The 245,557-nt window shown below is 52.9% G+C and overlaps 7 protein-coding genes and 1 non-coding gene across 13 annotated transcripts; 5 read left to right on the top strand and 3 right to left on the bottom strand.

Moving 5' to 3' along the window:
- The first annotated feature begins 2,853 nt into the window (after positions 1 to 2,853).
- Positions 2,854 to 18,997, top strand: Ttll12 (tubulin tyrosine ligase like 12). 2 transcript variants are annotated; one of them, XM_042697962.1, is made up of 14 exons: positions 2,854 to 3,044; positions 6,862 to 7,037; positions 10,145 to 10,343; positions 10,975 to 11,134; positions 11,220 to 11,353; positions 13,529 to 13,605; positions 14,725 to 14,841; positions 14,919 to 15,113; positions 15,261 to 15,372; positions 15,847 to 15,998; positions 16,275 to 16,356; positions 17,566 to 17,634; positions 18,114 to 18,252; positions 18,331 to 18,997. In XM_042697962.1, the coding sequence occupies exons 1-14, from the start codon at positions 2,883 to 2,885 to the stop codon at positions 18,480 to 18,482; spliced, it is 1,926 nt and encodes a 641-aa protein (XP_042553896.1). In that variant the 5' UTR covers positions 2,854 to 2,882; the 3' UTR covers positions 18,483 to 18,997. The 2 variants fall into 2 exon arrangements, with proteins under 2 accessions (XP_042553896.1, XP_042553897.1); XM_042697963.1 differs by lacking the exon at positions 2,854 to 3,044 and adding an exon at positions 5,097 to 5,188.
- Positions 18,998 to 19,530: 533 nt separating this feature from the next.
- On the bottom strand, positions 19,531 to 26,000 carry Tspo (translocator protein). 3 transcript variants are annotated; one of them, XM_042697961.1, is made up of 6 exons: positions 25,923 to 26,000; positions 24,608 to 24,731; positions 23,339 to 23,547; positions 21,912 to 22,122; positions 21,078 to 21,216; positions 19,531 to 19,928 (listed from the first exon to the last, which is right to left on the bottom strand). In XM_042697961.1, the coding sequence occupies exons 4-6, from the start codon at positions 22,091 to 22,093 to the stop codon at positions 19,743 to 19,745; spliced, it is 507 nt and encodes a 168-aa protein (XP_042553895.1). In that variant the 5' UTR covers positions 22,094 to 22,122; positions 23,339 to 23,547; positions 24,608 to 24,731; positions 25,923 to 26,000; the 3' UTR covers positions 19,531 to 19,742. The 3 variants fall into 3 exon arrangements, with proteins under 3 accessions (XP_042553895.1, XP_042553893.1, XP_042553894.1); XM_042697959.1 differs by lacking the exon at positions 23,339 to 23,547; XM_042697960.1 differs by lacking the exons at positions 23,339 to 23,547; positions 24,608 to 24,731 and having other exon boundaries at positions 25,923 to 25,989.
- A 3,178-nt stretch (positions 26,001 to 29,178) lies between these two features.
- Positions 29,179 to 34,628, top strand: Mcat (malonyl-CoA-acyl carrier protein transacylase). Its single transcript, XM_042697950.1, has 4 exons — positions 29,179 to 29,592; positions 30,497 to 30,584; positions 32,454 to 32,671; positions 33,793 to 34,628. Exons 1-4 carry the CDS (start codon positions 29,179 to 29,181, stop codon positions 34,234 to 34,236), a joined length of 1,164 nt encoding a protein of 387 aa, XP_042553884.1. The 3' UTR covers positions 34,237 to 34,628.
- Positions 34,629 to 36,742: 2,114 nt separating this feature from the next.
- Bik (BCL2 interacting killer) lies at positions 36,743 to 45,045 on the bottom strand. The gene is made up of 5 exons (XM_042697988.1): positions 45,011 to 45,045; positions 38,981 to 39,137; positions 37,928 to 38,026; positions 37,449 to 37,566; positions 36,743 to 37,182 (listed from the first exon to the last, which is right to left on the bottom strand). Exons 2-5 carry the CDS (start codon positions 39,130 to 39,132, stop codon positions 37,090 to 37,092), a joined length of 462 nt encoding a protein of 153 aa, XP_042553922.1. The 5' UTR covers positions 39,133 to 39,137; positions 45,011 to 45,045; the 3' UTR covers positions 36,743 to 37,089.
- Positions 45,046 to 56,443: 11,398 nt separating this feature from the next.
- Positions 56,444 to 76,162, top strand: Ttll1 (tubulin tyrosine ligase like 1). The gene is made up of 11 exons (XM_042697948.1): positions 56,444 to 56,519; positions 58,271 to 58,385; positions 60,383 to 60,499; positions 63,674 to 63,882; positions 64,869 to 65,049; positions 65,205 to 65,339; positions 65,964 to 66,072; positions 67,087 to 67,230; positions 70,786 to 70,872; positions 74,755 to 74,918; positions 75,850 to 76,162. The coding sequence occupies exons 3-11, from the start codon at positions 60,387 to 60,389 to the stop codon at positions 75,977 to 75,979; spliced, it is 1,272 nt and encodes a 423-aa protein (XP_042553882.1). The 5' UTR covers positions 56,444 to 56,519; positions 58,271 to 58,385; positions 60,383 to 60,386; the 3' UTR covers positions 75,980 to 76,162.
- A 20,857-nt stretch (positions 76,163 to 97,019) lies between these two features.
- Pacsin2 (protein kinase C and casein kinase substrate in neurons 2) lies at positions 97,020 to 191,112 on the top strand. 3 transcript variants are annotated; one of them, XM_042697929.1, is made up of 11 exons: positions 97,020 to 97,156; positions 162,489 to 162,626; positions 171,331 to 171,487; positions 173,939 to 174,174; positions 175,591 to 175,746; positions 177,729 to 177,904; positions 180,230 to 180,350; positions 183,793 to 183,914; positions 185,464 to 185,583; positions 186,134 to 186,330; positions 189,556 to 191,112. In XM_042697929.1, exons 2-11 carry the CDS (start codon positions 162,567 to 162,569, stop codon positions 189,666 to 189,668), a joined length of 1,458 nt encoding a protein of 485 aa, XP_042553863.1. In that variant the 5' UTR covers positions 97,020 to 97,156; positions 162,489 to 162,566; the 3' UTR covers positions 189,669 to 191,112. The 3 variants fall into 3 exon arrangements, with proteins under 3 accessions (XP_042553863.1, XP_042553862.1, XP_042553864.1); XM_042697928.1 differs by having other exon boundaries at positions 185,461 to 185,583; XM_042697930.1 differs by lacking the exon at positions 185,464 to 185,583.
- LOC122123672 lies at positions 110,246 to 110,375 on the bottom strand. The gene has a single exon (XR_006150427.1). It is a non-coding gene; the product is annotated as a small nucleolar RNA SNORA51 (small nucleolar RNA).
- A 7,413-nt stretch (positions 191,113 to 198,525) lies between the features above and the next one.
- On the top strand, positions 198,526 to 240,563 carry Arfgap3 (ADP ribosylation factor GTPase activating protein 3). The gene is made up of 16 exons (XM_042698008.1): positions 198,526 to 198,697; positions 205,291 to 205,409; positions 209,334 to 209,406; positions 210,567 to 210,698; positions 211,944 to 212,027; positions 221,716 to 221,803; positions 224,676 to 224,735; positions 225,168 to 225,214; positions 225,779 to 225,918; positions 229,446 to 229,574; positions 230,962 to 231,081; positions 233,932 to 234,042; positions 234,406 to 234,526; positions 234,738 to 234,831; positions 238,034 to 238,155; positions 239,654 to 240,563. The coding sequence occupies exons 1-16, from the start codon at positions 198,629 to 198,631 to the stop codon at positions 239,669 to 239,671; spliced, it is 1,527 nt and encodes a 508-aa protein (XP_042553942.1). The 5' UTR covers positions 198,526 to 198,628; the 3' UTR covers positions 239,672 to 240,563.
- The last annotated feature ends 4,994 nt before the right edge of the window (positions 240,564 to 245,557 follow it).

Here is a 245,557-nt window from a genome sequence, read left to right as displayed (position 1 = left end):
GCTGAGATCTGAAGATCAAAGTTCAATACCAGCAGAGCAGAAAAAGTGGAGAGACTTTTACCTCAAATTAACCATTAAAAAGCCAGAAGTGGGGTGTGGCTTGATCAATTGGCATGCCAGCCTTGAGCAAAAAATCCAAGTGAGATCTTAAGACCAAGTTCCAGCTCAGTACCACCACCACACACAAAAAAGGGAAAACCCAAATGTCTATCACCTGATATGTGGGCAAAATAGTAATACCATGCAATGGAATATTGTTTGGCCATAGAAATGAAGTACAGATACATACTTCTAGATGAATCTTGAGAACATTATCCCAAGTAAAAGAAGGCAGTTACAAAGTCACCTATTGTATGATTTCATTCATTTGAAATGCTCAGAATAGGAAAATCTATTAAAGGAGAAAGTTCTGGTTAGTGGTTGCCAACACCTGAGAAGTAATTGCAAATGAGTAGCTTCCTCCGTTGAAGAGGGAAATGTTCTGAAATTAGATTGCAGTGGATTCTTGCATAACTTGATGAATACATGAAAAGCCACTAAGGTGACCTTAGGTGAATGTCATTGTAAGAATCCATCCCAGCCACCCGGGGGGGGGGGGGGGGGGGGACCACGTGGAGACAGTCACGCACGGGAGAAGAAGATTTATAAGAATGTTTAGCCAGGGGGCTGGAAAGGTGGCTCAGTGGTAGAGCGCTTGCCTTGCATGCCCGAGGCCCTGGGTTCGATTCCCCAGCATCACTATAAGCAAAAAGAAAAAAAGCTGGAAGTGGTGATGTGGCTCAAGTGGTAGAGCGCTAGCCTTGAGCTGAAGAGCTGAGGGACAGCGCCCAGGCCCAGAGTTCAGGACCAGACACCCCCCCCAAAAAAAAATTTAGCTGGGCGCCAGTGGCTCACACCTGTAATCCTAGCTACTCAGGAGGCTGAGATCTGAGGATCGCGGTTCAAAGCCAGCCCAGGCAGGAAAGTCAGTGAAACTCTTATCTCCAATAAACCACCAGAAAACTGCAAGTGGCACTGTAGCTCAAAAGTGGTAGCATGCTCACCTTGAACTGAAGAATGCAGGGACAGCGCTCAGGCCCAGAGTTCAAGCCCCAGGACCAACTAAATAAATAAATAAACAAACAAAAAGCCAGACAGATAGACACAGTGGCTTATGCCTCTAACCACAACCATTTAGGAGCTAGAGATTTGAAGGGTCCGAGTTCAAAACCAGGCTAGGCAAAGTGTGGCAAAACTCCTATCTCAACCAACAAGCCAGATATGGTTATACACTGTCTGTGGTCCCAGCTACCCAGGAGGCATGGGTAAGAAGATCATGGTTCAAGGTGGCCCTGGATAAAAACCACAGGGTCCTCCCTGAAAAAACAGAAAGAAGCTGAGGGGTGTGGTTTAAATGGTAGCGTGCCTGTCTAGCAAGTGCAAACTCAAACCCCAATACCTCCCGCACCTGCCAAAAAAAAAAGAAGCCTCAAAACACCATTTTAGGTGTGTGCACCAGAACTCCAGGCCTGGGCTTTTTTGTTTTTTGTCGGTTGTGGGGCCTGAACTCTTGGCCTGGGCGCTGTCCCTCAGCTCTTCAGCTCAAGGACAGCGCTCTACCACTTGAGCCACAGTGCCACTTTCAGTTTTTTCTGCTTAAGTGGTACTGAGGAATGGAACCCAGAACCTCATGTATGAGAGGCAAGCACTCTACCACTGAGCCACCTTCCCACCCTGTCCCTGAGCTTTTTGCTCAGGGCTAGTGCTCTACCTCTTGAGCTACAGCTCCACTGATATCTTTTCTCATTAATTGGAGATAATAGTCTCATGGACTTTCCTGCTAGAGCTGGCTTCGAACTGCGATCTTCAGATCTCAGCCCGCTGAATAGCTAGTTTTGTTTTGTCGGTCGTGGGGCTTGAACTCTGGGCCTAGGTGCTGTTCCTCAGCTCTTCAGCTCAAGGGAGCACTCTACCACCGCTTCCAATTTTCTGGTGGTTTATTGGAGATAAGAGTTTGGGGGGGGGGGGGGGGGGGCTGGGAAGGTGGCCCAGTGGTAGAGTGCTTGCCTTGCATGCTCGAGGCCCTGGGTTCGATTCCTCAGCACCATGTAAGCAAAAAGAAAAAAGCTGGAAGTGGCGCTGTGGCTCAGGGGGTAGCGCTAGCCTTGAGCTGAAGAGCTGAGGGACAGCGCCCAGGCCCAGAGTTCAGGCCCCATGACCGGACCCAAAAACAAAAACAAAAAAGGAGTTTCACGGACTTTCCTGATCTGAGGATCACTTTGAACCGTGATCCTCAGATCTCAGCCCGCTGAATAGCTAGGTTTACAGGCATAAGCCACCAGCACCTGGCTGGCACAGCTAGTGTTAATTTAATTGCATAAGTTTGCTGACCTTCCAAATATGGGGAAATGGGGATGGGCCACGAGTCTGCAGCACACAACCACTTAAGCAACCCAGAGAACCCGAGAACCACCCCTACCTGCGGGAAGGCGTGGCCAGGGCCGGCCGCAGCTCCGCCCATCAGAACAGCCTCTTCCGGCTCTGAGCACGAGGGACGCAGAACCCGCCCTCCCGGCATCCCCTGCGGCAGCCGCAGAATGAATGAAAAATGACACGCTTCCCTGCACCGCGCGTGCGCAAGCGCCGGCAACCTGCGCCGACTGCCGCACGTGCACTGGGCCCCGGACTCCGCGCACGCTCGCTGCGCACGCGCACGTGGCTTTCAGAAGTTCGGCCCGGCGTGGGTCGGGCGGTAGGCGGTGCTGCGCAGAGCGGAGGATGGGGCGGGGCGGGGCGGGGCGGGGCGGGGCGGGGCGGCGCGGCGCGCCGGAGGACGGCGGGGGCCAGGCGGGCCTGCCGAAGGCGCGTGTCCCACCCTTGGTGCTGCTGCGGACCACGGGGCCATGGAGGCCGAGCTGAGCTCTGAGCGCAACGGCCAGGCTCGGGCGCCCGAGGACAGCGCGCGGGCCCTGGCCGAGTTCGCGGCGCTGCACGGCCCGGCGCTGCGGGCCTCGGGCGTCCCGGAGCGGTACTGGGGCCGCCTCCTGCACAAGTTGGAGCACGAGGTACGGCCGGGGCCGGGCCCCCGAGGGGCGGGCCCGGGGCGGAGAGGGGTCCCGGGGAGGGGGGGGAGCGCGGGGCGGAGAGAGGGCGCGGGGCGGAGAGGGGGCCCGGGGGGGGAGCGCGGGGCGGAGAGAGGGCCGGGGGGGGGAGCGCGGGGCGGAGAGGGGGCCGGGGGGGGAGCGCGGGGCGGAGAGGGGACCTGGGGGGCGGGGAGCGCGGGGCGGAGAGAGGGCGCGGGGCGGAGAGAGGGCCGGGGGGGGAGCGCGGGGCGGAGAGGGGGCCGGGGGGGGGAGCGCGGGGCGGAGAGAGGGCCGGGGGGGGGGGGAGCGCGGGGCGGAGAGGGGGCCCCGGGCGGAGAGGGGGCCCGGGGGGGGGAGCGCGGGGCGGAGAGGGGGCCCGGGGGGGGGGAGCGCGGGGCGGAGAGAGGGCCGGGGGGGGGAGCGCGGGGCGGAGAGAGGGCCGGGGGGGGGGGAGCGCGGGGCGGAGAGGGGTGGGGGGGGAGCGCGGGGCCGAGAGGGGGTCGGGGGGGGGGGAGCGCGGGGCGGAGAGGGGTGGGGGGGGAGCGCGGGGCCGAGAGGGGGTGGGGGGGGAGCGCGGGGCGGAGAGGAGGGCGGGGGGGGGGGGCGGGAAAGCGATGGAAACTCCGCCTTTTGGCTGGGGGCGGCCTGGAGTTGGGGAGCCCGAGTTCTCAGCCTGTGCCCCAATCTGGGGTCCTGGGCCGGGCTGGCCGGCGCTGAGGCCCCAGCTGTGTGCCGCCCCGGGGCGGACCCGTCACCCCGCCGGGGCATGCGAACCGCGGCTGGGGCTCGTCTGAGGCTGTCTGCCTGCTGCCGAGAGCTGGAGCCTGTGAGTTTGGGGAGCTGCGTGCGCTCCAGCGCCTGGTGGTTCTTCATGCCTGGGAGACAAAACTTTTAAGGAGGCTTGGATGCCTTTAGGTGCGCCTGGTTTTTGTGGGAACAGTTCCATCCTGCTGCCTGCTGGCTCTAACCTGGGGTTCCCCAGGGTCCCTCTTTCCTGCAGAGGGGTGGTGAGTGAGCCCTGGGATTAGCGGATTTGCCCAGGCGCTCAGGCCAGTGCGGCTTCAGGGCGAGCCAGCCAGGGCCCTGTCCTAAGCTGGAGTCAATTCCTCTTGACTACTCATGTCCCACTTTGAGATAGTTAGGGGTGCAGGTGACCAGAAGGAGCCTCAGAGCCCAGAGGAATGTGTCTCACAGAGATCTAGAAGCCCAGAGTCTGGCTGACTGACTAGAAGCCCAGAGTCTGGCTGACTGAGAGCCCAGGGATTGAACCAGGTATCTTCCTACCAGAACACACTGTTGTAACCCCATCAGCAAGAAGGCAGAGCACCACAGTTGATAAACTGAATTCTAGGCGTCTTTATTGGCAAGGCGGGTGACTGCATGGGGGCATAGGCTTCCCAAATCATGCAGCCCCCAGAGAGCTCAAAGCTAGTCTTTTAAAGATAAAAGCCACATTATCCCAAGCAACATGTGAAGGTTTTAATTTTTTTTCCTCTTCATAGCATACAAAAGCAAGAATGAGCATTGTTAGCAGGTCTAGACTTATTTCCTGGAATGCTGGGCACATGGAACCTTTTGGGGTTTTTCGCAGCACCCTCTAAGCAAATGACAGCTCTGGGGTTAGGAGCCTTTATCCTTGGGGGATAAATGGCATTTCTTCTGTCGGGCTTCTTGCTTAAGGACATAACCTACTTCAATACAAGCGGCTAGCTCAGTGCTAGCGCATGTGCAAGGCCCTGTTCTGTCCCAGCACTGCCAAACAGCAGCAAAACACATATCCAAGGGTATTCAGTGAGAGTCACGGTTCAAAATTTGAATTTTGCTCTTTTCCTGGGCCAGCTGTTTGCTGTGGAGGAACATGCTGGCAGAAGCAGGTATCCTGAGATCCCTGTTCTCTGGGATCAGTGACCACAGGGGACTGGGTGGCAAGGTGCCAAGTACATAACCTTGTCACAAGTTCAGGTGCCTCAGTTTGGTTTAACAGGCTCCGTGTGAGCTGGGCCTCCCCACAGCGGTGTCTTCTGTGTCTTTGCCCATCACCTGCCCTTCCCTGAAGGCTCACCCTGGTCCCAAGCCTGTGCTGTGGTGGAAGAAGACCCCAGGGAAGATACAAAGAGGATCCCTGTGTGAGTGAAAATGGGCCATGTGAGATCCCCTAGGTCCTGCCCTGCATCCCACAGGGGTAATAGACCCATCTAAGCCCTGTCTCGGTGTGGGAAGCAGAGTGATGAGACCTTACCACCAGGGAGCTAGGGGTGTCAAGAAAGATAAGCTCCAGCTTGTAGAGGTGGTCACTAGAATTTCCAGTCCTGCCCTGGCCAGTCCCGCCACTGTGTCCTGGCCAGGGGCGGCCTGTGTCTTTCCATAGCTCTCACATGCAGAGCTGAGTCATTCTGAGTCATGAAGAACCTGCACGGGGGCCAGGCCAGGGAGGAGACCAGCAGGACCCGCACCTGCACGACCACAGGTGATCAGGCCCTCATCTGTGCCGGGCCAGTGCCTTGGTGCCTTGGCTTGGACCTAGGCTTCAGAAGGAGAGGAGTGACTTAGACACTACCACCAGCTCCTCTGCCAGAACCTTCCATAAAGCTTCTTCCCTTGGCAGTTTCCCTAGGGGCTCCTCTGGTCCCACCTTTGGTGTTTGGCACCCTATTACACAGCACAGGAGAAGCCAAGGTTTGAGGAAGCCTCGGGCGTGAGTTCCATCCCCCAGCTTCCTTCCTAATCTTCAGGGCAAGGCTGCTTGGGCCTCCTCGGGATGGCTTCGAGAGTTGAGGACTTAGCTTCAGGCTCTGTGCTTTTCTCCTCCTAGGAACCCCACTCCTATCTCCAGTGCCCCACATAGCCCTCCCAGTGCAGCAGAGTAGTTTCCGTGGGCTCTGAGGGCCTGGCCCTTGAGGGGCTACCAGCCCAGGCACGATCCCCTGTGATCCGTCTCCCCTCCGCATAGCGGCACACTGGACACTCCCTGCCTGCCAAAGCTGCCTGTGCCTGCAGAGGTGGCTCCTTCCAGCAGGCACAGAGTGCTGGGAAGAGAAGGTGCAAGGCAAGAGCTAGCTAGGTTTGGTTGCCTCCCTGCAGTGGATTGGGAACCTTATGGCACGTTTTCGCTAACTCACACGAGGATGAGGACACGAGTTCTCTCCCAGCCTTTAATCCTCCCAGCAACCCTGGAGGAAGGCCACTGCACGCACCGGGAAACAAGCAACAAGTGGCCAAGAACCTTGTTCAAGGGCACATAGGTTGAAGCAGCAGTTACAAGATCTGAACCACAGAGGCAGTCTGAAAATCCGAACCCCCCCGCCCTCCCCCCATGTCTTTGCTGGCTCCCACAGAGAACACGTAAGTGGCTGGAACAGCAGAACTGCTGACAAGAGGCCAGCGTGTCTGCTTTTCTAGCTGCTTGAGGTTCAGAAGTGGCCTTGGAAACCCAAGCCCATGCTTCCTGTCTTGAGGACTTGCCGCAGGCCCCTCAGGCCCCGAGCTGCCTGCGTGTGCTGACCAATGATGTAGAAGACCCCATAGATTGCCTGGCTGCCCTGGTCTTACGTTATTTCTGATGAGAAGGAAGTCCAGTTGTGTTTTCCCTATAGAACAAGCACTGTGGCCATATCCAAACTCGGTGTCCTGTGCGGCTGTGGCGTAGATCAGGTCCCTGTGATGTCCCTGGGAGTCTGTCGGATTTTGTGGGGAGATTGTCAATGACATGCCCAGCTTCCTTCTTGCTTTTCAAAGGGGTCTGATGGCCTTCCGGCCTGTGCATGGCCCTCATCCCCTGCTGCCTGTGCTCTGACCCCAGGTTTTTGACGCCGGGGAGATGTTTGGGATAATGCAAGTGCAGGAGGTGGAAGAGGATGCTGTGGAGGATGAGGCTGCCGGGGAGGCCCGGAGGAAGCAGCCCAACCCAGGCGGGGAGCTATGCTACAAGGTCATCGTGACCAGCGAGAGCGGGCTGCAGGCCTCAGACCCAAACAGGTAGGAGCCATGGCTGGATGTGCATGCTGTCAGAGCCCGCTTCTGTGTAGAGGTCACCAAGACACTGGCTGTTGGACAGCCCTCATGAGCCGAGCTCCATGCTTGTAACCCCCCCAAGACGGCCGATGTCCAGCCTTGCCTCCCGGTTTCTGAGTGTGTCCACATCTGCAGTCCAGAAGTACCTCTGTGATCCTGGACCCTGATGGTGCCTCCCACTATAGGTGTGTTTCAGGTCCCACAGTTTTGCCAAAGAGATCAGGACTCTCCCCTGCCCCCGCCCCCGGGGAAGATTCCCTGTGACTACTTTCGTTGGTGAGGGGTCTAGGTGCTGCACCCCAAGGCCCTGCAGCCTTGCTGAACCAGACACGGGGTTGGCCTGGTCTTCTTGAGAGCCACTCAGTCCTTTGAGCAGGTCACAGATGAGACCCGAGACCCAGGGCTGCCTTCTGCCCAGGGCCACTGTCCTCAGCAGTGCCAGGCTGCCCGCTCTTCTGCCAAGTGAAGAAACTTGCCGTCCTCTGAGGGTCCCCAGAATCCAGGCTGTCCTGCTTTGTCTGTGTCCTTCTCCACCTGTAGGTGGTGGGCATCCAGCCCACCCTGTAGCTCTGCGCAGCACCCCATCTGCCACTCCCTGTGCTTCATTCCACTCACTAATTAGTCTTTCCCGGCTGCTAGGCCCTAGCAGGCTCCTCCATCTCCTTTGCCCCACCTGCATCTGCCGGGTCCCTCAAGCCACCCGGCACACACTGCTAAAGGCCCACTCTGCAGTTTGTTTTAGGGCATGCAAACAAATTAAAAAATAGAAGTATACTCTCTCAGCTACTCTAGAGGTTAAGCTAGGGAGGGAGGAGGAGAGCTCAGGACCCTTCTGAGAAAAGTTAGCAAGGTCCTGTTAAAACAACAAAATCAAACAACTAGCTACTCAGAAGGCTGAGATCTGAGGATCAGGGTTCAAAGCCAGCCCTGGCAGGAAAGCCCATTAGACTCTGATCTCCAATTAACCACCAGAAAACTGGCAGTGGAGCTGTGGTTCACAGTGGTAGAGCACTTGCTTTGAAGCTAAAGTGCTCCGGGACAGCACCCAAGCTCTTAGTTAACAGCTCCACAACCAACAACAAAAAAGGATTGGGGATATGGCTCAAATGGTAGAATGCTTGCCTAGCATGTAGCCCTGGGTTCTATCAAACGAGAAAAAAAAGACTGGCACCAATGACTTACCCGTATAATCCTAGCTACCCAGGAAGCTGAGATCTGAGGATTGCAATTTGAAGTCCACTCAGGTAGAAAAACCATGAGATTTTTTTCCTCACGGGCACTAGTTCAGGACCCACTTTAGGGACCAATAAAGGAAAAGCTAGGCACCAGTGGCGCATGCCTGTAATCCTAGCTTCTTGGGAGGCTGAGATCAGAGGATTGAAGTTCCATGCCAGCCCGGGCAGAAAAGTCCTTTACATCCCGTCTCAAGGCAAGAGGCTGGATGTGGTGACACACTTACCTCAACTTCTACGGAAACAAAAAGCAGGAGAGCCGTCCAAGTGTGCACTATGGTAGGAAGCAAGGCCCCATCTCAGAAATACCCAGCACAATAAAATTTGAAGGAATGGCTCAGCAGCAGAGCATCTGCCTAGCAAGCTCTGGGCCTTATTTCAAATCCCAATACTGCCCCCCAAAACAAATGCTCATATGAGCACAATAAGATTCCTGCCTTTGCCCTGAGCCCAGAGTTTCTGCTGTTGCTTTCATTCTGCAGGGGGAATACAGTCAGAGCAGCTGAGGGGCTGCCTCGCTCATAGAGCACCTTCTTGTTGGGAGCCAGCGAAGCTCTGGGCCATGGCCTACTCAGGCCCTATCCTGGAATGTAGAAGGCCACACCTGGCCTTAGACCTGCTGCTAGAGTGCCTGCCCCACCCCAGCGTTGTGGGAGCTGCACAGGCCATGGACAGTCACGGGCAGGGCAGAAAGCCCGCTGTGGGGTGAGTGCCGTGTGTCTCTCCTCTGCACACCCCCCTGCTGCTGCTCCTGTGTGTGGAGTCGTGGTTCCGCTTTTTGTTTTTCTTTATGGAATTGAACCCTGGGTCTCATGCATGCCAGACAAGTGTCTTAACCACCTGAGCCAAGGCCCCAGACTTTGTTCGCTTGTGTGGTTTTTGTTGTTTTTGTTTTTGGCTCAGGTGTGAGGCTTGAGCTCTGGGCCTGGGCACTGTCCTGAGCTCTGCAGCTCAAGGCGAGTGCTCTACCACTTGAGCCACAGGGCCACTTCCGTTTTTCTGGTGGTTAACTGGAGATAAGAGTCTCACAGGGGCTGGGAAGGTGGCTCAATGGTAGAGCTCTTGCCTTGCATGCCTGAGGCTCTGGGTTTGATTCCTCAGCACCACATAAGCAAAAAGGAAAAAGCCAGAAGTTGTGCTGTGGCTCAAGTGGTAGAGCGCTAGCCTTGAGCTGAAGAGCTGAGGGACAGCGCCCAGGCCCAGAGTTCAGGCCCCACGACCAGACAAAAAAAAAGTCTCACAGACTTTCCTGCCTGGGCTGGCTTTGAATCATAATCCTCAGAGTTCAGCCTCCTGAGTAGCTAGGATTACAGTTGTGAGCCACCAGCACCCTGCTTGTATTTCAGTTTTGATACAAATTCTTGTTCAAACTGCTCCAACTAGCCTTAAACTCAAGGTCCTCTTACCTCCTCCAGAGTTGCTGGGATTATGGGTGTGTGGCACCATGCCTGGCCAGCCTTTGCTCTTGACGGTGCTGGTGCTGCTACAGGAAGCAGGCGGGACTGCTCGGGTCTGCCCCGCAGCAGCTGGGAGCCAGTGGCTGACACGTAGGCTTGGTGTCTGCAGTGCCACCACACTCAGTGTGCTCAGCTACCTGGTGTTCAGTGCATGTGGAAAGGAAGTCCACTCAGGAGAAGGAAGTCTTGTTCAGGGCCACACACTGAGGAGACAACCAGGATTGTGGCTGAGGCCTAGAGACTCCAAAACCATCACCGTGGTGCTAAAGAAACAGCTTCAAAAGAGTTGGGTGCTAGGTTCAGTCACAGCCCTGAGCCTCCTCCCCTTTCCTGCCCGCCGAGCCTGCCTGGCGCTCATGCCACACGTGGCCTGTGCTTTCAGCATCTTCCTCATTGACCACGCCTGGACGTGTCGCGTGGAGCACGCGCGCCACCAGCTGCAGCAGGTGCCCGGGCTGCTGCACCGCATGGCCAACCTGATGGGCATCGAGTTCCACGGCGAGCTGCCAAGTGCTGAGGCTGTGGCCCTGGTGCTGGAGGAGATGTGGAAGTTCAACCAGACCTACCAGCTGGCCCATGGGGTGAGCTCACCCCCAGGCCCGGGGCAGGGAAGACGGCCACGGTGTGCAGGCTGGGCTTCCCCCGTGCCCCGTGGAGGCTCTGCACAGTCCCTGGGGTCAACCAAGGTTGTGGGCCCGGTGCCCACCCAGCCCTTGGCCTCACTCTTCATAGCTTTATCAGAGTGATGGCCTGGGCCCGGATGACTTGGCCCTTCATTATTCCTTTCTAATCCCGTCCCTCTGTCTCCCTCCTACACACACACACACACACCAGACACACACACACACCAGACACACACACACACCAGACACACACGCACACACACCAGAAGAGGCTCAAGCTCTCATTACTCATCCATGTGGCTTTGAGAGACCCCTTCTTTCCTTTACCCCACCCCCACCCTGACTCAAGGCCCCCTGGCCCCAGAGAGCAGGGAACGCAGACACCCCCGTGTTTGTTGCAGAGCACTGCCCCCCCCCATGCCTCCACCCCCCCACCAAGTTCTCACAGTGCCCCATGGCCGCCCCTGTCCAGGAGGCCTGGGACTCCCAGGCCCAGAGCAATTTGGCAGAGGTGCATGTGGGTGGAGGGGTGCCCAGAAGGGCAGGGCGGGGGGGCACGTGGCTGACACTGACCCCGCTGTGCCCGCAGACGGCGGAGGAGCGCGTGCCTGTGTGGTACATCATGGACGAGTTTGGCGCGCGGATCCAGCACGCGGATGAGCCCAGCTTCGCCACCGCACCCTTCTTCTACGCACCCCAGCAAGTGGCTTACACCCTGCTGTGGCCCCTGCGGGACCTGGACACCGGTGGTAAGTGAGGTGCATGCCCGTTCCGGAGGATGGGCCTGGGAGCGGCCGCGGCCCCCCGCTGATGGGCACGCGTGTCTCCACGCAGAGGAGGTGACCCGGGACTTTGCCTACGGAGAGGCAGACCCTCTGATCCGGAAATGCAGGCTGCTGCCCTGGGCCCCCGTTGACATGCTGGACCTCAGCTCCTCCACGCCCGAGCCGCCTGCCGAGTATTACCAGGTGTGCCCTCTGCCTCTGACCCCAGGCCTGTGTGCCTGGTGGTTTCTGGAACGTTCTCCATCCAGTCACCAAATGTTTCTGAATGCCAACTGATGCCAGACCCTGAGCTGGTTACTGTGGGAGGGAGGGAAGCATTTGGTGAGAGACAAGGGCTCGGCGTGGGCAGGAGGTCCCCATTGCGCAGCCTGCACCTGTCCCCACCTCAGTCCCGGGCGCCTGGTGCTGGAATCAGGGCCCCAGGGGCTCAGCTGAGCTGGACTGGGCCGGGCCCAGGGCCTGGGGGCAGTAGGGGTGGGGAAGGGGAAACAGGCTGGGCAGTTGGATCTTGCTCATCACCAGCTCACCTCACTGTGCCCCCACGGTGGGTGTCTGTGGGTGCTCACGCTTTTACATCAAGTGGGGAACCCTGCACGGCCCCTGTGTGCTTCACGTCGTCTTGGATGGCCTCTGGTGCCTCATGCAGTGGTGCGAACTAATGCAGTGGTGCGAGCCATTGTCAGTACGGTGCTGCTTGGGGAGCAGTGACCAGGACAAAATGCCTGCCACGTCCCGCAGCGTGAAATTACTTCTCAAGTGTATTAGACACACTGTCAGTTAGATCAAGGATAGAGAACCCATGGGCGCAGAGGTCTGAGTGTTCAAACACAGGGAGCTCCAGGGCACAGCGGGCCCTAGCACTCTAGGCTACTTCTGAGCCATGGGCCCAGCGGAGCAGCTCAGAAGTGCAGGCTGGCGGGGAGACCTCATGCAAGGAATGGGGCTCGGTGAGGCTTTGGCCAGGGGAGGGGAGCTGGGGTCCAGAGCCAAGGGGACGTGAGAGCTTCAGAGCCCATCGCGTGTGAGGCTGCGGCGTGCCCGAGGGTTTTGGGAAGGCCTCGCGGGGGCAGCGCTGTGCTGCGGCCCCGCGGTCCCTCGAGTGCTGCTGGCTGACGGCCTGCGGCCTGCCATGGTGGACACCTCCAAAGCAGCGGCTCTGAGGGAACCACTGTGCCACACAGACCCACAGGCGGACCTGTGCGTGGGGCTGGAGAGGGACAGGCACGCTGGCCTGGAGGCCGGCTGTTAATGGGACAAAAAGGGACGTTAGTGTGCGCCTTGGAAAGTTCTGAGGGAAGAGGAGCAGGCCACCTGCCCTCACCTGGAACGTCCTTTTTCCAGGCGACCGCTCAGGTCAGGCTGTGACCCACGTGGCTTCTGTGGAGCTGGGGTTTGGTGGCACTCAGTGCGCTGCCCCGGCTGTGCACTATGGCTGGGGCTGAGGCCCCGGTGAGGCGGTGCTGACTGTTGGTGTTGGCTGGAGGCCTCTGCTTTTCCACATGGGGCCTCTTCGTGGGCTGCCCCGTGTCCCCGTGTCCCCGTGGCATGGTAACTGACCTGGCCAGAGAGAAAGTGAGAAGCCGCTCAACACCTGGTGGCCCGCCTCCGGAGTGCCTCGTCTCCACTGCTGCTGCCCAGGAGACGCAACCGCTAGTGCGGCCACCTTCGACGAGGTGGACTGAGCTGTGCCTTCGGAAGAGACGCAGCTCGTGGACCTGCCCCTGCGCCAGTATGAGGGCTTGAACTCAGGCTTGCAGACGGTCCCTTTGCTTTTTTGTCCAAGGCTCTACCATTTGAGCCACAACTCTACTAACAGCTTTTTGGTTGTTAATTGTAGATTTTCACACACTGCTGCCCAGGCTGGCCCTCCGCTGGCCGAAGCCTCGAGCCCCACTCCCCACCCCAGCCCGACTTCTGAGCCCACAGCCCAGTGAGGCTACCCATGGCTCAGAAGCAGCTTGAAGTGCTCAGGGCCCACTGTGAGCTGGGAAGTGGAACTCCCTGTGTTTGAACACTCAGACATCTGCACCCATGGGTTCTACAGATCTTCAGATCTCAGCCTCCCGAGTAGCTAGGATGACAGGCGTGAGACTCTGGCGCTCAGCTATGTAAACATGTGTCAAGCCCTCCAGCACTCCTCGGATCAACAGCCCCTGCAGAAGACGCCAGGCTCCTTCCCACCTGACTCAGGCAGTGCTGAGATCAAGAGCGACCTTGCCTGTCTCTTCTTCTTGATGTAGAATTGGGCGGTTCTACACCCGAGAGACTTTGACCCCAAGACCCCCCAGGTGGTGGCCTAGCTCAGTCCTATCAGGGAGGCCCTGAGGTCCATTTTCAGCTCTGCTCTCTTCCTTCCAGGCCATCTTGGAGGAAAACAAGGAAAAACTGCCACTTCCCATCAGCCCTGCAGTGTACCCCCATGACCACATCTTCAAGTAAGTGTCTGTCCCTCGGTCACCGTCCTCCAGGAGGGGACGAGGCAGATCGCCGTGCTTCTCTTCAGCTGTCCCAGGCCGTCTGCCTGTATTGATCATTTTGTATGGCCTTCCAATCGTCATAAATTCCTCCATGGCCCCTGATCTGCAGAGTTGAAAGCCAGCCAGGGCTGCATAGTGAGATCCCTCGCCAAAAAAAAAGACCTGAAGCCAGGCGCCGGCGGCTCACGCCTGTAACCCTAGCTACTCAGGAGGCTGAGATCTGAGGATCACAGTTCAAAATTAGACTGGACAGGAAAGTCCGTGAGACTTTTTCTCTAATGAACCACCAGAAAACCAGAAGTGGCTCTGTAGCTCAAGTAGTAGAGCGCTTGCCTTGAGCTGAAGAGCTGAGGGACAGTGGCCAGGCCCAGAGTTCAAGACCCACGACCGACCAAAAATAAAGCTCTGTAGACTGCAGGAGAGGTGTGCCTGAGTCCCTGGGGCGGGAGCTGTCAGGCTCTGTCACCAGTGAGGAGCCGTGCCCCCTTGTGCTGAGCTGAGCCAGACACCAGATTCTGCCTTTGTGGAAGCCCCTCCTAGAGACCCCTAAACCTGGTTCCGCTGCAGGTGGGTGGGGTGCTCTTCTCCACCCCCACGCAGGCCCCAGCAGACCACAGGAAGCCCACTCAGCGCCCTGCTCACCCCGGGCTTCAGTCCCTCTCTAGGGACTGGATCTTCACCCAGTGCCAGCCGCCTAGTCCGCCACAGCCCCTCGGGCCACCTTCACCCATTGTCCCACAGGCCTCTGGGCCCCCTTCACCTCTGCCCTGGGCTTGTCCTGACCTGACTGGCCTGCAGATCCCCTCCCTCCCCCCCCCATGGGAGAGCTCATCAGGGCTCCCATCCCATACCCACGCTCTTGTGGCATCCGCTGTCAGAGCAGTGGTAGCAGCCCACCCTCTACCCCCATGGAGCACTGTCTCCTAATGCCTACACTGCCCTGTTCCATCCCGTCCACAGACGCAGGACCTAAGCTCCCGTCCTGAAGTGAGAATCTGGGCACAGAGGGCACAAGGTGCCCAGCCCCTGCTGACCCGGAGCCCCGGGCAGGAGCTAACCCCACCCCACCCCCCGCAGGGTGCACACGGACGTGCAGCAGGTGCTCAGCCACCTCAACCACCCGCGCTTCACCTTCACCCCAAGCGAGGCCGACGCCGACATCCTCTTCAACTTCTCTCACTTCAAGGACTACAGGTGGGGTGGCCTCCCAGCCCCCCGGGCCTCCGCCAGGCCCCCGCTGCGCTCTGAGCCAGCTACTGCTCCACCCACAGGAGGCTCAGCCAGGAGCGGCCACGCGTGCTGCTGAACCAGTTCCCTTGCGAGAACCTGCTGACGGTGAAGGACTGCCTGGCATCTGTGGCTCGCCGGGCAGGCGGCCCTGAGGGGCCCCCCTGGCTGCCCCGCACCTTCAACCTGCACACCGAGCTACCCCAGTTCGTCAGCTATTTCCAGCAGCGGGAGAGGCGGTAAGGCCCCCAGGCAGGCGGGACCCCGGACAGCCTCGCCCTGCCAACTTCCTACTCCGCTGGCTTCCTGGGAGACACTAGCTCGCCTCACAGTGGGCCTGGGGCCTGCGCCCCTGGTGCAGCATTGCCAGCCCCCTACTCCCCTAGGGGTGAGGACAACCACTGGATCTGCAAGCCCTGGAACCTGGCCCGCAGCCTGGACACGCACATCACCAAGAGCCTCCACAGCATCATCCGGCACCGCGAGAGCACCCCAAAGGTGGGGCCCGGCCCAGGCCTGGGTGGTGGGCGGGGTCCGTGGTCACTGGGCTTTCGGGAGTGAGCGCTGGGGCCGGACCTGGCCTCGGACCACGCACTGACCGTGGAGGAGGCCCCGCCCACCTCAGGCAAGCAGCGCTGACCGCCAGAGTGACTGCGGCAGGAGGGTGGGGGGCCGGAGGGACACCAGGTGCAGGGGCGGGACGTGCGGAGGGCACATTGGGGCTCAGAGGACACAGGTCTGCCCAGGCCGTGTCTGGGGTGGGGGCCGTGAGGGTGCTCATTGAGGGGTGAAAGGAGTTACAGGTGAGGCTAGTGCATGCATTTTTTCCATTAGATGTGATTCCTAGATGGGGTTGAAGTAAGGAAAGGGCAGTGGTGGCTGGCCCAGGCGGGACTGGGCAAAGGGGTCCTGGGCTCAGGGAGGAGCCCTGTCTTGGGTGCGGGAACTGAAGCGAGCCCATGCCACCTCCAGGTTGTGTCCAAGTACATCGAGAGCCCCGTCCTGTTCCTCCGAGAGGACGTGGGCAGCGTCAAGTTCGACATCCGCTACATTGTGCTGCTGCGCTCCGTGACGCCACTCCGGGTGTTTGTGTATGACGTCTTCTGGCTGCGGTTCTCCAACCGGTAGGTAATCTGCGGGCCCGGGGTGCTGGCTGACCAGGCGTGGCGAGGGGCTGGGCCGAGGGTCTCCTCCTCCATCTGCCAGCTTGTGACCCTTTGTTCCCGGGTGGTGGTGAGGCTAGCGTGGGCACGTGACAGGCGTGACGGCTGGTCGTGGCTGCAGATTTCACAGCTCCTTCTCCTGACCCCAGCTCACACCAGGGAACCAGTGCCAGCGTGGCCAAGGGGTGTTGTGTCCCTGGTTCCCAGCAGCGGCTCAGCTGTCCGCTTGTTCTCTAGGCCCTTTGCACTCAGCGACCTGGACGACTATGAGAAGCACTTCACTGTCATGAACTATGACCCGGAAGTGGTACTGAAGCAGGTAGGGCCTGGGATGCGGGTCCTTGGTGTGGCTGTTAGAAACATCTTGAAAGCAGCAGTATTGTGCCAGGCACAGGTCCTTGGTGTGTGGGGGTCCTGAGGCAGGTCATGGCGTGGGGTCAGCAGTGGACACCTGGGAAAGGTGGCTGTTCAGGTGTCAGGGCTGAGGCACAAACGTGAGATGCCTGGCCGCCAGCTGGGCAGCAGGTGCCCGCACCAAGGCCAGCTCTGAGTGCTGGAAGGAGGATGGAGAAGCAGACCTCCAGATGTGTGTCCCAAGCCCTCTCTGTCCTGCTGCCTGTCCACCAAACCCCATCTCGCCTGTCCCGCCTCACACTGTCCACAGCCAGATGTATGGAGATGGCACGGGCACACCTTAGCGGACCCCTCCACAGCCCAGCCCTGGTTTTCCATGACTGGTGTTTGTGCCAATGCTATGTGATTGGATGTGTTCTGAGACCTCACAGGGTGGTTCCAGATCTTTGTGGCTGTTGAGTAGTGACGCATGGTCCTCATGTTGACCCCGTACCTGCACTACCTACTGGGGGGTGGCTGCCATGTGCCCACTCCCCACAGGCAGAGCATGGCCAGGTGGCCCTGTGGCCTCTTGCCCTTGACCACTCTAATCTGAGTATTATTAGAAGCCATCGCTAAGGGCTCCAAGCCCTCCTGCGCCCCTTGTGGGAAGCTGCGTCCAGCGGGCATGCCGGGTGCTGGCTGCTCTCCAGCCTCCTGGCCCGTCCTCAGGCAGAGCTCGGAGTCTGCAGCCGGTGCGGCTCCGCCCGGACCAGTTCTGAGCCATGCCTGCTGGCAGGGCGCTGCCCACCCGCCTCCTGTGCCCTGGCACTCAGGCGGTGTACTGCAGCCCCGCAGGCGGGACGGGGAGCAGGGACTTTTTGCAGGGGGGAAACAGCCTCAAAGTTAAATCTGCCTGCCGGGCACCGGTGGCGCTGGCCTGTCATCCTAGCTACCCAGGAGACTGAGACGTGGAATGTGGAGGTTCAAAGCCAGCCAAGGGCAAAAGTCCAAAAAGTTATGTCCAATTACCGGGCGGAACGCAGAGCCGGAGGTACCGGTGCCCGCCGCTCATCTCTCACGGGAGGATCCCGGCCTCCCACGTGGTGTGCCTTGCAGGGCTGGGATTGACCCCGCCTGGGCCGTGCGGGCTGCGGCCAGCCCGAGCGTTGCGACAGGCCTTGATGTGTTGCAGGTGCACTATGACGAGTTCATCCCTCAGTTTGAGAAGCAGTATCCGGCGTTTCCCTGGAGCAGTGTCCAGGTGGGCCTGCGCCCTGAGGCGGGGACAGAACTGGGCCTGCAGGCTGCCCTTCCCCTCCCGGCTCAGTGGAGGGGTGCTAGTGCCTTCTGTTGGTCCTCTGCCTCCCACTGAGTCTATAGCGATGGCTCTGCTGCCCCTAGGCCTGTGTGCGGGGTTGTGGGCTCCCACAGCAGAAAGGAGTGACCTGAGAGTATTTGGGACACCGTAGGGCAGTCAGAGGGTGACAGATGTGACAGGCTCCGTGGAAGGTGGGCCTCTACCACCTGCAGGAGCTCTGGGCAGAGGTTAGGATATAGCAGTGGCCCGGTGGAGAGGCCCTGGGCTGCATTCCCAGCACCTCCAGTGAAGGCAGCCCTGGCTGGTCTAGAGACCCCAGAAGAGGAAGAACGGTTCAGGCCACAGGGCTGCCGCGTACAGCTAGGAGGGGCTGGGGCTTCTCCCAGCGTCCATGCTGAGCAGGCCGCCTCGCCTGTCCCCAGGCTGAGATCTTCCAGGCCTTCGCCAAGCTTTTCCAAGCCGTGTGCGCCAAGCCGCCCCCCCTGGGCCTGTGCGACTACCCTTCGTCCCGGGCCATCTACGCCATTGACCTCATGCTCAAGTGGGACAGCCATCCCAGTGGTAAGCAGCCCCCAGCCCGTGCCGTGCTCCCCCTCCCCCACCTGGGGCCCCCTTCCCACGGCCATGCTCTGCCCCCAGGGAAGCGCGTGATGCAGCCGCAGATCCTGGAGGTAAACTTCAACCCTGACTGCGAACGGGCCTGCCGCTACCACCCCACCTTCTTCAACGACGTCTTCAGCGCCTTGTTTCTTGACCAGCCTGCCGGCTGCCATGTCACCCCCCTCCTCTAGTCCCCCCGCCCTCTGGGCAGAGCCGTGGCGAGCAGGGGTGTCGGCAGGGCTGGGCGCTGCAGCCCGCTCTACTCTACCTGCAGCCGCCGCCGCCGCCTCCACCTCCACCGGGAGCTTTATTTTTCTAGTAGTAATGTTGCTGTTACCGTTGAGGTACTGTGCCCAGGCGTCCACTGGGGCTTACGCCTGACATCTCAGGACGGTTCCCAGAGGTGCCACGGGAGCCTCTTCCCTGAGTGGCTCCCCACAGGCGCCCAGACCAGGACTTGGGTGCGGCTCCCATCTTCGGGAGGCCAGCCACAGTTCTGCGTGCTGCGTGCTGCGTGACGCCGCGTCTGCCGTCCCCCAGCCCTGACGGGCATGTGCTCTGGGGCGGGCAGGCGGGCAGGGGCACCAGCATCGGCACCGGGAAGACAGGGCCCAGGAGAACTTTACGTTAAAGCAGAAGCTGTCTTCCACCAGTGTCTGTCAAACTGCAGGAGTTTCCATGGATGTAAAGTTCTAGTTTTTTCCAAGGTTTGTTCTGCCTGTTTCTGTGTGGCCAGTGCGCCCAGGCCCCGCTCACTAACGCTCCGGCTCTGGCTCGGGGACCCCCAAGCCAGTCAGCCTGAGGGAGTTCCCGGGGAGGCTGTCCGTCCCACCCCACCAGGCCCTCGGCAGCAGGGGTGAGTGCTGGGCGATGATCGTGGCTGGAGGACCCCAGCGTGGTGCCGGCCCAGCACACAGCGCAGCGTGGGGATCACCCAGGCTCACACTAGGAGTCTGCATGATGGGAGCCCTGGCCCGGCTGCCAGCTTGGAAGGCTCACACAAGTACGGTCACTTCCACACCCACAGGCCCAGAGTGGAGGCTGCCCTGGCCTTGGCTATGTCCTTGGAGAGAGGCCACTGGCGGCCCCCCACCCTCAGCTTGTGAGGAACCAGCCCTCTCCTGCTCCTGGGGCTTTTGTGGCTCTGGAGTGCGCGGTGCTGGGAAGACCCCAGGCTCTTCTGGGTGAGGTGCCACGCCGCTCCCCCTCCCCAGTCCCTGCCCCACACAGCCCACCGCACAGCTGCCTGCAAACTTTATTGGGTAGAAAATGACGGCCTGCCTCACGCAGCTCAGAGGCACGGGACCCTGCACCTGCATGGGACTGGGCCCACCCGCCCCGCTGCTGCTGGCGGCCCTGGGCTCAGGTCCACATCCAGATGGACGACAAGCAGGCAGGGCAGGCGTGGCTTTGGCAGCGGTGCTCAGTGCTTGGCAGGCCGGCCAGCATCCTCACTCCGGGCGCCACCTCCCGGGCCGGCCTCGGTTGTCTCGCCATAGGGTGTAGTTGAGCGCAGTGGCAAAGGCCAGCCAGGCCAGGTAGGGGTACAGCAGCCTGGCGGCCTGCGGACTCACCTGGTGCCAGGCCACGGTCGTGGCTGTCGCCGCCCCGCCAATGAGCAGGAGGTCCGCCAAAGCCTGCAGAAACAGCCTCAGTCACCGCTGTCCACGGCTGGGCTCGGGCCTCCCCAGCCTCCAGGGACCTGCCACGCCCGCCCTGCCTCTGAATAAGCTGGGCTGGGGCTCAGCTGGAGGCCTCAGGCTGTGCGAGGGGGCTCTGCTGTCCCCAAGGCTGGCCAGTGGTGGGGACCCCTGTCTGGCTCAGCAGGGACCCTTCTGAGGGGTTGGGGTGCAGCTCAGTGGACTTTTTTCTTTTGGAGGTGGTGGTGGTGACCCTGGGGCTTGAACTCAGGGCAGAGCACTGCCCCTGACTCTTGCTCAAGGCTAGCGCTCTACCTCTTTAATCCTCAGCACCCTTTAATCCTCAGCACCGCTTCTGGTTTTCCGGTGGTTAACTGGAGATAAGAGACTCATGGAATTTGCTGCCCAAATTGGCTTTGAACCATGATCCTCAGATCTCAGCCTCCTGAGTGGCTAGGATGACAGGTGTGAGCCACTGGTGCCTAGCTTAGTTTTTTTTTTTTTTTTTTTTTTTTTTGGTCCAGTCGTGGGGCCTGAACTCTGGGCCTGGGTGCTGTCCCTCAGCTCTTCAGCTCAAGGCTAGCGCTCCAACACTTGAGCCACACTGCCACTTCTGGCTTTCTTTTTTTCCTTTTTGCTTATGTGGTGCTGGGGAATCGAACCCAGGGCCTCATGCATGCAAAACAAGCACTCTACCATGGAGCCACCTTCCCAGCCCCTAGCTTAGATTCTTTTAAGCCAAGAAACGTATATGACAGTCCTAGGGCTTAAACTTAGGACCTTGAGCTTTTGTTTAAGGCTAGCATTCTGCCACGTGGCCATAACTCCACTTCCAGCTTTTTCTGAGTAGCTTATTGGAGCTGAGTCTCATGGGCTTTCTCAGCCTCGTGGGACTGCAGGTGTGAGCCACCAGCGTCTGACAAGACACTTTTTTTCCTCTTTTTCTTGTTTGAGGCTGGGCCTTGCTGCACTGCCCAGGCTGCCCTGGAGCTTGGGCTCAAGCCAAACTCCCGAGTGTGTACACTGCAGGTGCGGCCAGCGTGCCGGGTGGAGGGGCTGGAGGCATTCCGCTGTGAGCTCCCTGCCACTGCCCGCTGCCCACATCCCCAGGCCACCCGCAGGGAGTCAGGCCAAGGCCGCACTTACCCAGCCCATCTCTCGGGCACCAAAGAAGATAGGCGGCCACGTCCAGTTCAGGGCCAGCTGCCCAGCGTAGAGACCCAGGGGAACCACAGCCTCCTCTGTGAAGCCGCCCAGTTCTTTCCAGACCATGTAGGAGCCATATCTAAAACAGAGGCCACTGGTCAGAAGGACACCATCAGAGAAAGGGCCAGAGCCTCACTCATCTCTGAGATGGCAATGATGCCGTCACTGCCTCCTGTGTGATGTCCAGGAAATCACTTGACCTCCCTGGGCCTTCGTCTTATAGGATTGCTGTGGGGGCTTACACACACAAAACAGCACCTGCTGCTATTTTCAGCAGTGTCATAAAGGGCAGATTCATGGAGAAGGCTTTGAACCTAGCCAGGGGCCCTGCCAGCCACAGGCATCTGGCCCAAATCTGGCATGATGGGAGGAAGCAGGGATAGAGATGTGAGCCACAGCAGGTCTGTAGAGAACATTCTAGGAGGAGGAGGGGACTAGTTGACCTCTGACCACACTCTGAGGCAGTCCCCACAGACACCACCAGGGGACGCCCTTCCAGTCACTGGGCACTTTCCGGGCAGGTCCCTTGTCAAACACAGGTTTTGGAACATGCCATCCTGGGCCCTGGCAATGCAGTCCTTGAAGCTGCACCTCTGCCACCGCAGTAGTTTCTCTTGGCACCAGTCCTAGAGGCCCACAGGCCAAACACACCCGGGGCGGGTGGAGGCAGCCTCCCCAAACCCAGAGGAAGGAGGCCCGCAGCCTCGCTGGGAACCGGGGCCGCCTCTGCGGGGGGCCACCCTCCAGGAAGGGGCTAAGCCCGCACCCACCTACCCCATGGCTGAGTAGAGCGTGCCCCAGATGGGGGCGAGCGCCCAGCGCGGCGGGTGCCACGCGGGCTTCTGGAGGCCGGCGTACCAGCGGAGACCCTCTCCTCGCACGAAGTAGGAGCCCACAAAGCCCCCTAGACTGGGCACCAGGGTGAAGCCCACCGGGGGCACCCAAGGTGGCGCCATGGGTGCTGCAGCTGCTGCTCCAGGAAGTCCTGAAAGAACAGAGGGTGGGGTGAGGGCCTTCCCCAGCCCCGCGAGTTCTCCCACCTCAGACCCCCCACGTCCCTCACCCGATGCAGGTTCAAGATCCCCTCCACCTGGGCTGGGAAGGTGGCTCAGTGGTAGAGCGCTTGCCTTGCATGCTCAAGGCCCTGGGTTCGATTCTTCAGCACCACATAAGAAAAAAGCCGGAAGTGGCACTGTGGCTCAAGTGGTAGAGGGCTAGCCTTGAGCTGAAGAGCTCAGGGACAGCGCCCAGGCCCAGAGTTCAGGCCCCACGACCAGACCCAAAAAAAAAAATCCCCTCCACCCGGCAGGCTTCTGCCCTGCCAGCCCTGCCAGGCCTGTGCCTGTGTTCTAGCACCTTCTTCCTTCTTTCCTTCCTTTAGTGGCTTAACGGCAGACAAAGCTTGTTCCCCACCACCCACTGGGGCCTCAGGGAAGTCCCCTCAGCTTTCTCAGTTTCTCCTCGGTAGAGAGGGATGTGGCTGGGCACCGTGGCCCACACCTGACATTCAAGGGTCATGGTTTGAAGCCAGGCTGGGAAGGAAAGTTCATGAGACTGTGTGGGTACCGGTGCGCGTGCGCATGCACACGCACACGTGCCAGTCCTGGGGCTTGACCTCAAGGCCTGGGCCCTCTGCTCTGGCCCTGGTTTTTTTTTTGTTTTTTTTTTTGCTCAAGGCTAGTGCTCTGCCAGTTGAACAATAGCGCTACTATCAACTTATAGGTTGTACCACAGCACCACTTCCGGTTTTCTGGTGCTTAGTTGAAGAGTCTCAGAGACTTCCCTGCCTGAGCTGGCTTCAAACTGCAATCCTCAGATTTCAGCCTCCTAAGTAGCTGACAGGCGTGCACTACCAGCACCGGGTTGATGAGACTCTTATCTCCAACTAACCACAAAAAAGCCAGAAGTGGAGCTGTGAGTCCAGTGGTAGAGGACTAGCCTTAAGCAAGAAAGGTAAACAAGATCACAAAGCCCTGAGTTCAAGCTCATAAAAATAAATCTAGTTCCAAATAAATGCTAGACACCAAGTCTCGCAGTTCGGACAGGAAAGTGCACAGGCCTGCCAGGCACACACCTCTAAAATCCCAGCCTTCACAGGGCCTGAGTTCCAGGCCAGCCTTGATGAGGAAGACCCCAGCCCGCACAAGGCTTAATCCAGGCGAGCCTTGAAGGGAACGAAGATCCCAGGCCCTGTCACTCACCACTCCTGCTGAGCTCAGCGACTCCTGCCAGGGTTTGGTTTGGTTTGGTTTAAGAGGGTCTTGCTATGTAGCCCAGGCTGGCCTTGAACTTGTGATTTTCCTCTTGACCAACCATACACCTGACCATCTAAAGGTACACAGAGCTGGATGCCATGTAGAATGGGATCGGGGCTCACACCTGAATTCCTGGCTGCACAGGAGGCTGAAATCTGAGGATCACAGTTTAAACCAGCTCAGACAGAAAAGTCCAGTAATTGTTAATTTCCAATGAACCACCAGAAACCCGGAAATGGTACTGTGCCTCAAGGAGCTATATAGCACGAGCCTTGAGCAAAAGACTGAGCTCAAGCATTCAAGCCCCACAACCGACAAAGGTGTAGGATACCTCATATATTACCAAGTTCCACAACAGTTTCATCACTCAGAAAACCTGGGCTGGGAAGGTGGCTCAGTGGTAGAGTGCTTGCCCTGGGTTTGATTCCTCAGCACCACAGAAACAGAAAAAGCCAGAAGTGGTGCTGTGGCTCAAGTGGTAGAGTGCTAGCCTTTAGCTGAAGAGTTGAGGGACAGCGCCCAGGCCCAGAGTTCAGGCCCCACGGCCAACCAAAAAAGAAAAAAGAAATCCTGTGCCCGTGTGCAATCACACCCCGCCAGTGCCACCCAGCCCCTGGCAACCACAGCCTGCCTTCTGCCCCTGTGGACACTGCTTGGCAGGGTCCCTGCAGGGGCCTGGCAAATGCTTCCTTTCCTGAGCATCCGGTTTTAGAGGTTTGTGTGGCAATACGGTCCCTGGGCCCCAGCATGGGGAAGGGGAGGCGCACAAGGTCCCCAGGTACCTCCTAAGCTGGTGTCCCTGCCAGCCTGCAACCAGCCCCCCCCCCCCCCCCCCCCCCCCCCCCCCCCCGCTGGCCACAGCCATGGAGGGGTGGGGCCAGCCCAAGGCCAACACAGGGAACGGGAACAGACGCAGGCCGCACCCACAAGACTGTGCTGTGTTTATCATCTCACAGGCCCCAGTCATCAGCGGGCACTCCCAAAAAACGGGAGGTCTCCTTGCCAGCTGGGCTCAGAGCCTCCTGGGGCCTCTGGACCCTGCTGACTCCTGGATCACCCCAAGGGGGAAGAGGGAGGAGTCAGGCAGGGGTGGGGCCCGCACTGAGTCACCCTGGGTGAAGCTGTGCAGAGCCACAGACCAGCTCTGGGGGAGAGGGGCACCCAAGGGGGCCCGGGATGGGGCTAGGGGCCCAGCAGAGGACCAAAACCACTCACCGAGCCGCTACAGTATTTGTCTCTTGCTGAAGGTGGATAAGAGTCCAGCCTTAGCTCTGCTTCCAACTTGCTGGGGTCCAGGTGGGGGAGTGGGCAGTGCTGGGGCTATTTATCCCATTTCCTCCTAGAGACAGTGACCAGGAAGTAGAGCAGACTTGCTCCCATCCGTCCTCCTCCCTCCACTGAACCCAGCCTCCTCCAGGCCTTATCTGTCCCTCCACGTTTAAGTGATTCATGCCTGGTCCTCTTCATTGTAAGAAAACAAGCAGTGAGCCAGCAAGAAGTCTAGAAGGATCCTTGGCCAACAGGTGACCAGGAGTTCTGAGTGTGGCTGGAGGGAGAGGGTCACTTCTTAAAGTGCATTCAAGCACTGCTTGCAAAAGTGAAGAGCGCCAGGGCGGATGACCTGTGGTCCTAGCCACTTGGGAGGCTGGGAATGGAGGACTGCAACTCAAGGCCAGCCCCAGGGAAGAAAACTCGATAGCGGTGTCCTCTCACCCCACAGCGGGGTGCAGAAGATGCGGGTCCTCCCTCCTGGGGGAGGAGGGCGGTGCCAGGCGCCAGGCCGGCGGGCGGGAGAACTCCAAGGGGCACCCGGGCCTGGACCGCAGGGGCAGCGGAGACCCGGGTCTGGGCGGGAATTAAAGTCCCGTGTCTAAAAATAGCCGGTGAGGAACAGGGCTGGAGGTGGGGCTCAGAGGCCGTGAGTTCAAATCCCAGCTCCCTGAGGGGAGCAGGGGCAACGGGCTCGCTGCCGGCCCGACCCCCGCCCCGCGGGGCGGCCCAGGGTCCCCGGGAGGAGGACGACCGGGCGCGGTGCAGTCGGGGCCGGGGCCACCTGCGGACACCGCGGGACCCCGGCCTGGAGGAAGCAGGCTCCGGGATCGGACCACGGGGCGCGCGAACCCTGGACCCCGAGGTCCCTTGGCAGAGCCTCAGTTTCCCCGCCTCCCCGTTCCCAGCGAGTCTCCAGCAGCGGGGAGCGGAGGGGCCGCTCGCCTCCCCGGGCTGCGCAGCGGCCGCGGGGCCGGGCGAAGCCCCGCCTCCTGCCGTCCCGCCCCCGGGGACCCGAGCCGCACCGAGCCGCCCCGGCCCGACGTGGCCCCGGTCCCGATCGATCGATCGAACGCTCCGGGTCCGCGCAGGAGCCCCGCCCGCAGGCGCCCAGGCCCCGGCCCACGTGCTGCCCGGCGTGAGCCCGTGACGCGGGCCTCAGCTGCCCCTCTGGCCCCGCGCGCAAGGGCGGGCGCGGTCGGGACCGCACCGGTGGGCGCCCTGCCCGCGCCCCCGGCCCCCACCGCAGCGCCCCACTCACCGCGGCCCAGGCTCGACTCGATCCCGGAAGGTCACCGCGCGGAGAGGTGGTGGCTGGCCTCGCCCCGCCCCGCCCTGCAAGCCCCGCCCATAGCCCTGCCCGACCACGCCCCTCTGGGGCCGCTCCTCCGGACGCGCCCGGCCCCTGTAAGCCACGCCTCCTGGGGACCCGCCCGTCCGGCCACGCCCCCTGAGCGCCTGGCGCCGCACGGGCGGGAGCTGGAGCCGTGACTCACGGCTGGAATGAAGCGGTCGAGAGCTTGTAGTCCGGAGTTCAAACGCCAGCCTCGGCGTGCGTGCACGCGCGCGCGCACACACGCACACACACCAGTTCACTTAGCTACTTGGCATTGGACTTCCGGGTCCACTAGCGCCAATCTCCTCGTACTGGTCCGTGCGTCTGTAGTCGCAGATTGGGAGACACGCCCTTCTCGTAGGGAAGAGGCTCAGGCCGCCGGCCACCTCCACCCCGGGCAGCCCGGCCAGCCCGGCCGCGCCTCACGAGCTGTCTGGGCGCTGGGCACCTTCCTTTGCAGAGCGTAGTTTGGCCTTATGGCTCTGGGGGCTCCTGTGTGCCACCCCCACCTCACGATGCTCTCGCCCCGGTCTCCATGTTCCTCCGCGCTGCTGTGTGCACCCCCTTAGGTTTGGCTCCTCCGCTCTGCTGTGTGCGCCCCCTTAGGTTTTGAAGGCTCCCCCGCCCCACAAAAAAGTCTGGAAATGTCACCCCCACGTGTGCTAGGGAGAGACGGGCCCAGGTGCGGCCTTGAGAGCGCAGCTCGGTCAGGAGGGCTCTCAGAGACCGAGGAAGCCACTCCCGCCGTGTACAGCAAGGCTTTGTCTGTCCAGCGAGTCTATTATAAACGTCAGCTCCATTCCGCCTCTCAAATGTGGCCGACTTGCAGAATCCCCACCAACAGCTCCCTAGCTTGGACTTCCCAATCTCTAAAACCGTGCAGTTGAGGCTGGGAAGGTGGCTCAGTGGTAGAGTGCTTGCCTTGCATACATGAGGCCCTGGGTTCGATTCCTCAGCACCACGTAAGCAAAAAAAAAAAAAAGCCAGAAGTGGACTGTGACTCAAGTGGTAGAGCGCTAGCCTTGAGCTGAAGAGCTGAGAGGCAGCGCCCAGACCCCCAAAAAAAAGTCCCTTTAAAGGGCTGGGAAAGTGGCTCAATGGTAGAGCGCTTGCCTTGCATGCATGAGGCCCTGGGTTCGATTCCTCAGCACCACATAAGCAAAAAGAATAAAAGCTGGAAGTGGCGCTGTGGCTCAAGTGGTAGAGAGCTAGCCTTGAGCTGATGAGCTGAGGGACAGCGCCCAGGCCCAGAGTTCAAGCCCCATGACTGGACCAAAAACAAAAAAAAGAAAAAAGAAATAGCTTCCCAAGCCAAGCACCGATGGTTCACACCTGTAATCCTAGCTACTCAGGAGGCTGAGATTTGAGAACCATGGTTCAAAGCCAAGCCCAAGCAGAATAAATCTTCATGAGGCTTTTATCTCCAATAATTACTGAAAAAAGCTAGAAGTGGTGCTGTGGTTCAAGTGGTAGAGTGCTAGTCTTGAGCACAAAGAGGCTTAGGGGACAGTACCCAGGCTCTGAATTCAAGCCCCAGACCAGGAGAAAGAGAGGGGAAGAGAGCGAAAGGAAGGGGGGGGGCAGACCCATGAAGGTGAGCTGTGGTCCAGTGATTGCGGCCCACTCAGGTTGCTGAGTGGATGAACTCATCCTGTTGCAGTGGCCTTGGCTGCAGCCTGTTTCCTTCATCTGGAAAGAATGTAAGAGCTGGCCTCCAAGCCAGGTGCTGGTAGCTTACACCTTTAATCTTAGCTACTCAGGAAACTGAGATCTGAGAATAACAGCTTGAAGCCAGCCCAGGCAGGGAAGTCTGTGAGATTCTATCTCCAATTTACCAGCAAGAATGAAAAAGCCACAAGGCCTTACGCTCTGGAAAGGCCTGGTCTTTCTATCTGATTACTGCAATGATTTCCTTCCCTCTATTTTCTCACTTCTCTTTCTGGAACTCCTGTTACTCAGGGTGCTGGACTTCCTGGACAGGTCATCCACTTCCTAGGCTGGTCTTCCTTCTTCGAGTGTGTGTGTGTGTGTGTGTGTGTGTGTGTGTGTGTGTGTATTACTTTTTGCTTTTCCAGGTGCCATTTGCTATGGACTGAAGTGTGAATTCCCTCAAAATCCCTATGGCAAAGCCTAACCTCAGTGTGATGATTTTGAGATGCTTATGGCTGGGACATGGTCACAAAGGCAGAGCTCTCAACAATGGGGTGGATACTTATAAAAAGGAGAGGCCAGGTGCTGGTGGCTCATGCCTGTAATCTGAGCTACTCAGGAGGCTGAGATCTGAGGATCCCAGTTCAAAGCCAGCTCAGGCAGGAAAGTCAGTGAGACTCATCTCCAAGTAACTACCAGAAAAACCAGAAGTGGCACTGTGGCTCCAAGTTCTAGCCTGTGTGAGAAAGCTCAGGGACAGTGCCCAGAACCTAAGTTCAAGCTCCATGACAGAGGGGTGGGGAACAGAGGGAGGGAGGGAGGGAGGGATGGGGAGAGAGAGAGAGAGAGAGAGCCCTCCTGTCCACCATGTAAAGATACAAAGAGGCTCTCATCAGACTTTGGATGGGCAGAAATCAATGTCTGTTTCTTATATCCCTAGTCTATACTTATGACAACTAGAATAAACTGAGGTAAGATGATAGGGTAAATTATACCTAAATCTTATGTAGCTGAATCTAGTGCATGTAACATGCATGGGTTTTCAGACCTGACCCTCCTGAGTAGCACGTGCCTAACTGGTACAAAACATAGCAGAGAGATGCGATCTTATAGCTTAGTATCATTGTCAGGCTTACAAACAAGAAAGAATGAAGAAGCCTCCAAGTTCTCTTCACATTCTAGGTATAAAGAGCAAATATTAGATCACCTTGCATTATTTAGTCTATAAATATGTATTGCGGGATCGTTGAAAATTTATCCCGCTCGCTCTGGAGGCTGGAAATCCTCAGATCGGGGGTCTCGTTGTGTCTGGGGGAATGGGTCAAGCGCACGTGTCAGGCCAGGCCAGGCCCTGAGCAGGGAGCCCGCTGACCGCACCAAGCTGGGGCGGAACCAGGGACGGGCGGAACCTTCCTTCCCAACCCCGTGTGTTCCCGGAGCCCGGCGGGAGACGCGCGAAGGGCCGTGCCGCACCGCGCAGCCGCAGTCGGGTCTCGGTAGCCACAGCAACGAGCGTGTGCCGTGTCTCGCCATGGGCGCGCGCGTTGCGCGGGGAGCGTGGGCCCTCAGCCGGGCCGCGGGCGGCTGCCGGGCGGCCTCGAGCTTCCAGGCGCCTCCGCCGGGCGCCGTGGACGTGGCGGAGCTGCTGCGGGAGGCGGCGGGGGGCGAGGCCCGGGCGAAGGCGGCGCGGCGGCCGCCGGACCGGTGCTCCGTGCTGCTCTTCCCCGGGCAGGGCAGCCAGGCGGTGGGCATGGGCCGCGGCCTGCTCGGGTACCCGCGCGTCCGCGAGCTCTACGCGGCCGCCAGCCGCGTGCTGGGCTACGACCTGCTGGAGCTGAGCCTGCACGGCCCGCAGGAGGACCTGGACCGCACCGTGCACTGCCAGCCCGCCGTCTTCGTGGCCTCGCTGGCTGCCGTCGAGAAGCTCCATCACCTGAAGCCCCAGGTGAGGCCCGCGGCCACGGGGCCGGCCGGGCAGCGTGGGCTCCCCCCTGCCAGGCGCCAGGGCGCCCTCCTCAGAGATCCGTACATGGGTTGAAAGCCGGTACCACACCTGTGGTCCCAGTACCCAGGATGCAGGGACCAGAGGATCACGGTCCGAGCCAGCCCAGGCGGGAAAGGCCGTGAGACTCTCGTCTCCCGTTAGCTGCTAAAAAAAAAAAAGCCTGAAGTGGTGCTGTGGTTCAAGTGGTAGAGCGCTAGCCTTGAGCAAAAAGCAGCACCCAGGCCCTTGAGCTCAAGTCCCAGGACTGGAGCACGGACACATACACACACATACACACAGTATTTTGGGGGAGAAACTAGATTTCTTAGACTACACACACACACACACACACACAGTATTTTGGGGGAGAAACTAGATTTCTTAGACTACACACACACAGTATTTTGGGGGAGAAACTAGATTTCTTAGACTAGTTCCCTAATATGTGTACCAGTACTAGGGCTTGAATTCAGGACTTGGGCACTGACCTTGAGCTTTTCCGCTCAAGACTGGCCGGCACTCTCCCTTGAGCCATAGCTCCACTTCCGGCTTTTTGCTTTTAATTGGAGATAAGAGTCTGTCTGGTGGACTTTCCTGGTCTCATGTCCAATGCAAGAAGAATTGTGACTGTAATGTTTAACAAAGCACTCAGTACAGAGCTGGGTCCAGGGTAAGCACTGACCAGGGATATTTCTCAGGGTCAGACTCTGGTTGTCAGTGCTTCCTCTGTGTCTCTCCTAGCTGGGGCGCCAGCCAGTGGGACTTGGTTCACAGCGATGCTGAACACCTTACCAGCTTCCAGACCAGCCCAAGCACATGAGCTTCCCCAGATAATGTGGCATCATGTGTGCATCTGTCACCGCAGGTCATTGAGAACTGCGTTGCGGCTGCTGGATTCAGTGTGGGGGAATTTGCAGCCCTTGTGTTTGCTGGAGCCATGGAATTTTCTGAAGGTAGGGTGTGTTTGTTTTTAGAGGTGTGGTGTTGCTGGACTCATTGGGAACAGGGACCCTTCTCAACAATGAAAATGGACCCCCTGGGGTGTCAGGCAATGACATTGGATCTCAGGGACAAGATTGTACCATGATACCTTTGAAGACTGAAAGATTCAATAGGAATCTCTTTGGGAACGTAGTGAAATCTGCTTGCTTAACTGTCTCCACCACCCTGTGCATTCTGCCATTCAGCCCCCTCTTGACCGTCACACTTGGTAAGGGCTTAATTGGTGCTCACTAAATTAAAAATAGTAATCAACATTGGATCAGCACTCCAAAGACATTGAGTATGCATATATATTTTTTGGGGGAGTGGGAAGTCAGTTGTGGGACTTGAACTCAGGGCCTAGATGCTGTCCTTGAGCTTTTGTGCTCAAGGCTAGTGCTCTACAGCCACAGCCCCACTTCTCGTTTTATGGTGGATAATTGGCGATAAAAGTCTCACAGACTTTCCTGCCCATGCAGTCTTGAAACCACAATCCTCCTCAGATCTCAGCCTTCTGAATGGCTAGGATTATATGTGTGAACCACCAGCACCTGCCTCAGCAAGCAAATGTTCTGATCTGAGGATTGGGGTTAAAATTATCAGCCCAGACAGACAAATCTGTGAAACTCTTTATCTCCAATTAACCAGCAAAAAGCTGGGCTGGAGGTGCAGCTCCAGTGGTAGAGCACCAGTTGAGCACAAGCAAGCAAAGTGAGAGTGTGAGACCTAAGTTCAAGTCCCAGTATTGGTACACTAAAAATGCCTAATTATATTTTTTATGAATTACACTCCCATTTTAAAAAATGCATTATAGCTCTCTGAAGGAAATGAAAAGGGGAAAGTCTGTTTTCCTCTTCTAGTAATCTATTACCTATACAGTTTAATGTGTATGCAGTTTACATGTATTTAGTGTTGCACTGACTTCTCTGGCTTGGTATCTGTCAAGGTCATCGCTTTAGCTTTAGCTGACACGAAATTTCCCCTCACTCCCTCCACTTTCCTGGAGTCGCCTGTTTTCAGCTCTGACTCTTGTCCTACATGTTCCCTAGTGGCCAGGATGAAAAAGTCCTGCGCAAATGGGCGCAGTGCTGAGTGGATGGGGCGTGGCACAGGGAAAGGGTACCGTACTTGCCCGGGGACCCTCCCTGCCACCCATCAAGCCCTAGCCAGGTGGCTCCCCCACAGCGGCAGGTCACAGTCCCGCCCAGGACTTGAGGTTGTCAATCACAGCCAATCCAGTCACCTTTGGGTGCCCGGTGCTCAGTTGCATGGGAGCGGTCGCCCTTGCTTCGCTGGCTAGGCTGTACTGAAATCACCTGTGTGACAGCTTGTACACAGCCGTCCCGTTTTTCCTCTTCAGTGTGATTTAAGTAGTAATCGTTTTCTGTTTCCACGACAATCCAGGCGGATAGGATGCTTGACAGAAAATCTAACCCAGGAGGTTGCTACTTCCTGGGAAGGCATGGCTGGGGTCTGGTCCCGTCTGCCCCTCGTGCTTCTCGCAGCAGCACTGTTGAGACTGGGATCTTTGTCTTGGGACAGGGGTCTTGTGATGGTAGATGTTCTTTGCAGCAGCTTCTCTGCTCTATCGCTCACATGCTAGGAGAATCTTCCTCCAGGTGTGACGGGCAGAGAGCACCACCAGACGCTTTCCTGGAGCAGTCCCACCCATGGCACCAGATGGTCTCTGGCAGGATAGGGGGTGCCAGGTCAGCCCCCGATTCCTGGGAGTGACAGCCCCGTGTGGCTGATGTGGGAGGCAGAACCGCGGCGCCGATCATGTTTGCAGCCAGAATGGAGCTTCTACCTCCCGACTTTCCCATGTGCTTCTGTCTGGCCAGGTCTGTATGCTGTGAAGGTCCGAGCCGAGGCCATGCAGGAAGCTTCGGAAGCCGTCCCCAGTGGGATGCTGTCAGTCCTTGGCCAGCCTCAGTCCAAGTTCGCCTTTGCCTGTTTGGAAGCCCGGGAGCACTGCAAGTCTTTGGGCATAGAGGACCCTGTGTGTGAGGTCTCCAACTTCCTCTTTCCTGACTGCAGGGTGATCTCTGGACACCTAGAGGTGCGTGGCACACAGGGCCTCCTAGGCCAGTCCACTGGTGGGAGGGGGATGCCCTGCCTGGCATGCTTCAAGAGGAGTGCCTGCCTAGCAAGCACACGCCAGTACTGCCCCACACAGCAAGGGAAGAAAGAAAGGAGGATAATACTTCCTGGATTGACCATCTCTGCAAACACTGTTTGCAGTGTTAGCAGGTGGCCTGTTGGGTCCCTGGTGGCCCTCAGGTGAGAGGACTCTTCTCTGTGAAGCCGGAGGAGGGCGCCAGCACCCAGGCTGCCAGCTCAAGAACTCCGTGGAGTGGGACTGGGTTTTTCTTCTGACTTATCTTAAAGGTGATGGAGTGACAAGCAGGCTTGGTCCAGCACTTGGGAGGCTAAGCCAAAGTAACTGTGGGTTCAAGGCCAGTTTGGGCTACATAGTAAGTCTTTTAAAAAATATTTTAAGCCAGCTTGATAACTACAGAGAACAGGATTCTCATTGGGGCCACACCCGCTTGAGGTGACTGTCAGAGGTTGTCACGGACCTCACCTGGCATCACAACCCAGCCGCTCTGTGGACTGGCTGAAGTTGTAGCCCATTCTGAGATGAGGAAGTAGTTCAGAGGTGTGAATGGCTGAGGGCCAGGACAGACCATGTATGCACATGCGTAGTGACCAAGGCTGGGACAGGCCACGTGTCCACAGGTGTCCATGTGAACAGCGTTCTCATGTCTACTGTGGTCACATCAGTGGGGGCATGTGAAAGGCCAGCTCCCCGGAGGACTGCAGGGATGCTGCAGTTCAGTGGGAACCAGAACCTGAATTAAAGGCCAGGCTGTGGCTCGGGTGGAGCGCTTGCCTGGCAAGCACAAGGCCCCAGGTTCAAACTCTAGGCCCACTAAAAAGATGTGAACTGAGGTTATCACTCAAGGACTCACAGGATCAGGATGTGCAGGCATGCATCTGTGTGTGTGCGTGCATGTGTGTAGAGATGCATCATGTGGAGCACAGCAGCAGCGCGTGGCTAGCAGCAGCACACTGCCCTGTGCAGCCTCAGGTCTGCTGTCTGGATGCCAAGGACTTGCTGTTCACCCGTGTCATTCTTCCCTTGATGGTGCCCGCCTTAAGCCACCTTCCTTCCCCCAGGCTCTTCAGTTTCTCCGGAAGAACTCCTCTAAGTATCACTTCCGGCGCACCAAGATGCTGCCAGTGAGTGGTGCCTTCCACACGCGCCTCATGGAGCCCGCCGTGGAGCCCCTGGCCCGAGTTCTGAAGACCATCGACATGAAGAAGCCTCTGGTGGCTGTGTACTCCAATGTCAGCGGGAACCGGTACACGCACCCCACGCACATCCGGAAGCTGCTGGGCAAGCAGGTGGTGTCCCCGGTGAAGTGGGAACAGACCATGCACGCCGTTTACCAGAGGAAGAAGGGCGCCGCGTTCCCCAGCACGTTCGAGGTGGGCCCCGGGACGCAGCTGGGGAGCATCCTGAGGAGCTGCAACATGCAGGCCTGGAGGTCATACAGCCACGTGGATGTGATGGAGGGCAGCCAGGACCCGGAGCCCGGCACCTCCGAGGCTCTGCACTGACCCATCTGCAGGCTGGCTGAAGATGAGACAGGCTGTGGGAGACGCAGGGTGCAGCCACAGAACAGTGCCAGGGATGATGTCTCAGGTGACCTGGCCCAGCCCCCCTGGAAAACGTCCAGGTGCTGCTGGGGATGTGCTTCACCCTGCCTGCCCACCTGCCTTGGGCTGCACCACTCCTGGCAGTGGATCTGAAGGGCTGGCCCCGCGCAGCTGCCTGTGTGCCCTGGGCATGCTGCACCAGAGGGACACCACTGCCCCTCCGCCTGCAGGCTGCCCAGGTCCAGGGCTCCTGTGTCCTGCATCTAAAGGTGTTAGGAGACGGGCATCAGTGGCTCATGCCTGAATCCTAACAATCAGAAGGCTGAAATCTGAGGATCATGGTTCAAAGCCAACCTGGGAACGTTCAAGAAACTCTTACCTCCAGTTAACCACCAAGAAGCCAGAAGTGGGGCTGTGGCTCAAAGAGGTAGAGTGCTAACCTTGAGCAAAAGAGCTCAGGGACTGTGCCCAGGCCCTGAGTTCCAGCCCCACAACCCACAAAAATAAAAAGTACAAACAGATAAAAGGTGTTAGGTCTCAGTGGCTTCGCAGCCATTCTGCCTCCCTTACTCAGCAGCTGGGGGCGGAGTCTCCTGATCCTTACACTCCCACGAAGCACCTCTTCTACCTCTTCAGGCCTGCTGTGAACCCCAGAGGATATGTGCATGCCTGGGCAAAGGTGACACCGCATACCTGGCCCCAGGCCAGTGCCAGGCTCCCCTTGGAGAAGCGTCTCCAAGTCATCCACAGGGCACCGTCCTGCTCTGCGGGCACCTGCAGCTGGGCAGGGCACAGGCCTCCCTCGGAGCTCCAGTGTGCTCAGCCTTCCTCCGCACAGATTAAATAGGAGTCAGTGGAAGCTGTGGGCCATTTCCTGGGAAACCTTGGGGAGGGATCTGTGTGTGGCTTCCAGTGTTACCGTGAGACAGGCACTGGCAAGTTCTTTGCCGTCGTGGTCAGCCTCAGGCAGAACCATACATTCTGGTGTGGGGCTGTCCAGCTCATGGGCAGCTGTTCAGCTCCCGGCTGCGTGCTAAATCACTGGGACCCCAGAGGTGGCGCTGCTGAGTCACTCCAGACTCCAGCACTGGTGTGTCCTGGTGCACAGTAGTTCAGGCCAGGGGAGGCTGCTCAGCCTGAGGAAAATCCCAAACCAAGCCAGCCTGGCACAGCAGGAGAGCTCCTGACACCTGTGGGTGGACAAGACTTTGCCCTCCCCCTTATCCCTCTCCCCCGCTCCCACCCACTTGGGGGTAGGTGTCCTGTAGGGAAAGGCCTTGGGTTGCGATGTAATCCCACCCGCCCCATGATGGAAGCGGGCCTGCTCCTGCAGCCCTGGCCATGTCCCAGGAGTGTGGAAGGAAGCTGTGGGCTTCAGCAGCCCCAGCACCCCGAGAAGGATGCATGAGCTCTCTCCTGAGCTCGCAAGCAGGAAGGACAGCTGCAGCTGTGCTCCAGGTGGACTAAGAATGCTCCCCTTGGGAGTAGGAACTGAAAGCGTGGGCTAGAGGTGTGGGTCAAGTGGTAGAACGCCAGCCCAACAAGTGAGAGGCCCAGAGCTCAAACCTGGGTCAAGAAAAAAAGTGCGGCCAGCTTGGCATTGGTGGCGCTCACCTGTAATTTTAGTTACTCAGGAAGCTGAGATCAGAGGATGACGGCTTGAAGCCAGCCACAGCAGGAAAGACAGACCTTTTTTTTGGGGGGGGGGGGGGGGTCCAGTCGTGGGTCCTGAACTCTGGGCCTGGGCGCTGTCCCTCAGCTCTTCAGCTCAAGGCTAGCGCTCTACCACTTGAGCCACAGCGCCACTTCTGGCTTTTTTCTTTTTGCTTATGTGGTGCTGAGGAATCAAACCCAGGGCCTCAGGCATGCAAGGCAAGCGCTGTACCACTGAGCCACCTTCCCAACCCCGTGTCTGAGACTCATATCCAGTAAGCTACCAAAAAGCTGGAAGTGGAGCTGTGGCACTAGCTTTGAGCAACAAAGTTTAGAGATGCACCTAAGCCCCAAGTTCAAGTCCCAGGACAGGCACAAGAAAAGAAAAAAAGGGCCCAAACGGAGGATGTGGGGGCCCTGTGGGATGGAGGAGAGGTGTGGTGTGGTGGTGTCCAGCCCAGTTCAGTTTTGGTTTTTCTGGTTAGAATGGAATTGCGACCTGGGAAGAGCCTCTAAGGGCAGGAGGTGCCGGGCCCCTGGAAGACAGAGCCCGGCCCAGCGCCCCTTCCCCCTCCCCTTGAGAAGAGCCCCCCAGCTCCTGCCCAGAGTGGATGTGGGGCGGTGGGCAGACTTCCCTGGCGGGATTTGAGGTACCAGGAAGGGCAGGAGGAGGGGACAGAAGCGCAAAGCCCCGGACATGGCTTGTAGCCCTCCAGTGCAGGACAGTGCGGCTGGGGGCTGGCTCCACCAGTCTCCTAGGTAAGGCGCGGCGCCCCAGCCCACATCCTCCCGCAGACCCAGAGCACCGACACAGCTGGAAACTGACATTTTATTGAGACCTCTCCCTTAGAAATCTAGTCCAGTAGATTTTCTGCTGGGCGTGGGGGTGTGGCCTGCACTCCCCCCAGCCCCACAGCACCTCCGGTGGCTGCGGTCAGGAGAGCGGGGGCCCAGCCAGTGACACCCCAGAGGTAAAATGAATTTGTCTTAAAAAACATGAAAAAAACCACCATAGGAAACCTCAGCAGTGACCCAGCACTATCGAGATTAAATATTTAAAAAGTGATCATCAGAAAACGTCATGGAGGAGGAGCCGGCCACCTCCTGGGCAGCGTGGCAAGAGTGGCCAAGGGGCGGGGACCAGCCCCGCCCCGCCCCGCCTCACTGGAGCAGCAGCTGCAGGGCCCCGCGGAGCAGCAGCACGGCCAGCAGCACTGCGGGCAGCAGCTGCCTGCGGACCTGGCCAGGGGACACCTGCGGACCAAGGGCAGGGGTGGAGGCTCAGCCGGGCCAGGTGAGCTCGGAGAACCAGGGCGTTCTGGAGGAGGGCAGGGGAGGCGCCCCACGTCAGGGCATGGGGCGGGCAGGGTCGTGCACCGGACGCTCCAACAGAGGAGATGCAGAAGGGCCAATGGACCCGCAGCTGTGTGCGCACGCTGTCCACCCAGTGCTGCCAGGACTGGACAGACACGAACGGACACAGGCCATGCAGATGAGGGGAGGGAGGGGCAGGGACTTACCTCGAGGTGGGGGACGGGGGGTCTCCAGGCCCTGATGTGCTCCCTCAGGTGGGCGACCCCACGGATGAGGCGTCGGAGCACTCCCCGGACACCCATCTGGCTGTAGGTCAGAGCCAGGCTACAAGGCGTGGAGATGCGGCCGTTACCTGGGGAGCAGGTGCCCCCCTGTCCTCCCAGGGTCTCCCCACGGGAGAGCTGGCTTCAGAAGTGCATTCTGGTTTCTGTCCCTCGCCTGCCTACTGGCCCAGTCTACCCTCAGCCAGCCCCTCTCACACCCCAGTTCCTGTCCCCATGCCTGTCCCTGGGGAGTCAGCTGGGGACAGCCTCTGGGCTGGAGGGCTGGCGCTCCCCTGATTTTGGGGAGACACCGTCCATCAGCGTGTGGGGAACAGGGAGGCCTCCGGCCTACAGCCAAGGCCAGGGCCGAGAGTGGCGGGGCCCCTCCCCGGTGGAGAAGGCGGCAGGGCAGGGGTGGTCACCTGTGTATGGCCATCCCCGGCAGCTGGGCCAGGCGAGGACTTCGGAGGCGCTGGTCCATTTCGTCTCCGATGCACACCAGCCACAGGGCCACCTGGTTACTGTGGGGAGGGCACGGGGAGTGGGCCACAGCACCGGCGCTGCGGTGGCAGTTCTGCAGGCTGGGCACGGCCCACAGAGGCGAAGGGCACTGAGGTGGAGGGGCCAGCCGCACATCGCCTCTTCCCGCTGTCCACTGGGGACTCAGCAGAGGCCAGTTCCCTGCAGGGCAGGCTGCAGAGGCACCAAGCCGACCGCAGCCCCAGAGGCTCCTCCATGTCCAGCATCCCTGCAGAGTCTGAGGCCTGCCTAGTGGACTCGGTGGGAGCAGGGACCCCCCCCCATTGCTGAGGCTGGGCCTCACTTTACGGTCCTTCAGAGAGGGAACTCTGAACTCTGTCCCCTGGTCCTCCATTCTGAGAAAGGGCCCTGCCTGGCTTGACCGTGCCCCTGGGGGCCTGGGGTTTGTTCCCACTGCAGCCCACGGACTGCACACCAGCTCAGATCCACCACAGAGGGCCTTCGACCTCACCCTCTGGACTCCAGCCCAGCCTGCCCCGGGTTGCTCTTCTGCTAGGGCGGGGGGGGGGGGGGGGCGGGAGGCTGCCAAGCAGACAGGTGGGGGTCAGGCCTGGGGACTCAGGAAGGCGCTGCTCCACAGGCAGGAGAGGAGCCAGGGACAGAGGACACAGCACCAATCCCTGCATCCAGGACCTCAGAGACTACGGACCCCACAGCAGAAAGGCAATATCCTGACCCCTGCTGGGGGCCAGCCATGGATGGAAGAAGTAGCCATAGCTGGTCTGGCTCTTCACTTCCAGCTGGGAATGGGACGGGGAGCCTGAACTGCTTGGGTCCTTCATGAGCAAGGGGGCAACCGCGCCCCCTGCTGGGGGAGGCCTGGAGGTGGTGCCAGGGTCAGGAAGGCCCAAGGCCACATGCTTGAGCATGGCAGTGCCACCTGCAGGTGGTCCCTACCTCACCGGGAGGCCTGGTGAGGGGCCTTTGGGCCCTACCTGCCCTCCAGACAGTCCATGGGGTCCCAGACCTCTTCCCCCACAGGCTCGGTGATCGGGAAAAGCCCGGCTGCCGGCCGAGGTCCGGGCATCTGCTGGTACAGGAGGGTCTTGATGAAGAGGTCCCTGGTGACAGACCCGGCCTCCGACATCTCCTCTGGGGGAGAGAGGCAGAGTGTAACAGGACCACAGGACTAGGAAACGGGGGTGGGGGCTCCAAACACAAAACCCCAAAACAGGTACTAGGAGCTGAAGGGAAGCAGCCTCAGGAATGAAGCCTTCCCCTGGACTCCATCTCCTGCCTCTGCTCCAGCTGTGGCCAGAGATCCCAGCTGCTCTTTCCAAACAGCAACAAGAACTCACCAGACACCGGTGTGCACACCTGTCATCCCAGCTACTCAGGAGACTGACATCTGAGGCCTGTGATTCAAAGCCCACCCAGGCAGTAAAGTCTGTGAGACTTATTGCCAGAGGTGGGACAGTGGCTCAAGTGCCAGACTTGAGCACAAAGCGCTCAGGGACAGCCAAGCGTCCATGGCTGGCACACGTCTCTAATCCTAGCTACTCAGGAAGCTGAGGAGCACAGTTCAAAGCCAGCCCAGGCAAAGCTTATAAGACTCTTATTTCCAATTAACCAGGAAAAAACTGGCTCAAGTGGTAGACCACCGTGTGTGTGTGTGTGTGTGTGTGTGTGTGTGTGTGTGTGTGTGATGGCTGGGAATGCAAAGACCAGGCAAGGTCTCTTGGGGGAGGGGGGGAGCACAGCCAGGACCCCTCGTGTCTCAGGGCTGACTCCCCAGGCAACTGTGAGCAAGGTGCTCTGCTCACTGTAGTGGTGGTGGTAACATCAGGGGCAGGGCAGAGGGGAGGGGGAAAGGGGGGAGGGGGAGGGGATGGGATATGTGGTGTGCTCTAGGCTTGGGGACAAAAACCATTTTGAGATGGCATTGTTCTTTCCAGAATTAGAGCAGAGGAATAAGTGCAAAATTTCAACAAAGAAGTGCCTGCTTCATTTCCCCAAGAGAAGGGGGAGGAGCTTCCCATCTGCTCCCCACCCACACCCAGCAGACACCCCCCCACCCCAGGACCTTTGTAAACACAGCCCTGGGGGCCACAAAGGGCCCAGGCCATGCAGGCAAGGGCAGCTGCACCTGTCAGACTACACCCAGGCTGGAGGGCAGAGGGGGCAGCGGGAGTGTGAGCAGGAGCTGAGCGGGGCGGGGCCCAGCACACCTGCAGGCAAAGCTTTACTAGCTACAAGGTCAGAGAAACTCTGGCAGGGACCATTTGTTCCAGGTGCAAGACTCGACACGCTGGTCCCAGGGGAGGCCCTGACCCTGAACCAGGAGGAAAATAGAAGTGCATCATGCCAAGGTGCCAGACCAGGGGTGCAAGGGCAAAGCGGGCGGGGCTCCATACCACCGGGAGGCCAGGTGCACCTGTCTCTCCACCCAGGTGCAGCCCCTCTGCGCCTGCTCGGGTGAGCAACCAGTGGGCAGACACTGCGGTCTGGGAGACTTGAATGGTCCCTGCGCAGTCTCATTCTGCTCCAAAAATGGCCACTGTGGCCGAGGCTTGCCCTAGTCCTGCCTCCACCAGGCCTGCGCTTCAGGAGAGACCCCATTCTGTGTGTGTGGCTCCCCACTAGTCCTAATTGGAGATAAGAGTCTCAGGGAAGCCGGGCACCGGGGCTCACACCTGTAATCCTAGTTACTCAGGAGGCTAAGATCTGAGGATCACGGTTCAGAGCACCCAGGGCAGGAAAGTCCATGAAACTCTTATCTACAATAAACCACCAGAAAACCGGAAGTGGCGCTGTGGCTCAAGTGGTAGAGCGCTAGCCTTGAGCTGAAGAGCTGAGGGACATGGCACATGGAGACCACACCCACACTACATGACATCAGGGTGGGCGTGGAACAGAGGGGCAGGGCCCTCCTCCCGTGCCCAGGCCTCCTCCTTGCTGACACCTCCCGGGGCTGCTGGGATAACAGAGTTCAAGCCCCACAACCGACAAAAAAAAAAAAAAAAGCCTCAGGGACTTTCTTGCCTGGGCTGGCTTTGAAACCCAACCCTCAGATCTCAGCCTCTTTAGTAGCTAGGATTACAGGCATGAGCCACTGGCGCCTGGCTCCTTATTCATTTTTATTTGCATCTACCAGGCCCAGTCCTCTCCCAGAAGGGCATTTGCCCTCATTACACAGACTTCAGAGAGCTATGCCACCAAGCAGCCACCAAAACACAACAACAAACCAGCCACCAAAACACAACAACAAACCAAACTGACTGGGCAATGTAGCTTTACGGGCAAAAAGAAAATCAGGAAGACAGCCTTAACCAAAGAAGCGGCCTGCCATGCAAATCACATGGCAGAGACTTCAATAGCTAGGGGCTGGACTTCCAAAGCAGGAAAGGGGATGCAGGGGGAGGGGGAGGGCGGTGGGCATTTGAGATGGAGCTCCTCTCCTAGTGGGAAGAACAAGCCAGCAAAAGTCCCGGTGCTGGGCCTTACTTGGGGTAAAGGTGGTGCATTTGGCCCCAGTTAGCAGAGGAAATGTTTGGTGCCAGGCCCAACCTCTCAGTCACAGGAGGCCTCTCTGCTGTGTGCTCCCCACCATGCCAGCAACCCCCACTCAAACGTGGGGTACAAAGGGGCCTCCTGAGAAGTGGAGTCTCTGCTTCCCATTGCACTGCCCTGACTGTGAGCTCCTAGGTTTGGCTTGGGTGGGGGGGTCTCCCCATGGCACATGGAGACCACACCCACACTACATGACATCAGGGTGGGCGTGGAACAGAGGGGCAGGGCCCTCCTCCCGTGCCCAGGCCTCCTCCTTGCTGACACCTCCCGGGGCTGCTGGGATAACAGAGCTCAAGAAATACCTGCCCATCCCCAGCCCCCAGTCCTCAGTGGTTCCTGCCTGTAATCCTAGCTGCTGGTAATCCTAGCTGCTCGGGGAGGCTGAGAGCTGAGGACTGAGGCTCAAAAACAACGGGGGTGGGAAAGTCCTGGAGGCTTATCTCCAATTAACCAACAAAAAGCCACAAGTAGAGGTATGATTCAAAACAGCACCAGCCTTGAGCAGGGGGAGGGAGGGAGGAGCTAAAGGACAATAATACCAAGGCCCTGAGTTCCAGCCCCAGGACCAGCGCGCGCGCGCGCACACGCACGCGCGCGCGCGCACACACACACACACACACACACACACACAAAATAACTAACAGACACCCTCCCCTCCCTCCCTCGTGCCCAGCTGGGCCTGACTCCTTAGCCGAGTATCAGATTGGGGTTTCTCCCACCTCCAGAAAAACAGGTTTGCTGGGCAGGTTAGTCAATGCCCGAGGGTGTTTTGTATTGTCACATCCTAATATTGACATTAGGCAAATCAGCTGCCCTCTGCCCAGCCCCAGACTGGCCTCAGCCGGACAGCGGAAGGGGGGAGGAGGCGGAAGGAGGTGCCGTCCGAGTCCAGTCCAGACCACGGCTGGCTTCCTGGTGGCCGCCAGCCATGGAGCCCGGGCCCTCAAAACTTCCTCCAAACTGCTCGGATTGTTCCTGGCAGGGAGGAAAAAACACACAGACTCTGGCGGGATCCCCAAGTCTGCTATAGGCCAGGCAAGAAACCATGGATGGGGGAGGGGAGAGCTTCTCATCTCTGGTGTGTTTGTAGCTCAGTGAATACAACTCATTTTCCTATAGCTCGCCCTGAGCATCTAGGCGTAGGGTAATCAGCACGTGGCTACCCTTCCCCCACCTTTCTCTTTCTTTCTTTTTTTTTTTGGTGCTAATCCTGGGTCTTGAACTCAGAACCTAGGCTCTGTTCCTGAGCCTTTTTGCTCAAGGCTAGTGCTCTAAATCACAGCCCCACTTCCAGCTTTTTGGTGCTTAAAAGAAGAAAAACATGTCTCTTGGACTTTCCTGCCCTAGCCGGCTTCCAGCCATGATGCTCGGATCTCAGCCTCCTCAGTGGCTAGGACGACAGCATGAGCCCTGGGCCAGGTTTCTACCCGCTTTCTTCAGGTGTCCAGGGACCAAAGGCCTGCTAACTGGTGTTCCTTTTCTCAGACAGCTGGCAGATTAGCGTCAGGACACAGTGTGTAACACCAGCAGTGCTCTGAAGTCTCTAAAACTAGGGCTGAGGGCAGAGGATCGGTCACAAGGAAAGATGTGCTACCTTGAGATGGGGGGTCACAAGGAGGGATACCTTGAGGGGGGAGTGGTCAGGGAGGACCCTCAGGAGGAGGTGGCCACTCTGCAAACACCTGTTATTCCACATTATGCCTCACAGTAACCCTAATGTTTGGAAAACCGACCCTACCCAGACTGCCTTACCAAAAGTAGCCCAGCTATGGCTGAGGCTGTAGCTCAATGGAAGGGCTGTGCCCACCAGGCCCAAAGCCCTGGCAGCCTCTGGCATGTTGCCTGTGTTAAGTCAAAAGCAAGCAAAACCAAGCCAGCGGCAGAGGCACACACCCATCACTGAGGAGGCGGAGGTGGGGATTGAGAGGTCAAGGCTAGCCGAGGCTATTTAGTAAGACCTTGTCAAAAGACCCTAATAGTAGCGGCTCAAGCCTATAATCTTAGCTACTACTCAGGAGGCTGAGATTTGAGGATTTCGGTTCAATACCAGCCTGGGCAAAGTCCATGGGACTCATATCCAATTAAGCACCAAAAACCGTAAGTGGAACTGTGGCTCAAGTGGTAGAGTGCTAGCCTTGGGTAACACACACACACAGACCTAACACTGGGGGACTGGGTCAGAGTACCAGCTGAGACTGCTCAAGGCCATGAATTCAAACCCCAGTACCACCAAGAAAAAAACTACCATTGGCAAAGCTCTGGAGAAGCTACAGCGAGCGAGTCAGAACCAGCTTTGGAACACTGAGGTTCAGAAGATGAAGGTGGATGCCCTTGGCTGCCTGTGTTTACACAAAGGGCACAGAGCCTGATCTGATGGTGGCAGTTACAGTTATCAGATTGGGGGCTCCAAGACTGACACGAAGACTCCAGTTCAGACCAGACTGATGAGACACAGCGACACAGACAGACAGACATCCTATTTCTTGCCACAGGAGCAGCAACGATAGCCTTGCTGCTCTCTCCAGCACTCTAAGCCCACAGACACCTCTTTTCTAAGTAGCTTTGGCCCATGGGGTATTGTGTCATTAACGACTGAAAATGAACCAAGACCCAGCACTCAGGATGCTAGAGCAAGAGGACTGCTGTGTTTAAGGCTGGCCTGAACTCCACAGCCAGAGAAGAAAACAGAGAGACCAGATGGAAACCCCAAATCCTGGGGGTGGGGGGGCAGCACCGAGGCCCAGGACCAGGAGCCCGGGTGTCACCCCTCACAATGCGCCCTGTGATCCAGGCCTCGAAACAATCCGATCCGTTTTCTAAGTACTCTCTAAGGGGTACTTAGAAAACAGCACCCACTGACACCAGGAACTGCCCTCGCGTGCACCTACTCTAAAGGCACGCCCAAATTAAGTGGAAATCAGGGAAAGCCACAGGGCTACCCGGGCAAGCCGTGTGCTCCTGGCCGGCCGGGCGCCTCTTGCTGACCAGCCAGCAGGTGCAGTGGCAGCCTGGAGGGGCCTGGGCCTCAGTTTCTCCATCTGGCAGGCGCAGGCCGGCCTGGTTTCAGGGGCAAGTCCAGCCCTCGCGGGCAGCCGCGGGCAGCGGAAACAAAGTTACCAGCGTGGCCTCACGGCGGGGCCGCTCAGGAGCCCTGGGGTACCCGGCGGGCGCGGGAGCGCGGGGAGCCCCGGGGTACCGGGCGGGAACGGGGGGAGCACAGGGTCCCCGCGGTCTCCGTCCGGACGCCTCCGCCCCGCAGGTGCCCGTCCCGTCCCGCGGGGACAGGTGTCCGGCGCCATCTTCCCTCCGGCCGTGGGTCCGGATTAGAGCCCGGGCGCGGCGCGCCGGGAACCCGGGGCCGGCCAGGAGAGTGGGGCCGGGGGGACTGGGACACGGATCCCCAACTTTTCCCAACCCCCAGACGCTCGGCCAGGACCGCGCCGGGCGCCTCTTACCTGCAGGCAGCGCGGGGCGGGCGGAGTGGGGCGGCGCCGGGCGGAGGCGGAGGGCGCGGGGCGCGGCGGGCCGGGGCGGAGGGCGCGGGGCGGAGGGCGCGGGGGGCCGGGGCGAAGGCGGAGGCGGAGGGCGCGGGGCGCGGCGGGCCGGGGCGGAGGGCGCGGGGCGCGGCGGGCCGGGGCGGAGGGCGCGGGGCGGAGGGCGCGGGGCGAAGGCGGAGGCGGAGGGCGCGGGGCGGAGGCGGAGGGCGCGGGGCGCGGCGGGCCGGGGCGGAGGGCGCGGGGCGGGATGTTCCGGGGGCCCGGACCTGATAGGCGCGCCGAGCGTCCCGCCCGGCCCCGGCCCGCCTCCCGGCCCGCCCAGCTCCGGCTCCCGCCCGGGCCTCGCGCTGCGGGGCGCCGCGGGGGCCTCCGGCACCGACCCGGGCTTGGCTCTTCTCGCTGCACATCCAAGGCCGTCCTGGTTTTACCCCCGCCGGGAAACCGCGGTTCCGAGCGGACCGAATGACTGAGCGCGCGGGCGCCCGCCCTCCAGGCCGGCAGGTGAGGAAGTCAGACGTCGCTAAACCCACGTGTGGAAAGTCCTAGAAGGAGCGGGTGCCCCGCCGCGGGAGCCCGGGCCGCGAGGAGGGAGGGGGAGACGGAGGCGGGGAGGGGGTCGGAGGCCCCGCAAGCCCAGACCTCCCGGGCCTGGCGCCCCAGCGGAGGGCCCACACCCAGCTCCCTCTGCTCTTCCTGCCGGGTGCCCTCCTCCGGGAAACGGGGCCGCCGCTGCCCTGTGCGGCTGGAGATGCCGGACTTCTTCCTACCAGAACGGAATCCCGGGTTCCCGCGGGCTCCTGCAAGCCCGGCCTGTGGCCAACAGCCACGGGGGGCTCACGGTCAGCCGTGGGGCCCCGCGAGCCCATCTGGCAGGTGATGAGGGCTCAGGGACGCCGAGCCAGGAACCCTGTCTCCAAGGCCAGGAAGGCCAGATGCCTGCGGAGCCAGGCCTTTTAGTGGGCATTCAACAAGCGTTCACCGATCAGATGCAGGAAGGGGGCCAGTTTGGGAATAGAAGGGACGGAAGAGGAGGGGTGGGTGAAAATATTTACCTTGAAAGAACCCCACATGATCAAATAGAAAAGGATCAAAGCGGAGGCCTGGAGTGGTGAGACATGCCTGTAGTCCCAGCTATCTGGGAGGTGGAAACAGAAGAATCACTATAGCCAGCGGGCCTGGGCAACTCAGGAAGGAAGGAGGAAGGAAAGGAGGGGAATGAACGAATAAAGGCTGGTCTTCAGCCCTGGGTTAGATGGCATAGTACACAGTAATAGTAGTGGTGGTCACAGGGTGTCCCCCAAACTGAGAGTTCAGCACTTTCCCTCCCATGACCCCCCAGAAACCTTACAAGGAATGCCCAGTGCTCAGTCACCGCAGCCTTCACAAGAGGTCCACAAGCAGCCAAGAGAGCACTCTACAGTTGAGGAACCAAAGGCTCGGAAAGGGAGGCTCCTCACCAGAGGCCACCCCGCCGGTCCTGCACTGTTCTCTCCATCCACGCTCCCTTCACCCACCCCTCCCACCCCTGTGCCCTGTTCTCAAGCCTGGACTCCATTTCTTGACCACTGTTGGGATCTGCTGACTATCCTAGCTGGGTCCTGCCTGGTGTGACCATGGCCCTTGTGTGACCGCAGTCCCTGTGCACATCTCCTTTCTTCCTGGGGTCAGCTCCAGTGCTCTCCAGGTTTTCAAAGTCCAGCCTAGCCCTCCCTGCTGGGATCAGGACCATTTCTGTTTCAATGGGAGAATTTTTTTTTTTTTTTTAATGTGCTAGTACTGGAGCTTAAACTCAAGGCCTGAGCAATCTCCCTTAGCTTTTTGGCTCAAGGCTAGTGCTCTACTACATGAGCCACAGCTTTTTGGTGGTTAATTGGTGGTAAGAGTCTCATGAACTTTCCTGCCCAGGCTGGCTTTGAACTGCCATCCTCAGATCTCTGGGTACTCAGCAGTTAGGATTACAGGTGTGAGCCACTGAGACCTGGCTTCAGCTACCCTTTGTGACAGGCTCAGCCTTCAGCCTCTGGCCTCCTTCATTCCATTCAACCCCTCCGGAAGCTCTCTAATATCTCTGAGAGACCTAGACTCTCATCGGGGTCTGGACTACAGGAGCCTCGTGGCCCTGGCCTGTCTCTTCCAGGCAGCCAGGTCTGGCCTCTGAGCACTGTGCCCAGCAGTTTATGTGAATCTTAAAGCCAGGAAAACCTTTTTCAGTACCAGTACTGGGACTTGAACTCAGATCCTCACACGCTAGCTCGTTCTTTCTTGCTCTTAGCTGAAGTTCTACCACTTGAGCCATACCTTCTGTTCCAGGGAAACCTCATTTAGGACTGTAGAGGTAAGAAAACGATCATATTTTCTTAGGGGAATGGGACTGTGGCTTAGTGGGAGAGTACTTACCTAGCATGCATGAAGTCCTGGGTTTGATTCCTCAGCACCACATAAGCAGAAAAAGCTGGAAGTGATGCAATCGTTCAAGTGGTAGAGCCCTAGCCTTGAGCAAAAGAAGCCCAGGGACAGTGCTCAGGCCCTCAGTTCAAGCCCCAGGACTGGAAAAACAAAAACAAAAACTGGGTTTGGGCTGGGCACTGGTGGCTGACCTAGAATCATGCTGCTTAGGAGGCTGCGATCTAAGAATCAAGAGTCAGCCTAAGCAAATCCATGAGATTCTTATCTCCAGTTAACCATCAAAACGCCAGAAGTGGAGTTATGACTCAAGTGGTAGAGTGCTAACTGTGAACAAGCCCAGCAAGAGCGAGAGTCCAGGAGGGAATTGTCTGGAGGTGAGATGAATTGTGGTCCACGGGCACACACACTTGTGCAAGCACGCACTGACCTGAAAACATGGTTTGTGCACTTTGGGGGATATAAATTAAAACTCAATGTTAACACATAAAACCAAATAAAACAATGGAGGAGTCTCGAAAAAGCCAAGACAGGATGTCAAGCAAGGTGCAGATTTATAGCTCCCAGCGGGGCCTTGTCAGCTCCTGGTGATTGAGGAGCGGTCCCTGGTGGCAACTATATCGTAATTGAAAACAGGCCTAACGCATCGCAGAGCAGAGGCCAGCAGCAGTACCACGGCAGTTCAATAGAGACATGCATCTGGCCAGATCTAAAGGGTTGGAGGCCCTAATCCAGCTCAGCTGTCGAGAGAATGGAGAACAGGAGTCCCAGGTCGATGCTATCAGCGCTGCTGCATCCCAGAGGCCTTGGGCAGCTGGCAGGCTCCCGGACCAGCGGTGGCCACTGCGTCCCCTGCCAGGAGCACGCTCGAGGGCCCCAGGTCATCGGTCCAATCAGGTCTGGCAGGAGGCCCCAGGCCCATGGAGTGGGGGGTAGGAAGGAGCCCCAGTCCAGGGGACTGTCCTTCAGTGCCCATAAATAACAGCCCTTTCACAGTGCAGCTTATCAGTCTGAGAACAAATTCTCCCAGAACAATAACAGAGGCTCAGGTGGCTCAAAGCTAGCTCTCTTGTTGGTTCTCCAGGAAGGCAGCCAGGGCCCTGCATGCTCCTCAGCCGGCCAGGCAGGCTTGGGACGGGCCCCTTGGCCAGCCTCCCTGCTCACTCAGCTCCACGGCGGCCAGGCCAGTGTCCAGATCTGCTTTCCTGCACTCACCACAATGGATCCTTCACAAAGAGTGAATGACCTTTCCACACACCCCCACTTCAACCTTATTATGATTGAGGCTCTGCTGTTCCCATGTGTCAGGGGAGGAAACTGTGGCCAGGTGGGGAAGTGGCTCCTTAGGAGATCCCATGGGCATGAGAGACAAGGGTCTATGCCCTCAGACCTATGAGCTTCCTGGCCTCGGATTTCAAAACTCCCCTTCTCCTGCCTCCTTCAACAACAAAACAGAAGAGGGAAACTGCAGAATTTTTTCATTGATGGGGAATGATTCTTTTCAAAGTTCTGCAGGAATGTCTTATTTTTTCCCCCAAGGAAGTTTATATGCTCCTGCAATTCTTGAAGGGCAAATAAAATCAGCAATGATTCAGCTCGAATTCCTCTACATGCTGAGCTTTGGAGAAGCAGGAATGCAAGGCTGGGAAAATTGCATGTGGTGCCCACCTTGGGACCCCCAGGCCTATATGGGCACCAGGGGACTGTTCATCATATCTAAAAGGGGCTTCCTCTTTGTCCCTGCTCTTTCCCTTAAGAGGGTTACTTAGCCAGGTACTGGTGGCTCACCCCTGTAATCCCAGTTACTCAGTAAGCTGAGATCAGAGGATCATGGCTCCAAGCCAGCCTCGGCAAGGACGTCCATGAGACTCTCATCACCAATTAACCACCAAAAAGTCGGAAGTGAAGCTGTGGCTCAAGTGGTAGAGTGACAGTTTTGACAAATACCAACACCCTGCAAATGGCTAATTTTATCTCTTTTTCTGCTCCCTGGTGAAGGACATACCCTTTCATAGACAGCTAGCTGATCTCAGAGGAAAGGCAGCGTTAGTGCACAGCCCGATTTGAACTTAGGTGTGTCTACCTCCCAACTTCTCAGGAAGCTGAGATTTTTTTTTTTGTTTTTTTTTGGGTCCAGTTGTGGGGCCTGAACTCAGGGCCTGGGCACTGTCCCTTAGCTCTTCAGCTCAAGGCTAGCGCTCTACCACTTGAGCCACAGCGCCACTTCCGGCTTTTATTCTTTCTGCTTATGTGGTGCTGAGGAATCGAACCCAGGGCCTCAGGCATGCAAGTCAAGCGCTCTACCACTGAGCCACCTTCCCAGCCCAGGAAGTTGAGATGTAAGGTTTATGGTTGAAGCCATCCCAGGCAGACAAAGCCAGGAGACTCTTATCTCCAGTAAACTAACAAAAGGCCCAAAGTGGAGGTATGGTTTAACTAACAGAGCACCACTTATAATTGGAAAAAGCTGAGCAAGAGTGAGGCCGAGTTCTGACCCAGTACCAGCACACACACACACAAAAGTCTTTATGAATTTGGTCTTGTTGGGTTTGAATGGGAGCTTGAAGGAAGTAAATGCAGACTTAGCCCACTGGGACCCAGTGTTGCCAGAACCACCAACCAGGCCAGCAAACTGCTTAGGGGACCAGGGCTGGATTCAGCCAGGAGTGGCTGGAGACCAGGGCCTCTGTGAGCCCTAGTTTCCTTCTGTGCTGGCAAGGGGTGGTGTGTGGGCCTCAGAGAGGTCACGGGGGTCCTCTGTGAATGGCTTTGGGGGCAGAGCCCTGCTGGCCCACTGGCAGAGGCTGAAGTGTGTCTGCAGGAGGAAAGAGGGCTGGTGGGAGGCTGAAGGGAGGCCAGGGCCCCAGTAGGTAAGGTCCAGCACTTCGAGAGGTGTGTTCCAGTAATATCTGCTTGGCAGCACCCAAAGCCATTGAGACCAACACCCTGGGTCCCGGAGGACCTGCACCTGCTCTGCACCTGCCGGCTTCCTGTGACTTGCTGCAGGCAAAGTCAAAGCAAGAGGTTGCTCTAGGTGTTTTGTTTTTTATTTTGTCGGTCGTGGGACTTGAACTCTGGGCCTGGGCGCTGTCCCTCAGCTCTTCAGCTCAAGGTAAGCACTCTACTGTTTGAGCCATAGCACCACTTTTCTAGTGGTTTATTGGAGATAGGAGTCTCACGGATTTTCCTGCCTGGGCTGGCTTTGAACTGAGATCCTCAGATCTCAGCCTCCTGAGTAACTAGGATTACAGGCGTGAGCAAATTCTGCCCTTGTATTTTTTTTTTTTTAAATCGGTTGTGGGGCCTGAACTCTGGGCCTGGGCACTGTCCCTTAGCTCTTCAGCTCAAGGCTAGCGCTCTACCACTTGAGCCACAGTGCCACTTCTGGCTTTTTCTGCTTATGTGGTGCTACGGAATCGAACCCAGGGCCTTGTGCATGCAAGGCAAGCGCTCTACCACTGAGCCACCTTCCCAGCCCCTTGCTCCAGGTGTTTGATGGGTGTCTGATGGGCAGATAGGATGTGGGTAGAGACTGAGGCCCCAGGGGTCCTGGGAGGAGCCTTGTGTCTCCCACAGCTGGCTCCTCTTATCTGTGCTATCAGTGCGGGAGGCAGGGATGGGAAGGGAAGCAGATTTTCCAGGAATGCAAGATTTGTCTGGTAGAGAAAGTTGGAATTCTCATCCCTTTCCTTCCATCCCTTCAGTCCAGCCCACTGATACTGAACTTGAACCCAGGTCCTGCTGCAGGTAAATGTGCACACAGCAGACAGATGGTCCTAATTCAAGGCATTCTGGCTTTGGTAAGGAATGGTAGTGCAAGCTGCCCGCAGGGCTCTGCCCCTCCCATCAACAAAGAGCTGTTAGTAACTCTGTTTGCTTTGTGTGCGTGTGTATGTTCATGTGTGTCAGTACTGGGGCTTGAACTAAGGGCCTGGGTGCTGCCCTTGAGATTATTATTTTTTTCCCCTCAAGGCTAGCCCTCTACCACGTAAGTCATAGCTCCATTTCCATTTTGGTGGTTAACTGGAGATAAGAGTCTCATAGACTTTCCTGGCCAGGCTGGTTTTGAACTTCGATGCTCAGATCTCAGCCTCCTGGTGGCTGGGATTACAGACATGACCACCGGCATCTGGCTGGTGCTCTTTTTCTGCTCTCACAGGTGAGGATTCCATATGGAGGCTCTGGGGGAGCAGGACGGTGGGGCGGGGTGGGGCTTCACCTGACCCAGCCCAGAAAGGACAGTGAGGAAGGAAACAGGTACAAAAGAATGAATGAGGGCTGGGAAGGTGGCTCAGTGGTAGAGCGCTTCCCTTGCATGCATGAGGCCCTGGTTCGATTCCTCAGCACCACATAAGCAAACAGAAAAAAGCCGGAAGTGGCTCTGTGGCTCAAGTGGTAGAGGGCTAGCCTTGAGCTGAAGAGCTGAGGGACAGCGCCCAGGCCCAGAGTTCAGGACCCACGACCGGACCCCCCCCCCCAAAAAAAAAAAGAATGAATGAGGCAGCCAGTGGCAGGCAAAAGGGCCCAGAAATTGGTGGTTTCCTGTGGCTTCAGTTTGATACTCTATGCAACACCCGTGCATGCTTTCTGCATTTACTGCCCGCTGGTGCTGCTCCCTCGTGGAACGGGAGCTCAGTGTTTTCAAGGGCCTCTGGACAGAGCGCAGTCCCGAGGGACCAGCTCCCACATCCATCACCGCAGCTTGGGCTTCATCTGGGGGTCAAAGTTCATGGGACTCTGTGATGAGCCAGCAAGGCCAGCCCTGGTGCCCCTCCTCTGTCTGAGATGAAGACCATTGAAGTTAGAGCCTCAGAGGAACTTCCCAAGACCTTATAGCAGCAGAGCGGACAGTTTGGACTTCAGATTAATACTGGTCCCACTAGATGGTGCTAAAAGCAAATGGTGAGGGACTGAGCCCTGGGTGGGGGCGACTTAGGAAGCAAGGGATACAAAGTATAGAACTTAACCCAGAAAGCCACTGCCAGTTCCTCCAGAGGGACAGGGAGGCAGGGATGTGAATGATTGGCTTCCCAGGTTCAAATCTAGGGTTAACCACTTACAAGATACAGATTGTTCTGTCTCTGTCTCTTTGTGCTGGGATGGCAGGCATAGACCACCATGCTCAACAGTTAGGTTTTGTTTTTGCAGTGCTGAGCGGGAAGCAAGCCTCAGGATCTTACCTGTGGTAGGCAAGATCCACACTTGAGCCACATCCCCAGCCTGTTATATCATTTTACAAAGTCAGAGAAGGAAGGAGAAAAATAGAACTTAAGAGAGATCACCAGCTTGTTTGTAACCTAAATACTATGTCTGGGCTTGATTTGTGTGTGTGTGTGTGCTGGTTCTGGAGTTTGAACTCAGAACCTGGGAACTGTCCTTGAGCTTTTGGGTGCGAAGCTACCACTCTACCACTTAAGCCACAATTCCACTTCCAGCTTTTTGTTTGTTAATTGGAGATAAAAGTTTCACAGGCTTTTCTGCCTGGGCTGTTGTAGAATCTCAATCCTGAGATCTTAGCTGCTGGAGTGCTGGTGTTACAGGTGTGAGCTACCGGTGCTGGCTTTGTTCACTTCTTTTGTTGCGTTATCTTTTTTGTAGTTGTTGGTTTTTCTTAGTACTTCTGGTTCATTCTCATGGCTTTGGGTCATGAAATTTGTGTCCTTGAGATTTTGTGCTCAAGACTAGTGCTCTACCTCTTTGAGCCACAGCACCACTTCTGGTTTTCAGATGGTTAATTGGAGATGAGTCTCACTGACTTTCCTGCCCAGGCTGGCTTTGAACTGTGATCCTCAGATCTCAGCCTCCTGAGTAGCTAGGATTACAGGCATGAGTCATCGGCGCCTGGCTTTGCTCTTTTTTTTTTTTTTTGGTCTGGTGGTGAGGCCTGAACTCTGGGCCTGGGTGCTGTCCCTCAGCTCTTCAGCTCAAGGCTAGCGCTCTACCACTTGAGCCACAGCGCCACTTCTGGCTTTTTTTCTTTTTGCTAATGTGGTGCTGAGGAATTGAACCCAGGGCCTCATGCATGCAAGGCAAGCGCTCTACCATTGAGCCACCTTCCCAGCCCCTGCTCATTCTTTAAGATTTATCAATTTCAAAAAGTTACCAGTGTATTGTAGAGCATTTATGCAGATAGTATGCAAAAAAAAAAAAAAAAGTCCTGGAGAAGAGACATTTTCTCTGGCATCAATGGGAATCATTTTATAGCACCTATAAACTTCTTCATCAACAAATGCAATTTCAGATTTACTGGCTTCAGAGACTGCTAATTATTCATGGGGGACATGACTAGCAGCAAAGTTCAGAGCAGTCATAATTCAACCTAGCAACTATTAATATGTAATTATTTTTTGTGCCAGTCCTGGGGCTTGAACTCAGTAATCCCTTAGCTTATTTGCTCAAATCTAATACTCTACCTTTGAGCCATAACTCTACCGCCAGTTTTTAGGTGGTGAATTGGAGAAAAGAATCTCACAGCTATGCCTGGCTCTTACTATGCAATTCTTTTTTTCTTTTCTACTTTTTTTCCCCTTTTCTTTCTTTTCTTTTCTGCCAGTCCTGGGGCTTGAACTCTGGGCCTGGGTGCTTTCCTTGAGCTTCTTTTTGCTCAAGGTGAGTACTCTACCACTTGAGCCACAGTGTCACTTCCTGCTTTTTGGGGGTTGTTTATTGGAGATTAGAGTCTCATAGAGTTTCCTGCCCAGGCTGGCTTCAAACTAGGATCCTCAGATCTCAGCCTACCAAGTAGTTAGGATTACAGGTGTGAGCCAGTTGGCACCTGGCTACCACGCAATTCTTTTAAGGTGTTATGTCATTGTATCAACAAGTTCCATGTTGCTTTTGAAAATTATGACTAAAGGTCTGGGAAGGTGGCTCAATGGTAGAGCGCTTGCCTTGCATGCTTGAGGCCCTGGGTTCGATTCCTTAGCACCACATAAGCAAATAGAAAAAAGCCGGAAGTGGCGCTGTGGCTCAAGTGGTAGAGCGCTAGCCTTGAGCTGAAGAGCTGAGGGACAGCGCCCAGGCCCAGAGTTCAGGCCCCACGACCGGACCCCCCCAAAAAAATTATGACTAAAATAGTCTGTTTGGCTCATAAAAAATCAGGTGCACGTGGTTCACACCTATAATCCTAGCTAATCAGGAGGCTGAGATGGAGGATCAAAGTTCAAAGCCAGCCTGGGCACACAAATCTATGAGATACTTACTTTCAATTAACCAGCAAGCTAGAATATGTGTGGCTCAAATGATAGAGCTTCAGCTTGGAGCAAAAAAGGCAAGCAAGAGCAGGAGTGCAAAGCCCTTAGTTCAAGCCTTAGTACCGACACTACAAGAAAACTGCTTTACAAACTTCAGTGAAATTAATAGTAAGCTGGACATTTAAAAATTTTTTGTTGGGGGGCTGGGAAGGTGGCTCAGTGGTAGAGTACTTGCCTTGCACGCATGAGGCCCTGGGTTCGATTCCACAGCACCACATAAGCAAAAAGAAAAAAGCCGGAAGTGGTGCTGTGGCTCAAGTGGTAGAGCGCTAGCCTTGAGCTGAAGAGCTGAGGGACAGCGCCCAGGCCCAGAATTCAGGCCCTATGACCGGACCCAAAAAAAAAAAATTTTTTTTTTGTTTATCTTGCTGTTCTGGAACTTGGGTTTCCTTTTTTTTTTTTTTAACTGCTTAATTTGAATCCTATTATTTTCTTCCTGATATGTGCAAACTTTTTCTTTTTTTTTGGTTGGTCGTGGGGCTTGAACTCTGGGTCTGGGCGCTGTCCTTCAGCTCTCCAGCTCAAGGCTGGCCCTCTACACTTGAGCCACAGCGCCACTTTCAGTTTTCTGGTGGTGGTTTATTGGAGATAAGAATCTCACAGACTTTCCTGCCCAGGCTGGCTTTGAACCATGATCCTCAGATCTCAGCCTAGCTAGAATTACAGGTGTGAGCCACAGGTGCCCAGCATGTGCAAACTTTTAACATACTGTGTGCCTTTTTTTTGTTGTTTTGAACTGGGATCACACTTAGCTGCTCAGCCTGGGCTCAAGTAATCATCTTGCCTAGCCTCGAAAATGCTAGAACTTCAGACATTAGAACGCTGTTCCGTACTGTCAAACGCTGCTAACGTTGCCGATGAATTGGTTGAAAGCACCCACCTTTTCTTTTTTTTTTCTTTTTCTTTTTTTTTTGTCGGTTGTGGGTCTTGAACTCTGGGCCTGGGCGCTGTCCCTCAGCTCTTCAGCTCAAGGCTAGCGCTCTACCACTTGAGCCACAGCGCTGCTTCCAGCTTTTTCTGCTTATATGGTGCTGAGGAGTCGAACCCAGGGCCTCATGCATGCAAGGCAAGTGCTCTACCACTGAGCCACCTTCCCAGCCCACGCACCCATTTCTTGGGCTGGTATTCAGGGCCTCGAGCTCTTGCTTACTTTCTCACTCAGGGCTGGTGTTCGGCCATTCGAGCCACAGCTCCCCTTCCGGCCTTTTCCTGGTTAACTGGAGATGAGGCTCACGGCCCGGGGCTGGCGCCTGTCATCCCAGCTGCTCTAGAGGCTGAGATCTGGGGATGGCGGTTCGAAGCCAGCCCGGGCAGCAAAGTCCGTGAGACTCTTCTCTCCGTCTAACCAGCAAAACGCCAGAAGCGGAGGTGTGGCTCAAGTGGCAGAGCACCAGCCTTGAGCGACAAGCGCGGGGAGCGCCCGGGCCCCGGCACTCCCCCCCGCCGGCCGCGCGCTGGGCGGGAGGCGCGCGGGGAGCGGGGGCGCTCACGCCGGGCCGCCGCATCCGCGCAGGCGCGCCCCGCAGCCCCGCCTCCCAGCGGGAGACGCCGCGCCCCGACCCCTCCCAACCTCACCTCGGGGCGCCGAACCAGCGAGCGCGGAAGGCCTTTCCCAGATCGAGAGCCCGCTACCTGACCCCGGAAGGAATCGCGGCGCCACCCGGCGCGTCCTCGGTTGCCGTGGCGCCGCCCCGGAAGTGGAGCTCGCTCAGGCTGGAGCGCTGTCCCTCTGCGAGCTACCTTCCGCGAGCGCGACCCAGGGAGGGCCGGAGGCTGGGCCGGAGTCGTGTGGCTGGCGGGGCGGCCCGCAGGTGAGGCAACGCCGCCGCCATCGGCGGGGGGCGTGCGCCCGTGACGGCGAGCGCGCACGCGCGGGCCTCCGCCCCGCTCCGCCGGCCTCGCTGTCCCCGCGCCCGCTTCCTCCTCCGCCCTCCCGGTCTCGCCCTCCGGTTACAGTAATTGGTCTTTCTCTTATTACTGCTCATCCCGGGCTCTCGGATTTCTCCCGCTCGTTTGCCAGCTGTGCCGTCGCTTCGGGCATCTTTTGCGGGCGTCCCGCACCTGTTGGGAGAGCCCGGGGCGCGAGTCCGGAGCCGCCCCGCCCTGCGCGCTCTTCCCGGGGGCGGGGGGGGGGGGGGCGAGGCGGGAGGCCTCCCGCGGCTGGGGGTGTGCGGTGGGGATTGGAGGAATGGCTGGTGGAAGTGTCCCGTCCTTGGGAGCTGTTCTCCAAGCAGCTTCTTTGTGCAGACGAAGAGACCGGCCAAGAGTCAGTGGGTCGTGACTGTCACCCAGTGGGACGGGGAGAGGCACGGTGACAAGGCGGCCGGGAGCTCGCGCACCCTGTGCACCTCTGTGAAGCCATCATTTCCTGCATGCGTGCATGCACATGCACGCTCGCCAGTACTAGGGCTTGAAGCCAGGGCCTGGGTGCCATCCTTTAGCTGTTTTGCTCCAGGCTAGCCAGGGCTCTACCACTTGAACTGCAGCTCCACTTCTGGTTTTATGGTGGTTCATTGGAGATGAGCGTCTCATGGACTTTCCTGTCCTCCAGGCTGGCTTTGAACCACGATCCTCAGATCTCAGCGTCCTGAGTAGCTTAGTATGACAGGCATGAGCCACCCGCTGTGGGTTGATGCTCAGTTTTGAAAATGGCTGAACCAGTGACTTGCAATTCCAATGTGTGACCCAGAAGAAAATGATACGTCAGATTCATTGCACAGGACCCTGAACCCCACCCATTTTTCTGGTTTTGGGGAGAAGATAATAAAGCAGTCTGACATCATCCAATATTTATGTGTACTTTTCTACAGAAAAGAGCTTTGTATATTAGGATTGGGGAAGAGCCAACCTGGTTTTCCACAGTGGGAAATTTGGACTCTTGGTTCATGTACCTGTTCTAAATGCAGCTTCTTCTTTTTTGTTTTTGGTAGGTCATGGGGCTTGAACTCTGGGTCTGGGCACTGTCTCTCAGCTCTTCAGCTCAAGGCGAGTGCTCTGCCACTTGAGCCACAGCGCCACTTCTGGTTTTCAGGTGGTTCATTGGAGATAAGAGTCTCATGGACTTCCCTGCCTGGGCTGGCTTTGAACCATGATCCTCAGATCTCAGCCTCCTGAGTAGTTGGGATGACAGACATGAGCCACCACACCCCGGCTAGGTTTCTCTTATAGAGCCACTAATACCATCATCCTGACCCCTGTTCCTTAACCTCCTCCCCAAAGTCCCTCCACACACTGCTATGGAGTTGGGGATTACGTTGGTGAAACATGAACCTCTGGGGGGCACATGGAGCCTGGAGGGCTCTGTAAGGTAAGGGAGCCTCCTGGCTTTGGTGTCCTGTGGACCTTGATAACACATGCGGTGAGCGGGCCTGAAGTGGGAACAGGAGTGGGGGCTGGCGCTCGTGAGTGGAGACACACTCTCTATCCCTTCTCAGATATCCTTCAGCATCCTACATGGCAGGCAGGTCCAGTTCTGCCCCTTTCATAAAATTGTTTATCTCTTGCTTCTGTGTCACCGGTGGCATTTTGTGGCCCCTTCATCGGTGTTTCGTCTTCATTTCAGGGAGAAGCCAGAGGTGAGCGTCGGTGGAACAGAAAGAGCCTGTGCTTTCCGGTGGCTCCAGAGGGACCTATGGTCGCTGCAGCCTGGCGTGACAGGTGACAGGCCTCAGTGACAGGTAAGCGCAAGGTGACTGGGAAGAGGACCTGGGGTAGGCCTAAGGAGCTGGCCTTTTTCGCGGCTCCTTTTCCTGCGTTGTAATATGAGGATGGGAATGTGGCCGCATCGGCCATGCCGGGCTGGGGGAGCAGTCCCTGGCAGCCGGGATTGTTCCTCTCCCCTCTGCTCACACTGACACCATGCGCCGGGTGGGGCATGTGGGCACTTGGCCTCTGCGTGGGACATGAGTCTGCAGAACGTGGGGGGTCGGCTCTTGGGGTGCATTTGCTGTGGTCTCCAGGTGGTGACTGCTGATGTTTTTGTGAACTGAGTGGCATTTCTGATCACAAAAGCAGGGTGACTCTGGTTAGACTCCGTGTTACCCCATAAACTGGTCGCCTGGGTGTGCTCAGGTCGCAGGGCCCCTGGTCTGCTGCTTTTGTTGTTGTTGGTCGTGGGGCTTGAACTCTGGGCCTGGGCGCTGTCCCTCAGCTCCTCAGCTCAAGGCTAGCACTCTACCACTGAGCCACCTTCCCAGCCCCTGGTCAGCTTCCTACAGGGGCTCCTTCCCTCTGACCTTGCACTTCCCTGGGAGGGGCAGGACTGTAGAGTCTCTCCTGAGTGTTTTCTTCCAGCCAGGCCTCGTCCTCAGGGCCTCCCTGCTTGCCGACCCAGCCCTCATCCAAGCCCAACTGTACAGATGAGAACTCCTAAGTTGCTTACTCAAAGTCACACAGAGAGTGAGGGGTGCAGCCAGGCCTCAGGCCCCGGCCACGCTGCACCCCACCCCACACCTTCCTCCAGGGTGGCATCAGCCTCTCTGGCTGGGAAACGGAGATAGCTGTGTGAGGCCAGGCAGGCTGGCTCCTGTTGCATCCCTGTTGTTCCCCGGAGTGGAGCGCCTCCCTTAGAGAGACCCTCAAGCTCCTGGAGTCCCTGGTAAACAAGCCCATCCTCTTCAGATGAGATCAGACAGGGGAGAATAAAGAACACAGCCATCCCTGTGGAAGCCAGGCAGAGCCTGGCACTGGAAAATCAGGCTTTTTCAAGGGAAAAAAGGTTCAAAGAGGAAAAAAGGTCGCGACACAGATGCAAAGAGGTTGGCCACCTATCTGAGAGACACACGGTCGAACTGACAGTCTGTAGCTGTCTTCTGTCGATTTGTCTGAACTGAGCAGCTACCACCAGCCAAGCACAGAGCTGGACCCAGGCGGACATCAGCAAAGATGGAAGCCAGCTCCCTGGTCTCCATCGCAACAGGACTGTGGATGCCCACGGTCCAAGTGCCTGGTGTGGAGGGTCACAGGTCCACAGCCTCTGCCTCATCTGTGCTGGCACATGAGCAGTTCAGCCTGGCAAAGCAAGGAAAGGATGCACAGCATGTGCCAAGGTCCCGAGGTGGCAGAGAGCACGGGCAGTAAGAGCCGAGGGGGCACGGGAGAAGAAATGACAGATGTATCTGGAGAAGCAGCATGGGGGGACCACAGTGCTTGTTCTGTGAGAGGAATAAGTTAGATCCACGTGGAAGATCACCCTGTAGTCACCGATCATGGTTGGCATGAGCAAGAGGTAAGGCGATGAGAGGAGGGCACGCGGGCAGACGGGGCTGGAGCTCAAGGCTCTGGTCCCCAGCCTGTCCCCTGCCCACTCGGAGCTGGGTCTGTCCTGCTTCTAGCCTCATCACCCCACATTCTCCTGGGATGTTTGTGGGCATCTCTTGACCAGAGTCCTCAGCCCTGCACAGCTGACGTTCGGAGCAGGAGGATTTGTGGCAGGGTGCACATGCGCAGTGGAGCATGATGGGCAGTGTCCTGGCCTCATACCCTGGAAGCCAGGAGCACCGCTCCCCACTAGGACACCCCTAGACACTGCCAGGGCCCCGGGTGTAGTAGCACTAGGTGGAAGCCGCTGCCGGCATGGCGTGCACAGGGGCTGGGCCCGTGCTGGCCTTGTGTGTCGGGACTGAAGGGAAGTGGGCTGTAGAGCTGTCGGCATGCAGAGCCTCATCTCTCGCAGGACCATGGCAGGCCGAGTGAAGTGGGTCACTGACATCGAGAAGTCCGTGCTGATCAACAACTTTGAGAAGAGAGGATGGATCCAAGTGACCGAAAACGAGGACTGGAACTTCTACTGGTAAGCTGCCTGTGTTTCTGAGCCCCAGGAGTACAGCCCCGTGAAGGGCCAGGCTCTCAGAGAGGGTGGCTTTGTGCCTCGTCCAGGTGTGGTCATCCCTTCTTCATCCTGGCTGCTTCCTGTTCGTGCCAAGTCCAAAGTGTTACAGCCCAACAAGTGGGTTGGGGCCCAACACACCCACCCCCGGGGCAGCATCTGGAAGGATGCGGAAGGACGCTGAAGGATGCTGGGAGGAGTTTGTGCTCCTCTTGCTTTTCTCCCATAAACCAGCCACAAGCACCAACAGAAACTTGCATCTGGTAGGAAAAGAAATCAGTACTAGCCAGGCACCAGTGGCTCATGCCTGTAATCCTAGCTCCTCAGGAGGCTGAGATCTGAGGATCGCAGTTTGCAGCCAGCCTGGCATGAAAGAGACTTTTTTTTTTAGTCTTGGAACTTGAACTCAGGACCTGGGCACAGCCCCTGAGTTCTTTTGCACGAGGCTGGCGCTGTACCACTTTGAGCCACAGTGCCTCTTCTGGTTTTTGAGTGGTTAATTAGAGATAAGAGTCTCACTGGGACTTTTCTGTCAGGGTTGGCTTTAAGCCACTATCCTCAACCTTCTCAGTAGCTAGGATTACAGGCATAAGCAATGCTCCCTGTTGATTCTTTTCATGATGCTAAGAACCTTCTGACAGTGAGGATGTTGCCTGACTTCTCATCTGGCTGGAACTTTGTTTGAATGTGGCTACTAGAAACTTTACAGTTGCACAGGTGGCTCTTTGGTAGCTCATGTTTTATTTCTGTTGAGCAGTGCTGCCCTGTGCGGAACTTACTTATCACCGGTGACTCCAAAAACAGACCCCAGGCCGTGTGGCTGAAGCTTTACCCCAAATCTCCCTGAACTCAAAAATCCTCCTTGAGGCTGACAGCAGCTGGGGAGGACTTGGGGAGGGAAAAGAAAGAGGAGAGGGAGGGGCTGGGAAGGTAGCTCAGTGGTAGACTGCTTGCCTTGCGTGTATGGGGCCCTGGGTTCAATTCCTCAGCACCACATAAGCAGAAAAAGCCGGAAGTGGCGCTGTGGTTCAAGTGGTAGAGCGCTTGCCTTGAGCTGAATTGCTGAGGGACAGCACCCAGGCCCAGAGTTGAGCTGAAGAGCTGAGGGACAGCGCCCAGGCCCAGAGTTCAGGCCCCATAACCGACAAAAAAAAAAAAAAAAGAGGAGAGGGAGAACGCATGCATGAAGAGGGGCGAGCCTTCACCATGCAGGCTGCAAAAAGATTTGCCAGATAATTAGGGAAACTTGAACACTGAGTGAAAGTGACAGCTCCCAAGGAGCACTTGTAGCTTTGTGGTGGTTAATGGGAAATGGAGTCTTGTAAGAATGACTGCTCCCTCACCTGTGATACCAGTGAGACAGGCGATGGCTGAATGTGAGGGGATCTTGCATAGACGCTTTGGGTGCGCTGGCGCGGTCTGGGGTGTGCTGGGGAGCACAGGGTGAGGTCGCCGCTCCTATAGAAACTGCGTCTGTGGATTCTGTGAGTCCTGAGATTTTTCTCACTTTCCCACACTACCAAGTGGGGAGAGTTTCTGACTCTCACTGGCCTGAAATCAGGACAAGCCTGGTGTTCCTCGGGCAGCTCTGTCGCTTGGCTCAGTGCTGGGACAGAGCTGAGGGCGACCTGGCCCACTGAGTGAGAGGCCTTTTTGTGATTCTGTGGTACTGAGGCTTGACCTCAGGGCCTTGCACTCTTGCTTGTTTTTTGTTGTTGTTGGTGGTGGTGGTGGTCATGGGGGCTAAACTCTGGTCCTAGGCGATGTCCCTCAGCTCTTCAGCTCAAGGCTACCACCCTACCACTTAAGCCACAGCACTACTTCTGGCTTTTTTCTGCATATGTGGTGCTGAGGAATCGAGCCCAGGGCCTCATGCATGCAAGGCAAGCACTGTACTGCTTCCCAGCCCTTGCTTGGCTTTTTTGTACAAGGCTGGTGCTCTCCTAGTTGAACCACAGTTCCACTTCTAGCTTTTTGGTGGTTAATTGGAGATAGAGTCTTAAGGACTTTCCTGCCAGAGCTGGCTTTGAACTGTGATCCTCAGATCTCAGCCTCCTGAATAGGTAGGATTACAGGTGTGAGCCATAGCTGCCCAGCTCCAAGCTTCTTTGTTTTGCAAATCAGCAGCCCCTTTTCTGTTGTTGGCCCTCCCTTCATATGTTTTTCCTGTTCCTATGGGGGCATTGGGGACTGAGGTGGGTCGGGACAGTGGATCCATTTCCAGTCTGGGTGGTAGCCCAGTGGTAGAGCAAGTACGTACCTGGCATGTGCAATCCTCAACACTGCAAAAAATAATAAAATAAGGGACCTGGTGTGGTGGCTCACCCCTGTAATCCCAGCTACTTGTGAGGTGACTGTTAGGAGGATGGTAGTTTGAGATCAGCCATCAAAACTGCATGTCAACCAACAAGCCAGGCATGATAGTCCTAGCTACAGGGAGACATAACGAGGAGGATCACAGTCCCAGGCTGGCCTTTGGGCAAAAAGTGAGAAATAACCAAAGAAAAAGAGCCCAAGCCAGCACCGGGGGCTTACGCCTGTCATGCCGGCTACTCAGGAGGCTGAGAGCCACGGATTGCAGTACAAAGCTGGCAGGAAAGCCTGTGAGACTTATCTCCAATGAACCACATAAAGAGCTGCAAGTGGAGCTGCGGCTCAAGTGGTAGAGTACTGGCATTGAGCACAGAAGCTCAGGGACAGGCCTGAACTCATGTCCCAGGACCAGTGCAAAAACAAAATAGAGGGGCTGGGAAGGTGGCTTAGTGGTAGAGCGCTTGCCTTGCATGCATGAGGCCCTGGGTTTGATTCCTCAGCACCACATAAGCAAAAAGAAAAAAGCCAGAAGTAGTGCTGTGGCTCAAGTGGTAGAGCGCTAGCCTTGAGTTGAAGAGCTGAGGGACAGCGTCCAGGCCCAGAGTTTAGGCCCCACGACCGGACAAAAAAAAGAAAAAAAGAAAAGAAAAGAAAAAAAACAAAATAGAAAAACTGGGTCCTGCCCGTATAGTGAGGTCCCAGCAACCCCCATGGGCCCACAGCCCAGGGCTGGGGCAGGTAATGGTGTGGGCGCGTGGAAGGGGGGGTTCTGAGGAGACCACGAAGATAGGGACTTGTGCCTCATCCCCTGTGCTTCACTGTCAGGATGAGCGTGCAGACCATCCGGAACGTGTTTAGCGTGGAAACGGGGTACCGGCTATCGGACGATCAGATCGTCAACCACTTTCCCAACCACTATGAGCTGACCCGCAAGGACCTGATGGTGAAGAACATCAAGAGATACCGCAAGGAGCTGGAAAAGGAGGGCAGCCCCCTGGCCGAGAAGGATGAGAATGGCAAATACCTCTACCTGGGTTTGTGCCTTCCCTGGGGCCTTAGGCGGAAGGTGCCCAGATGGCGCCTGTGTGCCAGGCGGTTGGGCTGGGTGGGGCGTGTGGCACCTGTGTATCATCAGGTGCATCCAGCAGGGTGGGCAGGGCCGCCAGATCGGTGTGGCAGCTGAGTGTGTATGGCACCTGAGTGTGAGCATCTTGGAGTTGCGTGGAGATGAGCAGGGGGTGCTCGGTGCCCAGGACCCTGAGCCACTCCAGGAAGCACCCTGTCCCTGGCATCTCCCAGCTCTGGTCTCCATTCAGCATCTGTCCGGTGGGAGCCATGCCGGCCTGGCTCCCGGGTCCCCATGGGGACTGACCTATGCATGGGGAGAGTTCAGAGACCAGGGCTCAGTGGAGTAAAGTAGGATCTACAGCAGACTTATTACCATAGCTGCTGGGCCGGGTGAGAAGTGATGATAAGCAAAATCACTCTCCTCCTCTTCCTCCTCTTCCTCCTCCTCCTCCTCCTCCTCCTTGTGTGCTGGTGCTGCATCTGAACTCACACTTTTTTTTTTGGTCATTCATGGGGCCTGAACTCTGGGCCTGCACTCACAGATCTTCAGCTCAAGGCTAACACTCTACTACATGAGCCCCAGCACCACTTCTGGCTTTTTCTGCTTAAGTGGTACTGAGGAATCGAACCCAGGGCCTCATGTGTGCAAGGCAAGCATTCTACCACTGAGCCACCTTCCCAGCCAGGGCCTCACACTCTTGCTTGGCTTTTCACTCAATGCTAGCACTCTACTACTTGAGCCAGCACAGCTCCCCTTTCAGCTTTTTTTCTGGTTGATTAGAGATAAGAGTCTCTCATATTTTCATCCCCAGGCTGGTCTTGAACTCCAATCCTCAATCTCAGCTTCCCGAGTAGCTAGGATGACAGGCGTGAGCCACCAGCACTGGGCATTTTCTCTTCTTGGCCATCACTGAGTGATTCCTTACCAGCATGGGGCGTGTCTGCCTTTCAGACTTTGTGCCCGTCACCTTTATGCTGCCGGCCGACTACAACCTGTTTGTGGAGGAGTTCAGGAAGAGCCCATCCAGCACCTGGATCATGAAACCTTGTGGCAAAGCCCAGGGCAAAGGCATCTTTCTCATTAACAAGCTGTCGCAGATCAAGAAGTGGTCCCGGGACAGCAAGACATCCTCGTGAGTCCACAGACCCCATCCTGCCCACCTGGCTCCTGTGCCATCTGGACAGTGAGCTCAACACACACAGCTCTAATTCCTGTCAAGGCTTCTTACCCAGCAGGCCTTCGCTGTATGCTTTGCGATCTCACGGCTGCTTTCCCTAATGTGTACAGGTTTGTGTCTCAGTCCACAAAGGAAGCCTATGTGATCTCACTCTACATCAACAACCCGCTGCTCATCGGTGGCCGGAAGTTTGACCTGCGCTTGTATGTCCTGGTGTCCACGTACCGCCCACTGCGCTGCTACATGTAAGCGCCCATGGCCGCGCCTCTCTTCTCATCCTCATTTTCTGGAGGCTTAATGACTTAGCGAAGCAGGGCATGCACAGGGCCTGCACGGGGTGGGTGTTGGGGAAAGGAGAGCAGTTAGCCTGGACGGACATGTCAATCTATTTTTTTTTTCCTTTTCTTTCTTTTTATTTTGTCAGTAGTGAGGCTTGAACTCTGGGCCTGGGCACTGTCCCTGAGCTCTTTTGCTCAAGGCTAGTGCTCTACCACTTTGAGCCACAGTGCCACTTCCGATTTTCTGGTGGTTTATTGGAGATAAGAGTCTCAGGGACTTTCCTGCCCTGTCTGGCTTTGGACCATGATCCTCAGATCTCAGCCTCCCCAGCAGGTAGGATTACAGACATGAGCCACCGGCGCCCAGCTAAATATCAATCTTGTGAGAATGTCAGGCATGGTGGTGCACACCCATAGGCCCAGCACGTGGGAGGTAGAGACAGGAAGATTGTGAGTTTGAGGTCCATCTGGGCCATATAGTGAGACCTAGTGTTGAATATACAAAAGTAAAAGCTTCTAAAGATACGTGTTTAAAGAACGAAGGGGAAGATTTCCTTGTGTATCATTTGAATCCCTGTGAATTTCCCCTAGGTATAAGCTTGGGTTCTGCCGGTTTTGCACAGTGAAGTACACCCCGAGCACCAGCGAGCTGGACAACATGTTCGTCCACCTCACCAATGTAGCCATCCAGAAGCACGGGGTGAGTGGCTTCGCCCGAGTGCGTAGAAGCGTCCAGCTGGCTTGCCTTCCTGTTTTACAAGAGGATGGGTAGATAGGGACCACATTCAAGCCAGGCACAGAAGGGGCTGGAGCACAGGGCAGCAGGTGTTGCCAGGTACCTGCTTGGGGTATAGGGGGAGGAGTAGGGTGGGGACTCCCGGAGAAGGAAGGTTCCAGCCCCACCTTTCTAGCATTGTCACTTGGGCAAGGCATAGTGCTTGAGCCTGGCTCTGTATTAGTGAACAGAGAGAATCACATTGCAGATACCCCTTGACCTCCAGTGGGGTCATGGCCCCCTAAACCCATCTCAAGTCAAGCTGGGCACTGGTGGCTCACGCCTGTAATCCTAGCTATTCAGGAGGCTGAGATCTGAGGATCCCAGTTCAGTTCCATCCTGGGCAGGAAAGTATGAGACTCTTATCTCCAATTAGGTAGCAAAGAGCTGGAAATAGAGTTGTGGTTCAAGTGGTAGAGTACCATCCTTGAGCAAGGACATCCTCCTCAAAGACAACACACAGGTCCTGTATTCAAGCCCCAGTGGCAATACACACACACACACACACACACACACACAAGATATAGTGTAGTGTAAGTCAAAAATGTGTTCAACATACACACACACACAGAAGAAATAATCTAAGTCAAAAACATGCCCAAGCTGGATGCCGATGGCTCACACCTGTAATCCTAGCTACTCAGGAGGCTGAGATCTGAGGATCATGGTTCAAAGCCGGCCCAGGCAGGAAAGTCCCTGAGACTCGTATCTCCAATGAACCACCAGAAAACCGGCAGTGGCACTGTGGCTCAAAGTGGTAAAGGCCAAGAGCCTCCGTGCTGTGACTGGCTGGGCGGAACACAGCCTGTGGAACTCCAGTAGTAAGCAACAGGCCTCCCCAGGACAGGGGTCCCAGGCCTCTGCCAGCACCCAGAGAAGTGGGAGTGGGGGGGGACAGAGCGGGTGGCTGATGCCTGGGCGGGGGCCTCTCTTCTCCAGGAGGATTACAACCACATCCATGGGGGCAAGTGGACAGTGAGCAACCTGCGCCTGTACCTGGAGAGCACGCGCGGCAGGGAGGTGACGAGCAAGCTGTTCGATGAGATCCACTGGATCATCGTGCAGTCCCTCAAGGCCGTGGCGGTGAGTGCTGTGCCCTGTGCCCTGTGCGGCCGTGGGGGGCTGTGCGCGGCTGGCCGCTGGCTTTCTGGGACTGTTTAGGAGCTGGGGATGCGCCCGTTCTCTAGTGACAATCTCCATTTTCACGTTCTCCCTGCCGGCATCCGCCAGGGGATCAAGGGTTTTAGGAAGGGGTTGAAGACAGGTCCAGCCGGGCACCTCGCAGTAAGCTGTGGTGTTACCAAACCCCTGAGACACTGGTGACGTGATAATGGGGAGCAGTAGAGCAAAGGCGTCCATGTGGAGAGGCCTGGAGTAAATCGCAGCAGAGCTGGACACCCCCTCCCCCCGCACCCTGTGACTGCTACTCAGCGCAGATACAGGAAGCTTTAATGGAACAAGAAACCTAGATTAGGACGCCAACATATCCCACAACTAACTTCACGAGGACCTGGGAAGGTAAGGTGGCCCAGAGGTTGCCTGCTGTCCATGGCTTTCTCTGCATCGCTGCTGTGGCAGGCTGGAAAGCTCAGGGAGCTGGCGTGACCAAAGGCAGAAAGGGAGAGACATCACCATCCCCCACCCAGGTCCTGGCCCATGCTTTCCGAAAATAGGTTAATTTACTGATCAGAAAGAACTAGATAGCCGGGCCCAGTGGTTCATACCTGTAATCCTAGCTACTCAGGAGGCTGAGATCTGAGGATTATGGTTCAAAGCCAGCTCGGGCAGGAAAGTCTGTGAGACGCTTACATCTAATTAATCACCAGAAAACTGGAAGTGGCCCTGTAGCTCAAAGTGGTAGAGCACTAGCCTTGAGCTGAAGAGCTCAGGGACAGCGCCCAGGCCCAGAGTTTAAGCCCCAAGACTGACAAAAGAAAAAAGAAAGAACTGGATGCTGCTAATTTAACAGCACATGTAGAGGTGTAATCTTTATTGTTATTATTTTTATTTTTTTGTGCCAGTGCTACATCTTGAACTGAGCACCAGGGTCCTGTCTGTGAACTTTTTGGCTCAAGGCTAGCACTCTACCACTTGAGACACAATGCCACTTCTGGCTTTTTGGGGTACTTAATTGGAGGTAAGAGTCTCACAGACTTTGTTGCCCAGGCTGGCTTCCAACCTTGATCCTCACATCTCAGCCTCCTTAGTAGCTAGGATTACAGGTGTGAGGCACCGGCTCTCACTCAGTTCTTGAGTATTTTGCATATGCTTAGTTGCCTGGTTTTGACCAAGTGTGTTGCCTTCAGAGAAGCTAGGGTGGAGGCAGACGCGGAACAGGTGTGTAGAGGGGCCTGTGTGGGGAGTGGAGTGGGCTCTGGACCACCTGGGAGGCCCTGGATCCAGAACATGGGACAGAGAAACTGGGGGCCACGGCTCAGGGGAGGGGCAGAATGCTTAGCCGGAGAGCCAGCTGCGCCACGTGAGGCAGTTTAGCAACTTGCTGCTCTGCCCAGCTTTTCTGGGACAGAACCTGAGCACTAGCAGGTGTAGACTCCAGGCTTTCGGTGGAAATGCAATCCCTCTGAGTTCCAGGAGGAAACTGTCCAACTCAGGAGGGAAGCGCAGCCCAGCCTGGGTCCCCCTGAGAACTACCACTTGAGGTAACGTGGTCTAGCGCCCATTGAGGGGTAAAGAGCCTTACTGTCTGAGTAGAGCTCACTGATTCGGGGTGCAGGAGTCCCTGGGAGGTAAAACTACTGAGGGTTCAGATCCAGGGAGGCTGGGGAGGCTGGAGGGCAGCGGGTGAGGGGGGGGCAGGAATCTGCACTGCCAGCAGGTGATAGAAAAATATTTAAAGTATATTTGGGTGAAATGAAATTGTAAATTACAGAGGAAATTCAGTAACTCTAAACAAACTAAGTTTTATCAAGAGTTTATTTTAGTATAGCAAGATGAAACAGGGAGAATTTAGAGGGGAGGAGAAGTAGAGAAACACTTCTGCTTCTTGTGCAGAAAATGGGAGTTAAAATGGTGGTTTCCGTCTGCAGTCATTCTACATCCTGAGCTGGGTGAAGACACATAGTTATGCATCCAGCAACTCCTAACCTAACAGCGTTTTGGGGTGAGTAAGACAGGTGCAGACCACCCAAAACACAAATAACCTTGAAGCTTTTTTTTTTTTTTTTTTGGGGTGCCAGTCCTGGGGCTAGAACTCAGGGCCTGGGCGCTGTCTGTGAGCTCTCTTTGATCAAGGCTAGCATTCTGCCACTTGAGCCACAGCTCCACTTTTGGCTTTTTGGTAGTTAAAAGAGTGTAGTGGAGGTGCTGGGAAGGTGGCTCAGTGGTAGAGCACTTGCCTTGCATGCACGAGACCCTGGATTCGATTCCTCAGCACCACATAAGCAAAAAGAAAAAAGCCGGAAGTGGTGCTGTGGCTCGATGGTAGAGTGCTAGCCTTGAGCTGAAGAGTTGAGCGACAGGGCCCAGGCCCAGAGTTCAGGCCCCACAACCGGGCCCCCCCGCCCCCCCGCAAAAAAAAAAAAAAAAAGAGTGTAGTGGATTTTCCTGCCCAGGCTGGCTTTGAACTGTGACCCTCAGATCTCAGCTTGCTGAGTAGCTAGGATTCCAGGTGTGAGCCACCACGTGCCCAGCTGAGGCCTTTATTTTTCCACATGCGCCTTTCCTTTCTGTCTCTCACCCATTCAGGAAGAGTTTGCAGCTTCTTACCTTTTCAAAAGAGAACACCGATTTAGACCTCCCTTACATGCCTGCCGTTGTCACATGTCGAAGTAGGTGTGGTGTCACTTGTTTAACTGTGGTTCGCGCTTATTTCTAGTTCTGATGTCAGAGTCTAGCCCTTCTGATACTTGCTAAATATCATTTAATTTCCCTGCCTCCTCATCTATCCACCCTGCTTCATATCCCCCGGTGACTTTGGTCCCTTGCTGGTGGAGGGTCCATGATCCATTTCTGTAGCAGCGTCATGCTCAGCCGACCCATGCTCTACATGGGAAAGGGAGACCACAGGTCGCTTTCCTACCTGACTCAGGTGACAGGGTTTGGTTGACAGGAAATTCAGTTGGCAAGTTGCTTCAGTCGGGACCAGAAGACATTTAAGAAATCTGGAATTTCCAGGGCTTGGGCAGATACTAGTGAATCTTCAAGCTTTGAGAGGCTTTTCATTGTTTTTCAGTTTGCTGTCGGTGTTTACAGTCAGGCCCCAGGATGCTTTATAAAGGGGCTTTGCTATTACCCTGAAATGTTTTGGCAAGGACTTATTCAGTATGACAGGAAAAAGTATGGAAAAAAGTGAGGAAAAGAGGGAAACATTTCCTGTTTGCCAAGCAGGAAGCGGGAGCTAAAGATTCCATAAGCAGATGAATTTTTCATCACTGGAAACAGGTTTGTAAAGTGTCACTGGGGTCCCAGAGGGGTGGTCAGCAGTCTGGAGGACAGTGTGTGTGTGTGCGCGCGCACTGCCTCTGCGCTTGGAGCTGCATCGTGCCCCCTGAGGTCCTTGTCACATTGTTAGGGACAAGCAGGTTTTGGCTGCTTCAGGCTTGGTGGGTGGGGCCTGCTGGTCTCCAGGGAGCTGACCTTTGACACTGCCATGTAACCCACTGGTCACTCTCTCTTCAGCCGGTGATGAACAACGACAAGCACTGCTTCGAATGCTACGGCTACGACATCATCATTGACGACAAGCTGAAGCCCTGGCTGATCGAGGTGACTGCACTCTGCCCCGCACACCACCCGCCGCTCCCCTTGCCTCCACCACAGCCCAGCGCGCAGCCTGGCGCAGGCCCAACAGGAGGCAGGCACAGATGCTCAGGCGTGGCCATGTGTGCGTGGTGGAGATCCATGTGCTCCCGATCCCTCATCTCCTGCGGGCCCAGCCACCAGGAGGGCCTGCGGTCCAGCTCCGGATGAGTTCGGTGGCTCAGGTGCCCTGGCTTGCAGGGCTTCCAGTCCTTGTGGGGACTTGGTTCCCATCTGTAACAAAGCTCACAGCCTCTGATGTCCTGGGCGGTGGCAGCAGCATGCTTATTCTTCAGCCCGTGGGAAGACATAGCTCGGCCTGCATCAGGGACTAGTCAGGGCATCGTGGTGACTGTGCCAGAAGGGGCAAGGTGTACACCTACTGTGTGCCTGGGCCTTTGCTGGCAGCCACGCTGGCAGGCATTGCACACCCGTCTGTGGTTCACACTTCAGTCCACCTGGCCAAGTGCTCTGCAGGTGAGCCAAAGCCACGCAGAGGAAACGCAGGCCCCAAGCGCTCAGGGTTGGCATGACTGTGAGAATGAAGAAACCCACTTCTGCAGGCTCGTCACCCTGTCATTGCTCTGAACGCGTGTCTTCTCACCAAGCTCATGTGGATCTGGACAGCTCAGGGCCTGCTGTCCCTTTCCAAGCCAGGAAGCCGTGCAGGATGCTGGGAGAGCCAGCTGTCAGTCAGCAGGCTGTGTCCTGGCAGTGTCTCCATGCTGGCAGTCAGCAGGCTGTGTCCTGGTGGTGGTGGTGTCTCCATGCTGTCAGTCAGCAGGCTGGGCCCTGGCGGTGTCTCCATGCTGTCAGTCAGCAGGCTGTGTCTTGGCGGTGTCTCCATGCTGTCAGTCAGCAGGCTGGGTCCTGGTGGTGGCGGTGTCTCCATGCTGTCAGTCAGCAGGCTGTGTCCTGGCGGTGGTGGTGTCTCCATGCTGTCAGTCAGCAGGCTGGGTCCTGGTGGTGGCAGTGTCTCCATGCTGTCAGTCAGCAGGCTGTGTCCTGGCGGTGTCTCCATGCTGTCAGTCAGCAGGCTGTGTCCTGGTGGTGGCGGTGTCTCCATGCTGTCAGTCAGCAGGCTGTGTCCTGGCGGTGTCTCCATGCTGTCAGTCAGCAGGCTGTGTCCTGGTGGTGGTGGTGTCTCCATGCTGTCAGTCAGCAGGCTGTGTCCTGGTGGTGGTGGTGTCTCCATGCTGTCAGTCAGCAGGCTGTGTCCAGGCAGTGTCTCCATGCTGTCAGTCAGCAGGCTGTGTCCTGGTGGTGTCTCCATGCTGTCAGTCAGCAGGCTGTGTCCTGGCGGTGTCTCCATGCTGTCAGTCAGCAGGCTGTGTCCTGGCGGTGTCTCCATGCTGTCAGTCAGCAGGCTGTGTCCTGGTCCTGGCGGTGTCTCCATGCTGTCAGTCAGCAGGCTGTGTCCTGGTGGTGTCTCCATGCTGTCAGTCAGCAGGCTGTGTCCTGGTGGTGTCTCCATGCTGTCAGCAGGCTGTGTCCTGGCGGTGTCTCCATGCTGTCAGTCAGCAGGCTGTGTCCTGGCTGTGTCTCCATGCTGTCAGTCAGCAGGCTGTGTCCTGGCGGTGTCTCCATGCTGTCAGTCAGCAGGTGCGGCGAACCCCTTCTCGGCCAGCGAGGAAGAACGACCACCACACCAGGAGTCTTCTCAGATCACACTTTATTGGAGAGCCTTTTAGTTGAAGGGAGAGCTTGAGCGCAAGAGAGCGAGCAAGGAAATGCAGCCGCTTATATAGGGTTTGGAACACGGGTCGCTTCAGGATTGGCTGTCCGCCTTCTACCGTCACCAGGTGCCACGGGATTGGCTCAGGATTCATAATGATGGCGCGTGCGCACAGCTGGGGACTCGCAGCCCCGCCAAGCACTTGCCTAATATGGAGTTGTTTACTTCTAGGCTGAAAGGAAGCGGGCGCCATCTTGTAATGGCGTTTGTCCCGGCTCCCTGCAAGCAGGCTGTGTCCTGGTGGTGTCTCCATGCTGTCAGTCAGCAGGCTGTGTCCTGGTGGTGGTGGTGTCTCCATGCTGTCAGTCAGCAGGCTGTGTCCTGGCTGTGTCTCCATGCTGTCAGTCAGCAGGCTGTGTCCTGGTGGTGGTGGTGTCTCCATGCTGTCAGTCAGCAGGCTGTGTCCTGGTGGTGGTGGTGTCTCCATGCTGTCAGTCAGCAGGCTGGGCCCTGGCAGTGTCTCCATGCTGTCAGTCAGCAGGCTGGGTCCTGGTGGTGGTGGTGGTGTCTCCATGCTGTCAGTCAGCAGGCTGTGTCCTGGTGGTGGTGGTGGTGTCTCCATGCTGTCAGTCAGCAGGCTGTGTCCTGGTGGTGGTGGTGTCTCCATGCTGTCAGTCAGCAGGCTGTGTCCTGGTGGTGGTGGTGTCTCCATGCTGTCAGTCAGCAGGCTGTGTCCTGGCTGTGTCTCCATGCTGTCAGTCAGCAGGCTGTGTCCTGGTGGTGGTGGTGTCTCCATGCTGTCAGTCAGCAGGCTGTGTCCTGGTGGTGGTGGTGTCTCTATGCTGTCAGTCAGCAGGCTGGGCCCTGGCAGTGTCTCCATGCTGTCAGTCAGCAGGCTGGGTCCTGGCGGTGTCTCCAGGCACTTGTTACACTGTCAAGCTGGCTGGGCACAGAGTAGATAAAAAATATTTGTGTTTTCTCTTCTTGCATCTTAAGTAGAATGATTTGAATTGTTCTTAAGCTTTCTTTGGTGACCTAGGATCCTAGCAGTGAGGGCCTGGGTACTATTCCTAAGCTTTTGTGCTCAAGGCTAGTTCTCTTATCCCTTGAGCCACAGCTCCAATTCCAGCTTTATCTTTATTTTTATTTTTTGTGGTTAATTGGAGATAAAAATTTCTCAGACTTTCCTACCTGGGCTGGCTTTGAACCATCATCCTCAGATCTCAGCCTCCTGAGTAATGAGGATTACAGGTGTGCGCCACCAGTGCCCCGTCCATTATTTCTTTTTTGGGGGGAGAGAGGGGTCCGGTCGTGGGCCTGAACTCTGGGCCTGGGTGCTGTCCCTCAGCTCTTCAGCTCAAGGCTAGCGCTCTACCACTTGAGCCACAGCGCCACTTCCAGTTTTTTTCTTTTTGCTTATGTGGTGCTGAGGAATCAAGCCCAGGGCCTCAGGCATGCAAGGCAAGCGCTCTACCACTGAGTCACCTTCCCAGCCCCCAGACCATTATTTCTAATGTGGTCATAACTCTCCATGTTCACATAGTCCCAGTAAGAATTTTGGCACTGTGGAATACGAGAGTGGTGTTAAGGGATCCTCTGCTCGCACACACAGAGGCATCTAACTGGGAGAAACCTGAGCAGTTCATAGATCTGCTGTCTCTGATCTCTCATGGCCTGCAGCAGCTGACCAAGAGCATTAGAGCTGTGTCTGTGTTTGGCCACATGTGGCCGGCATTGCTCAGACATTCAGAGGCCTTCCGGCCCCACCTCTCCGTGTGTTGGCTGCCTTGGTTGGATTGGAGCCTGCTGCACTGGGGAGGTTTGAATCTTCTCACAAGACATAGCCCTTTACCTTTCCAGCAAGCCTCCCGCTGCCGCGTGATCAGGGTCACCAGAGTCCTTAGGACAGAGCTGACACGCACAACACAAATTATGTTTGTGATGAACGCTGACTCATAATGCGTGAGACCCTAGTCCTGATCAGGTCTTTAAAAATTGACATTTCAACTAAGAACTAATAAAAGTAACCCAAAGTGCTTCCCATGCAAGGTGCTTGCGTCAACAATGGCAGCTTCTTGCCCGTGACGCTCCTGGCAGCCCACGTTCCCCCCCCAGAGCGCATATCCGCCTCGCAGAGTCAGCCAGGGTGAAAAGTGTGTTTTTTTCTCTCGCAGGTTAATGCATCCCCGTCTCTCACCTCCAGCACCGCCAATGATCGAATCCTCAAGTACAACCTGATTAATGACACTCTCAACATCGCAGTCCCCAACGGTGAGATCCCAGACTGCAAGTGGAACAAGTCCCCCCCGAAGGAGGTGCTTGGCAATTATGAGATTCTGTAAGTCTGCAGGGGTCCCGTGCTTCAGGCTGAGGCACGAGGGTTCTCTTGGTGTGTGGACTCGCTTAGGCAGTGTTTCACTCCGTGATGAGTCTACACACAATGCCCTGGTAGCAGGAAAGTGTTCTGGAGCTCAACCAGACCTGCTCTGCTTAGTAACTGTTTAAGAAGCACTGGTCACATCCCCATGCCTAAAGGCTGCTGGGACAGCATGGGGTGGGAGCCAGGCACTGCTGGCTCACGCCTGTAATCCTAGCCACTCAGGAGGCTGAGATCTGAGGATCATGGTTCGAAGCCAGCCCAGATAGGAAAGTTTGCAAGACTCCTCTCTCCAGTTAATCACCAAAAACCCGGAAACAGGCTTTGGTTTGAGCAAATAAGCCAAGGGACACCACCCAAGCCCTAAGCTCAAGCAGACTGCCCTCCATAGGCCTCAGCCGTAAAGCTCTGAATTAAGACTGAAAGCCTGGTGTTAACCCTGTGTCCTCCGCATCTCAGCTCTGTCAGGGTTGCGGGGAGATCACTGTGGGCAAAGAATGCTCCTTCGCCAAGCCTACCCCAAGTGACCTCTCACTGTCCTCAGGACCTGGGGGGAAGGGGGAGATGTCCTGCAGTGGGAGATATGACAGACAGACAGGGCTCTGTGGCTCCAGTCCAGCGAAGCCCAGGCTGTGTCTGCGTCCACTGCCTTGTGGATCCCCAGCTCGGACCCCGGCCTCAGTCTGCAGGATCAGTCACATGACTCATGTGCAGGGCACTGGCACACATCTCCCCAGGGGCTGGGGGATGTGGTTAGTTTGCTACTCACTGCTGCCTTGTCTGTGTTTTCTTCGGGGTCACTGCCAGGCACTGTGCCATCCACAGAGCCGTTTGCTTAAGTGGCTGGGCCAGGCTGCTTCCTGGTGCCGTGCTTGAGACTGTCTGTGTGCAGGTACGACGAGGAGTTGGCCCAGGGTGATGGGACCGCTGACCGAGAGCTCAGAAGCCGCCAGGGCCAGCCCCAGGGGCCCAAAGGGAGCCGTTTGAGAGACTCAAGGACCATCCTCAACACGTGGAAGTGATCACCAGCCCAGCCCTTCCAGAACTGCTCATTCAGCCGGGCCGGCCCTGCTGGAGGCCTATTTTGAAGCTTCCTTTTTCTAGAATGCTTCTCCTTTCCTGAGCCCTGTAAATAATTATTTAATAAAGGCACTTCCGTGGAGGGCCAAGGAGTTCGCTCCTCTGGGAGGTGTGTGGCACCCTGACACAGCCACGCTGGAGCCGGTGACGTCACAGCCCCAGGCCGGCACAGTTCTTAAATTTGGCACTAAACTTAACAGGTCCCAAAACGTGATCTGCTTTCCTGACAGAGACTGACCCTGCAGGGTAAAGCAACAAATTTAATCTGGTGGAAGCGCTCTGCACCTGATTCTGGAGAAATCGGGCATTTGTCTGCAGAAGTCTCCTGTGCAGTGCTCCCGGGAAGCCTGTCCTGTCACAAGGGTTTGGGACGAGGCTCGCACAGGTGAGCACAGACAGGTGCTGCCCGTGGCATCTGCAGCACCAGCGTCTGGCTTTGTCACCGTGGTTGGCAGCTGTCAGTGGGGACTGGACTTCTGTGTGTGTGTGTGTGTGTGTGTGTGTGTGTGTGTGTAGTTTTCTTGGATCTCCAGGGTGCACAGAGAAATCTGGAAGCATGTGAGTTAGCAGGCAGACTGACAGGGCATCATCAGGACTGTCCTGGAGGGTGGTGGGAGTGGAACTCCTAGCAAGAGCCCTGCCTCATCGTCACCTGACGCCTGCTGACCCAGGCTTCAGTCACACCTGGAAATGATCTCCAAGCCCCCTTCCTCCCCTGTTAGGTTGGTAACAGGATCTAGTTCTCACCATCTTGTGCTGCTCAGGCTGGCTTCGAACCTTGATCCTCAGATCTCAGCCTCCTGAGTATCTAGGATTACACATGTAAGCTACCCATGCTGGGCTGCATATATTCATACATATATATATATATGTATATATATTATACATACATATGTGTAGTTTTATTTATTTTTGTCGGTTAAACTCAAGGCTTTGGCACTGTCCCTGAGCTCTTTTGCTCAAGGCTAGCATTCTACCACTTTGAGCCATAGCTCTACTTCCAGTTTTTTGGTGGTTACTTGGAGATAAGAGTCTCACAGGATGTTCGGGTGCTGGTGGCTCATGCCACCTAGCTACTCAGGAGGCTGAGATCTGAGGATCACGGTTCAAAGCCAGCCCGGGCAGGAAAATCTGTGAGACTTTTTTTTTTTTTTTTGTGAGACTTTTATCTCCTAATAACCACCAGAAAGCCAGAAGTGGCACTGTGGCTCAAGTGATAGAGTGCTATCCTTGAGCTGAAGAGCTTAGGAAAGTACCCAGCCCCAGATTCAAGCCCCACAACTGACCAAAAAACAAAAACAAAAAGTGTCTCACAGGAACTTTTCTGCCCAAGCTGGCTTTGAACTGTGATCCTCACACCTCAGCATCCAGAGTAGCTAGGTGTGAGCCCAGCTTCATGCATTCACTTTTTTGTTGTTGTTGTTATTGTTGTGGGGCCTGAACTCTGGGCCTGGGTACTGTCCTTGAGCTCTTCAGCTCAAGGCTACCACTCCAACACTTAAGCCACAGCACCACTTTGGCTTTTTATGCCTATGTGGTGCTGAGGAATCAAACCCAGGACCTCATGCATGCAAGGCAAGCACTCTACCACTGAGCCACCTTCCCAGCTTCATGCATTCACTTTTAATGACATTTCACTGCCAGTTTAAGGGAAAGGCCTCTTTCAATGCAAGTGGTACGATATAAAGTGAGAGATGAAATCCAACAAATAGTGTTTGGCCAGAATCTGGAGACGGCCAGTCCTGACATCCTGCTGTGATCTGGATGCCCATCGCAGGCCAGGCTCCGTAATTGGCTTCTGCGCTGTTGGATGGCAGGTCTGAAACTGAACCACTGCGTCACACTCAAGCTTGAGGCCCAGCTCTGCACTGCTTAGCTGCATCCTACCCTGTCCATGGGCTCTTGGGGTTTTGTTCTCTGGGGAATAAAAAGAGAAGCCATCTCCTGGCCTTCTTCACTCACAATGGGCTTGTCTTAACTTTTCCCCAAAGTCAGCACAAGCTACATTTGTTGGTGGTGGTGGTGGTGGGGCTTGAACTCAAGACCTGGGTGCTGTCCCTGAGTCTCTTTATGCTCCAGTCTAGTGCTCTACCACTTGAGCCACAGCACCACTTCCGGCTTTTTCAGTGTATGTGGTGCTGAGGAATTGAATCCAGGGCCTCATGCATGCTAGGCAAGCACTCTACCACTGAGCCACCTTCCCAGCCACAGCCCCATTCTCTCAGCCTCCATAAAGTTGAGTCCATTGACCTTTGCCCCTGCCTCCTCCACCTGTCCTGGGGTCACGGCTCTGCGCACCCTCGTTGGATGGGATGGGCCGAGGCCCTGGCTGTGCTGGCCACTCCGAGGATGCGGGGGGGGGGGGGGGGGTAGGCTGCTTGCTAGGCGGGTCAGGCTCTGCGTGCTCTATGTCACATGGTGGCTGTCACATTACGATGTCGTGTTTGGGGGCAGATGTTTCCTCCTTGCTCCATCGGAGCACACGCAGGGAGGAAGCCAGGATCGCCAGGAGCCAGGGCCCAGCGCTGCTACGTCCTGGCCCAGGACCCAGCGGCCACCTCTTTGGGATGGTTCTCCTCCTAGTATGTGGGCTGTGGTCTGAGACCTGCCCCGGCTGGTCATTTGCACTACTTGGGTTAGGTTTGGTTTTTCCCAGCATGAACTCATGCATTTGAGTCCCCAGGGTCGGTGAGGTGCTCACATGTAGCCCCAGCCCTGTGGTGACCCCACACTCTGGTCCACGGGGACCATGGAGGGCTTGGGGAGCTGCTGTGGGGACGTGGCCCGCCAGCCTATGGGCGTGGCCTAGGCAGACACCGAGCTCCAGGGCATTTTGAGGCCTGTGGGCGCCCACAGCAGCATCTGTGGATTTTGCTTCCTGATTCTTACTCAGGAAGCCCTTTGCATGGCTTTAGTCATTTGCATGGTAAATCATTTTCTGACCTTTTGGTTTTTGTTTTTTTTCCAGCCTTAACTATAATGTAGTGTCCATGTTGAATGTTCTCCAGGAATAATGTTTTTATGGAATAAAGTATTCCCAGTTCTTTGGCTAGGCACTGGTGGCTCATGCCTGCAATCCTAGCTTCTCAGGAGGCTGAGATCTAAGGATCAAGGCTCCAATCTAGCCTGGTCAGGAAAGTCTATGAGACTCTTAATCTCCGGTTAATCAGATAAAACCTGGACATTGAGCTGTGGCTCCAGTGTGTCAGCCCTAATGGCGTACACATACCACACACAAACAGTGGTGGTGGTAGATCTTTATAGCACATTCTGGAACAGAGGCAGGGTATGGAAGCTGCAGGCCAGGTGGGGCCTCCGGGGGCCTTGGAGGGTGGTCAGGTAGCTTGCACAGCCGTGGCTGCAGCTTCTTGCGTTCTGGAATCCTGTCTTGCAGGAGACTACCTAAGTCCCATTGAGCCACGGGCCTGGATCTTTGGGCTCACTGGTACCACAGCCTGCCGCACAGGGACACAGGAAGCTGGCCCCGGTGCTGGCCACATAGCAGCAGATGCTTTGTTGGAGCACTTGGCACCCTGATCAGCACAGCCATGATTTCCCCCATGCCAGCCAGGACTTCCATCCATACCTCTTGGGTCAGTTTCTGGTGGGTGTTACCTTCAGGTTTTGTGGGCTGACTAGTGTCTAAAATAAAAGACCAGCCTTCATGTCCGTCCAGAGCTTCAGTGTGCCCTTGGAAAGAAGGCCTTTGTGTGTGCAACTAAGGATCTCAATTTCAAATCACCTTGCCTTTGAGGGGATCCTGAACCTAATCCTGGGTTTACAAGAAGAGGAGACAGAAATCTGGGTGCTAGTGGCTCACGTCTGTACTCCTCCCTACTCATCAGGAGGCTGAGACATGGCAGGATCACAGTTTGAAGGCATCTCAGACAGACAAATCTGTGCGACCACTCCATCTCTAACCACAAAAAGCTAGTCAGGAGGCATGGATCAAGTGGTGGCGTGCCAGCTGTTGGCAAGTGAACTGAGGAGGCAAGCCAAGCAAACACGGGGTTCTGAGTTCAAACCCTGCAACCAGCAAATAAAAAGGAGACACTGATGTCAGCAAAGGTCACATGGATGAAGATGACGACAGAGCCAGCAGGATGCGGCCCCAAGCCAAGCGGTGCTGGGAGTGAAGCAGGGCCCTGTGCTCACACAGGTTTGGACTTCGGGGCTCCTGAACTGTGAAAGATTAAATTTCTGTTTTTTCTTAACTACTGTATTTCTGCCTTTTTTTTTTTTTTTTATCAGTGTGAGGCTTGAACTCTTGAGCCTGGCCCTGTCCCTGAGCTCTTCAGCTCAAGGTGCGCTGGAGTTGTGGGCTGAGATGGCTCTACCACTTGAGCCACAGCACCACTTCCCGTTTTCTGGTGGTTCATTGGAGGTAAGAGTCTCCCAGACTTTCCTGCCTGGGCTGGCTTTGAACCATAATCCTTAGATCTCAGCCTCCTGAGTAGCTAGGATGACAGGCGTGAGCCACCAATGCCTGGCTTCTGGCCATTTTTTTTTTCTAGCAGCCATAGGAACCTTACAGTGGGGAAGGAAGGAAGGTCTGTGGGCAGGTGCTGCATGGCGGCAGCTGACACCGCGTTGCTCTGTGGTCCCTCGCTCGACCCTGGCCAGCTCAGGCTCTGAAGTGCAGCTGGATTCAGCTGTGTCCTCCCGTGGGCTGCTCCTTGGCAGGCTTCTGCCTCCTCCCCAGCTGACTGGGCCTGGCTTGAGTGGCCTCCCGTCGCCTGAGTCTGGCTTCAGGGCTGTTCTCAAGGCCACTTTCTCTCTTGCCTCTTTGCATTTTTTTGTGGGGGATTTGAACTCAGGTCCTCGTACTTGTTAAGCAGATGTTCTACCTGAGCCATGTCCCCAACCCTGCCTTGCCTCTTCATGCTATTTGAGAACCAGGTTTGCTTTTTGTCCCTTGAACGTCAGCTCCTCGATCACCCCTGTCCTTCTCAGCGCCAGGGCCTGAACCTCAGGACCCTGTGCCTGGGGCCCTGCACTCTTGCTTGGCTTCTCTCAGTGTGTCACACTTCCGCTCTAGCTTTCTTGCTGGAATGGGCCATCTTTGAGCCATGATCCTCAGATCTCAGCCTCCTGAATAGCTTGGACTACAGGCGTGAGCTGCTGGTGCCTGGAGCTGCCTTCCTGAAGAGCGCATGACCACAGGTTAGGCAGCTTTCTCAGGCGGGGACCTTGGAAGTGGAGCTTGGGGGCTGTGAGTGAAGTCCAGGAGGAGAGGGAGCAAGGCAGGACGTGGTCCGGGCTCATGTGTACCCGGTGTCCCTCCTCTGCAGGATTCTGCAGGCCAGAGACAGGGCCCTGTCAGCAGGGCCAGCTCAGCCCACACCTCCAGCCCATTTCCATCCTGGCTGGGTGGTCCATCAGGCTGCTGGGCCCTGGTTTGCCCCCAGCCAGGCCTCGGAGCAGGGCCTCATCGGGGCCACCTGATTCTGCTCCATTTCAGCCCCTGGACCTTTGGCCCTGTGGTCTTAGACCATGTGAGGAGGTGGGGGTGGAGGGAGAGAGCTCAGGGGATCCCCGGGGGGGCTCTACGGACACCAAGGGATGGGGGAGGGGCTCCTGCTAATGACTTTGTCCCCCAGATAAAGAGTGACAGAAACCCTCAGTGACATTTGGCAAAGCTGGTTTGGGGCACCCACAGGAAGGCTGTGTGACGTCATCTGAACAGCGACAGCTGTGTGGGAGTCCAAACCACAGGACGTCCGACACAATATTCCATCAGACTGTCCTTCCTCAACCACACTGCCCCAGGACAGACACCAGGCCAGAAGGCTCCCCCCAAACCTCCATCGCGAGCCCCCAACAGGAAGTCCCTCCCCACGCCTCTCCCTGGCTCATCCACTGTGGCCCCAGAAGGCGTGGGGAGAAAACATGGGCCTTCAGTGACGTCCCACAGGGTGGCTGTAGCATTGAGTGGTGCTTCGAGTGGTGACTGCCCCAGGTCCTGTCTGATCCTGGTCCTGGGGACACCGTTTCCTCCAGCCTGGCCCCAGGCAGGCGGGCTCACCAGGCCTCAGGAGCAGCTGGAGAAGGCAGCCAGCTGGTGTGCACGTGTGGCACTGCCCTCCGGGCTGGCAGGAACTTGCCAACCTTTTCAAATTACATTGCTCGAAGGCCTGAGAACACACTAAAATTTAAGGGGGGAAAAAATCCTGACCACCGCAGAGCGCTGGTGGCTCACGCCTGTCATCCTAGCTACTCAGGAGGCTGAGATCTGAGGATCGAGGTTCAAAGCCAGCCCGGGCAGGAAAGTCTGGGAGACTCTTATCTCCAATGAACCACCTGAAGCTGGAAGTGGCACTGTGGCTCAAGTGGCAGAGCACTGGCCTTGAGCTGAAGAACTCAGGGAGAGTGTGCAGGCCCAGAGTTCAAGCCCCACGACCGACCAAAACAACAACAAAATCATGATCACCAAATTGGAGAATCGTGGTGTTCCCCAGGGAGCTACATAGGCTCTGACAGGTCAGTCTTTCACTGGGCTCGAGAGACAGGCCCAGAGAAGGCAGTGACACCTCAGGGTTGCACAGCCAGCAGAGGGCAGGGGCTACATTGGTTACTGGTGTATATGGCTGGTCATGTGGTTCTTTTTTCTTTTGTTCCAAAACTGGGGCTTGAACTTAGGGCCTTCTGCTCTTACTTTTTTTTTTTCTCAAGGTGAGCCCTCTACCACTTGAGCCACATCTCTACTTCCAGTTTTTTGTTGGTTAGAGATAAGAATCTTAGGGACTTTTCTGCCCAGGCTGGGTTTAAACCAGGATCCTTCCATCTCAGCATCCTGATTAGCTAGAATTACTGGTGTGAGCTACTAGTGCCTCTCCCCCTCCCCCCTCTCTCTTCTTTTGGCAGTAATGGGGTTAGCACTCTGCCACCTGAACCATGCTTTACTTATTTTTCAGATAGGCTCTCTCTTTTTCCCCAGGGGATGGCCTCAGCCCTATTCTCCAACCAGGTGCCCGGTCTCCTGCATAGCTGGGATTATTAGTTGTACACCACCATGCCCAGCCCTCCAGGATTCCTTCTAAGGCTGCCTAGCTAGGACTGGAAACACCTGGTCCCAGTACAGTGCAATAACATCCAGGGGTGAAGGTGCAGCTGTAAAAGTGGACACACCTGTCATATGCAAAGGAAGGCTTGGGAAGCAGAAGATGTGTGAGGGAGATAGGCCGGGAGCCTGGACTCAACAGCAGCATCCACGTCAGCAGACTGGAACCTGGCTGAGCCCTGCTGCTTGCTGGCTGTGTGACTGCAGGCAAATTCCTGAGCCTCTCTGAGCTTTGCTTCCTCATGTGGAGATTGTAACCACCATGGCCTCACTCAGCAAGGGGAAAAGGAAGATGGTGGTTATAAGGATCCAGATCAGTGACCATTATTGCTGGAACTTAGTGTTAGCACCTTCCTGTTAGCCTCCCCTTGAGGCGTTCGTCAATGTGTGTAGACTAAACCTCAGGCATGGAAAGGCCTCATAGACCCAGGGCCCCGGGCACTGCAGGACCAGCGGTTCTGATCTGGGATGGTGAGTCACACCCAGTGGCTTCCTGAACACAATGGATCCTTCCAGCTCACGGTCTGCATTGAGCAAAGAAGCAGAAACTGCACGAGGGGCTGGGGAATGATTGGGGTAATTTTAGAAACAGTGCAGGCCAGGCTCTGGCTGCTCATACCTGTCATCCTAGCTACCCAGGAGGCTCAGATCTGAGGATCGGAGTTCAAAGCCAGCCTGGATAGAAAAATCCATGAGACTCTTATCTCTAATGAATCAGAAAAATACCAGAAGTGGAGCTGTGGCTCAAGTCGCAGAGCAGCAGCATTGAGTGGGAAAAGCCAAAGGACAGCTTGGGGCCCTGAGTGAGTTCAAGCCGTAGTGCCAGGACACAGAAAGAAAAACCAAGAAAGCAAGCAAGAAAGAAAAGGGGGGAGGGAGGGAGGGAGGAGCAAAGGAGAGAGGAGGGGAGGAGGTAGGGAGTGGGAAAAAGAAAGATGTTTAAGGACCAGATTATGAAGGATTCGGGATGCTTGTCTGAAGAATGTGGATGGATTTTGTAGATACTAGGGAGCCATTGATTTTTTTGTTTTGTTTTTGTTTTGTCAGTCATGGAGCTTGAACTCTGGGCCTGGGCTCAAGGCGAGCGCTCTACCACTTGAGCCACAGCCCCAATTCCGGCTTTTTCTGTGTATGTGGTGCTGAGGAATTGAACCCAGGGCCTCATGCATGCGAGGCAAGCGCTCTACCACGGAGCCACCTTCCCAGCCCCTCACTGAATGTTTCTGAGGAGCCAGTGACAAGATTAATGTCCTTAAAGAAGTGACAGGGCCAGAAGATGAGGGCTGTGAGCAAGCCTGGGGGAAGGGCGGTGGCTGGGTCTGGGTCACTGGGGATGTGGAGAAGGTGGGCGCGGGGCTGGCACCTGGCCAGCGCTGGGTCCGGGCTGAGAGCAAGCCAGCCCCGTCTCCACTTCCCGGGTCCACGTGAAGAGGAGAGGTGAAATGGGAACCACCCCGGGAGGCCAAGGTGATTTTGTGGATGGCGGGTGAGCAGTGCCCGGCTCCGAGAGGGACCCACGGGGCCGTGGCAGGGAAGGCTGGGCTGGGCGCAGGCTGCTCCTTCCCTTGGGGACGGGTCCTGTGTCGGGGCGTCATGGGCGCGCCTGTGCCAGAGCTGCTCTGGATCTCAGGGGCTAGAAACGCGTGACTCAGGCCGTGGCTGACAACGGAGGATGTTGTCCAGGCCAGGGAGAGGGACCAGGAGAGGACATTGGACAGGGGAGGGGGGAAATGGGGAGGAGGGTGGGGAGGAAGATGGGGACAGGCACTGGGAGGACACCTTGGTGTCCCGACAGGGGATTGGTTCATGGAGAGGTGCTGAGGACAGTCCCCAGAGGTCACGTGACTTCCGGAGGGCCTGAAGGCAGATGGAGTCCAGGGCTCTCTGTGCGGAGATGGAGGGACTCTGGGAGGGCCTGACGTGGAAGGGAGGCTCACAGGAGGCTGTGTGCTGGAGGGTGGAGGCGGGGAGGGAGAGTTGTGGCAAGGCTGGGCTGGAGCAGCCTGGGAGCTGGGAGCTGGGAGCTGGGAGCTGGGAGCTGAGGTGGTAGAGCCGCCTTCCGGCTGGGCTCTGGTGGTCACGCCTGACATCCCAGCTATTCAGGAGGCTGAGATGTGAGGATCGCGGTTCAAAGCCAGACTGAGCAGGAAAGCCCATGAGAACTATCTCCAATGAACCACCAGAAAACGGGAAGTGGCGTTGTGGCTCAAGTGGTAGAGTGCTCACCTTGAGCTGAAGAGCTGAGGGACAGCGCCCAGGCCCAGAGTTCAGGCCCCACGACCAACAAAAATAAATTAAATAAAATTAAAAATAGAGGCACCTTTGTGCTTCACGGCTGGGTTGCGTGGATGTGGCCGGAGCGCGGTCAAGGCATGCCTTCTGATGCCAGCGTCCAAAGTAAGGGTGAATCTCAGGCAGGGGCGGCACTGCGCTCCACAGCCAGAGCCCCCCACAGACACTCAGTAAAGCATTTCTGGACAGTGTCGGGGTGGTGGTGGGTGTCGACAGTTTGTGGCCAGGACAGCAGTGAGTGAGCACTGGGCAGAACACAGGAAGTTCAGTGTGAGCAAGAGTATGTTTGGGGGGCTGGGAAGTTGGCTCAGTGGTAGAGCGCTTGCCTTGCATGCCTGAGGCCCTGGGTTCGATTCCTCAGCACCACATAAGCAAAAAGAAAAAAGCCGAAAGAGGCGCTGTGGCTCAAGTGGTAGAGTGCTAGCCTTGAGCTGAAGAGCTGAGGGACAGCGCCCAGGCCCAGAGTTCAGGCCCCACGACTGGACCCAAAAACCAAAAAAAAAAAAAAGAGTATGTTTGGGATGATGGGGGGGGTGGGTGGGGGGGGAGGGGTTGTTAACTAGGAGTGATCACACCCACGCTCCCAGCACCATGGGGATTTCTGGTTGCTTTTGTTGTCTTTTTTTTTTTTTTTTTGGCAGTAGGGGGTTTGAACTCAGAGCCTTGAAGATGCTACAAAGGGACTTCACTACTCAAGCCACTCCTCCAGCCTTTTTCTTTTTTTGGCCAGTCCTGGGGCTTGAACTCACAGCCTAGCACTGTGCTTGAGCCTCTCAGTGCTCAAGGCTAGCGCTCTACTACTTGAGCCACAGCACCACAGCACCACTTCTGGCTTTTTCTGTGTATGTGGTACTGAGGAATCGAACCCAGGGCTTCATGCATGCTAGGCAAGCACTCTACCACCAAGCCACCTTCCCAGCCCTACTCCAAACTTTTTTGCACTCATTAAAAAAAAAAAGAATCTTGCTTCTTGCTTGGACCATTCGAGATCATGATCCTCCTCTTCATGCTCTCGACTAGCTGGATGACAGGCACCTAGCTTTTTATTTTGTCATGGGGATTGAACTCAGGTCTTGGGCACCATTCCTGAGCTCATCTGCTCAAGGTGAGTGCTCTACCACTTGGGCCAAAGCACCACTTCCAGTTTTCTGGTGTTTTTTTGGAGATGAGTCTCACAGACTTTCTTGCCCGGGCTAGCTTTGAACCGTGATACTCAGATCTCAGCCTCCTGAGTAGCTAGGATTACAGTAGGCGTGAGCCACTGATACCTGGCCATACCCAGCTTCTTATTGGATGAGATGAGTCTTCTGAACTTTTTTTTTTTTTTTTGGTTGTGGGGCTTGAACTCTGGGCCTGGGCGCTGTCCCTCAGCTCTTCAGCTCAAGGCGAGCACTCTACCACTTGAGCTACAGCACCACTTCTGGTTTTCTGGTGGTTTATTGGAGATAGGAGTCTCACGGTCTCTCCTGCCCGGGCTGGATTTGAACCGAGATCCTCAGATCTCAGCCTCCTGAGTAGCTAGGATTACAGGTGTGAGCCACCAGTGCCCGGCTGAGTCTTCTGAACTTTTTACAGAAGCTAGTCTTGAAATGCCATTCTCCCAAACTCTACCTCCCAAGTATCAAGGATCACAGGCCAGAGCCACCTCCTGACTTCACACACTGATTTCCTGAGCATCCTTATCCCTTTCTCTCCCTCCCTCCCCCGCCTCGCTCTGACCCACAAAAAAATCAAGAATTTCTCTAATTCCCCACTGCCTCTTCAAGTGCTCCGCATGGTGTGCAGCACACAGTAGCTGCTCAGAAAATCTCTGACTTCAAGGCTCTGGGGCTCTGGAGCCCCTGGGGAAATCCCTGCCCACCTGCTGGCTGTGCAATTCTGTGTCACTCCTTGCCCACTCTGAGTCTGTTTCCTTGGAGGAGGTGACGCATGGCCCTCCCTGGCATGACCCCTCCCTGCCACGTCGTGGGTGGCAGCAGCAGCTGAGCCTGCACACCTGCCCCTCCCCCACTCTGCTGCGATTCTTAGCGGGAATGGGGAGACACACCCATTGTTGGCAAGGGCTACCCCCCCCCTTCCCGTTGTCCTCTGGGCAGGCAGTTCCCAGACCCTGCCCACCCAGCGCCCCTGGCCAGGGAAGAAGAGCTCCCTGGCTGGTGGAGCCGGAACGTGGGTGAGCGCCCAGGGAGGGTGAGCTTGGGGCTGGGAGAGCCCTGGGCGGGGTGTGGGCTGAGTCACTGCCATAAAGCTGGGGGTGGGTCCCGGTGACACCGGACACCCACATCCGGCCTGGATGGGGCTGTCTCCTGCCGCAACAGAAGGGCTTTGAGAAATCCAGGAAACCCAAAGGCAAATGGAAGTTCTGTGTCCCGCTGTGCCGGGCGCAGAGCTCCCTGGCCATCTTCGCAGCCCTCAGCCGGGGCGGTGCCCGCGTGGCCTGGAGCGGCTCTTCTAGCCCCAGCTATCGGTGAACTGCAGCCATCCGGACCCCCTGCCTTCGGGTCATAGCCACGACCCATGCTCCTTCCTGGGTACTCTCCTCCCCCTCTGCGGGAGTCCTTGCTGAGACCTGATTAAAACCTCCATCCTCAGATCTCAGTCTCCTGAGAGCCAGGATTACAGCCACTGGGCCTGCCTAGTTGTGTTCTTCTTCATAGAACAAGCCAACTGAGGAGACAGTGCCCTGTGACCCCAGCTCTGTAGCCTTCTGGAAAAGGCAGGACTACAGAGATGGTAAACAGAGCCAGGCTGTCAGAGGGTTGGAGTGGGAAAGGCTGCGTGTGCAGAGCACAGGGTTTAGGGATGAAACTATTCTCCAGGATGTATAACTGAGCACACAAACCCCTCCGGCCCCAAACCCATAGATTGCACAGCACAATCAACGAGCCTTAATGTAAATTGTGAACTTCAATTAATAGTACCGTATGTGCCAGGAGCGGTTGCACACACCTGCAATCCCAGCTACGTGGGAGGATTGCAGTCCAGCAAAGTTAGCACAAGACCATATCTGAAAAACAAACCTAAAAATGAAAGAATAACAAGCCGGGCTCCAGTGGCTCATGCCTGTAATCCTAGCTACTTGGGAGGCTGGGATGTGAGGATCTCAGTTTGAAGCCAGCCTGGGCAGAAAAGTCTTATCTCCAACAAACTACTCAGGCTGGGCAGGTGGCTCAATGGTAGAGTGCTTGCCTAGCATGTATGAAACCCTGGGTTAGATTCCTCAGTACCACATAAACAGAAAAAGCTGGAAGTGGCGCTGTGGCTCAAGTGGTAGAGTGCTAGCCTTGAGTAAAAAAAGCTCAGGGACAGTGCCCAGGCCCTGAGTTCAAAAATAAATAAATAAAGGTATCACCACTCTTTTTTATAGTTTTGGCAGTACTGAGGTTTAACTCAGGGCCTTCTGTACTAAATCACTCTACCACTTGAACCACATACCCCAGCCCTTTTTTGCTATATTTTTCATATAGGATCTCATTTTTTTCTGTACCACAATCCTCCTGCGTATCGCCTCCCACATGCCTGGGATTATAGTTATGAATTTCCACGTGGGTCTTATTAATTGAGATGGAGTCTCACTAAGAGCTGGCCTTGAACCTCCTGGGGCTTGAATCCAGGGCCTGGGCACTGTCTCTGAGCTTCTTTTGCTCAAGGCTAGCACTCTACCACTTGAGCCACAGCACCATGGCCAGCTTTTTCTGCGTATGTGGTACTGAGGGATTAAACCCAGGGCTTCATACATGCTAGGCAAGCACTCTACCACCAAGTCACGCTCCCCGTGCTGGTCTTTATAGGGGGACAGAGGGTATGGGGGTAAAGAGTGGCTTTGGTGCCCTCTGGGAGGTGTAAGGTCTTTGCGTCTCTGAGCCTCAGTTTCCCCAAGTGCAGGGGGGGTCATGGTGGGGACACACAAGGGGTTCTATGTGGAGCCCCCCATGGAAGGGACGTGCTGGGCAGTGGACTGCCGTGCCGGCTCACCCAGGGTCTGCCCAGTGGACAAGGCCTGGGAGCTGGGGCCAGGCAGGGCTGGCTCTGGGCGGCCACTCTCTGTGTCCTGAGTCGGAGTGCCCTGACCTGTAATTAGCCACGCCTCTCTCCCGTGCCCACGTGCTCCTCCCACGTGCCTTAATGACCACAGGGCTGCAATCTGAAACCCAGAGCCGGGGCTGGAACCAGTTGCACAGAGCACAAAGGGAGTTGTCACAACAGGAAGGGTGTGCCCAGAGCCTTCCCCCGGGACAGCTGAGGAGGTGTGGCTGGCCCTCCGCACCCTGGGGCTGCCACCAGCCTCCCCAGCCTTCCAGAAGGCCACTGGGAAGGATCCTTAGCTCTCAGCCTCCTGAGTAGCTAGGGTTACAGGTGTGAGCCCGGCACTGGCTGAGGCCCTGAGCTGGCTCTGCTCAGGTCCTCACCCAGCCAGGAACCTTCTGTTCATCCTCCAGGTCTGGCTTTGCCGATCTGCAGGGGGAGATGTTTCACTCGGCCCCCTCCTGCCACTGCCCTTCCTCCCCCCCCCCCCCCCCGCTCCCGCCCACCCACCCATGTTAGTGCTGCAGTGTGAAACCTCCCTACTGCTGTCCACCTTCTGACCACACTGTCCATCAGCGGTCACCCGAAGCGCCCTTGCCCAGGGGAGGGCGGCTGCTGTAGGTCCCACGATTCAAAACCATCAGAAGCTCAGGAGGCTGAGATCTGAGGCAGACAAATCCATGAGACTCTTATGTCCAGCACACCACCATAAAGCCCAAAGCGGAGCTGCGGCTCAGGGAGTAGAACACCAGTCAGTGTTGAGCGAAAAGAACAAGCAAGAGCAAGAGCTCTCGTAATGGCACGCACCTATGTGCATGTGTGTGCACACACACAGCACACACTCATGCAACATAAAACCACCGGTAGCCCACACCGGCCGGACTCGGAAGAAAGAAGGAGTAGGTGCTGAGGGAAGGTGCTGGCAGAAGCATTGGACCTGGGGGGTGGGCTCCCCACCGTGGCCCCCAGGGGCTGCTCGGGGTGGGTGTGAGTTTCTACAGGTCTCAGACTTGGGTGGAGATGAGGCTGGGACAGGAATGGAGCCTGGGAGGATCCACGGGCTGTGGGAGCACAAATGTGAGCTACTGGAGAGGGTGTGTGTGTGGGGGAAAGGCCTAGAGGAGGGGGTGGGTGCTAACAACCCTGTGGGGAGGGTTCCCCTCCTGCTAGGGAGGGCATGTGGGAAAGGGACCAGCAGGGTGGAGCAGGGCTGTGCCCCTGATAGGGGCCCAAAGGTGGCTTTGAGGAGCAAGTGCATGCTGGTGTGAGATCTTCAACAGCTTCCCTGGAAAGTGTGTGTGTGTGTGTGTGTGTGTGTGTGTGTGTGTGTGTGTGTGTGTGTGTGTTCCACTGTAGATAAGAGCCTCTTGGACTTTTCTGGTCTGGTTGGCTTTGCATTGAGATCCTCACATCTCAGCCTCCTGACTTGCTGGGATGAGGTGTGAGCCACCTGCACTGGGCTGGGCTGTTTATAATAGTTTTGCTCATTTGTCCCTAATCTGTGCTCACCACAGAAGATTTGAGATACACTGAAAAGAAGTTGAAAGGGAAACACATACCCTGGGCTTTCTCCGGTTGGTGTGGTTGTTTGTACTTAGAGCTGCTGTAACAAAAGATTCCAACCTGACTGGCTGAAGACAATAGAAATCTGCCAGGCACTGGTAGTTCACACAGCAGCACCTGAGGATGAGTAAGGATAAATATGTTTTCAGATCTTTATATTCATGGATGAAACCCAATGAAATTGTTTAAAGAAGGAGGAAGGGAGGACTTAGGGAGAGAGATGGAGGGGGGAATGTTTGGTTGAGGTATGTATTTCTGGGAATGTCACAATGAAAACCCCATTGTAAAACTAATTAAAAAAAAAAATCCGTAGCCAGGCACCAGTGGCTCATGCCTGTAATCCTAGCTACTCAGGAGACTGAGATCTGAGGATTGTGGTTCGAAGCCAGCCTGGGCAGGAAAGTTTGTGACACTCTTATCTCCAATAAACCACTCAAAAACCTGGAAGTGGTGCTGTGGCTCAAGTGGTAGAGCGCTAGCCTTGAGCTGAAGAGCTGAGGGACGGCACCCAGGCCCAGAGTTCAAGCCCCATGACTGACAAAAAAAAAATCCTTAAGAAAACAAAACAAAAACAAAAAACAAGTACAGAGTTGGTGGCTTACACCTGTAATCCTAGCTATTCAGGAGGCTGAGATCTGAGGGCCATGGTTCAAAACCAGCCCAGGCAGGAAAGTCTGTGAGAGTCTTATCTCTAAAACAAAACAAAAGAACCAGAAGTGGAACTGTGGTTTAAGTGGTAGAGTGCTAGCTGTGAGCAAAAAGAAGCCTAGGGACAGCATCCAAGCTTTGATTTCAAACCCCAGGACTAGTGCGCGCGCGCACACACACACACACACACACACACACACACACACACACACACACACATCAAGGTCCACAGGGATATTAGAGGAGCTAGTCAGAAGGAGAAATCTTGAAAGCCAAAAGAGATTCCATTCTAAACCCCAAGTAAGCCGGGCGCTGGTGGCTCAAGCCTGCAATCCTAGCTACTCAGGAGGCTGAAATCTGAGGATCTCGGTTCAAATCCAGCCCGGGCAGGAGAGACCTTGAGACTCCTATCTCCAATAAACCACCAGAAAACAGGAAGTGGCGCTGTAGCTCAAGTGGTAGAGCGCTCGCCTTGAGCTGAAGAGCTGAGGGACAGCGCCCAGGCCCAGAGTTCAAGGCCCACCACCAACAAAAAAAAAACAAAAAAACAAAAAAGCCCCAAGTATGGTTTATGTTTCAGGCTCTGAATCAGGTGGATGAGAGTCCCCTGTAATTACAATATTACAATATAGGAGCATGAGGGGAGGGAGGGGGGAATTCCTGAAGGAAGTGTGTGTGTGTGTGTGTGTGTGTGTGTGTGTGTGTATGTGTGTGATTTCACTATATAGCACAGGCTGGTTTCAAACAGCAAATCCTCTTGGCCTCTGCTTCCTCAGTGCTGGGATTACAGGCATGTGCTACCTCCCAGGCTCCTGAGGGAATTCATACTTCTATTATGTCTCAGGGGGCTGGGCTTTATTAGGTCTTCATTCAAAAGTTTCAAAAGCTACTTTGAAGAGGTTCATGGTTGGTCCACTGTGGCAACAATGGCAACAATGTATGCTAAACTTTCCTAGTAAGCTTTCTACTTAGTATCCACCAGGACTGGCGCCTTCCAACAGCCTGAGGCTTAAGAATGGATGTGGGGGCATGCGGGGCCCTGTGTCAGGGCATCCTGGTCACCCCCACGGTGGAAGTGGGGGTGGGGGAAGGCCTGCCCCGACAAGGGGCCATAGCCCGCTGCCCTTGGAGGGAGGCACAGCAGCACGCGAGTGCTCGCGGAGCATTGTGCTTACTGGTACAATTTATGTGGGCAGACATGCGTGGGCAGGCCGAGAACTCAACAAAGCCGGGGTGATTGCCCTAATCAATGACACACTTGGAAGGAATTCAGTCTGTACACAAAGCTGGCGGGGGAGGGCTTCATTCTTAGGTAGGTCCAGAGTATATTCCTCTGGCTGCAACACTGGTGTTGCCAAGATATTAACAGTTACTACAAAACACATGTGCCTGGCTCTGTTCCTTTCTCCTTCCCCCCTTCCTTCCTTCCTTCCCCCCTTCCTTCTCCCCTTCCTTTCTTCCTTCCTTCCTTCCTTTTTTCCTCCTTTCCTCCATCTCTCCTCTCTCCCTACCTCCTTCCCCCCTCTCTCTCTTTCTCTCTCCCTCCCTCTCATTTATTTATTCTCATTATACCAGGGATGGAACTCTAGCATGGGCCTTGCTCATGCTAGACCACTGCTTTATCACTGAGCCATATTTTTATCCCAGTCTCCAGTTCCAAGTATCAGAAAAAGTTAAAGCACTTTTACAAAAGGCATGAGGTCTGGGAACACGTGCGGCAGACGGAGATCTGGCCAGGTACCATGCTCAGAGCACTGCAGGTTTGTTTTGCAGTACTGGGGAAAAGGCCCAGGGTGGGTATGGCAGAGGTAGTGGGGGCTGCAGACTGGGGTGGATATGGTAGAAGGAGGAGGAAATAACTCGTGGACAACATTGATAGCCGCAGAAGGAACTCTGGAAAAATATCTGGTTAAGCTACTGGGATCAAGGTGCTGAGATCCAGAGTAAACTACTAGGCACCAGAAAATGAAAGGAATGTTGTGTTTATCTTAAGGAGATAAGAAGAGCAGAGATGGGAGGGAGTCCACAGCACCTGGAAGGGCGGGCCCTGGTGGCTCACACCTGTAGTCCTAGCTACACAGAAGCATGAAGTCTGAGGATCATGGTTTGAAGTCAGCCTGGGCATGAGACTTTTTTTTTTTTTTTTGGTCAGTCGTGGGGCTTGATCTTGGGGCCTGAGTGCTGTCTCTGAGCATTTCAGCTCAACGCTAGTGCTCTACCCACTTGAGCCACAGCACCATTTCCTTTTTTCTGGTGGTTAATTGGAGATAAGTCTCATGGACTTTCTTGCCTGGGCTAGCTTTGATCAGCGATCTTCAGATCTCAGCTTCCTGAGTAGATAGGATTACAAATGTGAGTCACTGGCACCCGGCTCCAGAAGACTCTTCTCTCTCTTTTTTTTTTTTTTGAGTCAGGTCGTGGGGCCTGAACTCTGGGCCTGGGCGCTGTCCCTCAGCTCTTCAGCTCAAGGCTAGGGCTCTACCACTTGAGCCACAGCGCCGCTCCCGGCTTTTTTCTTATGTGGTGTTGAGGAATTGAACCCAGGGCCTCAGGCATGCAAGGCAAGCACTCTACCACTGAGCCACCTTCCCAGCCCCTCTTCTCTCTAATTAACTACCAAAAATACTGGAAGTGGAGCTGTGGCTCAAGTGGTAGAGCGCCAGCCTTGAGTTAAAAAGCTAAGGGACAGTGCCCAGGCCCAGAGTTCAAGTCCCAGGACTAGCAAAAAAAAAATTTTTTTTTTGGGCCAGTATTGAGGTATACAGGTGGCTCACACCTGTAATCCTAGCTGAGATCTGAGAATCACAATTCAAAGCCAGCCCGGGCAGAAAAGTCTGTGAGACTCTTATCTCCAATTAACCACTAGAAAGCTGGAAGTGGTGTTGTGCCTCAAGCGGTAGTGCAGGGACAGAGTTCAAGCCCCACAACCAAAAAAAAAAAAAAGCTAAGGGACAGTGCTCAGACCCTGAGTTCAAGCGTTAGTACCAGCACAAACAGACAAGCAAACAGCAGCAACAACAAAAATAAACAAGCTAAGCAGTGGTTGATTACTGCATGGATCTCAAGACCAGTATCTTCCCTGGAGCCAGGAAACCATGCTAGGGTCCCAGATGCAACTTCTGGTGGGCAGTGTCAGGCGCACAGGGGCTTGGTGTGGGTCTAGCAGGAGTGGCATGAGTGTAGTGGGAAATGGAGTGATGGTGGGGCAGTGGGCAGAGAAAAGACCTGGGGGGAGACCGTGGATTTCTGGGAACAGGGACCTGCAGCCCAAGTCCAGTGGAAGCATGGCTTCCACATGTGGTTCAGAGAAGTCCCTGGGGGCCGGGGCTGGAGAGTGGGCAGACCCTTTCTGGCCATGGCTTTCCTGATATCACATATTTGTTTTTCTCTTTTTTCAGTTCCCTTTTTGCTTCTCCTCTTGATGCTGGGGGTCCAAGTCAAGGCTTTGATATATGTTCCACATTTTTCTCAAAAAAATTTTTTTTGGGGGCTGGGAATGTGGCTCAGTGGTACAGTGCTTGCCTAACATGCATGCAGCCCTGGGGTTGATTCCTCAGTACCACATACACAGAAAAAGCTGGAAGTGGCACTGTGGCTCAAGTGGTAGAGTGCTAGCCTTTAGCAAAAGAAGCTCAGGCCCAGAGTTCAAGTCCCAGGACTAGCAAAAAAAAAATTTTTTTTTTTTGGCCAGTATTGAGGTTTAAACTCAGGTCTTTGCACTTCCCTGGCTTGCTCGCTCGGCTGGCACACTACCATTTCAGCCATACTTCCAGCATTTTTCTGGTTCTTTTGGAGATGAAATCTTACAGATCTTTTTTTTTTTTTTTTTTTCCAGCACAGGCCTTATACTGTTATACTCCAGAACACAGCCACCCGAGTAGCTAGGATTACATATGTGAGCCATTAGCTCTATTTCTCTCTCTCTCTCTTTGGCTGATCTTGAGCCTTGAACTCAGGGCCTGGGCACTATCTCTGAGCTTATTTTGCTCAAGGCTAGCACTCTACCACTTGAGCTACAGCGCCACTTCCGGCTTTTTCTGTTCACGTGGTACTGAGGAATGGAACCCAGGGCTTCATGCATGTTAGGCAAGCCCTTTACCACTGAGCCACCTTCCCAGCCCTATTTCTCAATTTTTTTTGTCAGTCATGGGGCTTGAACTCTGGACCTGGGTGCTGTCCCTGAGCTCTTCAGCTCAAGGTGAGCGTTCTACCACTTGAACCACAGCACCACTTCTGATTTTCTGTGGTTTATGGGAGATGAGTGTCATGGACTTTCCTTCTCTGGGCTGAGTTTGAACAGTGATCTCAGCCTCTTGAGTAGCTAGTAGTACTACAGGTGTGAGCCACCGGTGCGAGGCTGTTATTGTTTTTTATTTTTATTTATTTTTTGGTGCCTGTTCTGGGGCTTGAACTCAGGGTCTGGGTGCTGTCCCTGAGCTTTCTTTGCTCAAGGCTAGTGCTCTATCACTTGAGCCACAGCCCCATTTCCAGCTTTTTTGGTGTTTAGTTGGAGATAAGAGTCTCACGATCTTTCCTGCCCGGGCTGGCTTTGAACCGCGATCCTCAGATCTCTGTCTCCTGAGTAGCTAGGATGCCAGGCATGAGCCGCCGGCGCCCGGCTTCCTGAGCGTCTTCTGGTATTGCTGAGTGGTTCTCACTGTCATGCAGTGGCGATGCGAGTCTGGACGTCCGGGTGACCTGGCTCTGCCGTTCTCTCCTCACCCCGCATGCTCCCCGGTAGGTTTCCCGCTGTCGGTGCTCCGGGCCGTCCCTCTCCGTCCTCCTCACCGGGGCTGTGGGCAGCAATGCTCGGAAAAGCCTTAGAATATTGCTCGCGGATATCAGCCACTTCTGCTCACTGGGCGAATGCCCCATCAATCAAGGTCACCCGGAGACCCCGACAGGGCGGGTGCGTGGCTCGGCGCCCCGCTCTCCAACCGCACCCTCGGATGGACACCCCGTCCCCGCCGCAATCGGAGCCCTCGGGAGGAGAAAACTTGGAAAGTCTACCTCGTCTGCGCTCCTGCGCAGGCACCGCGCCGCCGGGCCGCACCTTCCACTGCGGGCTGTCGGCAAAGGCTGCAAAACTCTGGCGCCCCGCAGCGCCAGCCGGGCAGACCGGAGCTCCCGCGGGGAGTTAGGAGAGGGTGACCCCCGCCGGCCTCCCGGGCATTAAATGGGCACTCCCCCTTTGATTGACAGGGGAAGCTGCTAATGCGCGCTCCGGGTCGTCCCTTTGCGCGCGCTAGGGGGCGTGTCGCCACCGAGCTCCCCTAGCCCAATCCGGAGTGCGGAAGGGACCGGAGGGCGGGGCTTGCTGCCAGGCAGCCAATGGGACGAGCACAGCGGGTGCGGCGGGGGCGGTGCGGTCGCGGCTGGCGGCAGAAGCGGCAGCGGCGAGTCTGGGTAGGGTTGGGCAGCGCGGCCGGAGCGAGACCGGGAGTCGGGGTCAGAGTTGGACCCGGGACTAGAGACGCCGTCTCGGCCGGAGCGGGGGCCACGGCGGGTCGGAAGCCGAGCGACTGCTGAGGTGAGGGGCAGGTCGCGACGGTTGGGGCGCCCGGGAAGGACGCGGGGGCGCGGGTCGGCAGCCGGGCCCGCGCCCTGTCAGGCCGCCGCGTCCTGGGCCGAGCCCGGCGGGCCGCGCCGCTGGAAACTTGGGGGTCCCCGCGGAGGGGGGAGCGGCGCCGCGGGGGGACGTCGGGGCGAGCGGGGTGCGCTCGGGGAAGGGGTGGGAGGGGGCTCCGAGGCGGGGGGCGCGCTGAGGAGACGCGAACCCGAGCGGGGCCGTGGCGGGGATCGAGGGCGGCTCCTGGGGGGCCGTGGGCAGAGGTGGAGGCGGCGCGGTGCGTCCGGAGGATGGCGGGGAGCCGGGGCGCGGTTTCAGGGGGATCGGGGATTCGAGGGGCACCAGGGCAGGCGAGGGTGCCGGGCGGGCAGCGGGGTCTGGGGGAAGCGCGGGTGACGGCCAGGGCCTGTGCCGAGAGTGGCCGGGGTGGGGGTGGCGGGGGCCGGCCGTGCAGCCGGGGTTCGTGCGGATGCACTTATTTGGGGCGCTTGATGGCCGTCCTCCATTTCCTTCCTTCTCGCCCTCCCTGGCCTCCGTGTGTGTGTGTGTGTTGGGGGGAGCCGAACCCTCCCTCCCTTGTGAGCAGAATCTAGGGTCGTGGGACGGGGAAGGCAGGAAAGGTCGGAGTGTTCGTCCTTTTGACTTGCAGACTTTTCCAGACTGCTTGAATCCCGTGTGCGCTCCCTCTCGCTCCCCTGGGGCTGGCCAGCCACGCTCATCAGGTCATCAGGTCATCAGACAGCGCTGATTCTCTGTGATTCACTGGGTTGGGGAGCCCCCCTCCTTCCCCCGAACAAGGTGGGTTTTCTTTTTGCAAGAAGTTGGTCAAGGGAGCAGACCTGGCTGTCTGCCGGGGTCCCTCACAGCGGCAGACTTGGAGGGGGACACGCCCCAGGGGTGCCAGAGGGAAGATGGTCTGACATGTGTGTGGAGGAGGTGTGTGTGTGTGGGGGGGGGGGGGTGCACACCATTCCTGGCTCTTGTCTTCTTTTCCTTACCCGGGCCAGACCTGGGATTTTGTGGTTAAGAGAAGTAGGCTGCCCAGAGTCTCCAGGGCTACTTATTAGGCTGTTTACCAAACACTCCCCCAGCTGTCCTGATGAAAATCTAGAGACAGACAGGCTCAAAGAATTTAAACCTGAGTTGTGGATGTGAGCTCACCGCCTTCCTTCCCTTCAGTCTGTCTTCTCCTTCTACTTAATCCAGTGTATTGGAAGTTCTGTTTTAACTCTCCTGGGATTGCCAGCTTGGAGCTCAGGGCCAGGGACCAGGCAGGTGGGCCAGTGCTGAATGCCAGCCCTCCTGTTGGGTACTCCTAAATTCTTACTCTGCTTGATTCACAAGCCTGTCTGTAACCTCTCTGTAGAAGCCTTGAATGGGTGCCAATTCAGCTTGGATTTTTTTTTTTTGGTTGAACTCAGGGCCTGGGCGCTTTCCTTGAGCCTCTTTGTGCTCAAGACTAATGCGTTACCACTTGGGCCAAAGCACCACTTCTGGTTTTTGAGTGGTTAATTGGAGATAAGAGTCTCATGGACACTTTTCTGCCCCAGCTGGCTTCGAACCATGATCCTCATATCTCAGCCTCCCTAGTAGCTAGGATTATAGGTATGAGCCACTGGTGCCCCGTTTAGCTTGGATTTCTTTTGATTCACCTGGAAAGCTTTGGCGTATGTGTATTTAAACTTAATTCTGTAGTTCAGCAGTCTCCTTGGTGAGGTTATGCTACTTGAGATATGAGGCCACTACATCAAAAACTTTTCTGTGGTTTGTTTTCTTTGACAATAGTCTCAAAGCTTTAAAGAAACTGGCCATTAGGCTGATGGTATTTATTCCTTGGGAAAGTAACATAACACAGAGTAGATGAGTGATTAGGTCAGCACTCTTATTCAGTTTTCTTTTGGAGAAGGATAACAACTCATTTGAATGTAAATGGTATTTAAGTTCATGCTGTTTTGGAAACTGGAACCTCGTTACTTTTAGTCTCAAATGTTAAGAGGTCAAAATATTTAGATAATCTAAACTGTAAAAACTAGCGTCTAGATTTTCAATGTAGCCTGCTACAGGAAGGTAAGATTGGCATTCCCCTGGCTCAGTGCCCAGTTCTCAAGTCTGATGGTAGGTGCTTCTGGGGTGGGACCAGAGGGGCTTCTGTCCTTAGCTGTTTCATGTCTTTTCTCTCACATGGAAGTCTGTGCTGACTGGGTTAAGGCATGTGGTTAAAGCTTCCTGCTTCTGAGATGGTCATGAGGTCATCATTCCAGGGTGTTATAGAATATTTAAAGAAAACACTTGTAATATTAACGATGGTAATGGTACCTGGAGAGTAGCATTTACCAAGTGCTCTCTTACCATTCTCACCTGAACCTCGCAGCTGACTCCGGCCTGCCTTATCTACCATCCAATTGTATTTGGCTTCCTGGAGGCCACCCTTTGGATTATGCAGGTAATGACTACTTTCACGTGAGCTGGCCAGATCAGTTTTTTTCCAGTCATTTGGAGCTGCAGCTGCATACCTGAAGGCAACAGAGGCATGGGCTGTTATGCCATTCACATTCCAAGGTTGCAGCTCTATCTCCATCTTCACATACCTGAAAACCTTTTCCTGCCTGCAACATGGCTTCTGATGGATGTCAGTGGTGGTCCTTGGGATGGCTATGTATCTAGGAATCCCTGTAGATGTTAATATTCAGCTTATTTGCTCTATCTGCTCATAGTAGACCATCATAAAAGAGTATTTCCTCTGCAGAGCATGTTTTATGCATGTCTATAATCCTAGCACTTCACTGGTAAAGGCCTGTAATTCCAGCACTTGGGAGGCTAAGCCAAGAGGATGGAGAGTTTTTCAAGTCTTCTGTATACTGTGACATTTTTGGCATCAGTGTATTTTCGAAGATAAATGATGAGGGACAGTGGTCATCAGAGAACATGTTTTGGTATTTTGATGAAAACTATACCTAAAACTAAAAATGATCTCACCTTGTATTAATTTTTTTAAATGTACATATGTATGTATTTTGAGAGGGTCTCATTTTGTAGTCCAGGCTGGCCTTGAATTCCAGATCTGCCTGCTGTGCCTTTGCGTGTTAGGATTACAGGTGTTGACTCTGCCCAGCCCCCAACTTCTCTTCAGAGTTATACATTGACTTTTATTTTTTCTAGTGATTATGTGTTCATCTTTTGGGTTGATAAAACAGTAGCCTCATTTTCTTGTTTCCTGGTATAAAACCCTTCTAAAATTTCTATTATTTCCTTATTGATTGTGATGGACCTGTGCCTTGAACTCAGTGCCTAGGCACTGTCCTTGAGCTTCTTTTGCTCAAGTCTATTATTCTACCACTTGAGCCACAACTCTATTTCTGGATTTTTTTTCTCTCTCTTTTTTTTATTTTTTAATTTTTTTGTCGGTTGTGGGCCTTGAACTCTGGGCTTGGGCACTGTCCCTTAGCTCTTCAGCTCAAGGCTAGCACTGTACCACTTGAGCCACAGTGCCACTTTTCACTTTTTCTGTTTATGTGGTGCTGAGGAACCGAACCCAGGGTCTCATGCATTCGAGGGAAGCACTCTACCACTGAGCCACCTTCCCAATGCTGTTTTTTGTTTTTTGTCAGTCATGGGACTTGAACTCTGGGCCTGAACGCTGTCCTTCAGCTCTTTAGCTTAAAGCTAGTGCTCTACCACTTGAGCCACAGCGCCACTTCTGGTTTTCTGAGTGGTTTATTGGAGATAGAAGTCTCATGGACTTTTCTGCCCTGTCTGGCTTTGAACCACAATCCTCAGATCTCAGCCTCCTGAGTAGCTAGGATTACTGTCGTGAGCAACTGGTACCCGGCTTATTTCTGGAGTTTTTGATATGTTAGTGGAGATAAGATTCTTACACTTGAGCTGGGAATGTGGCTTAGTGGTAGAGTGCTTGCCTAGAATGCATGAAGCCCTCCCTGGGTTCAATTCCTCAGTACCACATACACAGAAAAGGCTGGAAGTGGCACTGTGGCTCAAGTGATAGAGTGCTAGCCTTGAGAAAAAAGAAGCTCAAGGACAGTGCCCAAGCCCTGAGTTCATGCCCAGGACTGGCAAAATAATAATAATAATAATAATAAAAGATTCTTACACTTTCCCCCCTGTGCTGGCCTTGAGCCATGATTATTAGATCTCAGCCTTCTGAGTAGTTAGGATTACAGCCACTGGTGGCTGGCCTTTTACAATTTTAATTAATTAGGCAAGTGACTCTAGGGTCTCACTCATGCTAGGCAAGTGCCCTGCCACTGAGTTATACCTCCAGCTCTGGGTGCCAGTGGCTCACACCTGTAATCCTATCTACTCAGGAGGCTGAGATCTGAGGATCACAGTTCAAAGCCAGCCCTGGCTGGAAAGTCAGTGAGACTTATCTCCAACTAATCACAGAAAAGGCAGAAAGTAGCACTGTGGCTCAAGTAGTAGAGCACAAGTCTTGAGCAAAAGGAACTCAGGGACAGTGCTCAGGCCCAGAGTTCAAGCCCCAGGACTGCCCCACCAAAAAAAATCAGCTTAAAAAAATCAGTTAAAAAATCATGCTTCATGGTTCTAGGCACTGAACTAGATAGAAATGAAGATATAGTAGTGGACACAGTGCTCATTCAACAATGAATGACTTCAGCAAGAAGCCTTCTGTCTGGCAGCTCACACCTATAACCCCAGCTACTTGGGAATTGAGAACAGTAGGTTTGAGATTCCAGGCAAGCCCAAGCAGAAGAGCTAACAAGACTCCTTCTCAACTGAGTACAGTGCTGTGGGCCTGTCGTCACCGGTGTGAGGGAAGCTGAGGTTGGGAGAATCCAGGGCAGGAAAGTCCAGGAGACATCTGCATGGAAGGAAGTTGGAAACCAAGCATACGAGCCTATGATCTCAGCAATGACAGAAAGCCTAGAGTAGGTAGATTCAAGCCTAGTCATCTGGGTGAGAATTGAGACCCTATCTCAGAATAACCAGTAAAATCAGGATTGGAGGTATGGCTCAAGTAGTAGAACCTAGCAAGTGTAAGCACTGACTTCAAGCCCTAGTACTGCCAGAAAGGACAAACGTGGAAAGGAACGTTGCTACTAGAAACCATGTGAATGCTGGCTTATGTAATACTGTGTAACTGTGTGAAGTTTGTGATTTTTTTTTTTTCCTCTTCAATATTTGGGATGGTGGAGAAGATGGATGGAAACCAAGGAACCATGAGCCTCTGGTCTGGCTTTTCCTTGACTAAATCTGAGGCTAGGACAGTCAACACAGATCCTAGGGCCTCCGCTTTCATATTTATAAATATAAACTCATTTAAAAACATTGGCTCAGAGGTTCTTAAACTTTTGAGGCCCTGATGATATCTGTTACCCCCTTACCCAGAAAGCCACATGGACAACTTCAGGGATGTAGGCCCAGGTTAAGAACTGGATCATTCAGGCCGGAGCTGCCTCTCCATACTGTGGTGTGATGGTGAGTGAGCATAGCATTCCTAAGCTGCCTCTCCCCTCAGCCATAATCCTATTTTCCCTGTCCTCTTTGCGCTAATAATAACGATGACTTGACACACATTCCAAAGGGTTTTCACCTCTCTTTTTCACTCAAAACGTTTCTGAATGGTTAAGGATTGTGACAGATACTTCTTTTTGTGATGAAGGAAGGAGTGCCAGGGTTTGGTCATTGCTTTGATTAGAACCTGCAGTCAGAGGCCCGTCCTGTGACCAGGGCTGCTGCTCCTGGATGCCAGCAAGGGGTTTTTCCATTAGGGTTTGCTTCCTTGGTGGTTGTCACTATGAGTTATGTTTGGCAGTATAAATATCCCAGAATATGTCCTTGCAGGGGAAACTATTTGTTCATCTGATGAAGGACTGTTTTTCTGTTAGAGTTTGGTTCACTAAACACCTTTTTGTCTGCCCTTGAAAAGGTTATTTTGTTGTTGCTGTTGGTTTATTTTCAATTGAAGCAAATTTGTTGGTTGGGTATGTTGAGCAGGCTTATTTAATGTTTATTAATTAAGGAGTACATGCAAAGAATTAGTTCTCAGTTGCTTAGTATTGGATAAAACTGTGTGAAATAACTGTTAGTTAAAACTCTAAGTGTTTGATTTGTCCCGTCCAAACATCCTGTCACTCCTGAGGTGCGCCTGCACAGAGCCTCTGCTGGAGAGCTGGGCGGAGATTGTGCTGGTGGCCATGCATGTCCAGCAGGAGCTTCTCTGGCCTTCTGGCCAGAGTCCTAACATTTTGTGGAGAAATCTGAGTTGGATAAAGAGCTCAAGTAGGTGGAGGAACACAAAAGTTCAAAGTGTGCAGATGTTAGGTGGTTTGTTTATTTCTGGTGAAAGTAATCATCCTAATGAGGTATTTTGGCTACTAGGCCTGGGAGTTGACAGCACTGCATGCAGAAGGTGTCACTCACCTGTGGCCTGTGTAGTGTCTGTCAGGAGATGACCACCGCTGTTCAGTGTTGTGTGGAAAACGGGTCTGTCTGTGTTAGGTGCCTTCTTCAATACCTGAGAGGATGGGTAGACACTCTGAACAAAAAGTCAGGTGCCCAGTGTCAGCCTCCCAGGTGAAGGATAAATCCCCTTCCAAGACAAGTGGTGGAGGCTAGCAGCAAGCAGTGAGTTCTGAACACAGCATGGGAAAATCGCCTGAAGTAGATGTCTGGGGAGGATGTGAGGCCATCAGAGGGCGAAGCTCCGGGTGGAGTGAGTACAGGCTGCTGCCAACGTGCGGGGCCGTGCTGTCATGCCCGTGTGGATGTGGGCCTGCCATGTGCCCAAGTCACTGCTCTGCGAGTGTTTGCTCTGCTCAGGAAACTCGCATCCATCTGTGGGCCCTTCCCTTCCGTTGGCTTCCTTTCTGTGCTTGAGATATGGATAGTGGCAGGGCTGTCAACAGAGAGCTGGAAGACTCGCATAGAACTACTGGAGTTTCATGTTCTTGAGGCAGCATCTCCCTAGATAGCCCTGGCTAACCTTTAACTCATCATCCTACCTCTGTTCGCTAAGTGTTTAGGTTACAAGAGTGCACCACGAGGTCTGGCTCTCAGCTTCATCGTCACCCTCTGGATAGAGAGTGGAGGATATAATATATGTATATATAGAACATACTATATCATTATATTATATAAATATATAATATATATTTTTTGTCAGGGGGCTTGAACTCAGGTCTGAGCATTGTCCTTGACCTCTTTTACTCAAGGCCACAGCTCCACTTCCAGTTTTCCAGCAGCTAATTGGAGATGAGAGTCTCACGGACTTTTCAGCCTGGGCTGGCTTTGAGCTGCCATCCTCAGATCTCAGCCTCTTGAGTAGGAAGGATTATAGGTATGAGCCACCAGCGTCCGGTTATAGTCTATATTATTGTGCTATTATATACTGCTGGAACAGAAGGGACATTTTGGCTGAAAGGAAATGGGCAAGATGGGTTAAAGCGGGCTATCCTGGCCATTCTGTAGGCTCCTGGTACCCAGCTTTGCTCCTTCTGGTGAGATGCTTCCTGAAGCCTGAATTCCCTCCCTGGGCCCAGAGCTGCTGGGTGGGTTGAATATGGGTTGTGCCAGTGGCCAATTAATGTCCAGTAGTCATGCTCAAGTGTCTGGAATCTGGGGATTAAGGACTCGTTCTTCCATAGGGATAATTCAGGTGTTAGAGTCAGGTCTAGACACAATTGTGTTTCACTGTGATAGTACCAAATAGGAACGGGTCCAGCTGTCGGGGGTCTGGGTGTCCTGAGGCTGCGCAGAGGGATGACCTTCAGGGAAATGGCCTTTGCTGCAGCCATTGGTGCTGATGCACTGTCCCAGCGAGGGCTGCAGTCATCAAGAGTGTGAGTGCAAGTGGTGTGCATGAGAGGGAGGTAAGGCTGGGTGTGTAAGTTGGGTTGTGACCTGCTATAGGCTTGGGGTTAGGACCTTCTCCTGGAGGGTGGGATTCAGTGGGCAGAGGTTTCAGGGTCTAAACAGAGCAGGGTGGGCTTTGCAGAAGCAAGAGGTCAATTGGGACATCAGCACGGGCACTGGAAGGGAATTCCGGTGGCTCCTTTTCACAGAGGCCACCCCTGCCCCCTGCTGCTGGAGGACTAGGAAGCAGAGCAATTCCAGGGTGGCGTGGGGTTTTTTTTTTGACTCATTTGCCTGCGTTTATGATTTCATTGGGTCATAGAGCGGCTGCCTGGGTTGGGCTTCTCTTTCAGTGTGGTTTATGCTCACAGGTTAAGATGGAACTTTCACTGTTCAGAAAGAAAAAAAGTAGCCGGGCGCCGGTGGCTTACACCTGTAATCCTAGCTACTCAGGAGGCTGAGATCTGAGGATCACGGTTCAAAGCCAGCCTGAGCAGGAAAGTCTGTGAAACTCTTATCTCCAATAAACCACCAGAAAACTGGAAGTGGCGCTGTAGCTCAAGTGGTAGAGCACTAGCCTTGAGGAAAAAAAAGAGCTGAGGGACAGCGCTGAGGCCCAGCGTTCAAGCCCCACAATCGACCAAAAAAGAAAAAAAAAGAAAAAAGTAATATTGCAGTAAAGAACCAGAGGCTGGAGACTCGTTTTTTGGAGTCACAGGATCCTGGGTTCCAGTCTCCTACCAGCTGACTTTGTGCCCTTCCTTAGTCAAATATAGCAACATTTCTGAGACAGTATCTGACTTTGGGTTACTATAACAAAGTACCCTAGGCAGATGGCTTGTAAACTCCTCATTATAGCAGCCTGGCTGCATTGCATATTGCCAGCTTCTGGTTGTTTCTTTTCTTTCTTTCTTCTTTTTTTTTTGGGGGGGGGGTCCGGTCGTGGGGCCTGAACTCTGGGCCTGGGCGCTGTCCCTCAGCTCTTCAGCTCAAGGCTAGCGCTCTACCACTTGAGCCACAGCGCCACTTCCGGCTTTTTTTTTCCTGCTTATGTGGTGCTGAGGAATCGAACCCAGGGCCTTATGCATGCAAGGCAAGCGCTGTACCACTGAGCCACCTTCCCAGCCCTGTAATGATTCTTAAGGCTGTGAGATTATGGAAGATTTCTCATTTCCCCACTGTACCATTGCCCTTTTACTTTTAGAATTACTATTTAAGTCATAACTTGACTTTATAGTTAAAATAAACATAAAAGCTGCTGGCTGTATAAGGCATTTGCGGTTTACTTTGAGCTTTCTTTTTCTTTTTCTTTTTTTTTTTTTTTTATTTTTTTATTGTAAAGCTACTATACAGAGGGTTACAGTTACATGAGTGAGGTTATGAGTACACTTCCTCTTGAACATTGTTACCCCCTCCATTGTTTTCCCCCTACCATCCCCTCCCTTCTTTTTCTTTTTTTTTTTCCGCCAGTCCTGGGGCTTGAACTCAGGGTCTGGGCACTATTCTCAAGTCTCTTTTTGCTCAGGGCTAGTGCTCTAACACTTGAGCCACAGCTCCACTTCCAGCTTTTTCTGAGCAGTTCATTGGAGATGAGAGTTTCACGGACTTTCCTGCCCTGAAACCATGACCCTCAGACCTCAAGCCTCCTGAGTAGGTAGGATTACAGGCGTGAGGATTACAGTGTTTCCGGCTGCTTTGAGCTTTCTTACAGCTCTCATTTTGTTTGCAGAATGATCTTGTTGGTTGTTCCTCTTTCTTCTTCATGGTTCAGAGGAGAGAAAGAGGTAGAACGGAGGGGGTCAGTGTCTTCCCAAGCCCCCAAATGAGCCCCAGCTACAGCTCCTGGGAGGTAGTCACAGGGCCTATGTGGATCTGCAGGGTGGTCTTTGGTGCATAGAACCAACTGTGGCTAGTTTTGAAGTTTCTCATTGAATCAAATGGAAATTTTGTTATTATAAAGAGAGGCCCTAACTGTAGTTTATGATCATTTTCATTACTTTAAGGTGTGTTTGGGTTCTATAATATCAAATCAAGTTGTCACCAACTGGGTATGCCAAGAGTGTGCATTGTGGTCTTCGAAGGAACCACGAAGCAGGCTCTCCTCCTGCACAGGCCACTATTAGTGGGTTTTGTAGCTGACTGATTTGCTGGTGCTGGCCTGCTTGGGTGCTGTTTAGCTTGGACATGATGATGCTTTAATTAAGCAGTGCTGACCTCTACTCCAGTAAATGTACCAGCAGATAAGGCTGGGCATGTGCCACAGACATGGACGAGAGCTCCAGGCTCTGGCATTCTCTGAGAGACCCTTAGGAGGTCTTCCATTCCATTCACCAGATAGGGATAGCTGCTCCAGTTTACCCACAGTGAAGGGCTCAGAGATGAAGTGACCTCCGAGGGTCGTGAGAGAAGTCCACACCCAGATCCCTTTATCCAGCGCCTGGAATAAGGAGATTGTGAGTCACTCACCCTCAAATGTGAAAACAATATTTACAAGTTAATCTTCCCACCCCACCTCTGAGAAACAGACATGGGGCAAATTATGTAGTCTTTTCTTTGGCTTAATGCAGGATCTCTGCTTGCAACTTACCTGGCTAAAATAATCTAACATGTTGCAGTAAGATATGAAAATGGGAGATAAGGACAGAGTAGGACTTGCCCCACTCTTGTGGTGTGGTCAGGGTGACTCTGCTTGTCCACTGCTCCCTCCAGGGTGGGGTCAGAGGGTGGAGCCATGGCCCAGGATTCCAGAGGCCTCACTTACACAGCTGCAGTCTAAAAGGTATCTAATAGAAGAAGCTGGTGGCTGAGGAAGAAGAAATTGAATATCCTTTAGAGAGGGACAACACCATAAAAGTGTAGGTTTTCACCTTTGGTTGACATTGTGATAGCAATCATTTAGATCATTTGTGCCAGCTATTAGACCAGGCGATTTTTGTTTGTTTGTTTGTTGTTCTGTGTCTTGTGTTGTTCTGTGTGTTCTGTGTGTTTAATGTTCTTTTTCTTTCCTTTTTTTTTTTTTTGGTCGTGGTGGTTGAACTCTGGGCCTGGGCAATGTCCTTCAGCTCTCCAGTTCAAGGCTAGAGCCCTACCACTTGAGCCACAGCACCACTTCTGGCTTTTTTTCTGCTTATGTGGTGCTGAGGAATCGAACCCAGGGCATACGAGACAAGCACTCTACCACTGAGACAACCTTCCAGCCCACTGTGTGTTGTTTTTTGAGATAGATCTTGCTATGTAGCTGGACTGGCTTCAAACTCTCCATCCCCAGCCTCCCAAATGCTGGAATACAGGTGCACACCACCATGCCTGACGTGCAGGTTTGTTTTTGTGCTTGTGAAAATTGCCAATTAAGTGTGCCAATTAAAAACTTAATTTAATTTTTTTTTGGTTCGGTACTGGGGCTTGAACTCTGGGCCTGGGTGCTGTCCCTTAGCCCTTCAGCTGAAGGCTAGTGCTCTACCAATTGAGCCACAACGCCACTTCCGGTTTTCTGGTGGTTAATTGGAGGCCAGAGTCTCACAGACTTTTCCTTCTGGGGCTGGCTTTGAACTTCGATCCTCAGATCTCAGCCTCCAGAGTAGCTAGGATTACAGGCGTGAGCCACTGACACCCAGCTAAAAATTTAATTTTTATTTATTTTCTTCTTCTTCGTCTCCATCTCCGTCTCCGTCTCCTTCTCCTTCTCCTTCTTCTTCTTCTTCTTCTTCTTCTTCTTCTTCTTCTTCTTCTTCTTCTTCTTCTTATTTGCTTTCTATTCTTTTAAAAACTGGAAGGGACAGCCAGGTGCTAGTGGCTCATGCTTGTAATTCTACTTACTCAGGAGGTCGAGATCTGAGGTTTGTGATTCGATAAATGCCTGGCAGGCAGGAAAGTGTGAGACTCTTTTTTTTTGGGGGGTGTGTGGGGGGGTCTGGTCGTGGGGCCTGAACTCTGGGCCTGGGCCCTGTCCCTCAGCTCTTCAGCTCAAGGCTAGCACTCTACCACTTGAGCCACAGCGCCACTTTCTGCTTTTTTTTCTTTTTGCTTATGTGGTGCTGAGGAATCGAACCCAGGGCCTTAGGCATGCAAGGCAAGCACTCTACCACTGAGCCACCTTCCCAGCCCAAGTGTGAGACTCTTATCTCCAATTATTCCCAGAAAAATCAGGAAGTAGAGCTGTGGTTCCAGTGGTACAGTGCTAGTCTTGAGCGAAAGAAGCTCAGGGACAGTGCTCAGGCTGAGTTAAGGCACCAGGACTGTAAAAAACAGTTTGTTTGTTTTTTTAAGGAACAACATAGGAAATGATCTTTTCTGAATATAGAACTCTATTTTACCTTTCTCACATGCAAAGGGATTTTTAATGGGTCTTAGTGGCCCCCATTGACCTCCATGCTCAGAAGGAAACAGTTAAGAGGCCTGTCTATCCTCTCTTCCATTCATCTGTTTTTGGTTAGTTGGTCATGGGGCTTGTTCCTGAGCTTTTCTGCTCAAGGCCAACACTTTGCCACTTTGAGCCACAGCTCCACTTCCTGTTTTCTGGTGGTTAATTGGAGATAGCCTCATGGACTTTCTGCCCCAGCTGGCTCCAAACTGTGATTCTCAGATCTCAGCCTCTCCAAGTAGCTAGAATTACAGGTGTGGGTCACCAGTGCCTGACTTTCACCTCTTTCATTTAGTTGCGCTTTGAGGTCATCAATTGAATACTAGGAAGCTGTCCACAGGGAGAGCCTGTGCTTGGTCCAAGGATGTAGAAGAGAACACATTTAAAGGCCGGGTGCCAGTGGCTTACGTCTGTAATCCTAGCTACTCAGAAGGCTGAGATCTGAGGATCGGGGTTCAAAGCCAGCCCAGGCAGGAAAGTCTGTGAGACTTATCTCCAATAAACACCAGAAAACCAGAAGTGGTGCTGTGGCTTAAAGAAAAAAAAATTCACACGGACCTCAAGTGTCTGTCTTCTTTTCAGGAATTGACATCATTACATTGTACATTTCAGATTCTCTTAACTAATTTTTGGTCTTGGGGCCTGAACTCTGGGCCTGGGCGCTGTCCCTCAGCTCTTCAGCTCAAGGCTAGCATTCTACCACTTGAGCCACAGTATCATTTCCGGCTTTTTCTATTTATGTGGTGCTGACGAATTGAACCCAGGGCCTCATGCATGCAAAGCAAGCACTTCACCACTGAGCCACCTTCCCAACCTCTCTTAATTAATTAGTCAAATATATTCCTTCCCCGACCCCTTCTTCTTGTCCCCTATTCATGTTTCTGGCCAGGCACAGGCCCTGGGCGGAGGTTGCTGGGGTTAGGTTTACTCTATCTCCTTGTTCTTTGCAGTAAGTCTCAGAACACTGCTTGCCATAAGCACCAGAGGCCTCATTTTCACCATCATCTTTCAAAATACATTTTAGCATTTGTACTTTCTTCTCAGTACATGAGATTGATGGTCGTTTTAGGTTGTTTCCACTTTTAAAAAAAATTTTGTTGGTCCTGGGGCTTGAACTCTGGGCCTGGGCACTGTCCCTCAGCTCTTCAGCTCAAGGCTAGCGCTCTACCACTTGAGCCACAGTGCCACTTCTGGCTTTTTTCTTTTTGCTTATGTGGTGCTGGGGAATCGAACCCAGGGCTTCATGCCTGCAAGGCAAGTGCTCTACCACTGAGCCACCTTCCCAGCCCCCTTTAGAGTATTTTTTGAAAGCCTGCAATTCTAGTTTTCTGGTATTTTGGGTTGGAAAAAAGGAGCTGCTTTCTCTTTAAGTTACTTGAGCCTTTAGCATTTCTGAGTATTGTGAGATAATACTTTTGTGAGGGTTTCTTAAATGAGTCACATTTCCTTCCCAAGTTTCTGGATCTAGATATCATTTTTCTTGCACTGGCTGCTTTATTTTCCTGAGCAAGATATGTTTTAAAAAAAATGTCTTACTAGGGACTGGGGTGAAGCTGTGTGGTAGACCTTGTGCTTAACATGCATAGGGTCTTGAGTTTAATGCAGAGCACAAAATAAAAGAAAGAGGAAGTCCTTATTGCTTAACTAATAATCACCTGAGCCAATGTTCTGCATTTTTGAGGATGTAGATGTTTGTGGTTGCATTCCTTTCCTCGGGGTACTCTGACCCGTTGTAGTTCACCGGTTTGTTGTACTGTTATTTTCCACATTTACAGCGTGAGGTTGTCCAAAGGTGTGCATGTCAGGTGGTTGCCACTTCAGGAATCCGGATGGCGTGGAGTCACTTGAACCTTCGGATTTTGCCTTTGTGCACTCAGCTCTCAGTATCCAGAGGTACCCGCCTCTCTTTGTCAGGGGCAATCATCTTGGAGGTGAAGGCTTGGCTCAGTTGGTAGATTGTCAGCCAAGGAGTGAAAATGCCAGGGGACCTAAAAAAGAAAAAAAGAAAAGGGACAATCATCTCCAAACATCTGACTGGGAGGTGCAGTGTTGCTGCTCACTGGGTTTGTTTGTTGACTTGTTTTGATTTATCTGTTCTCCAGTTTGCCATGGCTTTCCTTGTGGTGGACTTTTCCATTTTTCACTGCCCCTTAGGTACTCGCTCTTAGACTGAGCAGACACTTGCTTTCCCTGTGGCTCATTTTCTTTCTTTCTTTTCTTTTTATTTTTTTGTCCACCATGGGGCCTGAACTCTGGGCCTGGGCGCTGTCCCTCAGCTCTTCAGCTCAAGGCTAGTGCTCTACCACTTGAGCGTCAGCCCCACTTCCAGCCTTTTCTGCTTATGTGGTGCTGAGGAATCGAACCCAGGGCCTCATGCATGCAAGGCAAGCACTCTACCACTGAGCCGCCTTCCCAGCCCCCCTGTGGCTCATTTTCCAAGGTCTGCAGAGAACATGGTGCTTAGCCAGGGACACAGGTTCTGGGTTAGGTGTCATGGCCTGGCCAGCCCACCTCTGCTCTTACCCTTAAGGTTCCTTCTCCTGGATTCCTGCATGCCTCCCAAGCCCACCCCCTCGCCCAGGGGCTGTTTCCCCTTTAGTTAGCTGGCCTCACCACTTGTAAAACCTCCTTTCTTAGTTCCTCTTATCACAGCAAAGAAAAGCTGACATTCACAAGAAAGCCAAACCTAAGGACTTTACTCTGCATGGAGGTAGCTGAGGAACAGTCACACACCAGAAGCAGGAAAAGCATTTTGTCCCTGGAGCAGTTCTTAGAGGCCAGCATTCCAGTGCTCGCTTTCCTAACCCTTGGCTCTACAAGGCCAGGAGAGCTTCCTCCTCTCCCTCTCCACCCCTGTTTATTCTGCCAATAAGACCACATTTTAGAGTGATACTTAGATTGGTGCTTGGCATTCTGTGTTTCTTTTATCACAAGTATGGAAACCGGACTTTGCCCTGGTTTCTACAGATGCCTAAACATGTCAAAGTTGCTGTTGCCTTGGCAACTGGCCGAGCTTTTCTTGTGTGTAGCAGTGGCTGGATAGGAGCCCAAATCATCCTTAGGGTTTCTCAACCAAATGGGCTGGTCAGGACCAAGCCCCAGAGGCATTGCTTTTTAGCTTCCCAAGCTTCCTGTTTTATTTTCCTGAGAAATGCAGTTCCAGCTCCCCTGCTTGGCTGGGTGGCATGTCCAAGGGTGGGACTGATCCCCAAGGAGCATCCTGCAGCAGCTTTTTTTTTTTCGTCCAGTCATGGGTCTGAACTCTGGGCCTGGGCGCTGTCCCTCAGCTCTTCAGCTCAAGGCTAGCGCTCTACCACTTGAGCCACAGTGCCTTCTGCTTATGTGGTGCTGAGGAATCGAACCCAGGGCCTCATGCATGCAAGACAAGTGCTCTACCACTGAGCCACCTTCCCAGCCCCTGCAGCAGCTTTAACCCAAGCTTCGTTCTGGCTGGTGCAGTGGCTCCTCGTGCTGTTGCTTAGGTTTCCTCTGCCTCTCAGGTCAGGGCTGCTCTCTGGGCTTTGCCCCAGGGTTCGCAGAAACGGCCTTGGGTGGAGGTGCTCGTCCTGACCATATCCCAAGTCATGGGAAAAAAATTAATGTCTCCTTTTTGAAGACTGAATCAAATAGTTATTATAATAAATTCCAGACTTATCCTTTGTTATTTTATCTTACTGCTGCTCTTGCTTCCTTTCGGGTTTCCTTTATTTCCTTCTTGTTCTTGTAAGTATGAATCTGAAGTTGTTTGATGGGAGAGAATGGTGAGAACCGTCTCCTCACCTCCCTTTAAAGCTCAGCCAGGCCATTTTCCTTGAAGGTTTGTGTGCGTGTGTGAGCGTGTGCCTGTGCGCGCACATGTGCACACACATATGCTTATTTCCAGAATTGCTATTTTGAACCTGTCTGCTACTTCTGCTGGGAACTTGTGGATTCACTACATTTAGAAATACTTTAAAATAGCATGTGCTCTTCCTCATAAGTGAAAGGGGTCTACTCATGTCTCTGTTCTGGAAGCTTCCTGTTGGCCATGTGATTGTTGGGACTGTGGAGAGCGCTGGCCTGAGGCAGATGGCCATGTCTGCCAGGAACCGCCAAGGCTACGAACCAGACTCGCCTCCAATTCCTGTCATCCAAAGGATGCACTTCTGGAGCGTGGGACAGGGCCAGTACTGAGTGTACAGCTATGCACTACAGGTGTTTGCAGTGCATCAGTGTTGGATGAGGAGCTTGGTAGCCAGATTGTCTGGGCTTCATCCTCCTCACCCCCACCCCCCAGAAAAGAAAAAGAGCTGGGCACTGATGCCTGTAATCCTAGCTACTCAGGAGGCTGAGATCTGAGGATTGCGGTTCAAAGCCAGCCCGGGCAGGAAAGTCTGAGAAACTCTTATCGCCAAAAAAAAAAAAAACACCAGAAAACCAGAAGTAGTGCTGTGGCTCAAGTGGTAGAGTGCTTGCCTTGAGCTGAAGAGCGAGGGACAGCGCCCAAGCCCAGAGTTCAAGCCCCATGACTGACCAAAAAAAAAAAAAAATACATGAACACCCCCACCCCAGCCTGGTGTGGAGCCTTGATGGACTAGAAGGGCCAGGCCTTACCCCCGTTCTTGGGACTTGGCTTGTTGCTAGCCATCTAGTCCTCTCCAGCTTTCACCAAGAAAAACTAGTGTGGATTTCACTGAAATGCTTTTTAAGGGCATCTGGGTCTTAAGCGTGTAATCCTAGTTTATCAGGCGGCTGAGATATGGAAGATGCCACTTTAAGATTGGCCCAGATAGAACAGTCCATGAGACTCCATCTCTAAACTAATCAACAAAAAGCAGGGCTGGAGTCATGGTTCAACAGATAGAGCACAAGCTGAAAAAGCAAACTGAGCAAGTGGATACCCTGAGTCCAATCCTCGTACCCCCAAAACAACAAGCAAAAACAAAAGATAGAAAAAAAATGCATGTTTTATTGAGGCCTCTTCTGTGTGAGGCATCCTACTTTGACCTGTCTGGTTACTCTCAGTCTCAGGACTTCATTGTTTTCAGGTGAGAAAGTTGGGCTCAGAAAGATGAAGTGCCAGGACTCAGCTATAAAATAGGGGATGTGTTGTGATTGATGTGCAGTGTCTGAACTCAGAATCCTGGCTGGATGATCAGATATGAACTAGATCCATCTGTCCTGCACTGTCTCTGTTCTCTGCAGCCTGATACTACTGGGGCTTGACCTCCAGGCCTGGACACAATCTCTTAGCTTTTTTTTTTTTCCCCTCAAGCAGGAGCTCTACCACTTGAGCCAAAACTCCATGTCTGGCTTTTTAAGTTGTGTTAAGTGGAGATAAGAGTCTTATGGACTAACTTTGAACTAGGTGATCCTGAGATCTCAGCCAGAAATTTCTGTTACTGTGACTATCACATCAGGGAGGGAAACATGAACAGGATGTACATTAAGGCCTCTATACCAGGCACCTGTGGACAGCAGCCTTTACCTGGTGCCGGGCTACTGTCCCCTAGTTGTATTGTCCTGGACACAGTCCCAGATACTCTCCTGGGAATGGCATTTGCAATGCAGTTTTAGGTTTTGACTGAGGAGATAAATGCACACTGGCTCTTCCACACAGACAGTCATTGCTTGCCACTTTGAAGGCATTGCCCACTGGGCAGAAGAACTTCCTGGAAAGTCACTTTAAAAAGCCTCTGACCCTTTGTGGAGGCTGGAATGAAACGGATTCTCCATCTTAACTCAGCCTTGATGTAACAGTCATTCTGACTAGCAGTTTGCAAGCTGCCAGCCTCCTGGCATCGGTGAGTTCGTTAAGTATTTTCAGGTAACAGTTGTGAAACGCTGCTCCCGAGAAGGCTGGCTGCGCCTCCTGTCAGACACCGCTGCTCCTTTGCTGCGCTGATTTTGGACCGGCCAGGTGAGGTCTCTGCACTGTCAGCCTGTGTCACAGAGGGAGATCTGGGCTGCACCCAGCTCAGTGCTGTTGCCATGTCTAGCCATTCTTCCTGAAGTGGGGTGTGGAGAGTCCTGAGGCTGAGATAGGAACCATGACCCCTTTTCATATTTGACCTGGAGGGAGTTGCTGGAAGCAGTGTCCTGAAAAAGAACTGGGGGCCAGACTAAATGGAGTTGCCAGTGTGAGGGGTGAGGCACAGGGAGGGAAGGTGTGGTCTGAAGTCCAGAAAGATGGAGACTGGGGGGCGCATTGGAATGGGGGTTTCTGTGCACAGAGGGTCTGAGGCCAGGAGGCAGCAGCTGCTGTGACTACAGGCGTGATGAACATAGACATTCGGGGACCTTTGGGGAACCCCCAAGTCTGACCTTTTGTATGCCAAGCTTGTTTTGTGCTGGGCACATGGGACCCATAGCCTGAGCATCTCCCAGTGTGATTCTCCCTGTGGGGTAAGGAAGCCGAGAGCTATGGAGTGGTACCTACCTGAAATCTGAGCTGCCTTCTCTCCTTTTTTTTTTTTTTGTTTGTTGGTCATGGGACTTGAACTCTGGGCCTGGGCGCTGTCCCTCAGCTCTTCAGCTCAAGGCTAGCGCTCTACCACTTGAGTCAGTGCCACTTCCGGCTTTTTCTGCTTATGTGGTGCTGAGGAACCGAACCCAGGGCCTCATGTATGCAAGGCAAGCGCTCTACCACTGAGCCACCTTCCCAGCCCTGGGCTGCCTTCTCTTTCTCTAGACCACACAGGTAGGCAGAGATCCTGGGATTGCCTGTGTGAGCAGCCCCGCAAGGCCCAGGCGAGCCTCCTCCCTGTGTGTGCCCTGGTGAGAGTAGACTGTGTCACATTGTTGCATGGGCTGAAGACAGGCCAAGGTGGCTGTGTCAGAGGGTGTGTGTGTGCGCGTGCCCCTATGGGTGTTCCCAGATGTGCACATGAGATCAACACCATTCCAGATTTGTGTGTGTCCTCTTTTTTTTTTTTTGTCCAGTCGTGGAGCTTGAACTCAGGGCCTGGGTACTACCCTGCAAGGTTAAGCGCGCTCTACCAGTTTAGCCATAGTGCCATTTCTGTTTTTTTCTGAGTAGTTTATTGGAGATGAGAGTCTCACAGACTTTCTTCCTGTGCTGGCTTTGAACCATGATCCTTAGCCTCTTAACTAGCTAGGATTACAGGCATGAGCCACCAGCGCCCAGCCCGGTTTCTTGGAATAATAAAGTCCATGTTTATTTTGGCGTGTGCTTGCTGGTATTCCTCTTTGCTTGACAGATGGGGTTTGGGGCTTTGCTTGGAGCCCAGTGCCTGGGAAGGCGGTCTAAGAACAGGTCTGTATCTAGCCTCCTGGCTGTTCTTTTTTTTTTTTTTTGTCCAGTTGTAGGGCCTGAACTCTGGGCCTGGGCGCTGTCCCTCAGCTCTTCAGCTCAAGGCTAGCGCTCTACCACTTGAGCCATAGTGCCACTCCTGGCTTTTTTCTTTTTGCTTATGTGGTGCTGAGGAATTGAACCCAGGGCCTCAGGCATGCAAGGTATGCGCTCTACCACTGAGCCACCTTCCCAGCCCATCCTCGCTGGTCTTATCACTACAGCAGCACCACTTGAGGGGCATCACTGCCCACTGCCCATTCTTCTTCCATAGTTTCCTCTAGGGCTTGCCTGATGGTGCCTTTGGATTTTTTGTAGGGCTTCTGGCAGAACATCAGAAGAATTCCAGTCTCCATTGTGGTCGCCTTTGGAAGCATCCCAGTGCAGATGCTATAGAGCATTTCCCAGCTTAAACCCAAACACCTGGGGCGTGCCAGTGCACCTCTTGGGCAGCAGAGCTGCTCTCTGGGGAAACGGTGTCTAGGTCCCACAGCACAGGTGGCTGTCCCTGGTACTGTCCTGCGAGAGGGACTGCCAGGTTAGAGACTTACCCAGGAAAGCGTTGCCTTGGGCCGCGTAAGCGTTCAGCTGTCCTCTTGCTGGAAGAACACAGAAAGCAGCTGGGAACCAGGCTGTCACCCACGTGAGAAAATGACAGTGTATCCTTCACCTGTTTCTGGGGAAGGGCTCCTTTCTGCAGAAAATGCAACTGATGTGTCTTTTGGTTTTAAAATGCCTTTTCTTTTCGTGTTTTCAGATGTTGTGGCCAAACTTTTTTTTTTCCTCCCCAAAGTACAGGGATCAAACTAATGACCTCACACATACAAGGCAAGCAGTCTGCCGTGGGAACCTACCCCCCCCCCCCCCCGCACCACCCCCCAAACTGCCCAACTGCAGCCCTCCTGCCCAACTGCAGCCCTCCTTTCCTGTCAGCAGTCCCCACATTCTCACCCGCACTTGTTTGAGTGGCCTTTTTACGCCTGTCCTCCTGGTGGGTTTCCAGTGACATTTCGGGGTGGGTTTAATTTGCACTCTCTTACTTGCTCTCTGTGTATATCTTCATTGGTGGAACATCTAATCATTTGCTAATTAAATTATTTTTTTAGTTTTGAGATTACTTTTTGTAATTTGAATATGTTTTTATCAAACATTTGATTTGCATAAATTTTCTTCCTTTCTGCTTGTCTTTTCATTCTCTTAAGGATATTATACAAAGCAGTGTGTGTGTAAGTGTGTATGTGCGGGGTGGGGGCATCCTGGGGCTTGAACTTGGGCCTAGATGCTATACCTGAGCTTTTCAATCTTGTGGCTGGAACTCTACCACTTGAGCCATAGTTCTACTTCCAGCTTTTTGGTGGTTAATTGGAGATAAGGTTCTCACAGACTTTCCTGCCCTGGCTGGCTTCTGATCGCAGTCTTCAGATCTCAGCCTCCTGAGAAAGGAAGGGTTGAGCCACTGGCGCCTGGCTAAGAGCAGATTAAAAAAAAAATTAACCAGCTTATTTGTTTAGTTTACTTTTAAGTAGTTATAGAAAGGGGTTTCAATTCAACATGTTAAATTATAGGTACAATGTCATTCCTGATGTTTTTAAAACGTGATGAAGCCAGGTTTTTGGCTTATTTACTTATTTATTTTTATTTATTTATTTTTGGTTGGTCATGGGGCCTGAACTCTGGGTCTGGGTGCTGTTCCTCAGCTCTTCAGCTCAAGGCTAGCGCTCTACCACTTGAGCTACAGCGTCACTTCCAGTTTTCTGGTGGTTAATTGGAGGTAAGAGTCTCCTGGACTTTCCTGAAAGCCCAGGCTGGCTTCATACCATGATCCTCAGATCTCAGCCTCCTGAATAGCTAGGATGACAGGCGTGAGCCAATGGCACCCGGCTGCTTATTTATTTTTGTGTTTGTGGATATCCAGTTAATTCAGAACCATCCTCGCATTTGTTGAAAAGCCCTGATTTTGGAGAAAATTTTCTAATTGTTGATATCCAAAGATCTGAGTTGTGGTTCTGGGCAAGCTGGCCTCTTGCCTTTCATGGCTTGTTCTCTGGTGCTTGCTTCATGCAGCCTGGCTTCTCTTCACGTGATGTCCTCAGCCCCTGGTGACAGGGCCCGTGTCACTGACTGGTGACTGGTGGTGAGCCAGGGCTTGGGAGTGCCTGCTTCCACACCGCAGCCTGTCTCCACTCCAGGCCCGGGCATGGTGGACTTCCTGCTTGGTCGCTCTGGGCAGTGTCTCATTCCCACAGGTGACTGTGGAGGCCTGCCAGGACACAGAGGTGAAGGGACAATCAGCCTTCTGTGCCTGGTGGGTGGGGTGGCAGCCGGGCTGGCGACGTGGCTGCGCCTGTGGAGTGTGGGTGGGTCCTTCGTTCGCCCTCCCCAACGTCTGGCAGCCTTGTCAACCGTCTTTAGGCCGAGGGAGCCTGCTTGCCCTGTGCTCTGGCCCTCCCTGACCGGTTGGAGGACTGTGTGGGTGGCCCTACATTCATTCTTCTTTTGGCCCCGGCCACAGAGTGTCGCTGAGTGTCCTTGAGTTTGCGTCAGAAGCAGCTTCCCAGAAGGTAGGAAAGTGTGTCTGCTTTTGCGGGCAGCGGTCCCGATCCGATCCATACCCGGTGGAGTTGCTGCCAGCTAGCAGCTGTGCGGCGCCTGCTCTGACACTGAGTGTGTGGCCCCCAGTCCTTGCAACAGTGCCATGAGGAGGTGACAGTCTGCCTCGCAGAGGAGCACGGAGGCGCACAGCAGGTGAGCGCACCCAAGCAAGCTTTGCACTGTGCTTTCCCTGACTGACGGCTGAAGTATTGCTTGGGTGTCATGCTTTTATTAACTCTTACACCAGATGGGAAGAGTAGTGCACTAGGAGGCTGTCTTCTGCATCTTCATTTCCTTGTCGGCAATGGAGAGGGTTGGGATGTTTGAATTAAGATCCTTCTCTAGCACCGTGTTGCCATCACAGTAAGATCCCAAATCTGTAGTGTGGCCCTCACTTGCCCTTCACCCTCATTTCCCACCACACTTCTGACCTGCCAGCCTTTCTCCCTCCTCACGGGCTTTCACAAGTCCCACTGCCTCTCAGCCCTGCGGCCTGTGAAACGCTTCGTGCCTGCTCGGGTTCTCACTAAGGTATGACTGACTGCCTGTGGGTCTTTTCTCCAGAGGCAGGAGACAGGGAGGCAGAGGGCAAGGCAGGCGCTGTCCACCCTTTATTGGAGCTCAGCATTAACCCTGGGCAGTGTCTCATTCCCACAGGTGACTGTGGAGCTCTGCCTGGACATTTGTGCGATGAGCAAATACACGCATGGCGACTGTCAAGATTCCACTCCCTGGCAATGACTTGTTTCCATCTTGAACTGACTTAGTTTTTTGTTTTTCTCTTTTCTTTGAAGAAGGGCCTGATAAAGATCTAGAATTTCTTGGACCTCCTCCCCTGGCACCCCTTCCACCCCCCCCTCCCCCCGCCACTCCCCTCAGCTTAGGGCTTTACCTCTAGGCCTGGACACTGTCCCTGAGCTGCTTTTCACTCAAGGCTAGCACTCTACCACTTGAGCCAGAGTTCTACTTCTGGCTTTTTCTGAGATGAATTAAAGAGAAGAGTCTTATGGACTTTCTGGCTTCAAACCACAAATCCTGAGATCTCAGCCTCCTGAGAAGCTAGAATTACAGGTGTGAGCCACTGGTGCCCAGCTTAGAATTTCTTTGAATTTTCAAGTTTCTATGGTGTGTGTGTGTGTGTGTACGTACACGTGTGTGTGCCTATACATGTGTGTGTTGGTACATGCCAACCTGGGTCTTGAACTTGGGGCCTGGGTGTGCTGTCCCTGAGCTGTTTTTCTCAAGGCTAGTGCTCTACCACTTGAGCCACAGCTCCACTTCTAGCATTTGTAGTAAATTGGAGATAAGAGACTCATAGACTTTTCCTGCTGGGCTAGCTTCAAACCACGACCCTTAGATCTCTCATTCTCCTGAGTAACTAGAATTACAGGCATGAGCCACTGGTGCCCAGCTAGTTTCTACATCTTTTTCCCCCTAAATGTGTCTGCCATTATAATTTTTATGGCAAGCTCGAGGACTATTTGAGTTTATGAAATGTTTCCTTTAAATGTTCCTGGAATGTGGGGGCTGGGGCCACGGTGGATTAGGATGATCCAAGTTGATGTCTTTGACAGGGAAGGAAGTGTGGTGCAGAGAGCTACCTAGCAGTGTGTGTGAGGGTCACTGAGCCTGCATACCTGCAGCTGTGTAGTTGAATTCCCGAGCTGCTGCAGCCTGAGCAACCAGGCTGGCCGCGGACCCTCAGGCACCCTCTCTGATGGGCTCCTGAGATCCCATCCTTTGAACCACATTTTTTAGATCATGGAAAGGTATCTCTCCTTTCAAATAGTAAGGCAAGGTCGGTCATCTCCCTTATCTGGGAGACAGAAGGTTAAGTTATGTCATGATGAAAACAAGTTCTGGTTGTTTTTGGTTGTGGCTCTCTCCTGCTGCTGGTCTGGCCTGTATCTTTAGACTGAGTGCCCCCCAGAGGGGCCCCCATCCTTGTAGCTGTCTGTGTGGGGTCTTGGCAGTGGTGACCTAGAATGAATGAAAAGCTCTCAGGGACTCTTTCTCCTAAGTCTCCTTAATTTTTTAAAAATTGTTATTATAAAGGTGATATATAGAGAATTTCCTTTCTCTTTGGGGGGGCAGTACTGGGATTTGAACTCAAGGCCTTGTACTTTCTAAGCAGTGTTCAAGCACTTGAACCAAGTCCCCAGCCTTTCTTTTTTCTTTTTTTTTTTTTGGGTCCGGTCGTGGGGCCTGAACTCTGGGCCTGGGCGCTGTCCCTCAGCTCTTCAGCTCAAGGCTAGCGCTCTACCACTTGAACCACAGCACCACTTCCGGCTTTTTTCTTTTTGCTTATGTGGTGCTGAGGAATCGAACCCAGGGCCTCATGCATGCAAGGCAAGCGCTCTACCTCTGAGCCACCTTCCCAGCCCTCACCAGCCTTTCTTGTGTTGTTTTAATTTTTCTGTGTGTTGGGTATGTTTTGAGATAGTCTCTCTATGTCTGCTGGCCTAGATCCAAATTGCTAGGATGACAGGCGAGTGCTGCTATACTCAGTCATTGGTTGAGAAAGAGTCTCACAATTTTTTTTTTTTTTTTTTGGCTAGCCTCACTCAAACCAGGATCCTCATCTCAGCCTCTTAAGAGGCCAGGATTATAGGCTTGAGATATTGTGCCCAGCTGAAGGGTTTTGTTCTTTGAAAATAGGTATTTAGAAATGTGATTCCTGGAGGACTAAACAGGAGCGTACTACCATGTTCTGAACACGGTGGCCTGGCTGTGTGAGGGTCGTGGTGGTTCTTTAAGTGTCCTGTGTGAGCCCCCATGGTGGATGGCCAGTGAGGTCCCTCAGGGGAAGAGGCAGCTATGTCTAGGGGCTGGAGATGGAGTTCTCCCTGTGTAAACTCAATGGTCCACATAACAACATTGGTCAGTATTTGAGCTGCAACATGACAGTTCATCCAGTTCTCACTTGAGGTCTGGAAGGTCAACATCACTATCACACCTGTAAAGAAAGTGGAGGCTCAGGGCCATAGTTAAAGTATTTGTTCACAGTTACATAGGGAGTAGGTGCCAGTCAGGATTGTGAACCATTAATGTTGGTGTGTTGTGTGCAGATCAGAGGCTCGCTCCAGTCAGGAAAAATATCTTGTCTTGCTGACTTAGTATCAGGGAAGGAGTGGCTTTTGCAGTCTGGTAGGTCTGGGGGTGGGGTGGTCACTAGTGGAGGGAGGGGCGGTTTCATGGAGGAAGTGGACACAGGAGGCCTGGCTCTCTGGGACTTTATGTGCAGGCAGAGTAGGGAAGGACCAGACCAGGACCCCAGTCCCAAGATGGATAGGAAAGGTAGAGAGACAGATGTTGATTCCCTATCTTCTGCTCCTCAGGAACTTGGCATAGGTGGCTCTCTCATTCTAGAATGTTCTTTGGTTGATCCCTTTTTTCTTTCAAGTCGTAGCTGCAAGCCGCTCCTCAGGGGCTACTAACTTCTGCTGTTGCGCTCTGCTGGATGCCTGCAGCCATCCTGCTGGCAGACGGACCCAGTGTTTCCTCATTCCTTGTTCATCTGTCACGCATGCAAGCTGGGGTCTGTTTCTTTCTTTCTTTTTTTTGTTGGTCGTGGGGCTTGAACTCTGGACCTGGGCGCTGTCCCTCAGCTCAAGGCTAGTGCTCTACCACTTGAGCCACAGCGCCACTTCTGGTTTTCTGGTGCTTCATTGGAGATCAGAGTCTTATGGCCTTTCCTGTCCTTGCTGGCTTTGAACTATGATTTTCAGATCTCAGCCTCCTGAGTAGCTACGATGACAGGCGTGAGCCACTGGTGCCTGGCTTTTTTTTTTTTTTTTTTAAGGGGTCTGTTTCTGCGTCCTCTGAGGTCAGGGTGGCGTATGGTCCAAATGGTCAGTCAAGATGGGAGGTCCAGTGGTGGGAGCAGTGCAGGAAGAGCACCGTACCCAGAGAGGACAGCCATGATCATTTTTAATGCTGCCCTCGACTCCTATTTGTGGCTTTTGGAGCCAGGTGGTCACTGCTCTTTCCCAACCAGCTGGGCTGTCTGCCAGAGCCACTGGCCACTTCTGCAGTTGAACGCTGTGGCTTACACCAGCAGTATCACTGAGCTGAGCCTGGCTTGCTTTTCCTTTTGTGTTGGGCAAGTACTCTTTTGCTAGCCAACGTTTTCCTCTTTCAGAATCTCTAACGTAGCTCCTGGGCTTCCTTTCATGTTTCCTCTTGTCTGGTGCTTACCCTTTCTATATTAATTCCAAGAAAAGGGAAATCAGCTTGGGTTTGTTTGAAACTATAGGGGGGGGTGGTTCTTGACCTTGAAATTAGTCTTCTGACTCAGGACATATGGGCTTGGGGATCAGTGCTTGGTCAAAATGACCTTGATACGTCCTTTGCACTGGTGGAGTTGGGTGAAGCGCTAGAGTAGACATCAGTTCTGCGATCTGGAGGCAGGGCACAGTGGCGTGGAATGGCGTCAGGTGGAGGCAAGAATGTGGAGTCTGGCATGAGAACTCGGGTTTGCTCAGTGGTTGCTGGTGGGGTTGGGCTGGGACTTCCTGGACCTTTTCAAACCTTTCCCCTCCCTCTAGAATGTGATGTAGTGCAGAAGCAGAAGAGGCTGAAACCAGCTGATGCTCTGTGTGCATCTGTGCTGGAGGGAGGTGGTCCTTTGTGGGAGGTTGCCGAGGTCTGGGCGACAGTGGACGGGCCAGGAAGAAGGAAGCAAGTGGGACTGGGGGCTTGGAGCACAGCAAAGCCCGGGGGGATGCCAAGCTCCTGTTCTGGTGCAGGGGATGGTGGCGCAGAGTCTATCAGGAAAGGCCTAGGAGCCTGCCAGCCTCCAGGGCTGAGACCCCGTTCTATGAGGTGTGTAGCCCAAAGAGGACACGCTTCAGGTACACTTCCTGATTTTTCTTTTTTCTTTTTTTTTTTGGGTCTGGTTGTGGGGCCTGAACTCTGGGCCTGGGCGCTCTCCCTCAGCTCTTCAGCTCAAGGCTAGCGCTCTACCACTTGAGCTACGGTGCCACTTCCGGCTTTTTTCTTTTTGCTTATGTGGTGCTGAGGAATGGAACCCAGGGCCTCAGGCATGCAAGACAAGTGCTCTACCACTGAGCCACCTTCCCAGCCCCCTTTTTCTTTTTTCGTGGTACTGAAGATTGAGCTCCAGCCTTGTGTTTGCTGGGCAGGTAGATGTTCTACCCCTTGAGTCAGGCCTCCCAAGGTAGACATTTTACGTTATTTACTTTTTGCCAGCACTGGGGCTTGGACTCAGAACCTGGGCACTGTCCCTGAGCCTTTGCTCTCAGGCTAGTGTTCTACCACAGTGGACCCACAGCTCTACCTCCAGCTTTTTGTAGTTAATTGGAGATAAAAGTTTCCCAGACATTCCTGCCCATGCTGAGTTTAAATCACAATCCTTAGAACTCAGCCTCCTGAGTAGCTAGGATTCCAAGTGTGAGCCACTGGCGCCCAGCTCAGCATTTTATTTTTAACTGATAAAATTGATGTGCTCTCTCTGGGCATGGTTGTACATGCCTGTAATACTAGCACTTGGAGCAGAGGTGGGGATATTACATGTTGGAGGCTAGCCTGGGCTACATAGTGAGATCTTGTCTTAAAAGCCAAACCCAAACAATAAGAAAACACACACATAGAAAGAGAAAAGGGGGGGAGGGAGGGAGGGAGAGAGAGACAGAGGCAGAATAAAAAGAGAAGGAATTCCCTTAAAATAAAAAAGGGGAAAATGATGTACTTTATTATTATGTATCAATCTTTCATAGTCTCTTTTCTCCCTCCCTCCCTCCCTCCCTCCCTCCCTCCCTCCCTCCCCTCCCTCTCTTTTCACCGGTCATGAGGCCTGATCTCTGGGCATGGGCACTGTCCCTCAGCTTTTCAGCTCAAGGCTAGCGCTCTACCACTTAAGGCACAGTGCCACTTCCGGCTTTTTCTGCTTACATGGTCCTGAGGAATCAAACCCAGGGCCCACTGGCAGCCCTGTGCCACTGAGCTCCCACTGTCTTCTGGACAAGGGAACTGTTTTGAATCCCCCTCTGGTGGTATAGGTCTCTCTGTGGTTCACTTTGTGATTCTCCTGCAGCACTTTCTGCCCAAGCTTCATGCTCTGTCCATGTTTGTATGCATATATACATTTGTATACTTTTACATTTCTAAACTTAAATAATATAGTAATATATTAAAACATTAATTCTTGATCAAATAGAGTTCATTCCAGAAGTACAAGGATAGCCTATCATGAGGAATTGTGTCAGACAATGAGAAGATCTGGCACGGGCCTGAGACTCCATCTGTCTCTATCCTGCTAACATTCATTCTCTTTGTCTTTAGTCAAATAATTTAGTCACTTGAGCCATAGTCTCCTCATGTATAAAGCTGGTAGGGGCCGGGTGCTGTGGGCTTACACCTGTAATCCTAGCTCCTCAGGAGGCTGAGATCTGAGAATCTGAGATCGCAGTTCAAAGCCAGCCTGGACAGGAAAGTCCATGAGACTCTTACTCCAATCAAACCACTCAGAAAACTGGAAATGGTGTTGTGGCTCAAGTGGTAGAGCACTTGCCTTGAGCTGAAGAGCAGAGGGACAGCACGCAGGCCCAGAGTTCAAGCCCCATCACAACCACCACCACCACCAAAGCTGGTAGGACAATGGTACCACTGTCTAGGGTTGGAGTATATGTTCCTGGCCATGGAGCTTGAACTCAGGGTCTGGGCTCTGTCCCTGAGCTCTTTGGCTCAAGGCTAGTGCTCACCACTTTGAGTCATAGTGTCAACTTCTGAATTTTGAGTGGTTCATTGGAGATGAGTCTCATGAGGACTTTCTGCCTGGGCTGGCTTTAACCACGATCCTCAGATCTCAGTCTCCTGAGTAGCTAGGACTACAGGTGTGAGCCACCAGCACTCTGCTCATAGGATGAACCTGTGTCTTCTTTTCCCCTCTCCCCCTTTCCTCTTCTCTGTTTGAGGTATTAATTTACATACAATTGAGGGCATCCACTTAGGGATACTGCCACATAGACAGGCCTGTGCAGCTTGTTTCAACCAAGATGCAGCATTTCCATGGCCCCCAAGTTCCTTGTGCCATATGCAGTTGATTACCTGTGTCACCAGGGACTCAAACTCAGTACCTCCTACTTCAGTTCATTGGCAAGTGCTCTACCAACTGAGCCACGCCTCCAACCTCACATCCATCTCTCTATAGAGTAGTTTTGGCAGGTTTTGCATTTTATATATGTAGCCTTAGTGTGTGCTTTTTTTGTATCTGGTTCCTTTGACTCAGTAAATTAAAAAAACTTCATCTATGCTTCATCTATTCATAGATGATTCGTTTTTATTGAGCTTCATTGATGGCACTGTGACTGCCATACACAGTTGGGCTTTGATTTCTGTATGGAGATCTGAGATGGAGAAGGTACTGCAGCATTTGAGGAGAGGACATAAAGAACCTGGATTAGAGAGGACCTTCTTTCCTCAAAGACTCCATTCTTGCAAATGTTTGGATAGCTTGCCTTCTCAGAACAACTTTATACTGGTTCCCGTTCTTTTCCTGCAGCAACCGCTGCTGTGTGCCCTGCCTTCCCTTCCTCTGTCCCACCTCATCTTGAGATTCAGCCCTGGGGGAGAGGACCCAGCACGGGCCTGCACACCCCAGCATTTTATTTTTATTTATTTATTTATTTTTTGTTGGTCATGGGGCTTGAACTCTGGGCCTGGGCGCTGTTCCTCAGCTCTTCAGCTCAAGGCGAGAGCTCTACCACTTGAGCCATAGTGTCACTTCCAGGTTTTTCTGCTTATGTGATGCTGAGGAATCGAACCCAGGGCCTCATGCATGCAAGGCAAGCACTCGACCACTGAGCCATCTTCCCAGCGCCACCCGGCACTAACAGCTCAATGCTCTGTGACCACAGCCACTTTGTGAATACCTTTGTAACAGACCAACTGCTTGGGGATAGGAGGATGGAGGTGTGTCTGTTCAAGAGTAAAGGGTTAGCCCAGTGCCTTTGGCTCACACTTGTAATTAGTTGCTGAGGAGGCTGAGGTCTGAGGGTTGCAGTTTGATGCCAATTGGGACTGGAAAGTCTGTGAGACTCTTATCGCCAATTAATCACAGAAAAAGTCAGAAGTGGAGCTGTGGGTCAAATGGTAGATCTCTAGCCTCGAGCCAAAGAAGCTGAGGGATAATAGTGCCCAAGCTCTGAGTTCAAGCCCTAAGACCAGCACACATACACAAAAAAAAGTGGAAAAGATTTTGCCAGGTACCTGTGACTCAGGCCTGTTAACCCACGCTACTCAGCAGCCTGAGGTCTGAGATTGTGAGGATGTGAGGATCCAAGCCAGTCTGGGCAGAAAAGTCTGTGAGACTCTTCAGTTAACAGCAAAATGCCAGAGCTGAAGCTGTAGCTCAAGTGGTAGACTGCCAACCTCAGGCTCTGAATTTAAACCCTAGTACCAGCATACACACACGTGCACATGTACACGCACACATGCATGCACACACACCTCCTCATCTGAGTTGATGAAAATGTACTAAAATGGATGGTGGTGATAGTTGTATACATTTGTGGTTGTACTAAATACCATCGAATTGTACTTTTAATGGGGGTGTTTTGTGGTGCATGAAGTATATCTCGATAAAATTGTCTTTTAGACGAAGTTGGGGTGGAGTTAGGAGCAAGGATAGAGCAGTAGAGGAACTGTGGGAGTCACGTGGTTTTTTGTTCTTTTTCCATATAGCACAAGCTATGGCAAACTTCTAAGATTTCCTCACAAACCTTCAGTGAAAGGCATGAGCAAGGCAGGAAGAGGATAGGCTTTGAAAGTGCCGGTGGACGTGAGCGAATCATACTTTGCCTTTATGAGCTGGATGACCTTGAGCGGGTTGCTGAACCTTTCTGTGGTTGTCCTTCCTGTAAAACCCAGCTAGTGGCACTGATCTTACGGAGCCTTTAAAAACATCTTGGTGAGACTCATCTATTTTCTGAATGCACTTGTCATAACAAAAGACATCGGATCCTGGTCCTACCTCTCAGAGTCAGTTGCAGTTAATGGTTCTGTTGGCTCAAGTTGCCACCAGAAGAATTTGGAAGAATTCCTGTGTGGTGTCTTGTGTGCCCTTCAGCCGCTGGAGGAGGGCGAGGAAGACAGCGCCAGTAGTCTGTAGCTTTTTTTTTTTTTTTTAAATAACTTACTCCACATGGTTTGAGTGAGTAGGTGGCAAGCTCTTAGAGGGCCAGCCCCGTCTCCAACCCGACCCTGCCCTCACGCATACCATTGCTGCCCTCTTTGCTTTGTTTCTCCATGCATGGATACACCATTTTTCTTTATTTACAGTTCTGCCCAGCCCATGCCCTGTGTGCCAGTCCAAAGCAGGGCTGTTGGCTCTTCTAGCTGTGAGGTGCTAAGTCCCCAAGCACTGTGCCTGGCACTGAGGTTTGTTGAATGAGTGCCCAGGAGTTTCGAGTCTTTGGCGACAGGAACCAGATCTGTGTCTGTCCCTGAGGTATTGCGTGCCAGAGGGAAGCAGGTAGGTTTCTAGAATGGTGTTCTGTCCCTGTGCTGCCCGGAGTCAGGGAAGCACTCCCTGCCCAGAGCTGCCGCGGCCACTGTTTTTCTGTGATGTTGGTAATGGGCACCAGGGTCTCGTGCTCGGGGTCGGTGCTCCACCCCTGAGCCACAGCCTGAGCAAATCTCGGCCTGTGCCAGAGGCCACTTCTCTCGCCTGCAGTCCACTGGTACAGTGTGGCTGGCACTGTGAACCAGGGAGAGAGGTGTCCCCCTCCCCACGAGAAGTTCACTCTCATTATTTCAGAGTCCTGTGACTGCCTGCAGCCTTTTTTTTTTTTTTTTTTTTTATGTCAGAGATTGGACTTGAACTTGCTATCTGATGCTTGCTTTTGCTCATTGATGGCACTCTACCATCAGAGCCACACTTTCAACCTAGGCATTTTTATTTTTATTAAGCAACAAGTCTAAGACCCAGTTTGGATCCTCCAGGGAAGCCAAGAGAAGGTGTGTGTGTGGGGGGGGGGGTATGGCTAGAGCTCTGAAGGTAGACAGGGTTCAAGTCCTGCCTCTTCATGAACTGAGACACTGGGCAAGTTACTCTACCTCCATTGCCTTGCTGGGAAACTGGAGCTGACAGTACCTGTCTCTACAGGACTGTTTTCATGATTAACCAGAAATAAAGTAAGTACTAGATAAATGTTTATCTGGAAGCCAGTGTTCATTGGATTAAAAAAACACAGGAGCGATGTCACCTAGTAGTAGAGTGCTTGCATGGGTTAGAACTCCAGCACCACCAAGAAAAATAGAGTGGGATGGAGAGGGAGAAAGAATGTGCTTTGCTGTCTTCGTCACCCTCCTGTAACCAGGAGCCCTACGCAGGGCTCTGGATCAGAAGCATTTTCAGGCAGCCACAAGTGGCTCATGCCTATAATCTGAGGATTGCAGTTTGAAGCAAATAAATCTGTGAGACTCATCTCCAGAATAACCAGCAAAAAGGCAGAAGTGGAGTTGTGGCTCAAATGATAGTGTCAGCTTTGAGCAAAAAAGCCAAGTGAGAGTGTGAGGCCCAGAGTAGCTTGGATTACAGGCGTGTGCCACCAGCGCCCGGCTTGCAGATTAGTCTTAATATCTGCTCTTTCTCATGACATTTGTAATTATTTATGTTGAGTATGATTTTTAAAAACCTTTCCGATGACAAGTAATGTACATGTCTAAAAGTGCCCAGATTGTAAGTGTTCATATCAGTGAATTTCCATGTGCATCGCACATGCACAATCCATTGAACAATCAGAAAATACTTAGAAGCACTGTAGGACTCATGCACTGTGAATTTAAAAAAATAATAATGTGATGTGTAGAGGGGTTACAGTTACATAATACCATGTATTTTTTTTTTTTTTGGGTCCGGTTGTGGGCCTGAACTCTGGGCCTGGGTGCTGTCCCTCAGCTCTTCAGCTCAAGGCTAGCGCTCTACCACTTGAGCCACAGTGCCACTTCCGGCTTTTTTTCTTTTTGCTAATGTGGTGCTGGGGAATCGAACCCAGGGCCTCATGCATGCAAGGCAAGCACTCTACCACTGAGCCACCTTCCCAGCCCCAACACCATGTATTCTTGTGCTAGAATTAGGAAAGAGGATTTCTTCTTCCTCACCTAAACTTATTCTTGTTGTTTTCCCTTTACTCTCAGTTCACTTCAGCTCAGTGGTTCCTCTTAAGTAATCATATTTGTATATCTGCATGCCTTACTTCTTTGGGGAGTGTTGTGCTGCTGAGAAAGACAGACAGACACAAACGATCTCCAGAGGCTCTGGTGTCTGCAGCACTCTTTCCTATGTCAGGCAATCAGGCATCCCATTCTTCTTATACTAATAAATTACTTTGAAGTTACCTTGCCTTGGTTTATGCAGCACAGAAAGAAGTTGAGTTTGGTATGCAGGGACAATGTCAGATTAGCCCCCTGTGAGCAATTCCCAGTCACACCGGGGCCCAGCTCCTGGCTGGGAAGATACCAAGCATGTCTTTTTTTCTCTCCTGAGTGGAAGGATGCACATACAAGAAGGGCATCTGACACTGCCATGTGCTATGTACTCTGAATTTTGTCAGACTTTTTTCTCCCTGATTTTCTGTGGAAAACTGGTTTCTGGGGCCAGCTCCTGAAAAAAAGAGCTCCTCTGTGATGGCCTCCTGTGGGCAGGAGCCGGCCGAGCCGGCCGAGCCATCCAAACCTGGTGCCTGTCCAGTGAATGCAGCAGTGTAAGGGGATGACCTTATCGCAGCAGCCAACAGGAAATGATGAAATGTGCTGGGAGAATTCGGCCGGGAGATGGAGGTCAGACTTACAGCAGGGCTGGAAAGAGGCAGGTACAGAAGCAGATCCGCAGAACCACAGTTAGGCAGCTAAAGCAGCGTTTGACACAATCGTGAGTGTGCTCTTTATGGTAGCCCTTCTTGAAAGTAGAGTTTCATAGGTTTTTGTTTTTGCTTTTCCTGAGTGATTGATTTGACAGCAGTGTCACCTTGTCAGCAAGTTCAGCTAGCTTTAGAACCCCTTGATGGAAGTGTTGCCAGTTTGATATAACTGGTGTGAGATGTTTTGTCCAGCAGTGTTGGGAAATAGCAGCAGAGTGTTGATATTTTTCTTGGTGAATAGATTTTTCCCTAAACAAATGAAAGCTTATGATTTTATAACTCGTAACTCTGGTTTTAGAACATATGTGCATAGAATAACTTTGGAACTTGGCTCTGCTAAGTCTTAGACCAGCCTGAGGACCTCTAGCTGAATTTTCTTCTCACTGGATAGCTAATGAGTTACTTGAGTTAACTGTTACTAGAGGCTGTTTTCTACCCCCCACCCCACCCCCAAGACATTGTGTTTATTAATGCTGTCATTTCCTTTCTTAAAAGCCAGATCTGATCTATAGACATAAATGAAATTTGGAGAAAAAATGAACCAATGAGCCTTTCTAGTTGACTGTAATTGCTGTTTCTTGATGCCTCCTCCTGCCCCCCAAATAGCCCATTGGCTCCTGGCCTCCTCACCAGACCCCCTCCTTGTCTATCTTCCTCCTGAGTCAGCTCGGTTTTACTTCTCTTCCCAGACCTTGAGCCCTTGTCCCCTTGTCAGATGGCTGCCACCAGAAAGCTTGTTTACATTGAAATGTAAAAATTTGTTTTAATTACTGAACAGTCCTATATACATTTGAAATTATTTCTTAAATTCATATTCTAGAATTGAAAAATTATGATTCCTTCCTTCCTTTAGTTTTGCAGTACTGTAATTCTAATTAGAAGACTTAAAAAATAAGTCCAAAGGGGATGAGGGTAGGGGGAAAAAGTCTGATGCTTAATACTTACTACCATTACTAAGTGAATGATGGTTACTAGATTACCTATTGCCATGAACATTAACCAGGCAGTGTCTCCTTGTTTGCCAGAAAATGCCTTGGCCCTGCAGTTTGTGTCACACAGCAGCAGGCTTTCTTGTGAAGGCAGTACCTACTGTGATTTGTGTATGTCTAACACTTAAGGCCACACAGGGAACATTTCTGGAAACCTGCGAAGTACAGTGCAAGTCTTGAAACCACCTCAGACACACTAGTTTTGTCTTTGTTCTGGTAGCTCTGAATGGCTCTTTCTCAAACCCCATTCTTCCTGACCAAAAACATCTTACTGAATCCTGGATGGACTTTAAATGCTACTTCTATGAAAACAACAGAGGATTCATAAATTCAATCCAGAGCTTGTCTTGCAGGTGTAAGATTTATGCCAGTAAGTGAAAGTAAACCTCCCTTTCTTTGTTTTTCCTTTTTTATTACGCAGTAGCAAGCCCTTTGACTTTTGCTCTTGTGCGAGTTGGCATAGTTTAAAAGATTGGAACATGAAATTTAGAGTTGAGTTGCAGTCACTCTTGGAATGGATATGTCCAGGCCCTTTCATTTTAACACAGGAATTGAGACAGAAGTGAAGTGACTTGTCCAAGGTCACGTGACTTGTTAGCTGAGTGAGTCCAGAACATAGGTCTCTTTTTTCTAGGTCATTGCTCTTTCCACGATAGAATCTGCTTCTCTGCATTATTACCTCAAGGTTAATAGTACTCGGCTAAGTAGCTTTTACTTCTGATGAGTTCATTTTAATTTGTTTTGTTTTCAGTTTCTCTGAGAATGGTGGCATAGATGTATAATAAGTAACATATAATGTATAATAAAGCATTCCTGCCTCTGAGAGAAGCCGTTTACTTTTCTTTTCTTTTTTTTTTTGGTCAGTCCTGGGGCTTGAACTCAGGGCCTGGGCACTGTCCCTGACCTTCTTTGTGCTTAAGGCTAGCACTCTACCACTTGAGCCACCACACACTTTCAGTTTTCCGGTGGTTAATTGCAGATAAGAGTCTCACAGTCTTTCCTGTCCCTGCTGATTTTGAACCAAGAGCCTCAGATTGCAGCCTCCTGAGTAGCTAGGATTACAGGCATGAGCCACCAAGGCCTAGCTGAAAGAGGATTCTTAAGAATATGAAAGGAAGAGGCTGGGAATGTAGCTTAGTGGTAGAGTGCTTGCCTAACATGCACGAAGTCCTGGGTTCAGTTCCTCAGTACCACATCTACAGAAAAAACTGAAATGGTGCTGTGGCTCAAGTGGTAGAGTGCTAGCCTTGAGCACAAAGAAGCTGAGGGACAGCGCCCAGGCCCTGAGCTCAAGCCCAGGACTGGCAAAAAGAAAAAAAAAAAAGATGACAAGAAGTAGGAAGTAGTTTTGGCTCCTGTTTCTCAGTCCCTGCCAGGGAGTACTAGCAAGTTTTAAGACTTGAAGTAACTGAACAGGCTTTGCAATCTGAGAATCTTCAACATAATATAATGTAAATTAAGAAGGAAACTATTTAATTCATAAAATTTAACCACAGTTTTCTACATAGATCTTTGAAAGTACTTTGTTAGGCAGGTATGTAATCTTGGTGATCTTAGTATGAATGAAGCCCTGAGTTTGACCCTTAGCACCAAGAAACCCCTTTTCTGTTAAAATTGAATTCAGCTGTACACCTGTGGCTCACACCTATAATCTTAGCTATCAGGAGGCTGAGATCCGAGAATTGCTGTTCAAAGCCAGACTGGGCAAGAAAGTCTGTGAGACTCTCCAATTAACCACCAACCCCTTCCCCTCAACTGCCCCCACAAAAAAACAACAACCACAAAGCCCCCAAAATTGGAAGTGGAGCTATGGCTCAAGTGGTAGAGTGCTAGACTTGAGCACTAAAGCTTAGGGACAGCATTCAGGCCCTGAGTTCAAGCCCCAGGATTAGTATTTAAAAAAAAAAAAAAAAAAAAGGTCAGACACTAGTGGCTCCTGCCTGTAATTCTAGCTGCTCAGGAGGCTAGGATCTGAGGATCGTGGTTCAAAGCCAACCCGGGCAGGAAAAGTCCATGAGACTCTTTGTTTTTTTTTTTTTTTTGTGGGTCGTGGGGCTTGAACTCTGGGCGCTATCCCTCAGCTCTTCAGCTCAAGGCAAGCGCTCTACCACTTGAGCCACAGCGCCACTTCCAAGTCCATGAGACTTTTATCTCCAGTAAACCCGCCAGAAAACTGGAAAGTGGTACTGTGGCTCAAGTGGTAGAGTACTCGCCTTGAGCTGAAAAGCTGGGGGACAGCACCAGGCCCAGAGTTCAAGCACATTACAGCCGCCATGTGTGCCATGCATGTGAAGACTGGGCTCTTTCATTCCCAACACGAGTGTTGTGTGCCTGTTGCATCATGCTGGGGATTTTTAGTGAGCAAGACAAAATCCTGGTTCTTTTACTTTTCTATTTTATTATTACTATTATAAAGGTGATATATAAAGGGGTTAGAGTTACCTATCTTAGGTACTGAGTACATTTCTTTCTGAACAAAGTCATCTCCTCTCTCATTTTCTCCTGGTTTTCCCTTCCTGATCCCCCTGAAAATCCTGGTTCTTAAGGACCTTGTGTTCTTGTGTGCAGAGATGGTATAGCAAGATATAATTTGGCAGGGGAGACTGAGTGCCTTTAAGGAAGCAGCAGGGTTGTGGCTGGAGTGGCACAGGCAAATAGGAAGGGCAGGGAGGCTTGCTTAGGAAGAGAGCGCATGAGTGAGCATTTCATGTGGTAAGAGACTGACACAGGGAGGCTGAGTTTTAGGGATCAGTGGGTGGGATGCAGGTGTGAGAGGGAGAGGAAGCGGGACAATGCTTCAGCTGTATAGATGAGCAAGGTGCTGATTCCACTTGGCGAGATGGTGCGTGTGGCCAGGAGGAAGGGAGATGATGCTTCAGCGACTGGTTGTCAGTGACTGGCTAGTAAGGCACGTATGGAATCCATTACTGGAAAGCTTGGGCGTCGAGAAGGTGCCTGTGTGCTGCCTCTTTGGAGTTCTCAAATGCCACTGGCCAGTATGTTCTTACAGCAGAGACATAAAAAATACAGTTGTGCAAACGAACAAAAAAAAAATCCAAAGTTACTCAGGAGCGTCAAGCTAGATGATAGTTCAAGACTGGCGAAGGTAGAAAGATCCTCTCTCAAAAACAAAACCAGGTTGGGCACCCATGGCTCATGCCTGCAATCCTGGCTCATGCCTATAATCCTAGCTTCTCCAGAGGCTGAGATCTGAGGATTGCAGTTCAGAGCCAGCCCAGGGAGGAAAGTCTATGAGACTGTAATCTCCAATAAACTATTAAAAAAAAAATCTGGAATGGAGCTGTGACTCAAGTGGTAGAGTGCTATCCTCCAGCAAAATAAGCTTAGGGACAGTTCCTAGGCCCTCACTTCAAGCCTCAGGACCAGCACAAAAAAACCCAAAAACCACCCACAAGAGAGCTGGGGGTGTGGCCCAAGTGGTACAGCACTTGCCAGAGGTCCTGGGTTAAATCCTCAGTACAGGGAAAAACAAACAAAAAAACCCAACTCACAAATTCGACCATCCCTTCATTCCAGATTTGCTAAGATGTTGCCTCCTCAGACCAGCTTTCCCTGAGCACCTGTTCACGTAGACCCAGTTACTGTCAGTCCCCATCTGGCTTCATGCACAGTTCTGTCTAGCCCTTAACACTGTGTGCCACTTACTGGCTTAGCTTCAAGTCACCTGACACCCACTGGATTGCTGGCAGGGATTCGGTCACTCTGGAGCACCCTGGACCCAAATGCCTCACGTGTGCCTGGCATACAGGATGCTTTCATTATGTCACTGAAAGAAAGAATTCACTTTTTGATATAGAGCAATTTGTTTTCCACTCACAAACACATATTTTGAAATAAGCTCAACATGTCAGCCTTTTAGACGTAAGAATGTTACTTACGGTGTTGAACGCTAAATAAAGCATCTTTGCTGTTGGTTGGGTGTTGATCTGTTTTTAGTTGCCAGCAGTGGTGGCTAAGCTTTGGGTGCAGTTTTCAGCCTGCCTCGGTCCAGGCCTACCTCATCCTGCAGTTCCTAGGCTGCCCCAGCATCGCCCCTCATCCGGCCAGCCTCATCCTGCATGTGCCCCGTCTCATCTACGGCTCTCCTCCGCATGGGACTCAACCCCTCTTATCCCCAGAGCGTAGCAAGCTTTCTGTCTCTTAGACGGTACGTGTTTTAGAATGTGTAAGCAATTGGGGTATATATCTCATATATGTATGTGTATATATGTGTGCATATTATATATGGTAACGTTTTTGCTTACTATTTTGGTTTTTAGAATCTTTTTTTTTTTTTAATGAAAATACTCAAACATTGGGGATAGAGACCATTTCTCGATCCAGCTGAACTAGCAAATGTTTTATTAAGGATCTGTGTGGGGGGGGGGGGGGAGGGAGAAAGAGAAAGGAGGAGGAGGGAGAGGGGTATTGTAATTGGAGCCAACCATCATACCTTCTTCAGTGCTTCTCAGATGGTACTTGGTGGGGCAAGTGCGATAATTAGGCATTTTGTCATCATAGAAATGTGATTGTTCTGGGCTGGGAAGGTGGCTCAGTGGTAGAGCGCTTGCCTTGCATGCCTGAGGCCCTGGGTTCGATTCCTCAGCACCACATAAGCAGGAAAAAAAAGCCGGAAGTGGCGCTGTGGCTCAAGTGGTAGAGGGCTAGCCTTGAGCTGAAGAGATGAGGGACAGCGCCCAGGCCCAGAGTTCAGGCCCCACGACTGGACCCAAAAAAAAGAAAGAAATGTTATTGTTCTCCCTCACAAAATGGTCACTAGAAATGCCTATTAGTCAAGTAGCTCATGGAAAAAAAAAACCCACAAAAGACTTGAAGGTTTTTGTTTTGAGTTTTCAGCAGCACAGACCAGGAATGGTTGCTGTTGACTTAAAATAACAACTGAGGAGGTGGGGAGGATGGGAAGGGATGGGAAGGGGAAACAAAGGAGGAGGCTACAACGCTTGATAAGAAATGTACTCATTATCTTGCCCATGTAATTGTCCTCTGTACAGTATTTTCACAATAAAAAAAAATAACAACTGAGACTTAAAGTAAGGAAACAGTTTCTTTTGTCCAAATTGGAATGAATAAAGGAGGTCGCCTGTCCATTGTCCAGTGACCTGGGGTAACATCACATAGACGGGCTCCAGCGGAACTGCAGAATCTTCTCCAGATGTCCAAGCCTTGTTAGCTTTAGGGCTGTGGAGGCTGCAGGTCGGCTGGGCTGAGTGGCAGTGCAGACACTTAGTTCTGCACGGTAGTGTTAGGCCAGTAACCAAAATGACAGTAAAGGGCCTAAGCCAGTCCAGACAATCCTGGCTTTGGACCTTCACTTTCTGTCCCCTGGCAGTCACGAATTAAGATCAAGCTGTCTGCAAGCTCTCTAGCTGCAACTCTTCAGAGTCCATTGGTTCACCATGGGCATGTCCTGCTTGCTGAAGGGACACCCTTTGTCCCGATGGGAGGCATGGCTGGAGAGGACAAGGGAGTCAGGAATGTAGGAAATTGGCATTAGTGTGCAGGCATCTTCCTTAATGAGCCATTAGACTCCTCATAATACCCCATGGAGCTGGTCTGCTGGATTCTTCCCTCTTTCATAGATTGCGCCTGTCACAGCTATTGCAGGTACAGTCCCTGCTCTTTAAAGAAAAAAAATTTGCTATTTTATGCCTTGGTTTAGCTCATTTGCTCCTGACTTACTGATTGACAAGTGGATTCTTTTTTTTTTTGCTTGGGTTTGGGGCCTGAATCTGGGCCTGGGTGCTGTCCCTCAGCTCTTCAGCTCAAGGCTAGCGCTCTACCACTTGAGCCACAGCGCCACTTCCAGCTTTTTTCTGCCTATGTGGTGCTGTGGAATTGAACCCAGGGCCTCATGCATGTGAGGTAAGCACTCTACCACTGAGCCACCTTCCCAGCCCCGACAAGTGGATTCTCTGTTCATTTTTCCAAATTACTGGATGCTTCATGGTATGTGAAAGTTTTTTTTTTTTTTTTAACTTAACATCACTGTCACATTAGTTTTCAGTGTGTGTCACTAGGTCCATGCTGACCCTGTTCCCCAGAGTACAATGATTTGGCTCCAGCAGGTCCACCTGGAGCTGGTCCAAATGGAATGGTTTCTTGAGAGAGGGGCATCATAGTTGAATGCAGAGAAGTCTACAAAGTTGTTTTTTTTCTTAAATTCTCTTGTGCTTTGCCTAGCTTTTTTTAACTTCAAAGGTACATATTCAGAGTACAGCTGAGGAAGAATTCTAGCAGTTCATTTCCAGGCAGAGCTTGTGATGGGCGGTGATAAACACTGTATCTTAGCAGACTCTAGCGTTCTGGCGGGCAGCAGTAGTGGAACCTGAGTGGATGCGCTGTGTTTTTATTGGTGGTGGATGAATGACGCAGACGCCACACTAGTCATGGCTTGAGTGACACAGGCTGGCATCTGACCCTGCATCTTGCTGTTGATAAAGTCTCTGTCCCAATCCTTAAAATTTCTCACAACACCCTAGAATGCCTTTCCGAGCGTCTCCAGCTAATGGTTCCCCAGCTCTGTCAACTTGGGCACTGTTGGGTCTTCGTCCGTCCCACAAAAGACGGACGGGGTCCGAGGAAAGGTAAGTGCGGCGCTCACCCGTTCCCTAGCCTCCCTCAGCCCAGGAGACAATCAGACACAGCGGGGAGCCAAATCCAGCAGGTAGAAAAACTCATTTATTAACAGAGAGCAGCCCCTTTTAAAGACAACAAGGGTGGGTGGTATGGTAAGGGAGGAAGAGGAACCAATCACTGTCAAGGTCACACCCTATCATTCACCTGAGCCTTCACGGGCTGGTTAGGCACTGATCAGAAGATCAATTGGGGTCTGCCCACTCAACCCCCTCCCAGAGCCATCTTGGCTGGCCATGTACTCCACAGGGCACACATGGCATTTTTGCACAACTGTTTCCTAGCATGCGGTCGTTGTGCCAGTCAGCCTCATGTGAAGGAGTGCCTCACAGGACACCCCATCCTCCAGGCTCTGCCGGGCTCTGCATGGAAGCCATGTAGTCCACAGAGCCTTTTTTTTTGGGGGGGGGGTCTGGTCGTGGGGCCTGAACTCTGGACCTGGGCGATGTCCCTCAGCTCTTCAGCTCAAGGCTAGCACTCTACCACTTGAGCCACAGCGCCACTTCCGGCTTTTTTTTTTTGCTTATGTGGTGCTGAGGAATCGAACCCAGGGCCTCAGGCATGCAAGGCAAGTGCTCTACCACTGAGCCCCCTTCCCAGCCCCTCCACAGAGCCTTTGAGGTAGATTGGATTCCATTTTACACATGAATGTCAGTCTTAGTATTTTGCCTAAAGCGGTGCAACCATCAAAGATGTTATTAAGAATCAAAGTTGCAGATTGCAGAATCCTTCTAGATTGCTACATCTTAGGCTGTATGGAATATTGCTCTCCTGCTGCTTTTTAGCCCCACCCTTTGCCCCTCAGGCAGAGCTGCCGCTCCCTCAGACTTCGGGGGAGGGAAGAAGCTGCTAGACCACTGCCTGTCTGCATAGGAAAAGCATCCGCTCCTCCTTGGTGGACAAAGGACCACAGAGGCTCTTTGTGTGACAGGAAGTCCTGAAAGAAGCTGGAGGGTTGACCTGGGCCACTCTGTGACTCATGTGTGTTGTTAATAATGCCTTTGTCTAGTCCTGGGAACCCGCTTCTGCCGCCTGCTCCCCGTGTCAGAGCTTCTGTTCCCCTACTTTCCCTTCATGCCTGCCCTGGGTGAATGTCCCCATTTTATGGCCTGAACAAAAGACAATCTCCTGACCCATTTATGTAATTCTCCGTCTACTTTTATCCGAAGAACCTTTCTGACTCGTCTGGATCCATGTGGTTTTTCTTTTGGGGGTTCAAATGTGTCTCTTAAATGGAAAAAGGTGAGGAAGCTTGAGAAAGAGAGACCTAACCAGGCAAGGGCACGGACGGGAAGGCGCTTAGCCAGTACTTGATGTGGCCTAATATCTGGTTCTGGCAGGTCCCCTTAAAGACTGGCACATGAAGTGCAAAGAATAGAGAAGCCCAGCCCCTCAACCTGTGCAGTCCCTCTTGTACCTGTGGTCCTCTGACGTGTGTGCAGTGTGTGGTTAGGATGTAAACACCCCATGAAGCAAGGTGGCACAGGTGGCAAGGCTGGTCTGATGCTTGTCAGTCCTAACCCCAGCTGTAGGTGTGAGAGGAGCAGACCCTGTGTGTGTGTGTGTGTGTGTGTGTGTGTGTGTGTGTGTGTGTGTGTGTGTGTGTTTGTGCATGTTTTTACACACATGCATGGTGAAGGGTTCTAGGACTGGGTTGGAATGCCATTGCTTCAGTGCTTGGCAGGCAGCTTTCATATTGTGGCTGGCATAACTGGGGCCCCTACTGTGTGGACATGCGGGTAAGTCAATGAACACTTGTTCAGGCCCTAAAGTGAGTCTTTGTTGAACGTGACTGCCGGCATAGGCAGTGTAGAACGTGTGCATTGTAGTGGGGGAAGAAGCCACATCTGTCAAATGTGTTGAATTGGGGCTAAGAGATAGTTTATTGAGATTTTGGTGATCATGACAAAGAAACCCTTATCATCTAGCCCACTCCCCTATCGTGGAGAAGTGTCAGCAGGGTACTCAGGCTCTTTCCCCATCTAGGAGGGGAACCTGGGGAAGATTCATGGTCTTTATCACCACCATCATTATTCCTCCTCCTCCTGTAATCTTACTGGTGCCTGCGTTGCCTTCAGAAGGCACAGAGCCCAGAGGGGAGTGGTCCTTGCTTGGTGCTGAGTACTGCCGTGGTGAGGCTGGGGCCAGGGCGCAGGGGTCAGAGATGCTGCTGGCCTTGGGAAGAAGCCTAGAAGAATTTGGAGTAGAGGCATAACCTAATCTTCCCACAAGATACACTGACCACAGTGGGAAGCATCATGGAGAATGAAAGGAAATGAGGACCAGACTGGTGGCCAAGGGCCAGCTAGGAGACTGTCCATGACGGGGGCCAAGGATGGAAGTGGCCTTGACCAGGGCAGCTCTCCCTGAGGGGACGCAGGAGGTAGGAGGAGCTGCCGCAGCCAGCTTTGGGAACTGGCTGAATGTGGTGATATTGCAGGGGAGGGAGGTGGGGAGAAGAGTTTGGCCTGAGCAGTGGTGGGACTGTTTCCTGACATAGGAAACTGACGATCAGAAGCAGACATGGGGAAGGTGGGATGGTCTGCAGGGAAGTGATGGCTGGGGTGGGGTGGGGGAAGAAGGGCATCCAGAGGGCAGTAGGAGATGTGACTTTGGGCCAGAGATGGAACCATAGTGTTCAAGGAGGTTTATAGGTGCGGGAACTAAGGAGGTGAGTAGACAGGGTGTGTTGAGAGAAGAGGGCCAGGGCCAGCAGCAGCACCCCGGTAGTGGGCAGCAGGAGGTGGGACGACCCCAGGGGCTTCTGACTGCTGCCTGGCTCTGCTGAGGGTGAGAGGAAAGGAGCTGGAGAGAGAGGTCAGAGGTGAACAGAAAAGGTCTGCAGGGCTCTAGTGGAGTGGCAGGCTGCCGGGGCCAGCAGCCCCTTAGAACTGGGCAGTGGGATCAGTAGGAGTGGATTTTTACAAGGCAGGTGAGAAGGAAAAGTGGACACTGGGGAGTTGACGGTGCTCTTTCTGGGGACCCTGAGGCTGGCGTGCGTGCATGCGTGTGTGTGTGTGTGTGCGTGTGCACACACGCAAGAGTGAGTGTGAGTGTGACTGAGGAACCAGTCGGTTCCTCACCACAGAGAGGGAAGGTGTAGTGTGGCTCAAGACATCAGGATGGAGATGCGAGAAGGGTCTGTCTGATGAAGAAAAACTGAGCACTACAGCTTCTCAAACTTCTGGCAAATTCCCCCCAAGTAGACGAATATTAGTTCAAAGGAAGAAAACCTCCTTTCCCAGTCACAGAGGGCGGTTCTCTGACTACCAGCTGGAGTTTCCTGGTGCAAACACTGAGTGTTTGTGGAGGCCCTCCAGGTCTCAATGCAGAATTGTTTATTGTGTGTGTGTGTCCACCATCCCACAAGGCACTTTGACCCTACAAAACAAGTCATTAAAGGATCTCCTCAGGCCCCGCCCTGACTTTCCCTCTCCCCCCAACACCTGCCGACCTCTCTCTGAACCTTCAGGGACTCCTCTTACTGAGCTGCTTTAAGATCTTTTCTGGGTAAAGCTGTAACCCATTTGGAGAAACCCTTCCCCCCACCCTCACGTCTCTTGTAGCCCTTGCCACCTTCCAGTTTGGCTAGTCGACTTGGTGATTTATTGGTTCAGACATTGAGTCATTTTGCAAATATTTGAGCATCTACCTCATGCTAGACGTTGGGAATGCAAGAAAGAAGACACACAGCTCACCCTTAAGTCTAGGGTAGTGGATATCCATGTGCTGTTTTGCTTCTACACCATTTCAGCTCTGAAACAGCCCCATTGGTCCTTTATGATGTCTGTGTTGTCCTTTCTGTCAGTTCTGTCATTGTTTTCTTAGCTTTTGAGCATTTGACCTGTCTCCGGATTTTGCTGTTATAAATACTGCTGCGATGGACATTTTGTTCAGTCTATTTTTTGCTTGGAGTTTATTTGCATGGTGCATATTCCCCAGAGTGGGACTACAGAGTCAGAGTTCAGTGACAGTTATCTGCCTTGTTCCCTATTTCCAGATTTTTCCATGAAGCCTTTCAGCAACATTAGAGCACATTCCTATTTTCCTGTAGCTCCACGCCCAACTGACACCATCATATTTGTTTGTCAGATTTGTGTAAGGAAGCAGGACATAAAGCCATGCTCCCCAGCCACCAGGATAAACCACGGTGTATTAGACTTCAACAACAAGCAAACTTCAGATCGCAAATAACAAGTAACAAATAACCTGTCTTTCTTCCTCGCTCCATAAGTCCTACTCAATCTGCTCGTACAGCAGCTGTGGTGCAGTATCCATAGTGGCTCAGGCCAGCTGCGACAGAAGCCCCTGCTCTGCCCCAGCTGCCACGGGAGGCCTCCTCAGAGGAGAGGTAGGCCTCGGCAGGGCTGGCGCCCCCCCCCCCCCCCCCCCCCCCGCCAGGGGTGCGGCCAGCACAGCTTTACTCAGCCTGGCTCAGGGATGGGGCTTGGTGACATGTCTGCCCCACCACAGCTGGCTTCCTCCTCCTTGCTCCACTGTCACAGCTTCTTTACAGCATGGACTGGGATTCTCAGTCCTTCATTATTTTAGGTAGTAGATTTTAAAATCGCATGTGTCTTTTCTTTCTAGATTACATTGTGTTGTGCAAAGGTTTAGAGAATTACATGTTTGCTATATGCCCATGTATTTGTCTGGCATCTTTTATTTCCTTTATACCACAAAGTTATCCTTTTTACAGAACCAGAAAATAAACTGTTTTCTTTGAGTTGCTTAAAGCAGATTTTATTTGGTGGGTGGGACACTTGAAATTCATAGAAATATGTAATGTCAAGTCACTTTAAACCAAGGTGCTTGGTCCTTGACAGTTCTGTTTGTTCTGCAGGACAATGCGATTTGTCAGTGCAATGCTATTCTTGATTAAAAACAAAAAAAACAAAAACAGTAGTAGAACTGGAAAGGAACTTCCTTAATTAAAACTCGCAGGGCTGAGAGTGAATATCAAGGTTAGGATGATGCCAGGCACTGGTGGTTCATGCCTGTCATCCTAGCTAGTCAGGAGGCTGAGATCTAGAGGACTGCAGTTCAAAGCCAGCTAGGGTATGTTTAAAAAAAAAAGTCAATTAGATTTCTTTTCCAAAATAACAAGCCACAAGCTGAGCAAGAGTATGGCTCAAGTTGGTAGCGTGCCTGCCAAGCAAGCAATCTGAGTGGGAACGTAAGTACTTAATACAAGCTCCAAATCTGACCAAAAAACAAGCAAACAAAAAAAAAAAAAAACCAGGAAAAGAAATCAGCAAAGCAATTCTAAGTTCCCAGGGAAAGCAGAAGATCCGGAATAGCCAAAGCAGTTTTGGAAAGCCAAAACAAAGTTGGCAGTCTCAGGCCTTCATAAATCTGCACTGTTGAAGGCTGCAGGGCACTGGTGTGGGTCAAGTCAAGGGCACGCAAGTACAACTTTGAGACGGGTGCTGAGCCAGTTCAGTGCTCATGTCAGTGAGTGCCGGACACTGCTCTCTACCTGCAAAGGAATGACTGTGCATGTCTGCTCACAGCACCCACAGAACTCAACCCCAAATGGATGAGAGACCTAAATGTAAGAGCTAAATCTCTAGAAGTTTTAGAAGGAAATATGGACACAAATCTTTGTCGCCTTGGAGTAAGCAATGGTTTCTTAGTTTATGACATCAAAACACAAAAAGAAAAGCATAGGTTAACTGGACGTCATAAAAATGAAAAGCTTTTCTGCTTCCCCAGATACTATGAAGGGTGGAAGAAAACATTTCCAAGCCATTCATCTCATGAAGGACTCACATTTGGAATTTACCGAGAATCTCATTGTGGGTAGAGCACAAGGCTCTGAGCTCAGACTTCTTCATGTCTATACACAGACCTCCATTCTTCCTGAGACCCCTAGGTGGTAACTTCCAGGGTTAACCGTGGGTGGAGGAAGGGAGGGCTGCGCAGCTGAGAGGGAAGCAACAGGAACGGGGAACAGGGGAGCCAGGCAGTGCGGCAGCTTCTCCCAGCCATGCTTCTCAGGGCTCTGTGTCCCCTTCCTGCCCTATTCCCACTTCCTACCTGGCCTTCTGCCCTTGAGGCTGGCCTGCTGCCCTCCTGCTTCCCACTTTGATAAGAAGATGGGTGGACCCGAGGGGACATGCCTGGCTCACCACAGGCTCTTCAGCGAAGCCCCTTCTGCTGTGCATCTCTGAGACTCGGGAAGGAGGTTGACACGGCTGACAGCGTGACAGCCTAACAGCGCAGTGTGTAGTGCCTTGCTTTCCTTTGATTGTACAGAAGAGAAGATTCTATTTTTGGAGTAAAATGATTGTCCTAATTACTGAGTAGTGAAGGGGTTGGCCTCTCTAAGCGCACATCTGCTTTCCATTTAGCTTGTGTTTTATTCTCTTATGGCTGACTGAGTAATAGTAGTGCTGGGTGGAAGGTGTGAAGCCCATGGTAAGCGCTGTCCTCATGCCACAAGCTCTCCCAGAGTTCCTTCCCCTGCCACAGGCTGCGCTGGTGAGTGGGCCAGGGAGAGGCTCCAGCTGAACGGAGCTAGCAGACTTCCCGTGCCAAGGTGCGCCTGCTGCAGTTGGTCAGAGGCCTGGCATCCTGCACTGGGGGCACTGCAATCTCTGGTACCTGGAACAGAGTCAGCACCCAGGACACATTAATTAGCATCCCCATGACGGATGGCGAGTGGCAAGGACAGTGCCTTTCCATTCACCTTGGCCCTGAGCTGGGCAGAGCAGAGCAAATCTTATCTTTCCCTTTGTAAGAGGCCGAGGACTTGAGGCTGGCAGGGATGTGATTCTGTCCACCTCTCTTAGGCTGCTTGAAAGACCAGAGGAAGCCCTGAAATCCAGGTTCCCTGGTCCCTTTCGCACTCTGTAGGTTCTAGTCCCACACAAGCTGGAAAGTAAAAGCTCTGTATTTCTCATGAAAGTACTGCCTGGAGCTTATGCCCCTTCCTTTCCAGGGTCCCTGCCCCGGGGCTGTGGTGGGCACCCAGGCTCTGGGTTTTGTTCAGCTAGGATTGTTGTAAATGGGCCGCTCTGAATCATTTTTCTTTCATCTTTCCACTTTCCCTGTATGTTTTCTCACACCGCTGTTTGCATTCTCACCTTAATATCAACTCCATAAATGTGTCATTTTGTCCTTTTTAAAGTAACTCTAATTTTAAGCCTGTGGAACATTAACTCGTTGTTTAGGTTGAGGAAATCTTCAGCTTGAATCTTTACAGGCCCATGGTGCTTGGGAGCCACAAGTCCTAAAAGCACTGCTATAAAACTGGTCTGAGACAGACCTGTTAGCTCACGTGCTTCCAGTACACAAGAAAAATGCATTTTGGAGGTGTGGCTGGTTACATACCCTGCGCTCCTGCCCTTCACAGGCGACATCCTGCGGGTGGGCTGACAGCTGTAGCTCTCTGGCTTTGGGCTACTTCTTTGTGACTTGAGGCTGTGTGTGTGTGTGTGTGTGTGTGTGTGTGTGTGTGTGTGTGTGTGTGTGTGTGTGTGTGTGTGTGTGCGTGTGTGCGTGTGTGTGTGTGCGTGTGTGTGTGTGCGCGCGCGCTCATACCAAGGCTTGAACTCAGAGCCTCAGCTTTCACTTGGCTTTTCTCTGGCACTCTGCCACTTGAGTCATACTTCCACTTCTGGCTTTTTATTGGTTCACTGGAAATAAGAGCCTCTTGGATATGTCTGCCTGGGCTGGTTTTGAGCTGTGTCCTCAGATTTCAGCCTCCTGAGTGGTTAGACTTATAGGCATGGGCCACTAGTGTCCAGCTAAGGCAATCATTATTCTAGAATACATCTGGCCATCAGTTTATTTTCTTTGTGATGTTAGGACATAAAATCAACAGGAGCAAAACTGTTATTTTAAGTATTACTACAACCCATGTCTAGTATTTGTTGTTATGGTTGGTCATAGGGCTTGAACTCAGGGCTTGGGCACTGTCCCTGAGCTTTTTTGCTCAAGGCTAGCACTCTACCACTTGAGCAATAGCTCCGCTTTTTTGCTGGTTAAATGGAGATAAGAGTCTCAGACTTTCCTGCCAGAACTGGCTTCGAACTGCGATGTTCAGATCTCAGCCTTCTGAGAAGCTAGGATTACAGGTCTGAGCCACTGGCTCCTAGCCATGTTCTTTAATCTTAACCTCTGCATCTTCTTGGGACAAGGAAATAAGACCTTCTTCAGGTTGCCTAAGCTACTTGTTTGTCTAAAAAAATGCTAAATTCTCCTCCATTCGGATGGCATTGGTTCTTGGGATTGTCAGTAAAATGAGCTTGTATACTCTGTGCGTGGGTGAGTTGGGCAAGTGAGCTGGGTGGTGACAGGTGAGACTTCTGTTTTGAAGGTCTGGATGGGGAAGAATGGAGCCTTCTGGAAGCAGAAGTCCAGGACTATTTGAACCACGCTGGTGGCTGGGCCCCCAGGGCTTCATATCAGTGTGGCTGGTCTCTAAAATGGCTGGATTTTCCCTGCTTCTCAGCCACTGGGGACAGCTTTCGAGGGGAGAGCTGGGCTGGGAGCAGTGGGGACCTGTGACAGGGACTCCGGTCGTTGGGAGTGCTGTATTCTGATGTGTGGACCTCACTCTGTGGGCAGGAGCCATGTATACACCCAGCACACAGAAGCTGTGGAGCGCAGGCTGGGGAAATCACGGAGCGAGAATCTAGGCGAGAGGTCAGGGATGGACCTTGGTGGGAGACAGCAGTCGCAAGAATCAGATTACTTTGTTCTACAGTCACACACGGCCGTCTCTCCTGCTGTGGGCTGGTCAGTCCTCTTTGCACTGCTGTCCTGTTCCGCAGACCTGTCAGGAAGCCTCCCTTGCCTTGGTATCGCTGATTTTGTACTAAAGGCACACATGGCTCTCACCTTTCCACATTGTCTCAGATGCCGTGGCCTCTTCCTCGTGACTTGCTTGTCATTCTGTTCAGAAGTGCAGCTTTCTTTCCACTTGCTGTCCATTAGTCCCTCCACTGTCCTCTTCCTTTCTTTCTCAACTTACCACCTAGCCTGTGATCTGCTTTTCCTGTCAGTCACCTGTAATAGAGCATAAACTCCACAAGATGGATTTTTTTTTGTTTGTTTGTTTGTCCCTGAGCTTTTTTGCTCAAGGCTAGCCCTCTACCACTTGAGCCACAGCGCTACTTCCAGCTTTTTTCTTTTTGCTTATGTGGTGCTGAGGAATCTAACTCAGGGCCTCAGGCATGCAAGGCAAGCGCTCTGCCACTGAGCCACCTTCCTAGCCCCAGACTATAACATTCTAAGGAGACTAGGGGTATAGGAAAAGGAGGGGCTGCTTTGAGGTTCTAAGTTAAAGTATGTACTGGACATTTTCATGTCAAAACAAAAAAATAAGGAAAGGTTTTTAAATTCTTCCTTTAAAATAGCATGTACCCATTAGGATGTCTGGCTATCTACCCAGTGTGCTGTTGATTTTCTATTTTTTCGCTGGCGTTGCAGCCATGGAATAGTCTGCATGTTGAGGAATCCCATGGGATACAGAACAAACAAAAAATCCATCTTAGGCCGGGCGCTGGTGGCTCACGCCTGTAATCCTAGCTACTCAGGAGGCTGAGATCTGAGGATCACGGTTTAAAGCCAGCCCAGGCAGGAGAGACTGTGAGACTCCTATCTCCAATAAACCACCAGAAAACTGGAAGTGGCGCTGTAGCTCAAGTGGTAGAGCGCTCGCCTTGAGCTGAAGAGCTGAGGGACAGCGCCCAGGCCCAGAGTTCAAGACCCACGACCGACAAACAAACAAACAAACAAACAAAAAACAAAACAAAACAAAAAAGAATGTTATAGTCTGTAGGACTGAAAGGTCAACTGCTTAGTGAAGAAGAGACCCAGAGCCCAAGGAGATCTGTATCAAGTTCAAGGTCCCTGTGCTCCATCTCATTACCTGTGTGTCAGAATCTGGGAAGGGAGCCATCACCTGATGGTATTGCTCTGCATTCTCACAGCATGTCTGCTTATAGGGTGGAACTGAACTTCTGTGCTAGAAGACTGAAGTGATGGAATTTCATCAGGTCATGTGGCTAATACGACTCCATGGCTGCCATCCATTTGTAGCCAGTGGTCTCAGGGATGCTGTGAAACTCTGTTAGAAGGCAGCGATCCTTTCTCAGCCCTTTTGTGAGGGTTTGCATGCTTTGACATTGTTTCCTGTCTGGCTCCTGTGTCATTTCTGGGTCTGGTCAGTCACAGCACTTCTGCCAGTGACTGAAGTGCTTTTTTGGTCTGAGGTGGGGTCCTTTTTTTTGATCAGTCATGGGGCTTGAACTCTGGGCCTGGGCACTGTCCCTCAGCTCTTCAGCTCAAGGCGAGTGCTCTACCACTTGAGCCACAGCGCCACATCCGGTTTTCTGGTGGTTCATTGGAAATAAGAGTCTCAAGGACTTTCCTGTCTGGGTTGGCTTTGAACCTCGATTCTCAGATCTCAGCCTCCTGAGTAACTAGGATTACAGGCATGAGCCACCAGTGCCTACCTAGCCTAAGGTGGGACTTTAACTCAGCATCTGACACTTTCACTCATTGGCACTTTACCACCTGAGCCATGCCTCCCACCCCCAATGACATCTCCTTATCAAGGGGGATACTTTGTCTCCTCAGAGCTGGGGCATGTTTGGGTCCCTTTTGTGGCATTTTGTTGAATGCCAAACGAAATCTGAGCAATTATGGGACTTAGGAAGTAACTTGAGCTCCAGAAGATTAGAAGCATGAGTCCTTGCAGGGTCAGTTTTCAGCTGTACTTTTACCAAAGTACAGCTACTTAATCGAAACCATTCACCAAGCTGCAGCAAAGCTCATTGGCAAACATGCTTTCCTGGTGCTCTGACTGCAGGCAATAGCGTGAGTACACAGGTGTCCATCTCCAGTCCGTATTTGGGGAGAGAAGAACCAGGACAAGTGACGGCAGGGCGAAGAGGGACAGGCAAGAGGCAGGATCCCGGGGGGAGCACTGTGGCCAGAGGCTCTTGAGCTGAGCTTTCCTGAGGAATCCGTTCTAGCTTCATTCCTCTTCCACCAGCTGCCCAGAGCCACTGGTACAGAGGACCAGGACAGGCACTTACAGGGTACCCAGGTGACTTGGGTTCTCTGAGAGTCTGCCAACCTAATTAGGAAAATAATGATTGGCCAAATGATATACCCATGGAGGAACTGTAACGGGATGGGGGGTAACTGGGATGTAAGGAGGAGGCATTCAAGCCAGGCCTAGCCGGATATGTAGGAGTTGACTAGGAAGGGATCTCAGCAGTGTTCTGCACACCAATTTCAGGAAGGCCGAGACTAGCAGGCAGGTAGGGCTGCCTAAGGGTTTATGCATAACTGGCACACTAAACGGTGTACACATAGTTGAGGACATGCAGTGGAGACGAGGCCCATGTTGGAATGTGCACTGTGTGCAAGCCGAAGAAGGGAGAGTGGCAGAGGATGCCTGTATGGCTTTCTGTTCCCAAGATAAAGCATGCTGTCCTTCTTTAGCACATTCACTGCTATCTGAGCACCAAGTTTTGTGCACACTGGGGCCTTGCTTACACTTTTTGAATTTAGTTTGGTGTTATACACTTGATCTTAGCCAGAAGGCTGAGAAGTGGCAGTCTGGTGTTCTTTAAAGCCTCAGTGCTCTTTGCATGAATGTACATTTCTGTACTTCCAACTCTAAAACATATAAGGTCTATTCATCTGGTATAATTAGGGAAAAAAATTTCAAAGCTTCTTTTTACCCTCCGTCTCACGTTTCTCCAGCGGGAAAAAGCCTGGAAGACAAGTGTGTTAAAGAACTGGCTGTCCTCTGACTATGGGAGAGAACAGTGAGCCATTGTGGCCTTTGCTGGTATTTTCGTATCCGGTTTATTTTTAAACAGTTCTGTGCAACCAGAGGGGAATTTCTTCCCTTCCGTGGTTTCTGTTACCATGGCTCCATAATATTTCCTCAAATCTGCTTGTTCATACTTTCACACACTTCAAAATCACCCATATAATTCCTTACGTGTAAAATCTCTTATTCACTCTGTCCCAGAATGTTTCTCCAGCTGTGATAGCAGTTTTCTCCAAAGTGGGAGGAGTCCGTTGTTCCAGCTGCCTGCAAACGCTGGAAAGAAAACGCATGTGCAATGGGTTTCCATTGGGGCCTGAGTGGGCAGACCCATTCCCCTCTGTATTGAACCTCTTCGACCCAGCATCCCTGGCTGATCGTATAGGTGCACATGTGAAGTGTCGGCATTGTGCAGTTTGTCCGGACATCTAGTTGACGTTTGATCCTTGGGATCCTAAGCATGCGTGACATTTTATTCTCTTGGTCTTATCAGCCATTTATTTTTTGGACTTGACTGAGGCTTCCACTTTGGGGAGGGCCTTTGTTTTGAGAATCTGCAATCTAAAGACAAACCATTCTGGTCCCAGTAATATCTGCTGTCTCTCCCAGAGAGGTAGATTGTTTACCGAATTTCAGTGTTCTGAGAAATGTGTATTTCCTAAAGAGATTGCCTAGGGTTTAAAGAACATCCTAGAAACACATGGAGCTAGAGAGAGAGTTTGTGCATAGTTTGTGGGGTCTTGATCTCCTCTGCTGTTTAGGGATATGTAGGATTGTCTCAAGCATATGAAAGTAGCTTCAAACTAGGTTCAGAACAGGTCAATTGAGGCTTAGTAGAGAGAACTTGTCTTTGCCACCATGTTTTAAATTTCATTATAAACATGCTGCCTGGGTGATGGAGCAATTCTTGATACTTACAAACTTGAACTGTGGTTAGGGTCAGCCTACCTCCAACGTGCTCAGTTCCTCTGATGCAGACAAGAACCCTTTTTTGAAGAATAAATGTACTATAAAAGTGTCGTTATAGTGGTTTGGGGCACTTAGAGGTGGCCTGGAGATTCCAGGTGGGAAGTCTTCTGATTTAATGGCTATACAAGTAGACCATCATGCAGAAACTGGGTTTTGCCATTAAAAATTTGGTTTGTGCATGCATGCATACATGCATATGTGTGTGTGTATGTGTGTGTCTTGAACTCAGAGCCTAGGCACTATCCCTGAGCTTTTTTGCTTAAAACTAGTGCTCTACCACTTGAGTTACAGCTCCATTTATAGCTTTTTTTTTTTTTTTGGCCAGTCATGGGGCCTGAACACTGTCCCTCAACTCTTCAGCTCAGGGCGAGCGCCTCTACCAGTTGAGCTACAGTGCCACTTCCAGCTTTTTCTGCATATGTGGTGCTGAGGAATCGAACCCAGGGCCTCATGCATGCAAGGCAAGCACTCTACCACTGAGCCGCCTTCCCAGCTTGCTTTTTTTTTTGCATGTGTGTGGTTAATTGGAGATAAGAGTATCACAGACTTTCTTGCCCAGGCTAGCTTCAAACCCTGATCCGCCAATGTATCTTGTATTACATGTGTGAACTATCAGCACCTGGCTTGATTGCCGCCTCTGCCTCCTCCTCCTCCTCCCCCTCCTCCTCTTCCTCCTTTTTTTGAGGTTCAAGACTGGGACCTGATGTTTTTGCTAATTGGCTAGCATTTTACCAACAGAGCCGCACCTCCAATCTCTTGATTGGTTCTTTAAAGAGGATGAGAAAATAAGTTTTGCTCTCAGCCTAAGAGACATTTGTGGTTAATACTGAGTTACTAGTCTTTTTTTCCTGAGTAATTAAAGAGATGTCAGTATATAGCCTTTGTGAATGAAAGTAAGGACAGTTTATTATTGTAATTGGTATTCTTTTCTAAAGCTCACATTTCTCTCTGCCACCACTTTAGCTGAAAAGATCTCATCATGTATCTGTATGAGTTTAAACAAATTAGGCAGGACCTGTTGTGTAGCACCCATGTTATTCTCTTTCTAGGCAGGAAGGCAGACTGAACACAGATACTCAGGTAGTGATATGTACTTTGAAGTATAAGAAGAATTAAGAAGTGTGTAGCAGGCAGAGCCAGTAGTGGTGGGAGGTGATGTGGAAGACATGCAGGACTTTTTTGAGGAATGGCCAAGCTGGTGTGAGGCCACGCACTTCCCTCAGGGGGAAGAAAGTCAGAAATGAAGGGAACGGCACATGCAGAGGCCCCAAGGCAGAGAGCCTAATACATTCCAGAAACAGCAAGTGGATCATTGTGCTGGAGAGCAAAGCTGGCACAGCAGATAAGGGAAAATGGAGGGAACAGATGGGGGGCCACCTAGGGCCAGGGTGCCCTTGCATCAAAGGGAAGTAATTAGGATTTAACCCAGATGCAAGGAAGAAGGGAAGGAGAGGGGAGGATGGGGATTAAAGGAGGAGGGATGGGAGGGAGGGAGGAAGGGAGAGAGGAGAGAGGAAGAGAAGGGAAGGGAGAGTAGGAAGGAAGGGAAGGGAGAGTAGGAGGAAGGGAAGTAATGATATGACTTGAATATTTCAAAGGTTACCCCAAGAAGAAGAGAAGTTGGAAGTGAGGGTTCCATTTTCTATTTTATCTAACATCAAGATTCTTTGAGGAAACATTAAATGAGTGCTTTCACCTAGTTATGAAAATGCGGTTGTCAATACCACTTCTATCTGTTGGGAATTGCGATTGTGCGAAGTTTTTTGGGACATCTTTGTTAACATTGTGTAAGTGCGTAGACCCCGCTTGTTAACAAGAATAACAGTATGCTGCCTGCACGGCCCTGGTCATTTAGAACTCTGTAAAGTTTCTCAGCCAAGCCTGCAGCCGGAAGACCACGAAGCATGAGAAAGTCATCAAGTTTACCCCACACGGGGATTTCTGTGTGGGAAGATAGTTCCTCCTTCCCTCTTCACTGCCCCTGTTTCAGGGTAGGCAGCTGGTAAGCCCCCGAGTCGGGGGAGTCCCCTCCACCGGCCGCCATGCTCTTCCTGCTGCTCCTCCCCGTGACATAAGGCTTGTGCTGTGCTCAGGATCCGCTTAGGGAGCCTGTGTCCTGCACCCTGGGTGAAGAGCATCCTCAGCCATCCTCAGGGAAGGAGGCAGGGTTAGTTCTGTTTTCTAGAGAAGCAAATAGGCTCAGAGAGGCCAAGGCCACAGTCCCTGGTTATCATCTGGCTGCTAGGTGGCAGGACCAGCATTTTTTTCTTCTTTCTCTTGCATCTCATAGCCCACACATTCCAGGTGCTAAGTCCTGCCTAGTACGACTGTGAACATGGCAGGTGTGGCTTCCAAAATCGGACACCTGGCAGGTGTTCCATGAATGCAGAGTGGGTGAATGAATGCATGCAGGCCTGGTGGCATCCATGGGGAACTCTGGGGCTGGCCCAGTGTGTGGGAGTCCAGCTAGCATCCTGCCCCCATTAGCACCCCACCTTGCCCCTACTTGGCAGGCCAATCACTTGTCTCTGCCTGTATCTCTCCCAGGAGGCAGCAAGGCCTGGGTGTGAATCCCAGCTTTATCACTTACTTGGCTGTGTGACCTAGGCAAGGGAAGTCAGCGCTCTTATGCTCTGTTTCTTCATCACAAGTGAGAATGATAATCGTAGCTGCCACATGGGGCAGCTAAATAAGTAGCTCCTGATAGGTGCTTAGTAACTATTGACTTAGTAACTATTTCTGCTTTCTGGCAAGGGCAAGAACGGCCTCTTGCTCCAGCTCTGAGGACATTCTTGAATCCCTGCCACTCATAGCCTGGTAAGTTCTTGGTAAATGTTAGAGGAAGGAAGGAGGTCTCTGAGGTAGAACCTGCCCAGAGGAGGGCCTGGCCATACCGGTGTTCAGTTGATAGCTCGGGGTCACCAGGGCGCAGGCCTTGGGAGGCCATCAGAGCCAGCCCGTTTGGAACTGCAGTTAGTTTTCTGCACTGCTGTCTTGTGACCTTTCTTCCCAGTTGACCTAGGTTGGACATGTTTCCTTGTTCTACACTCGTCTTTTCCTAAAATATTCTCGGACTCACCTTGCAAAGCACCCAGCAACTCAACTTCCATTCTGTGGATAGGTAGTGACTTCCTTTACAGACTCTCAAAGAGAGAGGAACCTTTCCTTTTCAATTTACCCTGGGTAGCCTTCTGTCCTGTGCTTCTCCAGGTGTATTCATGTCCTTTTTTTGGGTGTGTAACCTCCCCTTTAAATGCAGATCTGGAATGTCAGATTGAGCACTTGCCCCTTTGACCGTCTCTAAGAGAGTTGCCAGCTATCTTGAACCACATGCTTGAACCACAGAGCCCCAGTGAAGGACAAACCTGGAAACCTGGGCACCTGTGACCTTCCCTAGGCCTGGGACTGAGTGGGGATCTAAGCCTCTGCTGTCTGACGGAGGACCTGGCACCGTTCAGCAGGGGACTACAATGCGATGCTCTGCAGCCACTGACAATCACAGGATTGGTGTAAACACTGGGAGAAATGCTTATTATGCAACTGAGAAGAGCAGACCTCAGGATGATTTGTTGGTTGTGATTCGAGTGAAGTCAGGCCGTAGATGGCAGAAGAAAGGGCTGAGTAATGAGAACGGAGGTCTGTGGCACACAGCCCAGGGGTAAGTAAGGTGCCCGCGCTGGCTTTGACAGCTCCGTGGGAGCTGAACACACATTTGAACTTCAAACTGTCCCGGGCCCAGCTTGGTGTCAGGCTTTACAACAGACACATCTGACTGAGAGAGCGTGGGACTGTCACTGAGTGACGGAAGAAGTTCTTTGTCCAGGGTGCCAGTGGCTCACACCTGTAGTTACACCTACTCAAGAGGCTGATTTCTGGTGATTGCCCTTTGAAGTCAGCTCAGGCAGAAAAGTCCATGAGACTTATTTCCAGTTAATGTCCCTACCACCCCTAAAAAAGCTAGAAGCGAAGGTGTAGCTCAAGTGGTAGGGCGCCTGCCTTGAGCTTTCGAGAAAGCTAAGGGAAAGTGTCGAGGCCCTGAATTCAAACCTCAGTATGCTACCAAAAAAAAAAAAAAGGTTCATCCCGTAACCATCTCCTGGATAACAGTTTTTCTGAAGAAAGAAGAAGGCTATTCTACTGTCTTGAGTAAAATAAAATAACAGGTGTTTTCTCCCCTGTTCTTTTTTTTTTTTTTTTTTTAATTTTTATTTTTTTTTTATTGTAAAGCTACTATACAGAGGGTTACAGTTACATGAGTGAGGTTATGAGTACACTTCCTCTTGAACATTGTTACCCCCTCCATTGTTTTCCCCCTATCCCCTGTTCTTTTTAACTGGGCACTTTAGAATCTAAAACTCATTTGTTTCCAGGGAAATGGTTCCGGGCCCTAGTGGACTTCCTGAGCACCCCTCCCACTGCCTCTCCCCAGCTTGTCTGTCGTTTGCTGTGGACAGTTCATACCCCAGGGTAGTTTGTAATCCTTGGCCAGCCCAACTTGGTTTTTAGGTGCTGATTTTCAAGTGACATGGTTTCCAGGGCAACCACAAGCCAAAAAGATACTTACTGTTCTTCAATGTCTGAAGAAAGACTGGAAATAGGCTCCACCCTAACTGCCTAGGAGGGGCTGGGACTGGCTGGGCCGGGGCCCTGGTGCCCCTCGCGCCCCTCATGCCCCTCCCCTTTGCGCCTCTCGCGCCCTTCGCACCCCTCCCCTTGAGGGGCAGCCTTTGCAACCCCGCCTCTTGCAGTGTACATACTGTTTCCCATTGTCACATTAAGTGCACTACACAGTGTTCCAGAGCGATAAGTCACTTTATTTGCTGATCTCTTATCTCTTCCTTTGAGGAATGTTCACTTTTCCAGATGAAATCATTGGAAACAAAATAGGTTGTGCCAGATACTTGAGTAATTAAAACAAATGTATCTACTTTGCCAATGGTGCAGTGCGCGCATTAGCACAGACCTTGACCCCGAGCACCTAGTGAGGCGGCAGCTTGTGGTTAGAAAGGCAGAGGAGACTGTGTGGCTGTGTCCTTGTGTTATGTATACCTTTTGGCCCAGAGAATAGCTGCTTCCGGTTTTTCTTTTTGGAATGGAGTAGAGGGATGGAGTGGGAGCTAGAGGTTCTTATGTAATGTGTCTTCTGTTTACTTGATAGCTGTTATCAGGCGTGAAGGGGAAGGAGGACGTTGTGCCAGTAGTCCGCCAGGGTCAAGTTAAACCTCATGGCTTTGCGGGTTCAGGAATTGCTTTGAGTTTAGCGTTGACATTCATCTGTGGCGGAAGTCCCCAGAATCAGAGACCTGGACCTGCTAGCTCTACCTGTCCTCTGCCTCTCAGAACACAGTGTGTTTGCAGCAAGCATCTTTGGAGAGCTCCCTGGATGCCAACCTGGAGAATGTGTTCTCAAGAGAATGGAGAGTAAAGGGGACAGTCATCTATACATTTTGCACTTAGGGTTTTCTTGCTCTTAATTGCAGATTTGCTGAATATACACTTTTTTAGGGGGTGGGGACAAATATGTCCATGCTGTTCCAGCCTTGTGTAACTGGAATTTTTTTTTGCGGGGGGGCGGGGGGGGGGTCCGGTCGTGCGGCCTGAACTCCGGGCCTAGGCACTGTCCCTCAGCTCTTCAGCTCAAGGCTAGCCCTCTACCACTTGAACCACAGCACCACTTCCGGCTTTTTTTTCCTTTTTGCTTATGTGGTGCTGGGGAATTGAGCCCAGGGCCTCAGGCATGCAAGGCAAGCGCTCTACCACTGAGCCACCTTCCTAGTCCCGTAACTGGAATGTTAAAGCCTATGGTGGGAGCTGGCCTGTGGGATTTTCTGTTGTCCAGGTCTGATTGAAAGGCCTTGGTTATCAGTGCATGATTCTGACAGAAGAAGAGCATGGGTGATGGTTCAGGCAGTGGAGCTAGACCCTTCTGTATGCACCGGCAGCCTCCAGCTGTATGCGATGACCAGGAACCAAGCATGGCTGCAGCTGAGCGCTCCTGAAGGGCATGTGTACTAGATGGTTCCAAGTGTAGTCTCTGGAGTGACTCTGACGGCTAACCCCCAACACTGCACCTCTCATCCCTAGCTCAGTGCCCCTAGTGGGCAGAGCTTCTCTGCCACTGAGCTTTCTCCCAGCCAACCGTGTCTCCAGCGTGACCTGCAGTCTGCGCTCTGCTGCTGCCTTGTGTCTGCATTGTTCCCTTCGTCTATTCCCTGGACATTTGGGAGGAGAAGAGGAAATATATGGGAAATATCTTTTCCTGCCTTGGCTTTTCCTGATATCCAGATAACTCATCACTCTCTCTCCCACCAAAGGTGCATTTCAAAGTTGGTGTTTGGAGCTCAGTGCCATTTCAGTGAGTTCAGCGTCCCTTCTCCTCCTGTTTTCTTTTCTGTACTGAGGTTGAACGTAGGAGCTCGCACATGCTAAGAACCAGCCACACCCTCAGACACCATCAAGAGACAATTGGCCTATGGTATCCTGCCCTACAGAGGGACATTTTCAGATGTTAGAGAAAGTATAAGATGTTGAAAAGAAAGGTAGAAGGAAGGAAATAGTAACAGAAAGAAATCAAGAAGATAGGGGCTGGGAAGGTGGCTCAGTGTAGAGCGCTTGCCTTGCATGCATTAGGCCCTGGGTTCGATTCCTCAGCACCACATAAGCAGAAAAAGCTGGAAGTGATGCTGTGGCTCAAGTGGTATAGTGCTAGCCTTAAGCTGAAGAGCTGAGGGACAGCGCCCAGGCCGACTGAAAAAAAAAAGAAAGAAATTAAGAAGATAGAAAACATATCCATTAGATAGCAGGAATGAAGAGATGCTAGAAGCCAGTTCTTTGAAAAAGAATAAAATTTGGTGATGTTGATGAAGAGATGTAACATGGACAGAAGCACACATCCCCCAGGCTTACGGGAGACCAGAGGAAGATAATGTGAATGTTTACGCAATGCATTCGGAAGAAACGAATTCCTAGAAAAATACAACTTTCCCAAACCAACACTCAAAGAAGTAGAATATGAAGAGTCTTCACCTGTAAAGAATTAGCCAGGGCTGGGAAGGTGGCTCCGTGGTAGATCGCTTGCCTTACATGCCTGAGGCCCTGGGTTCAATTCCTCAGCACCACATAAGCAAAAAGAAAAAAGCCGGAAGTGGCGCTGTGGCTCAAGTGGTAGAGCGCTAGCCTTGAGCTGAAGAGCTGAGGGACAGCGCCAGGCCCAGAGTTCAGGCCCCACGACCGGACCCAAAAAAAAAAAAAAATTTAGCCAGAAGTGGTAACATGTGTGTAGTCCTAGCACTCTGGAGTCTGAAGCAGGGAGCTCAAAAGTTCAAAGCCATCTTAGGCTAAAGGAGGAGGAACAATTAAACATCAGAACTCCTAGTGGAGTGTAGTAGGAGCATAGTGTAGGAGCAAATTTTTTTTTTTTTTTACCTGTCCTGGAGCTTGTACTCAGGGCCTGGGCTCTGTCCCTGAGCTCTTCAGCTCAAGGCAAGTGCTCTACCACAGTGCCACTTCTGGTTTTCTGGTGGTTCATTGAAGATAAGAGTCTCATGGACTTTCCTACCCAGGCTGGCTTTGAACCACAATCCTCAGATCTCAGCCTCCTGAGTAGCTCCCGAGCCACTGGTGCCCAGCTTGTTTAAAGAAATTTAAAGCGAAGCTGGGCGCCGGTGGCTCACGCCTGTAATCCTACTACTCAGGAGGCTGAGATCTGAGGATTGCAGTTCAAAGCCAGCCCAGGCAAGAAAGACCGTGAGACTCCTATCTCCAATAAACCACTAGAAAACCGAAGTGGTGCTGTAACTCCGTGGTAGAGCGCTCGCCTTGAGCAGAAGAGCTGAGGGACAGCGCCCAGGCCCAGAGTTCAAGTCCCACGACCGACAAAAAAAAATTTTTTTTAAGGGAATAAAGGTGCATGTGACCCAAACTAAAGGAAAGATTTTGAAAGTAGGATGTACAAATATCAACTCTAATAGTGAATATTAGTTATCGATGTCATATTAAAATTAATACCTGTGCAACAGATGATCCTTGACTGAGAGAGCGGAGTGTAGCACGAATGGTTCCCACCAGACATCATTGTGAGACAGGCACGGTGAGTGACTGCCCAGCCCATCCAAAAGGCCAAGGCCAGTGGCCTGCCCGTGGGCAGCAGCGGCAGCAGCTCACCCTGCCCGGCCCAGCCAGGGAGGACTTACAACCTAGACGAGTGGAGCTCGGCACAGGTGATTATGGTTATGAAGGCTGCTACCAGCCTTCATTCACCTCATCTCCTCCACTTGGACAACCTCCTTGCCCTGCTGTGCCTCAGTTTCCCTGCTCTAACAAGGCACATGATAAAAGTTTCCACCTCACATTGTTCTGGGATGCAGCGTGCATATGCAGAAATACTGTCCGTGGGTAGCAGGTGGTGACCAGCCCCTGCATCAAAGGGTTCGGGTGGTTTAGTGGCAGAGTCCCAGCAGGGATAAGCTTTTGTCTCAATATTTCTCACTACCTTTGGGTAGCTGGCTGAGGACAAGTAAGAGCAGTGGCTACCACTTTGGAGGTATCAATTTGTGTGTGTGTGTGTGTGTGTGTGCATGCGTGCACCAAGTGACTCTTACTCATCACTAGTCATGTAGCCCTCATTCTGATCGATGGAGCAGCTAATTCTTGGGATTGCTGCTGAGGTGTTCCTGTACATCAGTGATAGTTGAAGTCAGAGGAGTGCCTGGGAAATGCTTGAGAGGCACAGGGGGACCCCAGGCATGGACTCTGGAGAGCAGGTGGGGAGGAAGTTGGTGCAGGGAGCTTTGCATCCTGTGCCAGTGCTTTGGAGCTGGACAGAAGGAAAGGGAGACAATTTGGGTCCTCGTCCCAGCTCTGCCACCTTGTGGCCCCTTGCTGGGCAGCCCCAGTGTGTCTTGGTTTTGTTTCCTCTCCACTGGCCCCTGTGCCGAACCTGCTTGGCAACTGGCACTTGGTGGTCTGTTTAATAAATCATAAGCAAACCCATCTTCAACTGATGTCTGAACCATGGCTGTGGAGCATAAAGGCCTCTGGCTGAGCATTGAGCTGCTCCTCAGCCCAGGCCAGGGCCCATCCTCCCACAGCCGCTCCAGGGGACTGGCCCGGGAGCCCAGTGGTGGCTTGATGGGGCCACTTGGAGAGTAGCCTGAACCAAAAGGCCAGGGAGGTATTCTTGTGGAGCCTGAGGCAAAGGCAGCTGCTCCGGGCAGGAGACTTTCCAGTCGTAGACACAGGGAGGTAGGACAGGGCCGTGGCTGGTGACCCATGCCAGGCGGCCTTTGTGGCATCTACTGATTTGACTGGTGACAGCATGCTGCCTGTGCTCAGCTCCAGGCACGTGTGTCCTCTTCTAGGGTTCTCTTGGCGGTGAAAGGCTGTTAGGGTGTGGCCCTAACTATGCACTCTTGTCCCTTTGGCCTGAGTGGTTTGGGGCTTTGAGTACCAGGTCCGTTCCTGTTTCGTAGATGATGGCCCCCACACTGGTACTGCCTGCTGAAGTCCTGTAGTTCACAAGGTTAAACCCCGTAGCCAGCAGTGAGCGTTTAGCTGTCAGGATGCTGATGTATCTACATTTGAAATCGTTTTTGGAAAAGGTCTTGGTGTAGTAGAAAGAACATTGCCTTAGTAAACAGGCCAAGCTGGTGCCCCAATGCCAGCCTCCACTGCTCATTACCCAGGCATCCATTTTCTCAGCTGCAAAATAGAGATAAAAGTGACAGTAAGGGGCGGCTGGGAATGTGGCTTATTGGTAGAGTGCTTGCCTCGCATGCATGAAGCCCTGGGTTCAATTCCTCAGCACCACATACACAGAAAAAGTGCTGTGGCTCAAGTGGTAGAGTGCTAGCCTTGAGCACAGAGAGGCTCAAGGACAGTGCCCAGGCCCTGAGTTCAAGCTCCAGGACCAACAACAACAACAAAAATAACAGTAATGGTAATCATAGCATAATGATAATATCAGTAATGATTGCATTTTTGCTTACTGAGTGTTTTGCATTTTCCAAGGAACAACCATTGTTCTGAGCCTTTCTGTGGATTAGACTCACAATAGTTCTGTGGTGTAGATTCCATTATAACCACAGAGAACATCAGGACTTTTGGGTCAGGTGAGTCTCAAAGTCTTATACCTTGTAGGTGCTCCGGAGTCTGGCTGTTCCATCCCCTGTCTTCCCATTGCTAAGCTGTGGAAGTCTGGGGAATACAGGGTGAGGAGGATGGAGCCGGTGTCTGCTTACGATGGTAGTGAGGGCCTTCACTGAACCTGTTTCTCAGAAGTGGTAGGTTTGTTTTTCTTTGTGCTGCACACAGATGGTGCGTGGCTGACACAGCATCAGTGACTGAGATGGGTCTGTCAAAGACTGTGGGTGCTGCTGCTGCTTGTGGAGATGTGAGCCTGTTACCTCAAACTCGGACGTCCATGGCAGGAGGATCTGGAGTTTATGGCCAACCTGGGTTACATAGTCCCCCAAAAACAAAAAACAAAAAAGATGAGAGGACCCAGAGTTCCTGGGATGGTACCAGGAACTTTCGAGAGTGGGGTTAGACGTGGAAAGTGGGGTTATGCCTCCTCCCAGTCCTGGTCTTGCCCCATGGGGAGAGTGGGCTGGGCTGGGCCTGGTGGGCCACTGCTTGGCATATTCAGCTGACTGTCTCTGGCCCCGTCCTTTTCCCTAAGGTCCCTCGGGACTGAGGAAGGGTATTTAGTGAGGTTACTAACCTGCTTTCTAAGGTGTCTCTGAGCTTCCCTTACCCCTGTGGAACACACATGCAGCTTCCAGAGTGTGAAGACGTCTTTCTCCCAGAAGGAAGCCCTTCCACTGCTGTGCAGAGAAGGCAGTGTGGACGTGGGATCTCGGCTGCTGCAGGTGACTTGCTTCTTGCCTTGGGAGTGTACAAGCCACAGCCATGTGTGTTTTTCTTTCCTAGGTGTGCCTCTGGTTTTGAGCATCTGAAGTGGACCCCTGAACCCGAGCGTTCACGGCCATCCCCTTGCCCTGTGCAGAAATGTCTGTCACGTACGATGATTCCGTGGGCGTGGAAGTGTCCAGCGACAGCTTCTGGGAGGTAATGCTTCATGCTCCAAACGCAGAGCCTGGTCGGTGGTGCCACCGCCATTGTGTCTGATGGAGATTGGAATGAGAGGCGCATTCGAGGCAGGCATTTGCTGTCAAATCCAGATGGAGCAGAAACTTGGGGCTGGGTTTAGCCAGCTCTCTGTCAGGGCAGAGCTCACCTTGCTGGGAAGTCTGATATGAAAAGAGCTGAGGAATGTTTTGTGCAAATACTGGGACTTGAACTTGGCCCTGCAATCTTGTTCAGCTTTTTCGCTCATAATCTGGCATTCTACCACTTGAGCCATAACTCCACTTTCAGCTTTTTGCTGGTTAATTAGAAATCTGAGTCTTGGATTTGTCTGCCTAGGCTAGCTTTGAACTGAAATTCTCATTCTTCAGCCTCATGAGCAGCAGGGATTACAGGCATGAACCACCAGCATCCGGCTCCAGTGCTTTTTCTCATGTCTAGCCACTCTGTGGGACTGGCATGATACAGGCATTCCCAGGCTCCACCTGAGGAGGCCGCTTTACTTTGAGCTTTGTGTTACACAGATGGTGGTGGTACGGGAAGCTGCACAATGCACACAAGCCCGAGTCTGAACAAACTGTCCTTGAACTTGGTGGAGCACCTGCCTGACCATCTGTGTCCTGCAGCTCCATTCCTGATGGCTTGGTTTTGGTTTGGAGATCATTCTTCCCACTTCCTTTCCCTGTCCACTGGCTAAAAGTCAGTTTAAAGTTTTACATTTATAGATTATTGGCTAGGATGTAGCTCAGTGGCAAAGCACTTGCCTAGCAAGTCCTGGGTTCAGTCCCCAGTACCAAAAAAAGAAAAAGACAAGTAAAAAAAAAAAAACAACCCAAACAAATTTACTGATTGCAGTTCCAGGGATTGAACCTAGGGTCTGTGAAACATGCTAAACTAGTGATCTACCACTGAGCTTCAGGTCCAGCCCAGAAAGTCAGGTTTTTTGGTTTTTGTTTTTTTGCCAGTCCCTGAGGCTTAAACTTAGGGCCTGGGTGCTGTCCCTGAGATTTTTCACTCAAGACTAGTGCTCTACTACGTGAGCCATAGTTCCACTCCCGTTTTTTGCTGGTTAATTAGAGATAAGAGTCTTCCAGACTTTCCTGCCTGGGCTGGCAGATCTCAGCCTTGTGAGTAGTTAGGATTACAGGCATGAGCCACTGGGGCCCTACAACTTTTGATCTTTCAGTCTCTGTGGCTTAAGCCCTGGAGCTTTCTTGCAGTTGTGGAGTTGTAGACAAGAGTGAGCCCAGCCATGCTGTCACCAGCTGTGTGACCCTGAGCAAGCTACTTAACTCATTTGAGCCTCAGTGTCTTCATCTGTTAAGGGAAGATTACTGGCTAGATATGATGAGGCCAAGCCCCATGTCCTGGCGATTCCTGGAGACTAGCTTCATAGAGAAACCTAGCTGGGTAATGCTATCTGAAAACACATGCCAACTCCTACTGAGTTTAATGGAAACGGTGATCAAAATACCTAACTTTTCAGGTGGGCAGAGGACTCCAACTTCACTAACATCTTTCGTCCCCGTATTTCCACTGAAGGGGTTATGCTTTACTTCATGCTAAACACCACATTCTGTTGAGACACGGCTGCTCATCTGGATGCACTGGTTCATGCCTGCAGCCCCAGCATTGGGGAAGCTGAAGTAGGAGGCTCATTCAGGGGTGGGAGACCTACCCCAGAACCACCCAGTGGGCTGAGAGTACATATTGTTGAGCAGCTACTGTGTGCTGCTAGGCCCTGGGAGGATACAGGACTGTGGAGGCCAGGCCTTTGGCTGGCAGGGCTGCGTCTGTACCTGCAGGAGCCAATGGAACCAGAGAGCCAGCAGGGGCTCTGTCCTTCCTGGCTGGCAGCAGCTTTCTTGGGGAGGGGGAGCAGAGCACACATCTCAGTGACAGGAAGGATTTCAGGGATGAGAGGGGCAGCGACGTTAGCCAGGTGGCTACCCCATGGTGGGCGTGTGAGTATGGGGCGTGGTGGGAGTACGGGGCAGAGCTATAAGAAGCTGCATCAGCACAACTTAAAAGGAGCAAGGCTGGAATTCAGAACCTCCCTGCTGTCCCACTGTGGGTGCAGCAGGTAAACCAAGGGGCAAAGGGGGCAGGGGCAGGAGATTGTGCTGTCATCAGGGTCCTAGCCATGTCACCCATTGCTTGTGTGTGGCTTTGGGTAAGTTCCCGATTTTTCTTTAATTCCTATTCTAAATGGGCAGTAATGATGTGCGCATCTGTAGGGCACTGTGAGGTCTAAAGGAATGAATGCAGGCGAGTGGTGAACAGGTCAGGGTGGGCCTGGCCCCGCGCTTTGTCCCTCTGACATGGGAGCGGGAGGGACCCACACACATCTACGGCTGTTCCTGCAGTGGCTTTGGCAATGGTATTTAATTACTGAGTTGGTAGCTGGAAAAATTTAGCAGCTAAATGTAGTGTTATCACAGAAGTGTTCAGCTCCTTGTTTAAAAACTGTAGGTTTAGGCCAGCAGACTACTGTTCCATCATCTATTAAATGAAGTGGCTGTAATGAGCGCAGTCATTAACCTGAGCTCTCCAGCTTCCCATTAAGTTCTTAACTGTAGGCCTATCAGTAGACGAGTATATTCCTTTTGCCTGAAGAGTAAATGCTGAGACTGGCTGTGCTCTTCTGTGACGCTGGCCCGGAAGTGGCTCTTCATCTTGGGTCACATCTGCAGTGCCCTTGTCCTCCACCTTGACAGGTGTTGGTTGGCTAAGGATCAGGAGCCCGCCCCATGTGGCTCTTGAGTAACTGAGGTGCCTGCTGTCAGCTCCGCTCCTCCTGCTCACAGAAGCCTCATCCTTTCCCAGAAAGCCTTGCGGTCTCCACCAGGAAAGTCTCTTGTGCTTAAATTTCTTCTTCCCCGTCATTAGGCACTAACTGAAGAGGGTTGCCCCGTGCAGGGGGACAGGGCTCTGCCCTCCAGGAGCTTATAGCTGTAGTATTTAGAGGAAAAGACGAGATATCATCCTGCCAAGTGCAGCCTCCGCCCCACAGCCTCCCAGCCCTCCTGGGATGAGCTGGTCTTGGGGAGAAATCACACAGGCCCTGGAGGTTGCTGAAGGAGGATCTGGGAGGCCCTCCTGCTGCTTTGTGCTCTTGTTGCTCTTCTGGTAATGTTGCTCACTTCCGATGCCTTGAGAGGCCAAGGCGTTAGCATCTGGCGGTGTCTCAGTGTGCTCGGGGAGGGCCGCTGTGACCGCTGCACTAAGAACCTGGGCATCGGTCCTGATATGCTTCATTAGCCATGATTCTGAGCTCTCCGCAACTCCAGGTGGAATGGGAATCCTAGTCAGCACCATCCACGCCCTGGGAACACATCGTGGAGTAAGTACCCTGTCTGCGGCCAGCCTGGAGAATGAGGAAAAATAAAAGCACAGCTCAGCCCCGCTCCTTTAATACATGGCCCCTCGAGGGAGCAGGATGGGTTGAGCTGCTATGGAGAGTCACAGAGTGGGGGCACTGGCCTAGCCCATGCAAGGCAGGCCATGACCTTCCTCCAGCCTCGGCTGAGCTTCTTCCCTCTCACTGGGCCAGTATCGCTGTTGGTGGGTAGCTTGCCCTAAGTCTCACAGCCTAGGAACAGTGTGTTCACCATGACATTGCTAGTGCCTCACATAGCCCTTGACTCCCAGCAGTGTTTAGTATCTGAGTGGCAAGAGGCCAGATGCTCCAAACTTGAGAGTTAGGGGGGCTGGGAAGGTGGCTCAGAGGTAGAGCACTTGCCTTGCATGCATGAGGCCCTGGGTTTGACTCCTCAGCACCACATAAGCAAAAAGAAAAAAGCCGGAAGTGGTGCTGTGGCTCAAGTGGTAGAGCACTAGCCTCGAGCTGAAGAGCTGAGGGACAGTGCCCAGGCCCCACGACCGGACCAAAAAACAAAAACAAAAAAACAAAACTTGAGAGTTAGGAACGCCTCTGTTTGGAATCCACTGGCTGGTGTCAGTGGAGATCCAGCTCAGTTGGAGACCTTGAACTGTGAAGCACTTTTAGAGGTCATCCAGTTCTCTCTGAATGGAGATGAAGAAATGACTAGGGAGAGGCCTGGTCTTGTCGAATGACAGCTAAGAGCATGGGTGGTGGGGAAGAAGCCAGCTGGCCTGCAAGTCCGTGGTCCCCCAGTGGGTGTGGCTCTCACCTTACAGCCGAAGGAACTGAAGTTCACAGAAGAGATTCATACAAGGTCGTGTACTTCGGGGCAGGGCCGCAGAGTGCTCCCCTTGTGAGATGTGGTAGAGGGAAGAAGGCCTTGGTAGAGAAAGTCAAGGGAGCCCAAGGAAGGACTCATTTGGGCCTAGGGGCATTCTTGTGGGTTCGGTCCCAGCACTGCCAAAAACCTGAGCTCATCTCTTCACCATCTGCGGACAGTATTTCAGGCATTTGAACAGGCTCATGCTTCATCTTGTCATCCAAACCCACTGAGAAGGTGCTGAAGCCTCTTGGCGGCCTTTGTCAGTTTGGGGTCAGACACTTGCCTCTGCCTGCATAGACTAGCTCAAGGGACGTTGCCAGGGGCTGTGCCTTCTACTGGCCAACTTGGCACAGCTGGCCTGCCCTCAATCTTCCTTGCCAGTTTAGAGGGGACAGGTTTCATGTGCAAACCTTTCGAGTTCCATGTTACCGGGCACGGTCATTCTGATGGTCAAATCAGGTCATTTAAGAGGCCCTAGTGGTGAAGAGATGTGGGGTTCTGGGATGAGTCTCATTGGCACACGCTGTTCTGTTACCTCTTCTCAGGTCTCAGTCCAGGGCGGCCACGCCGTGGAGGCACGGCTGGCTGCACAGGCGCAGATGACCGCACCCCTTCACACCTGTTTCCTCATCACCAAAATGGGCTCACTGCTGACTGGGACCGCACCGATTCTGTGGGGTGACACGGGTGGCGCTGTCAGCTCCCTGCCCAGCAGAGCGCAGCCATGCTCCATTATGACGTGTGGATGATGACAGAATGGGGTGTCTGTCACCAGGAGGCTAGCAGTCCAGCTGAAGACAGGAGGCCAGGCCCTGGGAGAAACTGGCCATGGGCGCAGTGTTCGCCAGGGCCTGCGTGTCCCCCAGCTGCAGCAGCCAGCAGGAGCTGGAGACAGGGAGGGGGGCTGGTTCCAGCTGCTTCAGTGCAGGCGATGCAAGTGTTTGCCCATGGGGGTCTGGCCAGGAGGCCTGCCCGGGGAGCCTTCGTGGGAAAGATTGGCCTAGCCATGCCTTGAGGAAGGTAGAACGGGAGAGGAAGCAGGAGGGATTTCAGAGTTGTCCTAGGGCACATGTGTGCTTCATGACAGAAGGCCTGCTGGTCTGTTTTACATACTGTAAGGGCCATATGCCCACCCAGGCCTAGGTTTGGATTGGCTAGTCTGTAGGTTACCCGAGTTCACGTCCTCCAGACCCACCTCCTCGGAGTCCCGTCGTTCTCAGGTTATCTACAACTTGCTGGCAGATTCTAAGTTTAAATCCTGTGTTGATGGTACTAGAGTCTGGACTTTGGGCCCCACCCTTGCTGGGCAAGAGCTCTGCCCCTAGAGCCTTAGCCTTTTTCGTCCATTATTATTTTCAAATAAGGTCTCTCATTTCTGCTTCAGTGCCCTGGATGGTGACCCACTGATTTGTGCTTTCAGTGTGTCTGGGATAATGTGTCTACACTACCATCCCCAGCTTTTCATTGGTTGAGTTGGGGTCTTGCAAAGTTTCCTTTTGCCTGGGCTGGGCTCAATTTTTGACTCTTCTGATCTCCACCTTGGCAGTAATTAGAGTTACAGGCCTGCTCATGTTTTATAATATCGGGGCCCGTGGAGGCCATGGGGAGAGAGCTGTGAACACAGACACATAGACACCCTCTAGGGCACAGAGACTGGGGTGGCTCCTGCTTGTGAGTACAGTGTGCACTTTGCTCAGAGGATGGATAGGCCGTTCCTTTATTGCTAGCTACTTTGGGCTTGTTTTTTTTTTTTGGTAGTACTGAGGTTTGAACTCAAACTAGGCAAGCATTCTACCACTAGACTTAATTCCATAAAGCAATGGCCAGGCATAGCTTCCAGCCAGCTGTGCTATTTAACGGAGGACAGCACAGCCAGCATCATGGGGGCATTTGGTGTACCCCTTCTCTCGGCTCTGTGCCTGGCGGACCCACGGCCTGTCCCCAGCTGTCACAGGGTTGGGACAGGCTCTTCTGTCACCTCCGGGACCACTGACAGCCTTCGTGGAAGCCTGAGGTGGGATGCTTGCTGAGGGCCTCCCCTGATTTGTGGCTGCTCCTCTAAGTCAACAGTGAACTGCAGGGGCTGGAAATGTGGCTTCGCAGTAGAGTGCTTGCCTCAGTTGCATGAAGCCCTGGGATGGACTCCTTAGAATCACATCAACAGAAAAAGCCAGAAGCGGTGCTGTGACTCAAGGGGTAGAGTGCTAGCTTTGGGCAAAAAGAAGCTCAGGGACAGTGCCCAGGCCCTGAGTTCTAAGTGCCAGGACTGGCAAAAAAAAAAACCAAAAAACAAACTGCAGCCACTGTGTGTGCTGATGGATGGCGCCAACACATGATTGGTTAGCAAATTCCCTTCTCCTGAAATCTTTCTCCGAGTTTTCAAAATCAGAGAAGTGGCCAGGTTTCAGAAGTGCCAGGATCCCTGTTTGGATGGTGGTCACCAGTCTGAAGGGAGATGAAAACAGGAGGCGCATGGCAGCTTCCTAGCTTTCTAGCACTGAGGCCACATTAGGGCTGCGATGATCTCTGCTCCTCTTGCCCAGCTCAGCCATACTCAGTTGTGTTTGGGGTATGTTGCCTCCTACTGTAAAGTTCAAAGGGACCATGTATGTGTGGTCACCTTCCAGCAGGGCTGCTAAAATGTGAAGTCCCAACTCAGGTTCAGCCTGATGTTTTGATGCTTAAACTGCCGGCTGAGAAGTTTCTGCCAGCCTATGCCTGGGCTGGAGGGCATCTGTGGAGAGAATGATGGATTGTGCAGTCTAAGAGTTGTGCCTACATTCAGCAAGCAGCCAGAAATTATGCCAGGGCTCTGCAGAAGGCTGCCCAGGGCACCTGCCTTCTGGGGGCCCCTGGCTCAACAGGATTTGGGGTCTCCTGCAGCAAGTCATCTCCGGCCTCTCTAGAGGTCTGGCCTCAGGATAGAGCCCCTTTCTTTCTGTCCTCTGGCCGTTTATGTGCAGGACTCTTGGGGGCTCTGTGTTTGTTTTGGGTTGTTTTTTTTTTTGTTTTTTTTTTTTTTGCCAGATCTCTTCTCTCCTCCACCTGCAGACCCTTTCCTTGTCCTCCTCAGCTCAGAACAGGAGCAACAACTGACAATGCCACCAAGAGAGCGCTGCTTCCCCTTTCTACAGAAACAGGCAAACGCCATCCTTTCTCTAGGGAGAAAGACCTAAGCAAAGAGAAAGTACTAGGGGTTGGAGGTGTGGCCCAGCTGATAGAACGCTAGCCAGTAAGCAAAAATGCCACATACCATGTTCAGGTTCCTGTCTCAGACTATAAAGAAAAGCGAAACTACTAGATGATCAGCTAAGTGGAGACTGTTAGAGAAGGTTAAATGGACAAGAAGATGGCCTAGATTTTTTTAAACGGAGGTAGAAAAAGAATAAGAATGTAACAAATCCTCTTTTCAGTGTCATTTGACGACTCATCCGGGTCCATGGCTCAGTCCATGACTTTTTTTTGGTGCCAATTCTGGATGCTTGAACTCAGGCCTGGGTGCTACCCTTGATCTATTTTTGCTCAAGGCTAGCACTCTACCACTTGGGTCACAGCTCCACTCCAGGCCCTTTTGGTGGCTAATTGGAGATAAGAGTCTCATGACCTTTTCTGCCCGGGCTGGCTTTGAACTGCAGTGCTCAGATCTCAGCCTCCTGAGTAGCTAGGGCTACAAGCATGAGCCACCAGCACCTGGTGAATGTTTTGATTTTTGCCCCAACTTAGTTACTAACATTTTCTTTATGATTTCTAATTTACCTAACTTCCTTTTTCATATATGAAAATAAGTCAAAACTCAAACTTGCTCTTGAAAAAGCAGCTAAAGCTCTGAGCTTTGCCATCCAGACTGTCTTGCCTGGAGCTGTGTAGTGAGCAGCTCTCACCTAGCCACTGTGAGGTTTTGGGGGAGGTGTCACTGCTCCAAGCCCCATTTTCTTCATCTGTAAAAGGGGGGCAGGTATTCCTGCGGGGTAGGGGCTGGCAATACTTGTGGGCATAAGGCATCAAGCATGGTGCCTGGCATCTAGTGGGTACTCCCTAAGTGTGAAGTCATCTGTTACTGTAGTTGAGAGGTAGTGGTAATTCAGCAGGTTTTCCTTAGATGTCCCCTCCCCGGGAAGCCACCCCTGCCCACGCGGTCTGCACAGGAGGGGCTTTCAGCATCCTCAGCCCTTCGCTTGTCTGCCTCTCTCCCTGACCTGCCAGTTGTTTCTGCCTAGTACCTGGCCAGGAGTCTGTTGAGAAGCTCAGGCCAGCTGGATGTACATCCCTATTCATGAACAAAGAGAAGCTTGTTGGGTAGCACAGCGTGCCTTTCAGACCGGGGAGACGGGACAGCCTCTGGAATAAGCATGGGGGGGCCTGATTGCCATGAAGGCTGTTTGTACAACAGCTAGAAGCAGGCTGCACACTTGTGGGAGGGTCTGCGGAGTAGACAGCCACCCTGACCGCCCGCCTCACAGCTTGGCTCTGTCTCCCAGGTCGGGAACTACAAGCGGACTGTGAAGCGGATTGACGATGGCCATCGCCTATGTAGTGACCTCATGAACTGTGTGCATGAGCGCGCACGCATTGAGAAGGCCTACGCACAGCAGCTCACGGAGTGGGCCCGGCGCTGGAAGCAGCTCGTGGAGAAAGGTACCGAGGCCACGGGCAGGGGCACCAGCTACTCATCTGCCAAGTCCCTGTTTGGGCCACTTTCTTCCAATAAATTGGGTCAAGAGAGGGTATCTTATAGTTCTCAGGGATGTGACTTTTGTTGCCTGGGCACTGTCCCTGAGCTCTTTTGCTCCAGGCTAGTGGTCTACCACTTTGAACCATAGTTCTACTTCCAGTTTTCTGATGGTTAATTGGAGATGAAGTCTCATGGATTTTCCTCCCCAGCTGGCTTCGAATTGTGATCCTCAGATCTCAGCCTCCTGAGTAACTAGGATAGGGGTATGACTTTTACGAGGGCAGCAGGATGCCCGCTACCCAGTGGGTACAAGCTGTACAAGCGTCTCTCCTTACTCCTTGGGGATACTGGGATGCTGTGATTGTTTCATTTTGTTTTTGTGCCAGTACTATGGTTCGAACTCAGGGCCTAGGCACTACCCCTTAGCTTTTTCTGCTCAAGACTGGTGCTCTAACGCTTGAGCCACACCTCCACCACTTCTGGCTTTTTGGTGGTTAGTTAGAGATCAGAGTCTCAGGACTTTCCTGCCTGAGCTGGCTTCAAACCTCAATCCTCAGATCTCAGTCCATTGAGTACCTAGAATTACAGGTGGGAGCCACCTGCATACAACCTGGAATGTTCTTTGCAGTCAGCCCCTAAGTCTCCTTTTGCAGCCCTTGCTGACCATAGGACACACTTGGGCCTGCCAGCTAAACTCAGAGCAGGAAGAAACTTGAAGAGGTCCCACCAACCAAGAGGCCTTGCTACTCATCACCTTGTCTTGAAACACCCAGGGCAGTTTACCCTTAAGCCTGGCCATGCAGCTTGTCAAATCAGACTGAAGGATGGCCATTGGCCTGCTCCCTAATGCTCGACTTCAAGGGAGGAACTTCCTGTTTCTGTGGTGGAGGCCTGCTCCTTCCCTCCTCACCACAGACTCGAGACACTGAGGTGTGGTGACACAGTGCTGTGGGCCAGAGCCCAGTGCCCAGCTAGAGCGGAGCCTGATCGAGCGTGAGGTTTCCAGGCACAGAAGCAGCTTCTGGAGCTTGTCAGGCTGTGTGGGGCAGGCTCTGCCAGCATGACAGCTGACTTAGAGGAGTCAGGTGTCCAGGTGAGGGGTCAGCCATGCCTAGAGAAGCGGCCTGTCCTTTCCCCAGGATGCTGGCGTGGGTCATGGCCAGTTCAGGGTCCGGCCCAGGCTCTCCTCTGAGTCCCTTCTTTGGTGCTTCTGTCACGTGGCCACTCTCACCTTGGCTGTCTGGCCCCCAAAGCAGGCCAGGGAGCATGTGTCATTTTGTAGTTACAAGGTGTCAGAGCCTCAAAGAGGCTCCATCTCTGCCACCCCAAGCCCTGCATTTGTGCGTCCCTTTCCTCCCTGCCATTTTTACCTTAGTGTCCTTCCCCCCCCCCCCCCCCCCTGCCGGTCCTGGGGTTTGAACTCAGGGCCTGGGTCCCTGAGCCTCTTTGTGCTTTACCACTTGAGCCACTGCCACTTCTAGCTTTTTCCGAGAAGTTAATTGGAGATAAGAGTCTCATGGACTTTTCAAAAGCTCATGCTGATTTCACTGTGATCCTCACATCTCAGCCTCCTAAGTAGCTAGGATTACAGACATGAGCCACCAGTGCCTGGCTTTCTCTCCACCCCACCTCCACCCCCGCAGCCTTGTATAGCCCTTGCCCTTCCCCACCTGAACCCCTAATCCTCAGTGACAGCCTCAATTAAGTTTCCTTCCTAAGTTGGGGCGAGGGGGGGGGTCCACACCTTATTATCCACGCTCCTCAGGTGGCAGGGGAATTGTGAGTTGAACGCCAGCCAGAATAAAGTTAATGAAGTCCCTAAAACAAAATGCAGGGTTGTGGGCATGGGTCAAATGGTGGAGCTCCTGCTAACAAGATCAAGAGTCCTATCCCCACTACCATGGCAGGGGTAGACAGAATCTGTGGCTCAAGTGGCAGAGCAGTTAATTAGCAATCACACAACCAGATACCACAAGGGGATCCTCCAAAGCCGCTTGCCCTTCCTGGCTAGCTTTTTGGACTGAGAGCCACTAGCATGGAGTGACGTGACACAGCCATGACCGCACTGTCCAGAGCTTCCATCTGGGCACACAGAGGCCTGGGACAGAGCTGCCCTGGAGACAAGCCTCTGTCCTTCTACTCCGGGCAAAGGCCATCCATGGTGGTGAATCACAGTGACTACACTACAGATGTAGGGGAAGGAGAGGGGTGAGCTCTTTTCAGAAGGTCCCCCCTTCTCCAGGTATCTTTAAACAGCTTAAGACTTCTAAACTGCAGACAGTTTTTACAGAGCTCAATAGCTTTAGAAAAGGTACTGTTAGCACTTGGGCAGCTCCCATGTGCACAGCTGCAGGTTGACAGGAAACCCTTGCCTCCCGCCAGGGCTGATTAAGCCTCTGCTTCTCCCCTACCAGGGCCCCAGTATGGGACTGTGGAGAAGGCCTGGATGGCTGTCATGTCTGAGGCGGAGAGAGTGAGCGAGCTGCACCTAGAGGTGAAGGCCTCGCTGATGAACGAGGACTTCGAGAAGATCAAGAACTGGCAGAAGGAAGCCTTTCACAAACAGATGATGGGAGGCTTCAAGGAGACCAAGGAAGCAGAGGATGGCTTCCGGAAGGCCCAGAAGCCCTGGGCCAAGAAGCTGAAAGAGGTGCCTTGCTTCTCACAGGCTGCTGCTTGGCCTGGCCCCTCCCCTGTAGCCCCTCCAGCAGGATCCCTGTGGCCATCACGCTGCTAGAGGAAAAGCCACCCTCACACCTGCAGCCAAGGCGGCTGCCATTTACTCAGAACCACCCACCCACCACCATACTTCCTCCAGCCTGGGGAATTCTGCACTAGAGACTTAAAGAGCCTTTGCACTAGTAGAAAGGAGTAATATAATTTTGCTCTTTGTCCTGCATGGATTTTTTTTCCCCCAAATTCGAAAAAAAAAAAAGAGGGGGCAGGGGGGCTGATATTCTTGGTTCAATGGTCAAAGTCTCTGAGGCTATGACCTAGCTAAAGGCTGTCATCTGGTCAACTGGGCCCTTAGTATATGGGTTCTGTCCTGCTTGAGGCCTGGCCTTCATTCCTCATTGGACATCCTCCCCCAAACCTCCCCCCTCCACGTGGCTTTTCTCAGAGGCTGTGTGGCTTTCTATTCTGCCTATCCAGAGTAACGCTCCACCTCTGAGTTGTCAGAGGCTCTCCTGTCCTCTACCACTTGATCCAGCCACATCTCTTCTCTGTTCCTTCTTGCCCCCTAGCCCATTCATAATGCAGCATTGTGTCCTCTCACAGGGACATTGATATTGACATTGATTCTAGAATATAGTTTATGACTTTGGTTTAAAATAGAAAGCATCTATTAAACTAGTATGCATTTGTGTGTGTAAAATAGCCATTAAAATGTGTGCATATAAAACAGCCATTAAAATCATGTAGCTAGACACGGTGGTATATGCCTGTAGTCCCAGTACGTGGAAGGATTGTTTGTGCCCATAAATTTGAGACCAGCATGACCAATATAGCATTTGTTTTTTTAAAGAAATTTTTAAAAATCCATGGGAAGTGTGGCCTGTCACTTTGCTGGGGAGCTGGCACGGCCCGTGCCACTCCTGTGAGCTTTCTCCTTTGGAACCTGCTCCACCTTGACTATCCTGGCAAGCTCCTCCTGGGTTTTGCTCCACACATCTCAGCTGGCTTCGTGCAGCCCACCCCTGCCTGCCCATCCCTGGCTCTTGCTGTCTCTCTTCCCTGTTTTACTCTCACTAGTACTTAATGCCCAATTTCCTCCAGCACTTAATTCCTACATTCAACTCATCTAACTTGAACATGAGCTCATGAAAGCCCAGGTTCTTTGGTCCTCTGCTGTGTTCTGGTGCCTAGAGTTGTGTGTGGCACTGAGCAGGTCCTCAGTGAATCCTAACAGAGCGAGGTCGCTCAGCATGCCTGGCTCCAGTAAGAGAGTACACACGGTATGTTGCCTTCCCCTTCTCGACAGCACACACTCGCCCAGTCTGTGTAATGGCTGGTGAAGACCCAGAACTTAATGCAGCACGGTGTTCAGAACTCATTCTCCCTGTAGGTTGAGGCAGCAAAGAAAGCCCACCACACGGCATGCAAAGAAGAGAAGCTGGCCATCTCTCGAGAAGCCAACAGCAAAGCCGACCCATCCCTGAACCCAGAGCAGCTCAAGAAATTACAAGACAAAATAGAAAAATGCAAGCAAGATGTTCTGAAGGTAAGTTGAAACCCCATTGGTGGTTTTTTGCTTTTTATATATCAGCAGGTCAGTTGTATTTCATATCTATCAGCCTTTTGTGACTGTTTGGCTGGATGGAATGAACGTGAACAAAATCTCTGCCCTTGGGGTCACACAAATAAGCCCTTTAGTGCCTGCCACAGATGGGGGGCAGAGGCCAGCGCTAGCTAGCAGACTTGGACAACCATCATGCTTAGGAGGACGGAGGGGTGCAGGTGGCTTCCAGAGTCTTGGGGGCACCTGACTCATGCAGAGAGGAGTCATTTGTGTAGGGCGCAGTGGTGAAACTGAGCATGGTCGATGTATAAGTACCATATTGCTATTGGCTCTCATAGCCAGGTGGAACTTGGAATGCTGCTGAGGAAGAACTGGAGTTCCAGAAGCAGAGGACACATGTGGGCAGGGGAGGCTCACATCAGTGTATCAGTGTGGAGAGAGGGCTGCAGACAGAGATAGAGGGATTGAGTTTCAAGGCCAGTCAGCGCATAAAAGTCTCAGCATATGGCAGGGTGCGGGTGCTTGTGATTCCAGCTATGTGGAGGATTGCAGCCCAGACCAGCGGGAGCATAGAGCAAGACCGGACCTCAAAAATAACAAGGGGCTGGAGGAGGCGTGGCTCAGGTGGTAGAGTGCCTGCCTAGTGAACCTGACACTCTGAATTCAATCCCCAGTACCATCCAAAATAAAATAATTTCCTAGCATTGTCTTCTGGCCCCCACTCCAAGAGTGATGGATGGAGGAGGCCTTGCTTCCTGCCTCTGTGGTCTGGCAGCAAGTGGCCTGTCCCCCGTGTACAGGTCAAGGAGCAAATTCATAGCTGCCACCAACCTTTTCAGGCCTCTGATGGGCTTCCCCACACCCCTGTGATTTACGTGGTAGCAACTCTGCTTTGTGAATGAGGCCAAGGTCAAAGAGGGCACTATGTAATAAATTACATACTGCCCAGAAACAGGAGAGCAGAGGTCCCACCTGTGACCCTGTCTCCTATGCTCCTCTCTCCCATCCCTGTCTGTATCTCCTCCTCTCCTGTCCTGCCCGTGCCCCTCCCTCCTGCCCCTCTCCTGCATAGTCTGTGTGGCAGGGAGATTCCCTCCCCCTGCGGACCCACTATCCAGAGAACCAGCACAAGGGATTGATGCGCTGAGGTAGTTGGAACCCTTGTGATCCAGATGCTTCTCCAAAGCCCATCACTGGCAATCAAGCTTTTAACATGGGACTGTTCAGAGGACATGCCACTATTGCTGCATGGCTCAGTGGCTATGAGGTACAGGCCCATGTGGACCTGGCCACCTACTCCAAACACTTCCCTGCCAGACGCACACATGAGCACTTAGGAATCTCACTCATGTTCTGTCTGTCCCTAGACACTTTAAGAGGAGCCGCACTAGTATTTCCTATGAAAGGAATGGCAGTGCCAGGGGCAGAGTGGGCTGCAGGCCAAGGGATAAACCACAAGGACTCGGAACGTCTATCCATGCACCTCTGTGCCTGTCATCTAAATCTCAGAACGTGGTTCACTGAAGAACTCTCTGTTCACTGAAGACCCGAGAAAATGAGGAGACCAAGAAATGTGGTCCCCTCTTTGCCTGGCACTTAAGCTCTGACCTTGTTTCCAAGACGACTCATTGTGCTGCTGGGGACCGGGGCTAGGTCTCTGGGTTGGCGCTTTCCCACAGGCAGAGGGATATGGGTAGCTGACATGCTCACAGCCACGCACACTGCTCCACGGCGACTGGCCCGCCCCCCTCTCTCCCTCCACTGCAGCACAGCACAGCAGAGCAGTGTCAGGAGTGCGCTTCGCCTCAGAGCAGTGGAGACTGCGACTTCAATTTGAAATCTGTCCGTCTCCAGGGCTCCTGCTCTTTGAGTTTATAACCCAGGGAAGCCTGAGAAACTCCAGTATGCAGAGTGAACAGTGTAACATGGAAATGAACTGGTCTCATGCATGGCTTTTCGTTTAGACCAAAGAGAAATACGAGAAGGCCCTGAAGGAACTTGACCAGAGCACCCCCCAATACATGGAGAACATGGAGCAGGTGTTCGAGCAGTGCCAGCAGTTCGAAGAAAAACGCCTGCGTTTCTTCCGGGAGGTTCTGCTTGAGGTTCAGAAACACCTGGACCTGTCCAATGTGGCTGGGTGAGTGTCCTTTGAGGTAACAAACACATCCAGTTGTTAAACAGCAGCCATGGTGTGGTGGAGCTAGCCAGAGGGCCTCTCACAGAGAACTGGGGCCGGGGGGCCTTGTGCTGCACCTGGCCTCACAGCCCGCAGTGCGGTGTCCCTGCTGGGGCTCTGCTCCCAGCTCTGCATGTGGGTCTGGAGGGCAGGGAGGGCTGTGCATTCTGGCCCCATATCGAGAACCACCTGCACCTACTGTATGGGAAATCTACCTTTTGGTGTGCCCTGCCCCAGGGCTGCCTTCTGGTGAGGCTTTTACAAGGTCCTTCTCATCCTTGCTGCCCTTCTAAGTGGCTCTAGGTGCTTGGGATCCTCTGAAGCACAGTTCTGACTTGTGATATGGGAGCCATGGCATTTCTTGTGTGGTCTCTTCCTCCATGGGCCAAGTGTGCCTGCATCAGGCCAGAGGTGCAGCTCGACTCAGGGTGTAGGCAGACTTCTCCTTTTTCATCTAGCTCACAAAACCATTGAGAGCAGTGCAGATCAAGGCTTGTTGCTCATAGAAAATTACAGTCCCTTTGTCTTCTCTTTGTTAAAGAAATAAAAGCAGTCATTATTACTCTGCCACCATTCAGTTATTGTATGGCTGCATAGTATGGTAGTCCCCCATCAGTTCTGAGGTTGGGTGAGGTTAAATGAGCTGTTGGTAGCCTCACAGTGAACAGGGAGCAGGGCGGGACCGGTGTCCCATTCTTCGGAATGTGCAATAACTCCTGCAGTATAAGTAACCGGCCTCCAGGAGCACAGGCTGAAGTGAGCAGTTTGTCTCCCAGGGTTTCCCTTCATCTTACCACCTTACCCACTATCAAGGGATCAGGAACACAGCTCCTTCCTGGGGATGCCATAAACAGCACCACAATCTGTAGAGCTCAAAACAGAAATCTGATATCTCACCGTTCTGTGGGCTGGCTGTCCAAAACCACGGAGAGGGATGGGCTGCATTCCCTCTGAAAGTTCCAGAGCAGATCCTCCTGCCTCTGACGGCTGCTGACACCTGCTGTCCCCCGTCCACTTCCTCCACTATGGCCAGCTTAGTCAAAGCCCCTGGCCATCTCTCTCCTGTCTTCACTCCGTCTTCCCTCTGCGTGTGTATGTAGTCCAGACTGCTTCTTTTGATGAGGGCATTGGATTACCTAGTATTCTCATTTAACTTGATCACCTGTCTAAAGACCCTGTTGTCAGGGCTGGGAAGGTGGCTCAGTGGTAGAGCTCTTGCCTTGCATGCATGAGGCCCTGGGTTCGATTCCTCAGTACCACATAAGCAAAAAGAAAAAAGCTGGAAGTGGCGCTGTGGCTCAAGTGGTAGAGCGCTAGCCTTGAGCTGAAGAGCTGAGGGACAGTGCCCAGGCCCAGAGTTCAGGCCCCACGCCCAGACCCAAAAAAAAAAAAAAAGACTCTGTTGTCAGGGCTGGAATGTAATTCAGTGGTAGAGTATTTGCCTAGCATATATGAGAGCTCTGTCCCCTTTCCCACCGGAAAAAAAAAAAAGACCCCAATTTCAAATAAGGTCACATTCAGAGGTTCTAGAGTGAGGACAGCAGCGTATCTTTTTTGAAGGACACAATTCAGCCCTTAACAGGAGTTATGCCCCTTGAGCAGGAGGAAACGGTGGCCCAAAGAAGGCAAATGACCTCCCAGCCATACAGATCCTGAGTGCAAGTATCAGGTCCCACAGGAATCCAGGGGCTGGGAGGAGAAGCTGGGTGGATGCTCCAAGTGAAGGCTCTGTGGAGGCCCGGGGTTCTGCCACTAAGTCTGCAGCTCTCACAGTCTTCACAGGATGCCTTTGCACATTGGGTCCTAAACCTCCAGCTTTCCTCAGGACAACTGGAGATGGGAGAGGGCTTTCTGGAACTCTCCAGTGGCCTCCTCCTCCCCTCCATCTGACTCAGTAGGACTCACCTGGCAGCTCACATGGCCAGTTCCTATTATCTAATGTGGGGCACAGCTCAGTGCTGCCATCTTTCTTTTAAGATTTAAAGCTCTGGAAATGGTGCTATGGCTCAAAGTAGTAGAATGCTGACCTTGAGTGAAAAAGCTCAGGGATAGCACCCAGGCCCTGAGTTCAAGCCCCATGACTGTCAGAAAAAAAAAAAAAATCAGAGCCCTTTTTCCAGATGCCAAATTGTGGCAGGTAGATGTCCCCCTCTGCCCTGTCACAGGGCAGGAGATCTTCCCCTGAGCAGGAGAAGGTGTTTCTGGAATTGGGCCCTGGTGTGGGTGTGTGCCTGGCACTGGGCTGGGCCATGTGGTGACTGGCCACTGCCTTCGTGTCTGCTTCAGCTACAAAACCATTTACCGTGACCTGGAGCAGAGCATCAAAGCGGCTGATGCTGTGGAGGACCTGAGGTGGTTCCGAGCCAATCACGGACCAGGCATGGCCATGAACTGGCCTCAGTTTGAGGTAAGAAGAGGCCATGTGGGCTGGGAAGGTGGCTCAGTGGTAGAGCGCTTGCCTTGCATGCTTGAGGCCCTGGGTTCGATTCCTCAGCACCACATAAGCAAAAAATTTTAAAAAAGCCGGAAGTGGCGCTGTGGCTCAAGAGGTAGAGTGCTAGCCTTGAGCTGAAGAGCTGAGGGACAGCGCCCAGGCCCAGAGTTCAGGCCCCACAACCGGACCCAAAAAAAAAAAAAGAGGCCATGTGCCCGTGACCCCGTGGACCCACCAAGCTGCTCTAGACGACACTTGCTCATTTCATGTGCATGTTGGCATTTCCCCTGCTTACCAGGCAGTGTGTGCATAGTGACAGTACAAATTGAGCTGGTAGCATCTGCAGGCCAAGCGTTACCAAGTACCTTCTGAATCTCCAGAGAAGGCTTGAGTGTTATCTTTCTAGTTAGGAACACTGTCTGTCATTTAGTGCCCACTGGCACTCCCTCCCTGTTGTCCCAGGAACTTTCCCTACTCTGTAGCGTGGCTGGGAAGGGAGCAGCCCCTCAGTGCCCAGACCCCAGGGTAGATCAGTAGAGGGGGTGGCGACAGTGGACAGTTCTGCTCCCACTTCTGCAGGTGCTTCCCCAACCCCAGTCAGTAAGAGGTCTACCTTACAGAACTCAGAGGTGTGGGTGTCTTGGGGCATGTCCAGCCCAGGATTGGGTCACTGTCCCTCCCAGTAGCATAGAAGGGAGAGGCTGGAAGTCTTGCCACTCCTGTTCCCTGAAGGAGAGATTCTCCCATTTCCTAGTGGACTGAGTATGTGGTGATAATCCCCTACTCCCAAGGGGCTGGGGCCAGTGACCAGCAGGAAGCCGCATATCTGGATGCAGTAGCGGCCAGCCTTAATTGCATCTGAGTCCTGCCTCTGTGAGCACCTGTGGGAAGTGAGCAACCACATGCCCGGTGTGACTCCGCCTTCCTCTGTGTGAGATGGGAATGGCAGCCCGGGGTTTTCACTGGGGTCAGCGAACTGGTCTGTGGTGGTCACTGGCACTGGCCGAGGCTCCCACAGCTCCTCAGCTCCTTCCCACCTTCTGTGTTGTGCACTTTCACACAGGTCCCTCTAAGAGCCTACAGCTGTGCTTCCCTGCACTTCCCCGCATGCACGTGCGGAGGCTGCAGAGCCGGCCGAGCCCCTATCAGGGGTCCTGGGAGATGCGAAGAAGCCCCACCTTCCCAAGCCAGTGGCCCCAGGGGAGAGCCAGCCTCTCCTCTCCTGGTGCTGCCGTGGCTGCCACTCTCAGCAGTGCTCTCTGCCACAGTGGCCTGGGACACTCCGTGTGAAATTGCCCCGTGTCCTTCAGAGGTGCCAGTTACTGCCCATCAGGAAAACACGAGGGAAGAGTACCTTCTGGGTCCCTTGTGTTCCTGGGGCACACATTCACGGTTGTTACAGACCCATGCCTAACTTTCTCTAATGAAATTATTTGTTTTTATTTTCCATGCAACAAGGATGAAGTAAGTTTCTGTTTCATGATTTAACTCGCAGATCGCCAAGCCCCTCCCACGTGTGAGCAGGCCACGCGGCCATGTTGTACAGTGCTCCCACCTCTCCAGCAGAGCAGCTGACACAGCTGTGTCAGGGCTGCAAACACCTGGCCCGCCCTCCAGGGCTGCTGCATTGGTCCTTGGAACCTACCCTGCCAGGGTTGATTTATGTTCAGAAGTCACTAGGGGGACATAGGTGGGGAACGGTTCTCTCAGTCTGCTTATTTCTATTAGAAGGGTCACCACTAAGGAAGAGGAAGCCAGGGGCAGTGGCTCATGTCTATAATCCTGTTTAGAAGTCGAGTCCAGGAAGACTTCAGCTCTTGTCCAGCCACTCCCACCCCTTCCAACCCCGGCTTCTTTCGGTGCCAGTCCTGGGGCTTGAACTCAGGGCCTGGGGACTGTCCCTGAGCTTCTTTTGCTCAAGACTAGCACTCTACTACTTGAGCTACAGCTCTACTTCTGGCTTTTTTTTTTTTTTTGGTATAGTGGAGGTAAGCGTCTCTCAGACTTTCATACCCAAGCTGGCTTCAAACCACAATCCTCAGACCTTAGCCTCCTGAGTAGCCAGGATTACAGGCATGAGCCACCAGCTCACAGCTTTATGAGACCAATAGTTAGATGTAGTAGTGGTAAACCCCTGTCATCCCAGCTATGCCAGAAAGCATAAAATAGAAGGATCTTGGTCCAGGCACTCATCTGGACGAAAGGCAAGACCTATCAAGATGACCAGTGCAAAAAAGGGCTGAGGGCATGGTTCATCACAAGCACAATGCCATGACTTCAAAGCCTAGTATTGCCTCCCTCCTGCCCCCCCCAAAAAAAATCTAAAAAAGACAAGACAACTTGAGGTAGGAGTCAGGGGCCCAGGTCTGCCACCCATGCTGTTATAAGCCAGGCCTTCTCTTTCTGGGCCTCAGTTTCCTTGTGTGATAAATTGAAAGCTTAGGCTTGCTGTCTCCAAGATGGCTTCTCAGCTTGCTTTTCTGTAACTAAGTTGGAGCAAAGCTGTGGCCTCAGCCACACAGGTGTGTCTCCACCTCTCACCCTACCCCCAGCTCTGGGGATCAAACCCAGGACCTTGCGCATACTAAGCAAGCACCGCCCTCAAGCTGTAATTATATGATTAGTGGGAAAGAAGGAGAATCCATTAAATATGTACATGCACATGGATTTTTCTGAAAAATCAAGGCCTAGCTCCCTTTCACCCTGTGTGTTTCAGCGCAGTTGACAAAACCTGTTGTTTGCTGGGAATAGGAAGCCTTGGGAAGATGAGCCCCCTTTGCATTGCTGGCCACCAGCTTGTGTGTCTGATGAAAAGGGGAAAGGTCCAGGGTGGCATATGCATCAGAACAGAGCCCCTTCAAGACTTGAGGGGCCCGAGCCTGCCTTCTGCTTCTTTGACTTGGCCACGTATCCCCGGATTTATTTTCAATTGAGGGTGCAGTGTCTTGTGGCAGAGCTTGTTCGTATTCCTGCAGGCAGCTGTGGTTGGTGACCCTGTGACCCAGAATTTAGAGAATAAATGGCCAGGCTCTCTACACTTCCAGACAGAGCCATGTGCCCTAGCCAGGCTCCCGGAGGATGGGTTCCTGTCTCTCTAGAAGGGCCCTGGAGCCCACGCGAGCAGGGTGCGCTAGAGCTGAGAGGGCTGGGAGCTTCCAGGCCAGAAGTGCAATACCTGAGGAAGCGGGAATGTCACCATGAGGGCCCAGTCCACCTCCTGGCCTCTTAAAAGCAAGGCAGAGGGTCAGGCCCTCTGGGCAGCCTGAAGTCTGCTGGGAAGCAGAGGAGGGCAGTGGGCATAGGCTAAATGTCACTCCCTGCACCAGGCAGGTTCTGCTGGCTGGGGGGGGGGAGTGTTAGACCACCATGGCTTCCACTTATCCCCCTCGCTTCTCCCTTGGCCCCTGTTGCCCAGGAATGGTCTGCAGACCTGAATCGAACCCTCAGCCGGAGAGAGAAAAAGAAAGCCTCTGATGGTGTCACCCTGACAGGCATCAACCAGACTGGTGACCAGTCTATGCAGAACAAGAGCGGCAGGTGAGCACCAGCATAGCCGTATCCAAAAAACGGCCACCCAGTGGGGCGGGGAAGGGGGATTTGCGTGGTCCTGGGATGGCAGCAGCCTGATTCCTGGGAGCTGGCTGTGGGACAAGGACAACCCCGCGTCCCATCCACTCCCCCTCCCCCCACACACACCAGGACATCTTTTCAGAAGCTCCCTGGGCCTTGGTGTTCTGGGCTGTGCCCCAAGGGCCATCACTCAAGATGATGTTTATACCTGATAAGAGTTCCTGAAAGGTCTAAGACAGAGCCTTGCCATGAGCTTTAGAGAAGAAATGGCAAGGCTCTCTACGCTTCCCAGGATGCACTGGTGTTGGCGCTGACTGTTCACTACCCCAGTAGGGCTGCCCTGCGTGGGCACGGCAGGTGGCAATGTGCCAGAGATGGTGCCCTCTTGGTGGGTTAGCACTGTCTGGGTTGGCCTTGCTCCCTGCTGTGTGCAGGCTAGTCAGGGACCAAGAGAGGACTGGCAAGAGGACTGTTCCTTTTCAAGTCACCCCCCCGCCCCCCACTTTCTGATTTTGTCTAAACATGAGCTGTGGTCATCAGAACCTTCTGGTAAGTGTGCTCTAGGAAGCCTTCCTACAGGACCTGCCAGGTGCCTCTGCTGCACCTCTGCTGCGCAGGGGTCACCTTGTGCCTGGGGCTTCCCGATGGCCGGGCAGGTTCCTGGCCTGCCAGTGGCCTGAGCACCACTCTCAAGCACAGGCCACTAGGCATCGCTTAGCTCTATGCACATGGTCTGGCAGGGTGCTCAGTCATGAGCACCAGAATTTGGATCAGGCTAGCTGCTGGGGAAAGGGACACAGCCTCACAGGAGACCCTGGGGGGGTGGGCAGTGCGGGCTGCCAGGTTGGCCAGAAGCATCTCTTCAGGCTTAGTGCATCTGCTGTCCAGGCCTCTGGACATGGCAGTGGGGTCGCCCTGGCTGAGGGACCAGGTGCGCCAGCCAGAGAGTTACTTTCCAGTCTGTCTTGTGTTGGCCTCCTTATTGTGCTCAGCAGTTCCTCCATGCCGTCCCCCTGGCTCCAGCCGCTCCCATCTCCACCCGCCTGGCACATAGGCAGCTGGTGAAGTTGCAAGGATGATAAACTCTGGAATATTAAGTACCCCTTTTCCTCTCTGGAAATGGTTGTGCAGCAAGCTCAGGCCTGATTTTGGAGGTTGCTGCTCTGGGAGGAGAGGGGACCTACGCCGAGGGTCTGGGGAGCTGGGCAGCCTCCCGCCTCCGCAGGACGCCCGCACCACCCTCTCTGCCTCGTCTGCTCCAGCCCGCGTGTGAAGGAGGGCTAGGAAGGTCTGCAGAGAAGCTCTTGTGTGCCAGCTGTGGGCCGCGCTGACCCTCCAGAGTGAAGGAAGGAACATGGGCTCCTACCCGCTCCGCACGCGTGAGCGTGGTGGACACGGCTGCCGCCTGTTTTGCTGACCTAGCCTTCCTGTTCGCACAGCTCCTCCCGTCACATCCTAGGCTGCTGTGACCCCGCAGCCGCGGTCCCTGAACGCTCTCTCTCTCCCCCCGTAGCACCCTTAGTGTCCCGAGCAACCCTGCCCAGCTCGCGCAGTCACAGTCCAGCTACAACCCCTTCGAGGACGAGGACGACACGGGCAGCACCGTCAGTGAGAAGGAGGACATTAAGCCCAAAAAGTTGGTGAACACACGCTTCCCTCTGGCTTCGCCTTGCTCGCTCTGTTTCCTCTCTCTCTACCCAGGGGTCTGTCTGCGGGTCTCCCTCCTCGGCACTCCAGCAATGCATGTGGCCTGCCGGAGGCGGGCGTCCGCTGCCCGCTGTGGACAGTTCCTCGCTCCTCCACCTCTGTGGGAGGGCACAGCTAACACGCTTTGGTTGCTTTTTCTCTGTCTTGCGTTAACCCTTCAAGGCCCAGGCACCAGCGCACCATGGGAAGACAGACCACAGGCAGCCTGTGCAGGTGGCTGCGAGCGTGGGTACAAGTTTGCCTCTGCAGGTGTCCCCAGTTCTCCTGGCCTTCGTTGGGAGCTGAGGACGCGTGTGACTGGCACAAACACCTGCAGGGACCTGGCTCCACCCTGCTGTTGTGCCAGGGAGCTACGCTTCCTCAGGGGCCTTAGGACTCACTCCTGCCCCGGCCCCTCCTGGGGCGGGGGCTCTGGGTAGGGGCCTTGTGGCCTCTCCGCAGCCCCTTGCTGAGGTCCCGTGTCCGTGTCTTCATTGCAGTGTGAGCAGCTATGAGAAGACCCAGAGCTACCCCACCGACTGGTCTGATGATGAGTCAAACAACCCCTTCTCCTCCACGGATGCCAATGGGGACTCGAATCCGTTCGACGAGGATGCCACCTCGGGCACCGAAGTGCGGGTCCGGGCTCTGTATGACTACGAGGGCCAGGAGCATGACGAGCTGAGTTTCAAGGCTGGTAAGTGGCTCCCCGGCCAGCCCCCCAAGAACGTGGGCTCTCGTCCTGGGGCTTCTGGCTTTCTCTCAGGGCTGTAGAGCCCCTTCTGGTTCCTCACGTAGACCCTCCCTGCACCGCTTACCAGCTTCACCAGTAGCAGGAGCTCAGTGCCAAAATGCAGCCATGAGGTACCCCGCGCCCTGCACGCTGGGTTCAGCGGGGCACTGGCCATCCATGCCCATGAGGGCAGCAAGGCACACCGCGGGGTAGGAACACCACATGAGAGCAGCCTGTGTGCCTTTCCGCAGCCCCCCTAATCAGGAGCCTCAGGAAAGCCGCCACTCCACACACGTGATCTTGTCTCACACGGCAGCCCCTGCCAGACACTCACCAGTCCTGCACGCCTCACCTCCACCCGCGTCCCGTGGCTGGAGCCCTGGTGTGCAGAGCGGTCTGGATCCTCAGTATGTGTGCAGATTTTCTGTCTCTCTTTAAAACGTGGTGCGCAGATGGGTGCTGGTGGCTCATGCCTGTCATCCTAGCTACTCAGGAGGCTGAGATCTGAAGATCGCAGTTCAAAGCCAGCCTGTGGAGGAAAGTCCATGACACTCTTATCTCCAATTAATCACCAGAAAATGGAAGTGGTGCTGTGGCTCAAGAGGTAGAGTGCTTGAGCTGAAGCTCAGGGACAGCACCCAGGCCCAGAGTTCAAGCCCCACAACTGACAAAACAAAAACAAAAAACAAAAAATGTTGTGTACAGTTTAGCACAAGGAGCTGCAGGCCCTGGGCTTGGAAAACACTGCTTTACGCCTGGCTGAGGCGTAAAGCTTCAGGAGCGCCCACTGGCCCGGGTGGACAGCAACTCCTTCCTGTGCCTTGCCCCTCCTTGGGAAATATTAAGGAAGTATGGCGTAATTGCTTTAAGATATTTGCATCTCATTCTTTTTTTTTTTTTTTTTGGGCGGTTGTGGGACTTGAATTCTGGGCCTGGGCACTGTCCCTGCACTCTTCAGCTCAAAGTGAGTGTTACCACTTGAGCAACAGTGCCACTTCTAGTTTTTCTGGTAGTTAATTGTAGATAAGAGTCTCAAAAATGGGGCTGGGAAGGTGGCTCAGTGATCGAGTGCTTGCCTTGCATGCATGAGGCCCTGGGTTCAATTCCTCAGCACCACATAAGCAAAAAGAAAAAAGCCGGAAGTGGCGCTGTGGCTCAAGTGGTAGAGCGCTAGCCTTGAGCTGAAGAGCTGAGGGACAGCGCCCAGGCCCATGACCGACAAAAAAAAAAAAGAAATCTCAGGGAAGTTTTTGCCCAGGCTGGCTTTTGAACCAAGATCCTCAGATCTCAGCCTCCTGAGTAGCTAGGATTACAGGCGTGAGCCACCGGCGCCCCGCTTGCACCTTGTTCTGTATGATCTACTGAAGTGCTAGCTAGAAATACAAAGCTAACAGAAACCCACCTGGGGCTGTGAACCTTCCTCTTGTTTGCTCCTGTGAGCTCTGGGGCAGCTGCTTCTCGCAGCCGTGTCTGCACCGAGCCCCGGCCAGCAGCGCACGGGCGCCTCACCCGCCTCATCTACCACAGCGCTACCTCCTGTCACCATCCACGTCACACATCTTCTCTCGTTCCCGGGTCCTCCCTGGACGAGGTTCCATCTGTTCCTCTCATCTCTGTCTACCTTCACCAAAGACTGGGCTGAAGCAGGCATTCCTTCAAGTTGGAGCAAAAAAAGATAAATAAAGCCACAGAAGCAGAGCCGCAGGAGACTGGTGCCCTGGCTCTCTGCATAGTGTGTTGAGAAGGGGTGACTGGAAAGTCATCTCGTACAACCAGGTGCCAGGGATAGAATCACGAGTCTGCTCAGACATGATCTCCGCCCCTCCCCTGAAGCCAGAGGTTTTTAAGACTGCAGCCTCCACTTCCACACGCTGGGTCTGGCCTGTCACCTTTTTTTTTTTTTTTGTCAGTCATGGGGCTTGAACTCTGGGCCTGGGCGCTGACCCTCAGCTCTTCAGTTCAAGGCTAGTGCTCTACCCTTTGAACCACAGCACCATTTCTGGTTTTTGGTGGTTTATTGGAGATAAGTGTCTCACAGACTTTCCTACCCAGGCTGGCTTTGAACCGTGATCCTCCAATCTCAGCCTCCTGAGTAGCTAGGATTATAGGCGTGAGCCACCAGTGCCTGCCTTGGCCAGTCACCCTTACAGGCCACATAGAGACGGGGTGAAGGACAGAGAAAGGAAATGCATTACATGGCTTCATCTGTCTTCACCATCTTCAGGGCACAGACATGAGCGACACGTTTAAGTAGAGAACAGGGGATGGGGAAAGCGCTGTGCCCCAGCCGCTGGTGCAGCTGGCTGGCCATACTCTTAGTACTGAAACGGACAAGTGAGCAAGCAACTTGTCTGGCAAGTGTCTGCCCTGAGCCTCTAGTTGTTCACTTCCTATAGAGCAGTTTCACCTTCTGTCACTAGATGATAAGAAGGAGGCAATTTACTGGGAGCCGGTGGCTTACTCCTGTAATCCTCGCTAGCCAGGAGGCTGGGATCTGAGGACCATGGTTCAAAGCCAGCTTGGGCAGGAAAGTCTGTGAGACTGTTATCTCCAATCAGCCACCAAAAAGCTAGAAATGGAGCTGTGACTCAAATGGTAGAGCACTAGCCTTGAGCACAAAAACTCAGAGCCAACACCCAGGGCCTGAGTTCAAGGCCCAGGACTGGCACTAAAAGCAGCGGGGGGGCATTCCTGTCTGAGGGGCAGCAAAGTAGTAGTTTGGGGCTCCTGCTTTTATTTTTCTATAATTCATGGACCCATCAGTACTTAGCAAAAAGTAGTTACACCTCCAGCCAGGGATCTGATGGGGAGGTGTTTTAAAATGGCACAGAGACCATGGCAACAAGGCAGCGCGGGTGGCTGGGGCCCAGGCCTGGGGCAGGATTCCTCGGACCTGATGGGGACCTTTGGAAAAGCACAAGGCTAGGCCTGCGGAATCCAACCCCGCAGTGTCTGTGTTGCGTGGAGAGCGGCTTGCTTCCATGGGCCTGCCATGCGTGAGAGCCATCATCTTTAGATCTGGAACAAAGCAGCTTTAAATGCAGTTTGGTAGCAAAGGAGCCACGTCCTCTCTTCCTTGGACAGAGAGCCTGGGTGGGCCCAAAGCACGTTCCCCGAGGGGCTCAGGTGGATGGGTGGCTCTGGCCCTGTGCTCAGCGTCACCAAAGGCCATTCCTCGTTGTCTTGCAGGGGATGAGCTGACCAAGATAGAAGATGAGGATGAGCAGGGCTGGTGCAAGGGACGCTTGGACAGCGGGCAGGTTGGCCTGTATCCTGCCAACTATGTGGAGGCTATCCAGTGACGAGCCCCGGGCAGGCTGGCGGAGAGATGGAAGTGGCCGATCCAGGAGCTCCGTTAGCCTCGGCCCACGCAGCAGCCCCTTGGTGCCTCCAGCAGCCCTGTGGATGTCCGCACCACCTGCACGATGGTGGCCTGTCGTTCTTGGCTTCCTGGTGTCCCCTGAAGGCAGACGAGCTGGTCATCTCCCTTGGGACTCCGCCCCTTCCCAGTGCATCTAGGGAGGTCTAGGGACAGGAGGACGCAGCCCGCCGCAAGAGCCGGGCCTCACGGCCCTGCTAGCTCTGTGGATCATGGAGCTGTGTCTTCACCTGCCTGGCCTCCGAGTCAATGGTGGGTTACACTGATTCTTTTTCCACTGATTCTTTTCTCTGAAGAGCTCCATATGCAACTTCAGTGAACAAACCTCATGCCATTTTCTGAGTAAAGATGTTGAGGTTTTTAATTTAATGGCAATGTACAGTTATGCTTTCTATATGCCTGCTCTTCCACTCACGTAGCTGTAAACCAGGGCCCAGGCTGACTGGCTGTGCTCCAGGGTGCACTAGCTCCACTCCCAGGCGACTGGCTGTCAGGTGATGGGAGGAACCTGACTGGAAGGCGGGCATGCCTCTGTGAGGTTTCCCGGATGAATGTGGGCTGCAGAGGCGACCTTACATAGTGCTCCCCAGGGCCGCCACATCTAAAAATTATTTTCACACTATGAATGCTTAAAGCTTTTTATTCTTTTGCAAATTAACAATGTTTATCAGTGATTTGGAAGGTTTAGAAATAAGACTAACTTTTCAAGCAGATGCATCTGTAGATTAAGATGCTTTATATTAGATTGGTATGTCTTCGTGTATATCTGTATATATTATTTGATATTCAGAGAATCTAAAGAGTTCACTGCTGCTGAGATGAGATTTAGTGACTTCTGCAGTGGATGGCATTTATAAACTGCTTAAAGATGGCAACATTCGGGCATGGGCCTGGCTGGCTAAGAGGGCCTCCTCCCAGCTGGGACTTGGCCTCAGCCAAGTGGAGGCTCCCAGCGGGGAGGCTACTCCTTGTGGCTGGCTGTAGCACCAGTTGTAGGGCAGAGCCCTGGGAAACACCTGTGTCTTTGAAGGAGTCACAGCTTCACAGCCCACAGTTCCTTGAGAACACACAGAACCCAGGCCTGGCCCACATACTGGGCTCTCCCTGCACCCTAGGTCACGAGGGAGCAGAACTGCCCCAAAGTCCTCTGGGCTGGGCACAGGAGAGCCTTGGCTCTGTGAGCTGAGATGGTAGCGTGCCGCCTCTGTTGGCAGCCAGCATCCCGTCTCACTCGGGAAGTGGAAGCATCTGTGTCTGCCTCAATCCTACGCTACACGCCGACCAAAAGCTATCAAGTCTGCTCAGTGCAGGAGTTCTTTGAAATGTATAGTACCTAAAATCAATAAACACTTGATCTTGTGCTGAAAGTCCCTTTGCATCTGCCCCCGCGCTTGCACCTGCTGGTGCGTGTCTTCCTAGGCGTTTACCAGCTTTGGAGGTGGCAAGATGTCACGCCCATGGCCCCGTGCCCCTGCCACATCAGATAAGGACCCCCTCGGGGTGCTTCTCTCCAACACCTGCCATAGTGTGAACTGGGCTCTCCCACGATGGGTGTCTGGCTGTGCTTCCTCTCCTAACACCAGCAGCCACTCTGCCCAGCAGTTGTCCTGGGAGCACATTTCTGGAACATCTTCTGTGCGCTGCGCCTGGCTGGTCTGCAGAGAGCTCACCTCCAAGTGTCCCCGTGGGGCAGCCGGGTCCTGGTGCACCCAGAGCCCGCCTCCCAGTGACACAGTGACAGGAGCCAAGAAGGAGGGAGGCCTGGCTTGGCAGCCCCCACTTGTCTAAAGAGGGGGGAGAGGGATGAAGTGGGCCACTGTCATGGTGAGGCTGTCCAAAAGCCCGCCCTCCCTGCACACACATACACCTCCCTGACGACGACAGATGAGGCAGGCAGTTGTCCCAGTAACATCACTTGGCTCAGCAGGACAAATCCTTACATGAGCCTCAACCTCCGTGATCCCTAGGCTGCAGAAAGAGATGAGGAGCAGGTTCCTGAGCCGCTGCTGGGACCCCCAGCTGCCATCTCTAGCCCTGCCCTTGGGCAGTCGGGAAGGTCAGCCACCTCCTAGCCTCCCTCGGGCAGCCTGTGGGGCTGGGCTGTGTATCAAGGACTCACAACCCATCAGGACAGAGATGGAGAATGTGGACACCTGACCACCCCTTCTAAGTTGTTGGGGAAACTGAGGCAGGGTGAAAGGAGGATGAGACTTGCCTGTGGACACAGAACAAGTAGTTGGGTAGAGGGAAGTAAGCCAGGTATAGCCATAAAGTTACCTCTCCTGGACATGTATCCACCTGGTGGTCACTTAGCCACCAAGTACTGAGTACCTACTGTGTGCTAGACTCTGTAGCCCTAGGTCAAATGTTTGCTCTTGGGAGAGAGAAAACATGAGGACAGGGATGTCTCTGGCAGTGTCCATACTGGATTCTGGAGGACTGGGCATTAGGACAAACAGAGGCTTTCAACCCAGTCCATTGGCTGAGAGGGAGCAAGTACAACCTGATGCATGAGCTGTTTCCCCATTTCCATAGGCAGGAGGTCAGGGAAGGCCTCAGCTCTATGAATGATGAATTAGACTGCGGAGCATCCTGTGATGTAGATACTTCATAAACTCTCTTTCCTCCTCCTACCTCTTCTCACAGGTCCAGGGTTCTCCAGGGTACCTGTCTTAACCCTTCTCCAAGGCAGGTAGGTCTGTGCCTCCTCATCCATTCCCCAGACACCTGCATACCCTCTCTCATGCCCTTCTCAACCTTGGTTTTCCTTGGGCTATAACCTTTGAGCCCATGACCTTCTTGTGGGAATAGGTAGAAGGGCCCTGAGTCGAGGATGGGGGAGTCTAGCTGGGAGGTAAGAGTTCTTGTTTGGCCTTCCTTCTGTGGGAGGACACAGCTAGAAAGCACCATCTATGACAAACAGCTCTCAACGGACAATACCAGGCTGCTGGCTCCTTTATCTGGAAATTCCCAGCCTCTAGAATTCAAAATAAACTTTAGCTGTAAATAAATGAATAAATTATTTCGGTTGTAGATAAATTGCTTTGTCCATGGTATTTTGTGTTCACTGGTTGAGCAGACTGAGTCGCCCAGGGACCTTCTGTGGACCAGGCAATTTCTCAGATCAGTTTCCAACCAGTCTTGGAGTGAATATTCATCACCTTTGTGCCTGGCCCAGTGCTGAGCACTTTTTCCTGAAAACAGTCATATAAACCTCAGGGCACATGCACACTGTGTTATAGAGGAGGAAACAAGCCTGAGCAGTTGAGTGACTTCTCTTAACTCACAGAGCAGGGATTTGCCCTCGGGTGCCACTGCTGTCTAAACAGTGGTTTTTCAGTCACCACTGGGATGGCTTTGTTACAGCTCAGCTGACTAGGCTTCATTCCACAGTTGCTAAGTTCCTGGGTTAGAGATGGATCCTGAGTTTGCATATCTAATCCCCAGGTGGTCTCGGCCCCCAAAGCAAGTCAGAGCTGCCCAGATTACCAGCAGTTCTGTGTTATCTTATTTGTCCATGTGACCTCCAAATGCTGCTTGACACTTCTAGGGCATAAGAGCTGAGTCCCAGAGGTCCAGAGACTGGTCAGTCTAGCTGAAAGGGACAGATGGACAAGAACACAAAGCATAGGGAACACTAGCCAGCAAGACAGTAAAATGGGTCTCTCCAATGATGTCTAAGCAAGGGGTTAGATATAGAGAAAGCAGTATCCAGAAGTTACAGGCAAAATCCAAAGGTTCAAATGACCCCAGACTGTCCAGATTCTTGGAACATCCTTGTAAAGTCTTTCCTGATAGACACACTTTCCTACACGACACAGCATAAATGTGGAAAAGAACCGTAGGACAAGCCCCATGAACTACACATAAAACACTTAAATTCCAAAAGATTACAAATTAACTGCTGAATTAAGAAAGACTATGTAAGGTCTGAAAGAGGAATTCAATGAAGATGCAGAAATCTTTTTTTTTTTTTTTTTTTTTTTGGCTGTGGGGCCTGAACTCGACCTGGGCGCTGTCCCTCAGCTCTTCAGCTCAAGGCTAGCGCTCTACCACTTGAGCCCGCAGTGCCACTTCCAGCTTTTTCTGCTTATGTGGTGCTGAGGAATCAAATCCAGGGCCTCATGCATGCAAGAGCAAGCACTCTACCACTGAGCCACCTTCCCAGCCCAAGATGCAGAAATCTTGAAAAAACAAGTTGACATCCTGTAACTGGAAAAAAATCAAATGAAAATCCTTAGGTGAAAGCTGAGGGCAAAGTAGATGTGTTGGAACATCCTGCTGATGAAGACAAAGAATTAAAATGGTTCTAGTGGAACACGCAAGACCTCTCAACACCACTGAAAAACCAAACCTATAAATTATAAGCATAGAGGAGAGAAGAGATGGCAAAGTAAAGACATAGACAATATATGCAATAAGGGCTGGGAAGGTGGCTCAGTGGTAGAGCGCTTGCCTTGCATGCATGAGGACCTGGGTTCGAATCCTCAGCACCACATTAGCAGAAAAAATAAAAAAGCCAGAAGTGGCGCTGTGGCTCAAGTAGTAGAGCGCTAGCCTTGAGCTGAAGAGCTGAGGGACAGCGCCCAGGCCCAGAGTTCAGGCCCCACGACCAGACCCCCCCCCCCAAAAAAAAAAAGAAAATATATGGAATAAAATTACTGGCAAAAATTTACCAGATAGTCATCCAGGTCTGTTGGATACCCAACAGGCAAGAACAAGAAAGAATCTCTCCAAGGCATATTATAGATAAAACATTAAAGTATGCAGACAAAGAATATGGACAGCTTCAAGAGAGAAGTGCGAAGCCACATAAAGGTCAGCCGGTCAGAACAAGTACTTCAACAGGAACTTCTTTCCTTTTGGTGTTATTTGGGCTTGAACTCAGAGCTTTATGCTTGCAAGGCAGTCACTCTACAACTTGAGCTATACCTGAAATCCTCTCATGTTTAAAAGCAAGAAGGGAGTGGAATAATGTTTTTCAAACCTAAAAGAAAGTAACTGCCAACCTAGATTACTGCAGATAGCAAAGCTATCTTTTGTAACTGAAGGAGGGATAAAGTCCTGCACAAAATGCAGGACTACTAAGCCAGTCCTGCAGAAGAGACTAAAATCCTACACAGAGAAGAGGAAAGATAAACACAATCAGGAAAATGCAGAAAATATTAAATCTCACTAGACAAGTAGGTAAGTAAATAAAGATCAGGAAAGCATCTAACATTAAAACAACAACAAAATAGCATACCATTAAATAATTCTGAATGAGAGTAGTGTCAGTTCTACAATCAGAGAACATAGACTGGCAGCCTGGATTTAAAACAAAAAAAGACCCAACAGCTTGTTATCGATAAGAAACACAATGGGAGCTGGGAAGGTGACTCAGTGGTAGAGTGCTTGCTCTTGCATGCATGAGGCCCTGGGTTGGATTCTTCACATAAGCAGAAAAAGCCGGAAGTGGAGCTGTGGCTCAAGTGGTAGAACACTAGCCTTGAGCTGAAGAACTAAGGAACAGCACCCGGGCACAGAGTTCAAGCCCCACTACTGACAAAAAAAGAAAAATGGCACAAAGAGGCTTAAAATGAAACTATGGAAGCCAAGTTTTGGTGGCTCTTACCTGTAATCCTGGCTATTCAGAAGGTTGATCTGAGGATCACAGTTCAAAGCCAGCCCAGGCAGGAAAGTTTGTAAGACTCTTATCTCCAATTAACCAGCAAAAAGTTGCAAGTGGAGCTGTGGCTCAAGTGTTAGAGTGCTAGCCTTGAGAAAAAAGAAAGCTCAGAGACAGTGCCTAGGCCCTGAGTTCAAGCCCCAGTACACATACACACACACACACACACACACACACATTCCACAGATATTCCAAGCAAATGGGCTTGAAAGCAAGCAGGATTAACTGTACTCATATCTGCCAAAGCAGACCACAAATCAAATTAGAAGAGACGGTCACTTCACATTGATAAAGGGAGGGGAGACCATAGCTATTTAGGAGGCTGAGATTGGGAGGCTCACAGTTCAAGGCTAGTCCAGGAAAAAGTTTGTGAAGACCCCTCCCCACCCCAGTCTCAACCAATAGAAATGCTGGTTGCAGTCATGTGTCCCTGTTACCCCAGCTACATTGGAAGAATAAAAAGGAGGACTGGATTCCAGGCCAGCCTGGTCACAAAGCAAGACCCTATTTGAAGAATAATGGAAACTAGACACCAGTGGCTCACGCCTGTAATCCTAGCTTCTCAGAAGGCTGAGATCTGAGGACCACAGTTTGAAGCAGCCCAGGCAGGAAAGTCCGTGAGACTCATCTCCAATGAACCACCAGAAAACTGAAAGTGGCGCTGTGAACTGGCAGAGCGCTGACCTTTAGCACAAAGATGCTCAGGGACAGTGCCCAGGCCCAGAGTTCAAGCCCCATTACTGAGAGAGAGAAAAATACCAATAACCAAACCAAAAAACAAAAACAAAAAGGTGTTTTGTTTTGTTGTCAGTCATGGGGCTTCAACTCGGCCTGAACGCAGCCCCTCAGCTCTTTAGCTCAAGGCTAGCGCTCTACCACTTGAGCCACTGTGCCACTTCCATATTTCTAGTGGTTTATTGGAGATAAGAGTTTCACAGATGTTCCTGCCCAGGCTGGCTTTGAACCATGATCCTCAGATCTCAGCCTCCACCTGCACGCTAGGCAAGCACTCTACCACTAAGCCATATTCCCAGCCCCTAATATTGGGGTCTGAATACAGGACCTTGAACTTGGTAGACAGGCGCTCTACAGTTTGAGCTTTACCCCTTTTTACTTTAGTTATTTCTTGGTCAGGATCACCTGTTTTTGCCCAGGGATGGGCTCAGTCTGTGGGTCCTCCTCCTTGTCCCCCCATACCACATGACCACAGAGTGTGCCACTACACCAAGTTTACTGGTTGAGAAAGGGGTGTCACTTTTTACTTTGGGTGGGCCTCAAACCTCGATCCTCCTGATCTTTGTTTCCTAAGTAACTGGGATCACAGGTGTGTCCCACTGTACCTGGTCTCTGCCTTTCTTGTCCATTTTCTCAATTTCTTCATCCAGCTAATTTCCTTAACCACCTGAGAGAAATGACAAAGATAGATGAATTAACATCCATGCTTCCCCTCCATCAAGTAAATGCTGGCCACACTCAACGGCACTTTTTCAATTCCCCTCAGGAATTTCCATGGCAGAGAGTAGATCAGATAATTCTCTGCCTTAATCTGATGTAACTTAAGATTTCAGGCCCCCAAAATCACTGGGGCCTTAGGACTGCCATTCCCAGCAGGAAGGGCATGACTAGGCCTCATGAACTGCAAGGTGCTCTGGGTAAGGCTAAAACTGGTCTCCAAAGGAGTATGAGAGTACATATGGAGCTCTACTTCCACTCAATATAAGCCACGTCACACGGTGGCAGCTCTGTGAGAAAGCAATTCCTTACTCTGGAGGGTAGCGGCTTGCCCTACCTTGGAAAAGCTGGATTTGAGGCCACATGCCCAGAGACCACTATTTATTATTATTATTATTATGTACCAGTCCTAGGGCTTGAACTCGAGTCTAGGCACTGTCCTTCAGCTTTTTCACTCAAGGCTGGTGCTCTACCACTTGAGCCACAGCTCCAGCTTTTTGCTAGTTAATTGGGGATAAGAGTCTCACAGACCTTTCCTGCTGGAGCTGGCTTTTTGAACCACAATCCTCCGATCTCAGCCTCCTGAGCAGCTAGGATTACAGGTGTGAGTCACCAGCCCTGGGCCCTCGGAGACCTGGTCCTCTCTTTCCCTTTGCATTTCCCCCATTGCTGTGTCTAGCTGCTGCCTGTCCACCTGACCTAGGTCTCCGCCCGGGGAAGCAGCTGGCTGAGCAGAGGCAGCCCCGTCATCACACTTGGCACAAAATCCCATTCTCTCCCACTGCAGTCCAACCACCGCAGGTCAGTTTCCAGTGGCTCCACACCCAGCCCCACGCCCTCCCTGGTAACCCCTTCCTTCTGGCAATGTTATTCTCAGGCTGGGACTCACCCCAGGGCACTGGTTGATCCCAGCTTCAGATCTGCTGACGTCTAGGCTGACTCAGAGCTTTTATTTTTTTTGCCTCCAGGAGCACACCGTTTTATCTGGGTGTGGAGGTTTACACCCGCAATCCTACTTTGCTAGGGAAGGATCCAGGACCCAGGGCACAAGATACCTCCACGTCAATTCCCAGGAAATGGGGATCCTGTCACCCCGGCTTTGCCGAGACATAAACAGAAGTATTTATTAGTCTAGGCAAGAACTCAAGTCCCCACTGTAAAGATAAGAAGAGGAAAAAAAGAAAAGCAGGAAGGTGTGGCTCAAGCAGTGGAGTGCCTGCCTGGCCAGGGTGAGGTCCGGGGTTCAGAGCGAGCGGGGTACTCAGCAGATTCCCCCAGGGCTTGCGGGCCAGGATGGAAAGGGAAAGCGAGCCCTGGACCCCGCGCAGCTCGGGTGGGCGCTGCCCTGCTCGGCCCGACCGCCCGCCCTGCCCGGCTCTGCCTCCGCTCCGCCCGGCGCCCTCTGGGCGGACGTGGCCGTGGAACCAGACTGCCGGCGGGGGGGTGGGGGTGCTGGGGGTCCCGTGGGTGAGGGGGAGCGCGCTCCCACCTAGTCTCCCCCTCGCCGCCCCGCGGGCCGCGAATCTGGGAGGCTCAGAAAGACTGGGCGGCCTGTCCAGGACTTGCGCGCTCCTGCGCGTGCGCGTGCGGCGCCCGGGGCGGGGCTTGAGCCCCAGCGCGGCCGCGGGCGTGGCGGTGGGCGTGGCCTCTCGGCGCGCGCGGCGCCGCCCCTTCGGTCTCCTAGGTCTCGGGGAGGCGGCAACCGCTCCGAGTCGGCTCTTCCCGGTTGGCGGGGCCCGCGGAACCGCGGTCGTCTGGTGACCATGGGGGACCCCAGCAAGCAGGACATCCTGGCCATCTTCAAGCGCCTCCGCTCGGTGCCTACCAACAAGGTAGGGACCTCCAGGGGTGTGTCGGGCCTGCGGGGCCCGGCCGAGCCCCGGGGCGGCCCCTGTGGGCGCCCGCGGCCGGGCCGGGAGGAGGAGCCGCCCGCCAGTGACACGTCGCACTGAGGACCGCGGCGGCCGGGCCTCGGCGGGGGCCGGCCTCGGCGAGCCCCACCTCGGCGGGGGTCCGCCGCCGCCGCCCCCCGGCCTGCGCCTCGGCGGGGGGCGGGGCGCACTCCGGGGCGCCCGGCGGGGGCGGGCGGGGGGGGTCCCGGCAGCGCGACGTCGCCCCCCCCCCCCGCGGGCTCCGAGGGAAGGCCGGGGGTCCTGGGGCCCTGGGCCCCGCCACCGGGGATGGGGGCGGGAAGCCGGCACCCGGGGGTCCCTGGCACCGGCGGGGAGCAGACCCGGGGCGGGGGGGGGGCTCGGGCCCCGCCCCGCTGAGCCAGTGGGGGGCGGACGTCCACAGGGGGTCCCCGCGGCCCCCGGGGCCGCAGACGCCGGTCCGCCGCGCCAGCTGGCAGCGCGGGGCGCCGGGGAAGCGGACCCGCCGCTCCGCGTCGTCGGGGCGGGGGAGCCACCTGTTGGAGCCCCGGGGTGGTTCCTTCCCTCTGCCCCTGTGGCAGCCTCAGCCCCCCCCCCCCATCGGTTACTCACCCGCCCCGAACTTTTACAACTCGGTGTGGTGATGATGCTGAGGGGCCACGTGGCGTGGAACCCGCGGGTGCAAAGGGCTGTCGTGTCAGCGTGGACTGTCCCGGTCCGCGCCGGCCCCGGCCAGCTCCCCCCTGCCACGGGGGGGGGGGGGGGACGTCCGCCAGGAGCGGGGAGGGGGAACCCCGGGAGGGGGGACGTCCGCCAGGAGCGGGGAGGGGGACCCCGGGAGGGGGGACGTCCGCCAGGAGCGGGGAGGGGACCCCGGGAGGGGGGACGTCCGCCAGGCGTGGGGAGGGGACCCCGGGAGGGGGGACATCCGCCAAGAGCGAGGAGGGGCTCCAGCTCACCCTGGAGCGCACAGGGTGATTTCCTGGGCCTCAGAAAGTTACAGGGTCATGACTACAGAAATTCTTCAGTGGCCATCCTTGGCCATTTCTTCATTTTGAAGTTCATATCGATCCGTTTATAGGACTTGGTGTAATTGGACCTACAGTTAGCAGGTGAAACTTTATCTCAGATCAACATATGTTTTGTTTGATTAAGCTCATCAATGGATCTGAGTGTGTTCTGTCTGGTACTGGGGCTTGAATTCAGGGCCTGGGTCCTGCCCCTTAGTTTTTTTTCCCTTCAAGCTCTTTTGAGCCACAGCTCCATTTTTTCTTTCTTTCTTTCTTTCTTTCTTTCTTTCTTTCTTTCTTTCTTTCTTTCTTTCTTTCTTTCTTTCTTTCTTTCTTTCTGTCTTTATTTGGAGATAAAAATCTCTTAGACTTTACAGCCAGAGCTGGCTTTGAACTGTGATCCTCAGCTTCCAGCCTCCTGAGTGGCTGGGATTACAGTGTGAACCATCATCACCTGGCTTAGGTGTCCCTTTTAAATAAATCAGTGTCATTATACCAAGAGACACTTTGGAGGTATATAGGTGGGCCTTAAAAAAACAAACACGTGCCAGGAGCTGGTGGCTCACGCCTGTAATCCTAGCTACTCAGGAGGCTGAGATCTGAGGATCGTGGTTCAAAGCCAGCCCGGGCAGGAGAGACCGTGAAACTCCTATCTCCAATAAACCACCAGAAAACCAGAAGTGGCGCTGTAGCTCAAGTGGTAGAGCGCTCGCCTTGAGCTGAAGAGCTGAGGGACAGCGCCCAGGCCCAGAGTTCAAGCTCCACGGCCGACCCAAAAAAAAAAAAAAAACAAACACGTAAAGTTATTACTTCCAACTCTGCTATTTTCTAGCTGTGTCACTCTGAAGAGATTAGTTCTGCCTAATTTAATCATGTGAAATTGGGAGTGTGAACCAGATTTAACTCAAAGAACTATTGTGAGAATCAAGAGAGATGGCCCAAGAAGAGCTTCTTTCACAAGTGTCAGATATTGTTTTCATTATGAAGAATGGTGCTGTGGGTGTTTCATAATCTGCAGTATGATTTTAAATCAATATTCAAAAAATGTTTCCTGATAATATTTCCCAGGAATTTCCTCTACTTCTTGATCATTGGTTTGAAACCATTTGATCAGAGGCTGGAAACCAATCTCTGGACAAACACGGAAAGGAGTTTAATGGTCTGTATACTTGGGCAACAAGCACTTAAATTTTTTTTTACATTTTAAATAATGGGTTGTAAGAAAAGACACTAAGTTACTTAAGTCAAGAAAAGTGGTTAAAGAAAAATAACCTGATGGCTCATGCCTGTAATCCTAGCTACTCAGGAGGCTGAGATTTGAGGATCACAGTTTGAAGCCAGCCGGAGCAAAAAAATCCATGACACTTTTCAGTTAATCACAGAAAAAGCCAGAAGTGGTGCTGTGACTCAAGTGGTAGAGCGCTAGCCTTGAGCAAAAGGAGCCCAGGGATAGCACCCAGGCCCAGAGTTCAAGCCCCAGGATCGACCAAAAACAAAAAAGCCAGAAGTAGAGTTGTGTCTCAAGCAGTAGAGTGCTAGCCTGGAGTGGAAAAAGCTAAGAGTGTCCTAGGGTGTACACACACACACACACACACACACACACACACACACACACACACACACACACACACACAGTACAACCTGCGACAAGGTTCACAGGGTCAGGTTTCTGGTTTGTGAACTCCTTGTTTGCTATAGGATGTCTACTTTGTTCCAAATCTACAATGTGCTAACCTAGTGCAAAGCACAGGGTGTGTGTGCTGACGGACAGGACGTGTGTTTACAGGGGTGTAGATGCCCACCTTCGATGAGCCTCTAGCACAGGGCGGGCGGGCTGTGTGCCAGTGCTTTCTGCTGTGGGATGCACAGTGGTGGTGAGGTGGCGAATAGGTGCTGGGAGCGGCCGGCTCCCACGTCACCCTCCACAGACGCAATGCTTAACGCACACAGTGGTCTCTCCAGAATGCCATGGAGACCAGCGCATGCTTTGTGAACTGTAGAAATGGAAACGCTAGCAAGAATTTCAAGATGAAACAGGAAAGTGTTACCCACATCACAGGCCCACTGAGGAGAGCAGACAAGGCCACAGAGGGGCCACACGTGGCCTGGCGAGGGGCCAGTGGTCCCTCTGCAGAGGACACTCAACACCGGCCCCTGGGAGCTCTGTCACCTGCCTCAGCATTATGTCACATTCACAGTTGAAAGTTGTTTTAGTTGTCATCTTTCCGAGAACTAATATTCTGCTTAGAAGACCTGGGCTTTGGCCTGGGATTGCAAGATGTCAGATATGCAGTCAGCACAAGCCCCCCACTTTCAAAGGGCAGGCTCTGCCCCCACAGGTGCAGCAAGGCAGCATGGCGAGGAACAGATCTGGTTCTAATGCCTTCCATGCTCCTCAGTCCCATCCTACACACCGTGCTGTCCAGTGTTAACCCATCCTGCAAGCCCAGCCTCCATCCTCACCTTCCCCTGTCCCTGTGTATCTCAGTTTCCATCCTCCTGTTCACTCATCCCTGCAAGCCTAGCGTCTGCACCCATGATGGACAGGACACAGCTGCTCTGCAGCTATGTTCCAGCAATTTCTTGGCTCTGTTGGTCAGAGCCTTGTGTAGTTAGCCAAGTGTTCTCCACTTACCTATACACCACCTGTTTTTTGTTTGTTTGTTTGTTTTGTTTTTGTCAGTCCTGGGGCTTGAACTCAGGGCCTGGGTGCTATCCCTGAGCTGCTTTTGCCCAAGCATTCTACTACTTGAGCCACAGCACCATTTCTGGCTTTTTCTGTGTATGTGGTACTGAGGAGTTGAACCCAGGGCTTCATGAATGCTCGGCAAACACTCTACCACAAAACACCACCTTCCCAGCCCTGTTTTTTGTTTGTTCTTTTTGTTTATGTACTGGGACTTGGAACTTAGGGCCCCACACTCTCAGCTTTTCCATTTGAGGCTAGTTCTCTACCACCTGAGCCATACCCTACTTCTAGCTTCTTACCTGTTAATTGGAAGAGTCTTGTGGATTTATCTGTCCAGCCTGGCTTTGAATGTGATCCTCAGATCTCAGCTTCCTAAGTAGCTAGGATTACAGGTGTGAACCACTGGCACCTGGCCCCAAATGCCTTTTAATCCTATCTTGAAAACATTTTGCTACACAAAACTACACTGAACTCCAATTGCATGAATAGTTGTACTCACTCCTCAAGACCAGCGTGTGGCCCGCAGAGACCAGCGCTCCAATGCCAGCCTTCCTTGGTGCCTCAGCAACTGTCATGGGGTCTGAGATGGTCTGCCCCTTGTCACTCCAGCCCTACCATTCATAATGAGCGGTGTGAGTCTGCCCCTTGTCACTCCAGCCCCACTGATCATAACGAGTGGTGTGAGTCTATCCATTGTCACTCCAGCCCCACTGATCATAACGAGCGGTGTGAGTCTGCCCTGTCATTCCAGCCCCACTGATCATAACGAGCGGTGTGAGTCTGTCCATTGTCACTCCAGCCCCACTGATCATAATGAGTGGTGTGAGTCTGCCCTGTCACTTCAGCCCCACTGATCATAACGAGTGGTGTGAGTCTGCTCTGTCCTTCCAGCCCCACTGATCATAACGAGCAGTGTGAGTCTGCCCCTTAACACTGCAGCCCCACTGATCATAACGAGTGGTGTGAGTCTGCCCTGTCATTCCAGCCCCACTGATCATAACGAGCGGTGTGAGTCTGTCCATTGTCACTCCAGCCCCACTGATCATAACGGGCGGTGTGAGTCTGCCCTGTCATTCCAGCCCCACTGATCATAACGGGCGGTGTGAGTCTGCCCTGTCACTCCAGCTCTACTGATCATAATGAGTGGTGTGAGTCTGCCCCTTGTCACTCCAGCCCCACTGATCATAACGAGTGGTGTGAGTCTGTCCAGATTTTAGAAACATGGCTAATGCCTTGAAAAGTGCCAGGCACAGGGATCACAGAATCGTAGCAACTTGGGAGGATCACAGTTCAAGGCCAGTCCAGACAAAGTTTACCAAGTCCCATCTCAACAGAAAAAACTGAGTGCAGTAGGGTATACCTGTCATCCCAGCTGTGGGGGAAGTACGAATAGGAGGATCACAGACCTGGTAATCTGGGCAAAAAGTGAGACTCTATTTGAAAACTAACAAGTGCAAAAAGGACTTGGTGTGTGGCTCAAGCAGTACAGTGCTCAAGGAAACATAGCTCTTAAGCTCAAATCCCACTACTGGGCTGGGAAGGCTCAGTGGTAGAGTGCTTGCCTTGCATGCATGAAGCCCTGGGTTTGATTCCTCAGCATCACATAAGCAGAAAAAGCTGGAAGTGGTGCTGTGGCTCAAGTGGTAGAGCCTTGAGCTGAAGAGCTGAGGGACAGCGCCCAGCCTAGAGTTCAAGCCCCATGACTGACCAAAAAAAAAAAAAAAAAGTCCCACTACTGCCAAAAAAAATTATGTCTAAAGGTGGAAAAAATTAAAGACAATTTTCTATTTGTGGAAATTTACAAATTGTTTGACTTTAATTACCTATAAGTAATAAATCCTTGACAAGTAACTATTTATATATTTCTTTGATATCGGCATTGGACATTTGACTCGCTGTCTGGTGGGAGTATAGATGATTGTTGAGGACACGAGTGTTTCATGCTGTTTACTGGGAGTTTATAAAGAGTAAACACTATTCTCAGGATCAGCGAGAGATAAAGAATGAAAGCCATATCCACCCAATCCAGCAGACACGGACTGACTATGTTCTCACTGGGTCTGTGCTGGCTCCATTCTAGTAGAAAAAGAAAAAGGCAACAGGAAGACACCCCCATCCCAGGCGCTCTCAGGGACCACAGCCGGCAGAGGGCTCTTTCCTTGCTATGAGCTGGGTAAGCATTCTCTAAGTGACAGATAAAGGTGACAGGACAGCAGTGCATGGCTTTTCCTTGTACCACTACCTACTGCTGCGTACCAAAGTACCTCACACGTGGGTCTCAGAGCAATGATCAGAACAGAACGTCCCTTCCTATGCAGGGGCGGAGTCAGGAGGGGCTGGTCCTGCCCCGGTGTATCCTGAGTGAGAAGCATAGTACAGTGCAAATCTAACCATATCAATAACAATTAGTGTATTTAGACAGTGTGTATTATTATCATCCTAAAACAAACTGAGACTTGAGAGTTTTAAAAAAATCTAGATAAGAGGTTTTCCAACAACCAAAGTTGCTGATGTACATGCATTGTAGCTTCCAAGCTAGTTGTGTGTACAGCCTATCTAATGACTCATCCACTAATATAAAATAATGACCAAGACCAGACGTGGGTGGCTCACACTTGTAATCCTAGCTACCAAGGAAGCTGAGATCTGAGGAGCATGGTTCAAAGCCTGCCCAGGCAGGAAAGTCCATAAGATACTTATCTCCAGTAAACCACAGAAAACTGGAAATGGTGCTGTGGCTCAAGTGGTAGAGCACTTGCTGAAGAGCTCAGGGACAGTGCCCATGACAGACAAAAATAAATAAATATTTTAAAAAATAAAATAATGACCAACTGATTCTCACATTTTTCTTACAGGTGTGCTTTGATTGTGGTGCCAAAAACCCCAGCTGGGCCAGTATAACCTACGGCGTGTTTCTGTGCATTGACTGCTCAGGGTCGCACCGGTCCCTTGGTGTGCACTTGAGTTTTATTCGGTAGGTGACTTCCCTTTGGGGGCGGGGACTGGGGAGCACGAGTGGGCAGGATTTCCTCTGGCTCATCATTGCCCTTTGCTTGCACTGTTCGATTTGACATGAAGGGAATATCAGGGCAGCTCACATCTAACCTCCTCAGGGAAATGAGCCATTTCTTTGGGTTCTGAGTGTAGAGATCTCACGAGACAAGAGTGCTGTGAAGGCAGGAGGCATGGAGGGTTTGAGCTGCATCCCTTCCCCATCTGGTCTTCTAAGGCCAAAAGTATATGCAGGTCAGGTGGACAGGGAGGCACAGATGAGGCCTGGCCTGTGCCTGGCAGGAGTCCTTGTGTGGGTGTCAGCCCTCCAGCTCCCAAGGGCACTCCGAGGGCCACGCCTGAGTGAGTGTATCCCCTGGGACTGCAGGTGGCCCTTTCCACGTTGGTGACGTGGAAACTTATGTGAGGACTTGGCTCTCTGGTGGGTGAATTGTCTGGCATTAGTGATACAGTGGCCTCCGCCTGTAAGGGGCCATGGTGAGCATTGCAGAAAGACACTCAACTGAAAGATGCCTCCCAGTGGGGGGTGGAAGTGCGTCTGTGAGGGAACTCAGTGGAAATAGAAGGAACCAAAGGATCGCAATCCAGCTCAGGGCTCAGAAGCCCAGCGAGGCCAGCCCAGCTGCTTTGACCCTCGCCAGGGCCCCTTCCACATCCGTGGAGCGGCCGGCTCAGACCTCAGGTGTGGCCACCACGCCTCTGCCCATCTATTTCTTGTCACCATTTTTCCCCCAGGTAAGGAACCAGTTAGGCAGGCTATTAGAAATTGTGGCAGGCAATTGCATTTCACATGTTATGACTGGGGAAATATTGACATAATGGGATTACCATCAAAGAGCATTTGTGTCTAGATGATATAAATCAATTATGAGACATTTGTATTAGTGTGTGAAAACTATATAATAATGATAATTGCAGCATAGTTTTATATTTTGATAATTTAAAGATGTTTTAGATATCCATTTGTAAAGATAAATATGTACACTAAGCCTTTATAACCATGTAATTCTGTGGGTAATTAAGAAAAGAGGAGCTGGGAAGGTGGATTAGTGGTAGAGCGCTTGCCTTGCATGCATGAGGCCCTGGGTTTGATTCCTCAACGCCACATAAGCAAAAAGAAAAAAGCTGGAAGTGGTGCTGTGGCTCAAGTGGTAGAGCACTAGCCTTGAGCTGAAGAGCTGAGGGACAGCGCCCAGGCCCAGAGTTCAGGCCCCACGACCGGACCCAAAAAAAAGAAAAAAAGAAAAAGAAAAGAGGAGGTGGGGGGCTGGCAAGGTGGCTCAGTGGTAGAGTGCTTGCCTTGCATGCATGAGGTCCTGGGTTCGATTCCTCAGCACCACATAAGCAGAAAAAAGCCGGAAGTGGCACTGTGGCTCAAGTGGTATAGCACTTGGCCTTGAGCTGAATTGCTGAGGGACAGCACCCAGGCCCAGAGTTCAAGCCCCACAACCAACAAAAAACAAAAAAGAAAAGAGGAGGTGGGTACAGTGGCTTACACCTGCAATCCTGCGTACTTGGGAGGTGGAGATCAGGAAGACTGGGTTCCAGACTAGTGAGGCTGACGTGTTAGTGAGACCCTCCCTCTCAATAAGCCAGGCCCATTAGTGTGTGCCTGTCACCCCAGCTGTGGGGGAGCTTGTTGGTATTGAGCATCATGGTCTGAGGCTAGCCCTGGGCAAAAATTGGAGACCCTACATGAAAAATAACATAGCTTAAAAAAAGGTTGTGGCTCACGTGGTAGAGCACCTGTCTAGCAAGTGTATGGCCAACAAACCCCAGCTCAGCCAAAAAGAAAGAAAAAAATGTACTTTTCCTAGCTTCAGAGCATCTGTCATTTTCTCCTGTTTGTCCTTGTCTCAGCCCTTGGTCCCAGAATGTTTTCATTATAATTCCCTCCCCTGTCTCTTTAAATGTGAAGGGATTGAGTTGCCAGGGCAATTGCATTTATTTATTTATCCCATTTTTTTCTGTTATGGTAAAACACACATACAGTTACCATCCTAGCCTTGTTAAATACACAGTCCAGTGTTAAGAAATACATTCGTGCTACCTTCCGTCTCCACAATTCTTTGTCTTATAAAATTCTGACCACTGCTCTGCATTCTCTTTGATTTCCCTACTGTATGTGGGTCATTTGCATGCTGATGTGACATATCTGTCACTTGCCACTGGTTTACTTCACTTAGCATTCTTTCCTCAAGGTTTTCCCTTTGTGCCATGGGTCAGAAGTTCATTCTAGGCTGAGTACTATTCCATTATAGGATTCCACGCTGTCCAAGCCTCCAAACGCACTGGCTCCTGTGCACATTTGAGCTGTTGTGCATAGCTGTGTGCACTTTCTACATGGGTTACAGATGTCTCTTTGAGAATGCTTCCAAACTCCTTTGGGCCAGTACTCAGAAGTACCATTGCTAGACCAGATGGCAGTTATATTGTTAATTATGTTTGTGTTCATGCCTGTACTGGGGCTTGAGCTCAGGAGCTTAGGCCCTACGTGCTGTCCTTTAGCTTTATCAGTTAGGTGGTTAACTGCAGATAAAGAGTCTCACAGACTGTTCTGCCCAGACTGGCTTTGAACTGGGATTCTTACCTCTCAGCCTTCTGAGTCCTAGGATTACAGGTATGAGCCACTGGCACCTGGCTCAGATTTTGTGTTGTTGTGGACTTTTCCCTCCAGACAGGTGATCCGCTGTTATCATCTGGACCATACCCCACCCAGAGCAGACGATCGCTGGACTTGAGGCAGTGCAGAGCTACACTGTACTCTTTCCCACTTTCCCACTGCTGAGCCCTTCCTTTATAACATGGCCTTGTGTGGTACATGCAGGAAGTTCAGTCATCTGGGGAGTCTCTCGCTCAGGGAAGGACTGGCCTGGAGCCTGAGAAGGCTGCACAGCAGGACCTGTTCAGACCTGCGCAGGGTTAACCGCTAACCTCTTAAAAGTCAGACAAATACAACTATGAATCACATGCTTATAAATGATTCAAAAACAGCAATTAAGAATATCTGTGTAACCAGAGGGCAGCAATCTAGAATGTGGGCAAGAAAACAGTTCAGGGTGTAAGGTATTCAGTGTGAGCTTTCATTTGAGAAGGAGTGGAACTAATGGTGAATTTTTTTTTCTAGTACTGGGCCTTGAACTCTGGACCTCACACTCTCCCTTAGCTTTCTTGCTTAGTGCTCTGCCACTTGAGCCACGTTTAGGCTTTTAAAAAAATTGATTTAAAAAAGTTACATGCAGGTTACTGGTAGCTTATATCTGCAATCCTAGCTATTCAGGAGGCTGAGATCTGAGGATCATGGTTCAAAGCCAGCCTGGGCAGGAAAATCTATGAGACACTTATCTCCAATAAACCACCAGAAAACCAGAAGTGGTGCTGTGGCTCAAGTGATAGAGCACTGGCTGCCCAGGCCCAGGGTTCAAGCCTTATGACTGACAAAAAAAAAAAATTACAAAATGAGCTGGGTATAGAGGTACAAGCCTGTAAATCCCTGCACAGGGAGGACCATTAGTTCAAGATCAGCCTGGGCCACACAGTGAGATCCTGTTCAAAAAAGAAAAAAGGGAAAGAAGGACCTTACAAAGTACAGCACACGAGCTGTACACACGAGCCCCAGTCATGTCCTTCAGGGATCAGCGTGGCACGGCACAGCCAGCCTGCCAGGGCCTGCCCAGGACAGCACAGAGGACAGCAGCCCATTGGGGCTGGAACGCCTTGGCTCCCAGGAAGGACAGGAGGGCCAGGGACTGCTCACCCAGTGTCACCACCCAGGGGCCCCCCCTTCCTGTTAATACATCCTAAAGCCCAAAGAATGTTGTTTTCAAACTTCCTCAGTGGTCTGAGGCAGGGAAGAGAACATTCAGGAAATGTTCTCTCTGTCTAGATCTACCGAGCTGGATTCTAACTGGTCTTGGTTCCAACTGCGCTGCATGCAAGTGGGCGGGAATGCCAATGCGGTAAGTCCTTTCAGACTCCTCCCCTTCCTCCTCCTCTTCCTCCCTCTCCCCCTTCTCTTCCCCCTTTCCTCCCCCTCCTGCTCTCCCTTAACCCCCTTCCCCTCTCTTCCTCCTCATCTCCCCCGTCCCCCATCGGCCCCATGTGCTTGGGGCCCATGGCTAGGGGCACAGCCTTGTCCTTAGAGCCACATCTGAGCAAATGGTAAGCGCTAAGTGCCAGGCAGGGTGCCGGGCATGGGGACCAGCAGACCCTCCGGGCAGGAGAGTCAGAGTGGCACTGCAGCGTTTCCAAGATCAGAGCAAAGTAGAGGATGTAGAAGAGCCTGAGTTTTCAATGGCAGGGTGACTTTGTGCTTGTAGCCAAAATGGATTTAAATTAATATTTAATTATGTCTACAAGGTTTTTGTTTTGTTTTGTTTTTGTTAGTCCTATGTCTGGAACTCAGGGCCTGGGCACTGTCCCTGAGCTGCTTTTGTTCAAGGCTAGCACTCCACCACTTGAGCCACAATACCAACTGTATATGGTATTGAAGAATCGAACCTAGGGCTTCATACAGGCTAGGCAAGCACTCTACCACTGAGCCACATTCCCAGCCCTTACAAAAGTACAGCAAATATTAAATATTAACTTAGAAGCTTACCATTTTTCCTATGAAAATCATTATTTAAATGTTTGACAAACTGAGAGTCCTGAGTGGATTCTATCAACATCAGGTCATTGTACGGGTTTCCAGAAGCCTGGGTTAAGACACGAGTTCTGAGACTCATGTCTGCAAACGTGCTTAGGAGAGGGGGCAAAGCAGTTTCTTCCAGATGTTAAGACATTGCCCTTTCTGCTTTCTGCTGTAAGATACAGGTATTAACTCTGCTCGTGAAGAAAAATCACCGAACAAGGTAAAGGTTAGCAGGGTCCCTGACCAACTTGTCAGAAATTCTGATTCTGTTAAATCCAAATTGAAATTGAAATTAATGGTCATGAATGGAAGGTAGTACTGCATAGGGAGTTCCCAAAGCCACTTCCAGAATGGCAGAGGTGGATTATGGGGGAGATGGGGACCACTGTCTCATTTTTAACACCCCTCCATTCTGTGAAATAGCATTTTCAGTCAGGGTGTGCGGCGTCCTGTGGTATTTATTGATATGCTGCGTATCCTCTCTAGTCTTCCTTTTTCCATCAACATGGCTGTACCACCAATGACACCAACGCGAAGTACAACAGCCGCAGTGCCCAGCTGTACCGGGAGAGAGTGAAGTCGCTGGCCTCACAGGCCACACGGAAGCATGGCACCGACGTGAGTCGCAGGGCCACCTGTCCCTTAGATGCCAACCTCTGGGTTCAGTCAGACGAGGGCTCCATGCTGAGCTGCAAGGCCATCTACCCAGCTCCCCTGGGAGCCAGTTTCAATGTGCAGTTGCTTCTCCATTCTGGGCTAGTCAGGCCAGTTTTCATTGCACCCTGATCAAGCCAATACTGAAGCTTCGCTCCTGGGAGCCAGGAGTGAGGCTCCTTCCAACCTCAGAACACATTCTCACAAATGGATCCATTCACAGCCTATTTGCCATGGGTTTCCATTCAAAGATACTCACTGAAGGCACCAGAGGGTCACTGGGTGCACGTGCAGGCTCTGGGTCCCACACCAACACTGCAAAAGAATAAGCAAGCAAACAAACTTTAAAAAAAAATCTTTTATCAGTCAAGGGATTGAACTCAGGGCCTGTGCAATGTCACTTAGCTTTTTTGCTCAAAGCTAGCACACTACCACTTTAAGCTAAATTTCCACTTCCAGTTTTCCAGTGTTTATTCTCTTAGCCTTTACTGCAGGTCTGGCTTTGAACCACAATCCTCAGATCTCAGCCTCCTGAGTAGCAAGGATTACAAGCACGAGCCACCAATACCCAGTAACAACTTTATTTGTGTATGTATATACATGATCGTGAACATTGAACTCCCCACAAGAGGTCAAAGCCAATGCCAACACAACTCCTTTTCAGTCAGGTACAGCACAGCTCCTCCTCAGGCAGGTGGCTCTCAGGAGCTAGGACAGGTTCCTGCAATGAAATCGCCAGCAAGCACCAGTATGTGGCCATCGTGGCACTGAGTGGACAGCGGAAAGGCCACCTGTTTGAATGCAGAGAACATAGAGAATGGAAGCATAGAGGCAAAGCAGCCTTTGCGTAGCTGGGAGGGAACCTGCTCCTCACAGGGCTCATTGTACTGCTTTCCTCATGTCTGAAAATGAACTTGAAAAGCCCACAGGTGCCAATTTGACATCACAAGCAAATGCAGCAAGTAGGCAAATCCATTGGGTAGAAGGCAGAGACCCTGAGGGCTGCCTGTGGTTTGGGACCTGTACTTAGGTAGGGAAGGGTCTCTGTCCCTGGGGGCAGACCTTGCTAGAGGCGCCTCGGGCACCCTGCTGGTGGTGGTGCGATGGGAAGTGGCAGTCTTCAGGGCAGTTTCTAGGGGGCACAGAGAGCCCTCGCCCTGGCAGACAGAGGTGTGCTAAGTGCTAACTCTCGCTTGGCTTCTGTTCCAGCTGTGGCTTGATAGCTGCATGGTCCCACCTTCATCCCCTCCACCAAAGGAGGAAGACTTCTTCGCGGCACACGCGACTCCTGAGGTATGTGTGCTTATTCTGAACGTTACTTTTTTTTTTTTTTTTTTGGGTCCGGTCATGGGGCCTGGACTCTGGGCCTGGGCGCTGTCCCTCAGCTCTTCAGCTCAAGGCTAGCGCTCTACCACTGAGTCACCTTCCCAGCCCCCTCTGAACATTACTAAGAGTGTACCTTTAAAGCAAGTGTTCACGCCCATAATCCCAGCTACTCAGGAAGCTGAGATCAGAGGATCACAGTTTGAGGCAGGCCTGCACAGAGAAGTCTATGGGACTCTTATCTCCAATTAACCAGCAAAGAGCCAGAACTAGAGCAGTGGCTCAAGTGGTAGAGGGCCAGGTTTGAGCAAAAGAGGCAAGTGAGAAAATAAGGCCTTGAGTTCAAGTTCCAGGATCATCACTAAAAAAAAAAACGTGTACATCTACAAAGCTTCAGTGAGGGAGGGTAGCGGCTGAGATGCGGCTCGAGGGACGGAGCACTCGCCCCCCTTGGGCAAAGCCCAGCACCAAAACCAGTTTTCTAAAACTCAAAACCCAAAACTTTTCTGGAAAGATACAGGCTAAGTTGGTGTAACAAACAAGCCTGACTCTTCTACAAGGCAGAAATGACCTCAGGAAGCCTGCAGAAGCAGGTGGCCCAGAGTCATTTACCTGCCCCTTCTGGGGGCTCCAGTGCAGCCCTCGGCCAGCCCTGGGGAAGGACACGGTCCACAAAAGCAAAGGCCCACTCTGCACCGCCGCCGCCGCTTGTCCCCATGTGCTGCGGGCTGCAGCGTGCACACCTCTCAGCTACAGGAGGCTGACATGGCACTTGTCACGGGCCCCCCAGCAGTCAGAACTGGGGAACAAAGGCTGCTGGATGGGTTGAATCTCAATGCCCCCATAGGCAGGGCACCAAGTACGTGCTGGAAGGCCACCATGACCTGAAAGGCAGTCAAGTCCCCGGGACCTGGCGTGGAGAAGCTTTCAGCAGTGCTGCAGAGGATGGCAGTGTTCTGTCTTTGAGGGTGGATAATCCGCACAACTTCTGTGCATTTGCCCCAATCACTTGGCTTCAGGAAGGCGGAGACACAAAGCTGGAAGCAGCACCTTTAAGGAAGCTGAAGCTGGCCTTTGGGAGGGGCCCTGGTGCCAATGGCTGCCCCTCCCCCTGCCCACGGAGAAGGGGCTCAGTCCTCATTCACTTTCGAAGTTAAAATGATAGAAAATTGTGTAAGTTCCTGTGTTTGTCACCTGAGATGATCGACTCCTGTGGAGAAAAGATATATTCCGGCTCTCCAGGTTGGAGGTTCTGGCCTAAGGTCGTCTGGTCCTTGTTTTTAGGCCTGTACCATAGCACATCCTGGCGGACAGTGGAAACGTGAGCCTCCCGTACCTAGCTACTGGACTCCCATAATCCCTCCAAGGAACCTCCTGGTAGACACCACCCCTTAAACCTGCCAGGACTGGGCTGGGAACCACGCCTTCACACCCAGGCCTCTATAGATCCAAACCAAAGACGCTGCTAAATCTCCATTTATTTTTTGGCTGTTATAATGCACATATGTGTTTATTATTGAAAACCATCGATGGTTACTAGAAGCCAGGTTTGGTGGCCCATACCTCTCACCCCAGCATTTGAGAGACAGAGGCAAAGGACTGTGAGTTTGAGACCAGCCTGTGCTATCTAATGAGCTCCTGTCTCAAATCAAAACAAACAGAAAAAAATAAGCAGAAAATGAAGATGAGGTAGTCTCCTGGGACACATTGCTGTTGTTTAACACAGCACTAGATAGAGAATATAACGTTCAGTAGCTGAGAAATGTTATGAATTAAAATGGTGGACTGGGAAGAGATCAAGATGGCGACGGGGCAGTAGGGAAACGCCACAGCTCTCTCCAACCAAAAAGAGAGTTCAAGTTCCAACGTTTAATCTCCCCAAGAGACCGACAACAACAAAAAGACGAACACTCAGAGAAAAACCAGAGGTGGAAAATAACAAAAAAAGAAAGAGAGGAAAAGAAGAATTTCAGAACAGACAAGAGCGAAGACCCCTCCCCCAACTTTTACTGGCCGCACGGCAGTGCGCCAAGCCGCCGGCCAGCCGGCCCGGCGGGGGCTGCCGGAGCCACAGAGACACAGGGGGCTGCTTGCAGATCACCAGGTACCGGATTGCAGAACAGCGGATCGGATCGCCAGGAACAGAGAAACCTACCAGCCGGGAGTCTCCACGAGGATCCCACCCCCACCCCTCACTCTCCACCGGAGCGGAGAGGCTCCATCCCGCCAAAGCTGCCCGGCACCAGCAGCGCGACAAAGGGACCTGTCGGCAGACCACCCGCCCAATCGCGATCGCAACTACCCGGCGGGGGGCCGCCCAACCCAGTCCGCAACCACCCCAACTGAACTCAGATTGCAACAACAACTGACGACCTACAGGGTGAGTACCCAACAGGGGACAGTGAATCCATCAAGGGAGACCAGAGCTGGAGGGAATCCCCAGACCCTGACCTAGACTCCCTACCCCAACATCCGGACCACAGGACCCACTAAAACTGGGAACTGTTCGAGAGCTCCACCAGCTGGTGGAGCACACTCTGCTGGCCAGGCCAGAGCAAGAGCGCCCCTGGAAGGGAGCTTAAATGCCCAAGCCAGGAACAGCGCCCTTGGGTCAAGACTACCAACAGTAGAAGAAATTTGAACTGTGTCCTCCAGGCTGCATAACCTAGGTGGTATACACATTAGCACAGGCCTAACGAGCGCGCTCCAGGCTGGGGCCAGAACCAGGCCCGGGGACCGGCGCCTGAACAAAGCAAAAAGGGTCAGAAGTAGGGCTGTGGCTCAAATGGTAGGGTGCCAGCCTTGAGCTGAAGAGCTGAGGGACAGCACCCAAACCTAGAGTTCAAGCCCACAACCAGCCCAAAACAAACAAACAAAAACACATCAGGAGCCCATAGCAGACTCCAGTATTTGGGAGAGTGCATCCAGAGCATCTGATCTTCCCAAGAGCACCCGCAGGAGCAAACACAAGCAGTCTAGGCTGCTCAACCCTTCCAAAGGCGGGAATTGCTACAGCAGAGAGCTGAGAATCCTAAGTAAGTCAGAATAGCAGCTGGAAATAGGCTCCCAACAGAATCCAGATCAGGCACAGACTCTCTCTACCAATACAGAATCAGCAACCAAGCAAAGATAGACACACCAAAACAAGATTGAAGAGCAGTCTCCTGAACCCCCATGCGAAAATCACAGAGAAAAATCACAAGGTTTACCACTACCCAGGATAGCAAGCTCACCTTAAAAGCCAGCAGCCACGCAGGGGAGAGCCCCAGTGGGAGCAAAGCAGGAATGGAAGACAAAAACTACATCCAAGGGTTGCTGGAGGCAATGACTCAAGAAATAAAGCGAGAAATGGATCAGAAATTGAAAGAGCACAAGGATGAACTATCAAAAGATATACAGGATATCAAACAAAAGTTGGATGCAAAAATAGAAGCTGCACAAACCTCAGTAAGAAGTGAGATAAACGCCAAATTAGAGGTAATGCATACTGATCTCACCTCATTGAGAGGTGAGATCAGTACTCTGAGAACCAACATTGAATCCATAAAGGGATCCATTTCCACCATGCAAACCACAATAGAAGCCACGGTCAACAGAGTGAATGAAATGGAAGGTAGAGTGTCAGATACAGAAGACAGAATACACCAACTGGACCAAAAAGTGACAGATATGGAAAAATCACTCAAATTAAACCAAAGGGAAATTCAAGAGCAAGCAGATAATGCTAAAAAATTTAACCTTCGCATAATCGGAGTGGACGAAGGTGAGGAATTCCAGAGCAAGGGAATGCAACGCCTATTTAACAAGATAGTCAATGAAAATTTTCCCCACCTCAAAAACGACCATCTTAACTACATCACAAAAGCTTATCGAACACCCAACAAGCAAGATCCCAGGAGAAACACTTCTAGGCACATTATAGTAAAAATGATGGATCTGAATAATAAGGAAACAATCCTGCATGCAGCAAAAATGAAGAAGGAGCTATACTACAACGGGAAAAAAATTAGAATCACTGCAGATCTCTCCACACAAACAATGAATGCAAGAAAAGCCTGGGAAAGCACCATACGAGCCCTGAGAGCCAATAACTGCCAACCCAGACTGATATACCCGGCAAAGCTAGCATTCACATTCGATGGAGAACTGAAAACTTTTAATAGCAAAGAAAAACTAAATGAATACATAAACATTAAGCCAGCATTACAAAGGATTCTAAGAGGGGGGACACAACCTGAAGAAAGCAACCAGGAACTGGGACTTGCCCCAAACAGGCATTACTCAAAGTCTAACTGAGCAAGCACAGGAGGAAAGGAAAGAAGAAAAACTTAGGAAAACGGAATGGCAGGGACAACAATGCATCTCTCTATACTTTCTCTTAATATAAATGGGCTGAATTCGCCAATTAAAAGAAAACGAACTGAGGACTGGATCAGAAAACAAGACCCATCCATCTGTTGCCTTCAGGAGACCCACCTCTCAGCCAAACATACAAACAAACTCAGAGTGAAGGGGTGGAAAAGGATCTACCAATCAAATTCCCCCAATAAGAAAGCAGGTGTAGCTATCCTGATATCTGACAAAATAAACTTTTCATTAAAATCAGTACAGAAAGACAAGGACGGACACTACATATTAATAAAGGGAACAATCCAAGAGGAGGATATAACCATCATCAACTTATATGCCCCAAATATCGGTGCACCCAGATATGTTAAACAAATGCTCTCAAACTTACAGAATAAAATAGATCCCAATACGATAATACTAGGAGACTTTAACACGCCACTCTCACCAAAGGACAGGTCTACCAACCAGAGGATTGGCAAAGAAGCTACCGAATTAAGTGAGGCCATACTTCAAGCGGAATTAACTGACATCTACCGAGTATTTCACCCTAAAACAACACAGTACACATTCTTCTCAGCAGCTCATGGAACTTTCTCCAAAATAGGCCATATCATAGTTCATGCAAGGAACTTAAGCAAATACAAAGGGATCGACATACTCCCCTGTATCCTATCTGACCACAGTGGAATCAAGCTAGCTCTCAATAACAAAGCATACCGCAGAAATTTCTCTAATACATGGAAATTGAACAGCACACTCCTTAACAAGGCCTGGGTAACAGAAGAGATCAGAAAAGAAATAAAGCATTTCCTACAACTCAATGAAAATGAAAACACCTCACAAAGAAACTTGTGGGACACAGCAAAAGCAGTCCTGAGGGGCAAATTTATTGCCCTCAGTGCCCACATCAAGAGAATGGAAACAGACCAAGTAAATAATCTCATGTTGCAACTAAAACAGCTAGAAAAACAAGAAAAAATGGGACCTAAAGCTACTAGACGAAGCCAGATAACCAAATTGAGAGCAGAGATTAACCAATTAGAAAATCAGAAAACCATAACCAAAATAAACCAAACAAAAAGCTGGTTCTTTGAAAAAATAAACAAAATTGATGGCCCGTTGGCAAGATTAATTAAAAAAAGAAGAGAGGAAACCCATATTAATAGGATTAGGGATGCCACGGGAAACATCACAACACGTACCCAAGATATCCAAACAATTCTAACAGACTACTTTCAAAAGCTATACTCTCTAAAGGAAGAAAATCTGGCGGAAATGGATGCATTTTTAGAGAAATACAAGTTACCCAAACTGAGCAAAGAAGAAGTTAACCAATTAAATAAGCCAATATCCTATAATGAGATACAGGAAGCTATCAAAAGTCTTCCAACAAAAAAAAGCCCAGGACCAGATGGATTCACAGCAGAATTCTATAAGACCTTTAAAGAAGAACTAATACCCATACTCCTCAAGCTCTTCAGAGAAACAGAGAAGGAGGGAGCTATCCCAAACTCATTCTACGAAGCCAATATCACACTCATCCCCAAACCAGGCAAAGACCCAACCAAAAAGGAGAATTACAGGCCAATCTCCTTGATGAACACAGATGCAAAGATCCTTAACAAGATTCTAGCTAACAGAATCCAGAAACACATTAAAAAAATAATACACTATGATCAGGTAGGCTTCATCCCAGAGACACAGGGATGGTTTAACATACGTAAGTCAATAAATGTAATCCAGCATATCAACAGAGCCAAGGTCAAGAATCACATGATTATCGCCACAGATGCAGAAAAGGCCTTTGATAAAATTCAACATTCATTCATGCTAAAAGCTCTGGAGAAAATAGGAATAGAAGGAACATTTCTAAAAACAATAAAAGCCATTTATGACAGACCAATAGCCAATATCATACTTAATGGGGAAAAGCTACAACCAATCCTCCTAAAAACAGGAACAAGGCAAGGATGTCCACTGTCTCCACTCCTCTTCAACATAGTCCTAGAACCCTTAGCCAGGGCAATAAGGCAAGAAAAAGACATTAAAGGGATCCGCATAGGGAAAGAAGAAGTGAAACTATCCCTTTTTGCAGACGACATGATACTATACCTCCACGATCCCAAAAACTCCATCCCCAAACTTTTAGAAATCATAAGTCACTTCGGCAAAATAGCAGGATACAAAATAAACCCACAAAAATCAGTTGCCTTCCTATACACTGATAACGCACAGGAAGAGAGGGAAATAAAGGGAGCAACCCCATTCACAATAACCTCCCAAAAAATAAAATATTTAGGAATTAACCTAACCAAAGATGTAAAAGAACTATTTAATGAGAACTATAAAAAGTTAAAGAAAGAAATTGCAGAAGACACTAGGAAATGGAAAGACCTCCCATGCTCCTGGATAGGCCGACTTAATATAGTAAAGATGGTGATACTTCCAAAACTAATATACAAATTCAATGCAATTCCTATTAAAATCCCAATGACGTACATCACTGAAATACAGAAAACAGTCCAAAAATTTATATGGAACAACAAAAGACCTAGAATAGCCAAAACAATTCTAGGGGATAAAGACAATATGGGAGGGCTATCCATGCCGAACTTCAAACTCTACTACAGAGCTATAATCACAAAGACAGCATGGTACTGGCACAAAAACAGACCCGAAGACCAATGGAACAGAATAGAAGATCCAGATATAAATCCACAGGCCTACAGCCAGCTGATATTCGACAAAGGAGCCAAAGACATACAATGGAAGAAACACAGCCTCTTCAACCGCTGGTGCTGGGAAAACTGGGCAGCCACATGCAGAAAACTAAAAGTGGACCCCAGCCTATCACCATGCACCAACATCAACTCAAAATGGATTAAAGACCTTAACATTAAACCTGACTCTCTGAAACTACTGCAGGACAGAGTAGGAGAGACACTTGAACTAATAGGCACAGGAAGGAACTTCCTGAACAGAGTCCCAGGGTCACAACAAGTTGGAGAGAGACTCGACAAATGGGACTACCTTAAAATAAAAAGCTTCTGCACAGCTAAATCTATCGCAACTAAGCTAGAAAGACAACCAACTAATTGGGAAAAAATATTTACCAGCAATATATCAGACAAGGGGTTAACATCCTGTATATACAGGGAACTCAAGAAACTAATCCCTCCCAAACCTAACAAACCAATTACTAAATGGGCAAGGGAACTAAAGAGGGACTTCTCAAATGAAGAAATAAAAATGGCAAAGAAACACATGAGGAAATGTTCATCATCCCTGGTGGTGAAGGAAATGCAAATAAAGACAACCCTGAGATACCACCTTACCCCAGTCAGAATGTCCCACATCCACAAATCAGCCAACGACAAATGCTGGAGGGGATGTGGAGAAAGAGGAACCCTATTACACTGCTGGTGGGAATGTACACTTATACAACCACTTTGGAAAGCAGTCTGGAGGGTCCTTAGAAAGCTAAAGATTGACCTCCCTTACGACCCAGTCATACCACTTCTAGGCATCTACCCTGAACAACAGGAACCAATATACAAGGACACGTGCACCTCCATGTTTATTGCAGCACTGTTCGCAATAGCTAGGATATGGAAACAACCTAGGTGCCCCACCACAGATGAATGGATCCAAAAATTGTGGTATCTATACACAATGGAATATTATGCAGCCATTAGAAATGACAAAATAATGGCATTTGCAGGGAAATGGATGGAGCTAGAAGGAATCATGTTGAGCGAGGTAAGCCAAGAACAAAGAGACAAACGGTACATGGTCTCCCTCATAAGTGGATGCTAAATCCAAAAGGTTAGGTGATACGACAAAACTAACAGGACTTAAGAAACAAAGAACTCCCGCTCATCTGGTTGAACCACTACTAAATATCCCCATGCTGCTGATCACAAATATGGTATATAACATGTGAACACTGTTATATATTACAGACTGTGGTAGACAATTTGCTCCAGGGAAGTTAGAATGAACTTGTGACTTTGAAATTATGTAATCATTTAATCACAACCAAAAAAAAAAAAAAGAACCTCGGGGAAGGGAGGGAGGGAGGGGATGGTAGGGGGAAAACAATGGAGGGGGTAACAATGTTCAAGAGGAAGTGTACTCATAACCTCACTCATGTAACTGTAACCCTCTGTATAGTAGCTTTACAATAAAAAAAAATAAAATGGTGGACTGGTGCTAGGCACAGGAGGCTCACACCTATAATCCTGGCTACTAAGGAGGCTGAGATCATGGTTTGAAGCTAGCCCAGGCAGAAAAGTCTGTGAGACTCTTATCTCCAATTAACCACCTAAAAACCAGAAGTGGTGGGGGCTGGGAAGGTAGCTTAGTGGTAATGTGCTTGCCTTGCATCATGAGGCCCTCAGCACCACATAAGCAAAAGAAAAAAGCCGGAATTGGCACTGTGGCTCAAGTGATAGAGCGCTCGCCTTGAGCTGAAGAGCTGAGGGACAGCTCCCAGGCCCAGAGTTCAGGCCCCACAACCGGACTCCCCCCCAAAAAAACAAAAAAAAAAACAGAAGTGGTGCTGTGGCTCATAGTGGTAGAGCACTAGCCTTGAGTGAAAAAGCTCAGGGACAGTGACCAGGCCCTGAGTTCAAGCTCCATGACTCACAAAAAAAAAAAGTGGTTATTTACATTGTGATAGCTCCCCTCCTGCATACTGATTTTCTTTTATTTCTTTTTAAAATCTTTGGTGATATTGGATTTTTTTGTAACTCAGGGCCTTGTTCCACACCTTAGCCATTTTGCTTTTAGTTATTTTCTTTTTTTCTTTTTATTTTTTGGTTGGTTGTGGGGCTTGAACTCTGGGCTTGGGCACTGTCTCTGCGCTCTTCAGCTCAAGGCGAGCGCTCTAAAAGCCACTTGAGCCACAGCACCACTTCCAGCTTTCTAGTGGTTTTTATTGGAGATAAGAGTCTCATGGACTTTCCTGCCCGGGCTGGCTTTGAACCTCGATCCTCAGGTCTTAGCCTCCTGAGTAGCTAGGATTACAGGTGTAAGCCACCGGCACCCTGCCGTTATTTTTCAAACAAAGTCTCATACTGTTTCCCCAGCCAGCCCTGGACCACAATCCTCCTTTCACCTCCCTCTGAGCTGGGATTACAGGTATGACTTGCCACCTCCAGCATCTTCAATGAGACGAGACCTTACTAACTTTTTGCCTAGGCTGGTCTTGAACCACAGTGTTCTTGATCTCTACATCCAGCCCCTATGTGTTTTGATGATGGTCATCTTGCTTTGTCTGCTAACGACTTTTCCAAACTTGTTGCAGGTGAGTGGTGAAATGCACGTGCCAGCACCGCCAGAGCCATTTCCTTTAACACCACGGGCTGTGGAAGCCAAAGCAGAGAGGAACGAAGGTAGCCCATGATGTCTCTTGTAACTGCTCTGCAGTTTGGTGGCATGCTGTGAAACTACCACAAATGAAGATGTCAGTGGGCACATCTGTGACGCCAGCTTGTTAAGCTGAGACGTGAGGATCTCACTTGATTCCACACAGACAGACAAACCCAACACACTCTTGTCTCCAGATAACCAATAAAAAGCCAGAGGTGGAAGTGGGGCTCAAGTAGGAGAGCACCATCCCTGAGCGGAAAAATCCATGTGAAGGTGTGATGCCCTGAGCATAAGCCTCAGTGCCCACACACACGCCAAAAACAAAGATGTAATACCGACTTCTGTGTGTTGGAGGGAAGCCTCAGCCCAGTATACACCAAAAACAAAAATGATATTAATCAACTTTTATGTGTTGGAGGGAAGAAATATCTAGGATAGATAGTAAAGATGACTGGACATGGCTGAACATATGAGCTCATATTTGTTAAAAAAAATGACATTTTGGAAGGCACACTCTAAACTGGTCAAAACAGAGTAAAATGACTGAAGAGTCTATTTCTGCTCAACACACTGTTAAAATGTCTGGATTTTATCAAGAGTATATGTTACTTTAATAATTAGAAAATGATTATATAAGTACTTGACACCTAGTGACTTATCTCAATTGCTGGCATGTTACACATCACTTAAATTAAGAACAAAAACATAATGTTTCCCCCCATAATCCTAGCTACTCAGGAAGTTGAGATCTCAGAATTGAGTTTTTGCTTGTTTGTTTGTTTGTTTGTTTGTTTGTTTTTTGGGTCTGGTCCTGGGGCCTGAACTCTGGGCCTGGGCGCTGTCCCTCAGCTTTTCAGCTCAAGGCTACCATTCTATCACTTGAGCCACAGCGCCACTTTCGGCTTTTTTCTTTTTGCTTATGTGGTGCTGAGGAATCGAACCCAGGGCCTCAGGCATGCAAGGCAAGCGCTCTACCACTGAGCCATCTTCCCAGCCCTCAGAATTGAGTTTTGAGGCCAGTCAGGGCAGACAAATCTGAGAGCTTCTTTAATTGACCAGCAAAAGGCTGTACTGTTATCAGTCCTCTTAATGAGATGAAGCCATCTTGGAAGACAAAGATTTTTCAGGAGAGAAGGAAAAGAAATGGAGGCGTATGTTTGTGTGTGTATGTGTGTGTGTGTATGTCTATGTCTGTCTGTGTCTGTGTCTGTGTGTCTGTGTGTATGCCAGTCCTGGGGCTTGAACTCAAGGCCTGGGTGCTGGCCCTCATCTTTTCTGCTCAGGATTGGTGCCCTACCACTTGAGCTCTCCACTTCCAGCTTTTTGGTGATTAATTGGAAATAAGCCAGCCCAAGCTGGCATTAAGCTGTGATCCTCAGGTCTCAGGCTTCTGAGTAGCTAGGATTACAGATGTGAGCCACCAGCTCCTGATTTAGCCATTTTAAAAGTAAACATTAAAATAACAGATGTCTTTGAAATGAAGCCTTACTCTGCCTCATAACCAGGATAGTGTTTTAAGTGGACTAGAAAACAGGACACTTTTTTTTTTTTCTTGTCGGTTGTGGGGCTCTTCAGCTCAAGGCTAGTGCTCTACCATTTGAACCTCAGCACCACTTTGGTTTTTGGGTGGTTAATTGGAGATAAGAGTCTCACAGAAGCCAGGCACTGATGGCTCACACCTGTAATCCTAGCTACTCAGGAGGTTGAGATCTGAGGATCTCGGTTCAAAGCCAGCCCAGCCAGGAAAGACCATGAGACTCCTATCTCCAATAAACCACTAGAAAACCAGAAGTGGTGCTGTAGCTCAAGTGATAGAGTGCTCGCCTTGAGTTGAAGAGCTGAGGGATAGCACCCAGGCCCAGAGTTCAAGCCCCACAACCGGAAAAAAAAAAAAAAAAAAAAAAGTCTCACAGATTTCCCTGCCTGGGCTGGCTTTGAACTGTGATCCTCAGATCTCAGCCTCCTGAGTAGGATTACAGACATGAGCCACCGGGCTGGGAAGGTGGCTCAGTGGTAGAGCGCTTACCTTGCATGCATGAGGCTGTGGGTTCGATTCCTCATAAGCAAAAAAGAAAAAACCGGAAGTGGCGCTGTGGCTCAAGTGGTAGAGCACTAGCCTTGAGCTGAAGAGCACCAAAAAAAAAAAAAAAAAAAAACAGACATGAGCCACCGGTGCCAGCCAACAGGACACATTTCTTAGCTCTCTGCATCCTTGTACCTAGCAGTATGGTATTTCCAAGTGTTGACTTGGGGGGAAAAGGAAAGTGTAAAATGCCTGAGCACAAGTTAGAACTCTGAACAGTAATATCTGTTAAAGAGATTGCTAGCCCTTTTATTCTTCAAAACCACTGGGGGAAAAAATCATTCCAGGGGTTGGAACCATGGCTTAGGTGGTAGAGTGTCAGTTGAGAGTGAAAGCTTCAGATCAAGAGTTCAAATCCCTGTTTTATTGTATTTTAGATTAAATTTCTCCTGATTGGGGAAGGGGATATAGAGAATATGGCTAATAGATGCATGTATGTGTCAAAGAGGAGAAATCACTTCTAATGTTCTATAGTATAGTAGGGTGGCTACAGTTGCCAATTGTGCTTTTCAACTGGGCATGGCAGCATATGCCTATAATCCCAGCACCAGGGAAGCTGAGCAGGAAGATCACAAATTCAGTCAGCCTGGGCTTCATGTTGAGATCCTATCTCCAAAAAAAATATATATGTGTGTGAAGTGGCACCACAAAAATAATAGCAATGAGTAGAATATAGAGCTAGAAAGAAAGGTGCTGGCAGGTAAAACTGGATGGGTGAGATGGAGGCTGAACGGTCGGCCGAGGCTCACACACTCCAGAGCAGGTTCGGGGCGTATGCTTTCTGCATTAATGTCAGTGTGTTGCGTTTCCAGGTATTCCAGAGCAAGGACCAAGTGTGGAAGGCCTCAACGCCCCAGGGAAGGCTGCTCTAGGTAATAGGCTGAGCGCCATTGTCTGACCTGTAGGGTAAGAGTCAATAAGGAAAAAAAAAAAGATTTCTGATTTTGCATTTGTCTTGGTGTCTCAGCTCTCGGGTGTATGTGTGCCCGTCCTAGGGCTTGAACTCAGGTCCTGTGTGGTGCCTTAGCCACTGTCTGCTGCTGCTGGCTGCTCTTGCTTCATCCGGACGCCTGAGATAAGCAGCTCAGCGTCCTGCCTCACTACGCAGCCACAAACTTGCCACTTGCTTCTCTCTCTGGGCTTACGACGTCATTATCAGGGAATTGTACTTTTAAATCTGCACATGTTACACTTTATGCGTTAAAGCAGCCACTGCTGCGCATCTAGCTAGCGTTTGCAGTCCCTGCAGGAGAACCGTGGTGCTTGCCTTCTGCTGCTCTGACTTCAGGTTCTCCTTTTGGCAGAAGTGTCATCGATCATCAAGAAGAAACCCAATCCAGCCAAACGAGGAGTGAGTACTATGCTATCTGTAGAATAAGCACTCGGTCGGCTCAGAACTAGACAGCCACTTGGTCCTTGAGAGGGTCATCTTTGATTTTTAATTATATAAGTTAAGATATAGTATAATAAGTGTGGCTTGGACAGCTGTATTTTACTCAGTGAAGTGGCTGTCACACAGATATTTTCTAGAATGTCTAGTTGACATTCCTGCGTCTCTGACAAAATATTTAAAGAAAAAAACAAAAATGGAGACCTAGGAGTTGCCCTGCTATGTGTGAACGCAGCTCCAGGCTGAGGGGACGGGAGGGGTGCTAGGTGGAGAACCATCCTGTCTGCAGGGATGCACTGACATGCTGTTCCGTGGAACTGGGGGCCAGGCCAGACTTCCTGCTGTGTGGTCTAGCCACCCTGCTTGATAGCCTGAGCTGCAAGGGCCTGGCCATGCCAGCCTCAGCCTCGGATGAAGCGGGGGACAAATGTTAGCATCCCAGGGTGGGTGGTGCAGGGACCAGCATTTGTTCCCTGCAGTTTCCAGGGTTTTCAAGGGCATTAAACACTCTTCTATGTGTTCCAGCTTGGGGCCAAAAAGGGAAGCCTAGGAGCCCAAAAACTGGCGAACAGCAGCTTTACTGAGATCGAGAAGCAAGCCCAGGCTGTGGATAAGATGAAGGAGCCGGAAGACCAGGCCAGGGCAGCGCCAAAGGAGGAGTCTGTGTAAGTGCAGCCCCCTCACAGCACAACTGTCATTCAGCAGCCCTGGACTGGCTTTCTGGATGCTTCCAAGGGAACATGTGGAGAGTGAGCCAGAGTGTCCTTGCGTGAAAGTCTCCATCACCGGCCTGGAGGTCAGGAGGGTGGCACCCGTGGCCAAGGAAGTAGCTGCAGGGCCTTCTGGGAGCAGTGAGGGCCAGAGAGGATGGAAGGTGCTGGGCATGGGTGGCCTGGGAAGATGCAAATCCAAACCACACAACAGCTTCAGTCCAGCGACGGTAGCCAGAGACAAAAAGACCAGGCGAGCCAGGCACTGGTGGTTCACATCGGTAATCCTACCTACTCAGGAAGCTGAGATCTGAGGATTGTGGTTAGAAGTCACCTGGGAAGAAAGTCCGTGAGACTGTCCTCTCCAGTAAACTACCCAGAAAAAGCTGGAGATGGTGCTGTGGTACAGCACTATCCTTAAGCACAAAGAGGCTCGAGACAGTGCCCAGGTCCTAGGTTCAAGCCCTAGGACTGGGAAGGAAGGAAGAAAGGAAGGAAGGAAGATAGAAAGGAAGGAAGGAAGGAAGGAAGGAAGGAAGAAGGAAGGAAGGAAGGAAGGAAGGAAGGAAGGAAGGAAGGGGAAAGAAAACCCTGACTGTCCTTCAGAAAGTCAAACCTAAAACTGGGTTGTAGCTTTGACAGGACCAGTACTTAACCCTCACTAGGCCCATTTCCACCCCAATACGAGAATAATAATAAGCGGCGCCATGCCACAGCGTGTGCCCTGGAGGAGCGAGCCAGGCACTGGTGCTCACACCTGCAGCCCACCTACCCAGGAGGCTAGGGTCTTAGGATTGCATTCCCAAACCAGTTAGGACAGGAAAGGCCACGAGACACCTACATCCAGTTACCCACCAGAGAGAAGTAGAGCCGTCAGCCTTGAGTAAAAGAAGCTGAGGGACAGTGCCCAGATCATGAATTCAAGCCTCAGGACTGGCACACTCTCTCATCTGTAGGGAGTGTCCAGAACAGGCCAGTCCATGCCAACAGAGGAGGAGGAAGGGGAGGAGGGGGAGGAACAAGAGGAGCTCCACTGCCACCAGTGGCTATTTTTTGGTGGTTTTTTTCTTATTTTCATGCATATTTTAGCTGCTTTATGTACTGTTAACAAATGCAGCTACCTTCCGAGGTTGGTTTTAAGCGTAGCTTGGTTAATGGCTATTACTGTGCCTCCAGCAGCAGGTAGGAGGGTCTCAATAGGCAACAGTTGTTCCATCTATTTGCCCTGCCAGCTTGCTGGTGGACTTAACAGGAAAAGCCAGCACTGATGTGGGAAATAGGTGGTTATTTCTCCTTCAGGACACCGGGGGCAGCACTGAGCCATGCACATGGAGATGCCATGGACTTGATCTCTTACCCAGAAGTTTCCTGCCCAGACAAAGGGGCAGGTTCACTGCTTGGGAGTAGGCTCTGACACACTTCAGCTGGAGTGTAAAATCAGAAGCCTGAGAAGAGCTTGAGGGTCGCAGGGCGGGCAGGACGGCTACTGCCTCCCTACAGCGGGAGGAACGGGGGATGGGCCAGCCAGGGAGGTTCTCTTCCCGCAGTGGGGAGGAGGCTAGAGAAGCAGAAAGGCCTGGATTGGCAGCGTCCTCAGGCTGGGAGCCACACCGCCCCCTTCTTCAGGTGTCTAATACACCACAAAAGCAGAGGTGCTGCTGAGGGATGGTGGGATCTGACTTTGGAGCTAATCTGGCAGCTTCCTTGGGCCCTGTTCAGGACCCTGAGGCCTGGGCCTGCATCCCATGCTCAGCTCACCTCTCTGTCCCAGACCTATGTTGGGCTAACCAGGAGCAGCATGCTGTCTTGCCCTTCCCAGGGACAGCTTGCTCTGCAAGTTAAGGTTTTCGTAGCTGTGAAAGAACGGTCCAGAAACCAGAGCAGCAACAGAGTAGGAAACTAACGCTTCAGAGCAGTTCCCTGACACAAGCCTTCTGGCAGTTTCTTGGGGGGATGGGGAGGATCTCTGGTGTGAGAGCAGGGGCTTCTAGGAGTGCCGGCTGGCCTCATGTCGCATCTTACCAGTAGAGTGTGTTCATTCTGTTTGTGCTCTTAGAGAATGCCAAAATCCTATTGCCTGTCAATAATTAAACTTGAACTATTTATACGCTAAGGAAGAAGATAGTCCTAATCTGTTCTGTGATAATAATCATATAAAAGAAAAAAAAATCTGCCGGGTTAAAGCAGACCAAAGGAATCCGCTCTGTCAGTTAGCAGGAAAGCAAGACTCACAGGTTTCCTCGGGAGACATCCCTTGTCACTCCCAGGACAGCACACGTTTGCATTACTGCTGCAGTTTTCCATGTCTCTTATGAGGAACTCATGACATTTTTCATGATTTTTGTGAAATGGATGATAACTTACAAACACAAGGTAGGCTTATCACTTGTCAAGACACCAAAATTCTTTTGCTGCTTCCTGATAGGATGTGATACTACTGTTAATGTCAATAGAGGCAGTTTGCTTTGTGGAAAAAAATTAAGTATGTGTTGCGTATTTAGAAAAGTATGAGCAGCTATCTTTTGTCAAGGTTATTTTTATTTCTTGGTGGTCCTGGGGATCAAACTCAGGGCTTGCACCTACTGCACGGCCAGTTCCGCTGAGCTGCGCCCAGCCCCATCTCTGTATCTTTTGATGCCTTCAGTGCACTGTCTGTGCAGGTGTTTGGTGAGCAGGTCGGTACAGGGCTGGTGGTGCTGGTGTCTGCTGAGTAAGTGTATTCATCCTCTATCACAGCACGGCAGCATGGCCGAGCCGCCTCTGCCATCCGGGCAGCAGTCACCATCCACCGCCACTGTTCTGAAGGGGAGGCATTGAGGCAGACATTAGAATATCAGACAGTGAAAGCTCCTCAGAGCTCAGTTTGAAGAGCAGCCTCCACAAAGAGGCTGAAAAGTCATTTCCGTTTCCTGGAGCATCTGCTCAAAAAGATACCTTTTAAAAAAAAAAAAATGGAGGGATGGGGCTGGGAAGGTGGCTCAGTGGTAAAGTGCTTACCTTGCATGCATGAGGCCCTGGGTTCTATTCCTCAGCACCACATAAACAGAAAAAAACCGGAAGCTCAAACGGTGGAGCGCTAGCCTTGAGCTGAAGAGCTGAGCGACAGCGCCCAGGCCCAAAGTTCAGACCCCACCACCAACAAAAAAAAAAAAAAGGGGATGTCAGTGGCTCACATCTGTAATCTAGCTACTCAGGAGGCTGAGATCTGAGGATCATGGTTCATAGCCAGCCCCAGCAGGAAAAATCCATGAGACTCTTATCTTTAATTAACTACATAAAAGCTAGAAGTGATGGTGTGGCTCAAGTGGTAGAGCACAGGCTTGAGTGAAAAAGCTCAGGGACAATGCCTAGGCCCTGAGTTCAGGCCCTAGGACCAACACACACATAGACACACAGCCAACTTGCCTTCTTAACTGGTAATTGTGGAAAGACCCGTGGTTTGGCTTTGCACTCACTGAAGGAGTGTTTGTTCTTCCTGGCAGTGTGTCGTCCTTACGATTAGCCTACAAGGATCTTGAGCTTCACATGAAGAAAGACATGAAGCCCGGCGTGAGTGGTCGAAGCCAGGCGGAGGCAGAGCGGCTTGGCATGGGCTTTGGGGCCTGCAGAGGGTATGTGAGACCGCCTTCCCCTCCAGCACAGAGTGTGACGCAGGCCCTGAGTGCTGAGCGTGACTGCATCACACTGGGCTGAGCTTGCTCAGCTTTGGCGGGTGGCCTGGGTTCCAGTCCCTTCCCAGCTGCTCCCGCTTCTCTGGCACTCCATGGAGCATGACAAACCACTAACGAGGTTCTGAGACAGGGAACAGGGCACAGCTCCATTAAACCCGCTCCCGGCAGTGCCAGGAGCATCCAGTGTGTGCCGAGTCCGTGGAGCCACCCCTCCCCCCCAGAGATCCCATCTCCTCAGAGCTTTCACACACACACACACACACACACACACACACACACACACACTTTCATTGTTGCTTTTTTTTTGGGGGGGGGGGGGCGCCAGTCGTAGGGCCTGAATCTGGGCCTGGGCGCTGTCCCTCAGCTCTTCAGCTCAAGGCTAGCGCTCTACCACTTGAGCCACAGCGCCACTTCCGGCTTTTTTCCTTTTGCTTATGTGGTGCTGGGGAATCGAACCCAGGGCCTCAGGCATGCAAGGCAAGCACTCTACCACTGAGCCACCTTCCCAGCCCTGTTGCTCATATTTATCTTTGTTCAGAATATAGCTTAAAATATTCATTTGTATCATTTATAAAGATAAAAAATATTAGCTGAAAACTAGGCACTAGCAGCTCACACCCATAATCCTAGCTACTCAGAAGGCTGAGATCTGAGAATCACAGTTCAAAGCCCATCAGGGCAAGAAAGTCCTTGAGACTCTTATTTCCAATTAACCACCAGAAAACTGAAAGTGGTGCTGTGGCCAACAACAACAGTAAACGTAGCTGAGTGTGGTGGCTCATGCTTGTAATCCTAGCTACTTGAGAGGTGGAGATTGGGAGGATTACAGGCAAGGCCAGCCGGGGCAAAAAGCAAGACCCCATCTCAACTAGTAATTGGACAAGGTAGTGCATATCTGTCATCTCAGGTATGCATGAAGAGTAAGTGGGAGGATCACAGTCCACATTGGCCTGGATTTAGACACAAAGAGAATAATTAAAAGTAAAAAGGGAGGGGCTGGGAAGGTGGCTCAGTGGTAGAGCGCTTGCCTTGCATGCATGAGGCCCTGGGTTTGATTCCTCAGCACCACATAAGCAGAAAAAGCTGGAAGTGGCGCTGTGGCTCAAGTGGTAGAGCGCTAGCCTTGAGCTGAAGAGCTGAGGGACAGCGCCCAGGCCCAGAGTTCAAGCCCCACGACTGACAAAAAAAAAAAAGGAAAAAGGGAGAGGAAATTTGCTCAAGTAGTAGAGCACCTGCCTAGCAAGTGTGATATCAACCCCTAGTACTTCCAAAAAGAAAGTATCTGAACTATATGTACGTATAACTTTTCCTGTTGTATTTTCTCAAGCGGTGTTTCACACTCCGTGACATCAGATATGCAGATCATAGAGCAGGAGTCTCCTACCCTGGCAAAACCAAGGAAGAAGTACCACGAAGACGACGAGTCATACTTTACCTCGAGCTCCAGGTATTGTGAACACTTCCCGCCAGGCGCCGGCGCCTGCAGCTCAGAGCCCAGAGCTGCCCGGAGGCCACGCAGCCTTCTAATGATACATTGCAGGAACAGGACACACAAACATGTGTCAGCTAAAACCTAGTTAGGAAGTTATTTCTTTTCCTATCAAAGCTTGTATGTAAGGAACTATACAAAGAATATTGTCGTTGACGTTTGCCCTAAATTTATCTCCATTTATTTTAAGTCCTGGTATTCTACCAAAAAAAAAAAAAAAACTTACCAATTGAGTGTGCCTTCGTGACTTGCACACTGTCATTTTTACCTGCCTTTGATACCCTGTGTAAGGCACGGTTTCCGTTAATAGGGCTTATTTCCAATCATGTGCTTTAAAAAGATTTCAGTACACTGTATACCAGATAAAATTCAGTTGTAATTGGATTTGGAAACCGCATGTTGAGTCATTTCAGAAGGAAGCCCCAAGGGAGGGAAGGAGGGAGGAGGGAGCCAGCCAGCCAGCCCTGGGTCACAGGAAAAGGCTCCGCTCCACTGCTGCTGGCTCCACCCAATGCCTGCAGCGGGCAGTGGAGGGAGAGAGTAGTCCCTCCCCAAGGGTCGCAGGCTTGCTTTTGTCTTTGTCATTGAGGGGCTTCAGGCTGACCACCTCTCTGTGAGTGAACCTCGCTGGTTACTCCCTCCTGGGACTCCTTCTGGGCCTTATATGGCCCTGTAGGTCCAGCAAGAATTCTAAGGCCTTGTTGCCGTGGAGACAGCTGTTTACTTGGCCACCTGGGAACAAGTGCTTTGTTGATGTGGACCAGGTTGTCCTGTGCTGGTGACTTGAGACCAAACACCTCTCAGTGTCCTTGATTGGTGACCGCTGTCAACAGAGCAGAGCATGGGCAGGTCCTTTGAAAGGACCTCAACAGACTCTGAAAGCCAGCCAGTTAGTGCCACAGAGCGCTCTTATTGCTTCCAAATTATTCATCAGCCATTAGAACTTGCAGATTATGAATTATGGAGAGTGCTATTTTGTCCATCCACTGGTCTGGTTTTCTGCTGAGCTCCATTGTTCCAGGGTGTAAACAATAGAGTGACAGGCTGACTTCCCGGCACGCGGCCCTGCAAGCCTCCCGTGCCCCCAGCAGCAACGCAAGCAGCCATGTGTCCTGGCAGGCTAGGGCTCTGCACACACTTGGAGGCGCAGATGTTTTCAGGGTGGAGTGAGCATGCAGCAGGGGGCTCATGGGAGAAAAGGCATTGGAGTCTGGGATCTAGAAACCAAAACATAGGATGGCAGTGACAGTTGGCAGTGGGAAGCGAGGGGAGACCTGAGGAGAGACGGGCCCAGGGCCCAGTCTCATCCTTGGGAGGTGGGGAGGGGCAGCGCAGGCCTGGCTGGACGGCTGTGTGACCCCACTGGTTGCCCTGCTGTAGGTGCGTCCTGCCCTGTGGATGAGCCCTGGTGAGTGCAGCAGACAGGGAAGACCCAGGCAGATGGCTTCCTGTCTCCCCGGAACACTGGAGAGCCCAGCAGTTAGCTAGCCAGTGCTGCTCCCATCCATCCCGTGAGAACTCTGAATTCTGTGATGCTAAAGTGATGTTAAATCCAGAGTTCTTTTGTTGTTGTTGTTGGTCATGGGGCCTGAACTCTGGGCCTGGGCGCTGTCCCTCAGCTCTTCAGCTCAAGGCTAGCGCTCTACCACTTGAGCCATAGCACCACTTCTGGTTTTTTCTGCTTATGTGGTGCTGAGGAATCGAACCCAGGGCCTCATGCATACAAGGCAAGCACTCTACCACTGAGGCACCTTCCCAGCCCAAATCCACAGAGTTCTAAGTACCAGATCTCAGAGTTGAGAGGAACCCAGAGGCAGGGCCTCCGGTGGCAGGTGCTGGCCAACAGCCTCCAGGCGGGGCTGAGGAGCACAGAGCCCGTCCTTGGTGCAGGCTGCACTCAGGGAGAAAGTGATTATGACTCCCAGCAACTTGGAGAGCCACGCGTGTGACCTGCGGGGCAGCCGCGCTGTGCGCAGGTCAGCCAGCCACCTGACGCACATCACCCTGCACACAGCAGAGAAAGTCAGCTCCTCGAGGGTGATTGTTTAGAGTCTCCGGGGTTCCCCTTGTGGCACCCGGACTTTCCGGCTGCAGCATGTGGAAAACAACTTCTCCTGGAGCCTCAAAGAGAGGGCAGGTCGGGTTGAGCAGCCATTAGAAAGGTCTTTGCCAGGGGCTGGGAAGGTGGCTCAGTGGTAGAGCGCTTGCCTTGCATGCATGAGGCCCTGGGTTCGATTCCTCAGCACCACATAAGCAAAAAGAAAAAGCCGGAAGTGGCGCTGTGGCTCAAGTGGTAGAGTGCTGGCCTTGAGCTGAAGAGCTGAGGGACAGCGCCCAGGCCCAGAGTTCAGGCCCCATGACCAGACCAAAAAAAAAAGAAAGGTCTTTGCCAACCAGGCGCCGGTGGCTCACGCCTGTAATTCTAGCTACTCAGGAGGCTGAGATCTGGGTGTGAATGTGTCTTAGTGGTAGAGTGCTTGCGTAGCATGCATGAAGCCCTAGATTTGATTCCTCAGTACTACATACACAGAAAAAGCTGGAAGTGATGCTGTGGCTCAAGTGGTAAAGAGCTAGCCTTGATCAAAAGAAGCTCGGGGACAGCACTTAGGCCCTGAGTTCAAGCCCCAGGACTGGCACAAAAAAAAAAAACAGGAAAACAGTGAGTACCTTAGAAGTGACGTGGACCCGGTCTGCGTCTGTGCGTTGGCCACATCTAGTCACTTCCGGAGGGAGTGACGTGTGGTCCCCAGACCTGGAAACAGGCCCCTGTGAGGCCCTCCTGAGCCGCCGCCCCTTCTGTCCCCATAGGTACTTCGATGAGCCCTTTTCTAGCTGGGATGACAGGACGGACTCCTACTGGAAGAGAGAGAGCAGCCGAGAGCCTGAGGTGGCCGTGAAAAGCGCAGGCTCTGCAGACAGGTATGTCTGGCTGCAGGCTGGTGCGGGGAGGCAGCCGGGTCTGGGCAGCGCCCGGCCGTGGCACAGGCTGGCTTCGTGGGGCTCGGCCACATGCTCTGCTTCAAGAGCATCCTTTGGACTCGCGGGAGCCACACTGATGGTGCACCCCTCAGGGAACCCAGAGTCCTCTTTCCTGGGGGTCCACAGGTTGGGGTGCCCTGCACCAGAACTTTGCCCCATTTGAAGGTGCTGCTTGCACACCCCTGCCTACCAGGGGTTAGGCCCTGAGTTCAATCCCCAGCGCTGCCCAAAAATAATAAAGTAGGAATGAGAAGGGCCTTTGCTGGCCACGAGCTGAGCCGGCTGTGGATGTGCCCGCTGCAGACCTGCCCGCCGGAAGCCCGAGCCCGAGCCCGCCCACCACACAGATGAGGCCCAGAAGAAGTTCGGCAATGCCAAGGCCATCTCCTCAGACATGTACTTCGGAAGACAAGCCCAGACTGACGTAAGGGCCGGAGCGTTCCCGGGGGGAGTCCCAGAAGCAGGAAGGAGCCCTGCCCGCACTGCACCACCACCAGGCAGACAGTGGCGACCTGCATTGGTCTGTCAGCTGTGCCTGGGAGCCCCATCTGGCAGGCCACTGGGAGAGATAGGGCCTCTGCTGGCGCCTCTGCTCCGGGGCTGCGTCCTAATGCTCCCCTCCCCTGTCTTCCTAGTACGAGACCAGGGCCCGGCTGGAGAGGCTGTCGGCCAGCTCCTCCATCAGCTCAGCCGATCTGTTCGAGGACGAGCAGAGGAAGCAGGCGACAGGTGAGCTGACGCCCGAGGCTTCCACGTCTGCTGGCCTGAACTGCTCAAGCAATCCTCATCCCACCTTGTCTCCCATGTGAGCCAGAAAGAGCCGTGGTCACTTGTGGGGCAGGGTGGGGTGGGGTGGGGAAGCGCCCTGTGGCCTGCCCATCAGGTGGTGTCGGGGTGAGCGTTGTTCGGCACGCTGTGGCCTTGCTGCCAGGGGCCTGTCAAGTAGGCGGTTGGCACATGCGGTGAGGATTGATGAGACTCAGGGTCAGGTGCCGCTGCTCAGCACTGGGCACGCAGCCGGGGCCGCGGAGGCCTCGCATGACCTGCGGGGGAAGCGGCATGCGGAGCAGGCGGTCGCAGGAAGGACACGCAAGTGGACGTGGTGCTGGTCACTGGGGGCGGGGACTGGCTAGGCAGGCAGCCTGGGACTGACCTGTGCACATCCTGAGGTCATCCTTTCAGAGGGGAAGCCTGGCACCCATGCGTGGTGCCATCTGCACCCTTGTTTTCTGCTCTGGGGGAGCTGGCTTTGTGGGAGGAAGGCTGTGCGTTTTTTTCTGCATGGACTGACACTGTGGGTGGCCACGTGGCCTTCCAGTGACAATGTCCCCAACACAGAAGGTCATGCGGTGGCCAAGCGTCGGGCTTCCCCAAGTGTGCTGGGTGTGGCAGGCCCCAGCGTGGCCCTCGCACACCTGGGCCCTGCTGGCTGTGGTGGGTGTGGGAGTGGCCGGCAGGTGGGCGGTGGTGAGGGAGGGGGACAGGTGCCTCCCTAGCGCAGAGGCGGGGGGGGGGGGGGGGCTGTTGCTCTATGTCAGTTGGTCGGGTGGGGCGGGCATGAGCCTAGCTTACATCCTCTCTCAGCTCCGGGCCTCTGTCGTAACAGCTTCCTCTGGGACTCACCCCTGGCACAGAGCGCCGGGCTGCCACCCACCACCCCCATGCCCGCGCTCAGCCACCTCGCCAGAGCCGGGGTGGCCAGGCAGCTCCTCCAGGACATTAAAAACCCCACAGGAGGCCCTGGGAGCGCCTCATTCTCCTCTCTTCGTGGCAGAGGTGTGCGGCCACAGAGGAAGGTCTGCTAGCTCGTCCCACCCCGCGTGGGCCCCAGACAAAGCCTGGTCTCTAGAGTTTTTGCACATGGGCACAATCGCCCCAAGACGCCGGCGGTGGGGACGGGACCTCCTGCTCCATCTTGCTGCGCCTCCTCTCACACACGTCTGAGATTAGTGCCCCAAATGCGAGCGCAGCGGCCTGCCTGCGCTCAGTAAATATTTGCTTTGCATTCAGAGGGCATCTCAGCAGCGAGCCAGAGCTGGCGCGGAGGGACGGCCTGTGCGCCTTGTCCTTGAACTCAGTCCCCCTTCGCCACGCCCCCCGGTCCCTGCCATAGGCGCTTGAGCAAGTGAAGGAGAAATAAGGCCGCCGCCGGCGGCAGGCCTGAGGTCACTCTGTGGAGTGGGCCCGGGGACATGGGCTGCATGGTCTGGGAGGGGACAGGAGCATTCGGGTCCCAGTGACAGAGCAGAGCCAGCCCCGTGAGAACTGCTGGAACCGCGAAGCCCTGGCCCACCAGCCTCCGTTTCCTCCAGGAAAGTGGATCCTGGGCATCCAGGCCGGGCCTGCTGCTCTGGGGTGCCAGGACCACCGTGGGGACCCCTGGTCCGCAGGCTCCACACAGTCACTGGCCTGGTGCCTTGGGGCTCCCAAGTGGGATGTGGGCCCAGAGTGTGGGCGCCTTGGGGCCTGTGGTCTCTGGAACATGTCACTCCGTGGGGGGTGGGGGGGCATTGTCACCTGCATGTGGGTCTCCAACAGTGCAGGGCCGGGTCACAGAGGTCGTCGCCGCCGCCGCCGCCACAGTGCCTGGCTGCTCTCTGGCTCAGAGGAGCCGCTGGGGTCTCGCCATTAAGTTTAATGCTCTCATCATCGCGCAAGTGCTTTTCTCTTGGTTCCTCTCCATTTCAAGGAAGTTGGCCCCTGAATTTCCATTAGCGATCCATTTTCTGAAGTGCTGAGAAGTTGTGCTGCACCCCTCCCCCACAGATCCCTGTGCTCTGTCCCGGGTGCCCCCCCCCCGCCCCCCCAGCCAGGCCAGGCCTGGGGACTCTGCACAGCCTCCCTCCTTCAGGGCCGCTGCCCCTCTCCCTCCTCCCTCCTCCCTCCTCCTTCTTCCCTCTTCCCTCCTCCCTCCTCCCAGAGCATCTTTCAAGGGCTTTTGTTTTTTTGGTTTTGTCCCTGCCCAGGGGGTTCAACTCGGGGCCTGGATGCTGTCCTTGGGCTTTTCTACATGAGGCTGACATGCTACCATTTGAGCTTCAGCTCCATCTCTAGCTATTTATTTTCTTCATTTTTGTTGGCTGTGGGGCTTGAACTCAGGGCCTGGGCACTATCCCTGAGCTTTTATGCTCAAGACTAGCACTCTACCACTTTGAGTCACAGCTCCACTTCTTGTTTTCTGGTGGTGCATTAGAGATTAGGTCTCATGACCTTTCCTACCTGAGCTGCCTCCAAGCCATAATCCTCAGATCTCAGCCTCCTAAGTAGCTAGGATACAGGTGTGAGCCACTGGCACTCGGTTCACTTCTGGCATTTGGTGGTTCATTGGAGATGAGAGTCTCATGCACTTTCCTGCCCAGGCTGGCTTTGAACTACGTCCTCAGCCCTCAGCCTCCCGTGTAGCTAGGATGACAGAGGTGAGCCATGGCACCCAGCATCTTTCAAGTCCTTTAAAACACGCTGTGCCCTGCCACTCACACACCTTCAGGACCTCCTATCCAGGACACCCTCACTGCGCCTGCTCAGCCCCCTGCACATTCCTGCCTCCCATCGTGGGGAGGCTGTCACCTCTCCAACACTCAGAAGCCTGTTCCTCCTCTTCCCTGAGCTCCTGGCACAGGACTGACCAGGCCTAGGAGGGAAGCCCTCAGTGGTTGACCAGGGAGGGAGGGAGTGAGTGAATGAATGGACAAGCCGCTCTCTGCTCCTGAGACTTGCCTGACTAGCACAGGAGCCGTGGCCAGTACTAGGCAGTGGGGTGGGTGTCTGCTTCCCACGCGAGCCGTGGAAGCCAGCGAACCCTGTGCGGGTTCCTCCCAGCCCGCTGCCGCCCTGCTGCTTTCTCTCCGGGTGGGGCTGCCGACATCCTCCGTGCCGGCCCCCAGGCCTGTGGCCCTGGGAAGGAACAAGCAGTGGTCTGTTCTATACACAGGAAACTACAACCTCTCAAGTGTGCTGCCCAGTGCCCCCGACATGGCGCAGTTCAAGCAGGGCGTGCGGTCTGTTGCCGGAAAGCTGTCTGTGTTCGCTAATGGAGTCATGACGTCCATTCAGGTCAGTGACCGCTCGGTGCTGCTGCCTGGCACCCTGTGTTTGCTGCACAGTGAGTCTGGTGACGCACACGTGTCTCGCTGTGTAGCCTAGTCTGGCCTCGAACTCGAGATCCTCCTGCTTCAGCCCCTGAGTGCTAGGCTGTGGTCCGGGATTGCAGGTGTGTACCACCACACCTGGCATAGGCTTAAAAGGTTCAACTCTAGGAGATTTGGTACTGGAATCATAATCATAATTACCTAATCCCCACCCCATTGAAAGAGAAAATTATTTTAAAATATTACAATTTTCTATCATGTCTATCTGCCTAGTTTTATAGCCTACTTTTCTCTCTTACTCTATCAGCATGTCTACGTAATACAAATCTCTCCAAGTCAGACATGGTGGCTCACACCTGTAATCCTAACTACTCAAGAGGCAGACATCAGGAGGATTATAGTTGGAAGCCAACCAAGACAAAAACTTTTCCACACCCCATCTCAACAGATAAACTGGGCCTGGTGGTACATAGCTGCCTCTCCAGTTAATGCAGAAGGCAGAAATAGGATCACGGTCTAGGAACCTGAGGGAAGTTAGAGGCTCAGCTCAGAGGCTTTGCCAGTGGGGGCGTGGAGAACGTCACTCTGTCATTTCGTGACTGCCCAAGGATGGGGACTTACCTCGAGCAGTCAGACACCGGCCTAGCAAGCCCAAGGCCCTGAGTTCAAACCCCAGCGCCACCTACAAGGACTATAACAGAACTGCTCGGCTGGGCATAGCGTGTGTATCTTTTCAGTGAAGTAGATGGGACCCACTTGTATTTAACAAATGAGGCCCTGTCAGATCATGTGGAAGGCGGGTTCTGGAACCTTTGTTTTAACCTCAAATTATTTTAGAAGGATTCTGTATACGAATGTGTGGCGTATGGCTCTGGGCATGCGTCTCATGACTCGGATGGCTCCCGCAGCCCCTGGCCCAGGCAACGGTGGGCAAGCAGGGAGCGGGGAGAAGGCCTCCCCACCCCAAGCTGGGGCCACTCCCTCCCCTGCCTCAAGAGGTCTGGCTGCAGCAGTGTCCCATTCGTAGCGCCCCCGCTGCCCAGCCACAGACGCCCACCGCCCTCGTTTACCAGCCACCCCTTCCCATGTCCCCAGTGGGGATTTGGAGGCACAGAGGTTCCAGACACACTCCTCCACCTCCCACCTCACCTGCTCCCCCCAGCCCTGGGCAGGGGCCTCATCTTCCCCATCCTCCCCAGCCCCTCCCAGCTCCTCCGCAGCCCCTCCCAGCCCTCACCTGGGCCAGAACCACGCCAGGCCTTGGGTGTAGGACCTGTGCCCTGCCCCAGCCAAGGACCCCCGGGAAGTGCTGGCGATGGGGCAGGGGCACCGTGTGTGTGTGTGTGTGTGTGTGTGTGTGTGTGTGTGTGTGTGTGTGTGTGTGTGCGCGCGTGCACGCGTGCGTGCCTGCAAGCGCGCATGTGTACACGCACACAGTGACCCAGCTCTGCTTCTCTGCACAGGACCGCTATGGCTCCTGATCCTGGATCGACACTGTCCACCCTGGAGAAACTCGCGCGCCCGTTTGCTTCTCACGGCCTGCTGCGCCCTGGCAGCAACTCCAGAGCCCAGGCCTGCTGCCTCTCCTCATGGTACATGCCCCCTTTTGACTTTTACTGTTTCCTTGGAGAAACCCCTATTTTGGATGTAGCCGTTCTCTCGCCCGTCTGTCTGTCCGTCCATCCATGCTTGTTCCGCTGGCATGTGCGCACCCACCTCTGCCTCATTTTCCTAGAATCTTCAGACCCAGCTCCCCTCTTACCCCTGCACGGGGGGAGGGCTCCCCATGGACCGTTGGCCCCGAGTCACCTGAGACCAGGCTAGCCCCGGGCAGTGCACCCCACACAGGCCACCGCCATCCCGGGTTCCAGGCGCACACAGAAAGCTGCCCGGCCGGCGGGCCGCACTGCCATTTCCACCAGCTGGGCATTGCCAGCCTTTGTAATGGACTCTACCGACCCAAGACCACTTTGCAGCCAAGCACATCTGCCAAGCCAGCTCCCGCTGCCCGGGGCGTTGCTCTTAACAAGCCCGTGCTGTTGGCTAGACGGGCGCTCGTGAGGGGCTGAAGTCGATCGGTTACTGGGTGAACAGACCAAGGCTCCGGCCTGCCAATGCAGACGCTACCTGCAGCGCGGGTCACACTTTCCCGCTCGATCGTGCTGTTCAGAAAGTTCCAGATGGGTGCAAATCAGCAAAGAAAACATCATCTGGCTGTGTTTTAGACAGCATTAGAATAGATGGCTCGGCACAGTGAAATACATTTGAAGTTTGATGAACCGAAAAACCTGATTTCAAAAGAATATTTTGTGAATCTTTTCTTACAAGCTGAAATTCGTAGACTTGTCAGTACAATAAACAGCCACAGCAGATTGCGTTGCCTGCGGGTCTTTTCTGAAGGCCCAAGGTGCCATGGTGACAGGTGTGGGGGGGGCCTGCTGGGACAGCACAGGTGTCCTCCCTCTGGGAGGGAGGGCTGCTGTGTGTGTGTGTGTGTGTGTGCGCGCGCGCGCACGTGTGTGTGCTGGGTGTGTGTGTGTGTGTGTGTGTGTGTGTGTGTGTGTGTGTGTGTGTGCTGGGTGTGCTGGGTGTGGTGTGTGGTAGGCACTCACTCCCGGAGGCTAGGACCAGAGGAACGAGACACTGAGGCCGGTCTGGGAGATGTGGTGAGACCCGTGTCATGAACAGAACCCAAGGCATTTGTTTTCTCTCAATCCTGGAGGCTGGGATTCCTGGGTCCACCTGTTGGGGTTCATTCTGGACAGGGCCTCCCTTAGCTGCCAGTCTGGCTTTACGCGCGCCCTGGGGCCTGGGGTCGCTGCCTCTCCCTCTTGTTATTGCTCTGTGCCCGGTTCAGGCTCAGCTCACTACCTTTCCCCAAGGTTGGACGCTCTGCCCTGCCCCCCAGCTACATGGAAACACCATGTGGGGCGGGGCCCATGGGGATGGGGGTTCCACCGCTCTCCCCTCCCACGAGCTGTCCCCACTGACGGGGAGAGAGGGGTCCCTGTCCGAATGACCTCCTCCACCCTGGGCTTGTGGCATGGGCCTCACCCACCAGGCCTCACTGGCTGCAGGCCAGGCGGGACCGTGCCTGGCTGGGCTGGGTTGGGCCAGGCCTTGGGGGACCGGGCTCTGCGGAGGGAGAGGGGAAGCATGGGGTACTGGACTGTGGGAGGGGGTGCGGGCTGTGGGGGGCTGTAGGGGGCGGGGTGGGCTGTGGGGGGCTGGGCTGTGGGGGGCCGTGGGGGTGGGGTGGGCTGTGGGGGTGGGGCCGTGGGGGTGGGGCGGGCTGTGGGGGCGGGCCCGTGGGGGTGGGGTGGGCTGTGGGGGCGGGGCTGTGGGGGTGGGGTGGGCTGTGGGGGGCTGTGGGGGGCGGGGCCGTGGGGGTGGGGTGGGGCTGTGGGGGCGGGGCCGTGGGGGTGGGGTGGGCTGTGGAGGACGGGGTGGGCTGTGGGGGGCTGTGGGGGGCGGGGCCGTGGGGGAGGGGTGGGCTGTGGGGGCGGGGTGGGCTGTGGGGGTGGGGTGGGCTGTGGAGGACGGGGTGGGCTGTGGGGGGCTGTGGGGGGCGGGGCCGTGGGGGTGGGGTGGGCTGCGGGCACCCAGCCACTGCGCAGCCACAGACCTCAGCTCACGCGGCTGAGGAAGAATTCATTTCTCTTCTTGGCCTGCTCCTCCTTGGGCGTTGTTGTCCATTTCGTGATGTCCGCGTTTCATAGGTTAGGACGGTATTAATGATCAACGGAACACACGTGGGATTTATGAACTGACAGAGTGAGTGTGGGTCGCGCTTGCTGCTGGTCTGGCCAGCGGGAAGCGGGAAGCGCTGGGTCCAACCCACCAGCCGGGAGGGGGGAGAGCGGGAAAGGAGAGGGGAGAGGGAGGGAGGGGGACGGAGGGGGAGGGCCGAGGCTGCAGGTCACCCCACACTGCAGCCGCAGGACAGTGACGGGAGACGCCACTTGGGGGGTGGCGTCACAGACCCCTCAGTGCCGGTTCTAGGCCGCCATCCACATCCGCACCTCGCCCACCCTGGCTCATGAGCCCCACCCACCCCTGACCGCCATCAAAGCCTCTGGCCAGAGCGGACAGATGATAAGCCCACCGCTCCGATGCTGGTGGCCGGTGGGCGCCCGCTCATCCTGCCCACCCCGCCCCGGGCCGCTGTGCCTGGTGAACCCCTCCACCCGCCGCCGCTGTGCCTGGTGAACCCCTCCACCCGACCCCGAACCACCCACCCCCTCCACCCGACCCGAACCACCCACCCCCTCCACCCGACCCCGAACCACCCGCCCCCTCCACCCGACCCGAACCACCCACCCCCTCCACCCGACCCGAACCACCCACCCCCTCCACCCGACCCCGAACCACCCGCCCCGGCCAGCGCACCGGCCTGTGAGCGCTGCACTCGGGGATCCGTGCCCAGAAGAGGAGCTCCTGTCCCTGCCCCCTGCATGTGATCTATCGCCCTGTCCCCAGGCCTTTCCCCTCCTTCCCCCCCCAAAAAAAGGCATTCAGTGGCTTTGACAGCAGGTGTGGCACAGATGGTGCAGCAGACAGACAGACGGACAGACAGACAGGTCCTCCCTGGCATGTGGCAGTCCCACGGAACCGCCAGGACCTGTGGGAACTCGGGCGGACAGGACTTCCAACCTAGCAAGGCCCTGCCTGGGCCCTGGAGGCTGCAGCTGAATTCTGGTCTTTGGAGTCCCCTCCCTGCCCCTGCCCCCCAAGTCCCCGATTCCTCTCGCCCCCACATCTCCCGCCACAGGTCAGCCGGGTGCCCGTCCCCCCTGCAGGGCAGGCAGGGCCCCTGGGTGCCCGCACCGGGGCCTGGGTGAGACAGCCCGGTGTGTCCTGGCCCTTCCAGCCGGCCCTGCCCGTCCCGCCCTGCCTGGTTCTCCCCGCCACCTCAGCCCAAGGCACGAATCTGCAGCCCTGGGATCAGGCCGGGGAGATGGGGTGGTCGCTGCGCCCTGGTTACTTGGGGGAGGCTTCGCTGCTGTCAGAGGGAACACAAAGAAGCCAAGAACAAGGCCAACCTGGGAGGACCAGCCGCGGGAGGCGGGGGCAGGGAGGGCTGGCGTGGCCAGGATGCTGGCTGGAGCCGGAGCTCGAGCTGGAGGAGGGGCTGCGATGGGCTGGAGACACAGCCCAGGAGTTGAGCCAGTAAACCCTTCAAGGCCGAGAGGCAGAGGCCAGGCCGGTGCCTGCGCCTCACTCCTGTTCTCTTGGCTATTCCAGAGGCGGAGATCTGAGGATCACAGTTCAAAGCCAGCCTGGGAAGAAGCACAGATGGGGTGGGGAAAACATAGGGGCCGTTTGTAAGTTAGAGGTCAGATGACGAGCCGCAGAGGGAGAAAGGAAGCCCCAGTGCACCCCAGAAAATAGAGCTGTGACCGTAAGAGAGGCCGGCAGGCATGGTTCTGTATCAGCTAAGATTTGTGTTCAGTTGCTAACAGAAGGGAGAGTGGGCCCCACAGTGTCACCAAAACCTGGTCCTTCCCTCCATCCATTTCTCTGCCAACTTGGTGGCATGCCCTTCGTCTTCATGGTCCCCAAGTGGCTGCCTTAGCTCCAGCCATTCACTTTGTAATCCCACACTAAAGAGGACACGTTTCGCTTACATCTTACAGGTCAGAAGCCGCAGGACCTCCAAGCCCCTCTTCCCTCCCTCCCCAGGTGTGGGGCTGGCCTGTACTAGCTCTGATCAGAAGCCATTGTTCTAGAACGCTTCGGGGAACCTGGTCCCGCCCACAGTCTGGGAATGCTGTGAGTGGTGTGCGGCAGCCGGGCAGCCACGTCTGAAATCAGATGCCAGTGGCTTCAAAGGCCCTGCCCGGAGCCCTGATCTGCGGGAGTCTCATGACCCTGCCCTTCTGGCCTGGAGCAGTTCCCCAGGAGAAACTGAGCTGGGAGGAAGGCCAGGGTAGCACCCCACCCCCCCCCCAGCTGCAGGCCCCTCGAGAAGCGCGTGGGTACCAGGACTGGGGACCCTGGGGACCAGATTGGCCATGTCAGGGGGGCAGGTGCCAGGCCCTCCCGGTCAGGGAGGAGACCAGGCAGCAGGTGGCTGGCTGTGGCCTGAGCCCCGCCCGCCACCCCGAGCCCCTCCCCATCCCACGGACAATGAGGGGGCTGGCGGTGACCGCGCCTGGCCCTGGCCTGACCCCTCAGCCTCGGTGGCAGGGATGCTACCACCTGCTTGGGACAGCTGGGCCGGCTCGGAGCCGCAGCGGACAGCGAGACCCCGGGCCGCCCTGCGCCGCGGGGGCGTCGGCCAGCGGCCAGCACAGGGCAGCGCTTGCCTGCGGGGCCGGCCATGCCCACTTCCCTCCAGAGTCACTGCCATGTTTTGCTTGTGGGCAAACATTTAATCTTGGCTGAAATCAATGGGGCCTCTCCACCTAGCCAAAGCAAAGCTTCCCGCCGCTTCCTGCTGCCTGGCCGAGGGGACAGACCCCACCTCACCCCCAGGCCGCAGGGCCCTGCTGGGGGGGGGCACTGTGGCCTCCAGGTGGGGCGCCTCCCAGATGAGGCCAGCCTCGTTATGAAAAAACAAAAGTGACACTTTGACTGTAAAATCCGGTATGAAAGGGAATCGGAAGAGTAAAGAAGTCAAGCTGCAAGGGAGGAGCGGCGCACGCCTGTAATCCCGGCATCGGAGGTTAGCTGGGCTGAGAGGTGGGAAGACACCCTGTCTCAAAGAATAAATGAAAATGTCCAAGGGCTGGAGGCAAGGCTCGAACGGAAGAATACTTGCCTGGCAAGAATCGTAAACTCAGGCCTGGACACTGTCCCCTAGCTTTTTCTCTCAAGGCTGGTGCTCTACCACTTGAGCCACAGCTCCACATTGAGCTTTTTGCTAGTTAAGAGACTCTCAGGCTTTTCTGCCCTGGCTGGCTTTGAACTCCAATCCTCAGCTCTCGGCTTCTTGAGTAGCTAGGATGACAGGCGTGAGCCCCACACTTTGATCACAGTTTTCAGAGGAGACAGACACGCCTCATTCAGAGTGCTTTGCTCACTCCACGTCTGTGTGTCCATTCACACCCCAGCTCACAACTCAAGGCAGCCCACAAGGATGGCGGAGGCCACGCAGGGGAGCGGCCCGGCTGCAGAGGGCCAAAGCTGAGCGCCCTGCAACCTGCCCGCTTCCCAGCGCCTTTGACCCTTCCTGCTGGCAGGGGGGGGGGGGCAGCGGCGGGCAGTAGGCTGTCAGGATGCTTTGGCTTTGGTTTGGCAGTGCTGGGCAAATCCTGTCCCACCAAGCCTCACTCCAGCCCTGGGTCTCCTGAGGAGGGCAGGAGGCAGCTGAGACTACAGGGTGGAGCCTCCGGAGCCAACCCCCCCTCCCCCCCCCCCCCGTT

Source organism: Dipodomys spectabilis, unplaced genomic scaffold, assembly GCF_019054845.1.
Source record: "Dipodomys spectabilis isolate Male_0828 unplaced genomic scaffold, ASM1905484v1 ptg000230l, whole genome shotgun sequence".
NCBI classification, from domain to species: Eukaryota; Metazoa; Chordata; class Mammalia; order Rodentia; family Heteromyidae; genus Dipodomys; species Dipodomys spectabilis.
Note: the sequence above shows the minus strand (reverse complement) of the source record. Positions and strands in the feature narration are given on the sequence as shown.

Excerpts from the sequence above, each read along its gene's own strand:
- Ttll12 (XM_042697962.1), top strand. The coding sequence starts at position 2,883 with ATGGAGGCCGAGCTGAGCTCTGAGCGCAACGGCCAGGCTCGGGCGCCC. Across the intron at positions 11,354-13,528 it reads CGCCTGCCGAGTATTACCAG|GCCATCTTGGAGGAAAACAA; the intron begins GTGTGCCCTCTG and ends TCTTCCTTCCAG. Across the intron at positions 16,357-17,565 it reads CGGAAGTGGTACTGAAGCAG|GTGCACTATGACGAGTTCAT; the intron begins GTAGGGCCTGGG and ends GATGTGTTGCAG.
- Tspo (XM_042697961.1), bottom strand. The coding sequence starts at position 22,093 with ATGGCGCCACCTTGGGTGCCCCCGGTGGGCTTCACCCTGGTGCCCAGT. Across the intron at positions 21,217-21,911 it reads ACGCTCTACTCAGCCATGGG|ATATGGCTCCTACATGGTCT; the intron begins GTAGGTGGGTGC and ends CCTCTGTTTTAG. Across the intron at positions 19,929-21,077 it reads GTGCCCGAGAGATGGGCTGG|GCTTTGGCGGACCTCCTGCT; the intron begins GTAAGTGCGGCC and ends CTGTTTCTGCAG.
- Mcat (XM_042697950.1), top strand. The coding sequence starts at position 29,179 with ATGGGCGCGCGCGTTGCGCGGGGAGCGTGGGCCCTCAGCCGGGCCGCG. Across the intron at positions 29,593-30,496 it reads TCCATCACCTGAAGCCCCAG|GTCATTGAGAACTGCGTTGC; the intron begins GTGAGGCCCGCG and ends CTGTCACCGCAG. Across the intron at positions 30,585-32,453 it reads AGCCATGGAATTTTCTGAAG|GTCTGTATGCTGTGAAGGTC; the intron begins GTAGGGTGTGTT and ends CTGTCTGGCCAG.
- Bik (XM_042697988.1), bottom strand. The coding sequence starts at position 39,132 with ATGTCGGAGGCCGGGTCTGTCACCAGGGACCTCTTCATCAAGACCCTC. Across the intron at positions 38,027-38,980 it reads ATGGACTGTCTGGAGGGCAG|TAACCAGGTGGCCCTGTGGC; the intron begins GTAGGGCCCAAA and ends CCCTCCCCACAG. Across the intron at positions 37,183-37,448 it reads CCCCCGTCCCCCACCTCGAG|GTGTCCCCTGGCCAGGTCCG; the intron begins GTAAGTCCCTGC and ends CTTGGTCCGCAG.
- Ttll1 (XM_042697948.1), top strand. The coding sequence starts at position 60,387 with ATGGCAGGCCGAGTGAAGTGGGTCACTGACATCGAGAAGTCCGTGCTG. Across the intron at positions 65,340-65,963 it reads CGCCCACTGCGCTGCTACAT|GTATAAGCTTGGGTTCTGCC; the intron begins GTAAGCGCCCAT and ends AATTTCCCCTAG. Across the intron at positions 66,073-67,086 it reads TAGCCATCCAGAAGCACGGG|GAGGATTACAACCACATCCA; the intron begins GTGAGTGGCTTC and ends TCTCTTCTCCAG.
- Pacsin2 (XM_042697928.1), top strand. The coding sequence starts at position 162,567 with ATGTCTGTCACGTACGATGATTCCGTGGGCGTGGAAGTGTCCAGCGAC. Across the intron at positions 162,627-171,330 it reads CCAGCGACAGCTTCTGGGAG|GTCGGGAACTACAAGCGGAC; the intron begins GTAATGCTTCAT and ends TCTGTCTCCCAG. Across the intron at positions 174,175-175,590 it reads GGGCCAAGAAGCTGAAAGAG|GTTGAGGCAGCAAAGAAAGC; the intron begins GTGCCTTGCTTC and ends TTCTCCCTGTAG.
- Arfgap3 (XM_042698008.1), top strand. The coding sequence starts at position 198,629 with ATGGGGGACCCCAGCAAGCAGGACATCCTGGCCATCTTCAAGCGCCTC. Across the intron at positions 221,804-224,675 it reads CAAAGCAGAGAGGAACGAAG|GTATTCCAGAGCAAGGACCA; the intron begins GTAGCCCATGAT and ends TTGCGTTTCCAG. Across the intron at positions 234,043-234,405 it reads AGCGCAGGCTCTGCAGACAG|ACCTGCCCGCCGGAAGCCCG; the intron begins GTATGTCTGGCT and ends TGCCCGCTGCAG.